At 45.1% G+C, this 218607-nt stretch overlaps 6 protein-coding genes, 1 long non-coding RNA gene and 1 pseudogene across 9 annotated transcripts; 4 read left to right on the top strand and 4 right to left on the bottom strand.

The window, feature by feature from the left end:
- Nucleotides 1-1916: 1916 nt before the first annotated feature.
- LOC110542538 (cytochrome c oxidase assembly factor 4 homolog, mitochondrial) lies at nucleotides 1917-4456 on the bottom strand. Its single transcript, XM_021629105.2, has 2 exons — nucleotides 4309-4456; nucleotides 1917-2527 (listed from the first exon to the last, which is right to left on the bottom strand). Exon 2 carries the CDS (start codon nucleotides 2515-2517, stop codon nucleotides 2254-2256), a length of 264 nt encoding a protein of 87 aa, XP_021484780.1. The 5' UTR covers nucleotides 2518-2527; nucleotides 4309-4456; the 3' UTR covers nucleotides 1917-2253.
- A 19725-nt stretch (nucleotides 4457-24181) lies between these two features.
- On the top strand, nucleotides 24182-39135 carry Dnajb13 (DnaJ heat shock protein family (Hsp40) member B13). Of its 2 annotated transcripts, none has more exons than XM_060367657.1 (8): nucleotides 24182-24319; nucleotides 29278-29381; nucleotides 30267-30428; nucleotides 32461-32618; nucleotides 34342-34455; nucleotides 36027-36140; nucleotides 36734-36810; nucleotides 37396-39133. In XM_060367657.1, the coding sequence occupies exons 1-8, from the start codon at nucleotides 24252-24254 to the stop codon at nucleotides 37547-37549; spliced, it is 951 nt and encodes a 316-aa protein (XP_060223640.1). In that variant the 5' UTR covers nucleotides 24182-24251; the 3' UTR covers nucleotides 37550-39133. The 2 variants fall into 2 exon arrangements, with proteins under 2 accessions (XP_060223640.1, XP_060223641.1); XM_060367658.1 differs by having other exon boundaries at nucleotides 24260-24397; nucleotides 37396-39135.
- A 1956-nt stretch (nucleotides 39136-41091) lies between these two features.
- On the bottom strand, nucleotides 41092-45748 carry Ucp2 (uncoupling protein 2). 2 transcript variants are annotated; one of them, XM_021664689.2, is made up of 7 exons: nucleotides 45606-45748; nucleotides 43336-43557; nucleotides 42988-43198; nucleotides 42481-42675; nucleotides 42299-42400; nucleotides 41868-42048; nucleotides 41092-41488 (listed from the first exon to the last, which is right to left on the bottom strand). In XM_021664689.2, exons 2-7 carry the CDS (start codon nucleotides 43459-43461, stop codon nucleotides 41374-41376), a joined length of 930 nt encoding a protein of 309 aa, XP_021520364.1. In that variant the 5' UTR covers nucleotides 43462-43557; nucleotides 45606-45748; the 3' UTR covers nucleotides 41092-41373. The 2 variants fall into 2 exon arrangements, with proteins under 2 accessions (XP_021520364.1, XP_060223643.1); XM_060367660.1 differs by lacking the exon at nucleotides 42481-42675.
- A 1122-nt stretch (nucleotides 45749-46870) lies between these two features.
- Ucp3 (uncoupling protein 3) lies at nucleotides 46871-63588 on the bottom strand. The gene is made up of 7 exons (XM_021664688.2): nucleotides 63473-63588; nucleotides 57516-57732; nucleotides 56830-57031; nucleotides 56451-56651; nucleotides 55410-55511; nucleotides 54787-54967; nucleotides 46871-52973 (listed from the first exon to the last, which is right to left on the bottom strand). Exons 2-7 carry the CDS (start codon nucleotides 57639-57641, stop codon nucleotides 52859-52861), a joined length of 927 nt encoding a protein of 308 aa, XP_021520363.1. The 5' UTR covers nucleotides 57642-57732; nucleotides 63473-63588; the 3' UTR covers nucleotides 46871-52858.
- LOC132647269 (uncharacterized) lies at nucleotides 61672-89626 on the top strand. Its single transcript, XR_009585642.1, has 4 exons — nucleotides 61672-61954; nucleotides 80532-80732; nucleotides 82791-82918; nucleotides 89531-89626. It is a non-coding gene; the product is annotated as an uncharacterized LOC132647269 (long non-coding RNA).
- C2cd3 (C2 domain containing 3 centriole elongation regulator) lies at nucleotides 66303-162560 on the bottom strand. The gene is made up of 33 exons (XM_060367661.1): nucleotides 162316-162560; nucleotides 160173-160442; nucleotides 155658-155815; nucleotides 143131-143354; nucleotides 142164-142411; nucleotides 136695-136827; nucleotides 135904-136026; nucleotides 132065-132212; nucleotides 129958-130094; nucleotides 129205-129414; nucleotides 128441-128553; nucleotides 127756-127874; nucleotides 126272-126394; nucleotides 123549-124040; nucleotides 121732-121883; nucleotides 119519-119765; nucleotides 116578-116758; nucleotides 113832-114012; nucleotides 113434-113606; nucleotides 111956-112079; nucleotides 109070-109338; nucleotides 108545-108634; nucleotides 107003-107605; nucleotides 103886-104224; nucleotides 97524-97662; nucleotides 96538-96602; nucleotides 94591-94796; nucleotides 93689-93822; nucleotides 89539-89700; nucleotides 86648-86865; nucleotides 83072-83981; nucleotides 78354-78465; nucleotides 66303-67106 (listed from the first exon to the last, which is right to left on the bottom strand). The coding sequence occupies exons 1-33, from the start codon at nucleotides 162368-162370 to the stop codon at nucleotides 66957-66959; spliced, it is 7008 nt and encodes a 2335-aa protein (XP_060223644.1). The 5' UTR covers nucleotides 162371-162560; the 3' UTR covers nucleotides 66303-66956.
- LOC110566781 (ubiquitin-ribosomal protein eS31 fusion protein-like) lies at nucleotides 148522-149041 on the top strand (annotated as a pseudogene).
- A 267-nt stretch (nucleotides 162561-162827) lies between the features above and the next one.
- On the top strand, nucleotides 162828-212568 carry Ppme1 (protein phosphatase methylesterase 1). The gene is made up of 14 exons (XM_060367656.1): nucleotides 162828-163098; nucleotides 184540-184634; nucleotides 185056-185147; nucleotides 192194-192251; nucleotides 192556-192607; nucleotides 195848-196002; nucleotides 198535-198625; nucleotides 200096-200161; nucleotides 202539-202662; nucleotides 205780-205909; nucleotides 207783-207827; nucleotides 209627-209691; nucleotides 210180-210247; nucleotides 211389-212568. Exons 1-14 carry the CDS (start codon nucleotides 162998-163000, stop codon nucleotides 211405-211407), a joined length of 1161 nt encoding a protein of 386 aa, XP_060223639.1. The 5' UTR covers nucleotides 162828-162997; the 3' UTR covers nucleotides 211408-212568.
- Nucleotides 212569-218607: the final 6039 nt, after the last annotated feature.

Genomic DNA, 218607 nt, shown 5'->3' with positions numbered 1-218607 from the left:
GTGTCCTGAAAAAGTCTTTGGGGCTGGAGAGGTGGCTCAATAGTTAACAGTCCTTATTGCTCCTGCAGAGGACCTGGGTTTAGTTCCCAGCACCCACACTGTGGCTCAAACATAACTCCACTTCCAGGGGGTCTGTGATGCTCTCTTCTGGTACACACAAACACATACATGCAAGCAAAACACTCATGCATATAAAATAAATACTATTAAAAAAAAGAAGTCCTTGTTGCTTGAACATTTGTTTGAGGGGTTTTTTGGATTGTTTATAACATAGTCTATATTTTCATTTCCTATGATTTTGACCATGTTAGTTTTTTTTTTTTTTTTTAATAATCTCATTTTATAGGCCTGGCCAAGCTGGAACTTACTACATAGTCCAGACTGTCCTAAACTTACGGGTGAATCTCCTGCCTCAGCCTCCCAAATGCTGTGACTGAAGGTAGGTAGGGACCGCCATGCCCAGCCAGTGTTCACTTTCTAGTTGCTTTTTCGTACTGACTTTGATAGACTTTTCATTTGCCCAAGATGGTAATTCTTCCCATGTTACAAGTAACGTGTACTTCCTTTTTAAAGGTCCTACTCAACTGGCTCCCTTTTCATTTTTTGGGATTTTTTTTCCCTTGAGACGGGGTGTTGTTATATAGCTATTGCTGCCCTGGAACTTATATGTAGGCTAGGCAGACCTCAAATCCACAGAGATCTGTCTGCCTCTGCCTGCTGAGTCCTGGGATTAAAGGCACACACCATCCCACAATGCCCATGTTTGGGATGCTTGCTGACACCGCCAGTGAACACCACTCCACTGACGACTCACAGCGCTGGGCTGGAGCAGACCTAAAGGCACGCAGCATCCCACAATGCCCATCTCTGGGATGCTTGCTGACACGCCAGTGAACACCACTCCACTGACGACTCACAGCACTAGGCTGGAGTGGACCAGCAGAGTTGTGGCTCTGTCTATTCACTTGGTCTTCAGCTTGAAATCTGGCTTTACTGTTCCTTAGACTTCTCATGCCTTCTTTCTTTCCCTCTTCCCTAAAATTTCAGCACACAAGGCTCAGATTTTAGGGTCTACCATACCTCAGACTTGGACTGCTCACATACAGATGGCTGAGAAATGTGTTAGTGATGATTTCAAAAAAAGCACACTAGCTTCTATGACAGGGCCACCTCCCAGCCCCCTTCCCATTTCCATGATCTCCAGGAACATGCAGAAATAGTTTTGGTGGTTTCACTGAATAAAAATGAGAGGCAACTGTCGATAATATAAGCAGGACACAACCCCCCAGAAAAGATATTATCAGCTCTGTCAAACTGATGTCGAGTAGGAACTTAAGTTCTATGTTGATGGTGGCTCTGTTTTTCCAAAGGTCAAAGTCTGTATTTTAATGTTAAACATACTTCCAAAATGTCAGGCAAGCTTTGTGTTTGTTAGGCTAGGGGCAGACTCTGAATCTGCTTGTTCAACAGAGCCTGGCATATAGCAGGTACTCGAGGTTGAAAGTGTTTTCCTGACAGGTGTGGTGGCAGATGCCGGTAATCTCAGTACTCAGTGAACTCAGGAGGATCACGAGTTTAAGGTCATCCTTGGCTATATAGTAAGTTTGAGGTCAGTCTGGGTTACACAGATTCTGTCTTTAAAAAGAAAAAAAATAATGTTTCTCTATTGGCTTCCCCCACCCCATTAAACTGAGTAAAACACCCAGAAGAAATGAGGAAAGATAAAGACTCTTATGTCACTCACTATTGGGAACCAAGTTCACTGTTTGTGTTGCTTTGTTTCTGCCTCTCTCACTAGTCTCTAAGCAACAGGAAGGTCATATTACTCTTCAAATTGCACATTACCAACACAATGCCTTAGAAACACTTTGTTGTTAAATTGGTGGTTGAAAATGAAGGCCTAACTGGGCAACGAATTCATCTTGAGACTGTATATTTACTTATAAAGTACTTGTCACATGGACTCAAGAGGTAGGGCGGAGCGGGTGGTCTCTAACCCACTCTTTGTTTTAAATTCAAATATCGGTAGAACAAGAAAGTTGAGAATTTTTGTGATCTGACCATAGAGTAAAGCAGCTCATGGTGGCCATTGTCTGCAAACTCATGGTTTCTGGCTTTAAATCCTTGCCCCAAAGACTGTCCCCAAATTTTATTCCTCCTGTTCCACACTGTACTACTTGGGGTTTCTTTCTCCCAGAGCCTCTCGGGGTGCTGATCTCTTCAGGGCCAGCCTGTGGGATGACGGCTTAGTTCTCACTGTTTAGCACTGGCTTGCTCTTTCCTCCTCTGCAGTTCCTCCCGCCGTCTTGCCTGCTGCGCACTCATGCAATCCCTGAAAGCCTGCACTTGTGGCTGGCACTGACGCCAGTCCTGGTGCTGGGCCATGCACTCTTGCACCGCAAAGTGAGAGGCAGCACAGCCAGATCGGGTGATCAGCTGGTCCAGTGGATCTTCTTCATCATCATCCTTCTTCACCTGCCGGGTCCAGTTATGGCCTTGTGGGACTGAGGTTGACATCTTGGGAGATCTAAGATATCAACAGACAAGGTTAAAGTGCAGGTAATTAATTATATGTCTTCCTGTTCATAACAGTATAATTTAAGCTGTATGGCCTGCTTATATGCCTGTTCCCCTTAGGAGATTAAGCACTTTTAAAAGGTTTATTTAATTTTTATGTATACAAGTGCTTGTCTGTTTTTATGCATAGCAGAAGTGGGAATCAGATTCCATTACAGATGGTTGTGAGCCACCATATATTTGGTTGCTGGGAATTGAACTCAAGACCTCTGGAAGAACAGTCAGTGCTCTTAACCACTGAGCCATCTCTCCAGCCCCAGATACTATGCTCTTTAACATCAGATTCTGGGCCTGATTTACCATAGGTGCCCCTAGCACGTGACCTGACAAGAAAAGGGCCTGCAAAATGGTTTGATAAACTGAGATAAAAGTATCTAAGCTCAATGGAATTGGCTAGTGGGATGCAAATTAATGAAATGCCATCTTTTTGGAGAAGCTATTTCTGATTTCTGATCTACCTCAACAGCAAAACAACAAAAACAAACAAACAGACTTTCTTCTTTCCTTCAGAAGGATAAAGTTGAACACCTGGGATGTTCCAGGAACAAGCAGATTAACACCTGGGAGGAACTTAGAGTCCTGCGGGTCAAGAGCTGAGTCTGTGGGCTATGAGGCGACCCAACAGTCCCCAAACGTGTGTTTGCCCAGACTGCTTCTCCGAAGCCATCTGCTTTAGCACCCCACAGAATGCAGCAAGGGGGAATTTAAGAAAGGCTTCAATAGAGATGACTTTTGCCTTTTCACAAACTTTATTACGAGGGCTGTGAAGAAGCTAGAAGGATCTAAATGGTGCTTTTCTGTCTCATTCATTAACAGGTGGTTACTGAGCGTTGTGGGCCAGCTACAATGTTGAAAGTATACAAGCATGACCAGGCTAGGTCAGGTCCTGCCCTCATGGAGTTTACAGTCCAGGAAAGCGAACAAGTAGTTTACAACAGTATGTACAAACGGGTGGAAACACTGGGGGGCGTAAGCTGTGAAGACTCTCTAGAGGACATGACTTCCAGGCTGAAACTCAAGGGTGAAGAGTTAGCTACACATGGGAAAACTATTTCTGGCTAGAGGCAGACAGACAACATGGGCACACAGGAGAGGAATCAAAAGTTTGGTGACTGGGCTGAAATGTAGTTTGGCAGTAAAGCAAAAGTCCAACGTGGAAGAATCCACCGAATTTGATCCCCAGCACCATAAAGCAATAAAAGACTTCAGTGACTGTAGAAAACAGCAGAGCAGGAAACGAAAACTGACAGAAACAAGCAAAAGGCAAATCAACAAAGCTTTACGGCCCATGTTAGGAGTTTAAGACTGTTATCATGAGGACAAGGTTAAGTCACAAGAGGGATTTAAGCACTCCATCCCTATATAAACCTCATCTGTATGGAAGCACAATAAAAGGGAAAATGGCTTTGAAACAGACACTGAGTGGGAAACTGGCGCATTGGGGTCACACACGCTTTAGGATTCAGTAGGTGGACTGGAAACGGCACTGCAGTCTACGCCCATCGCATGTAGCCCTCGGTATTCCTTGAATGAAATGAGTCGGACCCATGCTTCGAGATTAGGGCAGGCTACAGGGTGACAGCTCGGTCTGGACTGCTAGGGAGGCACGGCAAGGAAGGGGAAGCAGAGAAATGAGGGCGTCCAGGCCCCTCGAAGCACGTCTCCCAGTTTCGGGCGCACTCCCGCGGTCCCCACGGTGCCTCCGCGCGGGGACGCGTGCGCAGTGCTCACCCGCAGGTGCAGAAGCGCGTGGGAGCGCGTCCCGCCCTCGTCACCGTTCCGCAGGCAGAGGAGCCGGCCGCGTCTCTCGGCAGAAAGCGGACCCTCGCGGGAGCGCGCACACGGAAGAACGGAGCCCTCTGCACGTTTTCATTGGTCGGCTCACCGTGTAGAGCCCGCCCTCAGGCCTGCTCTTCCGGGGAAGGGCGGAAGAGGCGGGCAAACGGAGGCGGGGTCACGGGAAGAGACCTGTGATAGTTCCGAGAGCCTGAGTGCGCGCGCTCAGGGGACTCCAGGCCCGAAGAAGGGACCGGGAGGCGAGCAGTCCGTTGTGCCTTTTCATCAGCGAGAGCTTTGCCTGGCACCTGTGTCCGAAGTGGGTTACCGCATGGGTTGCCTAGAAACCTGGAGGGCACGGGGTCCCGAACAGGAATTTCAAACCCGTGTGGACGTGATTTTCCATTTTCAGAACCAAGGAAACATATGCACAGTTCGATCAATGTCAGAACTAGGAGCTATAAGCACTTAATTGGAGCCGTGAAAGGGAGAGGCATTTTCTTTTCTATTTGTGTATTTCTGTGTGCCGCCAAGGCACTCCTGTGGGGGGCAGAGGACAGTTTGCGGAACGGCTCGCAGGACTCCTTTTACCGTGTGGGCCCCGGGACTGAACTCGGATTGTTTGGTGGTAGGCACCCTTACTCCTGAACCATCTTGGGGGGCCCAGACCTCCCTCCCTTTGTCTGCCTCCCCTCCCCACTTTCTCACGTCCACAGTGCGCACCAACTTGCTGGAGCTTCTTTCCCTTGTCATTCTAGGCATCAGGGTGAAAAGCGAGTTATCTCATCTAGCCTTATCCAGACAACTCCCAATTCTCCCCCCGACCCCCGTCATTACTCCCTGTCATTCCTGACCTTGGCGTTCACCAAAAACAAATCAACCTTCCTTAATTCTGTTTCATAACCAGTAAACAAGTTAAAATTATTCTAGCAGCTTTCTCTACAAATAATAAATTACTAAAACTTTTTATTGTTTTTGTTTGTTTTGATAAGAATTTTTCTGTGCAGCTCTAGCTATCCTGGAACGCATTCTATAGACCAGGCTAGCCTCAAACTCAGAGAGCCACGTGCCTCTGGCTCCAGAGTGCTGGGATCAAAGGTGTGCACCTCTGCCAAAGCCGCCATTTTACCTGACTTCCAATATAGTATTGTAGTTGGGGGTTGGGGGTGTGTGTGCGTGTGTTGTGGTTGTTCCTATGGGTCTTCAAGGATACAAATATGACGTTTGTTTATTATTTTTGAGACAGGGTCTCACTACGGAGCCCTGCCAGGCTCGAAATTTGTTAGGTACATCAAGCTGGCCTTGAGTTCACAAAGATCCACATACCTTTGCCTCCAAAGTGCTGGGCTCAAAAGGGTACCACACCTTGGCCAGCAAGTTTTTATTTTTGAGACATTTGTTTGTGCTGTACCGAGAAAGCATCTTTGTTTGGCAGCCTGCTTGTCAAGGAATTGGCCTAGATGGGGTCCCAGAGCCCAGCACTTTAGAAGGATGTACTGTGACTAACAAGAACAAGGCAAGCTGGTATGTCCTGTAAATGACAGCACTGAAAGCGTCCCGGCCATATAGCTCCTTCAGGTATCCACACTGTCTTTATTCTCTCCACTTCATTTGTAGAATAAAGTGGAGAGGTAACACACCACTGTGCCTGGTGTCTGTGGTTACGGGGATCCAACCAGGGCTTCAGGCAAACACTCTACCATCTAGCACTACTCAGGCTTTATACACACACACACACACACACACACACACACACACACACACACATATATATAGTAGAACTTTCTCCATACACATATATATGGAAAGCGAAACTGCAGTTCTGTATAAGAAATTGTTATACAGAAATTGCTGCCATCCTCCGCACGAGGTCTTCACAGTCCTCTCATGTCACGGCAGTGTCTGCCTCCCTGATCACTCATCATCCTCTCATCTGTTGACTGCTCCCTAGGGTTTGCCATCATGCAGCAAAGCTCTGCTGCACGAATACAGCCATCGCCACCCTCACCAAGCTCCCGGATGCTTCTCTGATTTCCCCCTCACCTTCTGTCTGTCATTTTCCTTGCCCATCCTTGGGCTGTGCCATTACCACCCACATCTGCTTCCTTAATCGTGCCTTCTAATTCTGCTTCTGAGGGATTCACCACAAAAGACTCCACGACAGCTCCCAGCCCCTTTGTTATTCTAGTTCCATCACCACCCTTGTCCAGTAGTGAGAAGTCATCTTTGAATTCTGCAGTCTTCTATCCAGGTGAGTCGGTCAGCCGTGCTGTGAAAGCCGCACAGCCACTTGGCACGCTGCACTGGGTTTAGTTTTCCTCTCCTACTCCCAGGTCCTCTTGAGCCTGTATTTACTTTTGCTTTTTTGTTGTTGTTGTTGTTTTTTACAGGGCCTTCTACGACATGCTCCCTGGCCTAGGACACACTATTGAGATCCCGTTGGCTTCAGTCTCAGAGCAACCTATCTGCATCTGCATCCTGAGTACTGCGATTACAGGCACACGCCAGTACACCCAGACCTACATTTACTTTTAAATGCAATTGAACTTCTGTTTATTTACACTGGCTAATGATGCAAGCTATGCCTGTGATTTTTGGATTTTCTCACAGCCGCGTTAAGTTTCAAAATGAGCCAGGGAGATGAGTCAGGAAAAGCACTCTCCACCAAGTCCGATGCCCCATTTCAAGTTCAGGACCCACATGGTGAAAGGAATGAACCAATTTATGAAAGTTGTCTCCCAACATCCACACCAAGTTGTGGCATGTGGACACACACACACACACACTTTTTATTTTCGGTTTTTTAAGACAGGATTTCTCTGTGTAGCCTGCCTGTGATGGAACTTGCTGGCCAGTTCTCAACCAGGCTGGCCTCAAACTCAGAGATCTTCCTGCTTCTGCCTGTGTTGGGACTAAAGGCATGCACCACCACACCCAGAACCACTGCTAACTTTTGCCAGGAACGTGCTGAGTGGGTTCATGCCTTGGGTGTTTCCAGGTGAATGTTTTGTTTCCTGCCTGCCGTGAGCCACTTTGCTGTTAGACATTGCCCTGTGTTCTGTTAAACATATGTTCTTATGCACAAATGTTCAATCCTAGAAGATAAAATGAAGCTGGCCGCTGGCTTTTCTCTCTGTTGGTGTGCTCATGCTTCCCTGCTTGGTACCCATCTGTTTTGCTGGCTTCTGCAGCTTTTCTTAAAGCTATTTCAGCAGCAGCACAAAAGGCATCAGAATGCAGTTTGGTGTTCACCTCCCTCCATAGTTTGCTTATGAATTTAAAGGCTGATTTGCAGGCTGGCGAGCTGGCAGCACGCACTGCTTCTTAAAGTCTGTCACGTAATCAGCCCCGAAGATCTCCTCAAGGCCGGAACGCCAAGCACCGACCACTCACGCAACTGCTGGCATCACTAATTCAGCTAGGAGAGCTTAGCCGCCCCTTCAGTTTGCGGTCTGAGACTTCCCTGGCCCAGAGCAGCCAACCTGCAGATGGCAATGTGGTTTGCGAGGTGGTTTGAGGCCAAACCTTGTTTAACAAGTTTTGCAGGCAGCCAGACAAGGGTCTGCTGGCCAAGAATGTGCGGTGTAGATACTCTTTAAAGGCGGTTTTAATTTCTATTTACTTATTCTTAGTTGTATAGTGTTTTACCTGTATGTATGTCTGTCTACCACAAATGTGCCTGGTGCCCTCAGAGGCTGGAAGAGGGGGTTGGATCCCCTGGGACTGGAGCTATAGACATGTGAGCTGCCATGTAGGGAATTAAATCTATGTTCCTCTAGAAGAGTAGCCAGTGCTCTTAATCACCGAGCCATTTCTCTAGGCCCTGAAAAGATAGTTTAATTGTCTTTGAAAAAGATGACCTGTCATAAGAGAATATTGATTTTTAGGGACAGGAATATTGTGACTTTGAAACTTTTTTCTAATGAAATGTGAGAGCCTGTCTGTTAGAGATAAAGAGGTTCCAGAAAATCTTGATTAGTGAAAACATTGTCATTGTCCTTCAGAATTCCCAGAAATTTTGAAGTACAGCTCCAGAGAAAGCAGGCTGCGGGCCCTGTGTAGCTCCCTGCTACCTCACTGCAGTTTGGTGGCATTCTGCCATTTGTCTCTGTTATTGGTATTGGGATTAGTATTGTGTTGGTTAGAATAAGAGATGTCATGTTGTTTTGTTTTGTTTCAAGACAGGGTTTCTCTGTGTAGCCTTGGCTCTCCTGGACTCACTTTGTAGACCAGGTGGGCCTTGAACTCAAAGAGATCCCACCTGCCTCTGCCTCCCAGAGTGCTGGGATTACAGGCATGTGCCACTGTGCCCAGCTTTAAGAGATGTGATGTTGAAAGAAATCCAGAAGAAGGGTTTTCCGGCCTTGTTTTGGGGTTCAAAAACCATTGTATTACATTTATTTGTCTGTGTATGTGTGTGGGTGCACATGTGGTCAGAGGATAGCTTGAACAGAAGAATAGAAGCTGGTTCTGTTCTTCCTCCTTGTGGGTTCTCGGGACCTTTACCTGTGGAGCCATTTTTGCTGGCCCCAGTCCTGTGTGTGTGTGTGTGTGTGTGTGTCTATGAGTGTGCGTGTGTTTGCCTTTTTGAGGCAGGGTCTCATAGCCAAGCTAACCTTGAACTCATCCTGTTACAGAGGTTTAGCCTTAAACCCACGATCGTTCTGCCTCTACCTCAGTGCTGGGATTACAGGTCTGAGCAACCCCACCCAGTTGGCAGCAAGTTTGCTTTTGGCATTGTGTTTTAGGCACAATGCCCTGAGAGTATTAGTATCTGATTTCCTTCTAGAAATTAAAGCTCATGTCTTCCGGCTGTATCCTGTTGTTGGTCTGTTTTCTCGAGGGACAGAGCACTTTGTAATTAGAAAGATAATGGCATCTCGTTGATAAAAAATTACATTGCGTCCCTTTGCACTAAAAGTTGCCAAGGGAGAGAGATGGCTTTGTGGGCTGGGTAGAGAAGATTAGAGATACTCTGAGAGGAAGAGGACTTCCTGCAGTCCTAATGTTTTCGTTAAGAAGCTGTAATCGCATCTGACTTGTCTCCTTGGTGGCTTTCTACTTTTCCTCTCTGTGTAGACAAGTATTCATATTTCATGTCCAAAAGAAAATGCATCTTCAGAGTTTGGGTGCCATATGCTTTTCACAGGATCCATGCAAAGAGTTTAAGCTATTTTAATTAAGAAAAGGTATAATAGCATGTTTATCTTTCTCTCTTTCCTGTTTGTCTCATGCTATAAACATATTCATAATTAATGAGAATTTTCACTGTGAAGTAACAGAGCTAGCCACTATGTGATGTGTTCAGTAGTGCCAGTACTCAACTCCAGAGTGTCTGTGCAAATTACTCACCAGTAACCTTGATGATAATGTGAAATTTCTTTAAATGTGTTTTTGAAGATGTATTGTTTTATTCCATGTCCCGATGTTTTGCTTTCACGTTTGTATGTACACCTCATGTGCCTGGTGCCCACAGAGGTCAGAAGAGAACATTTGAGCTTCTGGAACTAGAGTTACAGATGGTTGTGAGTCACCATAAGGGTGCTGGGAACTGAACCCAGTCCCTCTGCCACCCTCTGCCGAAACAGCAAGTGCTCTTAACTGGGGAACCATCTCTGCAGCCCCTTTAACTGTCAGAACATAGTGGCATCCTAAAGGACATAGTATGCTGCTGAGCATCTTTTCCTCCCTCATTCCCTAGACAGGTGAACTTCCTCAGAATTCCAAACATCACATTTTGAGGAATAATTTTAGAAAGTTGTGTTATTGAGACCCCTCTCCTTTTTTTTCTTTCTTTCTTTTCTTTCTTTCTTTTTTTTTTTTTTTCTTCTTTTTACCACCGTGGACTTTTTTGAAGCAGAAGCAAGTTGTAGATAAATTGATTATATTGTGTTCCCTGCTTTTTTGTTTCATTGTTGTTGTTGTCCAGGTGTTGCGGGATATTTGATCACAATGGGAACGCCAGATTGTATATTAGAAAAACCTGCTTCTAGTTGTAGTGCGGCTCATCCCTAGGACACACCTCTAATCCAAGAGCTTTCTGCAAACAGGATCAAATAAAGTCAACCATAGGATAAGAGGTGGAGCAAGCAACCAGTTGACCGGGAATGAACGTAGGAAAAAGCCCTAGAGGGTTGAGAGGAAGTCTGGAGGACAGTTGGAGAGACATTGAGTTTGAAGGGTATTTAAGACGGTGTGGGAAAGAGCAGGAAGTAAGCTTCTCTGCCTCTCTGAGCTAGCAGGCTTTCACCCCAGCATCTAGATCCTGGGTCTTTATTGATAAAACCGAAGGTTAGGGATTTTGTTTAAAAACAACACCCAGCCTGGCCTGGAACTTGCTACATAGCTGAAGGTGACCTTGAACTCTTGTACAATTTTTATTCATTTGCAATTTTGTACACAGACACACGTCTACACATGTAACAGACTGATCATGTCCCTTCTCCTTATCCATAGTACTCCCCTCCCCCAAATTCCTTCTTCCAAGTAAGTTTCCCCTCCTACTTAAAAAAAAAAAAAAAGAAAGAAAGAAAGAAGAAAAAGAAACTCACTCTGTAGATCAGGCTGGCCTTGAACTAAGAGCTCTGCCTGCCTCTGCCTCCCAAGTGCTGGGATGTACACCCACCTTAAAAGATTTTTTTGATACAGGGTCTCATGGAACCAAAACCATCTTCAAAATCACAGTGTGGGCAAACCCAGTCTCAAACAACAGCGTACATATGAGGGCTGGTCTGAGCAACCTGAGCGTGGAGAGGAAACGCTCCCGAAAGGGAGAGCGGCCCACTGTAAACACACGGGCTCACCAATCTGTGTTAGGTCTGTTTACCCATTTGGTAGTTGGAGGTCTGTTCGCAAATTGAGTGATTTGCCCGACAGAGTGGGGCTTAGCAAGTGAGCCAGGCTAGCTGTCAGGTTAGAGGTAAACGAGTCCCTCAGCTCCCAGTCTCTGACACTTAGATCTAGCCTGAGAGCCAAGGACTTCAGCTCTACATCTGGAGCTCTGTTCCGGGAGAGGAAGCCAACAGCCCTTAGAATGCTGGCTGGGAGGCAAGTGAGCTAAAGAGACAGTGTGCACAGGCTTTCTTAAAAGCCAGCATGTGGGCAACACACAGAAATAGCTCATGTAAGGCAACAAGTCACGGGAGGTGAGCAGCGTGTTTGCTGGGAATTGCTGCAGGCTTTCCCATCAGGCTTTGTAGTTCTGAATGGGGGACGGATGCTCAGCGGCAGATCTGCTTCACTCAAGACTCTAGCTGCGTGGTGACCTTCAAAGGTCACAAAGGAGCTATGAAAAGGCTTCGCTGACAATTTCCAAGGGTAAATCACTGTAAAGATAGAAACAGAAATTAGTTACCCACAAAGGCATAAATAATTCACTCAGCCAGCCATTTCGATGGCCTGCTCCGTCCCCAAGGACTACAAAGTCCTGTGTGTCAGAACTGCTGGTTTGTTTTTTTAAGAAAAGGTTTCGTGTAGCCCACGCTGGCCTAAAACATGCTATGTAGCTGAAGATGACCTTGACTTCTGATCCTCCAGCCTCCTCCTCCGGAGGGCTAGACTATAGATGCATGCCCCTGTGCCTGGCTTTCTGTGGTTCTGGAGACCGAAGCCAGGTCCTGGTGCATGCTGGGCGGATTACAATGTCAGCACCACTGGTCAGTCTTGTTAGTGATACCTGATACTGTCTTGCGCAGATTTTTTGAAGTTTATTATTTCATATATATGGGTGTCTTGCCTACATGTTCGTCTGGCACCATGTATGTGCCTGATACTCTCAGAGGCCAGATGAAGGCATGGTGGTGAGCGTCCATGTGGGTGCTAGGAAATGAATCTGGGTCTTCTGGAAAAGCAGCCAATGCTCCCAGTTGCTGAGCCATCTCTCCGGCCCTTACAAGATGCTCCACAAATGATTATGGGAAACTTTTCCTCTATAGATCATCTACTTGTGTGCTTTGGAAAAGACAGGAAGGGGATCCACATTAGTTCCTGAGATGACATAAAGGACAGAGCTTCTTGTTTGTTTGTTTGTTTGTTTGAGGAGACAGGGTCTCCGGCAGCCCTGACTGGCCTCAGGCTTTCTATAGCCAAGGATGACCCTGAATTTGTATCTGGGAGTATTGACACAGGATTGTGATGCCAGCAGATATGGAGTTGAGGCAGGGGGATTGGAAGATTGGGACTTCAAGGTCATGTGCGGTTACTTCGTGAGTTTGAGGCCAGCCTGGGACAATCTGAGACCCTATCCCCAAACACAAAAATAAAAGGACAAACCCCACAAAGAGACTTAGAGCTCCTGTTCCTCCTGCATCTACCTCCAAAGCGCTGGACTCACTGACCAGTGCTGGGGTCGCCAGAAACCCAGGAAGGTAGTGTGTTGACTGACGTTCCAGCATTATCACTCCCCACATCCTTTTACAGACAGGGTCTAACTGTGGAGCCCAGGCTAGCCCGTAACTCACTCTGTAGCCCACACTGGCCTCAAACACAGAGACCCACCTGCCTCTGCATCCCTAGTGCTAGGATTAAATCATGCGACCATGCCTGGCATCGTGCCTTCTTAGGCTGTACATTCCTGGAGCAAGAGACTACTGTAAATATTCAGAGACGAGAAATGAAAGGCTTCCAAAATGAAGACTCTATGGGCATGTTGCATTGCTTCATCCGGGTCTTATATGATTTTTTTACAGGCAATGTTTTTCTCTGTGCTGAGCTTTCTCAATTAGACATTCAAGGACAAGCCTTTCTCTTGAAGAACAGCTTTTTGTCCTTTTGGTGACTTATCACTAGGTTTTCTTCCTGTCTCAAAGCTGCTGCATCTTAGTCTCTTTTTCTAACTTTCTGTATGGGTGAGCTGGGGCTGGAGAGATGGCTCAGAGTTAAGAGTGCTTGCTGAGCTCCCAGAAGACGCAAATTCAACTGCTAGCACCTACATCGGGAGGTTTACAATTCAGCTCCAGAGGGCCTGATGCCCTCCTCTGGACTCTGGGCACCGGCATTCACAGGTGCACATACACACATAATTTAGAAATAAAACAAATGTGAAGTATTAATGTGTCTCACTATGAAGTCTCGGGCCCTCAGCTCTAACCCTAGTTTCTCCCTAGGCAATGCCGTCAGTCCTGCAGCTTTAAAGAGTGTGTTTAAGCAGGTGAGCTTCAAAAGTGTGTCTAAAGCACAGACTTCTCACTGGGGCTTGAGACCGCTGAGAGGCTGAATACCTTGACTGTATCTTGTCTAACAGGAAGTGTTGTTCCCCGTCCCCACGACCTGCTTTTCCCCACTTCAGAAAAGGCTCAAAGCCTTAGGTTCCCTCCCATTCCCCATCAGCAATCTGTGGTCTCTCACTTCAAAGTGTAAGTTCCTGCCTCTCCTTTCCCAGCTCACTGGGAACAGCACAAGTCGTGTGAAACCTCAAAGCCTCAGTGACATACCTTCTCCAACAGGGCCACATCTCCTAATGCTGCCAAACAGTTCCACCAAATGGGGACCAAATAGTCAAACATATGACCCTTCTGAAGGCCATTCTCATCCAAACCACCACAACATCTGAAAGATGAGAACTCTTCTTTTCTTCTTTTTAACAAAAGGTAATTGTTACTGATAGTGTGGGGAAAGCAAAGGCCTCCAGCATATTTATGATTGGAATATGCATTTATTACCAGCTAAAATTGGAAAACAGGGTTTTTTTTCATTTGAAGTTATATGTATGTGTGCACGTGTGTGTGTGTGTGTGTGTGTGTGAATACAGGGGCGTGTGCAGCCCAGAGGGGATTCCCTGCAGCTGGAGCAGATGGGCATCACAAGGAGCCAGCAGGTCCCTTAGAACTAGAGTTATAGGCAGTTGTGAGCCACCGTGGGGAAGCTGGGAACAGAACCGGGACCTTCTGCATGAGCAGCAATTGCTCTTAACTGTGAAGACCCTTCCCTAGTCCCCACTTCTTTCTCCCCGCTGAGTCCAATTAGTGCTCAGACGCACACAGGGGTGGGACCACCTGCTGGGGCATGGGCACCCTACAGTAGGGGCCTTTCCAGCTGCCAACAGCTGGGGGAGATACCCATATGTGTGCGTGCAGGGCCAGAGCTCTCTCAGCACCATTCCTGCCTCAAGGTTAGATTTACAGCTATTTTCTTAGCGAAACGCCCTTCTCCTCCTAGTGTAGGAGGCCAAGGCCATAGCTTCAGAAATAATCTGGGAGCAAATGAAGGAAAACATTTGTGTAGGTAGATTCCTGATGTTAAAGCACTTTCAACGATAGGTTTGCAAATAGAGCAGCCACCTAAGTTTGCAGCCGCGGGCTCTGTGTCTTCCGCAGGTGTTTCGGATCAAAGACAACACTTTTTGACTTTGACTTTGCACTTGGCCTTCAAACCCCCCTGGTGACACACCTCCCAGGTGCTAGTTGGCCCTCGGTAGTAAGGCTTGTGGAGCATCTCGGGCCCTCTTTATTATGTGTACGTGGAAAGGAGCGTGCAAATGCAGAGGCAAGGTCAGAGGGCAGCTTGCGACTCCAGTCCAGAGCAGCGGGCTTCCCTTCACCTGCTGACCAGCTCACTCGCCAGCCCATCTTCCTCAGGCCAGTATTCTACGGAAAGAACAAAAGCCCCGAGTTTTGTACTGTCCGAGGAGAGCACATTCTCTTTATCTGTTGTATGTTCTTTCTGTCCTTGGTGATGGATGCTGCCGTAGTCCTCACTAAGACTTGGAATATCCAATGAGCTTAATGGGGCTGGTTATACACCTGTGTGCAAGGTGTATAGCAGAGCACAGGGTGAGTCTCCCCTGGCAGGTTTGAAGGTGCTGGGCTCTCCTGTGGCTACTAGGGTTGCTGACGGGCGGCTTGCTGTGTTAGCACTATGGCGGGATGGAAAGAAACCAGCATGCTCTTAGTCAGAAATGACTGTTACTTCACTGGCTCCAGAAAGTAGGAAGGTGTCCTTATCTCCTCAGCCTCTTGGTTTATCTGCAAAGTAAGGCTACAAAGGAGATAAGGGACAGGACAGCTGTTAAATGTGTTTTTAAAACATCAGCAATTGTTATTCTTGTTTATTCTCCACTGATTGAATGGACAGAGAAAAGTGAAAATGTTCTTGGTTAGACACTGTGCTGGCGACCCCACCAATGTCACCCCACTTAATCTGTGCTGTTATTTCTCGAGTAACAGGTGTGACTACTTCTATTTTTTTCTCATAATTTTCAAAACATGCAATCAGTACAGGTAATTATAAAAATTAAAATAATACCAATTATACAGAATTAAAAGTCTGCTCTCAGAAACTAGGCTTAACAGCCTCATATATGAATTCACTTATGTATATACTTTAAAATCTATCTTGTTTTACGTACGAGGATGTCGTGCCTGCCTGTGCACGCCTGGAACCCGAGGAGGGCACTGGACCCCTTGGAGCTGGAGTTGGGAAAGTTGTCATCAACATCTGGATGCTAGGAATCAAACCTGTGTGCTCCGGAAAAGAAGCCATCGCTCTTACCCACTGAGCCGTCTCTCCAAGCCCAATACTTTCACATATAACTTTTTTTTTTAAAGCTAGGCTCTCATACTCACTAACCTCCTGCCTCAGCCAGGAGATCCTGCCTCAGCTGAGATCCGCCGCCTACTTCTACATGTGTAACTCTTAAGCCCTTTTGAACACTTGCGTCTGTGTATTTATTTATGGAACACTGTAGCTCTGTCTTACTCTGTGTTTTGAACACTATGTCTGTGTATTTATTTATGGAACACTGTAGATTTATCTTACTATGTTTTGCATAACCGGGTTCACCCTATGTCTGGCCTCTGGTCTATCTGTTTTTCACTTACTGTCTTGGAGTTTTCCCCAGGTGAACGCACACAGATACATGTTTTATAAATCCTGCATAGTATTCTATATCTATCCCTGAATGTCGGGGTATAGCCAGCCGTTCTAAGCCAGATGACCTACTCCAAGCTTTACTGAACTAATGGATCATTTCTGTTTTACAAAGGAGGAAGCTGAGACCCAAGGGACCAAGGAAGTCACCATAGTTCATACTGCTCCGTGGTAGCAAAAATGAGATAGTACTATTTCCAAAATGCATGCTGTTTTCACGGTGCTAGTAGTGCTTACCTTTCATTGAGAAATAATAAAATGTTCTTCGGAGGAAAAGGCATATATTGAGAACTTTATGCCCACAGCTCAGAGCTTCAGAGAGACACAGTCTATTGACGCCCCGCTCAGGACCTGACCCTGCACTGAGCCATGCGCAGCACTTACCAACCAGGACAGCCAGGTCCTCTGTTCTTTCCCGTAAGTCACCACTGATGCTAGTCAAAGGTGTGTAAGCACACATTGATGGGGCCACTCTCCTACTCCTGTGGCCAGTAAACTCCTCAGACTCAGGTTTGCCAGGCGGTGCACAACTGTGCTGCCACCACTCTGCAGGTGGAGGCAGGAAGACCAGGCACCCTCAGCTACAGAGTGAACTTGAGGTCAGCTTGGATTAAGACCCCCATCTTAAAAAAAAAAACAACAAAAAACAAAAACAAAAACAAACAAACAAACAAAACCCTTTCCTCCACTCCCTTGGATTAATGAAGGTTAGCAGCCGGGTTCTATTTTTTAAAAAATATTTTATTTATTTATTATGTACACAGTATTCTGCCTGCATGTATGTCTGCACGCCAGAAGTCGCCAGATCTCACTACAGATGGTTGTGAGCCACCATGTGGTTGCTGGGAATTGAACTCAGGACGTTTGGAAGAACAGCCAATTCTCTTAACCTCTGAGCGTCTCTCCAGCCCAGGGGTCTACTTTTTAAATTGTTTTTGTTTTTAGATTTCTTTTTATTTCTCAGTGAGTCTGTATATGTGTATACCATATTATGTGGGTGCCCATACGGGCCAGAAGAGGGCACTGGATCCCCAGGAGCTGTAAGCTCCCAGCAAGCATCTGTAAGCTGCCCGGCAAGCATCTGTAAGCTCCCGGCAAGCATCTGTAAGCTCCTGGCAAGCATCTGTAAGCTCCCGGCAAGGCCTTCGGTAAAATAGCAAGTGCTCTTTATTATTTACTTAAATTTATTTTTAAAATAATTTATTCACTCTAGATCCGATTGTAGCTCCCTTCCTCGTCTCCTCCTGGTCTCACTCTCCCTCCTTCTTCCCCCCATTCCTCTCCCCTAGTTCTCAGAAACGGGAAGCCCTCCTCCCCTACCACCTGCCAAGCCTCATGCATCCTCTTTCTCTGTGGCCTGGCAATGTCCGTCACCAGGGGCAAGTGATCAAAGAGCAGGTAACAGAGTCCATGTCAGAGACAGCCCTTGCTCTACTTACTAGGGCACCCACATCGAGAATGAGCTGCCTATCTGCTTCGGGGGCTGTAGGCAAGAGTCGGGGAATAGAAGGACCCGGAGCAGACAGGGGCTCCATAAGAAGACCAACAGAGCCAAATCTGGGCCCTTGGGGTCCTGCAGAGACTGATGCACCAACCACAGGCCACGTGTGGAGAGGACCTTGACCCCCTGCTTAGCAACTGCTCCTCACCAATGAGCCATCTCTGTCGTCCCTAGGGCTCCACTTTTTGAGGTGAAAGAATACTAGACTTCCTTTGAGCTGAGAATGCTTGTCCAGGTTGCCACACAGGGGCTCAGATTTGCACACGCTCTTCAGTCTGGTGCAACTGTTATCACTTCCAGACCTTTGATTCCTTAGAAAGAGAAGTAACTATTAGTAAAGAGTGTCGGTCCTCGACTAACAGGGAGGAGACACACCATTGATTCTTCTACCTCATTTGTTGGGGCAGGGTCCTCACAGAGCAAGCACGGAATACTGCCCCATCCCCCACCCCACCCCAAGCCATCTCTGTCTGTCTAGCTTCGAGTTTTATTTATTTCCTTCCTTCCTTCCTTCCTTCTTTCCTTCCTTCCTTCCTTCCTTTCTCTGTCTCTCTTTTTTTTTTTTCCTTTTTTTGATAGGGTTTCTCTGTGTAACCCTGGCTGTCCTGAAACTCACTCTGTAGACCAGGCTGGCCTCAAACTCACAGAGATCTGTCTGCCTCTACATGCCGAGTCCCGGGATCCACCGGCTCCATGTTTTCTTTTTAAAAATAAAATAGTGCCAAGCATTTTTTAATGCCTTTTGAACACTGTATAAATAGTAACTTATCACGACAAAAGCAAAATGAATTCACATTTGGCCATACTGGCCTTTGTTTTAATAAACGTACAAAAACTTCTAGGTGCAAAAGGCTATGTAAATCTGAGATTTCGCTGCTAACTTTTAAAGTATCAATTTAAATACCAATTGGAAGTACAGTGGTGGAGCTTTAATCCCAGCACTTGGGAGGCAGAGACAGGTGGATCTCTATGAGTTTGAGGCCAGCCTGGGTTACAGAGCAAGTTCCAGGACAGTCAGAGATATACAGAGAAACCCTGTCTTGAAAACAAAACAAACAAATAAATAAATATCAATTAGAAAAAAAATAAAACAAGATGAGAGTGACATTAGCTTAATCTATACAGCAAGTGACTGAGTTCCTTCCCTAGCGTTAGTCTCCCTCGTGGCCATCACAACACACACACACACACACACACACACACGCCACACACGTTAAAAAAGACTTAATTTGTATTTTTAAAGTATGTGTATGGTACCTGAGTGAGTGCAAGTGCCCACGAAGGCCAGAGGCATGGGATTCCCGTGGAGCTGGTGTTACAGGCGGATGTGAGCTGGCTGGTAGGACTTGAACTTAAGTCCTCCGCGAGAACCGCATGCGCTTTTCACCACTGAGCCGGCTGTCCAGCTCCACACCTCTCTGCTTCCCACAGGTCTCCAGAGCTGATCTCCCGGTTGTGGCAGTTCCTTGATTCTCTGTTGTTTTGGTTTGTTTGTTTGTTTTTCGTTTTTTAATTTTTTTGTTTTTTGTCTATTGTGAAACCGAAGCCGCTCACTCTTTCTCGGCTCTCCAGTGCCCCCTTGTGACTTCCGGTGAGAACTGCCTCTGTGTCTCACTGCATGCCAAAGTCCATAGATACAAGCTTCTCTGCGGAACAAACAAGTCTTTGCGTGTGCGTTTTGTAGTCTGTTCTTGTAAATTATTTCAGTCACACAGAACAATTGAAATGTTGTGCGCACCTGGAATCCCAGCATCGGGACACGGGCAGGGAGTGGAAGCAAGTTTAGAGACAACCTGGGCTCGTAGCAAGTGCCAGTGAGTCCAGAAAAATACGGGATGTGGTTTCGTCAAGAAGGCTCAGTGAGTAAGGGAACTAGCTGCCAAGCGTGATGACATGGGTTGATCCGCAGAGCCTGCGTGACAGAGGGGACCAGTCCCTGTATCATGCTGCGCGCGCGCGCGCGCGCGCACACACACACACACACACACACACACACACACACACACAGCAGAAGGGGGGAGATGGTTCAGTGGTTCAGTGGGTAAAGTGCTTGCTCCACACGCACGAGGTACTAGGTTCCGATCCCCAGCACCATGTGAAAAGCTGAGCATGGCAGTGTGTTGCTGGAAGTTCCTTGCCGGAAGGTAGAGACGGGACGATCTTGGGTCTTGCTGGCCACACAGTCTAGCCAATCTGTGAGCGCCAGGTGCAGTGAGAGAGCCTGCCTCAAAAAGTGAGACGGGAAACAGGAGGCGGGAGACCTAGAACACTGACCTCTGGCCTGCACATGCCCCCACGCAGGAACCCACGTGGCACACAGGCTCACACACCCACAGCAGTGCACACGATTTCCGTACGCTCCTGTCCAGATCGCCCAGCTGTTAACTTTTTATTGTTTCATTTATCATTCTGTATACACAGTTTACCTCGAGGTATTTTTTTTTTTGGCCCATTTTGGCAGAATACATAAACGCTCCAATCCTGTCACTCTAAAATACCTCAATATGCTCCTGCTGAAATGAAGGCCATTCTCCTGCCTCATCACTGTGTAACTATGAGAACAAGGAAACCGTCACCGTCTGTAAGCCACACTCTGTTGCCCTAGCAACAGAATTTTAGCCACGCTTTCCTCTGTGGGCAAGGATCTAGACCAGGAGCACTTGTTACATTTCTTTGTTTTCTGCCTGAGGCAGCTTCCCAGCCTTCCCTTGCCTTTCATGAGCCTGATGTATTCTGAATATAATCCAGTCTGAGATATGCTCTTAGTTTGGGTTTGTCTGGTATTTTCTCGTGATTAGATTTAGGTTACACTTTTGGGCGAGAATAACACAGAAGTGATTCTCATGTCCTTCGAACCATAGGCTGCTGAGTATCCCAAAGCTCAAAATACTTATCTGCACTAAGAGCACAGGAGACTAGCCCAGGGCTGCTAACCACGCCTCTGTATCTCCGCTGGCAGAGTCCTTTACTATGGGGCGGAGGGATGGCTCAGCAGTTAAGAGCACTTACTGCTCTTACAGAAAACCCAGGTTTTGTTCCCAGCACCTTACATGGCGACTCACAACTGCCTGTCTCTCCAGTTCCAGGGAATCCTCTGCCCTCTTCTGACGTTGTGGGCTCCTGGACAAGCGTGGTGCACAGAGGTACTCTCAGGAACATACTCATACACAATAGATAGATATAGATAAAATAGATAAGAGATGAGGATGACAGGCAGGTAGGTAGATAGATGATAGATAGTGGATAGATGAGAAACAGATAGATAGAAAGATAGATGATAGATGAAAGATGGAAACAGAAAACCAGAGCAAGGTATGGGTGGTACGTCTGTAGTCCTAGCACTCAACAGGCAGGACAGCAGGACTGGCGTGAGTGTTAGACCACCATGGCTACAGAGTGTCCTGCAAAGCCAGCCTAGGCAGGAGGATTGCCACAAGCTTGACTCTAGCTTGGCCTACACAGTGAATTACAGGCCAGACAGGGCTGTAGAGCAGCGTCCTGTCTCAAAACACCAACTCTGTGTGTGTGTGTGTGTGTGTGTGTGTGTGTGTGCACGTGCGTACACTTGTGGGGTGGGAGAACCTTAGAGTGGGGAAACCTGGCAGACTGCCTCAGCCTGGTGATCAATGCTCACATCACTGAAGAACACGGCACTCCACTCTATCAGTGTCCTCCTCAAAGGTCAAGTCTAATCACAATTATCAAGTTCGTACACCTGACCTGTTAAGGGTCATCTGGCACAGGGAAAGAGTCGGGCAAGGTGGCACACACTTGTTATTGCAGCAGCTCAGGAGGCAGAGGCAGGCGGATCGCTGTGAGTTCAAGGTCAACCGGTCTACAAGCAAGTTCCTCGGCAGCCAGAGCTACACGGTGCAATCCCACGTCAATAATAAATAAATAGGCCAGGGATACGGCCTCCTGGGTAAAGTGGCTGCTGTGCAAACATGTGAACTGGTCCCCAGCACCCGCATAAAGGCGGGCATGGTGGCATTTGCAACTCAGAGCTGAGGCAGCAGACAAGTGGAGACAGAGGGACCTGTGGAACTGCGTGTCCAGCCAGACTTGCCAAACCGGGAGCTTCAGATTCAGCGAGAGACCTTTTCAGAAATAAAGTGAGGGCTGGAGAGACGGCTCAGCGCTTAAGAGCACTGGCTGCTCTTCCAGAGGACCTGGGCTCAATTCCCAGCACCCACATGGCAGTTCACAACCATCTGTAACTCCAGTTGTGCAGGATCTAACATTCTCTTCTGGCCTCCAAAGACACCGGGCACATACGTGATACTCATACACACATGCAAGCAAAAACATCTCTATACATACACAATCAATCAATCAATATCATAAAACATCATATCATATACATCTCTATATATACACAATCAACCAACCAATACAACATCATAAAGTAAAGTGGTCAATTGAGGAAGACAGCCTCCCCATGCACTCACACCTGCACACATACAGAAACAGGAAGAAAGAGACACAGAAAGAGAAAGGGCATTGATATGGGTCATATCAACACATGCACCATTCTTTTTTTTAAGTTTTTTTTTTAATTAAGATTTTTTTTTTTTAGGGGCTGGAGAGATGGCTCAGTGGTTAAGAGCACTGTCTGCTCTTCCAAAGGACCTGGGTTCAATTCCCAGCACCCACATGGCAGCTCACAACTGTCTATAACCCCAATTCCAAGGGATCTGACACCTTCACAGTAATGCACATAAAATTAAAAAAAAAAAGATTTTATTTTTATGTGTATATGTGTGGATTTCTATTGCAGATGAGTACAGTTGCCCCCGGAAGACAGAAGAGGGCGTCAGATCCCCCGGAGCTGGAGTTGTGAGCTGCCCGGTGGGTGCTGGGAACTGAGCTTAGGTGGGGCTGAGGTCCTGTGCAATTGCAGTACATGCTCTGAACTGCTGTCCAGACCCCGGAAAATATACCAACGTAAGACATTAACAGGGGAATCTGGGTGGAGAACACTCTAATCTTTCTTATTTTCCTGAAAATATAAAATTACCCTACAATTAAAAAAAAAAATCAGCTGGAGGAGGGGCTGGAGAGATGGCTCAGGGGTTAAGAGCACTGGCTGCTTTTCCAGAGGTCCTGAGTTCAATTCCCAGCAATCACATGGTGGCTCACAACCATCTATAATGAAATCTGGTGCCCTCTTCTGGTGTGCAGGCACACATGCAGACAGAACACTGTATACATAATAAATAAATATATATATTTTTTAAATCAGCTGGTTTTGGGCAGTGGTGGCATACACCTTTGGAGGCAGAGGCAGGTGATCTCTGTGAGTCTGAGGTCAGCCTGGTCTACATCAAGTTCCAGGACAGCGAGCACACACACACACACACACACACACACACACACCTGTCTTGAAAAACAAAAGAAAACAAAAAAAATTGAAAAAATTAGTTAAATTAAAATTGTTTTTAGAAAAAAGAAGTTATTTCATAGCCAAAGCTGGCCCCATAAGCTGGCCCCAAGGCTGGCCTCAAACTCAGTGAGTCCTCTTCCCTCAGCCTCCAAAGGGCTGGAGGATCATAGGTGTGAGCCACGAGGACGCTCAGCTTGTTTGGAAAGACAAAACTTACCTAAATAAGTAAATAAACTTTAAAAACAAACAAACAAAAAGACAAGGTCTCACTATGTAACTATATCGTCATAGAACTTGTGATGGTGAATGTTACCTTTAGGAGTTAAATTTACTGTGCTAGGCTTGTGAAAACAGTTGTCTTTAACTTGTATAAGCCATGAGAAAGTTGCTCCTACCTTGAATGTACCCTGTCAGCTGGCTTGAGATGGACCACTTCCTGGTGCAGTTGAGCTATTCTTAAAAAAAAAAAAAAAAAAAAATGCTGATTGTTGCAAAATATTTCACTGCCTCAGCTATTACAAGGTCGCAAGATTAACCAACCTACCGCTAAGTTCTACTTCATGAAACACCTGCTTGGATGGCAGAGACAACTCCTGGACATGTTATAAAATAAAGCTTTGCTCACACCAGAGAGGATATGAGTTAATTTGTAACTTTTTATATTTGCCTTTATCATCCTTTGGCTAATAGTAGCGGGGGCTTTACCTAGAGAATTCTCTGGTTTGGTCCTGGCCAGTCATATATATAATCTCCTGTAACTTATTAAAACTAAAACTGAGTCAGAGACTCAGTGAATCTCTGGGCGATCCCAGACCCGCAACAAATTCACTGTGTACATCAGGCTAGCCTCCAGCCCACGGAGATCCAACTGCCAAGCGCTGAGATTTAAGGTGTTGCAGCGCTACATTCAGCTTTGTTCTGAAGAGTTTAAATTAACGGTAGTTGCTGCACTGAAAAATAAACAAGAAAGTGCTCGGGGACTCCAGTTTCTGAGCTGTATGACCTTTACCGGGGTCACAGAACAGGGTCATTTGTTCAAGATAGAAAGACTACAATTCCCAGAGTGCTCTTCGTGGTCGTCAGGAGCAACCACAGCCGGCAGACTAACAGATGCTGGAGTCAGAGGAGATACTGTGACTGCTAACAGCCATGGGGCTGGATTACTACGCCGTGCTCCAGGTCACTCGCAACTCGGAGGATGCCCAGATCAAGAAGGCGTAAGTGGGCGGGGTCTGAGCCTGGCACCTGCTGAGGCAGCCCCACCCTGATGCCAGCCAAACTGCTTCCCTGCACAGGTTAGGGCAGGAGAGAGGCACCCACCTCCTTCCTCCTGCGCACTCGGTCCTGGCTTGGGCTGCTCAGGACACGCACTGGAAACTGAGACACACCCTTAGTGCGTCAGGAGATTCCCCATGCCCAGTACTCCCGCCTCCTCTTGGGTCACGTCCAAATCCCTAGCTATGAAATGAGAACAAAGTACCATGTGGACCTTATCCTGAGTCTCACGGAGAACACAGGCCTGTGAACTAGAAATGACCTGGACAGGTGGATGTTACGGGTTCCCTTTTGGCCTTCATATGGGTTTTTGTCACCGACTGATCGTCTCAGTTCCTCTGTCAAGTTTCAGGGACTTTGTGAAAGTATAGATACTGAGTCTGGGGTGAGCCTGAGCGACATAGCAAGGTCCTGTTTGGAAAAGAAAAGGGGCGTGTGTGTGTGTGTGCGTGTGTTTGTGTGTTTTTGGGGGGGATCTAGGACAGAGGTCAAGCCATGTTTCTGAAATTTTTGATCTTTCACATTTTTTCTTTGAAAAAAAGTTTTGGACAAATATTTCTGGAGCGCTAGGGTTTCGGGCGGTGCACAGTGCAGGCCATTGGTTACGGACTGTTATAAGAGAAGGTCCCAGTGCTGCCAGAGCTTGTGCTGAGAGGTACGTGGCTGCCGAAGGACAAGGTTTGAAGGAGGATTAAGGCTCTGCGGTGGGATGGAGAGCAGATACTCGCGTCATCAAAGGTTTGAAGAAAAAAGGCGTCTGAGGCAACTCCAAACTTGGGGCACACTCGCTGCTTGTCTTGAACACGCAGGTGCTGTTCTGAGAGCCGTCCTTGTTTTACCCACTCCTCACAGTGGCCCCCAGAGGGAATTTTGCCTTTGGCATCCCAGGCAATTCCATTTGTACGTGACAAACATGACAAACGGAACCAGAAACCAGACACCGTCCCTCCCTCCCTGGGCCAGCTCCTGTGTGGACTGAGGAGGAGGATTAAGTGAGGGTCAGCGTGGGTGGAGAAATAGGATAAACTCATTAACCAAGCAACAACAACTCAGTACTGGGTGTGATGTCACCCACTGCTCAGGGCTTTCGTGGGCCAGTGGGATTTACCAAATGAAAAGTTACCCTGAGAGGAAGCAGGTGTCCAGTGGGACTCGCCAAAGGAATGGTTACCATGGCAAATAGCGAGATTAGCATAGCCTAGTTCTCGAAAGTGTGCAGGAGAGTTTTACGTCAGCTTGACATAAGCTAGAGTCATTCGGGAAGAGAGACCCTTGGTTGAAATGTCTCCACCACACTGGCCTGTGCTCAGGTGCATTTTCTTAACTAGTGACTAATATGGGAAGGCCCAGCCCTTGGTGCGTGGGACCACTCCTGGGCTTCTCACTTCCAAAAAGAAAGTGTGGTGCAGGAGAGAGAGAGACACACACACAGAAAGAGAGAGGGCCCAGCTGGCAAAGCGTTTGCTGTACAGTCAGCAGGACCGAGCTGGACCCCAGAACCACGTGAAAAGGGCGGTGTTTTGCTCGTAACCTGGCTCTGGGAGTGGAGAAAGGTGGTGACCTCCCGGGGCTGCTTGCACCGTCAGCCCAGCCTCCCTGCAGAGTTCTGGAAAGTGAGAGACTATGTCAATAAGCAAGGCAGACAGAGGACAAGGAGAGGTGGTCTTCTGGCCTCCACATGTATGTGCCATGTGTGCACCTACAGAGACACACCAGACGTAAGACACACGTCTTTTAAAGTGGTTAAAATAGGACCAGATGAAATAATGTGTATGAAAATGCCAGGAGTCACTGGCATATGAAACCATGTGAGGTAAGAGTGAGGAAAAGAATTGCACGTTTCTAATGACAGCGAGTGCCTCTTCCACGGTAACGACTTTCAAGGCTTGAGCCTTGCATACGCTAACGCTCCCTCATAGATCCTGGCACTGAAGGACCTGATGTTGTAATACAACTTGTGATCCCAGGACAGTGAGAGACTCTCTCAACAACAAGGTGGAGAGCACCTCAAGTTGACCTCTGGCCTACACACACACACACACACACACACACACACACACACACACACACAGTACTGAGCCTGTATAAAGAAGAAAATCTCCATGCAGATCACTGATCATTGAGTTATCAGCTTCTTAGCATCACTCATTCACTCTTTTATTAGCATATATATATTCATTGTGGCAAATACCAGGTTTTATTATGACATGTGCATGTACCAGTATCAAACACCGTTGATTTGTTTGTTTGCTTTTGAGAAAAGGTCTGTGTAGCCCTGGCTATGAACACTAGACTGGTCTCAAACTCACAGTTATCTGCCTGCCTCTGCCTCCCAGGCACATAATAACACCATACCGGGTATCATTCAGCTCTGAGCCATGGCTTCATCCTCTCTCTCCCATTCAAGACCGCTGATGAGCAAAGAGATGCTATTGCAGAGAGAAAGCAGGTGCTTGGATCTTAGCTCAAGGCACCTAGGTTGTCTGCTGAAGGCAGCAGGGAAATGAGTGAAGAGTTTCAGGAGGAGAGTGAAGTCAGTATTTTAAGAGAGAGAAAAGGAAAGGAGAGGGGAGAAGAAAAAGGAGGGAGTAGGAGGAAGGGATAAAGGGAGAAACCCATTCGTACATTAAATAAGGGAAAATTGGAGAGGGTTCTTGTGGCTATGGGGAGACATGGTTCTGCCACAGTTACAGGAAGGAGAGGCAGGGCAGAATGTTTAAGAGCAGAAACTGCTGAGCTCTGGTGATTGATGGGAGTCAAAGATGATGCTTAGCTTTCTAGCTGTGGCACCTGGGGGAGGAATGCAGGGCCTGTTTGGGCTGGCTCTGGGGTGCCTACAAGGTCTGGGAGAAGACAGTGAAATGCGGGGGTTGGGCACAGAGGTCTGTGACTCGGAGAGGTGGCTGGTAGAAGATGGGCATCGGCTCTGTGAGAGACGAGCTCAGCCTGCCCACTGAAATGAGAAGGTACAGAACTCCAGAAGCCTGACTGACCCAGCAGGGGCTGGGTGGGGTCAAACCGGGACTGAGTGATGGGCTTCTGGGCTGGAGGTCCGTGTCACCCTCCCTGCCACGCCCTGCAGCAGCAGGCTTCCTAGCCCGAAGGCCTCCCCTGCACCTCCTCCTAAAGGAGAGGGAAGCAAGGGGATAGAGGAAGAGATATTATGACATGGGGTGGGGAGGGGTTGGTCCTTACATCACAGCTCCTGTCCTATGGGCTGTCTCCAGGTTCCTCAAATTCCTCCTGCCAGCCGTGGGCACACCCTTCAGGTTTCAGTACAGCTCCCTGCTCGCACTCCTCGAGGTACAGAGGGTCTGCCTGGCCCCCAGCATGTCTATCTAGCTCAGGGACAGGACTCTTTGTGGTGGTCTCCTTCCTGCACCTTGGACCCCTTTATTAAAACTCCACAGATCATCCACCCAATCTCTTCTCTCTTGACAGTATATATCCTCAGAAGCTGTAGGCGTCCCAGGACTGAGTGGTGGGATGGCAGGTCGTAAGGGCAAGAATGAGCACAGAGGTGGAAAAGAGTGCCGGGGCCCGATGTTCCCAAGGGCTCGTCATACAACTGAGAAACCTGTGTCAGTCCTGGCCCTCTGTGATGTAGACACCATGAACTCTGGCTGGCTGGTTCAACCCAGCTGTTCTGGCTCAAACTCCTCTCCCAGCTGACTTGCTCAATCTGGCTTTTCTCTCATCCTCTGAATTGCTCTGCTTGGCCTCAAACTAACTCCAGAAATATTTTCTAATCTCCTGGCTCCTTCTGATTCCCTGGCTCATTCGGTCTTCACCTGTGTCCTCTCTCTCTGCAACCCATTTCTCTATTACTGTCCCTGTAAAACTGCCTTCTGTCCTCTCTCTGCACTGCCCCTTAAGTAGCTTCCCTTTCCTCTCTCTCCTTGTGAGAGTTGGTCATATCCTATTCTGTCAAATCCTCTAACTCATCATCTTTTCTGTCACTCAGGCATCACTTCCATACAGGGGTGCTTCCTTCTACAAACTATCTTTACCTCATTGTTTGGGATTAAAGGCATGTACCACCGTGCCTAATCTTTTCTTTACCTGCTATTTGCTCTATACCAGGCTGGCCTTGAACTCAGATCTGCCTGCCTCTATCTACTGGATTAAAGCCATATTTGTATTCCATCTGGATCACACAGACCTAGAAGGTCTTTGGGTGTGATCTCTTACCAGAGCAGCCATGTTCTGAATTAAAGTTCTTCCACAAATCATTAACTAAGCCCTTCCTATTGGGATGGGCTATTACAAGGTAGGGACCAATTAGAGGAAGCAGGTTTCCAAGCTCGGCCTTTGATGTCTTGTCTCCAGACGTTCCCTTTCTGTGTTCCTCTTTTCTTCCCTTCCCTTTCCCTCCTATTTTCTCCATTTTCTTTTCTTCCTCACTGCTGTTCCTATTTCCTTCTCTGTCCTCTCCTCCTTTTCTCCCTTTCCTCCCCCCACGTCTCTCTCTGTCTATCCTGTCATGATGCTCGGCCTGAAAGCAATGGTGCTAGCCACCTACATATGAAAACCGTTAGCCACAATAAGTATTTCCTCCTTTTGCATTGTTCTTCTCAGGTATTCCGTCACAGTGACAGGCTAACCTGGGATGTTCTGTTTTTCGAGGGTGGGCCATCACTGAATCTGTGCTGGCCTTAGGTCTCAGCTGTGGCAGCTAAGGGGACAAGCAGCCTTGGGACATCTGTCTGGGCTGTGGGCCAACTTTGCTCTCTACCTCAGGTTCTTTTCCAAAAGATCCAAGCAGCACACCCCACAACCACTGACACTTGTGCCAGTCTCCCTGGTTCATAATGAAGCCAGAAAGCAGAGCCAACCCTGAGCCATGTTCCAGCCTCAGAAGCAGGTCAGAGGCAAGAGCTTGCATTCCTCCCTCCTCCAGGTACCGGAAGCTTGCTCTGAAGAACCATCCGATGAAGTCAAGTGAGCCTTCTGCACCAGAGATATTCAAGCAAATAGCAGAAGCCTACGATGTGCTGAGTGACCGTGAGTGATGGTGGGGCTGTCACTCACCCCTCCATTAAGATCATTCCTCCAGTGCCCAGATGGTCAGGTTTTCTGCAGAGAACAGTAGAGCAGAAGCGACCATCCTTCCTGCTCAGCATCTAGACAAACAGCAAGCCAGGCCACCACAAGTCAGGTGGATGGGCTCACCCAGCCAAGGCAGTATGGAAGTGGGTGGGGCGTATTCCCCTGCCTCCAGCCTGGCAGAAAGGAACCTTCTTGTGGCTCAGTGGAGGATGCTGGCTGCCATGGGCAGAGGGCTGAAGTGGAGCAGGCAGTCTTGTTTATTTTTCCCAGACTGTCTCTAGGAACAGCAGAAGCAGAGGGCCACAGAGAGGCTTGGAGCCACCAGGAAATCTCTCCCTTTGGAAATCAGTTCTGTTGGGCGAGGGTGACACCCCATCTACCAAAGAGTAGAGGCCCCGCTGGCTTGTCTAGGGGCTGGTCCTGGTGGCTGGGATTGTGGCTACCGTTCCCAAGAACTGCTAGACTATGGCTTCTCCAGTCCTGACTTTTCAGAACTCTAAAATTTGCAGGTTCAAAATGCTTAGATTCCATGATTTTGAGATTTTAGACTTCTGCTCTCACCTCCTAAACCAAACTCAGGTATGTGTCTGACTCTCAGTCCTCCAAGCCTCTCAAAAGCCCCATGAGGGGGGGTGTTCTCATTGCTTTTCTGAACTATCCCATAAATCTATAGATAGACGAGTGACTCTGAAAACCATACAGAGTGATACTAACCCTCCAGCTTCTAGAGACTTCCGGGCAGCAGGCTATAGGAGATAAGGCTATTCTTGCCCCCTCCCTCTTACCACCTCCCAGCCTCTCCAGCCCTGGAACCCTCCTCAAGGTCACTTGTATCCACAGCTGTGAAGCGAGGAATCTATGATAAGTTTGGCGAGGAAGGCCTGAAGGGTGGGATTCCCCTGGAGTTTGGATCCCAGACGCCATGGACAACAGGCTACATCTTCCATGGCAACCCTGAAAAAGTGTTCCACGAGTTTTTTGGGGGAGACAACCCCTTCAGTGGTAAGATTCTCACCCAGCCCCTTGCCTTCCTGGGAAAGAACCTACCTGTAGAAGCTGCCTTTCTTGGCGGGCAGGTTTGATTGCTTTCATTTGTTTTGGTTGCATCATCTTCATCATCATCTTCATCCTCCTCCTCATTATTATTATTATTCATACATGTATCCCAGACCAGCCTTGGACTCAGTGTTTAGCCAAGGATGACCTTAAATTCCCGGTTTCCCTCTTTTCCCAAGTGCTGGAATTACAGGCATGTGTCACTGCACCCAGTTTTTTTTCTTTCTTTGTTTTTTGTTTTTAATTTAGATTTGTTTATGTGTGTGACAGTTGTGCCTGTGTATATGTGCACGTGTGTGTGCTTGGTGACCAAGGAGGTCAGAAGAAGGCATCAGGTTCCCAGGAACTGGAATTAGGGGTAGCTGCATATCACCGTGTAAGTGCTGAGAACTGAATATGAGTTCTCTGCAAGAGCAGCAACTGCTCTTAACCCCTGAGCCATCTCCGCAGCCTCCCAGGTTTGGTCTCACTCTGTGGGGCAGACAGCTTCACATTCATTTTGTAGTCTAGCTGGCTTTGAACTCATGGCAGCTCTCCTGCCTTAGCCTCCCAAGGGTCAGGATTGCAGGTGTGGGTGACCACATCGAGCTAAACACAGTCCACAGAAGGAAAAAGATTTTATCCAAGGCAGGCTCTTGCTCTGTAGCCCAGGCTGCCCTCACACTCTCCAGCCTCCCAAGTGCTGGGATCATATATGTAAACCACCACATGAAAATTAAAATGGAATCACTGAAAAATAGTCTAACCCTCCATTTCCTTCATCTCCTAGATGCAGCCACTCACCACTAACATCCTCTGCGTCCTTCCAGAAATCTTCTGTCTTTAAAAATCTTCTGTGGTGCTGAGCGATGGCGCTGGCTCCCAGCTCTCAGGTCTTAAGCCAGTGCAAATTCCCAACTGTTGATGATCTTTTCACCATACAGCCTGGCACATTCATTCCATGGCATTGACCAGAAGAGACAGAGTGCATGGCAGCCACCTCTGCCTCCACAGCCTACTGCAAAGGGCCCGACATCCAGAAATATAGCAGAATAACCAAGGACACAGATTCTGTGGCCAAGAGGTCCTGTGCTACAGGCCCCAACTTTATTACTCACTAGCTGTGGAGCTGTGGGCATTTTGTTGGCCAGTAAAGTAAAGAAGACGGTCTCTGGGTACAGAGCCTGACTCGGAGCAGGCTCTCCCAAGGCTTAGCTGTTCCTCACCTTAACGGTACAGGGCAGCAGACGCATCACCACACAGACTCTTAGACCTGCGTTTCAAAGGGTTACAGCACTCCAAGCTGACCTGGAAGGCCTCTCTGCCATCAGGTTAGCAGCAAGGGCATCAGGCAGGCTCCAGGATGGAGAGCAGACAGTGAGGTTGAGGAAAGGAGCTTGGGGCACACTGGTGACCACACTGGTTGCCACAGACTGTAACAGCTTGTAACTCCAGAGAGCTTGAGGCCAGCTTGTCTAGAATAGTCATGGGAGTCAACAGAGAGGGGTCAGTATGGCCTGGGAAAGGGTAGAGGAGACTGGCTGTTCTGACCCATGCTGCCTGGACGAAGTCTTCTCTGAACTACCAGAATCTACCACTTAGAGTGACGCCTCAATGTGTCCAGGAAGCAGGAACTGCCAGCACCACACACTGTTGGAGCCCCAGGAAGCCCTGAGTCCTGGAAAGGGCTGATGCTCACTGGTCTGCAACTAAGAGTGGCTTCTTGAAGCCAAGTAAGGTAGCTCACACCTGTAATCCCAGCATCTAGGAGGCTGGGGCAGGAGGATTGCCCTGAGTTCAAGGCCCAAAACAAAACAAAAAGCTCCTTGGTCTGTGAGTCTGAGAGGTGGGAATGATATGATGAATCTTATTCTTGGGGCACTGAAGAGGTTAGGTTCCAGGGAATACAGGTGTGTGATGTGTATGTGTGTGTGTTTCTGTCTGTCTGATCTGTGTCTTTGGATACCATTTCTGTCACTGATCCTTTTCTCTCCCTTAGAATTTTTTGATGCAGAAGGAAATGAGGTAGATTTGAATTTTGGGGGCCTTCGGGGCCGAGGAGTCCAGAAACAAGACCCTCCAATTGAACGAGACCTCTATTTGTCCCTGGAGGACTTATTCTTTGGCTGCACCAAAAAAATTAAGATCTCCCGAAGGGTGAGTGCTTAGCTTGTTCCTCTTGACAGGCACCATCTACCCCTAAAAACCTCCCTGACACCTCTACACTCCCCCAACAGGAAAACTCAGCAACCTGTTCTGATGGAATCGTGGGATCTTAGATGAAGAGACGCAGCAAGTTTAGATTTTAGAATTCTAGTCTCTCTGAAATTTAAAATGAGTAATAGAAGAGGTCACCCCACTTTCTGGCACAGAAGTCTCTTCTGCAGCTACCTGATGGAGACAGGATCCTCCCTTCCCAGGCCAGCCCATCCCCAGGCCAGCCCATCCCCAGGCCAGCCCATCCTTGTGAAAGTGGAAGAGTGGGAATGGACAGGGTCCTCTGTGAGTTCCATTCCAGGGCACATAAAAGGAACTTTTATTCTCCTGAGGTAACTGTCCTCTCAGAGGCTCACTGCCTCCATCTGCTAAACTAGGCCTCATCCTGGAAGCTTCTAGGCCTAGAATGTTTTTAACGTCTGAGACTTATTACTGAATAAAATCACTCTTTCTATTTTTTTTCTGAACTCTGGCCAGCTGGTTCAACTCAGTTGTTCTGGCTCAAACTCTGTCCAAGCTGACTGATTCTAACTGGCTTCTCTCACTTCTGCCTGAACTGCTCTGCTTGGCCTCAAAATAACTCTAGCAACCTGTTCTAATCTTCTGGCTCCTTTTCATTTTCTGACTCATTCTGTCTTCACCTGTGCCTAACTTGTTCTCTCTTCAACCTGTCTCTGTAAAACTCTCCTGGTAAAACTGCCTCCTCTCTCTCTCTGTGCTGCTCTCACTTAAATCGTTTTTCTTTCTTCTTTATTTTCATGAGAGTCAGGCATATCCTATTCTGTCAAACCTTTCTCCAATTTGTCAGTTTGCAGCCTCTCAATTAGACATGACTTTCAAACATGGTACTTCCTTCTACAAACTAACTTTACTTTCATTTTTGGGATTAAAGGTGTGTGCTAAAGGTATATCTACAGTGCAGCCAGATCACACAGACGGAGGTTTTTTTTGGATGTGATCAGAGCAGCCATGTTGCAGGATTAAAATTCTTCCACAGGGGCGTTATTAGCAGACCACACCCTGAGGAGTGTGTGCCTTGGCCACAGGGTGGGCATGGAGGGGGGGCTGGACGGTCTCTAAGGTGACAGCCTAGAAAGTCCTTGTGATAGGTGTTGACCTCACGTGGCCTGTGGGTCAAACCCTCTTCCTCCCTTTGCCTGGGGGAGATGCCCATTGTAGGCACGCTATCTAAGGTGGCACTGTGGCCTCACAGGGTTGCAGACACAATGGGGGGGCTGCTTTGCATGAGACTCAATATATTGTCTTCTGAGAGACAATGCTGTATGCTTGTGACCAGCCCCCCTTCAACCAGTAACTTTCTAGAAACTGAAGCCTGGGCTCTCTAGTGGTCTTGTATTGGACAGTGAGTGGCTGTGGAGCCTGAGGAAGGGTAGGGCCAGACTTCTGGGGTTTGGAGGGAGGTACCTTCCACTGTGTTCTTGTTGGCGGCCAGGGCTTGTGCTGACTGGTGTCTCAGGTCACAGCTTCATCAATCTGAGGGCATGCCTTGCCTTGGAGAGTCGTCACAAGCTCTCAGATTCAATGGCAGTGGGATGGCAGTAGGAGTGACTCTGGCCCCCCATGGCTGTGGGAACCATCTGAGCACAGACTCCGCAGAGCCCTTCCACTGAGCCAACTCCCACCCCTCCCCCTGTTGCTGTAGGTGCTAAATGAAGACAAGTATTCCTCCACCATCAAGGACAAAATCCTGACAATTGACGTGAGGCCTGGGTGGAGGCAGGGCACACGCATCACCTTTGAGAAGGAAGGGGACCAGGTGAGAGCGAGAGAAGCCGGTTCGGGCCAGTCACCAGGCTCCTGTGGTGGGAGGACTGGGAATGGAAAAGTCTGTGTTTGTTTTGTTTCCCTGTCTCTACAAGCTCTGGTCTATTAGAGTGAGATGGTCCCTAGAGTCCCTCCCCAGGAACAGAGCCTCACAATGCTTCTGTGAATGCAGCTTGAGGATTACTACCATTTTCCACAGTGGGAAAACAGACCCCAAGACGGAAGAAACTTGCTCATGTTAAGAATACAGAAAGCTAAAAGGGTGGCTTGGGGAGATGGCCCAGTTGCACTCAAAGATGGAGACCTGGACTTGCTCCCCAGCACCAGTGGAAGAGCCGGGCACCCTGTGACCCCAGTGCTGGAAAGGCAGAGGATCCTTCAGTTTACTGGCCACACAGTCTAGCTGAAGCAGGTGCTCTAGGTCAGGAGAGACCCTGTCTCAAAAAACATGATGGAGAGCAATTAAGGAAGACACCTAATGTCATCTTCTAGCCCCCCAAAACATACATGAGCTTATGCCCATGCTCACACACACACACACACACACACACACACACACACACACAGAGAGAGAGAGAGAGAGAGAGAGAGAGAGAGAGAAAGATGAGAGATGGCAGGAGCAGCCAGCCTCCCCGCCAGTACTCTTTCTTACCAGTTTTCTTCAGTGCAAGACTGAAGAACTGCGGAGGAGAGAGGCCGTCCGGATGCATTTCATTAATAATGATTTTTAAACTAAAATACTCACCCATGGAAAACATTAAGTCATTGTAGTCCTTATATACTGAGAAGAAACGGAGCAGTAGAGAGCTCAGAGCCAAGAGGCATGAGTTCCCTAGCTCAGACCCGCCCCTTTCTCACCTAGAAAACATCTGCTTCCAACAATCGCCCTTCGGACTGGCTCACTGGCAGTAGCTGCAACTCTGGAGGCTGAGGCAGGGGCTCACTTGAGCCTAGGAGTTCAAGTTCAGCCTGGGTGACAGTGAATTCCAGGCTAGTCTAAGCTATAGAGTGAGACCCTGTCGTAAGCAGCCAAGGCAGGCAGGCCAACAGGTACCCAGCGCCAACATCCCCCACTCTGGGCAGCCTTTTCCCAACCTCCCCACATGGCCCAGGGGCTCCCTTTACCTCGGCCTTGAGCTTACTATTTCTGACTATGTGGCTGGTTCTGACCATCTGATTTTTTCTTGCACTGGGAGCTGCTGCTGCTGCTCTCACTCTGTCTACAGTGGCCAGAAGAGAGGTCGTTCAGGGCGGTCACTGAAACCGAGCGATCACTGCCAAGTCCCCGGCAGGCAGGCAGAGAAGTTGTCTGACCCCAGTTTAGTGTCCAGCTGTCACTCAAGGAGGTCCCTGCCCCATGCCACTGAGTAGATTACTTTGGGCATGCTCAGCAGAGAAGCACTTTGGGAGCCGGGAGTGGTCCTAGGCCACACTGAATGCCCTTTCTAGAAAACTGGCTCTAATTCTCCACTGCACAGATGAAGATCCAGAGACAAACAGAGGCAGAAACTTGGTCAATTCTTATAAGCAATAACCCCGTGTCCCCTTGGCTTTTCCTGCCAGGGCCCCAACATTATCCCGGCCGATATTATCTTCATCGTAAAGGAGAAGCTGCACCCTCGCTTCCGCAGGGAAATCGACAACCTCTTCTTCGTGTACCCCATTCCTTTGGGCAAGGTGAGCGGGTACAGTGCGACGGCAGGGGCCCGGACTAAGCCCCACCTGCAGCAGTTTAGGCTTCGTCTCTTCTCCGCCATCTACCCCTCACAGAGCCCTGTGCCTCCCGCCGCGCTCTCCCAGGTTTGGGCGGTTCTGCACAGTCCCTCCCCGCCCATCTCCTCGTCCTTCCACACAGTCCTGATCCTGCTGCTGTCCTTACCGTCGCAACATAGCCAGCTGGTCCTCTTCAAGGCAGCCCTGTCCACTCATGCTTTGCACTTCGGGACTCAGGGTGAGCCTACCTGCCTGGCTGGGACATCTCCACACCTGTCCACCTCACCCTGGAGGATCTTCAGCTACTACTGTGTGTCAACACACAGAGCCTGTCATTTCTGCCTCTCAAAAGCCTTACACTCTCGTCACCACACTGACCATGCTTCTAACTAGAAGGCAGGGAACAGCGGGGCTCATGCCCGGCTAGATTCCGGAACACCCTTTTGCTTCCCTGGTAGCCAGCTCAGGGCTGGAACCCAACCAGGCTCCCGAACGCCTTGTAAACAGAATGGCGGTGGAGGCGCTCGCATACTCACCTCTCCTCCTCCCCTCCGCAGGCCCTCACCTGCTGCACTGTGGAGGTGAAGACCCTTGACGACCGTCTGCTCAACATTCCCATCAACGACATCGTCCAGTGAGTCTATCTGCCTCGTGCCCAAGTGGTCACAGAAAGGACAAACTGAGACTTGGTGGGGACCGTGCCGGCTGCAGCCACGGAAAGGTTTCCCTCTCAGAGGCTGGGACTCAAGTCCACCCGCCTATCTGCCTGATCGGTGGGCTGTGTTCCCCCTTCAGAAACGATATCTTATGATGCCCCCATAGAGGCCCGAGAACCCCAGTGTTGGTCAATCTCTTGCCTCTATCCCCCCTCCCCAACTCTTCATCAGAACACAGAATAGTAGCCTTCTGAGTCTTGTTCCAAAAAAAATCACTGAGAAGGGAAGGTTTGACTCCCACCCCCAGGCTCTGCTCTGTTTCCCAGGGCGGGAGTCAGCCTGCAGGGCATTTGCTTTGATCAAGGGCTTCCAGGAGTGATATTTAGAACAAGCCAGTCTCTCCTCCCCTCTCTTCCCACACGTTCTGGCTCCTGACACCTGGCCGTCTACTGGGAAGCTGTAATGCGGCCCATCCCTGCAGTTCTGTGAGCTAGGGTAGCGCCCACACATTGGGCGCTGCTCTCTGAATTTCTGCTCCTTTCTTTCATTTTTCCCCGCCTCAGCCCTAAGTACTTCAAGATCGTGCCAGGTGAGGGGATGCCACTGCCCGAGGATCCCGCCAGGAAGGGGGACCTCTTCATCTTCTTTGATATCCAGTTCCCCACCCGCCTCACACCCCAGAAGAAGCAGATGCTCCGCCAGGCGTTGCTGACCTAATTCTAAGGGACCTGGGCAGGAAGAGCGAGAAAGAAGGGCTACCTGGGCCTTGCCCATCTCCCCGCTCAACCCCCACAGCTGAAGATGGGGAGGAACGAGACCTAGGCTGACACAATAAACCTTCCTTTCCTAGCCTCTAGCTATGACCTGAAGTGTGCTAGACCGATGCTTCCTGCAGGACCCAAAAGGCTTCCATCTTGGTAATACAGAGACAGGGCTATGTGACCTCTAGAGTCCTCTGCTCTTGACATTTCACAAGATACATCCTTAGAAGGAGCCTTTTGTGAACTGTGCTGTCCTGAGAAACACAGACAAGAAAAGCAAAGCAGAGGAGGAGAGAGTGCTTGTCCCAGCCCTGCCATGTCCATGGCTCAGCCACCACCAGGGCCTTAGGCCACTGCATACACAAGCTTCAGTTAGTTACAGCAAGGACAGAGTGCCAGAAGAGCTCTGGCTACAGTTCCTTGTCTGTGAAATGGGTCTTAGGCTGCCTCTGGGCCAGTGGTCTGGGAGGCATGGCACTTGGGCTCTGGTTGGGTCTGCTCCTGACTCCTGTGTTGGTTACTAACTGACCTTGTGAGCAGAGCTTACAGCCTGACTACAGGCATGAGGACTGGGGTCACTGGAGTGAAGTCTTGGTGGATTCATATTATAGAGGGTGACAGTATCCTTGCCCCATGACCTGGAGGAGGTCTGGCTTCTGGGTGCAGCCAGGCCTGTGTGGCCCACACCCATGTGTTCCTCTTCCATGCCGAGGAGTTTGCCCTGTCTGGGGTTTAGTTTAGGCTGTGATTAGGTCTAGGCTTATGGTAACAAGCAGCAGGTTCAGTGGCTTCTAAGATGTGAGAGAAACCCAGATTACCCACACTGCTTAGAATCTTGCCATTCTAAGTGGCATATTAACTTAAGGATTTTTCCTTTTGTCCTTTCAAAAAAAAATTTTTTTTCAAGACAGGGTTTCTCTGTAGCCCTGGCTGTCCTGGAACTCTCTTTGTATATTAGGCCGCCTCAAACTTTGAGCTCCACCTGTTCCTGCCTTCTGAGTAGTGGGATTTGGAGCAGGCACTACCACATGTTTTTTTCCTTTTAAATTTTGAAGCAGGTAGCTGAGGCTGGCTTTGAACTCCCGATCCTCCTGCCTCGGCATTCCACGTACTTGCTCTTAGCAAGTATTTTGTTTCTGAGCACATCCAGTCTTGCCCCTGCCGGTCCCAGACCCCCGGTTATCTCACTGCCTGCCGCCATCTTTGAACCACCATCAGGACAGTAACAGAAAGATCTTGAGGGCTCAGAGTGATGGCAATCCCAGTACTCAGAAGGCAGAGGCAAGTGGCTCTCCATGAGTTTGAGGCCATCCTGGTCTACAGAGCAAGTACCAGAACAGCTAGGGGTACAGAGAAACTCTGTCTCAAAAAAACAAAACAAAAAAGACAAAGATTCTGGGGTGGGGCTCCGGGAAGACTCTCAATGTAGCAGTCAAACATGGACCTTGGGTCAGATACGTGGCCAAGTCACTTCACTTCTCTAGGTCCTTTTTTGAAATAAAGTTTGTTTTTTTTTTTGTTTTAAAGAATATGTTTTGCCTGCGCGTGCTGGTGTACCATGGACATGCAGTGCCGGCAGAGGCCAGAAGAGGGCATCGGATGTCCCTGGAACTGGAGTTCTAGATGGTTGTGAGCTGTAGCATGGGTGCTGGGTCTGGAGTAGTGTTCTTGATTACTGAGCCATCTCTCCAACCCCTTTGGATCCATTTCCTTCCTTTTTTAGTTAGTTTGTTTTTGAGACATGGTTTCTCTGTGTAAAAGCCCTGGCCATCCTGGCAATCACTTTGTAGACCAGACTGACCCTGAAGTCAGAGATCTGCCTCCTGAAAGTTGGGATTACAGGAGAGAGCCACCACTGCCTGGCTCCATTTTAACAGTAGCTTTCAACCCCTTGACCGCAGACCTGTGCATCCAGAGGCTCACTGCCTTCCGTGGCAGAGCTGACATGAAGGCATTGTAACCGCCTACTCTGAGGAAAAGCCCCAGCACTCTAGGAAGGACTTCCGGCCTCCTCTCAGGCCTGCTGCTGCTGACCCTCCTGGAGGGCCCTGTGGGAAGCCTGGCCTCTGGCCTTCAGCACAGACCTTTATAAGATCCCTGTCCTCTCGGTAACTGGGCTACTTTGGGAGGCAAAGCAGGGTTTACCACATACACACCCTAAGGATTGCTGAGGCCTTTGCATGCTTCTCAGTGGCGGCAGCCCCTTTCTTAGGGCACTTGATGGCATTCCCGGTCATAACGCCCAGTGGCCTCACATCTATACCACATGCCTGCATACATGTCTGGGGAAGGAACTAGCAGGCACGACCTCACTTGACCCGTTAGCTGTTGCTGGACATGCCGGGACAGTAAACTTCTTTAAAGGACCTTAACACAATGGTCAGAACTTCACTTGTGCCCTTGTGTGGTGAAACAAAATGCCAGCCAACCCTCACTGTGGCTCACCACCTCAGGACAGGGACACTGGCTGGATTTATCAGCAGCTGAGGAGAACTGAGCGCTCTTCTCTGGAAGACAGTCTAACAGTCTAGCCTGTTGCCAAGCACTGGGAACCTTCTCTGACCCAGCCTGCTTAGGAGGAGAGGAGACAGAAGCCCCAGCCACTTTAGGCTGGAAAGACATCCTGTTTGGGCCTGGCCTCACAGCTGCCAGACGCAATTCCCCAGGGATTCTGAGCACTGTATGCCCTTGTCTTGGCTCTCTGCAGAGACAGGCATAAGACATCTGAAACAGGTATAAAATGGCCTTAGAGATCTGACAGGCCCAGCCCTGTTCTGGGCCATCACAGCCCCTGTAAGTCCCGCCCCCCTCTCCTGCCTGAGGACAGCTGGCCGGGAAGAGGACAACCTAAGCCTCGTCTGGTCGCCGGCCTTGGGAGAGGGTCCTCAGAGGTTAAGAATTGTCTGCGAGCCCAGCACTTGGGGAGCTGAGGCAGAGTTGTCATGAGCTCCAGCCCAGTCTGGGCTACAGTGTGAAGCCCTGTCTTGAACTCCCTCCAGGGTGCATGTTCACCAGCAGCCAGGTTCGAGGCATGGTTCGAGGCATGCCTCAGGATGCGATTATAGTTGGAGACAACCTGGCATGCCCTTCACAGGCCTATGACCTGGGGAGGTGGGTTGCTATGTATGAAACACAGTAAAGCAAGCCCGAAAGGATGGAAAGTTCTGGAGCTCTCTGCACCACCCAACAAGCTGATGTGGGGGACAGGGGTACTTTCACTCTGCAGATGGACAAGCCTGGCCAGTGGGCACGGGGAAGGTAGCTCTAGAGCACCAAGGGGATAAGTGACAGCTTACAGGGTCCACAGCAAAGGGCAGGATGGACAAAAGCTCTGCTGTCTCTCCAGCCTAGACTGGGTCCGGAAGAATGAACTGGATAATCCCATCAGCCCCTCTCCAGATGCTAGAGCTGGAAAGTAGGTCACATCCCTAAGGTCACTGCCTGCCAAGGTGCTGAAAAGGCCACTGGATCAAGACCTCTATAAACAGCTATGAGAAATAGAAGACACCAAGATTGAGCTTGCTTTATGGGTGAAGGCTGGCTGAGCTGGGCTGGGGAAGAGGACAAAGATTTGGGCTTAACTGTGAAAAGGACTGAGGGTTCAGGGTCTGGTGTCAGGCCTCCTCACTGTGGGGCCATCAGTACTGAGGCAAAGGGAGATGAGGAGGGAAAGTGGGGGTGAGGGAAATGGAGTGGGAAGAGAGGTGGTGCTGAGCAGGGGATAAAGGAAAAGACAGGGCAGGGAGGGGAAGCTGGGTCCAGGTTAGCAGCTGGACAGGCTCAAAATGGTGCCTCCCGGGATTTGTAGGCAGCCATCAGGGCCCTTTTGAGCTGCTCATAGGTGACAAACATCACTACGTTCCAGGACCCCAAGCGGAGGAAGGAAGGCATGAACCTAAAGAGAGCAAACACAAGTCAGGGAGGCACCTCCACCTCCCGCTTCTACCACTGGGCTCATCCATCCATCCAACCCTTGGATTCTGTCTCAAAGGAGGCTGGGAAGATCTGCTGGAAAGCCCTTGGCTCTGTACCCAAGAGCAAGAGTCCCCAGTCCAGCTCACTACTGCAGTGCTGGGGAGTAAAACCCAGTGCCTGGAGCATGCTAGGTAAGCCCTCTACCACTGAGCCACCCTCCCCCCAGCCCAAATCCCCATTTTAACCTCCAAAAGACAGAGGTGACAGCAACTACGAAATGTTTGACATTTGGCCGCACCTCACTTCTCTCCCTTCTGTAAGGCCTGGATTTGGGGGTGGGGGGTGGATCAGAGGCTCACCCCTTGTAGAAGGCTCGGGGACCCTCCTTCCGGAGCATGGTAAGGGCACAGTGGCCTGCGCTCTGGTACTGGCCCAAGGCAGAGTTCATATATCTCGTCTTGACCACATCAACGGGGGAGGCGATGACCGTGGTGCAGAAGCCGGCCCCGAAGGCGGAAGTGAAGTGGCAAGGGAGGTCATCTGTCATAGAGCAAGCAGCAGGAAAGAGTTTTAAGGGGAGGAGTCTAATGGTTTCAAAGACACAGGGACTGCAGCTGGAATCTCTTAGGGAGACTTTTGGTCAGTTTATCCTGTTTATGATGTGCAAAGCAAGCTCTTCATCCAGCTGTGTTTGAATGGTAAAAAGGCACACGGAGTAAAAAGGCTTTAGGTCTTTAGGCAACTAGACAATCCCCCACTGCCCCACCAGCTCTTACTGACCCTAACACACCTGTCATGAGGTTGGCTTTCAGGAGAGTATCCTTGATGAGGTCATAGGTCACCAGCTCAGCACAGTTGACAATGGCGTTACGGGCAACATTGGGAGAGGTCCCTGTAGGAAGAACTTGTGTGAGCCCAGGACATGGGGGCGGGGGAGGAGATGAGAAAAACCCACACCCAGCACACACACACCTTTCCAGAGGCCCCGGATCCCCTCCTCTCGTGCAATAGTCTTGTAGGCTTCGACAGTGCTCTGGTATCTGCGACCCCCGCCAGCCCGGGCCTGAGCCTGGAATCGGACCTTTACCACATCTGTCGGTTGGGCCACAGCCACAGCCAGGGCACCTGTGGTGCTTCCCGCCAGGAGGCGGCTCCCGATGCCTGCGTCTGTGGGCACACAGGAGGTCAGGGGCGGCAGGCCTTCACTCTTGCACGCCCAACTCTTACCACCACGTCACTGGAGTAGGATCTAGACCATTCTTGCTCTACAAAGTCCTTGAGGGGTACAAGGAGTAACACAAAATGGAGACAGTGCTCGCTCCCAGGAATGTGTTCACTTAAGCTACTCGGCAGCCTTGGGAAATCAGGGTCTCTTCCATCTCTCCACCCCTCCCAGGGGTCTTAGGAGGCCCGAGAGAGTCACCGAGCTACGCAAGCAAACTGAGGTCACTTATCCACTGTGTCCTGCTGCGTACTCACGCTCTGAGCCCTTGGTGTAGAACTGCTTCACAGAGTCGTAGAGGCCAATGCGGACAGAGGCAAAGCTCATCTGGCGCTGCAGGCCAGCGACCAGCCCATTGTAGAGGCTGCGTGGACCCTCGGTGCGCACCATGGTGAGGATGGTACCCAGCACGCCTCGGTACTGGGTGCTGGCTGCGGGGCGCACCAGCCCCTGACTTTCTCCTTGGATCTGAAAGGACCAGATGGGGTGGTTCTAAGAACAGGCAGACGGCTCTGCCCGTCTCCTCCAGGCTCCTCATCACCCCTGAGGAGTCTGACCGGGGGAGGGGGAGATTAGATAGCATCAGGACCTCATTTCATCCTCACCTGCAGCCGGACCTTAGCGGTATCTAGAGGAAAAGTGATGAGATCCGCAATGCAGGCCGCTGTCCCAGCCCCCAGGAACTTCACGGTGGCGGTAGGGGGCACATCTGTGGCCTTGAAACCAACCATGATTCTGATAATCTGCTACCTCCCAGAAGATGGAGAAAAGCTGGAGAAGTGGGGACCTCCAATCAGCAAGACGAGACAGATGAACTCTGCCGGAATCTAAGCCAAAAGGAGAGAAGCCATCAGTGTCACTCCCCGTTCACCATCTGCGGATGCCTGCCCAGCCTTCCCGAATGGCAGCAAGCAGGTCTCAGGGTTCCAGGAAGGAAACCAGGAGAGAGCTCCAAAAGTAGCCAAGTAGGGTCTGGGAAGCAATTCCCGCCACGGAGCTGACATTCTGTGAAGGGCTCGCTTTTATTTAGTGTCGGGAGTGTGGCTCAGGGGCATCCTGAGGCTGCCTCACAGTCACCAACCAGCTTGTGATCTGCTGGTACAGACTGCATAGAGGAGGGCCACATTCCTGTTCCGTGGACATACCGCAAGGCTGACCGGGGCAAGACCAGCAGAGCAGAACAGGACCAGCAGGACCCCACAGGCTCTTGTTCCAGGTTCCTAAGCATATCTGACTGATATGTAATGTCAGTACATAGGTACTGATCTGACTGATATGTAATTACTGAAGGGAAGGCCTCATCCTGTAGGCCCCACACAGCTCAGGCCCTCTGCTGCACCAAGTGCAGGTTTACTGAGGTGTAATATCCGCCCTGGGTAGGGAGGTAGAGGCAGGAGACCTGGCTAGCCTGTTTGTTTTCCTCCAGGGTAGGGAAAGTCTCTGTTATCTGTGGTGGGGTGGGAGGGGCAATTCATAGCCATGTAGAAGAGACACAGGAAACCAAAAGCTCCATTTTGTTCTTTGAGCTGGAACACCACCCTCACCGCCCCAGCGGAAGTGAGCCCAGCACCCAGGGGTGGCGGCTTGACCTGCTTCTTCTTCCCTAATTTCACTTCTCTGATTTCGTTGGAGCAACTGCTCGGAGCCCAGCCTGATTGGCTGCCTGTGTTGCTATGGCTCAGAAGGAAGGCCCTAGCTGGTGGAGGGAGGATGTGGCGGTGTCACCTGTGACCTCAGACAACCATGGCAACAAAACAGCTCAGCCAGGCTAGGACAAACAGGGACATCAGAGCCACTCACCATAACAACGGTTCAAGAGTGCCGCTGGGTAAGGCCCGAGTGGCTCAGTGGGAGTGGGAATCAGTGGCAGACTGGATGGGTGAAGGCGCGCCTAGACTCCCCAGCAGACACCCCCTTCTCCTACGCTGTGCTCCACACTCTGGGTGACTCCCCTGGGAGCGTCCTGTGAGGCAGCTGCCCTCACTGGCTCTCCATTACAGGAGAGAGCTCAGAACCACAGCTCGTGTCCGCAGCCTCCAAGGCTGCACAGTTTGCTCACTTGTTTCAGATAAGGCCCTTCACGGCAGCAGCTCTCTCACACCAACTACAGAGTCCTGAGAGGCTTTGAACAGACCTCTGGGCATCAGTGATAGGATGCATGCCTGCCTGATCTTGAGCTAAGAGGTAGGGTGTTTAATCCAGCCCAGGCATGGTCTACATAAAGGACAGCCAAAGATACGTTGTGAGATCTGACCCAAAATAAAAACAGAACCTATCTTGCGGGACTAGAGGACCATGGTAGGTAATACAAAACTAAGACCCGGTTTCTAATCTCATTTAATCCCATTCACAGGGACTGTCAAAAGCTAGGACTAAAAAAAAAAAAAAAGAACGGAAGTTCAGAACAACAAGATGGCTCCATGCAGTGGATCACCGAGTTTGATCCCTGGGACCCATTGTCTTCTGACCTTCATCTGCATGCCATGGCATCCACGTGCCCTGTCTCTCTCTCTCTCTCTCTCTTTCTCTCTCTCTCTCTCTCTCACACACACACACACACACACACACACACGCACTACAGAACCAAACACCCCATAAGCTTCTGTGCCACCTCTGCTGCTGGCTACCAGAGCAACCTGGAACCAGTTCCTGTCCCTCTTGGGTTAGGTTCTCCCTTTATACACTGAAGGTTCTCCCTTTATACACCAGCATCGTTAAGGACCAGGGATGAAGAAAGAGCTTACTAAACTGTGAAGAGCCACTTGCCAGGGTGGGAGGAGGGTACTTTTTATAGTCCTGTGAATGCAGCCCTAGGCCATAGGCCTGAGAGAAGGGGGTGGGGGAGGCGGGGGCTCCCTTGGCTTGGACTCCTTACCTGGCAGGGTGCTTGAGGTCTCACTCTGAGGCCTCCAGGATCAAGCTTCTCTAAAGGTGTCCCGTTCTTCAAAGCTGCCAGTGGCTATCATGGCCCGATCCCCTTGATTTTCCATAGAAAATGGCTTGGAGACGAAACACTTAAAGATCATACTATGTGCCCTGTGGGTGGGAGGAAAGAAGCCAAGTTTAGAAAGGAAAATTCTCTTTGCAGGACCGCAGGCCTGCAGGGCAGGGTCACCTGCCCTTTTAGACAGTTTTGTGTGGGACCCAAGGGTTCACTCTGGGTAGCCAGGGTCTAGTTAAGCGCATACTTGGACAGGCGGAGGTGGACTCAGGAGTCTTTCCTCCCACACTCTGGCTCACTTCCAAACTTGTTTCTCAGACAGTTATGCAGATAAGGCAGCCAGGCTGTTCTGGGATAGTCGCTTGACTGTTGAGTGGAGCAGTGTGTCTATTTGTGTGGGATCGGGATAAAGCAGGCCCAGGCTCTCTGTGTCCCTACTCCGCTGGATCTGGGAGCGTAACAGTGGCCAGGCACAAACAACCCCAGAAACCAGAACAGGCTTTAGGGCACATGGCCCAGAGCGGCCTGGTGAGTGTCATTCTGGTCTTTGCTAATGTGGAAGTCCCCTGCCCAGGGCAGGCTGGGTGCATGAGGGGAAGGAGCGAACCAACTGGACCCCAGAGGCAAAGAACAAAGCGAAAAGACAGAAAGGATCAAGAGAAGGCCCTAGACTCCGGGGAAGGGGAAAGAAAGAGCAAAGCGATGGAACAGGAGGGAGCAGGTGGGCTTGGCGCAGGGTAGGGGTCGCGCTCACCGGACCGCAGGAGAACACGGGAGTGCAGACGGCTGTGTCCGACAGCGGACGATTGACGGCTGCCCAGAAAGAGCTCGATCCGGAGGCACCACGGGTGGGGCTGACAGTGGCTGCGAACCCGAGGCTGGGGAACTTAAGCCTCGAGGGCGTGGTCGGGGCGTGGCCTGACGGGGCGGAGCCAGAACAGCCCGCTCCCGGGTTAGGGGCGCTTCCAGCTGGGGTGGTGGGGCGTCTAGCGTCACTTTTGCTTCCACGAGGACGGGTAACCGTGTGGACCCCTCGGCCTCCCCAGAGCGTCCTGGCCTCTAGTCCCGGTCCAGCGAGCCACCTGCGGATGGGCGGAGCGCGGGCGCCGGGGACCGGAACCCACCCGGGAGTGGCGCCCGGGCGAGGCTGGCTTCCCGCCTTCTGCGGCCCTCGTCTGGTCCCGGGGGACCCGGGCACCTAACGGCCGGGGTGGGTGGGGCGAGGGCACCCGGCCTCACCTCCTCTGTCCCGACCCCAGCCAGGCTGGCGCCCCTCCCGGGAGAGGGCAGCGCCGAGCCCCGCCTGCCGCACTCCCAGCCCAGGATGACAGAGTCGGCAGGTGGACGGGACCTCAGCTACTCCGCGGCCACGTAGGGGTGAAGGACATGAAAACAATACTCGGGCCCTGTGTCGGGGCTAAAGCGCATTGTGGGAGTAGGAAGCAGGTCTCAATTTGCCTTTGGACCGCGTCCTTGCTTTGGTACTCTCTGTTTCTTCTTTTGTCTTTAATCCGTGTCCTCCCCAGAGACTTGCTTTAAAAGATTAGATTCAGAGCGAGGAACTCCTTTTGCTGGTCTGGGAATTAGGCGCCCAAGAGCAGGAAGCCACAGACCAAGGGCCCAAATATACTGTAATAGAAGCTCAAATAGGTTTGGGCTGCTGTGGAAAGCGCAGTGGGAGGAGGGGGTTGAGTGAATGCTTGTGGAAAGCAATTTCTATGCATTGGGTAGGCGAGAACACGTCATATAACCCTTCCAGAACAAGGAAACCGCAACAGGCCCTCAGACCTCAGCATAACTGACTCCATGATGGAAGTACCATTCGGGCTCTAAAACTCGGCATATTGACTTGCCAGAACGAAAACAAAGACCTAAACTATCAGTGTCCATAGTTCTGGGAATGTCTCTAAATGTACTAACCTTACTTTTTTGCTTCTCTAGTTCCACTCCCGGCTGTTTTTGTTAACTGAAATATGTCAACCTAAAACGTAGGTTTTTGTGGCTGGGTGTGATGGTGCATGCCTTTAATCCCAGCATTTAGGGAAGCAAAAAGAGGCCGTTTGCTATGAGTTCAAGGCTGGTTTGGTCTGCAAAGCAAGTTCAGGACAGCCAAGGCTACAGAGAGAAACCCTGTCTGGGGAAAAAAAACCAAAAAAACAGAACAAACAAAAAAAGCAAGCAAACAAAAGACACTCCCCAAAACCAACCAACCAACCAACCAACAAACAAACAAAAAAGAGGTTTTGTGCTTAAAAGCTCACCAGAGAAAGGGTCCCAAACACCCAGGGTGGCTTTATTAGCCAGCCAGTCTTCGGGAGCCCAGGTAGCTGCTGGCTTGCTAATCAGGACTTTCTATTGGCTTAAATCTGTGTCCAAGAAGTCTTCTCTGGTGAATATCCCACAACAAAACCAAGTCCAGAGAGATTAAGCCACCTGCCTGGTGTCTCACAGTGGTGCACTCTGGCTTAAACTCTGGTCAGCTTGGAACCAGGTGTATCGTTTCCCGGTTCTCCATAAACAGAAGGAATTTTCGGGGAGACACTGAGTGGACCTGAGCTGGGGGGGCTGGATAATTACTGCAGGACCTAGACTCTCACCAGGTGCTTGGTGTTGGCTGAAGCAGAAACGGAACACGAAGGGTAAGGCAGGAAATGATTTCTGTCACTATGGCTGGCATCACCTCTCACCTGGATGGTCGGCTTTTGCTCAGGGTCTGACTCTGGCTGTGGTAAAGAGAGCCAGGGTTCTTGGAGACTTTGTGGTGGAGAGGGAGACCCAGATGGATCCTGCATACCAAGTTGTTGTTCTGGTAGCTAAAACAGAAGAGAATCTAGATTCTAAAGACTCACTGTCCTTCAAATGAGAATATCTTTTTTTTTTTTTTTGGTAAAATTCAAGAGTTTGTCAAAAGCACACAAATTACAGAGAAAACTGAAAGTATCAGGTAATAAAAATCAGCATGAGAAAAAAAAATGAACATTTCCAATGTTTCTGGTAATTCTTGCTGAGTTCTCATCAATTCCTAGAGGCAGAAGTTGAAGTCACAGCAACAAGGGCTAGGTGAATGGTCTTTTGAGTCACATAACTAGAGACCCTTAGATGAGCTGGTTCAGCCTCCCCTTTTAAGACATGGGTAGAGGGCAGAGCTCAGCTGGTAGCATGCTTGCCTAGCTCAGAGCCCTGTGTTTGATTCTGAGAACAAAACAGAAAGCTGAAGAACTCAGGAGAGAAACCCAAGCCCCCACCCCCCATCAATCTTACCCTACCCCAAAAGGCTGTACCCAAACATTTCTGGGATCGTCCTCTCCATCTCAACCCTTGAGAGCCAGGCTTAGTGACAAGATACTTGAAATCTCCGTACTCGGAGGGGCAGAGGCAGGAGGATCAGTAGTTCAAGGTCACTTCTGCTACATGGTAAATTCAGGCCAGCCTAGACTGCATCACACTGTCTAAAAAACTAAACAAAGAACACTCTCCAGCCTCCCACATCCTCCTTCTCCTCCTGCTCCCTGCTCTTCCCCACTCCTCCTCATCCTCTTCATCTGAATGGTCTTCTCTTCTAATAACATAGAAGACAGTTTCTGGCCCCAGGAGCTCCAAAGAAAGATCAGGAGTTTAAGATCACGCGTCCATCAAGTCAAAAGAAAGAGGATCTTCTAAATGAAGGTTTTTGTTTGAAGGCTGCGAGGGACAATAAACCAAGATAATTTCTTTTGCTTTTGTTCAGCTAGCTCCTTTGTACATGCAGATGATCTCAAACTATAGTTGAAATTTAGTTGCCTGCTGAGGTACACTTTTTCTCAGTGAGCTGAGTCTGGGCAGGAAAGGAAGAAGTGACATTGCCAAGCTCTTCCTGTTTTTGTTTGTCTGTTTGTTTTAGGATTTGTAAACTTTTGTGTGCATGAGTGTGTTCCTGCGTATGTGCCTGTACAGCTAGTGTGTGCAGTGCCCAAGGAATACAGAAGGTGTTGGGTCCCTTAGACCTGGAGTTACAGGCAGTTGGGAGCTCCCCGCCAGATGGGTGCTGGGAATCAAACTTTGGTCCTCTGCAAGAGCTGCTAGTGCTCTTAACTGATGAGCCACCTCTCTGGCACCCGCCCCCCCCCCCCCAAGGTGCTTTTGATCAATCCTTATATGCCAGTGGGACAGGCATTGTTAGAGCCAAAGTTAAATTTTAAGTTCTAATTACCATGCCTAAGAGATCACGAAACAAAGCTGCCTCTAACCTGTAAGCCCCTTGCCCAAGGGCAGACGCTGTCTGAAATGCTGGAGGCTATTGTTTGCTTTCACTCCCCCAAACAAACTTGTTTGGCCCAACTACACCGGATGTACTTGACCACGTGTAGGCAGAAGGTGTGTAGGCGGGGGGTATGCCTGATGGGTGCTCGCCCCTCACTGGACCTGGTGGAGATACGATGGCCTTGTAGGCCTCTGCTAAATGCTGTTTTTTTTCTTTTGTTTGTTTTTGTTTTGAGAACCCAGGAATGTCCAGAGCGCATCATCCTGCTCAGTATTTAATTAACACTTGCTTCAAATCTGGCTTGAAGTTATGGTAATGGTCATATTCTTTCCTGGTGGGATTAGCAGTGGGTCACTGACGAGTTCGGGAGGATACTGAGGAGCAAGAGTTCTCTGTGGCTCGTGGAATGAGGTGGGATGAGCCTTGGAGACCAGGTCTTTCTTTTTTCTTCTTGATACAGAGTCTCATGTGTCTCAGGCGGACCTGGAACTAGCTATGGAGCCAAGGTTGGACCGAGAACTCCTCGTCCGTCCACCTTCCTCTGCCTCCTGTGTGCTGGGACCGCAGGCGAGCATCACATGTCTGGTTTATGTGGTGCTGGGGATCATACTCAGGGCTCTGTGTGTAGGCAAGCACACAGGCGAGTTACTCCTCCAGCCTGGAGCTCCCTCTGCCTTTCATTGGAGCCAAGCTGTTGAGGCCTGCTCCTTTTGGGTAGCATAACTATAGCCATTTTTGTTTCAGGCCTCATAGCCACATCATGTCAGTTTATTGCTGATATGGGGGAAAGCTCTCTGTGTAAGGTCAGGTTGACCAAAAACTATGTTTATGCTCAGCATAGTCTGTGGCCTTGCTGCTACTAGAAATCCCCCAATCATAAGTGCACCTGGCCCTAACCCTAAGTTCCACTTGGGACCAATTGAATTAAAGGTCTGCTAGAATGGCTTTGTCTAATTAGCAAAATAACTTGACTCAGAGGTGACTACCCTGTTCTACTGTGCACCCCACCTGCTCCTCCTATGAGCTAAATATGGTTAGTTAATGAGCTAGCTCTGAGAAACACTCAGCGTCACAGTTTGGTTCCCAAGTCCACTCTGTGTCCCTGATCGTAATCAGTCTGGGGGCGGTGTGTTCAATAAACCACCCATATCTAACTGAGCTTGGTGTCTGTATGGTTTGTGCGGCTCCCCCTGGACCCTGGCGCAATCAAGCTCCTAAGAAGCAGCTTAGACACTATATGTCACACCTTGACAGTGTAAGGCGGTCTGAAAGGCGTGAACTCTCTTAGTTACTCTTCTATTGCTGTGATGAAATACCATCGCCAAGGCAACTCACAGACGAAAGGTTTGAGGCTTATGGTTTCCGAGGGATAGAAGTCCATCGTGGTGAGGTGGTCTGGCAGCTGGAGCAGCCTCTGAGAACACACATCTCAAATTGAAAGCAGGAAACAGAGGGGAAAACTGGGAATGCAGGAGTCTTTGGTCTCTCACAGCCAGTCCCTCGTGAGACACTTCTTCCAGCAAGGCCGCATCTTCAGCTTTCCCCAAACAGACATGAACAGCTGAGGACCAAGTATTTAAATGCCTGAGACGTATGGGGCCATCCCATTGGAACCATCATATGCAGTTAAGCTTTTTTTACATTTATTCCTTTATTTGTTGTGCTTGTACATAAGCACATTCACATGTGTGTATATATATAGTCACTCATGGAGGTCGGAGGACAGCTTAGAAAGAGTCCGTTGTCTCCTTCCACCATGTGGGTCCCACAGATTGAACCCACTGAGCCATTTGTTGACAGATTTCAATCTTAAGCTTGGAAGTTGGTCCTGTACTTCAGCCCTCCCTTCTGCAGGAAGAAGGCTGAAGGCTTAACAGGAAGAGCAAGGTCTCTGCAGCCAAAGGCGGAGGGAGAGCAGGAGGAAGTGTAGGTGGGCGGAGCCGGGCCTGCCACAGCCCTGACAGGTAGGACCCAGATATGAGGAAATCCGACAGAAGGAGAAGAGCAGCTGTCCTTATTCTCACCCTCACGGTGGGGATTCTGTCACTGAGCCCTGAGCTGAGCTTTGGACTGACTGACAGGCAGTGCCTCTTCGCCCAACCTTCGAGGCCAGTGGGCAGCTCTGCTGGCTTCAGTCATCCGTGGACCTCACCGTGCAGTCCAGGTTTGCACGGCCTCACCACTACAAACTGCGTTTTCCTCAAACTTCCTCTCTAGACAAAAATCTCTCCTAAACCATTGTCCTCATGTTTACATTTGTAGACAGGCGTTGTTACTTCCATGCCCTGCTTCTCTTCTGGTCCTCCCAACGCCCTGATGAGGTAGATGGGGAGGGACTGTTTTCTCCTGCACATCCTCTGCCCTCCAGGGTCCTTGGGGGGCCCAGCAGGACTCTTCTGTACGGCTTCAATGTTTTCTTTTCCCTTTCTCATTTCTCCCAGAATCCTAATGGAGTCCACTTGGCAGGCTCTTTGCAGAGGGGCAGAGGTCGCTGGGTGACTGAGACGGCTGCAGTCACAGCTTCGTGTTAAAGCTGAAGTGTCCCTCTGTTTTATTTGATTCAAGGACACAGTGGGCTCCCAGTGCTGGCAGCCCTTCCTGTTTACAGTTCATTGTCTAATCCTGCATTTCAAGGGAGTTGGCAAACTTCCCTTTTGTCCAAAGGAATCTGGTTTTCTTTGTTCTCTTTTGCCTAAATGTTAGGCATCCAACTGAGAGTGTTTTAAAAATTAATATAATTTATTTCCCATCAGGTCAGTGCAAAACAAAGCTATTCTAGGACAAAATATGAAAGACCCAAACTTTCCTCTCTTTAGTTCAATTTCTCGAGTCAGCAACAGCTGCAGAAGTCTGGGTGAGCCGGGCCGACTGGACTGGGCAGAGCAGAGGTTTTCCTCTTCTAGGCAGGTTTTTATGGGGAGAGCACCAAGTGGCCGGCTTGTCTAGTTCAAAATGGAGATTCCCGCAATATCTGGACTTTCATCAAGGCCCGCTTCAGCTGCTCATAGGTTACAAACATCATCACATTCCAGGCTCCCAAGCGCAGGAAGGAAGGCACAAATCTGAGGAGGGAAGCAACTACCACATGAGTAGAAGCTGGTTAGGAGGCGCAGCCACACCCAGCACGCCATCCCTGTGCTGTCTGAAGCTGCTGTCACAAGCCTGTTCTGACAACCGCTGTCCCCCTGGCCTCTCTGGTGAGGGGATTGAGGCAGAAGTTGGAAGGAGAAATGGAAAGAAGCTAACTTGTTAAGGCAGGTTACCATGTTAGGAAACTAATTCTCACAGGTCTGTGCGCTCATTCTGCTGGCTGCCAGGTCCTTTGTTAGAAGCTGAGGCCAGCGAGGCTAGGTAACTCAAAACCACAACGTTGGTAAATTCCACTGTAGGATTCAGACATACTGTCTGGCCCAACTCATCCGTATGCTAGGGACCTTGGGCTCATATACATCCGTATTTCCACCTAGGGAAGGCCCAGTGGATGTGGGGAAGGGGGAGAGCTTGGCACCAAATTTAGCTCTCCTCCAGAAAGCACTCATGGTGCCTAGGTGAGAGCGTTCTGCTGTTTGTACTTCTCAGAAGCAGGGAGGAGCTGTGCTCTGGTCGCTCAGCCCAGCCAGTATCCAATTGCTCCCTCTCGGGCCCCTCAATTGCTGTCAGACTCAGACCCATGCCCTGATGATGCCAGGCCCTCTTCTGTCCCTTAAGCACATTGCTTGTCCCCCAGCTTGGGCTGTCCCTTATCTTTTCCAGCCTGTTCTTCAAGCTGCAAGATTCAGCTGGCACTGCAGCCACATGCTGTGACATTTTCTTTGTGGGGAGGGTGTAAGATGGTGCCTCTCTATGCAGCTCTGGCTGTCCTTGAACTCAAGGCAACCCCCCTGCTACTACCCAGTTCAGAGGGTTGTTGCAGCATCGTATTTGAAGTACCCAGCACATGGCTCAGTGAAAAGAGCTGGCTTTCGGGAGGAGAGTGAGGAACCTACTCGATGGAGCGCCTGCTCTGTGTTCGGATCTTCAGGTGATAAAAGATGGATGAGCCGCCAGCCTCAGCTCCCAGGAACTAGTACTAGCATGAAAATAAATTTAATTTTGTAGGAGGTGGAATTACCCTAGAAGTGGGTCAAATGGTGTTGCTGAGGCTCACGGGGAGGAGGGAAAATTTAGATATGACAGCGTGGGAGAGGACTAGTCTGCAAGAGTGGCTAAGATTTGGCTTGTACAGATGGCGAGGGAAAGGCATCCCTGTGAACTAAGGCACTGCTGTGCACAGATGCACACGGATGCACACCTTGGACTGAGATTTCTCCCTGGAACCCATGTAAAGGTTGAAGGAGGGAACCAGCTCTACATGTGCTGTGGCACAGGTACCCAGGCACATTGCATGCACATATGCACCACATGCAATCGTGACTATGACGATAGCGATACTCTTTAAAGGATAGGCCTTGCATGCAAAGGGACAGGCACCCTGCGTGTTGCAGTAGTGAATATGGCCCTTCTGTGGTAGTGAGTATCAGGGCGGCAGTGCGGAGAGGCCTCCCCTGCACCAAACATTTGGAGACAAGTAGTAATTTTACCTAGCCTTGGCCTACTTTTTCTTGATAGGCTTCTGTTGTAGGCACCTTGGATAAGGAAACCCTAAAAGTCGGGTGTGACGGGTATGCCTATAACACAGTGCTCAGCACAGAGGCAGGAGGATCAGAATGCCAGGGTCATTCTTGGCTGCATAATGAGTTCTAGGCCATCCAGGGATTCATGAGACTCAGTAGGACAGAGAGAAAAAGGGGGAGAAAGTGGAAAGGAGGGAAGACAGAGAGAAATAGAACTCGAGTTTTCTGGAGAGAGTGCTGGAGGCAGAAGGTGGCAGCTCACCCTTTGTAGAAGGCTGTGGGTCCCTCCTGGGCCACTGTCTTCAGCATACAGTGTAGAGGGCTGCGGTACCTGCCTGGGGGAGCATTCATGTACCGGGTCTTCACCACATCCACCGGGGAGGCCACCACGGTGGCACAGAAGCCGGCTCCAAAGGCAGAGACAAAGTGACAGGGGAAGTTGTCTGCAGAAGGGGAGAACAAATTCCAGGAACGAAGTTCGTGTGCTTGCTACCCAGAAGTGGACACGGTGGGTCCCCAGTGTAACCTTGACCTCCTGGAGCACAGGCAAGGCTGAGCTCTTGGTTAGTCTTGGCAAGCTAGGACCGAACATCTCTGAGGAAGAAAGCCAAAGCCCAGTGGCTTTTTTTGGTTTGTTTTTGTTGAGGAAATTGAAGTCAGAGTAGGCAAGCGACTGTCACAGATACATCGAGTTTGGTGCTGGCCCTGAAAACCAGGGCTCTGGCCTCTAGCCTAGGCCTCTTTCTTCCTCACACTCAGGACCTGGACACTGCTCCTTTCTCTGTTTTATTTTTATTTTTTTTTTTTTAGGGGGGGAGGAGTCCCTGCTGCCTCTCCCTCTTCCCTTTCCTTTCCTTACCCACTCCTTTCCCTCCCTACTCTCACCAGTGAAGAGGCGAGAGTCCAGCAGCTTCTCCTTGATGATGTCATAGGTCACCATCTCAGCACAGTTGACAATGGCGTTTCTAGTGATATTGGGCCAAGTCCCTGTGAGGAAGACAGCGGGGGACTGATGAATGCAACGCTCCAGCTTGGGTACAGCGTCCTATAGCAGTGGTCTCAGGCAGGGGACCACACCTCAGCAAGCAGGCCCCACTTTTCCTTCTCTGTTATGTTCACAGATGCCTGTTGCTTGGCTGCATTTGGAGCATAATTTGCACTCTCTGCCAAAATTTTACCATGCCTCTCCGAGACTCAGGAGCAGAAAAGGAAGGAGGCTGGGCCCTAGAACAGTGACAGAGGTATGGCAGGGCCCTAGAAGAGTTTCAGTGAGTCAAGGACAGGTTTGGCGTGGGTGGGACACCAGCAAGTGCACTGGCAGCCCTGTGACTGGGCTGTCCTGCCCCTAAACATCACAAAGCCTTTTCTCCTGCAGGGATTTATGGGGATGGTGGTTCAAGCGGAGGAGGGATTCTGGCATTTGCCAAGAGCTAAACACATAGGGAACTCTACAGTCTTCACTCCAGACTCATCCCTCCCTCACCCATCTCACTGCAGCCAGCTTCATAGCTGTGTTCCTCCATCCCCCTAATCCAGCTCTGTCCTCTGAAGGCCCTCCTCCCTTCCATCTCATCACCTTGGACTTTGAGACCAGGTTCTTTTTGGAGCCAGCATGGCCTTTCCACCTCTGGCCTGCCTCTTGGGCCCATGTCTGTAGTATAAGCTGCACCTTGGTCTCCTCAGCTCCTCTGAAGTAAATCCCTGAGGAGTGGATGCCCTGTGTTCATTTCCGTCTCTGTCTCAGGGCAGCCTATGCAAGTGAGGACTGGTAAGTTGGAAAGTATTTGAGGTCCTATGGTAGGTGTGTGGGGCATTGTGTTTGGTCATTCTTACGGTCTTGAGCCATGCTTTGGGGGTTCCTCCTTGCTGGGTTCCTTCTCTCAGCCCTCAGGGAGGAAAAGCTTTGCCCAAAGGTACCAAGTTTACCTTTCCACAGGCCCCGGACTCCTTCTTCCCTGGCGATGGTTCTGTAGGCATCCATAGTCCCTCTGTATTTCCTCTCGCCTCCAGTTCCCAGGCGTATCATGGCTTGAAATCGGACCTTTACCACATCTGTGGGCTGGGCACAGGTCACTGCCATGGCTCCCGTGGTGCAGCCTGCCAGAATCCTGATAGCGACGCTGGAGTCTGGGGCGGGCAGAGAGAACATGGAGTCCCTGACACTGTCAGGATCTCAGCAGTGTCTGCCACCAGCTTCCCATCCCCTACACTGCTTGGTGGGCCACACCATGTCCTTGACCCGCACTCCAGCTGCCGGCTGGGTTCCTGCCCGCCCTTGGGTGTGTCCACGGGCGCTGGCACTCACGGTCCGCTCCCTTGGGTGTGTAGAACTCCTTGACGGAGTCGTAGAGGCCAATTCGGATGGAGGCAAAGCTCATCTGGCGGTGCAGGCCGGCGACCAGCCCACTGTAGGGGCTGCGGGGACCCTCGGTGCGCACCATGGTCAGGATGGTACCCAGCACGCCGCGGTACTGCACGCTCTGCGCCCCGGGGCTCTCCCCCTGGATCTGGGGGACAAGCACAGGCTCGAGGAGCTGCTGAGCAGCGGGGAGGAGGGGCTGTGTGCATAGGTCCCCTGCAGGGTCTTGGAACTAGCATGATTATCACACCAGGGGGAAAACGGCTGAGTGTGTCAGCGTGGTGCAGTTACAAAGTAGCTCTCACTCGAGGCAGCATCTCGGCACACCACAGGGACCCGGTCTTACAGTACATGGTTAGTGGTTTACCCAAGCTCACGCCATTACTTTCTTACCTTTGTTTTCCACTTTATGGTTTACAAAGCAGGGGTAAGCAGTAAAGAGCCCTGCCACACCATGTCAAGGCATTTGGATTGTTTTGGTCCCTAGGGATGGTGGTGGGGACCAAGACAGTGTAGGGAGTGGCCTTTCCCCAGCTCTGTGTGAGGAAGGGCATGTTGGCACATGCGCTGATGCTGGAGAGAAGCAGCCCCTCCTTCCTCGCGGATCACAGCTGCTGGCCAGAGGCACCTACCTGCAGGCGGACCTTGGCGGTGTCCAGAGGGAAGGTGAGGAGGTCAGCAAAGCAGGCCGCAGTGCCAGCCCCCAGGAACTTCACAACTGTTGTAGGAGGCACGTCTGGTGGCTGAAGCCCAACCATGGTCCTGGGAGGGTGGGCCTGCCTTTGGTGCCTGCTCAGGTGCAAGAAGAGAGGGTGCCTGCAAATCCTCTGCTTCAGTTCAGGGAGGAAGCTGCAGGAGAAAGGCCAGGGGAGCAGATGGCACCAGGGCTGCTTGGCTCTGTCCCATTTCCAGGGACCCCACAGCACTCCGAAGGAGCTTTACCGAGTCAAAGCCTGGGTACTGCCACATTTAAGTTGCCTGAGTTTGGCCGGCACACTCAGGTCATTTCCCATTTTTCACACCTACCGATCCCTGTGGCCTCTGCACAGAGGGTTCAGGGGGAAGCAGACAGGGCCGTCGGTATCATCACTGAATGGCTGAGGAAACTGATTCTGGGCAGGTGGCAGGGCTGGTTCTGACTCCACAGGCACCGTGTTCTCCCAGTGTCCTGCTGCTTCCTAACTGATGAAGCTCTCTGAGGCGCCTCATGCCTCTTCCCCAAACAGGAACATTCCTCACGACCCAAGGAGACAGCCATTCATCCTGGACTGAACCATCTCCCCTTAGAGGGATGCCTGCATATATACCGCTCCTGTGGTGGGGGACTGGATTTACGGCCTAGTAGAGGGCAAACCCTCTGTAGGATTTCTTGATTGGTGGTCTGTTGGTGGAACGGGGGTTCAGGTACTAAGTTGCTGAGACCCTGCCTCCCAATTGCTCTGAGGGACATGATCTGACACACAAACACTTCTGCTGTCTAGGGTGGTTATGGCCGCTTTGCCCAGCTTACATCATGAACCCTCTCGCGTCACCAAGGAGACCCTTCTCAGCTGAAGACAGGATCCCAGGAGAGAATTTCAGACCATATGGTGTGAGGGGCTTAATTTAGCCTCAGGTGTAGCGGCTACACCGTCACGGGTGGCCCCCTGTCCTTACAAACGGATTTCTGGGCATCTTCTGTGTTGAGGCCCTCTCTTGGCAGCGCCATTCACTGGTGCACTAACTCAGACACTCTCTTGGTGTGCCGAAGTCCTGCGTCCTTTAATGACCCATTCCTAGGTCAGGGCCAGTCTCATGGAATTGATAACAGTGAGCACCCCTTCCTACAGGGCAGCAGGATGCTGGGCCAGTGGTTAGGAAATCTGGGCTCTGCTCCTGTCTTCTCAGGCTTACCTTCGGTGCATTTACCCTGTCTTCAGCCAATGAAGAATATGTATATGTGTAGATATCTCATATATTTGAGATTCTCCCCCCCCCTTGTGTATGTGTGTGTGTGTGTGTGTATCTCAGTTAATCAATAGGGAACATTTAGGTACCAAAGGGTAGCAGCTAGGGCAGGTGACATCTCAAATCTTCTTTAAGGTCTGGCATATACAACTCTGGTTTCCTCTGTGATGTCGCCTGAACCTACACCTTCAGGAACCAAGGACTTGGCTGTCACGTTCCCTGAAAGATCCTCCCACTGGGAAGAAACTTGGTGTGCTAGCTCATGCCGAGCGAAGTGGCTATGACTGGAGATGTTTCTTGGCCTCCACCCCGGGCACTAGTAAGGCAAGATAGAGATGGGACAGGCTTGCTTGGCTTGTCTTCGAGGGCTTTGATTTCTAGTCAGAAAGATGAACAGATGAGTGTGGCCGGGTCGGTGGGACACGGACCGAGCCTGGAACCTGTGGCTGTTGGGTTCCAGTCTAAAGGCCTGGCTCCTACTCCAGAAGGGTGGCTTTTGAACCCTCCCTCAAGGAAGGGCTGAGGCAAAACTGGAAATCATTCCATGTTTCTTTCTTTTTCCTTTTTCTCTTCTTTTTGGGAGGGTCTCTTGTAGGTCAGGATGGCTTCAAATTCTCTATGTAGCAATGACCACCTTGAACTTCTGATCTTTCTGCCTCTTACTTTCCAAGTACGTCACTATATCCAGTTTATGAGGTGCTGAGGATTAAACCTTGGGCTTTGTGTATGCTGAGCAAGCACACCACAGCTGAGCTACATCCCCAGCCCTGGCTGCATGTTAAGGGCCACTAAGCTCTAGATGGAGTTAGACAGGGACTCAGGAAAGTTGGGTCTAAACAGCAGAGGCAGGAAGTGTTCCCTGTTGGAGACCTACATCTAAGCCTCTCTCTGTCGGAGACTGTTACTCTCCTGGTTTTAGACAGTCCACTGGCTCCTCATTCTACCAAGAGTGAAGTCGTAACACCTTGGGCATGGTCTACAGGGCTCTTTGTAAGGGCTCGGCTCTCCCCACTTTTCTCCCCCCTCACTCACTCACTGAACTCAAATGCTAGCTCAGTATCCCTTTCCTCCATCTCCCAGCACGGATCACCCCTCACCCTCATCTGATGCTGTTCTTTTTCACTCAGATGCACTGTCTCCAAGAACAGGGACCACGCCCACCCAGAGCGCTGTACTTGCCGAGAAAGCAGATGGTGACATTCCTGGAAGATCCCCTCTCACATCTCTCTAACTCCATCTTCACATCATGTCACTAAGCTGAGCCAGGGATTCAGCCAGCACATGCTGTGGAGACCCACTGCACACAGCGCTCTGTGCTTGGCATCCCAGAATGAAAGCCCCTGCGCTGAGCTGCCTGTGGAGGGTCTCCAGAACGCATTAAGGGCTGGCTTAGGTGGTGCCCACAAATAACTGAGTGCAAGCTGGGCTGTGGTTGGTATAGGTGGAGAGGAACTGTCAAGAAGGGATGTGGAGGAAGATCAAACCTTTTGCTTATAGGGAAATGAGGATCAATGAAGGTGAGGTCTGAAAAGGGCTTTTGGTTATTTAGAAAGATGAGAAGGATGGCCCAGGGGAGGCAGAGGCCTGAACCTATGCGGCAGTAGTTCTCAACCTTCCTTTAATACAGTTCTTCATGCTGTGGTGCCTTCCAACCATGAAATTGCTTTTGCTGCTACTTCATAACTAATTTTATTATTAATTGTAATATAAATATCCAATATACAGGATGTCTGATATATAACCCCAAAGTGATTATGACCCACAGGTTAAGAAGCAGGTTGGGTGAAGCCAGGGTTCAGAGCAGAAGGGCCTGGCCACTGGGCTCTGGGGGTCCTGAAGTGGGGGCTTTCCTACCATCTCCCCTGATTCTTAACACCTATCAGGAAAGGCAGCTGAGGCTTGGGGACATTAGCCTGCTCAGTGCACCAGTCCCTGGTGTCTAAGCCTGTGTTCAGTCTATTTTATGTTCAAAACTGCTTGGGAAAAAGCAGGACAGTTTACAGATGAGAAAACAGAGGCTCAAGATGGGAGGAGGTTGGGAGGAGAGATGGCCCAGTGGTTAAGGCCATTGGCTGCTTTTCCAGAGGACCCAAGTTCAATACCCAACACTGACATGGCAGCTCATTATTATCTGCAACTCCAAGATCTTATATACCCACACAGACATACATGTGGGCAAAACACCAGTGCACATAAATTAAAAAAAAATTATTTAAAAAAGATGGAAAACTGGGCAGTGGTGGCACATGCCTTTAATCCCAGCACTTCAGAGGCAGAGGCCAGCCTGGGGGTCTACAGAGCAAGTTTCAGGATAGCCAAGACTACAAGAGAAACCCTGCCTCAGAAAGAAAGAAAGAAGAAAGCAAGAAAGCAAAAAAGCAAGAAAGCAAGAAAGAAAGCAAGAAAGCAAGCAAGCAAGCAAGCAAGCAAGAAAGAAAGAAAGAAAGAAAGAAAGAGGCCAAGGCCAACTGACCCCACTGGTCACAGAACTCCAATCTGGTTGTTGATGGCCAAGCAATCAAGCAATGAAGCTGTCATTGCTACATCAGTTTGATAACTGGCTCCTCTGGGGTTTGCCTTTTGTTGAGCATTCATTCAAAGCAGCTATTGAATGCTTCATAAAACCAAACGTAAGAGTCTGGGGAAGGCTGGATGAGTACCAGGGCCCACAGAGGTACCGAGAGGCTAAGAGCTGTGTAGACGGGTGTAGTCAGGCCTTGGCTCTCCCAGGCTCCTCCTTCAGCCCATCTTTTTGTCTGCCTGAGTTGTAAACTGAGACAAGCTCCAGGAGGGTACAGCTTCTCTGGAGATTGAGACCTGAGGCTTAGGGCGTTTGGAGCCAACTTGGCTGGGGAACAGCAGTGTAGGCCTGTTTGGAGAAACGCCCTCCACTTGCTCAGGGCTCCATTCCCCTTTGCCCTACAGAAGAGCAGCCAGGCCTGGCTCCTTCCCAGCAGAGAGGTACTGGATCCCCTGCCCTGGCCTGGAATGCACTGTGGGAGTAGCCAGGTACTCCTGGTGGCCTCTCTTCCCCCAAGCCTTGGATTTGCCCTGGAGAGCTAGGCTGCTGGGTGACCGGACACCCTGCATCTGAAGCTCACTCAGAGCTGGGGAGGCCCTTGGGGTAAGTTCTTTAGTATCCCTTCTTCAAAGCCTGTCTGGGACCACTCACGGGCTCACAGAAGAATTCTGTGTTCTGCTGTCCTTTGGAGAGGAACTGAGGTTAGACAGGCAGAGGGCCCATGTACGGCCACTGTCAGGGACCAGTGACTTCAGAGTATTTTCTGCCGGAGGGAATGAAACTTCAGGGGGCCTTGGTGCTGAGCCAGGTCCTGCACTTAACAGAGGTTTCTCCCTGCTGAGGCCAGGACTGTGTCTGAGTTTTGCTGCCGTGTCAAGCAGGGCTTCCCTTTCTCCCTACTTTGTCCTTTGTTACTTCTGACCGACCCTCCTGTCTTGTAGCATTGCCCCATTATCTGCAACTGTTTTCTAGCTGTGCCAGAGCCTCCAAAGCAGGGACAGGATCAACCTCCTCTCCTTCTCTATGAAGACTGTAGTAGGGAAGGCCCTAAGACAGACCGAGGGCCAGCTGGCCCAAGAATCATTCCTATCAAGACAAGAAGACAGGAAATGAGGTCAGCGATGATCTCAGGGCCCTTTGGCAGAGGGCTGCAAATGCCAAAGTTACAATCAGTCCGTGGAGACCGTGGAGAGGCTGGGCAGCCGGAGCATGCCCACAGCAGGGATAGATCAGAGGGGAGCGATGGGGTTCTAAGACCAGTGAGGACATTGTTGGAAAAGTGCTCACAAGAGACACTGAGGCCTGACCTTGCTTAAGAGCTTGCGATTGGGTGTACCCAAGTTTAGGAGTACCCCTGAGCCATCCACCAGAGATAGAAAGGTCGGGCAGACTTACTCGAGTGTGTGGACGAGGCAACAATAGCAGGCGGAATAGGAACCTCCCTGAAGTCAGGACTCCCCAACCTCCTCCTGGCTGCACCTCAACTGTTATTTGAGGAACCCTGGTGGGCAGCAGACCTTTGCCACAGGCTGGAGGTGGAAGTTGAGAACAGTCTTCATCCTTGTAGCTCTGCTAAGGTGCCCACAGCATGGGATGCTCTGCCTACTGGGCCTCATTCATGTTTGCTGAGTGTGCCCTGTACTGCCTAACCCAACTCTCTCCAACAAAGCATCTCATTGAGGAAGCCACCAGGCAGAGTGACCACAGGCTCTAGAAATGTCTACCACGCACCTGGACCAGGATCCAGCCCAGAGGTGCCCTCATCATGTCTTCCCCAGGAAGGGCCCCGGGACCCTTGCTAGAGAGAGCTTTTGTGTTCTGTGGGGGATCCTGGGCCAGAGAGGGTCACTTTCCATCTGGCAATAGTGAAATCCCAGCAGAGGAGCCAGCAGGACAAAGGGGAGTCCTGGGGAATAATGCAGATGTGGGAGTCAAGGCCTTCCCCAGGGCTGCAGTTCCTTCAACTTTACCAGGTGGGGGCTGGCTAGACTGAATCACTCTTGGTCTGTCGCGCTATGGTAAGTGATTTCTAGCAGCTCCTGGCTGTGAGCATTCCTGGAAGGGAGAGCAAGCAGAGGGGCAAGGGAGAAGGGACTGCTGAGGGGAGGTGTGGGCTCTTACCTTTGTGTCTAGCCAAGGTTGGGTAGTGCAGGGGCCCCCTAAGGCTCCATTCCAGGGGGGCAGCAGCAGGATCTGATGGCCCTTCCTCACCATTCACTGTCTCTGCTGCCTCTGGCTCAGCACTGGCCTTATGCACCAGCTGACCTGAAACCTAATTCTGAAGAGCTAGTTGACAGTCTGATCACTTGACAAGAGGCGGGCTGCTGAGGGGCAGGGCAGGGAGGGGACCAGTGAGTTCCAGATCTTGACCTAGGGCTCTTTAATATGGCTCTGGGCTTTCAAGAGGAGGGCTACCTTCATGACCAGGAGATACAGGGTGTGTGAGCATGTGCACCTGTCACCGTTGAGAGCCCAAAGGTCAAGGCCTCTTAGGACAGGGGTTCTCCATTGTTGTTCTTCTTACGAACAACAATGATGATAAGCACCATCTCTTGGGGCCCATCAGGTGCCTGATATTTTAGGCACATCATTTCTAGTTCCCATATCCCTAGGAAGCAGGTATTACCAGGGTCCTAAATTTAAGAACAGAGCAGAACAGCTTTGAGATGTACTTCACATAGCATGCGATTTCCCCACTTAGAGCAACTGGAAAACTGTTTAAGCAGCCGCTATAATCTAGTTCAGGCCACCGTGGCTCAAACACAAAGCAAAATGAGCCACCCTTCCCCCTCCGCCCAGCTTCAGGCGACCACCCATCTTTCTGCTCCTTAATTTCCTTGTTCTGGATGTTTTGTTTGAGTAGGACCATACAGAACAAGTGGCGTCCTGAGGCTGGCATCTTTCATTTCTCTCCCAGCCACGTTACATCTTACATGCTGTAGTGTGTATCAATACTTACTCCTTTGCTGTGCAGGGCCCTCATGCATCAATGTTTTACACAGAAAGATGAACCTCAAGGGCAGTGGCTCCCCAAGGTCATCAAGCTGGTACGCTGCAGAGCCTGACCTGCAACCTTTAACACACTTTAGGTCTAGCTGCTGTAACCACTATTCTCCATGACACGTCACCTGGCATGGGCATGCTGGGGCCAGAGTGAAATGGGGCAGGGTGAGCAGAATTCCTTCTGGCAGCTAACGTGCAGGCTAGTCCACCTGCAGGTGCTGAGGTTAAGATGAGGCATAGCTGAGCCTGGCTGGGAGCTGGGTGACATAGAAGGGAGGCGAAGAGAGGGGAGAAGAAGATAGCTAGGGCAGAGAAGGCAGAGTCATTTTGGAACTCGAGCACAGAGCCATGGCAGGGTAGGTACTGGAATAGCTAGAATGTTTATCCTCTTTCTTGGACCAGGCCCTGCCCGGTGATTTGGGGCTGTCTAGAAGGTTGGCTGACACAGACTCTGGGTCACCAGAGACATCTGTTTTCAGGTCTGTGGAGGTCATGGATAAAGAAGTCGGGGTTCACTCTGGCTGTGGTGACAAACATGATGTATAACTTGGTGAGTCACGTCACCTCAGAGCTAGCACCGGGATGAGATACTGGTAAAAACACACCTGTCGGTGTTTCAGACCTTCACCAAGCCTCTGTCATCAGAGGCTTCCTGCGGCCCATGTCCTCCTGTGGCCCTGTCCTCGCCTGACCCCTTCAGGTTATTTACAGGAGCAGCATATGGCAATGATCTTTTTCACCTGAGGCCTGGAACCTGGAGGTTTCTTATTCCCTAAGAGGCATGGAACTCTAGGCGCTTCTATAGAAGACTCTATTCTGGCTGAGTGTGAGACCTGGGGCCAGGCCGGCCTCTGGCTGGGGAGGGGGCAGGTTTGCAGCGTGAAGCTCAAGGAGAAGAAATAAATATGAGAGCAGGCTGGGCTGAGGGTGCACAGCCCATCAAGAGGAGGCTGGAGGGCTCGGCCTTCTGGGTACTGGGGCACTTGCCTCTACTAGTTCATTTCTGGAGTTTGGGAAGAGTGGGTGTGGCTGACATTTCCCAAGCTTCCATTATGTGCCAAATGCCAGCAAACATTTTTACAAACACCTCATTTGATCTTCATAGCAACCATATGAAGTCAGTGCCTAACAGTGTCTGTGCCTTCCAGATGAGGCCAGAGCCACAGACACTGCCAGGCTGGACTGATATGGCCCAGAACATCCCCCAGTTCTCTCTGGAGCTGTCTGTGGTTTGGTCCCTTCTCTGTGCTCTACCCCAGTACGGGCTTCTTTCAGGAATCCTTCCCTGAGTGCAGCAGCCTGGGTCTGCCCTAAATTAGGACACTTACTGGCTGCACCCTGCTTTGGTCAGAGCCTCTTATCGCTGGATATGTGTATCTTGTGTCCTGATGCATAGTCTAGCTACACAGAAGCAATGCATTTGACTTATTTGATCTTGAGTTTACCTGTGGGAGGGGCATCATAGAGTTATTTTGAGGATTCAGTGAAATGACATGCACTTAGGAGTGACAAGCAGGGCCCTCTGGTAGCTCCTTCTAGCCTCATCACCCTGCTGGGGCTGTGCTGTACCTCTGTGCTCCTTCAGAGTCACCTCCATAGGGCTTTGTCTATGGCAGCTGCCCAAGTGGCTGTGTTCTGACAGAGACATCTTCTTGAGTAACACAGGTGACTGTAAGTGATGGGGTCCTAGGCAGACTTTCACTGTGCTGAGAGGTTTCAAGGGTCATCAGAGGAAAAGACAAACCATGAATGAGCAAGCAAAAGCCCAAACCATCGGAAGAGGGACACTGGTGCCACTCTAACGTGGGCCAGTCTGACAAGAACCCAGAAGTCTCATGGGGACCCAGGCCCCTTGTTCCAGATGGCTGAGTAATGGCTGTCAACCTTTCTCTCTGTATTAAGAGTACAAATGAATTCCAACACCTTTTCCAGTGACCAACCCAGATAGTACTTGTACACGAATACAAATGCCATACTTTTATTAAAACAAATGCAAGAACAATGCATTTCAGAGCTGAATAAAAAAACAAGCATTAAGTTAAAAACATGGTTAGGGTTCAGACAATCAAATACAGTTTTAAAGGAGGTGATTCATTCCCCCTGTTCTATTGATTAATTCAATACATCATAAAAATAATTTATATCTATCAAATACCTCATTTCCAAACAAATGAGCTGGACAGGGCCCTGGACTTTTCTCAGCTATGCACACACTTACTGTATGCCCCCTCCAAATTTAAGGCAAAAAGAGCCTGTCCTATTCAATCAGAGGGAAGGCTCTGGTCAGCGGTGGGCTAGGTCAAGAGCACTGGTTCCTCTGCTCAGAGGTCCTCCTTAGGCCCCACAGTCAGAAGCTGGGGTGGGACACTTGGGCACTAGAGTCATTTCCAGCTGTTGCGTCATTACAGAAGGAAGTTAAGGTCCTGGCAGGCGGGGCTAGGTGGTTCGGGACACTTCTCTAGTCTTAGCTGATTAGGTTTCAAGATACCCATGGGACAGGATAATGGTGGTGGTGGTGTCAGGATGCCGAGGGAAACAGACCTGGTACCTTCTGCTGAACAAAGCTGAGGGAGGTTGGCTGGGAGTCGCTTCCCTCAGTCTCTCAGGCTTCATCAGTCTTCTGGGAATACTGGGAAGAAAATATCCGCGCAATCCTGCGAGTCTCTTCCTCAGGAAGGTTGGGAGGGAGGGAGTTAGGTCTGGGACGACCAGGCCTCTGGGCGAGGGCTCCCTTGGTGGCTTCACTCTTGTCCTGGAGAGGAGGAAGTCAGCTAGATTAGCACTGAGGATATAGCATTGCCAGTGGGGATTTCGGTCCCTGGGCTAACATTTCTGCAGAGGTGCCTGGTTTGCAAACCACCTCATAACGCTACAGTTCAGGTGCAATTAGTTCAAGGTCGGGTAGTTCTGAGTGGCAGAGCTGTGGTGGGAGTCCCTCTTATGCAGCACCACAAAGACGTGTGCTCACTCACTTTTTCCTTTTTGGCATACTTTCCTGTGCTGAGGGGGCTTAGACCTATACAGTAGGCTGCCTGGGCATGTGGGTGGAGTAAGGCCTCTAAGGAAGAGATGGAGGCCAGGTAGGGAAGAAACAGCCTGGAAAGGAGTAGAGGCCATCACCATGGGCACTGTCTTCGGCTTCACAGCACACAGCCTGCCCTAAGGGAAGATCTCTTTCCTGACCCTAAATCCATCAGCCTTCCCAGGCCGATGGAGCAATGAGACTCTACCACACCACTCCATTTCCCCAGCTGGTACCCTGTAAGCCTGCCAACAGGAGACAGGTCCAGCTACAGAGGCTCCAGGATGAGTACACTCAGAAATCCCACTGTTCCGTTCTATAGGAAAATACATGTCAAATGGAGGCAGAAATGAACAGAGTAGCTCCTGGCTCTGTAGCTCAGAGTTAAACATGCAAGACACAGTGACTTACCCAAAGAATGAGGGTAGCAGCCAGAATGAGATAAGGAGGATGAGAGCTGGTTATTTCTCTTTGTAGTTTGGGGGCTAGTTTCCCAACCATGAACAAGGGGGCTGGGCAAATAGGATTGTCTTTGCCAGTCTAGAGCTCTAAGCACTGAGGGAAGATGGACAAGTTGAGCAGGCCCTTAGGTAGGCTTTCCTGGTGGCCCAGAATAAGCAGTACCAGGCTGGGCTGCATGACAGAGCCTGAGGGTACAGCTCTGTGTTCTGGGCAGGTCTGGGCAAACGGGAAGGATGCCATCTGTTGGTTTGTAGCTCTTCCTTCCAAAGTAACACCTCAGGCCAGGGGAGGGCTCAGGAGCCAGTGTCTCCATGTTGTCCCTGGCTCCAGACTGGGCTCTCCTGAAGTCATGAGCCAGAGGGCTCGATACATATGACCCCAGGCAGGCCAGGACCTGTGAGAACAGTGAATGGGTAGCTGGGGCATGATGACCTGGTTTACATCAGGTGGAAAGAGACTTCTCTTGCAGCAACTGCCTCATTCATTCCTTCTAGAACTAGTGGTTGCTTGTCTACCATGTATACATCCTTCCAGTTCTCTGCAAGACTTTTAAGCTTCTCTGAGGGATTTGGTGTTTGGAGGCGACACTAGTCCCATTCAATTCTTGGGCTGTAGCTATAGATGGATCTTTAGAGTCACTAGCTGTGGCTTACACTACATTTTATGCATTTTAGAACTGCATAAAACAGATAAAAGAAATGTGAAAGGGAACGAAGAGGCTAAGCCAGATGGGAAACAGGTCTTGACCTTTACTTATGAGCCAGGGTCTCACACCGCCTCTCTGACCACAGGCATTGATTTTTACTCATTTGTCAAATCCTAAAACCAGATCACTTGTTACAAGTTCATTCTCTACTTTAGAGACTTTAGTAGTTCTGCTCAGTTCATGAAATGGCCATCACAGACTTCTGCTGGTGGCTCATCAAGCCTTCTGTAAGCTTAGGACCTATTCCCTCTGATCAACTCATACGCCAACAGGCAGGCATGATTCCTGTCCTCACAGAGCTACTTAAGATAGAAGGGAGGTCAACACATGAACTACACACCAGTCACAGAGATGAGGTTTGGAGTTGGCAGCACAGAGAAAGGAGCCATTAGTAACAATTGAAAAGGTCCAGGTAGGCTTCAACGAGTTCCAGGGTCTAAGACAGGCTGGGTCTCATTGAAGCTGGGGTGGGAGTGAGGCCACCCACAAGGAGGAAGGGCATGCACACAGGCCTACAGCTACTGCTGGGTCCTAGCATCCTTGGAGATGGAGCTAAGGTGGCTGCTTCAGCCAACCTTCCACACCCACACCCAGACCCAGTGACCAAAGAGCCCTTATCTATATGGCCCAGGCCTAGGCTCAGGGCAGAGGGGGTAGAGATACACATGCTCAGTAGTAACTGTTGACTTTAAAAGGGTTTAACAAGCATCTTGATTATTAAGTACTAAAGACTCTATCAGAGTTGCCACTGCAAAACACATAACCCTGAAGGTCTGGGCAGATGGAAGCTGTTCAGGGCAGGGACATCCCCAGATGTATTAGCTAGTCCTCTATATATGCCCATGCTCCTACTTAGGGGAGCTGCAGTAGAGCAAAACCAAGCTTTCATTCTCATCCTAGGCAAGAAGCTAGGCCTCACAGGTCCTGAGCAGAATCAGGGTTTGCTACCTTCTCAAGGTATGCTTACTGCTTGGCTAGGTATGTGCTCCACAGCTGTCCCCATAAGAGATCCTCTGCGTTGGCTCATGGCCGAAGCTCTGTTCTCTTCTAGAGCAGCTCCCTTAAGGGAGAAAAAAACACTGCAGAGATAAAAAAAACTGAAAGGAAGCAGCTGCCCTGCTCAGCCAGCTGCCTGGGCTGCTGCCTCAGAGGCTGTGTGAGGGCTCTACACAGCTGCCACCTTGCTCAACTTTCACCCTCTTGGCTGTCTTCCTCTGGGGCAGTGACAAGGACTTCCCAGACACTAAAGACAGCAGAGAACTTAGCAGCCACAGTAGGAGTAGGGGGAAAGTGAGGACAGGACACTCAGACGGGAGTCCCAGGCCTGAGCAGAAGATGAGCATCTAACCAGCCCAGCTACAAGCACGGTTGGCTGTCCCAGCTCACTCTCCACTTGTGTTAGCACTCCACCCTCAGGGCTCTTCTACCCCCGTGCTCCCTCTCTGCCTCACTGCCTGGTATATTTGTCCTTCTGAGAAGCCATTTCCAACAGGTCCAACCCATAGGACGCCTGCTCACACCATCACTGGCCCTCAGTTTCCACAATGAAGGGCGCAGGAGAGCCAGACAGACTCCTTAGCCCACTAACCAATGCTGACTAGTGGGAGGTCTCCAAAGTCCAGACTCCAGAGAGGAATGGGTTAGAGCAACAGTCCTGGCAGAGTTCCTATTTCCTGCTGCACACCAGCCTGCCTGCAGCTCAGGTCTAGATGGGCACAGCACATGGCAACAGGTCTAGGCCTTCTCTGGGAGGCCCCCATCAACTTTCCACCTGGGTCAGGTGAGGTACCAGCCAGTTCGCAGTTCTGGCTTCTTTTTGACTCCTGTGTATCCTTGGCCAGGTTGCTCATTTCCTTCTAAAAGCTTTAGGTAGCTTTAGCAGAACCTTTCTGTGACCTTCAGGTCTTTTCTTGGACTCGGCAGAGGGGTAGGGACTTGGTGGCTCAAAGAAATGAGGCATCAGGTCAAGTTCTCTTGCTAAGCAAGAGGGGCAAGCCCAGCCTTAAGGCCTGGGCCACAGTCTGAGACACAGGGGCCCTGGTTGCTTTGGACCTGACTCTTTCTGGTATGATCTGGTGACTGTGGGACTGTGCATCTTTCTGGTGCCACACGGTTCAGGAAGAACAATGAAAGCAGGGAAATTTCTTTGGCCCTAGGGAGAACAGGAGCCACAAAGCCTTAGCTTCAGTGACTGCTGTGGCTAGGTGTCATGTGGGCTGTACACTGGTCTGGGCCCAGGCAGCTGCTATGGTTCAGGAATTGCTCACCAACTTCTGGGGCTGTCTTGCACCTTGCTAGTGCCCTCCCTCCCTGGTCCCAAGCTTTGGATCATGGCCCTCTCTCCCAACATTTCTTCCCTACAATTACTCCCCTCTCCTCCATACATGCCAGAAAAGCAGCTTAGAGGTAAGACAATAATGAGAGTGAAACTAAGACAGCTAATACTCATGGTGCTCACTGTACTGTGGCAAGAAGTACTCTAAACTGCATATCTGACTAAGTCACTCCACAAGTCACTCTAGCTGACAGGTTCTATTACACCCACTTTTCAGATAAAGAAAGCACACAGGAGTCAGATAACGTCCCAGGTTACATGGCTATAGTCACTGGCAAAGCTGAACTTTATAAACTTTGGCTGGATTCAGAAGTTATGTTCCTATACAAAAATCAAGTCAGTGCTACCTCTCCAGAGAGCACACTGCCCGCGACCTTAGAAAGCCAGCAGCAGACCCACAGCTAGGACTCTCAGCTCACCTGCTGGGCTGGGGCTCCTCCATCCCTGGCAAATTTGCAATGCTGTGGTTTGGCTGATGGAGGTGGGCAGCTCAAGGCCTCCTGGCCATGGTCTTCTACTTCCTGCCTCCTACAATCACTGTTTATGGAGAATTGTGTCTGGCCCCATGCCTGTGGTTAACCAAGGGCTGTTACATGAAGCAGGCAGAGCCTGGGCTTGATGGGAGATGGGGGGGAGGCACAGAACAAAAGAGGATTCATCTCACGGGAAAGAAGCAGTCTGAAGGCAGAGCAGAGAGGCAAGGCTCAGAGTACAGGTTGCTTCTTGCTCTTTAATTCCTAGCTTGCTGACTGTTTTAGCCCAAGCCCCCTCTCCTAACGCTTCTCCGCCGCCTACTGATGCTACCACCCAGTTTGGTTGATTTCCTAAGGTTTCTTCTCTCCAGGTTGTACAACTCTCAAAGCCTTTCCCTTTCCCTTTGCTGAATTATCCTCAAGCCCTGATAAGGCCCTGTCCTCCATATTTACTTGTTGGCTCCATTTCACAAGTGCTGGTGTAGGAAAATGGCATTTGAGAGGCTGTGAGTGCTCTGGAGGCCAGAGCTTCTCCAGGGATCAGAAGCTCAGGGGAGTGTGGATCTGCGGAGCAGCTGCCTGGTATGCAAAAACCCCGACTTTGCTCCTAGCACTACAAAAATAAAAGGAAGCAGGGCCCACGGCAGAGGACTTTAACTTTATAGGCAGCTCCTCCATCTCCTGTTCCTAAAGAGCTGGCTCTGCTGTGGAGCTGCAAGCTCCCTGTAGAAGGGGCCAGCAAATCTGTCTTTCCCTGGATCTAACTAGAACTTTGGCCATATCAGCCGGAAGACGTTCAGTTCTAGTTTAAAGCTAAGGACTCCTTTCTATTCCTGCCTGTCTATCCTCACACTCAGCTGCTCTGGCTCTCCTACTCACTAATGGGAAGTCACTAAGGGTTCTGAACAGAGAAGTCATGTGATTTATCTTAAAGGTTAACAGAGGCTGTATGGAGAACGGGCTGCCAGGGGCAGGGCAGAAGCAGAGGGTTAGATGGCATCCCCTGCAATGGCAGAGCCATCAACGGTGTGAACAGGTGCTGGCAGCAGGAATGGTGAGTAGTTAGAGTAGGATGTTGTGGTGCTTTGAACAGGTACGGCCCCCACAGATTCGTGTGTAAGATGCTTAATCATAGCGGGTGACACTCTTAGGCTGTGTGGCCTTGTTAGAGGAAGTGTGTCACTGTGGAGCCAGGGCTTTGAGGTCTTAATGCTCAAGCTACGCCCAGTATGAAACACATCCAGTCTTCTCCTGGCTGCCTTTGGATCAAGATATAGAGCTCTCAGCTCCTTCTCCAGCACCAAGTCTGCCTGCATGCTGCCATGCTTCCCGCCATGAGGATAATGAATTAAATGTCTGAAGCTGTAAGCCATCCCCAGTTAAAACGTTTTCCTTTATAAGAGTTGCCTTGGTCATGGTGTCTCTTCACAGCAAGGGAAATCCTAAGACAGAAGTTGGTACCAGGGACTGGGGTATTGCTGTGACAGGCCTGACCATGTTTTTGTTTGGAGGAATGTGGATTTTGGGACTTTGGATTAGGAAAGGAGAAGAATGCTTTAAGTAGAGCTTAATGGGCCATAGTAGCAGAAGCATGGAAGACAGTGGTGGCTGAGGGTGATCTCAACTGCGGGGGCCTGGATCAAGAGGCTTCAGAGGAGAAGAATTGTAGTATGCTGCCTGGAGATCATTCTTGTGATATTTGGGTGAAGAAATGGCTGCTTTTGCCCTTGTCTGAAGAGCTGGCCTGAGGCTAAGGTAAAGAGATTTAGATTAATTACATTGGCAAAGGAAGTCTCAAAAGAGCCTAGCATAGACTCTGTCTTGTGGTTCACTCTTACAAAGAGAGTTTGATCAAATGTAGCAAGCTGAGAAAGGAAAAATACATAATGTATGGTTCAAGGGTAAAAGGGGCACCAGGAAATAAATCGGAGTTAAATGCTGTGTTCAAGGAGATACTCAAACTAAAGATATTAAATGGAATTAAGGGATTCCACCTAGCTAAGTTTCCGTCTTGTGAAAAGGGTGTTCCCCAGAAGCTCTCCACATACTCATAAAAGCAAATCTTTCCCTGGGGGCCGAGAGCACCACCTGCTCTTGCAGAAGACAGGTTCAGTTCCCAGCACCCACACGGTGGCTCACGTCACTTGTGATTCCAGTTGCAAGGGATCAGATGTCCTTTTCTGACCTTCAGGGGCACCAGGCACGCAAGTGGTATACACACATACACATGCAGGCGAAACACTCATAAAAAATATATATATATATCAAAAAGCCTTCCCTTGATTTCTTGAGTCACACCAGCCACCTACTCCTCTGCCCCAAACGCACATCCATCATCTTTACCTCTTAATTACGTAAGACTTTATAACTTCATCACATACCAATGAATCCATGTAGCGTAAGTAAGTGGTGCAGCACAGTGAACAAACCGCAGCCCTGCAATGCTGTCAGTTAAGGGTCAGCATGCTCCTACCTGCCCCTCCGCCTCCACACTGTACAACACTGTAGTTCCAGAAGCCTAGACAGACCTTCAACTCGCTGAACAAGACAGAACATAACATCCTGGAGAGCAGTAACGGAGATGTCTATGTCTCATCAGAAGACAACGGAAGACCAAAGACGGGGATTTTACTTTTTCCCCAGTGTCTCACCAGAGGCTATCCCGAACTTCTGATCCTCCTGTCTCAGCCTCCCAAGTACTGGGCTTATAGGCATGCATCAGCATGTACTGAGGCTTGAACCCAAGGCTTTGCACATGCTAGGTAAGCACTTTGTCATCTGAGGTACACACCAGTGAGCTAGCTCCAAAATGCTAAAAGAAACAGAATCCAGGTTGGAATTTCATAGCCAGTGAAAATCATCACTTTCAAAGTGAAGGCAAAATAAAGCTTTCAGAGAACACCGAACAGAGAGTTCTGGTTACCAGCAGGTCCACAATAGGTGAAGCGTCAAAGGAAGCCTTCTACAGGAGAACGGCCCCAGCACAAACGAGTAAGTGAAGAATGATGTGCATGAGAATAGCAAGTATGTGGGTAAATAGCATTCTTCAACGTGAGGTCATCGTATGTATGTCTGTGTATGTGCATGTGTTTGCAGGTGCACGTGTCCGTGTGTGCCAGAGGTCAATGTAGAGGGTCTTTATTGGCTTCTGTCTTAGTATTTGAGACAGAGCCTTTCAGTGAGTCTGAAACTTGTGTTTTGTTCAGATTGGTTGGCCAGTGAGCTCCTAGGTCCTCCTGTCCCCTCCCTCCAATGTGCACTGCCACACAGCTTTCATGTGGTGCTGGGGATTTGAACTCACACCCTCCTCAGGCTTGTGCAGCAGGCACTTCTTTCATTGAGGCTATTTTTGAGACTTTCAGAAACTCCAAACTGCCCAAATGTAATTCTCACCTAAATATAAAGTAACTGTAAGACACTCAAAGTTCTGACAACCCATGGCAATTATTTCAGTGCTTTAAACATTTTGAAAAATATCTTTCTCTGAACTTTTGGTACCTATATTATTAGTGTCAAACTACATAACTGATGCTAAAGAACAATGGTATTTACTTGGGAATAAGCAGGAAGCACTGCAATGTAGAACAAGTGTGCCATGGAAACCATGGTGTCCAAAGTGGCCTCCCCATAATGGCCACAGACAATGTCATAAATGTCATCATGGGTTCAGCTCAGGCTGGACTCTGACCTGGGAAACAGAAGGATTGCTCGTGGAAATACAAAAGCCTAAAATCAGCGTTCCTCAGAAACTTGTGAAGTAGGTTTTCTGTCAGAAAAACTTTGCTTATGTGTCCCAACAGACAACTATTTCCAGACATTGGGGCATCTAGCTCCCTATTAACACATACCTGTAACACATATCAAAGTCCCCTCACAGCTCCCAGGCTCTTCTAGATAACAGTCCCTCCCACCCCCAATCCCACCCCACCTCCAACTTCTGGGATACTCCAGCTTACATGCTTCCTCCCTGATGCAAACCTCTTTAAGACTGGTAAGGCTTTCCCTGCGTTTTGCTATTTTATTCTGTGTCCCTTGGAAGTTTGAATAAATACTTCCACCCACAGAGTGGTCTTGTTCGGTGGTTTCACTGTACCCTCACCTACAGGAAGCTTCTAAAGGCAATAAAGAAGACATATTCATTTGAAACAATCCTGGCTACAAGGACTAACAGCAAAAGGGAGTCCAAGGAGCAGTAACACGGGTGGCAGCCATCCAAGGCTGAATCGACAGTGCTAGGCAGATAAACTCACAGAAGTGCTTTTGTGAAAGCCTCCAGCTATCAGGCACACATGCACTGGGTTCCCTCCTTTAAACTTTCCAGTTTATCATTAACATGCTGGAGCAAGACATGGCAACTCCACTTTGGTAAGCTCCACACTAGTGCCTTACACACACAGGTGCTCTGACTTTCAGCACCAGCATGCTTCCAGCCTAAAATCCATCTCCTGGGGTTTCCTGGTCTGGGACCTTCCAGTGCTAAAACTGGGCAGACTGGGATGACACTGGTTATCCTGAAGTCCTGCAGAGAGAAGTGGTCCCAAGGGCAGCAAGCAGTACAGTGCTGCTATGGGCAAGCCAAGGAAAGGCGAGAACTGCATGAAGCTCATTTTCCTGAAACTCAGTGTGCCCTTTAAGGGAAGGGAGACTCTCATCTCTTCCTTCTCCCACTCTGTCTGGAAAAGACCAAAGACAGCCTGTCCCTGGGGGAGGATGCACATCACAAAGGTACAGACATGGAAACAGGAACAACATTTTGCCTGGCAGTTTTGCCACAGTGGCTGGCGGAACTCTGCCTGTGGTGCGTGACTCACTGACCCTTCACCCACTTGGCCCAGAGGGCGGCAGGGAGAAAGACTCAAGTGTGCCTACTTAACCCTCATCCTGCTAACCATTCATTATTAGCTCGATGTTACTTAGAACAAAACTGAGACTCAGTGAGGTCAAGCCACAAAGCCTAGCTCCCTCCTTTACTCTCTAGAAGGTCTAGTGTTTTGTTTCATGAATGCTGGGTTCCAAGGTGCTTGGTACTGGACACAGCCCCCAAAGCCTCGTGTAGGTGTCGAGGCCATGTCAACTGTGAGAAGAGGTGCAGAGGACGGAGGTGAGCCAGAGAAGGAGTAAGTGCACAACAGGTCCCTTGAGGATGCAGCATCTGTACCCCTGGAGGGGACTGATGGAGATAGGCAGGACCTCAGGTGGAGCTATCTGACAAATACATGTTTTGTAAACACACTGGGGAGGTTGGAGAGGGGAAAGAAGGCCAGCGAACAGCTCACGCACCTCAAGGTTTCTCCTGAGAATCATTGTACAACTGTCTTGGCCTGTTAGCTGTATAGAACTCTAACATAGGGCTCTCAGGACGGGTCAAAACTGACTCTATCCCCTATCAACCCAGCTTCTGGGGAGTGTGAAGTGTTTACATTGTTAACTGCTAAATGAAGTCAATTTAAAGCAAAGCAGGTAAGTGGAAAAACATTCCCACGGGCTGGGTGTGATGGCACACTGTAACTTCAGCACTCAGGAAGCCCAGGGTCCTGAGCTCAAAGTTAAAGCAAAACCTCAAGAAAAGACAACACACACACACACACACACACACACACACACACACACACACACACACACGTGCATGCAGGCACATTCACACGAAACAAAGCAGCACTGTCAAGATTTTCAGGCAGAAAGTGGAGGGCGGGGTTTGGAAACAAAAAACTGGGATTCATTTGACTCCCCTGAGGGTCTGGAGCACTCCGGCAAGAGGCTCAGCCTTTATTCACCAGTTTCTTCAAGTGTATATACTCTGTACATGCCTTTTAGATGTGGACAGGAGGCTCTGAGCCTCAGTTTCCTCACTGCTATGTTTGGATAGTAAGTGTTCCTCCAAAAAGTCTCATGTATTCAACACTGCAGCCCTGCTAGTGGCACTATTTTGGTAGATTCTGGAAGTTTCAGGAGGTGGAGCTTGGAGAGAGGAGATGAGCCTCTGGTGGTTACAGTCAGTTCACTGGTCCTTCTCTGTTTAGCTGCTCCTTGTCTGCCGTGAGGTGGGTAGCTTCTGCCACATCAATGCAGCCAAGGACTGGGGACTGAAATCTCTGAAGTAAGCCCTTTCTCCTCGAAGTCGCTTCTGCCAGGTAGCCTGCCAGCGTATTTGCTATCCTCCCCAGGGGGCATCCAATGAGGAAAAGCAGTCATGTGGCCCCCAGGGACATGGAAAGGTAGCTTGGGGCAGCTTCACTGGTATGGCTGGACCTTGGACAGCAACTTTTCCTCTCTTTTTTAAAATAAGATGAACTCACACAGCTCAGGCTAGAACTCCTGATACCCCTGATGAAATCAGAGGCCTCTGACACTATACCTAGCTTTGTCTGTTTGTTTAGGATTTGTATTACACAAAGACACATAATTTATCTACATAATCTATACTACATATCTACATAAAATAATATCAGAATATATGATAATTGTTGCTACTTGTAATAAAGACCGGGAGCTACATCCGAGCAAAAAACATGGAGAACTGAGTCTGTACCCATGTTCCGGCATCCTGCTGTTCGTGAGTGATGAATAGTTATGAAGGTGTTTGTAAACAGCAACTAGGCACACTGCTTCTACGACTCTGCTCTCCACGCAGACCTGACTGGGCCGTCATGGTCCCGTGGGGATGCACCTTTTAATTGTGGTGTCCTCTGCTGGTACCCCCTTTGCTTGGCTGGGGCTCCCACCAAGCAAAGTCCCACTCGAGAGACCCATCTGAGAGACGCTTGCTCGTACCGTGTGGCTTTTACTTCCGTGTCAGTCTTAGCTGACAAGGCTCTGCTCAACTTCATGTTGTCTGAGCTCCCTGCCCCGTGTGGGAACCATAGGATATTCTCCAAGCAAGCATGGAGGGTGACCGCTGGAGCAGCTTCTTGAGGGAGTTGGCCTGGGGCAGCTCTGTGTGCGGCATGCTTTTAGGGATGAGATACTGACTGGGTGGGAGAGGAAGAAAGTGGCTCTCTTACCTGGTCAGTTGTGGTTGGTGGTGGCAAAGCTGGAGAGTGAGAGAGCATGCGTAGAGAAGCCTCCAGCTGCTGGGGAGGCAAAAAGAAGTTGGGCACCACAACAGGTTCTGGGCTGCAGCGGTAGCTAAGGAACGAAAACACCTAGAAGTGTACCCTCGGGCCAGACCAACACCGCACTGGCCTCAATCACTCGCTGTGCTTTCTTCATCTTATTCCCCTGCCCATGAATCCTTGGCACAAGCAGTTCCCTCACCGAAGACCTTGCCCTCTCCTGTGTCCTTCCTTCTTCCCTCCCCTCTCTTCTTTAGTCTCAACTGTAATGACAGGTTCACATCCTAACCTCCAGGAAGGCCTTTTCTAACCTTAGCCACATGGTCACCCCCTTCTTTGCTTCTGAAGGCACAGTCTGTAACAAAGGAGAATGGTCAATTATAACAATCCTTTTCCAAATTATTATTTTATGCGTATGGGTGTTTTCTTTGTATGTCTGTCTGCACACCACATGCATGCCAGGTGCTCGAGGAGGCTGGACGAGGGCATCAGAACTAGAACTGGGTCACAGCTGTGAGCCAACATGTGAGTGCTATGAACTGAGCCTGCTCCTCTGGAAGAGCAGTCAGTGCTCTTAACCACTGCGCCACCTCTACAGTCCTTCAATTATCTAGTTTCACAGATTTTCACATCTCCTTCAATAGTCTTCAGATTTCTCAATGGCATTTTTCTTCAGTGACCACAATACCTGCTTAGAACTTGCAGGAGGCCAGAAGGTAGCAAAGGTTGAACACTGGCTGAGGGCCTGCTGGTTAAAAGTGATGTGCAGACATAGGGAGGGTGGAAAGGGGGCTCTAGGGGCAATGCCTTGACCACAGAGGTGACTGATACTCGGAGGACCTGTCTACTGGCTGTTCTCTGAACTGGGGGTGGGGTGGTGGTAGAGGGCATGGCACAGCTGGTTGCTCCAATCAGCTTGTGAAATCTCTAAGGTGTGGGCTACAGCTCAGACTTCTCTGTAACCTTGTAAGCTGCTAATGTCTGTTGAATCACATCACTGATTCCGATTGCCTTAATTCTGAGGGAGATAGAGGGGGCTGTTGTGGTGCTCTGTTTTTTAGAATTTCTGTTTAAGCATGTGAGTATGGCTCTAACTTAAATTCATTACCTAACTTTTCACATAATTGTTTTCGCTTTTATGAAGGCAGAGATGATGTCATTTTCATAGTTCTTTTCCTAGCATAGTGCCTGGGACAGAATAAATGCTCAGGATACATCTCCTGAATGGAAGATGTGCGGCCATGTACACACGCCTTTGGTTTTCCTAGAGAGGTGGGCTGAGCAGAGGCCCCAGCTGTCTCTGGAATGGAGAAGGGCTGGTGCTGCTCTCACTGCTCTCGGCTGATGCGGAGGGTGGGGGGGGGGGGGAAGGAGTGCCATTGCTGGGAGGGCTCAGCTGGACTTCAACACAGATGCTCTCCTGAGCCTGTCACCTCCTGCGGGCTCTGCAGGACCAATGTCCACTTTGAGGTGTTCTCCGGTTTATGAGCGTGTACAAGGCTCTTACGTTTAGAAAGACTGGCGCTGTCCTCTCCCCACCCTCACCGGATCCCCTTCTAGTTGCCGCTCAGCTGGTAATCGGGGTCAAGAGGTTGCATAGAACATGTTTAGAACGGCACCTGACAGCAGAAATCTGCTGCTCTTGTCCCAGAGTGCAGGGACAGGTGCCCACTGTCGCTGTCCTTCCCACTAGTTCCCTTAGCCCCCACTGCAAGGCCCTTCCTAAAGTTCACACTTCCCACCACCAACCCTCACTTCTGACCATGACATGAAACTACAGCCTCTGCTTGCATGCCACCTCCCCACAATGCCTCCCAGCTCCCATGAACCCCGTTGGCAGGCCACCCCCCAGTCGTCCCAGCTCTGTCCCAGGCACTTGTTCAACATGAAAATCTCTTTTTCCAAGAGTGTCTATGTGCTTCCCCATCTAGTAAAGACACTGCCAGCTTGTGACCTGTGACAGAAATGTCAGTCACACTTCAAATTTCCACCTTCATCCCACCCTTCTATCCAATCCTGTCTCCCCTCTCCTCTTCCAACACTCTGCTTTAGGCCAGATGTTCTTCATCTTGTGTTGGTACGTTTCCTGAGTGGTCTCCTCATGCTTGCTTTCTTCTTTATTGACAGTATTTTTCCTAGGCTGGCCTTGCACTCCTGACTGTTCTGCCCAGCCTCTGACTGCTGGCATAGCAGGTGTGCCCTACCACACCCGCTAGCCTCTTTGATGCTCTGAGCAGCCTAAAGCAGCCCTGCTTCTTGCTCCCATGTCTCACTGAAGCACCTGGAGCAACTGCCTGTTTACCTGACTTTCACCAGATAATGGGAGCGGTAAGTAAAGGCTAATTCTGATCTGTCTTTGGAACTCAGCGCAAGGTCTGCTAACACCTGTTTCTGGCAAGCATGGACGGTCCGAGCTGCAGCAGCCTAGGGCCTGGACACATGCGGCAGCACTTTCCCTAACAAGCTGCCGCAACTACACTGATGGCAGCAATGTCAGCAGCTCCCACCAGTGTGAGTCCGGGGAGCAACGTCTGCTGGGACGGCCTGCTGGGGGGGCCTGCTGGGAGGGCCTAGTCCCCAGTCACAGGCCTTTCCAAATCTACAGCCCTAAGAGCTAGGATGGTGATGTGCTCACTGTGTAGGACCTGAGTTTGAATCTCCAGCACCCATATAAAAAGTCAGGTACAAGCGCTGGTGCAGGCCTACAATCCCAGCACTCGGGGAGGCAGAGGCAGGTACGTCTCTGTGAGTTTGAGGCCGGCCTGGTTTACACAATAAGTCCAAGACAGCCAAGGCTACACAGACAAACCCTGTCTTGGGGGGGAAAAAAAAGGAAAGAAAAAAAGAAAAGTCAGGCACAGTGGCACCTGCTTGCAAGCCTCGAGCTGAGGAGGCAGAGACAGGAGGATCCCTGGAGCACAGCAGCAGCAGCTAGTGTTGCTGAATCGGTGAGTTCCAGTTCACTGAGACACCCTGTCTCAAAAAACAAGCTGAACAGCCATGGAGGTTCTGGCCTTCACGTGCACCAGCACACACATGCAGCGAACGTACACCATTATGTGCAACACAAGAACATGCACACACGGATACACCACATGCACAAACACTTACACAAATGTTCCCACTCACCTCTCCTTTGGAAATGTGGTAGTTCACTTTCAGGTCTACTAATGACTTCTACTCTGCACCGGTAGGTGAGGGTGAGCATGGGGAAAAAAAGACATTGACCTGAGGAGCCTGCAGGTCTGGTGGAGTACGGATCATTTCCTCCATTTAATGAGAACAGGCTCAGAAAAGATAAAGCTGAATCCAGTACAAAGATGTGGGGCCTGGAGGGCCAAAGGCAGGCGCTCTACCCTCAAGGATGAGAAGCTCTCTATCAGTCAAGCAGCCTACTTCACTGGCCAGTGGCGCTCAGCTGGTTATGTGCATACATGAAAGCTGCAGATGGTGCTAAGTGGTTTACTTTCCTCACAACATGTCACTGTTTCAAAGTAGAGAGGTACCACATCTTCCCATTAGTAATGATGTTCTGGGAGCCTGGGCAAGTCTACCTCAATGATCCCAACCCCTGTTTAAACAATAAAATAAAATAAAATAAAATAAAATAAAATAAAATAAAATAAAATAAAATAAAATAAAAAAGACAGTTTCTCTGTGTAACCCTGGCTGTCCTGGAACTCTATAGACCAGGCTGGCCTTGAACTCAGAGTTATTTGCCTGCCTCTGCAAATCCTGGGGCCTGGAGAAGTTAAATCTTGGGGCCTGGAGAGATGCTTCCATGGTTAAGAGCACTGGCCGCTCTTCTAGGGGACCTGGGCTCTATTCCCAGAGCCTACATGGTGGCTCACAACTTTCTGCAAACTCTAGTTCTGGGAGATCCCGGTACCCTCTTCTGGCCTCCATGGGAACTGCATGTACATGGTGCACAAACATTCATGTGGACAAACTATTCATACACAAAAAATAGTAAAAAATGAGGCTTTAAAAAGTCATTGAGCCTGTTTCCTCACATTCAGAGTAGATGGCATATATCTAAAGACATGCAGTGACAAATTTAAAAAAGAAGTTCCTAGCATACAGAAAATGTAAATCAATGGTAATTCTCTCTCTCTACATGACCATCTTCCTTTTTGTGACATCACGGATAGAACTCAAGGCTAGGCAAGTGTTCTACCAAGGAACCAGAGCCCTAGCTCCAGCCTCCGCTTTTATTTCAACTGAGGTCCTGAGTCTTGCCTTCAGGTAGGGAATTGTGTGTAAATCGAAGAAGTCCGAGAGGAAAGTTTATTATGATTGTGTTAACACCCATGCCCTGTTCAATGTTTCTACCTGAGGGGGCTGGTGTCGATGGCTGATTTTCTTTCTTCTTTTCTTTTTGACAAGGTCTTGCTATGCAGCCTATACTATCAAGAACTTAAAGAGTTCTCCTACCTAGCCCCACCAGTGCTGGGATTACAGCTTGGACCACCAAGCCTGGCTTCAGTGGAAGACTTAAAACACTAGCTGTGCAGGTGAGCCTTGCGAAGGAAGGGCCCTCCCAAGCCTCACACCCTCCAGTTCCACAAGGGCCACTGGACACACGTACTGTTAGCCTAATACCAGCATCCAAAATGCCCCAGGAAGGATGGCCTGAGAACCCACTTGTGGAAAAAAACAAAGGATACAGGAGCTTCGGCCTTGTGGATACCTCTGATCCCGTTGGTACCTGCTTCTGCCTCTCAGCAGGGGAGTCTGTGGGTGGCTCCTTGTGGTTTCCCCTTTTGCTTTGGGAGGACAGGTGTAGAGGCAGCTTCTCAAAGCTCTCAGAAGAGTCACTGAGCTCACTGGAGAAAGCTTCACTCTCAGCCAGCATCTTCGGCATGGGTGTCTTGTCCTGATTCATCTGTGGTGAGCTCAGTCCAACAGAGTCATTACTCTCCTGGGCTCCTGAGAATGTTAGGCCTGGGACAAGCTGAGGCTTGGTTGAGGCAGGCTCTTCAATCTTGGTCGTATAGGCTCTACCCTCATAATCGACACTTTGTCCAGGGGAGCCCTGTCCAGATTGGGGGTTGACTGCCTTTTGAGGGCTACCTCTGACCTTTGGGTCATCTCTGGGAAAAGGTCCTGGAGGACTGGAGGGGCCTTCCCTTTGCACCTCATTGGGTCGAGGGCTGAGGACCTCACTCATGTCTGACATGAAGCTGGACCAGGGGCTAGTTTTGTCTGTCACTGTGGTGATTTCATTTAGGGTCCTGGGCTCAATAATGTCTTCTTCATAGTCTTCATCACTGTAGTCTGGGCCCACCTCAGTGTCATCACTGCTCTGCAGCCTTGTGCTGGGCACTGTATGCTCCAGCGATTCACAGAGCACCCGAAGCACCCCTCCTCCCTTTGAAGTCTCTTCGAGAACACGGGAAGGCAGGGAATTTGTGCTCGCCTTTACAGTTCCTGCCAATGGCTCCTCAGGAGTGGTGCTTCCTTCTCGCAAGACCTCGGTGTCCTGAGCATCTGGGAGGGTGATGACCGCTCTGCTTCTACTCCTGGCTTGGTGAGAAGTCGAAGCTGCTTGTGAATCTCTGGTGATGGTCTGCAGATCTGAATAGCAACAGACATCACTTACTATAAGGCAGGGCTGCAGACCACTCAGATTCCTGCTCTTGCCTCTCGCCTCACAAGTATCCTTGTGATGAGACTTTAAACAAACCTCACAATAGTTAATTTACCCAGGAGTCAGGGAAACTGTGTTCACAGCAGCACAATTTCTAGTACTTTATTCTAATATTAGAGGGCTGCAATCTAATCTATCTGTAGTTGTGGAGAACCTGTGGAAGTGCTCATGCTCAGATCTCTCGGAAGCTGGGTCCTGACGGGCATGCTCATGCTTCCATTTACTTCAGTAAGCACCTATATTAAAACCAAAACGAGAATCCACTCATTTACCTATTCAATGACAGTTATTAAAACTATCTATTTTACTTGGAAAATAAAAGCAAGAAAATCTTATTAACGTACAACAAAAGGAAAGAATGGAGGCAGCAGGGCATTGGAAAGAGCACGTGCTTCGAGTCCAGTTTCTAGTTTGTGGTCACCAGCAAGCTGGAGACTGAGCGAAATGGGCACACCCTGCATGGTGCGTGTGCAGGCACTTAAGGGAAAGGAACCAGCCACTCAAGTTGTCTTTGGGTGAAATGAGGGTGGATGAATTAAAAAACAAGCTGGCATAACGTTTTTCGGTTTTAGCTATTCTGCAAGCTCAGGAAGAGGGTCACTTTAGAAGTTTGGAACCAGCCTGGGCGGCAGAGCAAGATCTCATCTCAAAAAAACAACAGCAAAGCATAGAAAATGGCACACGTTTGGTTCTTTTGGAGAAAAAGGCAGAAACTAGTGGCATATTTGACTTGTAGGCTAGAGGAGGTTAGCTAAGAGGTATTTGTTTAGTCCAGTCAGAACATTCAGGCCTCAGAGGTGAGTGAGCCTATGGTGGGTGTACCTGGAGACAAGCAGGCGCCAGGCACACTTACTTGCCTCTGGTCTTCTGGTCTCAATCACTGTCTTAGAGAACAGTGTTCTCTCTTTATAAACCAGTTTATCTTCCAATGCCCTTGCTTATCACATCTCCTCCAGGAAGCCTGCCCGGATGCACCAACTGGAAAGCTCCACTGCGTGGCCATGTTCCATGAGGAAGCACATGAGAACACAATACAGTGTAAAGTTGCTCGTGAGTGTCTCTGGGCAAGGCCCACATGCCTGGTTCATGTTGTCTCCAGGGGCCAGCAAAGGCTCACCACACAGATGCAGCATGAATGAACCTCACTGTGACTCACTCATACCCACTAGTCTAGGGGCCTCTCCAGAGAAGTGTCCTGAGGCATGATGAACACAGGGTGGACTTCTGTAGAACTGTTTCTCTGATGTCATCGGCTCTCGTTAAAGCCATCCTGTCTGTGTGAAAATCAGTTCTTATTTCCTTGCTAAGAACTCCTTTTCTTCCTCCCCTTTGGCACCAGGATGGAACCTACGGGCTTGCGCATATTTGGCCACTGGGTTGCTTCCTCAATTTTCTTTTTGGGTAAGCATCAGACTCCCCAGCTTGACTTCAAAGCCAGTGTTAATCCTTCCTTTCTCTTTTATTATATCCCTACAAGGGAATCCCCCTATTTGTAGCCACTTGTATCCTGATAAAGCCCTTCCCCCCCAACATTTTTATTGATTACTTGGGCATTTCACATCATGCACTCCAATCACACTCACTTCCAAGTCACCCCAGGCCCAACCTCCTACCTTTGTGACCACAACCTCTCCCCCCAAACATACACATACATCTAATTTGTATTGCCCATATACTCATTGGAGCATGGTCAAACTCCCAGTGGCCTTCCCCACCCAGCCCCCACCAAAAGCCATCAGCTGGGGAGAGCTACACTCCAAGCATCCCTGTCAGTTTTTAAGTTCTCTTGGATGAAAGCCTCTTTTGTTTCATCTTAATGCTTTCTTTCTTGGGAGACGTTTCTTTGGCTGACTACCGAATATAAGTTCATGATGTCAAAGACAACTTTTTGGTCTGGCCGAGATGGTGATGAATAAGTAGTGGAGAGTGGAAGCCTACTTAGGGTAGATGGAAGAGTGTCTTTCAGGCCATACAAACTTTTACCCTCCGGTACCTCCCAACACCAATGTGGAGGCAAAGTGAGACTTGCTCTCCATCCAGAGTCTTCTACAGTGCTTCTGAAGTGTGCAGACTTTGTTCTGGATATGTGGGCACTGTGAATGTGAGGTCAGCCTAAGATACTGCCTTAAAGCAAGCCAGCCAACCAACCAACCAACCAACCAACCAACCAACCCAACCAAAAAAACCCGTGCACATGTCTGGACTCTGGGATTAGAATTTTAAACCTGTTTGCAGCCAAGTTTTTCCTTAAAGATAGTGGTGCAAACAAGTTCTAGAACAGGAACCATCATCTAATCCATGCTTAGGGGAAGGAAAGCTCAAGAAAGCTCATGCCCAGTGTCAACAGCAAGTCCCTGCTAGAAACCAGGAACCTGGCTCCTGCCCTTCAGCCCAGCACTCTTTCCACTGCCCCACTCTGCTATACACACCACTGTCCTTTCCTTTAAAAGGAAGATGGCAAAGAAAGAAAAAAGGTGTGAAAAATATCATTTGTATTTGTCATGGAGGCCCAGTTGAGGGTAGACAGTCAGGTGGCCTTTGACCTGTCATCTAGTGACCAAAGCTGACTAGCAAAAACAACTCTGAGCCATACCTGAAATTAAGGAGCTGACTTGCAATACCAGGTTACTGGATTTCTCCAGGATGCACTGGCTCTCAGGGTCTTGGCTGCTAGTTCCTGGCTCCACGGAGTCCCTCTGGCTCTCCTGGCTCTGCGAGACAGCAGAATTGTGGGAGCTGAAGGGTAGGAAAGGCTTGCTGAGCTTCTGGTTGAAGTACTTCTGGATCTCATCTAGCTCACTCAGATTCTTCCTGGGGAAGTGGGTGGGGTGACAAAGAGGTCATTCATAGGATCTTCACATGAATCTTAAGGTAGGACTCTTATACTCCTTACTTGGCTTAGTGCTATATAGAACCTACATCCTCTTTAACCAATCATTTACCCTTCACCCTCCTGTTGCCAGAGTCAAGTATGTCCTCTCTATCTGACTTGTTCCTCTCTGATACCTAGCAAAAATGCAACCTTCTCATAAGGAACCATTCTTTTTGTTAGGCTGTTTTATGCTTTTGAGATAAGGTTTTAGTATGTAGCCCAGGCTGGCCTGGGACTTGCTATGGTCTTGTGCCAGCTGAGAGGATAAGCAAGAGTCATCACACCTGGCAAAAATGCCATCACTCTCAGCCATCCTGGCAGGTCTCACTTCTTACTCCATGACTCTCAGGTGTTCCTGAACTTCATCTAACCAGCCTTCCCTGATCCTCCAGACTGGCTCCAGGACTCCAGCTCAGTTTGTCCTGTGTTTCTCAATCATGCATATATTGTTTTGTATCTACTGCCCTCATGCCCTCACTGTGCCTGATCAATTTCTATTTAAGATTTATTTACTTGTTATGTATACAATGTTGTCTGCATGTACTACTACAGGCAAGAAGAGGGTACTGGATCTCATTATAGATGGTTTGAGCAACCATGTGGGTGCTGGGAATTGAACTCAGGACCTCTGGAAGAGCAGCCAGTGCTTTTAACCTCTGAGCCATCTTTCCAGCTCCAGTGATTAATTGCTAACATCTACCATACCCACCCAGCATAGTTCTTGGCACAAAAAATGACTACCGAATGAGTAAGGTAATATGAATGAGTCATTTAAAAAATACCCCGTTTTCATTATCACTCTCCAATAAGGGATCACACCAACCTTCATTTGTGCAGGATTTTGTTTATTCAACAACCATTTAAATCAGTAATTCTTACTTTACAAATAAAGACTTGAGTTCAGAGAGTTTAAGTGATTTTCTAGGATAAGAAGTAATATATGGCTATGCAGATTCTGGGACTCCAAGTCTTAGGCTAGAGCCCTAGATGGACGCTTCCCAACCTGGTCCACTTCTCGCACCTCTTCAGATTGTGAAACATGAGATTAAGCTGCTCTCTACTGTCTCCTCTTTTCATCCATCCTGTAAGGTTGCTACTCGTGGTTTTTACTTCCAAAGTCTATTGTCTAAAAGCACAGGGCCTCCTGTCTCCTAAATTCCTTCATGCTCAGCTTTAGTACACAATGCCTTCAGTCATTTATTCATTTATTTATTTATTTATTTATTTATTCATTCACTCATTCATTCATTTATTTATTTCATTATTTGGCATTTCATTCATTTTCTCTAGTTAGGCCACGAGTTATCTGGGATCAGATACTTGAGGAAACATGTCCACTGCCTTGAATATGCCTGGAAGATTCCCATAATTTAGACTGAGTCAAATCCAAATGAAGGGAGGATGAAGCTCATCCTTGTTCTATCACAAGAGGATTCAGTCCATCAGTGGTGGAAGTGTCCACCAAATCATTTAGGTGTCCATATCCTGAACAGACGAACGCCTGCAGCAGAAAAGTGCAAGTGAAAGTACACTTGGCACAGCTTTAGAAAATCTGCAAACCTCGTAGTTCTACTAGAGGTTCTGGCACAGCATCAGGACACATACACTTGCTGACACCATGTTGTACTTTCTCACTCGTGACACAGATCTATCAATACATGGGCTACATGGCTAGACTATTCAAGGCCCTTCACGAGCTACCTTGATCTTTCCTGCTCCCTGCATTTAGATTTTAATTGCATGTGTGTGTGTGGACTGAGGGCAATTCTAGGGAGCTGTTTCTCTCTTGGCTGTGTGAGATCCTGGGATTGAACTCAGAATGTGAGGACTGTGTGCCAATGCCATCTTGCTGGTTTACTTCTTGTATCTTTAAGCTCAACTTGTTTTGAGCTGTACAATCTGTGGTTCCCCAATCTTGATATACTCTATGCCTTTGGGGTTTGGAGATAGTCTTTCTGCACAGAATAGTCTTCACTTCACTTCTGTTGCTTTTAACTCTTTCCATGCCTACCTTTCTGGGCTACTCAGTCATCTGTCTGCTCTTGGACAGGAAACCACAGCTGCCACTACCCTGTTTTGTAGTTATCTGGCCATGGCTATCTCCTGCACTGGGGCTGTCAGGACTAGAGGCCAAACTTACTTAACTCTGAAATCAAGTTATTTCCATGGTACCCAATTTCTTCCTTAATACTCTTAGGCTGATCTTGCTGATCTACAATGTTTCAGCTCTCACAGGGATTCTTTGCTAACTAGACCAACAAAATGATGGGAAAGTGTGGACAGCATAGATATTAGAGTAAGGACGTGGTTGTGAAGATAAAAGCCATGGACAGGGAGAAGCTTTGTAGATGTGAGGGTGGCTATCAGTACGTTCTGCTGAAGAAGCTAAGGTTCTTGGAGCTACCAGAGTCTTCGGAAAGAATACAGGTTTCTAACTGACAGATTCATCTGTGAGAAAGGTGCAACTCGGCGCTAGCATGCATAAGACTACTCCACATAACCTTCCAGAGAAGAGGCAGTTAATGGAAATGCCACAGTCCATGTCGCCATTGCTCATTCACCTGTGCCACACACAATGGCTCCTTGTGCCCTTTCTCACTGCAGGTCCTCACCTGAGAGACGTGAGAATGGAGGTGTGGGAGGACGAAGGCACTGCAGTCAGTTTTTCATCACTTGCCAAGACTGCTTCCCCGTGTTGCAGGGATTCGTGAAATCGGCGGATGTTCTGCACGTGTTCTTCATGGCGGGCCGCCTGGCTTCTTATGGCACCACTTCTGTCAGGGGAAATCGGGAGTGAAGTCAATTCCTAACCAAGGAGAGAACTCTTACTGTGACAACTGAGTCATTCATAGAAATCACCTTGTAGACCTGTGCCCCCATGCAACCCGTTCTGGCTTGCTCAGCTCCTGCTTGGGTCACGCAGGTTTCCTGTATAAACTTGGTTTCAGTCTTACCGTCCCACTTCTACCTACTGTCCACATACAGCCTAAGTGATTTTTCTAAATACAGATTTGTAACAACATTTCAGAAAGAGCTTTGGTTATGATGGCAGCGGTACTAGGATTTAAAAGGGATTAATCTATTCACTGTTACCATTCCTTTCTAGCACTCCCTCTTTTAAAATCTATGGAACAAACCTTTAATTCCTGAGCATGGCACTCAAGAATGTGACTGCAACAATCTTCTTTCTCTTTTAATAAGGCATCCTTATTGGGATGTAATTCATACAGCATCAGTTAACCCAACTAAAATACACAATCCAGTGATTTTAGTATATTCAGGATTATCTACTTCTTTTCAAAAAATCAGTTTTAGAACATCTTATTACCCCTAAAAACAAACTCTATACCCATTAACAATCATTTCCATTTCTCTTTGAAACCCCGGAGCTGAGGCAACTACCTACCTATTTATCTTGTCTTTATTATCTACCTATTTATATTTCATATAAATGGAATCACATTATACTTTTAAGTCTCTGTCATACTATATATCAATTTGTTCTTTCTCTTGCCTTCTTTTTCTTTCTTCCTTCCTTTCTTTTTTGAGACAGGTTTATTTCTGTGTAGCCTTGGCTGTCCTGGACTCACTTTGTAGACCAGCCTGGCCTAGAACTCACTGAGATCCACCTGCCTCTGCTTCTCTGAGTGCTGGGACTGCAGGCGTGTGCCACCATTCCCAGCTTTTTCATTTCATTTTTTTTTTTTAATTAAAATTTTCATTTATATTCCGACATTTAAAAAGTATTATTTATTTACTTTATTTTTGTGTGTGCATGTGTGTGCATGTGTGTGTGTGTGTGTGTGGAGCCCTTACAGCTGGAGTCACAGGTGTCTGTGAGCCGCCTGCTGTGGCTGCTGGGAACAGAGCTCTGAAGAGCAGCAGACACTTTGACTGCTAACACATTTCTCCAGCCCCTGTACTTAAACTTTTAAAGGATTGCCAAGGAGCTGGCAACTATAAGCATTTTTTCATTTGCTCAGTGGCCACTTGCATTTACATACACAAGATATACATACATCTTTGGAAAACTGTCTATCCAGTTACTTTGTTTGAAAACTGTGTTTTTTAAGCCCCTCTGCCAGAGCTGGGCAATCAAACCCAGAGAGACAAGTGCTTCTAACAGAAGCTATCACATGGGATCTTTGCTTCATACTATTGCCAGAATTCTCTTTATAGTTTAGTTACAAGTCACTAGGAGATTTAGGTTTTGATTATAATCTTCTACGGGCTTTCTTTTTAATTTCTATTTTTAGATTTTCCTCAAAAATTATTTTTATTATGTGTGTGTGTATGTGTATATACAAAAGTATGCATGTGTGTGATCCCTGTAGAAGCCAAAGGATGACACTGTATCCCTTGGACCTGGAGTTACAAGTGGCCATGAGCCCAATATGTGGGTGCTGGGAATTGAACTTGGGCCCTCAAGAACTGCTTTTAAACTGCCGAGCCATCTTTCCAGCCCCCACCCCCCTTTTATTTTTCTGTGATATCACTTACGGCATTCAAGTTTTTACTTCTGATGAATCAGTTTTCTTTTGTTGCTTGTGCTTTTGTTGTCATATTTAGGAAATCAACAATTCAGAAAAATTTACTCTGATTATGTTTTCTTTGAAGAGTTTCTTATTTTGCTAGCTCCCATTTGGAGCTGTTTTGTGTATGGTACTAGGAGGAGCTTGAATTCAGCCTGCACTGGGATATGAAGCTGTTGCAGTACTGCTTAGAAGCCTGTTCTGTCCTCAATGAACTGTCTTGGTGCAACTGTCAAAATTCAGTTTGACATACTTCACCTTTGGATTATTATTTTTATTTCACTGATCTGTATTTCTAGTCTGTGCTACATTTTGCTTACTGTGGTTTTGTGGAATTGGGAACTTTGTTCTTTGAAAACATTATTTGGTCTATTCTGCATTATGTGAATTTGCACAGGAATGTAGAATGAACAGATGGCTAGATCAGAATAAGGACATGCTATAGAGCCTTTCCGAAGTAACTGGGACATTTTTATGTGGATCAAAAGCAAATCACTAAATTCTACGCTTTTACTAGGCACTTAGAAATAAGCCACTAGGGAGGAGGGCTGGGAAGAAGCTCCTCAGCTCCGTTTCATTGATTGACTATGGTCAAAGCAATGCTTGGAGGCTACAACATTGGACATAGAAATTGAGATACAGAACTTCTAGACGGAGTTTAGCTTCACATGGTGACCAAGGGAAAACTACCAAGCACTATACAGATCTTAGAGGGGTAGGCAGTGTGGAAGTGTCTGTGTCAGAATATGAGTCTACCTAACAGTGGCCACTGCAGGAGCAGCTGCCTCAAGGAAGATTCTTCTGTTTTAGGCAGGGTTTCACTGTGTAGCCGGCCTATCCTGGAGCTCCCTATGTAGACTAGGCTGGCTTGGACTCACAAAGATCTACCGATAGATGTTGGCTGCAGATGCCACAGTAGAGAAAGAAGCTCACCAAGATGCTAAGCATTTCCCGAAGGAGCAGAGGGGTTCAGCCTCTTTGTGAAAGACTGACACTTGGCTAGCTCAGCTGGTAGATGATGAGAGTCTTAATCTCAGGGTCGTGGGTTCATGACTCATATTGGGAGCCATATATTGATTGATGTTGTCAAGCCACAGCAGAGAGAAGCTCACCAAGATGGTGAGGAAGCAGAGGGGTTCAGTCTCTGTGAAAGACTGACACCCAGCTAGTTCACTCATTTTATTCAATTATTCAAGGTTAATTGGGGGCTAGGAAAGGTTCCAACTACTAAAGTAATCTTGCCCTTGCTGACCTCAAGAGCAGACAACTGCACGAATCTCAGTCCTCTTTGACCATGGCTAGTGTCTTGGACCAAGGTCTGTGCAGCTGCAAGCTTTCACATAGCACTAAGTACAGATTCTCTAAAGAGACATTTCTTCAACGTCCAGTCTCAAAACAGTTTCTCAGCCTCTAGTGATTAATGCAAACACAGCAAAGGCCTTGCTGAAACATTTCACCCAAAGCCAGACACAAATGCTTTACTATACATTTCACCACAGAGATCTGCTGCCTCTGCTTCTTGTGTGCTAAGATTAAAAGCATGCTGCCTGTAAGAGGACTTTTTTTTTTTTTTTTGTCTGTTTGCTGAGGTGTGAGAAAGATGTGGGAAAAACTCTGGCAGAGGGCTCCAAGGCCTTGATGGGAGTGGGCAGAAAGAACAATCTCAACTTGGCCCTGTTCTCTAAACAGGATGGGCAGACTTTCGCTCGGAAGTGTGCACATACTGTTCATGCCTAGCTTAGGGAACAGAAATGAGCCAAACGTGTGTGTAGCTTTGGATTTCTTCAATTTATTTTTATTTTTCAGACAGGTTCTCACCTTGCCTAAGTTGCCTCTGAACTCACAGTGTAGGAGGATGGCCGTGAACTTCTGATCCTCCTGCCTCCATATTCCAAGTGCTAGGACCACAGCTCTGCACCACGATGGCTGGTTATGTGGTGCTAAGGACTGGACTCAGGCCCTGCACATGCGCTCTACCAACTGAACCAAGTGTTCTAAATAAAACCTGACACAAAACTCTTTTTTCTTTGTGGTGTGTGTGTAAATGATGGAATTTTCATAAAATGTTAAAGGTATCTAAGGACCAGGGTGCCCCTTCTTTCAACAGCAGTGAATACGCTCCAGTGTATATCTTCCAAAGCTGTTTTCAGAGATGTTGAAAATCAGTGTTTCTGTGCATTAATTCTTCCCCGTCTCCCAGTCCACCTCGTTTCTTCCCATCAACAATTACCTTGCAGGAGAGGAGAAATCAACCTCCCTTGGAGAAGTGTGAGCAAGTTGGTCTTGGATGTGCCTTGCAGTGGGCCCAGGGAGCGCATCACATATAGTAGAGGCAGGAAAGGAAAAGGGGTTGAACAATGGTATCTGGAGCAGCAATGAGAAAAATGGGATACTGGTTACTGCTACTCCCCTTGGAACAAAGCTGTACATAATTGAAGATTTGCTTGGTATAGTTTGCTCTATGTTCAACAGTTACAAACAACATACACTGCCTCATTTAAACTTAATGACCCTATGAAGTAGGTACTGTTATTATTATTATTATTATTATTTTACAGGCCATGCCCTCAGACTGCCTTTTAGTTGCTTTTCTCGTATTTGTTATTATTCGTTCAGACACTAGGCTAGACATGATTTCATATTTATACATAAGGATAACTGGGCAGTTATTCCACACCCCCTGAAACAGGATTTCTCTGTGTAACATCCCTGGCTGTCCTGGAACTCACACTGTAGACCAGGCTGTCCTTCAACTCAGAGATCTGCCTGCCTCTGCTGGGATTAAAGGCTTGCAATACCACACCTGGCAGGCTTTGGCATTCTTATCTTGTGATTACCAGAACTGATCTGATGGCTTCTTACAAAGGGACCACTGAACTCTTGGGTCACCACCTTATGTGGTCACTGGTTCAATACTGATCCCATGCTGTGCCACGAAAATGTGAGAGATGGATAAGATCTATTATAGCAATAGAGTTCCCCTCTCTGGATAGAAAACTCCCTGTTCCTTTATCCCCACCCCAAGGCAGGAGGTTGCTATGTATATGAAATGTGGGCTGTAAGCTGGAAGAAGCAGCATGAAGACTCTTCGTGCAGTAGAACCTTTAATTAGGCATGGCCGAGGAAACCTACCAGGGATCCTGGAGTCTCCATCCCTCGTCTTGCTTGTCTTTCTTCTTTTAAGTGCATCAGACTCTCCAAAGGGGAAATAGCAACTTTTATTTGCCCTTGGCACTCTCCACTGAAGTCTGTAATATTGTACCAGCCACAGATAAACTGAAAGCCAGACAGTAGTGGGGAGAGATCCACCGAGGCAAAGCCAATCACCCTCTCCTCATCTGTGGGAAGAGAAGACAAGAGCTGGGTAGTGTGGCCGGTCTGCCCATCTGTGAGGTTAGAAGCTACACACAAAGAAGCTGCTGCAAATGACTAGAACCACGGAACAAGACTGGCAATGATGCTGAAAGGCTGGGAGCCAGGGTTTGTCGTGAAGTCCTTTTCTGTGCTGTGGTTATCCCCAAACCCATTTTCTTTTCTGAGACAAGGTTTCATGTATCCCAGGCTGGTCTTGAACTTGCTATGTAATCAAGGCTGACCTTGAATTTATGATCTTTCTGCTTCTATCTTTTGAGTGCTTGCTAGGGACACAGGCATGTGCTGGAATACAGCTGTGTCACAGCATGCTGTTTTTATGTGCACTGGGAATTGAGACCAGGACACATGCTCAGCAAGCATTTTACAAACTGAGTTATATCTCAGGCCTCCATTGTGGGGCATCAGAGAAGGGGTGGCACAGCTGTACCTTGTATTCATAATATAAACAATTAGAAAAAATTCTTCCAAGCTTATATACTACTTTCATAGACTTCATGCCTCTACAAATTTTCTCAGGAGTCTGTGTGTGTGTGTGCGCATGCATACACACATAGATATGAAGGGTATTCTTGAAATTATGCAATTTCAAGAATGTTCATTTTCTTATTTATAGTTACCTGTATTTTCCAAATTTTCTAAGCTATAGTTATTTAAGAAAGACACAGGGTATATACTCACTTATAAGTGGAAATTAGATATATAATATAGGATAATCATTCTAAAATCTGTACACCTAAAGATATGTCCATGTGCTGAGAGACAGGGAGAAGAATCTGAGCTGTCTGGTTCAGGCATTTCCCTTACCTCCGTTTATAACACGGGCTTACAGGCACCACTAAGGGTCCCGACTACATTTTATTCTCCGTACCCAGGAGCCCTAGCACAATGGCAGCATAATGAAAGTGGCCCCAGTTCTGAGCAGCATTCATATACCACGTAGTTTACAGATATTATTTCTAATCTTCACACAACCCCCAATGGAAAGTATTATATCCTAACTATACAAGATGAGGAGGAGGTATAATGGTCTACTTCAGGGCCCTCAGCTGGCAAACGGCAGAGTGAAGAGGGCAACCCAGAGTTCATTCTTTTTCTCCTTCCATTGAACCCATAGTAGCTAAGTAAAAATAGGAAGGACTGTGATATCAGCACTCTCTCTTAGGGAAGCTTTTAACTCAAGGAGGGATAAGCTGCCAGACTCTGGCCTCTATACCACTAGTCTTGCTTGGAAAGACAGAACTGACGGAAGGCACATCATACATAGTGGAGGGAAATGACTTGTATGTGTCCTCCACATTATAGCTAAAAACAGATACAACTGCAAAGGCTCAAATGTAAGTAGATTCCTGTATTAAGCAGGTAGTAAAAAAAAAAAAAAAAAAAAAAAAAAAATCCTAAGTATTTAAAATTACAATAGGGGCCTGAAGAGATGGCTCAGTGGTTAAGAACACTAAATGCTCTTTCAGACGACCAGAGTTCAAATCCCAGTACCCATGTGGCAGTTCACAACTGTCTGAAACTCCAAGATCTGACACCCTCACACAGATATACGTGCAGGCGAAACACCAATGCACATAACAAAAAAAGTATATTAAAACTCCACAAGAGAATAACCAAGTGTTCTGTATGATTCTCCTCTCCAGGCGCCTGTGTTCCCAGGGCTGTGCTTAGCTGGAAAAGGAGAGCACATTCTAGAGCTCCTACCTCCTTTATGCCACACTTTGAAGACCAGGGTCTGATGAGGGTCCAGGATCAGCTCTTTTGATAACCTGTCAGGGAAAACCACCAACCACCGTGAGTCAACTATAGGAACCTTCTACAGCATAGAGCTTAGATCTGTGACAGCACCCTATCAGATTAGAGATATTTTCATTAGACATTCTCAAGCAGAAACTCAAGAAATGTTACAAGCAAAAAAAAAAAAAAAAAAAAAAAAAAGAAAAAAAAAAAAAGGAAGAAGGAGATGGATGCCTTAGAATCCAGAGTAAGAGTAGATTCATTTAGTGGGTGTGGTGAGCACATTTGATTGATTGATTGGTTGTGCAATTTGGCTAAAACAAAAACCTTGAAGCCAATGAAAGGCAAACATTTATTATACTTAAAAAGCTTGTTTAATAAACCTGAGTATGGATGATAATTTCCTTTTGTCAAATGGCATGGAAAGAAAAATAAAACCTTATTCAATGGCAAATTACACTCCCAAGTGTTTGTGTGTGTGTGTGTGTGTATGAGCTTTCGATAGTCTTAATATGTATCCCTGACTGGCCTGAAACTTGCTCTGTAGACCAGGTTTGGCCTCAAATGCCAGCCTGCCTCTGCTTCCTGAGTGCTGGGATTAAAGGCTTATTATATCATGAGGACTGGCACCTTTATATTTTAAAAGACAGTATTCATGCATGTACTTTATATAATTATATCAACCTTCTGGGCTTTATGTCTATGTTATTAAAATTGGTTAAGCAATTTTCAAAAAAACCTCATCTAAATTAATTTTTAAAAAGATTAAAAAAAACCAACAACATTGCAATAAATCTTCTAGCCACCAGTTGCTATGAATTCATAAACATTAGGACTAAACACTGCATAAAGATGCACTTTGCAGTTCTGCTCAAACATTATCTATTATATTTCTGGCTTTGAGTTTGTCTCTTGGGACAAAGAGCTGATTCTAAACATCAGAAAATACAAACCTCGACTGCTGTAGGAAATTCCAGATGGGCGAGTCCGTGTTTTCAACCACATGGGTATACACAGGAGACAGCTCAGTAGCTGTCGCAAAGGATACACAGCAGCTGGGCAGGGATACTTTCCGCTCTGTCAAGGGGCTCCCTGAAAAAACAGTGGGGGTGACTGCATTTTAAGGGAAGCTCTTAAATTATCTACTTGGGATTACTTTTTATCTGAAGAAATTTGTGTGACTTGAGTGGGCAGGTACAGAAATTTAAAACAGGCACAGAAATCAACATTTACTCACAGAAAATTATAAAAAATTTCATTTAAAAATAACTATTTAAAATACACATAAACTTATTGTTCATAAAAGATATAAGCAATCTATATACCAGGGAGATGAATGTGCTTGTTAAATTTTTACATAAAGAATTAAATCTTGGTTAATATCTGATATTGCAGGATAAGGTTGATCCATAGTTCGACTTTGTAATAGTCAATGCTGAGAATGCCACTTTGCATATAAAATGGCAGAAGCAAGTTTAGGCCCATTTCAGAAAAGTGTTGGAAATTCCATCCATCCATCCATCCATCCATCCATCCATCCATCCATCATCTATCTATCAAATTCATTCAGCAATTAAGAAAAAAAGTCCTCCAAGCAGCCTTGCGGGGCCACGGAGGAGAACAATGCAGCCAGTCCTGATGCGATCTGATAGGGTAGGGTCAGATGGAAGGGGAGGAGGACCTCCCCTATCAGTAGACTTGGAGAGGGGCATGGGAAGAGATGAGGGAGGGAGGGTGAGATGGGGAAGGAATGAGGGAGGGGGCTACAGCTAGGATACAAAGTGAATAAACTCTAATTAATAAAAAATTAGTTAAAAAAAGCCAAACATTCTACTACAATCTAGAGATAAAATGCTGAAGAATGGTGACGATAACATATTAAAAGTCTTTATTTTTCACAACTAAACTGCTGGGTGTTGTAGCTCATGACTTTAAATCTCAGCCTTGGGAGACAGAGAAACAAGTGGGTTTCTTTGAGTTCAGGGCCAGCCAGGGCTACATGGTGAAACCCTATCTCAAAATAACAAAGGAGAAAACTTTGTTTAAACACTGTAACTCCTATATATAATAGTCTAAAATCAGTTGAAGGTGTTTCAGGCTGTGACTGTTGGCCTTGAGTCACTGCATATGCAATGTACAATATGCATGGTCCGAATTCAGTACCAAGGCTGCCATGAAGTCAAGTATTATAAGCTGACAGAGACACCCCAAGTTTGTTAATGCCTGACTGTGAATTCATGTCTGGTCTCCGTGTAACCAGACACCTTTCGGTGCTGTAGAAGGCTCTGTGAGCCCCACACTTAGCTGTGCAACCCATACACGCTGTGAGCCCCAGGTTAAGGGGCTTCTGGGCATAGAGCACTGGAAGGGGCCTCGCTCGCGTGGGTGAGCAGGGCCATGTCTAGCTCTTGCCTTCCGCCCTTGCTTGAGCTCCTCTTTTGATTTGGCGTTTTCATGCCTTCTTTCCTTTTTCTTCCCTTCCTACTGTGCGGTCAGGCCCACCTCACTTCATGGCCCCTCTGCCTCAGCCCTTAGCACTGGGATTATGGGCACATGCCACCAAGCCTGTGACCTTTGTGTGTGTGACCAGTGACCTTTCCACTACTGCCATTTCACTCTGGCTCCCTGAGCTCATGTTTCTTCTCTGGACACATGCTCTCAAATCACTTCCCATAATAAAATTCTAATTCTAGATGTACACAAATATTCTCTGATCTGTTTTATGCCACTGCTGCCATCCTGAGTTTTACTTTTGAAGCTACTATTTGTAGAAGTCTTGAAATGAAACTACTATTTTGACCTTAGAGAAATTTTGGAGCTTTAGCCAAACAGCGATAAAGACATCAGCTGGGTAGCTCAGGTCTGTCAGGTTCCCTGACTTTCCCATTGTAGGCAGGAACTCATCTGGGGCTTATTTATGTTTCTGGAGAGAGTCAGGCTCTGTAACATTTTTTAAGGCAGTTCAGAAGAAACTCAGTATACCTCCAGTAGCATCGACACACACATTGAGACCAGCTGAAGACTGAAGTGAACCAGCTTTGTAACATTCAACCTCTTCAATCCATTTCCAGCATTTCAGGTATGAAAAGTATTTTGTGCATTTCAGTGAGATTAATTCATATTTGGATAACAGTTTATAAACTGTTTTATTATACACTAAACTCATGCTGATGACAGCTCTGAAAAATCACTAAGATAAGTGACTCTTCCAGTGTCACAAATAAGGCAAGGCAGGGTGGTCAGGGAAGCCAAGCGGCTGGCTTATCACACTTTTGGTACACTAGCAAACAGAAGAACCAGACATGAATGGCTGACTCCTTCTCCAGGGTTTCCCACTGTAATAGTTCAAATTCCCTCTATTTAGTTAAGAGCTTACATTCTTAATATGAGCCAGTGAAACCCTTTCAAAGGCCAGTTTTGTATGTTAAAAATAATTAGTCCAGGGATGGAGAGATGGCTCAGCAGGCATAAAAGCTAGCTCCACAAGCCTGATGACCAGAGTTGTACTGCAAATATTCTCAGTACTCCTCCAGTGAGATGTCCATGCAAAGTTCATGGACCAGCCAACCTGGAGCACACCACAGAGCAGCCTGGAGCACTCTGGAGCACACCACAGAGCAGCCTGGAGCACTTTGGAGCACACCACAGAGCAGCAACCAGAACAAGGAGACACCCTGCCTCACTGACCTGCCTCAGCAGAGTGGGAGGTGAGAATTGCTCCCCGAAGTCCTCTGACCTATATAGGTGCATGCACTGTGCACACATGCATGGACACAATATACACAACACAAAAGAAATAAAAAAAGTTAGTCTGGCTCTTTGAAGTCAGCATTAACTGACATTTCTGTGCTAAAGGTGCACAACTTGAGTCAGATTTGATTCTTGATCCAAGGAGACAAACAGACAATAACATCTACTCCCCAGCTGTAGCTCACATCATTTCAAAGCACTTTATCTTTGTTTTCTAACTCATTTCTAACACAGGGCTGGAGATGCCTGTCTTGTGTGAGATTATTAAAGCTAACTTTCCCTACCTTTCACACAGGCTCTTACTGCGTTGATCATGCTGGCTCTGAACTCCTGAAACCAAGCAACCCTCTTGCCTCTGCCTCCCAAGTGGCTATGACTGAAGGCATGTGCCATTGTACTGGTCTCAAAGAAGTAGCTTTGAGAGATTTTTGTAACAAATGTACTTATATCTCCAGGGGGGACCATGGAAAATTTCCAACTGCTCCATGTTTAAGCTTTAGGGTTGTCTGTAAACCATCAGCATGATGCTTTGTACAAACACAACACAACACAACAACATTCATCCCACTCCAAGGTTTCGGAACCTCAGAGCGAGAGTGCTGTTGGAGGCAGGAGCAAGTCCAACGTGACACTGAAGCACATATAGGACTTGCACAGTACGCCTCCTCAGCCCCATGCTCTTAGAAGACGGCAGTGGAAGAGCGTCTCTGTGATGGAACCTGCATGGTCATCACGTTTAGTAGTTGAGAAAACGAGAAGTGGGTTTGCTGAAAGTCACAAAGCAGTTGTGACCCAGCTGGGCCAGACAAGGCCCTCCAATTCCCATTCTGGAGCCCTATCTTGCCACCATGGAGAGGGCACATGTCAAAGACAGGCTGCAGGTCTGCACGCCTCCCATCTGGCTGATGCACACAGGTTCATGGGTGAGAGGACTACATGTGAGCAACACCACAAGAGGAGCTCTCTGAGGACAAATGAAATCTCTTGGTCAGCTGTCTACCCTGATATGTCATGACCTGACTATTACAAGAGGCCAAGTAACAAGTGATTTACAAGTTGTTAACTCAGCCAGAAATATGAGAGGCCATGCTCAGAGCAGGAGATTATATTTGCCTAGCTGCATCATGAGAGTCAAGATGCTGGGACACAGAAACACATAACAAACTCCTTGACCCAAGGACTAGAACCAGAGACAGTATTTAGTGCACAACACTATGACTCATGAAAGTGTGGTGCTGGTGCCGGACAGCTGTGGGTGCACAGAGGCGGGTGTATTGCTAATAGGTGTGACAAGGTAGGAGTCAGAGTGTTGGCATCACTCTAGCCTACTCTTGTAAGGAGAGGGAGCAAGTCTGACAAATGAGAGAAAAAAAGAAGTCATTTTCAGCAGAAAAAAACAGGGTAAGGCCTGACAGTCTTGAGACTTAACAGTCCTGTACAAACAAGTTGTTGACTGTAAGTGAACACACTGAGAAAGGAAGTTGGACAGGCAGACAAGGACAGGTGGGCAGGATTTGGTGTGCTGTTATCAGGTTTGCATGTGCATAAAACCAATCAAGTACTTGAACTGATGGAGAAACATGGTCAGACTTTTGGCCACCCAAGACAGTCTCAGTAGTAGAATGAGAGAGACTTTGGAGCAGAGCACTGGAAGCAACAACCTGGGCAGAGCTGTCAGGGTTTGAGACTGAGCCTCTCCCAAAGGCTCATGTGCCTGGCCTGCCCACAGTGCGTGGTACTATTTTTGGATGTTGGGCCCAGCTGGAGGAAGTGTGTGTGGGGGGGTGGGCTATAGGTGTTCTATCTAAGCTCCTCTTTCCCATTTTCTGCCAAAAACTGAAGAAAAGCCCATGCCACATGCTCTGCTCACCATGGCCAAGGAGCCATGACTGAACTTTTAAAACTATGAGAAGTCTTTCCTCTTTTAGCTGTTTGTCAGGGACTTGATCACAGGGGATAAAACACATGACTGTTTACTCTGCTTGCCGCTCTATCCCTGGCACTACGACAGCGCTTACTACACAGCAAACCCTTGTAAAGGAATGTTAATTCAGAACATGTCGTTGTTCTGGCAAAAAAAATCACATCCAAAGAACTTCAAGATCTGTGTGACCTGGCTGGAACATAAACATGCCTTAATCCAGGAAACACAGACAAGCAGGTCTGAGTGCCAAGGCCAGAGAATGAGAAGGAGCCAGAAGAATAGAAAGGATTGCTGAAGTTAGTTTGAGGCCAAGCAGAACAATTCTGGGGCCGAGAGAGAAGCCAGACTGAATCAGTCAGCTTGGAGATGAGTTTAAGCCCGAACAGCTGAGCTGAACCAGCCAGCCCAGAGCTCAGTAAGAACAAGTAAGAGTGAGCTTATTCAGCAGTGAGTCTCAGAGGCTGAAAACATTTTAGGCCTGGGTTAGATTGCGCGGAGGACAGAAGCTCCCAGGCCTAGGCCGAGGTCAGCTGATGGAGGCTGTAAGCCTCTGAGATGACAACTGAGGCAGGAAAATAAGTTTAATTCAACAAACCCCACTGTCCATCTTGCTGCTAAATGAACGAATACACAGTGAATAATACAAGTCCTTTACTCTTGAGAGAGGCTGTTCAGAAGAGAAGGAAAACATGGGAAAAATGTCAGTACCATTTGCCCAACGCTGTGACAATCAGAAATGTGCTGAGAGAACAGACAGGAGGAAGCCTTATATCAGGCAGCCTTCTGGTATACCGTAATGCTATATCTAAGCCTTGGGAGTGGAGCTGGAGTGAGCAGCATAAAAGGTGAGAGCAAAGTGCAAATCTTAGTGTGGATGCAAGGCTGAGCAAGGTAAGGGAGGAGGTAGTTTTCTGGAGACTCCTTCACAGTTTGGTGAAGTGTTTGGGCCTCTTCATTTAATAGTGTTTCTTTAAAAACTTGTAATGCAAAACCCATAAAGAAATCCAACTATTCTGGGAGCTACCAAAACTTAGAACTTCGTGATATGAAAGTATACATTTTATTGATAAGAACTATCTGACAAGTGCTCTAAGTTTAAAGAACTGGTAAGAATAAAATGATATTGAGATACTAAATGACACAGAGATGCTGATTTCTAGGGCTGTCAACAATGCAGGCACTGTTCTTAATAGATCTTTTTTTCCCTCTCCACTATCACAACAGTATTCCTTATGACTCTCCTGGGGCATGCAGACCAGTGCCAAGAAGCCCCAGTCCTGGGTATATACTGAGGACCTAAGTGGGTGGAATGGAGGAGGAGGAGGAGAGCTGTGAGGAACTTAAAAATAGAACCATTTATTTGATGTGGAGACTGGATGGTGGACAAGGAAAGAGAAGCACTGAGGTTGACACCTGGCATTCGGGTCAGAATTTAGGATCTGCAGTGTTTATACAATTGACAAAGTCGGCTTTAACATCAGAGAGGCTTTCATGTTACACTTCACCCTTTAGGCTTAGAAAATATAACTGTTGACTAAGATAATTAACCATCCTTGTAGGCCTTGGCGTAACCTTAAAGCTCTGTGAAGACAGAGAGTGCCCTGAGGAACTGGATGCCTAGGGAAAGTGTGCAGTGCATACCTTTCAAGCTCAAGTGCATCGCTCTTTCTACCAGGATACTGACTGCAAAAGTCCCGTCCAACTCAGGAGGGCCCTCCTGGGCGAGGCATGCTTTTGCTGCAGGGCTGGTGCAGTAGCCCTGGGTGGAGGCAGGAGACTTCTGGAGGACACAGGGTGGAGACAGCTGGAGCTCATTGTCCTTTCTGGGGAGCTGCTCAGACTCACTGTGGCTGCTGCAGTCCATGGAATCCTGCTCACGAGTGGGCTCAGTGTGTGCAGAGAGAGGGGAAAGAACCACATGAATGCGCAAAGCAGCTCCAGAGAGGTCAGAAGCATTTCTTCCAAACAGAGGATACACACCTGCAAGAGAATGGAGGCAAATATGCCCGGGTGAGAGAAAATAACTCAGAGGGTGCTTATGGGCCTCTCTGCTGTGACAGGACCACAGGTCTCAATACGCCTATTTGCAAAATGAATCTGAAGTTGGTATATAGAAACATTTTGTCCTTGTCCCTACTATGTCCAATAACATCCAATAGTACCAAATGGTGACATTTCTGATTTGAAGCCAGAACCAAATGCTTTGCAGGCCAGGCAGTATAGCTAGAGGACAGAATTCACACACCAGGGAAAACTAGGTAAAGGCAAGAGGAACCCATCTTCTCTTCTGCATGCTTACAGGTTCCCACTCAGATGTCTCCCCACTGGGAAGCTAGCCATTGCTCGTATCAGCCTCTTTTACCATCTGAGTATGACCTGGCAACATCCCCAAGGATGCATTGGGGGAAAGCGGGAGGTGACAGCAAGCGGAGTCCTTTCTGCACCAGAATTTCAATAGGCCAATGAGCCTGTTGGGGTCATTCTCCAATACTCAGTGGATCTGAACTTCACTGACTTGCTGGATCTTGAAATGAGATTGTGCCTATAGTAGAAGGCATCAGTAGCTTTTTTCGGAATCTCAAGGTTTGCTTTACTAGATTTAACCTATTTGAGGAAAACGATGTTACCTGTCATAGCTGGCAATAAGACAGATTTTTTTTTTTGTCTCTTTATAGCTCTTTTTCTTCTTGACACAAAGATCTCATGGCTCTCAAAAGTAGAAAATGAGTCACTATAGAGAGATGATGCCCACATGCAACTCAGTGGGTCCCTACCCTCAGAAAGTTTGAACAGGTTGCCTGGCTGAGTGGATGTGGACTGACACATTGAACAAACACATCAAACATCTAAGGCTTTTGTACAAGTGGATATAAGCCTTAGACTACTGGGATATGATAGACACTCAATCTGAAAAGCTCAATAGCCTCTTTGGAAACACTTAGTAAAAAGGAGGCATTTGTGATGGAATTCTGACCCTTGACCTCTATTCTGTGTCCCATTTTCTATTTCCTTCAGCAGTGAAGTTAAAAGCCTATCTTAGAAAAAAAAAAAGTTAGTTCAAAAGAGCCTGGCTCACTTCAAAGACTTTCTCCAGTTTCTATAAAGTGACCTGAACTGGCCTAGATAAAATAAGGCACGTAGCATTTGATGAGATACTTCCTAGGGACAGACTTATATCTGCTGGGTGCAAAAAGAACTAATGAATTTGGATAATCATCCAAACTCACTCATTTCTTCTTTTTTAGATCGGGCTACCTGCCCAACAAAAGGGTTAGGGCCATATACCTATAATTGTAGCACTTGAAAAGCTGAAGCAGAAAGATTGTGAGTTCAAGGCCAGTTTGAGATATATCACAAACTCTTTGCCAATCTAGAGTGTATCATGAGACCTTGTTTCAAAAACACCAAGCAAGCAAGCAAAAACAAAATTAAAACCCAAAACAAAACCACATTCCAACAAAAAAGCAAGAAAAACAAAACAGAACAGAAGAAAGACAGGGTCATGACCTTATTTCTTTAACTGCAATTACAAGAGGCTTACAAGAAGCCCTGGGTTTGACGCTCATATGGTGGGCCACACTTATAATCCCAGCATTCTAGCAGTAGAGGCAGGAAGATCTGGAGTTCAAGGTCACCCTTGGTACATAGTGAATTTGAAGCAACCTTGGGCTATGTGATACACGACTCAAAAAAACACCAAAAAAAATTTAGTTGTCTACCTTCAATTTATGCCACAGTCACTAGACTCACTTTTTTTAGAATGCAGAGCTCTGACTTCTCATTCCAGAACCCATTATAATAACTTGTCCTAGCTCTTGGAAGACAACAAACACTTCTGCCTTGACGGGACTAGTTATCTTGGGCATTGTTGTTTATCAGTGCTCTGTGAACCTGTGCGCAGGGTACTTGGAGCATCTGCAATACAGTTAGCTGCTTCATGCCTCTCTGCCTTTACATTCACTCCTCCTCTTTGTCCGCTGGGTTTGGAAGTGCACACCTTTAATCCCAGGACTCTGGAGGCAGAGGCAGGTAGACCTTCGAGTTTGAGGCCAGACTGGTCTACAAAGTGAGTTCCACAAGAGCCAGGGCTATGCAGACAGACCCTATCTCAAACAAAAACAAGAAACAAAACACCTTTCTTTTCCCCTTTCCATTGTTTTCTCCTAAATCCTTTGCACTATCACTTGGGTTGAGATTCTGTCCTTTAATCAAACCTTAAGGACCAGGAGCCCTCGTAGTCCCACTGTACCACTGACAGTAGATTTTTGGTTCTTACACTTCACGTTCATTGTTCACAGTTGTATTCTATCGGATTAGAATATAGACACAATTAGGCTAGCATCTAATTCTTACTCATATTTGAATTCCCAGGGCCAAGTACATGCATCAAGCACCAGATGAATGTTTAAAATTAATGTATGCAGTGCACTGTTTGTAAAATTTAACTTTTTCCTTCTGCCCTTGAGTCAGTTTAGTTCCATGCAGCTTTTCCACACAGCTCTAAGAGGTGCTCCCCAGAAAAGATGAATATCCTGAGAACTATCCAGAGAAAAGAGTATCTTTGGCTGGCGGGTATTCTTCTCAACGTAGCACATAAACTATGTGCTACAGGCAGTCACTGAAATGTACTCAACCTCATTCTATACATGCTAACTGTTGCTTACAATAATTTAGATATCACATTACAAGTACAAATCTGATGACTTCAGGTCCAGAGAAGATGCTCAAACAATGAGTCAAACCTGGAACTTCACTCACCACTGACAGTTAGAGTCCTTGGTGATCTTCCCCCAAGTCTGGACAGGTCTACATAGGCTGAGCCAATCCAGCTGTCAGTATTGTGTGGCCTCTCTAAACTATCATTGCCATATGCTCGCCACACTTGGACCTCTAACTTTTTCTCCCTGAAGTACCAAAGCAGTGACTGGTTCCGAGTGACTTCTGCTCTTTTGGATGCCTTGAAAGTAACCAGGACCTGGTTTTTGTTTGCAGACTCCTTGGGTTTCCTGAGAGGGGTCCAAAAGGCTTCTTGACTGTACAGCTTGTAGCGAAGGTAGCAATATGTATTCTTATGAATGTTCTTATGGCCAGCAAGCAGCACACAGTGTAGAGGAAGCCAGAGTCTTGGGGTGGAGATGGTGACAGTGACTGGCACCTCTTCTTCCATCTTGACAAGATCCTTCAGGCTATTCTCAGAGCTCCAGCCCAGCAGCTCAGCGGCTTCCAATACCCGCTCTCTATCTCCAGGATGAGTGAAGGAAACAGCAATCTCCAGACCTCCTACGATCTTCTGCATGACCTCCAGGTGCTGAGGCAGGCCTTCATCTTCTGGTAAAATGACAGGGTACCATCCTGTGATTCCTTATGGGAATAAGAAAAGATTTCTAATCACTGCCTTCAAAGAGAAAAACACACACACTCTTTATATCTCAATTTCCCATTCCCCTGGCCCAATGCTGTAGAAACACACACTGTAGGGATCTTTCTCTGACCACTGAAAGGCAATGAGATTAGATAGGAAGAATAAGGCTAGGAATTGAAAGATCTGAGTTCTTCCTTTGGGCTACACTCCAAACTAGTGGTTTATTCTGGATAAGTCATTATATAAGTCATAATTCTCATTTCTATATGGCACACATGGGAAAATTCACACTGATCTTATTTACTTTAGCTGTTATAATTGCTAAATGAAACAATTGTTGAAGAAGTGCTTTAAAGAGAAGTGTTATAGAAACATGAAATGTTACCATTACTGTGTATTGCGAGTGCACAGAAAGGGAATGGAACAAGTCAAGTATTCTGGGGTCCCGTTCCAGGCTGCATCTGTCTGTCCAGGCCTTTATGTGGTCATCTTTATTCCATTTGTAGTGGAGGACAGGAGAGTGGAAATAATGGGTAGATGCTGATGAGATTTCAAATTCTGCTACTCAATAGCTATGAGGTTTTGGCAAATAACTTCTTTGAGCTCAGCTTCTCATCTGCCAGATGAAAATAGGGCCTCTGTACGCTGAGGCTTATCGTGGGGCTCAAGCAAAGCTGAGGAAGCACATTACAACACGCCATGTATGCAGAGGCACTGCCACTGTCTTCTCATCACATCGCCGTCTTCCCTAAAGTACGGGGAGTATGGCCGCTGTGACTGGAACTCTTCAAACGCCTCAGAGAACTGTGAGGCACCTGCTGAGTTCACAGCATGTCTTAGGGGCAGGCTTCCTTGTGTCTTTTGTATATTTTGCATGGGAGTGAGACAAGATCAGCTCATGGAGAGCAGATTAGCATGCGATTACTCAGGATCCTTACCAGAACTCTTGACCAGCAGATCTTTGGTTGGAACCTTTACTACTCCAAGCAGATAATCCTTGCATGTCTGGATGCTGATTATATCACTGACTGTTAAATGAAGCAAAAATGAGTCGTTACTGAAGCCTGTTTACAGCATACTCCTAGAACACTTCACTTCTACCCATGAGTCAGGGCCGAACTGATGCATTAGGGATTATATTGCTTACACCTCAGAGTCCAAACGTCCTTCAGACTTTTTAACCAAATTTTCCTTTTCACGCACATGGGAAAGGAGCACAGAACTCACAATGAGCATGCATCCATTCTTCATTTAGATTCCGCCATTAACATTTGAACACAGTTGCCGTTTCCCTTTATACTCTTTCATACACATTTCATGTGCTCATTTTTGCTATGTCCTTTAGAAGTTGTAAAGATTATGACTCCTGTTTCTCAACTTTTCAAGCTATCTCCTGGAAGGAATTTGCCATCCAAAACAGAGCCCCATTTGAGTCTGAGGGTGATGAGCCATTTGGTGCTTACCTGATTTGGTATTTTCATGATAGATAGCAAAAATAATTTCTGCAAACTCTAATAGCTCTGCCAGAAAACAGGCTTCTCCACTACAGTGCTGAGTCACTACGCTGCATGGAAACTCAATGTGATGGGAGAACTCAGGGCAGAAAGAACAGGCCACAGGGCGGGTTCGGCGCTGTTCCCCCTTGGGCAGGAAGGAGAGATGAGTGGTGACAGAAGCATTGACTCCGACGGTGGCACTGAACTGTAGAGCGGGTTCCTGCTCAGCCAAAGCCCTGTGGGAACAAGACAGAAAATGAGAAGAGACCACAGCTTTATGAGAACTCAGCTTGCACGCCCAGGAAATAGTTCTTCTACTGTCCCAAGATCCCAGAATGCTCATCAACTTTCCTATCTAGGCTTCCGGCAGTGTCACAACATGTTTTCTTTCTCTTTCCTGAGACAGGGTTTCTCTGTGTAGCCTTGGCTGTCCTGGACTCTCTCTGTAAACCAGACTGGCCTTGAGCTCACAGCGATCCACCTGCCTCTGCCTCCCTGCGTGCTGTGATGGCACGTGCCACTGCACTAGCTCACAATGTACTTTTTTAGTAACTTAGGTATGACAGCATATTTGCATGGACTGGTCCTAAAGAGGAGTAGACACTGACATTAAAACTTGTTCTCATATGTATTAGTTTCCCTATTCTGTAACACATTTCATAATGTATTTAGCATATTAATATAGAAGTACCTGAAGATAATTTATACATAAAAAGCACACTCCAACTTGAAAATAAGCTAACTTTTAAGTTAAAATGCTTAGTTAAAACTGGGAGACTACTGCTACCTACAACGGGAAACTCCAAAGTTTTAATGTAGGGAGTAAAGATCGCCCTCCCTGAAGGGCTGGACACAAGGTTACCCTGTCATCGTGATAAAGTGAGACAAAAACTAAACTTTTTTTTTTTTTTTTTTTACAATTTTTAGAACACACCACAGCAAGATCACCCTGTGAACCTAACACTCCTGCTTAGAGACTAGGGTAGCCTCTGTAGCGTAACAAGCTCAACTTTAACTCTAGTCTTGCCTTCCCTCCTTCTGGATAAAACTTACTGAAAAAGCAATGCAGTAAAGTCATGGCCCTTTTTGCCCTTTCCCAGAAGAGCGACTCCCAGCTGGATGCTCCAAGCCCTGGGTGGCACCTTCTTACTAAGTCATTCTCTGCTTCCCTCTGGTGTTTACTTCCTACCGTCGCAAGGAGCAGCAAACCCAATTTGTTCAATGAAATTGAGTCCTGTAATCTTGGTGCAGTGCCCTTAGTGTCGTTCGTTATTGGCAGATTAGTATTACCAATTTTATTGCTTGGATATTTGGGGTCAAAAAGGCTCAGCAATTATGAGCACTTGCTGCTTTTATTGAGAGAACCCTGGTTCTGTTCCTGGCATTCACACTGAGTGACCCACAACTGCCTATAAGAAGTTCAGATAACTTCTTTTGAATTCCAATGGTGCATTCTTTTGAATGCACATGGTGGGTGCACACAGGCGCGCGCGCACACACACACAGAGTGATCAAATAAAAATTTACAATACAGCACATTTTTAGCACATTTTCGTTTATTTTTGTGTACACTTACGGAGGTCAGAGTATAACTTGTATGAGTTGGTTCTCTCCTTCCATATGGTGTATCCCAGGGACTGAATTCAGATCAAGGCTTGGCAACAAATGCTTTAACCCACTGAGCCATTCTGCTGCCCCCAAAAGTATTTTAACAAACACTAGGATGCCACTGGATACTTACTGAAAGTCTACTTGGAGAGTTTAGTAAGGAGTGGTTTACTAGGCTGAACCTTTATCAGCTGTCAGCATCAGACCTCACATGGGCAGTAACCAGTAAAGTTCAAGGTGAACAATCTGACTCAGTCACAAAAAGAGAAGAGTTGGTGAGAACTTATCTTCTTCCTGAAGTCATTTTTGAAGTGAGCTACTTCTATTACTGCCCATTGCTGCTAGAGCTCATCCATGTGGCGTGTGGGGTGCAGAGGATTTCAGCAAGTGCCTAACTAGAAGAACTGACAGTCTAGTGTGGGAAATGTATGCCCAATAGAGACAGAGCAGCACGTGTTACTACCCAGGCGCTAACGGTAAGGGAGGGCTGTAGAGATGCTACAAAATCACAAGGAAACTAAGAGTTTAAACAGCTAAGAGGAAGAATGTTTAAGGCCAAGAGAAACAACAGCAAAGACCTGAAGGAGACAGCCACACAGTTCCCCTACAGAGAGAGACTGGGTAAAATAAACAGCAAGACAATGGACCTGAGCGGGGAAACGGGTATAGTGTGTTGAGAAGCAACAGTGGGCCAGTGATTGGAGTGGAAGAAGCAGAGATTACAAAGATAACAGAAACCTTACAAACTCTGCAAAGACTGTGGCTTTCTTTTAGTAGACACATGGTCAGGGTTGGAGTTGGTTTTAACAGGTCATCAGTCATTACATTGAGAACAGATAGAAGGGCTACAAGATGGAAAAACAGGAGGTGATACTCAGAGATGGACATATGTGATCACAAGTTTATAAAGGACATGCAGCAAGCGCACAGCGTGGTTTCAGTGTGCAGAGCATAACCATGGCAGAAGGGGGCTAAAGAGGGGAGAACACAAAGTTGCTGCAACGTGAAAAAGCAGATTCAGTGACAGTGCCAAGAGTCTGCAATTTCAGTGATGAAATTCTGAAAGGCTTTAACAGAAAGTCATGGTTAGTGAAATGGAGCATTTTCACAAGTCAGTCACCCACGGGGGAGTACCATGCTGTAGACCGCAGCACAGGGAGGTCTCAGCCAACCACCCACACGGGAGCATGATGCGGTGCTGGCTGCAGCACAGGAAGGTTTTAAAAGCACTTTTCTAAGTTGGACTTACTTGGCTGCTGCCTGCAGACCACTCTGATAATCTGGACTGAGATGGAGACAGCTCGGGCAGCAAGAACTCCCTCTGTTGTTCTAGGACTGCGCAGGTACCTCACACCCACATCCAGCAAACCTGATGAATGAGAAGAGGAAGAAAAAGACTACCAGGTTAGTGGGAATGCGCTCTGTTCCCCAAAAGCATCAGCTCCTAGCCGGGGCAGCAGGAGAAGGATGACTGCAATCACGGTGAGTGACAGAAAAGATCTGTCCACGGTCCGGGTCATGTGCATTGCATATCATGTAAACCACATGTCGTCTTTTCTAAAAGTCTTCCATACTGCAGCCTCATTCAAAGAGAGCTTTAAGGGAGAACTCAAGAAGCCCAATCACAGGGGCTCAGAAGGAACAACTCAATCTTAATTAAGGCAAGATAAAACCTTTGGTTTGGCAGATACTCTTTTGACAAGTATCACAGTAATTTGGCTTAGAAAGCTAATTTTGATAATCTTGCAGGATGGATTGCCTTTCTGGAAACCATCAGCTTGTAATTCTATTTAAAGTGCTAACTAAATTCTTGTTACGCTCTTTCGAGCTCTATCGCTATCTATCTATCTATCTATCTATCTATCTATCTATCTATCTATCTACCTACCTACCTACCTACCTACCTACCTACCTACCTGGGGTAAGGAGAGGTTAAGTGTGGAAGTCAGAGGACAACTTGTGGGAGTTGGTTTTCTCCTTCCACCAAACAGTTCCTGGGGACTGACTCAGGCTATCAGACTTAGCAGCAGATGCTGAACCACCTTGCTAGCCTTAATTTAACTTTCTCTTGGGGCTGGAGAGATGGTTCAGCATTTGTTGCCCTTGCAGAGGACCCATGTTCAGTTCTTAGACCCATGTGGAGGCTCACAACTGCCTGTAATTCTAGTTTCAGATGCTCTGATGGCCTCTGCTGACTTCTGAGGGCAGTGCACGCATATGGCACAGATGCATATGGATAGGCAAAATCTGAATACTCGTAAATATAATCTTAACTCCCACAGATGTTCCCTGGAGATGCTCTCTCCTCACACGTGTGCACACACACCAACAAAGGCTTTTAAACCTTCTCCCTTACAGTCAATTTCCAATCCAAGCTAATTCTATCCCAACAACTCCACTATGCTCACGTTGGCTTAGAATAATTTCCTAGTGCACCTAAAAAGTACTTAGCATTTATACTATGAAGGCTTTTTAAATGCTTAAGATTTCAAGGTAAAATGAGACAAGCAGCATTTATACAGTCCACATAGTTTCCTAAAATTACGTCAAAATTGCAATATATATTCTACACTCATCTTTCTAAGAGAGGGTGAGACTCATAGTTCTCATCAGAGACTCAAAAAGGTAAAAATCCCTAAAGTGAAGACTCATTAATTCAGAAGAAATAGGATATTTCTATACACTGACTTTGAAAAGGAAAATCATAGCAAGTCTGCAGTCACCTGATGACTGGTTCTTCAACTCTTTGCTGCTCTCAAGTCTGGGGGTTAACGGGAGGCTGAAGTTCTGCATTCCCATATCTTCACGGTGCTGCATGGTTACCATGGCACAGATCCTTGATAATGGCAAGGTTCCTTTGGCAACCATCTGGTCCCTTACGTTAGGATAATAGTATCTGAAAACCACAAAAGCACACGATGCCAGCTGGAATAATTAGGTGGATGAATAGCACAGTCTGCCCTAGTGATCAGTTTTAGTAGCTGGTTATCCTTGGAGGTCAGCTGTTTTAGATTGGTGGTACACGGCGGGGGCTGGACTGGCTGGATACACTGCCAGTGCAGGATGCCTTATGACTATGCACTTCCTTCCGAGCCGGGTGACTGGGCTGCCTATACTGTACCTGCACCAGATTTCAAATTGGACTCCACCTCCAGGCACCAGTCCCTGGGAGAAGGCACTTAGCAGCAGCCTTTGCACTGGAACTTCGGCTGGCAACAAGAGAGTGTGATGGTGCTCGCTATTAAAGATGGGATCTGGAACACACAGTGTGGTTGAAGTTCTAAAGGGCTTCAGAGTAATTCCTTTGGGAAAGAAAAGAAGTTGAGAATATCTAACAGATCAGTGAATGCATTATATTTACAGCACATTGACATATATATATATATAGCATTCAACTACTTCTGTGAGAGCACAGATGAGGATGTGGATACCTTGAAGGTATGAAAGTCAGTCCCAGATCTGCTACAACCTGCATCTTCCAACTAACATTTCTCTGTGGCTATGGTCCAGTACATACCATGATAAACTTGATCAGATCCCTTTTCTGGTAGATAGTAGAGGACATTTTCTATGTCCTCTCAAATAGTTATTAGTCCTTTACACAATCATACCAGTTTCTGTGAGTAGGAGTTTTCAAAAAGGGTTTGATTTGCATTCTTTAAAAGACTGATTATAGCTCAGTGTTTGGCTATAATTTGTTTCCCAAAACCTCAAGTGCTGGAGACGCAGCCTCTAGTGCAGCTATGCTGTGAGGTGGTGGAACTTTAGGCCTAGGCTCTGGAGGGAAGTGGTCAGGCCACTGATGGTGGCCTCTCTCAGAAGGATTACTGCTAGTCTTTGGGACTAAATTGGTCTTTCCAAGAGTAAATTGGTACAAAGTGATGCAACCCCAAGGGTTTGGGCCTTCTAGCACACAGCTTTCTGATTTGGCTTATTCATCATTGTGACACAGGCAAGGGGGGCCACAGTAAAGGCCAAAGCAATGGGGAACACGCCGCCTCTAAAACTGACTAAAATAACCTCTTTTATTTTCTATTTTGTTCTATCACCAAAACAGACTAATATAGTATTTTTCTAAGGGCTTTTTAGTTATTTGTATATCTCTAGATAAATTTCTATTCAGCTCTTAGCCAAGTTTTGTTTTGTTAAACCCAGGGACTTATCTATGCTGGCTCTGTGATCAACTGATGAGCTCTGACACGAGACTGTTCGGAGACAGTCTCACACCAAGTTGTCCAGACTGTCCATGAATGTGATCTTACAGTCTAAGTTTCCCAAGAAAAAATTTTTTGAGAGCTCATGTAGCCTAGGCTATCTTCAAACTTGCTATGCAGCCAAGGATGACACTGATCTTTTGAATCCCATCTTCTACCTCCCAAATGCTGGGATTCTGTGTGAGCATCACCATGTCTGACTTATGTGGTGCTGAGGATCAAACCCAGACCTCTGTGCATGCGAGGCAAGCTCTCTACCAATTGGGCTACGTCCTGAGCCCTGGTTTATTAAAAACCGTTTTAAGAGTTTGTAATATATTCTGCATATAAGTCTCTTCTTGGAACTCTAAAATATTGGTAACACCTGGTAGCCAGACATGCAGAATGATGAGTATTCCTTCCTACTGGATGAGATCAACAAGGCAAGACCCGCCTTCTTGAGTTAGTTCTTGGAGAGATCAGAAGACAGAGATGAAAAGGGCAGGGCAATATAGTGAAAGAAACTATGGCTCTGGGTCTACTAGGTCTTTTTTTTCTTAAGATGGGGGCTCTCATAAGGTATGTCAAGCCGGCCGTGGGTTCTCAGTCCTCCTGACTCTGCCTCCCAAGTGTTGGGATTACACATGTGTAGCACCATGGTTATCAGGGTTGGAATCCTAAACTCGGCACTTGTTAATGAGGTAGATCCAGGCACGTCACCTAATGTTCCTGAAGTTTGTTTTCTCTTTAGCAGAAAAACAGAATAAAATCTACCCAGAAAAGTAGCTTGTAAGGTTTATGATTATGATCTACATGAGGTAGTTATGTATGCAGACATTATTAGTTCCTCAGAAACAACGGTCCCACATCTTCAACCCCCTCATGTATTCAGAATGACTTTGTAAAGCATGACTGCCACAAAATATCTCTCTCTCTCTCTCTCACACATTCGCAAGCAAATAAGCATGTAAATAAGAACTAACATGTAAATAACTGGTAGGTTTAGGGAAAAAGTAAACAGAAATTCTTTGTATTACATAAGCGTTCTTTAAATCTGAATTGTATCAAAATTAAAAAATTATATGAATCCGGGCTGGAGAGATGGCTCAGCAGTTAAGAACACTGGCTGTTCTTTCAGAGGTTTCGAGTTCAATTCCCAGCAACCACATGGTGGCGTTCAACCATCTGTAATGAAATCTGATTCCCTCTTCTGCTGTGCATTAAAACAGTGTTCATGCACATAAATTAAATAAATATGGATCCATGTTTTGCTACTTGTTTCCACAATGGAAATGCTGAAGCAATGGTCATAAGATACCTGGAAGACACTGCATGAGAAACCTGCCCACACCTTCCAAAACCAGAGATTAGGGAAACTCTGGCATATTCTCTAACTCAACACAAACAGCAAAGTACAGCAAGAAAAGGTATAGTGTATGAACGTATTACCCCATGTTGTTAATGCACATGAAAACATACTATGAATACTATGACACTGTCAAAAAAGTAATTAGTTAAAAAGCAAAACGAAAACTTATCTCTTATGTCACTATCTAGGTAATATTGGGAACAACTAACAAAAAAAAAAAAAATCCACCCAGAAAAAACAAAATTCCTAAGAATGTCCAATAAAAGAACCAAACACAAATGGAAAGATGTGGTCTTCCGGCCTACCATTTTCAAGGAAGTCAGGTCCTTGGAGCACACTGGGTTGGAAGTCTTGGAATGGGAAATGGTACTGGACGTAACAGTCTGCTTCTCCCCACACTGTTGCCTGAAGGGGCACGAGCCCTTTAACCATCACCACATGGAACTCAAAGCGGTGCTCCATCAATTGGTTTCCCTGGTTTTCTGGCTATGAAAAGAAACAGATTCTGGTGAGCTTTAAAGGTGAACCTGTTTAGAATACCCCCACTTGTCTATGAAAAGACCTAATAGAAATCTACACACAACTTTTCACAACTGCTCAGTGTAATGACAACAAGCAGGACTTTCCCTAGGCTGCAAGACTGAGTCAATGCTGGGAAGTCTGTAAGTATGATTCAGTGCATGAATGGAACAAAGAAAGATGACTTCAGCTGCAACAAATGCTGAAAAGGTGATAAAATTCAACATCTGTTGTTCCTAAGAACACAGATGTGCTCACAGACACAGAACAGGACATCACTTCCTTCGTAGGGAAAAGAACACGTGTGTGAAACAAGCGGGTATTAAGGATTACTTCTCAATAAGCTGGGGTGACACTGAGCCTCGGAGAGGCACTGAACACATGGCTGCTGCAGGCATGACCTCATTCCCGCTCCCGTGTGCTCACTCTTTACCACAAGCCATGCACTGAATCCGCACTTCCCTAGTCTCGGCTGCTTAACGAAAGGAATGGCGACTGCAGCCCAGGTCAGAAGCTGCCTGACCCTGCAGCCCATGTTCTACACAGCCTCAGCAGACACTAGCAACCAGTTAACATAAGTGTCAAAGGAAGAATTTAGGGTTCAAGTAAGAGCAGGACTATAGGTTTTAAATAACATCCTAATTACAAATCCAATAAATCAACAGGAGACTGCATTATTTGTTTTGAAATGCAAAAGCATATGTAACTAATACTGGTTCAAAAGTTCCCTTTGCGAAACAGAAAAATTACAATTTGATCAATGGAGGAAAAAAGTGGCAAAGTGGAGCCCCCTTAAGAGTCGTGACAGACAGAGCCTTAATTTGGCCATATGTTCTTAGAGCAACTTAACAATTTGGTCCTGCAGATGCCGACCTGGATGAAAGACAGTGTAAGAGGGAAACAGTTATGTGTTTAGATATCAGGCAGCTCTCCCAAGGATTTCCTACACGAACATCGCTTAAGAATCACGCGCTAACTTTCATTATGAATTTAATGGATTTCTGAGTCTATGCTGCAGCCTGAGAGCCACACACCTGGGATTACAGGTTCTTCTTCATCTCTGCTTTTTATGTAATTTTCAGTCAGCAGAAATCCCAATTTATGACTCCAGGCAATTAACATGACTTCAATTTTGTTTTATTACTTATAAAAAATGACAAAACCCACTGTATGCAGCTGTTATGAAATTAAATACTGAAATATGGGCCAATATGCTTTCTCAATTGCACAGCAATGTATAAAGTTCTTGGTTCCTGGTAAAAACAAGGCACTTCACTGTCACTTTACCACATGGATTCATCAACAAACAAGGTAAGGTTTTATAGCCATGTGTCTGGGTGCACTCTCTCTGCCTCTCCTAAGACAATTTAGTAGACTGGAGGATTAATACTTGGTTGTCTAGGCAGATTTTCTTTTCTTGTGGTCCATAAAAACCAGTCTTTCATACACTAGGTAGGTTGTTGAAGATCTGTTTGTATCTTATGTGTATGGGTGTCTAAGGGTGTGTGCACTCCACATGTGTGCAGGGTGGTGGGTCATCTGGAAGCAGAGTTATGGGACTTGTGAGCTGATGTACATTTTGGGAACTGAACCTGAGGCTTCTGCAAGAGCAGCAAGTGCTCTTAATCACTGAGCCATCTCTCTAGCTCCAAAAGGCTTGTGTGAGTGTATGTGTGTGTGTACATGTGTGACCTGAGACAAACTCTCATGTAGCCCAGGTTGGCTTAAACTTACTATATAGCCAAGAATATGAGTGTTTAAGTCCCGTTTCTACCTTCCAGGTGCTGGGACTACGGATGTGAGCTGCCGCACGTGGTTCTGTGCAGTCCTGGTGAGAGAGCACTCCACGAACTGCTGTACACGTGGCATACTAGGGTAGGTCTTTATCAATGAATTACATCCCTAATCCTAGGCTTTGTTTATAAATTCAAAGAGCCAACAGGGAGATAAAGACCATTTAAGCTATAAGAGAAGAATACCAACAACTCCGATTTAAAACAAGTGTTTGTGGGGCTGGAGAGCTAGCTTAGTGGGCCTGTGGTTGTAATCCAAGTGCTCAAGAGGCAGAGACAGGTGGACCCTGTTCACTGGCTAGTCAGCCTGATTGTTGGGTACCAGGGCCACTGAAAAAGTCTGTCTTAAAAAAACCAAGGTTGAGAGGCGGGAGTGATGGCTCAGTAGTTAAAAGCATTGGATGCTCTTCTAGAGGTCAGGGTTTGATTCCTAGCACCCACACAACAGCTCACAATGTCTGTAACTCCAGCTCAAGAGGTCTGATGACTTCTTTGGACCTTTTCTGGCACCAGGTAAACACATGATGCACAGATTACATGCAAGCAAAACAGCCATATATATCAAATGAAAAAATTATTAGAAAATTAGAGAGCAAAAAACACCCAGTGCTGATTTCTGGCCTCTACCTGAACAAACATGTGCACGTACCTACATACATATACAACACACACACACACACACACACACACACACACACGGTAGAAGGCTACTAAAGATGACATTTGAGTTTAAGTACTGAATGCTGTACGCATGTGCACACACACACACAGATAATGTACACATGTATACACATACTTTCCCTCACATAAAATAAAGCAAGTGTTATCGTGCAAGTTATATGTTTACTAGAGCCTTTTCACTGGGTAATAATTTCACTAAATGTGTAAGGGAAAATGAGATAGTTTGCTGTGAACCATAGTGTTGGATCATTACCATGGCAACAGATGCTACAGGTGGCTGGTCCAGGAAATGGGCTGGCCTAGGGCTGAAGGGAGGGAATGTTCCTTCTTCATTCTTTAATCTTTGTAGCGTCATTATCTGATCTGAAGAACCCATGGCTAAAAAGACTCGAAGACTCCCATTTTGTTGGCCTGAGAACACATCAATCACAGGCATATAGCTGTCGACAGCAACAACTGGGTACTTGGCATCAAGCAGCAGGCGAGAAATCTTGGGGTCTCTAGGGAGTAAGACATTGTGAATGAACAAATAACAATCATCAGTCATGTCAGAATCCTTAAATGGCTCATTTTCTCAGCTTGTTAGAAATGGACTAACAACCAGAAAAGTAAATTAATAAATTAAAAATAAAAATAAATGATTCTGTCAGTTACCAAACTAAATTACAAGGCAGGTAAATTCAATCAGCAGTAACTACAGGGCTGGTAATGTGTCCAGTATCTCTGTGCCATGGTGGCACCACGTCCAGTGTCTGCAGTGGAGCAGTACTTTAGAGGGGGCTTGCTGAACTGCCCTCACAACAGGGCTGTTAGCACTGATCTGAGAAAGCCCATGTAAAATGCCAGCCTCAGTCCTCGGTACACAGTAAACCCTCATAAACTGGTAGCTACTGCTGTTTTGTACTTGATCAACCAATAATGGAATCTAATGGGCTAAGAAGGGAAGTGATGGAAGGGTAACAGGTCAGAGGAATTTCACAAGTGAAAAAGGGGTGGCGTGTGTATGTGTGAGCTGTGTACATAGCGGTGGCGGAAGCGAGCTGAAAGGCTAGAACAGATAATGACGACCATGTCAACCAGCAGTACCTCCTCAGCCTGGTTAGGTTCAATGTTCCCATCATAAGTACTTACCTATTCCATGCCTCTCTCACTAGATCCTCATAACTGCTGCACAAATGAGTCGGGGACTCAGCATCACACTCATTTTAGAGATTAGGAAAAGAAGCAAGAGACACTGAATCCTCAAAGTTTTTTGAGAATTCGACTTTCTTCATTTGTAATAAAACCAGGATCATTATGCTACCTCCTGAGAGTGCAGTGAAGCTCCAGTGAGATAATGTACATGAAAGTGCTGTTGGTAAAATGTATGTTTACAATAGATCTGCGCTGCTCACTGCTAAAACAATTAAAAACTTGGACTCTGAATCAAACAGAGGCATGTAGGCAAACAGAGGCATAAGGTTATTGTGTAATTCAAATGCTGATTTCTCTACCCACCATTTCTGGTTGTAGTCCTTGTTCTGAGAATCTCCTCTCAGTGTTGTGTAAACACTGCTCCCTAATTGTCCCCTGATATGCCAATAAAGCAGCTTACAGCAAATCACTGAGCAGGGGAGAGAGGAGTGCTGGACTTCCTTCCCTCCAGGGGAGGAGAAGGTAGAAGAGGAAGTAGGGGATTCAGGCCATTGGGAGCGGTTCAGGAGACGTCAAGAGAGAGCAGCTGGGCAAGAAAAGGCAGGAAGTACAAATATGTCTGGGATGTGTGCCGTGAGGACACAATACTACTTTAAGAGGGTTAAGAATGGAGCTAAAACTGCTTAGTATTGTGCTGTAAAGCTTGATAAACAAATAATATAATAGAGTACAAAATTTTTGGGTGATAGCCGGGACAAGAGAGATACTGAGAAATAAACACAATTTTATAAAAATAACTCTTACAAAATCTGTATGAATAAAAATAACCGAGTTAATCAGTGTTTTACCAGTTATTAAAGAGATGCACATATAATTAGCAAGTCTCAACCTGTTACATAAATCTTGAGGACAGCTGCTATATTGCCATTTTATGATGGGGAAGCCTACCATTAGCCTGGAAGGCTACCTTTGGCAGAAGAGCTTTTGAGTAGAGTGGACGCGAGGGCCAGGTGATCCAGTTCCAACCCTTGTTCCACTATTTACTAGGTATGCAGCAAGTAATGTAACTCCTTTGAATCTCATTCTCCTACACCTGCAGCAGAGGTTGCTATGAAGTTAAATGCTGTAAAGTCCTAAGGCTCTTAGTAAACACCTGAGACTCAGGAAGTAGGGTCTGTATGGCTACTTTGCCACAGAAGAGCAGGAAGTGGCTGTAACTGAGAAAGGCCCTTCGAGGGATTCTATTCATGCTTGCATACTCAAAGAATTCAACTTCAGTCTATATAAAGTTAAAGATGCAAAATAAAGAATACTCCAAAAGGTCCTATTTACTTGAATGACATGTAAAACTGATGAAGGGGGAGTTTCACCAGCCCGAGCAGCTTGTCCTGTCCTGGGCTCCGCACCTTGTTCCAAGTTTCAATTATCATCACATTGTTCTTAAGTCTTTCCAGGTATTTGGAAGACAGAGAGACAGGAATCATCTGGGGAGAACAATCAGGAAAAAATTTCTACAGCTAAAACAATTTATACCTTTCTTCAATAAGTATTTACTGAAAGCCTTCTACATCCACACACAGTACTATGCTGAAGATATTAAAATAAAATGCAGTCTGTATCCTCATAGAAACACAGTCTGCTCTAAGAGACTACTACACGAAAGACAGACACAAACCAGAATGGGTTCCTTCTGATGACAGCGTTCATTCATGCAGGGACATAGAGAAGGTTGTTAGGCATGTAAAATATGGTGCCTACCAAACTTACCCACCCTTTCCTAAGGCAAGGTGATCTACTTTTAAATCCTATTGCAAGATGTGTGTGCTTTAAAAATACTTTTATTGTCTTCAATTAAGGGTATATGAGTACTATCTGTGTGTGTGCACATATATGCGGGTACCCATGGAGAGCAGAGGCCTGGGAGTTACAGGCCACTGTGAGCTGCTGGATGTGGGTGTTAGGAACCAAACTCAGGTCTTCCGCAAGAGTACTGCATACTCTTAACAAGAGCCCCCTCTCCACCCTGCAGAAAACGTTGTTGGCAACAAGGATGACTTTTGTCTGGAAAAAAATGAACCTTTTATCAAAGGGCTGCCAATCCAGTGGCTGGAGAGCATTTAATAAAATAAATCTGTTTAACTTGCGTGTTATAGCAAATAGCAACGCCAGCTCTTCGTTTGGATTTTCCACGTAAATTTATTCTAGAATGAGCTAGCTGGCAGGTAAACCAGGGACCTAGAGCCAAGAAGAGTCCATCAAATTAATAATTGTGGCAAGAGGACCCCAAGCGATAGGATGTCCTTGAATTCTTTCATTTGCACATCCTTATTGAATAGCTGGTACACGCTAAAGTGCTTTAGAGGTGCTAATGTCCAGCAGACGATCAGAGAGCTGATCCTTGAGGGAGGTGTCTGATTTATGTAGAGGACAAATGTGAAAGTTCCCTTCACTGAGCTGAAGATGTGGGCACACATGTACCCATGGGAGAAGATTAGAGGGGTGCAGCAAGAGCAGTGAGTGGGGCTAACAGTTAAAGCTACAGATACGGGAGAGTGTGCTGGCCCCCATTTTCCTGATGGAGGGTGCCTGCCAGATATACCCACCCTTCCTAAGGAAAATGAGCTAGGTTTTTCCCTGGCCTGAAGACTGAAATTGATCAACTGCTGAGTCAGGAAGAAAAGCAGAGTGGTTTGCTAGGGATGCAGCTCAGTGGTATAGTGCTTGCCTACCACACGTGAGGTCTCAGGTTCAATCATCACTGTCGTTAAAAAAAAACCATCACTAAATTCTACAGAAAAATGAAATCAAGGGATGGATATTAAAATAGGGAGAAATGAGAATATATATAACTTAAAAAAAAAGAGTTTGGAGATAAGAGAAAGGCGGGGAGTTTAACTGGCAAAGTTTTAAAAGAAACCGAAAGGAATAGAACCTAGAACTTGGGCAAACAGAAGAGTGGTAAACAAAGAGAGACAACAGAAAGAAATAGAGTCTTAAACTTCAGGCAGTATCTTCACATCAATATGGCATATCAGATAGCTACCAAAGTTTCTTTCTGTATGAAGACTCAGCACTCAAAGACAGGATCATGAGTTAGGAGACATTTGTCTCTTCCCCCTATAAACCAGTAATGGACACAAGACAGTTACCTGAGAAAAATTAAAGACAGGCTGTGTTGTGCCCCACGAGATGACAGATCTGGTGACTTCTTCTGTGCTGAAGAGCTTGCAATTTAAATAAACATTGCATGGTGGGTGTTTCTCTGATTCTCCAGACACAAAATCTTTCCCATCTGGCACCATCAACAGTACATGCAAGAGTAAAGCATTTTCTTTTGCTGACCCATTTGTCTGGGGTACTACATTATGAGGTGGCACAGCCATGAATGCTGAAGAACTGGGGGCAATAGGGCTTGCTGACTCTGTGTGGGAAAACACTAAATTCTGTGTTTTCTTTGCAGTTTCCTCATGAATGTGATTTAAGTTCTGTGGATTTTTGGTACAGGCGGTATCCTGGCTTGTTTCTGGCAGTATCACATCTGGACTTGTAAAAGCAGGAAGTGGAGCATGTTGGGTGCTGCTACTTAACTTAGCACTGCTGCCAGTGAAACCCTTGCCGCCTAGAACAAGCTCTGTGGTGACCTGGAAGACACAAGAGGAGAAGCGTCCCTAAGAAGCAGCGTCCGTAAGAAGGTCTTGCAGACCTGGAATCAGAAGTTTTGTAGCTGGAGCAAATTGAAGAATGAATTCATCCACCCTCAAACACTAACAGACATATATATGTCAGCTTTCCAGACCGACAAAAGCTAGGCAGATTATTAGTATATGAAGACCTGGAAAAATCATCAAAAGAAATCAAAAGAAATGCTAAGAAAAGGATGAGACATGTATAATGTCACAGACTCTGACTGAAGAGGCTCCTACTGGCTAAATCAGAATTAGTAACAGCAACAGATTATATAACCTGTTGAATAATGTAAGTGTGGGTCTGCTGGATGAGCTTTGAGTCTGATGTCTCTGGAGAGCCATTTATTTGTGCTCACTCTGTGATGACAGACTCCCTTTTCTTAGTGGGGTTCTAAAAGTCTTCCCCAGATCTGGAATTCTGAGAATTCCAAACATCTGGATATTGCTAGAAAGATCCCACCTGGCTAAGGATCTTAGTCCAGCAGTGACCTTCAAATGTCCTTGGAGATTTTCCCTTTACCCATAGGATAATAAAGTACTGTATTTTCCTTCTTGTGATAGGATCATGCTACTGCTAATGCACCGTACCACTACATGCAATGACTTACTTCAGAGTGCATATGAGACCTTGTTTTCCACAGCCAAGCTCTTTTACTTTGCCAAGTTTCAACCTTTAGTACTTCTCAGCTCCTACCATGAAGCGCGCTTCTCAACCGTCCTAATGCTGTAACCCTTTAATACAGCTCATGTTATGGTGACTCCCTTGCTACTTCATAAGTGTAATTTTGCTGTTATGAACTGCAATGTAAATATCTAATATGCAGCCCCTGTGAAAAGGTCATGCAACTCCAAAGGGGTCATGACCCACAGGTTGAGAACCACTGGTATAGAGCAAGGCCAGAAACCAGCTCCAGCCCATCAATCCAATTTATTGTCCTTAGACTTCATAGTCAAGAACGGACCAAGCAGGCGTGAAAGAAAATTTGCGTAAGGATTAGTTCTAGGCCAACCTGGGCTACACAGGGAGATGCTGTCTCAAAATACAAGTTGGGTTTGGGGATGAGTGGCACGAACCATCATGGCACATCAGTGATTCATGTCCAATTTTTCAACATCATCACATGATGTCATCTATAAAATTTGTGATTGAGAACCCTGAAGTTGAGTTATAAAAACATCGCAAAAAACGTAAACAAAAACAGCCCCTCAGGTTTTGTGTTGGGTCACATTCAGTTATCCTTAGCTCCATGTACTCACCGGGCTATGGATTAGAGATGTCTGTATTGGATTTGTCTGACTTTCTATTTGTAGGGACAGGGGAGGCAGAAGGAAGAATAATACAGTGAGCTTTGTACTTGATTCTCTAGGTGATTAGGAGCAAGGAGAATGTTTCAGGGCATGAGTATGGAAATTTCAAAAACTCACCAGAGTTGGGAAAGGTGGCCAGTTTTCAGGAGGCTGAGGCAGTAGGATTGCAGGTTTGAAAGGAAGCTTATTCTACATAATGAGTTCTAGTCCACCTTGGGCTAATTCTGGCTCCAACACCAAACCAAAAAACTTAATGGGATACCAAACCAAGCTGTATTGAAGCCACATATTCAAATCCTGCCACAGACATCCGGGTGCTGACCACTGGGACAGGACCCTACCTCGGGATCCACCCGGGGCCCCTGCTGCTTTTCTTTGTTCCTGCCAACTCTGCTCTAAGTCATCACCTCTTTTCTTCCACTTCCCCTTCACTCCCTGTAAAGTACCTTCCACATAGAAATATTTTAACATGAAAGTAACATGTCACTCCAGTGCTTTGGTGATTTTTTCTTGGCTAAAATTGAAACACTGCTTTGACATAAAAAGATCCGACTTTCACCCTCACCTGCCATACCACTCTATTTTCTACCATTCACTCTTGCTTGCTATCCTGTGGTAATCATTAGTCTCACTTTAGGACTTTTACATGAGCTCTTTTCTTCAAGTATCCCCTTAAATCCCAGCTCCTTAGAGAGGGCTTGTCTGAACATCTTCTATTTCCTCCAGATACTAGTGTGTGTATTTGTTTCCTTCAAGGCACTCTGCCGTTCTTCAACTGTGGCGACCTTGCTCTTCTTGTTCACATCTGTATTCTCAGTGCCAGGCAACAACTCATGCTCAGGAAATACTTGTGGCTTTCTGGATGTATACCCACGTACCTTTAGGGGACCAAGTGAAGATGGACCATTTTCTTGTTGTACCGGAAGCTGGCTACTGAAAGAAAGCAGCTCCGACTGAATGATAGCTCGCAAAGGGAGAGATGCAGATCCAATGAGTTCTGGCTGATGGAATAAGGAAAGAAAAAGTGTGAGGAGGAGCCATGAGGGTTTTCTGAAGTGAAAGCCTGTGATGGCTTGAGAGAGAACAGTGCTTTATGAAGTACAAAGCTCTATTATGATGCGACTGACAATGCTTCCATATCCTGCCAGCTTTTCCTCTCCCTTCCGCATTTTACCATCTTCCTGTAGGAGAGTATGGAGGACTTCATAAGCAACAGAAAGTTACCTTTCTCTAATTAAAACTTAGTTCTTACATACTGATTTCTTCAGTAACATTCCTTAACTAATGTTTTAAGACTAAGACAGTCACACTTGATATACCTGATGTTATTGAGGCTATGAAGGAGCAAAAGGCTATCATAGGAACAAGCTGAAATATAAACTAACATACCTTTACAGAGGAAAATTGGCAGTTATTATGAGGAGCTTTGTATTTTTGACAGTAGTAATTCATTTGTGGAATGTATACTAGAGAAAATATATAAAAGCTATACAAAAACTGCATGTTAAAATAATAATTTTAGGAAGAAGTCTAAAAAGATCTTGACACCTCTCTCTCCACTAACCTTCTATGTCCTACCTGGTGTTGGGTGTTGGAAGGAATTGGGGTGGAGAAGGGTGGTAGATATAAGAACCCAAATAAAGTAGATAAAAATATGACAGCATAAGATGATTTTGTACTGTTTATACTCTGGGGTGTGGGGACCACAACAAAGGAAAAGGTGAACTCACCCCATTCACACCAACGCTGGGATTAGACCATCTGCACTGCTCTTTCATTGAATGAACTGCCCACCTCATCTCCATGAGGTCACTTGCAAATGAACTTTATAAACTTTAACTATTTGAACCTATAATTTTATTATTTTGGGTGTGGGCTGGACACTTCAGGTGTTTTGCCCACAAGCAGAAAAGAGAACTTCAAATTAAGGCCTATATAAAACAACCCATCTGATACTGCCACTGCCCTACAGTAATGGGCAGTCAGAAGCTGGGCTTTGCCAGCTGTAGTTGGCACACGCCTGCAATCTTAGCACTTAGAAGGCTGAGGGCAAGAGGGCTACAAGTTCAAGACTAGCCTGAGTTACATAAGTGAGACTCTGTCTCAAAAAAAAACCAAACAAAAACCAAAAACCCCAAACCAGAACTTGCATGATGCCCCCTCCGCCCCTGCTTTTGCTACAGTGGGAATCTCAGACGAGTCACTGAACTGTGTTAAGTCTCAGTTTCTTCTTCTATACAATGAAGGTGATAACGGACATAATTCACAGAGCTGCTGTGATTAGATGGTGTTACTTGAGCCCAGAAATCTCATTTTATTTAGGAAAATGTCTGGTATGAATGGTAAGGCTCAAATGACTTACCTTTTTCTGTGGGGTTTTCTTTGCATAAATCTGGAAGGTGAGGTTAGACTCCCACCAGTGTTGTATCATTGGGCCACCAAACTCTATTGGACATACAAATCGCTGCTGGAATTTCACCACTGTGAAGGAGAACAGGCACATGGCACACAACCTGAACAGAGCTATCATTAATTTATGCTTTGACTCCACCCACCATTTTCAAGTTCTTTCAGGAATTCAGTCAGTGTGACTTCATGAAATTAAAGGCTGTAGAAGAGACAAGCCTGGGTACAGTAGCAGAAGATAAGCAGGGTAGTACTGTTCAGCTTTGTTTCATCAAACATGTGAACACAGACACAGAAGACTTCTCCATGTACGTCACTGTGGCCAAGGCAATGCCATTTTTTAAATGTTTGTTTATTTTGAGATCAACAAACCCTTTCCTCCTCTTAGTCACTGTGTTTCATCATACAGCAGTGGTAACTCTAAGAGATTACTATAAATAATACCATCTACAGCTAGGCATGGTGGTCCAATCCTGCAATTCCAGCACTTGGGAAGTCAAGGCAGGATGACTGCAAATTTGAGGTTAGCCTAGTCTATATAGTGAGATCATTTCGAAAAGCAAAACCAGGCCAGGGATAGCACACACATGTAGTTGCAGCACTCTGGTCAGAGGCAGGGACAGCAGAAACCAACTTCTTACCTCCATCCGTGATCTTACTGGAGGCAAGGCGAACCACCTCGGTGATTAAAACTGTCTTTCCCGGTCCACGTTTGGAAAAGCCCACAGGGAAGTGATACTCCACAAAGAAAGTGCTGGAAAAAAAGTCGATTAAATCAAACAGGGCTGCAGGTAAGGGCACTTGTTGCTCTTGCAGAGGACCCAAGTTAGGTTCCCAGCACCCTCATGGAGGTTCACAACTGTCTTTAAGGCTAGTTCCAGGGAACCTGATGCTCTCTTCTGTTCTCTTTGGGTACCAGGCAAACATGTGGTGCACATACAGGGAAAACACCCATACACATAAAAAGAAAAAGATCTAAAAACAAATTAAACCAAAGGTAGATGTATTTTCTGCCTCTTTGTCTTTGAAGTTCCCATTTTCAGGATCAAATTGCCTGCGAGGTCACTTAGAGACCACGTTTGTTTTTCAAAGCTTTCATCATTTGCCGTGTGGGATGGAGCTCGTTTCTGCAAGCACCTGCAGCACGTTCAGTATCAAATACCTCCCTGGCTGAGGTGCAAAGCTACAACCATCTCAGGTGTTCACCGCTCTTGCTGTAACTAAGATGGCTTCCACTCAAGTTTTCTTCATTCCAAACTTACCCTCATGCTGGGAACTTCAAGTCACTTTTATGGATTGAAAAATGTACATGAGAACAAGTCATAAATACTTATAGTTAAGACTCTTTCTACTATCAGCCACATTTTCTCTGAATGCCACATTTAGCTTTCTTATTTAGGTATACCGTTTTTTTGCTGCTGCTGGTTTTGGTGGTTTGCTGGGAAAGCTTTTCTTGCTTGGTGTCATTTGGGGACTATCTGGAGGAACTCCCATGGTTTCAATGATGATTCTGACCGAATGTATTCTACCCAGGAGAGCCAGTCTATCCACACTTAGTGATATCGCCGGGGTATGTTCTGGAATTCTTGAGGGCACTTGCTGGTCAACCAGATCCCTGCAAGTTCACAGACAGGTAGGCAGCAGTTAGAGGCCCAGCTGCGAACCATCCAGTTGCACGGGAGGAAAGAGGATGAACAGCGAGGATTTATTTTCAAAGTGAAGTAGGAACAGCTGCATGTTTTACTTTGAGACAAAGTCTCACTATGTACCCCAGGCTGGTCTGAAATCCCTGATCCTCTACTTCAACTTCCATGCTGGGCTAGAAAACAGCTTTCATGAACAGAATCTGGTCCTCATCTGAAAGTATGTAAAAATATTCTTTACCTGTAAGATTTATATCCATACAGTGTAAAAATGGGTGATACAGAATTAGATTTTTCTAGAAGGGAAGTCTAACTTATTCTAGTTTACCCATTATCCTAATCTTGCTATCATGTCACTGTATGTATTCCTTTTCATACTTTTTGTGAAAAAACTGAAATCTTTCAATGACTTGACCTAACTTAATCACTTGGGTAGTCTTGGCAAATCCAGGCCATTTCCCTTGAGACAACGGCTCTGCTTTGCTTTAGCTACGTCAACATTCACAGAGGCTCACCTGCTTTCCTTGACAGCTGCCCTCTTCTTCATCTTGTGCTCCCTAGAACTGCCAGAGGCTTTTGACCGCTTTATTGTTTTAGAAGGTTCCATGTCATCATCTTCACTGAGGAAATCACTGGGGCTGACATCAGATTTCTAAGGGAAGATAAACAGAAGTCATGGCACTGAAAAACACTTGCTTTAGGGAAAGCAGTTACAGTTGTTTGTCCAGAAGCATGTAGCAATTTCTTTTTGCAAACACCATTCTCTTAAAAAAATAACTGATAGCAGGGACATATTCTGTATAGTTCCTGGTTACACAAAAGTAATTTGCAGTTCACAAGGATAAGCTCTAGGTCCATTCGGAGTAAACAAGAGAAAGACACAGATATTCTCAGGGAGGCCTCTGCACCGACTGCCCGCTGTGTTTGGCACTAGCTGCACCTGTAGAGCTAAGTATCTGGCTCGTTCTTGCCAGGTGCTCCATCTTGTTTTCACAACTGGGAAACGCCAGGTAGCTTGTTTGTGATTCCTAGTTATAAGGGGCAAATCCACAATCTGATCTCCATGAGTTTTGTAGTCTATCTTTCTACCACAGTAGAAATGGGGAAGAATGGTTGTTACAATGCCACCTAACTGGGTACAAAGATTTTTCTCCCCTCACCCACTATCCATGTTCTTAATTATTCATTCTGCTTTTAATTGTGCTTAAAAAATTAATGGCTATATTACACAAATTACCTTCGTGAAAGAAATCAGTTGAAAACTCCCCTTTAATTTTGTTTTTGATAAAAGGCTCCTAATGTAACTGACTAATTAGCCTCTTGCATCATAAAATGAAAAACAGAGAAGGGGCATTACGATTATTTGGCTTCATATTAAAAGGGTACACGGTATGCGAACACTGTGTTCAGGAAAGCCAGATGCTCAAGCCTGTCATCTACAGCTTCTACCTTTCAGCATTTTGGAGTGTAGGTGTTGAACCAAGGAGCACAAATTAACTTGAAGTTTAAAGCAGAAAGCTTTTTGCTCAGAAGTCTTCCTTTAATAGTAGCTTTTCAAAACAAGTACAGATGTGTGGCATGGTGACACATGCTTTTAATTCCAGCAGTCGAGAGGCAGAGGCAGCCAGATCTCTGTGAGTTCAAGGTCAGCCTGGTCTTTATGGGGAGTAGGACAGCAAAGGCTATATAAGCCCTGGCTATAGAGCCCTGGCTCTAACAAAACAACAGTAAAAATGGCTTTATATAAGACGATCAAAACCTAAGTAGGTTCATAGTTTTAAATTAATTAGGGCAAATATAAATTGGGTTGTTAAAAAAGCCTGGAATACCGGGAACCAAAACCACACAGCATTTCTAAGCTGTGACTATTACTCAATATTAGCACATGAAATATTAAGTCCTTGCTCTTCCTGATGCCATGAGATGAGACAGCCAAATCAGGTCCTTACCAGAACTGTCAGTGCTGTTTAGACTTTTAGCCTCCTACACTATGAGCTACATAAACCTCTATTCTTTATAAAGTTAGCCTACCTCAGGCATTCTGCTATAATAACAAAAAATGGACTTATACAAGGAGCATGACAGCAACCTCCAGGATGACTTCTAGAGAGCAATTAGGCTCATTAAGTGTATTGGTGTCTGGAAGATGCTAACCCAGCAACAGGTCATGCAGCATGACATAAAAAAGAAGACCGGAATAAAGCAGAATTGCCTGAGAAGAATTCCCTATCTTACAAGCCAACGGAGGGTTTTGTCACCTGTGAGTAGAGATGTTTATGGACTTTTCTGCAGAGACACCAAGTGGGTCCAGGGCAAGCCTGTACTAGTCCTTTCTTAGAAGCACTCCCAGGAAGCCCGAGCGAGATACTGGGACACAGGCTCTGGGCTTGTCAATCTGTTATCTGATTCTGGCCCTGAATCCTTGGGATAAGATTACTAGATATCCTCAGGACAAAATGCTTGTGCCCCTAGGCCTGTCTCTTTTGTGATAATACTTTCTTCCTTAGCTATCATTATTATTAAATAAGCTATATGTAAAAGTAAGAGCTTCCTGCAAGTATCATGACTGTCTACTAAATGCCATGTTTTCCAATTTGTAGGGCTTCAGGTTCAATGACTTACAGGTGCTGTGTAGAACAAGTTCTCCAGGAGACTCTGGTCGTACTGAGGGTCATTCAGATCACTGCTGCAATAGACATCACTCCCAGGAGATGGGGAATCTGGAGGAGAGCCTAATCCACTCCAGAAATGACCTTGGGATAATTCAGCACTGGAAACAAGAAAAACAAAGCCAAAGGACTTCAGCACAAGATTCAAGCAGAACTACTCTCGCTGGTAAAGTTTCCTAACATTCTAAATAGGAAAGAACATATGCTAAGGACTCACTCTAAATTGAGCACTGGGTGACATTTTCCAACTCTATTTCCCCTCTCTTAGGATGACGTCAACTAGCACTCAAAACCACTATTGACATGCATTGTGCTCTCACTCAGCCATCTACCGGCCATCTATTATGTGCTATGGTTGCCATAGAGATGGCTAATCTAGGTCCAGCTGTGTTCTTGTGGTGTCTGTGCTTTGACAGGGAGGGAAAAAAATGGTAACTATCATTTTGCAAAGTAAATGTTTTTGTGAAAAAAAAAAAAAAAAAAAAAAAGGCTAATTCTCACACACATACACACACACACACAAACCTTCTTTAAATAAACACATGTATTTTGGAATAATGACATGATTAATTTTATATTGAATATAAAAATAACATTACAAGGAATTTATAAAATAAGGAGGTAAATATATAAATAACTATAAACTCATATTTTAAGGAATAATTTCTTTTTAATGTTTCTCTTATAGTAACTAATACTTCACTTTATTGAACTTAATATTTTAATGAACATCTATTAATAATGAAGCAGTAATATTATTACTGTGTGCTAATTACTGACTTATTTACTATTCCTCTGCTTCTTTTTCAAGCTAGCTACCATTCTTTTTCTTCAATTTCTTTTAAAAAATGTGCACAATCATTACTTTCAAATGTGACAATATTTACAAGGACAGCTCATAAGAGTGGGTTCTGTCCTGCCAAGTGGGCTCCAGGGATAGAACAAAAAATGGTTCGGCTTGGTGAGAAGTGCCTTTTTCTGCTGAGCTATCTTGCTAGCCTCTTGGAACTCCAGAACTACTCTTTTTGGAAAGTATTCTTGGCATTCTTCTCTTTTTAAAAATTTTAATTTTATGTCCATCAATGTTTGCATGCATGTCTGTATTTGGATCTAGCGCATGCCTCTGCAGGTCAGAAGAGGGCATCAGAGCCTCTGGAAGCTGCCTTACAGCTGGCTGTGACCTACCATGTGAGTGCTGGGAAGCAACCCAGGCTGCAACAGTAGCAAGAGTTTTTAACAGCTTAGCCACCTCTCCAGACCCTCTTTATTAAGGAAACGCTGTACACAAATTTATAATCTCTACTGTTCAGTATGTAGTCCTCCATAATGTTTTTTCCCTTTTGCAATTATTTCTTTGAATTAACATACATGCTTATGATTTATTATAGTCATGATTTCTGCTTATGTTTCTTAGCCATAAGATAAGCCCACTATTAGCATGACTGCTTTATTTTTCTTAAACATATTTCTGTAATTTCAATTATCTAGATGTTGAATCTTTTGAAAATGTTCCCAATTTTAAACTTTACTTTGATATTTTCCAGTTTCATTCTTTTTGTTAAAAGTGTCTGGGATTTTTTTCTTCTCTTTCTCTTCTAAAATGTTCTACTGCCTCTTGTTTTCTGTGAACAAGTTGGAAGCATTCCTCATGTCTTCAAATCCAGGCCCTGAAATGCTGAAGAGAAGCTCAATACTCAGGCTGGGAGCATTGATCATTTTGTTAAGTAAATTTCAGGTTGTGGTATCTCAACCTCTTTTATCTTGACCAGAATGAATTCCTGTCTGGGAGGTAATGTGGCTGTCAGGGTGCTTAGCAGTCAAGAAGGAAAAGTGGGCTTGAGGCTAGAGGGATGGATCATTATCCCATGTACTTCTTTAATCTTAGTTTCCGTCAGTGTGGTGCTCACCTCTACCCTGAGCTGTGCTGGACACCCATCAATCTAGGGTGTCTACAGATAATAAGAGTCGATCCAGTCTTTGACAGCAGGAAATGTCAATCCTCTTACTTCTAGGGGGAAGCAGGAGACTTACAATAATACTCAACATGTATCAAGAGATTACTCAATGGCAAACAATATCCTATATGGTGTGTGTACAGGAATTAACTCACTGAATTCAGATGCCATGCCATGCCATGGTTGCTGCAGAGACTGAAGGAGACAGCTACCTCTTACATCATGGCTCATCACTGTGGGTGGTCAGTCAAGCTTATGCAGTCAGACTTGAGGCACAGCTTTTGCCTTGCTGGGTGAGTTAGCCTCGTCTTTCTGTTTTCTAACTTCTAAATTTTTTTTTTACGGACATTTCACGCTTTCATCTCTTTTCAGTTCTTTTGATTTTACACCTCTTCTAGTCTTTGACCACCATCATACTAAGGTTTAAAAGTGGACATGGAAGTATATCCATTCTTACTTTCATTCTGCTGTTCACTCCCCAGCTAAGAAATGGAGCTAAGAAATGCCCTATTTTTATCCTTTCTCCTGAGCTAGAGCTCTGTATGTGAAGGAGCTTACTGAACCACTGCACTTGAATGTTCCTCAGGCAACTTGGGTTTATAAACTTACAAGCTCAAGCCCGAAACATCTTCAAACTGTTGCTTTACGTCCAAAAGGGTTTATAATTACCATTATGACACAAAGGACAAAAATCCTAGGAGTTTTGCTTTTCTCTCTGCCTTTTGCTACAACTGATATCACAGAATCCTGAGATTTTAACTCTAATTTCTTCTCTTCCCACCTCCACTGGGAAGGAAATGCTCTTCCATCTCTTATTCCATTAATTTTTCAGTGTTACCAATTTGATTTTTCTACTCTTCCATTGAGAATATTTTGGTATCTTCCCCACTTTTAGTTTGAAGTCCAAGTTCTTTACCATAATGGTCAAAGCCCTTTGTCAACACAGGTGATGTATATCTTGCCACTTCCCTATAAGCTTAAATTTTAACCAAGTTACACAAAGTGGAAAAGCCGGGCACTGTAGTGCCTGTAATCCCGAGGAGGTAAAGGTAGGAGGGTCAGGGGTCAATATCATTCTCAGTCACATAGCATGTTGAAGGCTACCCTAAGCTACATGAGACCCTCTCTTCATGCTTTTAATCTCAGCACTTGGGAGGCTGAGGCAGGTAGATCTTTGTTAAGTTTGAGGCCAGCTTGGTTTACAGAGCGAGTTCCGGGACAGCCAAGCTTACACAAAGAAACACTGTTTTGAAAAACCAAAAACCAAAATCGTCTAATCAACCAAACAACCTCCCAAAATAACAAAAAAAACCAAACCAACCAACCAAAATAAAAAATAACAAGTCTTAAACAAGTGTGCATTCTTATGTTTGTCATGTATGTATAACATATTGCTTTACCTCTCCAGGACAGTAATGTTTACAGTAGCTACTCAAGACATGATACATGATGAGCTTGGTTTCAGTGCACATGTTAACAATATTCGCAATAATGGCCACCAATAATCAAACTTCTATATGCTAACACTGTGCTAACTCCTAGTTTGCAAGCTCTTTTGGTGCTTCTGTAGTTAACTTAATTAAAATTCATGTTCTCTTTATCACACCACACTAACATGGACAATGAGAAGAGTGGGGAGAAAAGAACAGAAAGATGGAATGAGGCCATTTTGTACTTAATGCCCAAAGAAAATGGTATACACTGGCTTTTTATTTAATAGGCAAACAGTCTAGTTTAAGGACCAGGAGAGGACTTAGTCCAAGGAAGTATTGTTAAAAATGTACTCAATGAATTGGAAAAAGTTTTAAATGAAAGAAAGCAAGAGAAGAGCACTCACCTGCCTAGCAGCAGCTGTATAGCTCTGCTGTCAGCTCCTGAGTCATCCTTACAAAGCGTATTCTTAGTCGTAGGGAGGAGGTGGTCCTCACTGTGGTCTTTAGGTTGATTCTTAGATGAGTTCCTGGTTGCAAGGTGTGGAAAAACACTGTCATGAGTGGCCAACAGATGGGGAAAAATTTAAAAGCTACCCACGCTCAGAAGAGTAGAAGGCACTAGTCTGCCTTAGAAAATTTAACATTTTTAGATTTTATCTGCCTTAAATGTATCTAAAACTTTATACTTTTCAATGTTCTTCCCAATATCAGAACCCCATTTCATCCCTGAAGGAGGGAAAAAAAATCTTCATTTTATATAAAGCATTCCACCTTAGAGAGTGAAGAACTTATCCGTTTACGTGTTTAGCAAACGCCAAAGCTAGGTGTTAGGTTCTGAGTATTTTCTACTGTAGGCTCACCACATTAAGAATTACTTGCTGTTTGAAAAAAGAAAATTATTTGCTGGTAGCTGTGTGTGGTGGTGCACGTCTTTAATCCCGGCACTCTGAGAGACAGAGACAGGCAAATCTCTGAGTTTGAGGCCAGCCTGGCCTATAAAGCAAGTCCAGGATAGTCAAGGCTACACAGAGAAACCCAGTGTCAGAAAAAAGAAAAAAACAAAACACCCCCTCCCCCACAAAAAATAATTATATGCTGAACATTTCTGAGATTATCACATTTCGTAACAACAAAAAGAAGGTAAGTCAACAGCTCAGAAAACGAGCTGCAGGGGTGTGTTCATGCCCTAACTTACATTGCTGATGATCTGAAAACATCCTCCGTCACAGGAGGAGGAACTTTGTCCAGCAGCATACTAGTATCTGGGCTCGAGTTCATTGCAGAAATCAACATGGCATTCCGCAGTTTATTGCCTTGTTCCAGGAGAGCTGAAGGCAGTCAAAACAGAAGATGAAAGCATCAGAAAGGGTTTCAATAGTCAGTACTTGTTCTCCTGTGGGTGTCTGCAGTGGTTTCTGTGTCTGTTCCCCTATTAGACTGGGAATTCCTTGAGGATGTTTGCTTAACAACAGTGTTTGCTTGGCTTCTGCCTTGTGTTTAGAGATGTTACATCAAGGAGTGAACGCTCCTTGCTTTCTCTCCCAGAGAGACCGATCTTACGATGGGAGTCATTACGTCTCCCAGTTCTCCCAACTGCTGACTGCAAACAACGAGGTTAATGGTGCCTATGGTTCATTTTTATAACCAGACACCTTATTCTTTCTTTTTTTTTATGAGAGTTGGCCTTACCATGTGCCCGGAATCACTCACACTATTTCACCTGTATCAACTCAGTAAATCCTTTCAACATTCCTGAGATGGTAAGTAACCTGCCCAAGCCACACATGATACCTGTACTATGAGTACCCCTTGTTGATGGTTTCGCTTTCCGCAATTTCAGGCAAGAACATTAAACGGAGACTCTGTATTCCAAGTTCTAATTTGTGTGCTATTCTGAGTAGTGTGATGAAATCTTAATCCATTCTACTGTGTCCTGGACACGAATCATCCCTTTATCTAAGGCTGGCACACTGCATAATCTACCCACTTCTGAATGTCACAATTCTATTTCATTTCTTAGACACGCCACTGTGAGAGTTCAAGTTGTTCCACTAGGTAGCCCTTTACCCTAATAAGGGCCCCAGCACACAAGAACAGTGGTTCTGACAACCGTAATGTACCATATAATCATAATTATGTTATTATTAGCTATCATTGTTAAGATCTTACTGTTCCTTATACAGTTTCTGATTTTCCTCCCAATTCTCTTTATTTTTTGCTTTCTCATTCTTGAATTGAGCTTATTTTTCTTCTGTTAGAATAAAAATTTCTCTTGGAATGCCAACATTTCAAGAGTAATTTATTCAGTTGTGGATAGCTGGATGTCAGTTATTACTTAGATACTTTTCAGGGCAGCTTGTAAAAAGGAAATAAACATTGAAGAAGACAAGGGAGAGGAACCAGCTCAAGTTCTTCACACAATGGCCTCCAACTGGCTTCACTGCTGAAAAAGTCATTCTCTGAAACATGGTGTCAAATCTCCAGGCATGACAAGAAGAACACCTGAGTCCTCAAGAATCTGGACACAACAACTTCCTCTTTCCCACACTGAGAGGCACTCAGGTACGTTCAGAGCAATGTTTCTTGCACTTGTTACCCAGGCGCAAAGGGCACCAACCTGCTTTTTAACTTATGGGTCATGACCACTTTGGTGGTTGAATGACACTTTCAAAGGGGTCGCAAAGACTATAAAAAAACATATTTACATTACGAGTCATAACAGAAGTGAAATTAGTGTTATGAAGTAGCAAGGAAAAAAATGTTATGGTTGGAGTCAGTGTAACATGAGGAACTGTATTACAGGGTCACAGCATTAAGAAGGTTCAAAAATGGTGTTAAAGGATTACATACAGCTTCTGGTTTTCCTCCCAACTCCCCTTGAGTCATTCTTAAGCCCAGTATTCTCAGGTACAATGTGTAGTTGGTGTTTCAGAAATCCTAGCTGGCTGACTGACTCCGCTCCGCACCCTCCTTGCTGGTGTAATGTAGTACAGCAAAACTGGGAGGATCACTACGTTTATGTAGTTACTGTATTTCTCAGTGAACTTAACTCTAGACCTACTGAAGTTTAGTCTCCCAAAATCTTATGGCTGGAAGGGACTTTTAAAGATCATATCTATGCCAGTTGTGCTGGCACAGGTCTATAATCTAAGCATGTAGGAGGCGGATCAAGTATTCAAGATCATGGTTAGCTACACAGTAAGTCTAAGGCCAGGCTGGGCTATGAGGCCCTATTAAAAAATCATATCCAAGTATATATTTGATCACCGAATCAAATATGCACGAGGACTATCAGAAGGCCATCCTGTCCATTCCTGGCTATTTATAGTTGCAGTGAATTCACAACCTGCTGAATCAGCCTTCTGCTATTACTACACTGGACTATCAAATTAAGCCACACTGTCTTTGTCTTTTCATCTTTTTTTTTTTTTTTCAAGGCAAAGTAAGCTGTGTAGCATTGGCTGTTCTGTAACTCACTCTATAGACCAGGCTGGCCTCAAACTCTGGGCTTCACCTCCCTCTCTTCTTGGGTGCTGGGATTAGAGGTATGCACCACCAGAGACCAGCTTTATTTCATCTTCAAATATACTTATCCTAAGAACTCTTTGTAGAGGAGCACACCGGTAACCCATAGGCTGTGCCCGGCATATGTTACCTGGCTTGAACAGTTGTGCAGCGGTCTTAAAACATGCAGGTAGGCCTATTTAGACGCTAGCCTATAGTAAGAAGCCGCAGAGGGCCTGAGGCTTACAGTCCAAGGCTGTAATGCACTGACACTCAGGAGAGATTGCAACTTTTGGCAGGACAAGAGCTCATTAACTATTAGTTCACGTCTTCATTTCAGAATGAGGTTAGCAGCACCAGTGAGATAGCCCAGTGGGAAATGGGGAAATGGTACTTGCTCTGCTACCACAATCTGAGTTTGATTCCCAGAACCAGCATGGTTGGAGGACAGAACCAACTCTTACAAGTTATTTTCTGACCTTTACAGGCATAGCATATGTGTGCCTGCACTCAAAAACACAAGTAAATAAATGTAAAAGAGGGTAAGCATCTCTACCACACGTGGCTTTACTGACAAAATTCTGAAGCTAAAGCATTTGGCAAGGAGCAACTACGTGACTTAGTGATGCTCAAGGAGTAGAAACTTTTCTTCAGCCTAAATTTCTCTTGGAGGGTCTTTAACCAATGAGTCTCCTTAGAGTGAACACGCATCCTTTCCTTTTCCTCCTTGTAATGCTTGTGGGGCCTCACACATGCTGGGCAAACATCCTACACTGAGCTATGCTTCTAGCCCTCTTCAGATCGTCTGTCTTTCTTAAGGAAGCCTGACTTGGCCAATTTATGCAGCGCTTTCCCTTATGCATCCTTTCCCGTCATCTTCCTGCTTAACTATCTGCCGTCATTGCCACCAACTAACATATTTATGTGTGTGTATGTAATTTACGTATGCATGTATGTATTTATGTAGTTTGTCTTCTCATCTAGAACAGCAAATCCCTATGACACGCTCTTTTTAGAGAAAATCTTGAGCTGCTACATCCCTGACATAGAGAGGAGCACCAGACATTTTGTAGGTACGAGGCAGATACCTGCTTAAGGAATGAACAAATGCCCTCCTCAGAGTCTGGTACACAAGTCACTACCAAAGAATCCAGGGAGAAGCCGATTAGATGCTGAGTGTGGAGAACAGTCTCTTCCTTGTAAGTGGCCTCTTTAAATTAAAAGACTAAAATGGCTTATAATCTTACAGTGTGTATGTACATATATATGATGTATTTATTATTATTGTGTGGTGTATGTTGTGTGAGTGCAGGCCCATGTGTGCAATGGTGTGCATGCAGAGGTCACAGGACAATCCTCAGTAGTTAGTTCTCTCCTCCCACCTTTACATGGGCTCCAGGGAGGGAACTTGGGTCTCCAAGCTTTCATGGCAAGTGCTAGGCCACTGAGCCCTAGCCCTACAGTATATGTTTTAAAAACAGAGACTCTTAAGACCTTTCAGATGAAAGATATGAACAATATAGCTCAGTGGTAGAGTACGTATGCAGAAGGCCACGGGCCTGATTCCCATCACCACAAACATATAAGACCAACACGTCCCTAATCATATAAAGTATGTATCTAAGTAGCTACTTATAGGATATTTTTACGAATGGTACAACTATCTATTAGTGGGAGTGGAAACCCATTCCTGTCTTGCTCTTGATTTCACAGAAATAACAAAGTTAACTACATACACTCCCAGACCTGAGGTAATACAATGCTGTTTCCATTTGCTTTTGAATGTGAAATACTTTTCGAACGTGAAATGCTTTCAATAGGCTTGCTCATGTGCTTGAAAACTTGGTCACTAGCTGGTGGCACTTTTTGGAAGGCTGTGGAACTTGGCAATGGAACCTAGCTGGACAAAGTGGACCAGCAAGGGCAGGCCTTGAACTTTTTTAGCCATGGTCCCACTTTCTGTCCTCTCTCCGCCTCCTGATGCATGGCCCAATGTGATCAGCTGGCTCATGCTTTTACTGACATGCCTTCCCTACCAGGATGGACTATCTTCCTGCGTAAACCATAATAAAATAAACCTCCTTGTCATTTGATCGCAGCGCTGATGAGAAAAGAAAAGTATACATAAGTAACATGTCTCTCTTCTCTGTTGTGCTCTGTCGTACGGCAAATGCCACAGCAGAATTTAACCCCCAGCCTTAGGGCTCACCTGCAGCACTGACTGTCCCCATGAAGAATAACTGTTTTTAGAATGTGGAATGAATTGGTACCACCATAGCTGCCTTAAATTATTTAGGGACAGGTAAGGACTAATACATTTCTGTAAGAAAAGCTTTACCCTCATATCCAAACTTGCCATGTAAGGATCTAATTTACAGGTTCTCAGGTATACATGGATGAGTAACATATCCCCAGAGGACATCAAGGGAAATAAAGTAAAGCACAGAAAGACAAAATATCCTATCTTCTCATATATCCATGGGAGCTTGAAAGTTCATCTGTAAGCGCAGTACACGAGAGGGCAGGGCCAGTGGGTAGAGGCATGGGTGGTAAGGAACAGTATCTAGTGCCCACAGCACCATAGGATAATTGCACTTGACAACTGAATGTTGCGAAATAGCTGGTAAAGGATATTTTGTGTTTTTAAAATGTGCGTGTGTGTGTGCACGCGCACACGTGTGTGGGGAAAGAGGTGGGTACATGTCACCTGTATGTGTGTGGAGGTCAGAGGGCAAGTTGCAGGAGTCAATTCTCTCACCATGTGGGTGGCAGTTCAACAAGGCTCAGTGGAAGAAGCTGAGTCTTGCTAGCTCTATAAAGGTCATTTTGAACATTCCTAACACAAATGATAAATGTCTGAGATAATAACTGTTCCCTGATACGATCATTACCCACTGTATAAACATACTGAAACATCATATTATACGCCACAAACACATTCCATTGCCACTTACTAATTTAAAGTAAAAACATCTACGCAGTAGTCACTTAGCAGGTTGGTAGAGTTGCCTTTACATGAGTCCCTGGATGACAGCAAGTCTCACACTTTTATTTGGCTGTTTAGTTCATAAGGAAGTCTTGCTTCCCTTTGTGGGATGACTAACAAGCAGAGCAAACCCAATAAACGCAGCATAGTCTTAGGTCACAGACAGACACATACCTGAGAGCAGGTCCTTTGTTGGGGGTCTGTTTGAAGACAGGATGCATGAGTCACTGTGACTCTTGGCAGCTGCACTAAATTGTGGCTGAAATGCAGAACTGTTCAGGAGGGACAGCTGCTTCTGTGGGGCTTTGCCTCTCGGAGTTACAGTCTCTGCACTTGGCCCTGAATTAGGGTTATGCTGTGGTCCACACAAAGAACTCTTTACCTCATCAGAGGTCTCTGCAAAGTACAAGTGGTCCTTTCCCCTGTTAGGAAGAAAGAATGCCAGCAGCTTACGCCCTGTCCTGGGACTACTCCACCTTGACAGAGCTCAGAGGATCAATGAGGGCACTTGTAGCTGGGGCCTTGGAACAGGTGGCTTTTTTTTTTTTTTTTTTTACAATATGAGTCTGTATATCTGCTTTTAATCTCCTCAATTAAAGAAATTATGGATTTTTAACCACAGTTATGCGTTGTACCCTAAGTGACACAAAACAGACACCAGCACCCAGGGGAAAAGGAATGTGTGTGTGTCAACACAGAGTATGATATAATGTGAATGCTTCACAAGGAATTATTAAGACAAAAATCTGTTTCTCATACTCTATTCTATTTTACAAAATAATATCCTTCCTCCTTTCCTCTCACAGACAAGTATTAGAGTATCGGTAAACTTTTTAGTCGTATGTGTACATTGGTTTCTCTACTAGACTGTGAACAGTCCTTAAAGACAGGACTTGTAGGGGTTTTGTGACTGCTGAAATTGGTTTTGGTCCGAGGCACACTAAACATGCATTCTACCTCTGAGCTACACCTTCAGCCCCAGGAGGTGTGTCTTGTTCATTTCTGTGCCAGCACCAGGATGGCAGTGGGTATTTAAGAGTTCTCTGCTGAATGAGTGACTGTGTTTCTGTCTTCAACACAAAAATCCTAGTGAGAACAGTGAGAGTTGGCAGACGCACAGACTTGGACATGTGATTTTTACCTTGGTGTGGTTGACCTACTGATGCTGCCTGCTAACTCCTTTCCATCAATTTTGATGGTAGGTACCCCACAAGACCTTGACAGAATCATAGACTGGGTGTTGCTGGATTCAGTATTCCCTTTGAGTTCTCGCTCAGATAAAAGCACATTTTCTGTCACGTCAGTAGTAGGAAGAGGCTTGTAACTGTTGTAAGTTTCTGACAGAGGCTCCAGGGCAAGTGAGACCTGAAAGAACATGAAACATGAAATTTTCTTCAGCCTCCAGTCACTAACTGTAAGAGTTCCCTGCTGACAAAAGTTAATGCTCACCCATTCCTCACAAGATTAGATCTAGCTTTCTGCCTACCTCAAAAATCTCTCTCACTATGCTCCCAGGACTCCTCCACCCCGGGACAGATGAATCACCCAGGGTTTCCTCTAAGCGCCCTATAGTCACTGCTTTGTGCCTTTGTTTACTCCATCCTTTTTTTCTTTAAGTCTAGATAAAGATGTCAAGGTCATTGCCTTCTTCATGTTTCTCCTCACTCTGTATCTACCCACCCATACAGCCACTATTCACTGACTATTTTCCCACGGGCCAAGAAAGTGCCATGTTTCTCATTCAGACACACTCCGGTGACGACACAACTCTCAGGAGCTTATATCATCTTAACTATGGGGGCGGGGGGAGCAGAACCCAGATGCGGTGGTGCATACCTATAACGCCAGCACTAAGGGTGCAGAGGCAGGAGAATTATGATTTCTATGCCAGACTAGGCTATCTAGTGAGACCCTTTATATATATAAAAAGCCAAGGTTTAGAGAACGTATTTGCATCTTTGGCTTATCACCCTAACAGATTATGAATCCCTTGAAGGCATGAACAAGTCTTTAGTTTTCTATAGACTAATTAGCACAGTACCATCTGCGCGGCAGTGATGTCTAATATGTCTCAGATTCTGATAAAGGAATGACATGGCTTCTGCTCGAATTATTACTGTCTACCGCTTGGCACAAGAAGTGCCTACTGTCATACTGGACATAAAGATGAAAAACACTAAGAGGAGAAACTAAGTTTTTGCTGGTTGAGATAAGTTCTTGCTTGTAGTCCAGCTTTGTTGGGGCAAGGCTGGAAGATCCTTAGTCTAGGACTTGGGGGCCTAGGCAACATAGCAAGACCAGGCCTCAAAAGGCAAAGCTCCCTGATAATGTCATTCTTGTGAATACAAGTACACTATAAAACATTCTTTGGCACCAGTGAGATGATCCGGTAGATAAAGGCACTTGCTGAGCAATCTTGGAGACCAGAGTTCAATCCTTGGAACCCATGTAGAGGTAGAAAGAGAAAACTGACTCAACAGCTCTCAACAGTTTTCTTCTGATCTACACATACACGCTGTGGTACACACACACACAAAGACACACGCACGCACACACGAGCGCGCACAAAAAACATGCAGAGACTCTTTTTTTCCCCAATCTCTTTCTTTTAAAAATTAAAAAAAAAAGTTCTCCAGTCCTCTGAAAAGCCCAACTGAGAAAACAAAATTAAAGAATATGCTTCGGGGGGAAAAAAAACAACAGTATTGAAAAGTTTAGGTTTAATGACAGAAAGAAGAGAAGCTGTTTAAGCAGCCACAGACAATCCAATAATGATGAATGACCTAACACAAAAAAGGAAAAAAATTAGTTTTTCAGGTATCTTTGAAAAGGTCAATATTCTGTGTTGAGAAACTGCCAATCCATAAACTCAGAAAACCAAACCTAGACCTTACTGAGAATTCTCACCATGATCCAAGAAATGTAAAACCTTCAAATCTATTCACCATCAAGACTTTCCTACAAAGACAAACACCAGGAACTCAGTGAGATGAACACTGTGTGCAGTGACCATTGGGGTAGCATCACCTTCAATCCTGGCTGCCCAAATGACAATGTCAGCCTGTTCCCGTATCGTTTATCACTTGGCAAAGATTGCCACTGCATCTTAAAAGCATAGAAGGTACTGGGAATAAAAGTATCCTGCCCTTTCCTTGGACTTGCTGGTTGGCCACTGAGGCTTGCTTTTCTCTAACCAGTAACAACCAACTCCTAAGCCTGTTGTGACCTTGGATGGTGGAGAAAGACTCAGAGAAAGACCTTGCATTTTGCTCAGGCATCAATCAATCAAACTCAGGGCTGGCCTAAGTCATCTGTTAACATCTGTTGATACCAGCTCTATGCTAACTGCCTGGGGCAGAGGGATGACTAAAACACTCCACCCCAGAAGATCATGAACCTTACGGAGGAATTTAAATAAAAAGAAAATCACACGTAACTGCCCAGGTAAGACTGTACTAGGTGATGCTGGAACACTAGGAGGAGAGCGGAGCTTAGGGAAGAGTGAGGAAGGAATGCGGGGGTGGCTTCTAGGAGCAGAACACAAGACTCAGCCATGAGTAAACCAGAGGAAGCTGGCAGGTGGGGGTGGGGGCACTGAGGTAAACAACATTGCAGACTAAGGGAAAGCATCTAACTCTGGATGCATAAAACAGATTAACTAACTTGTTACCCCAGGTTTGATTCCTAAGCCCTCTGGCTTCTCACAGTGTTTCTAATACAATCTCGCATTCATCTTTCTTTTCACTCCTGCCCATCTCACTCGGCCCCTCCCCAATTATGTTTGCACTGTGCTGGTTTTTCTGCCAGTATCGCTGGTGAGTCAGCATCTGTCTCTGTCTGCTTGCCTGTCTCTCGCGCTGGGAGCTGAATCTGGGTCTCATGCACTCTAAGCGCATGTTATATTCCCAACCAGATTTTCTTTGTTATACAAATTAGTTTACTTTTAAAAATATTTTATTTTATGTGCATTGGTGTTTTGCCTGCATGTATGTCTGTGTGAGATCCCCTGGAACTGGTGTTACATACAGTTGTGAACTGCCATGTGGGTTCTGGGAATTGAACGTGGGTCCTCTGAGAGCAAGTAGTGCTCTTAACCACTGAGCCATCTCTCCAGCCACAGCTATTTTACTTTTTAAACTGGAGATTTCTCCCTTAAAATGTCTTTTATGTCCCCCAAGTTTTTTCCCAGGGAAACAATGTTCACCCGTCAGGATAAGGGAACTAACAGTATTTTGTTGTTGGTCACTCTCTACCATCTAAATATAGCACCGTCTTCTGAAGCCCACACCATCCACACACACTACAACTATGCCATATGTCTCCCATGCAGAACAGAGCAATGGTAAGGATGACTCAGGGTCTCTTTGATACTAAGATGCCTACAGTTTTCTATTGATATCTGCGGCATTTAATGTCCAATTTTCAGAATTATGCTAGACAATACAGCATTTAAAAAGCGATTAAGCAGCTGGGTGTGGTGAAGCACCCCTGTAATCCCAGCACTGAGGGAGGCAGAGGCAGGCAGATTCTGTGAGTCTGAGGCCAACCTGGTCTACAAAGCATGTACAGGATAGCCAAGGCTACACATAGAAAACCTGTATCGAAAAAAAGGGGGGGGGGGGCGGATTAAGCAGTGTCTTAAAAATTATATTTCATTAGGTGTACAGATTTTAGTATGCTTATCCTATTTTATAGCTCTAGTATCCACTTATAAGTGAGTATATACCATGTGTGTCTTTCTGCTTCTGGGACACCTCACTCAGGATGATCTTTTCTAGATCCCACCATTTACCTGAAAATTTCATGATTTCCTGTGTTTAATTGCTGAGTAGTATTCCATTGTGTAAATGTATCACAGTTTCTGTATCCATTCCTCAACTGAGGGACATCTGGGTTGTTTCCAGTTTCTGGCTATTATGAATAAAGCTGCTACAAACAAGGTTGAACAAATGTCCGTTCTGTGTACTTGAGCATACTTTGTATATATGCCTCAGAGTGGTATAGCTGGATCTTGAGGAATCACTATTCCTAATTGTCTGAGAAAGCGCCAGATTGATTTCCAAAGTGGTTGCACAAGTTTACATTCTCACCAGCAATGGAGGAGGGTTCCCCTTTCTCCACATCCTCTCCAGCATGTGTTGTCACTTGAGTTTTTGATCTTAGTCATTCTGATGGGTGTAAGGTGAAATCTCAGGGTCGTTTTGATTTGCATCTCCCTGATGGCTAAGGACATTGAGCATTTCTTTAAGTGTTTCTCTGCCATTTTATATTCCTCTACAGAGAATTCTCTGTTTAGCTCTATACCCCATTTTTTAAATTTGATTGCTTGATTTGTTGCTTTTTAACTTCATTAGTACAAGAAGAGGTTCCGGGGTAAGATGATCAATCCTCACTTAGAAAGGCAAATGGGATAGACATTGGAAGTAGGGGAAAACTAGAAAACAGGACAGGAGCCTACCATAGAGGGCCTCTGAAAGACTCTACCTAGCAATTTATCAAAGCAGATGCTGAGACTCATAACCAAACCTTGGGCAGAGTGCAGGGAATCATATGAAAGAAGGGGTAGTTAGTAAGACCTGAAGAGAATGGGGTGCCACAAGGACCAAATATATCTGGGTACAGGGGTGTTTTCTGAAACTGACTTTCCAACCAAGGACTATGCACGGATATAACCTAGAACCCCTGCTCAGACATAGCTCACGGTAGCTCAGCATCCAGGGGAACAGGGACTGTCTCTGACATGAACTCAGTGGCGGGCTCTTCGACCTCCCCCCCCCCCCCGACCTCCCTGAGGGAGGAGTAGCCTTACCAGGCCACAGAGGAGGACACTGCAGCCAGTCCTGATGAGACCTGATAGACTAGGTTCAGATGGAAGGGGAGGAGGCTCTCCCCTACCAGTGGATTTAGAGAGGGGCAGGGAGGAGATAAGGGAGGAAGGGTGGGATTGGGAGGGAATGAGGAAGGGGGCTACACTGGGATACAAAGTAAATAACCTGTGATTAATATAAAAAAATTTAAAAAAAGGTGCCCTAGAAAAAAAATATTTCTTATACAAATTTGTATCTCTGGCTTCTCTTGAAAAATTAGAAGATCCAGCAATGCTGAGTCCTCATTCTTACCCAGCAAAAATGACCTAGAATAGACCAGTGACTTGGTCAGGATATGTATCCAGCTGCAAAGTTCCTAGCACATCCCAATGGGAGGCAAAGTGATAACTACTTTCTGTTGCTACATCTGAGTCTGCTACTGTTGTTGTTGTTATTATTATTAATTTCCTGTAGTAAAACAACACTTTTATAGCTGTATTCTTATGACTTTTCCATATATGTATACATACATGTAACCGCCACAATCAAGAAAAGAAACAGGTCCATCATCCCAAATAACTCATGCTATCCTTTTGTAGTTATGCCCCCTTACTGTGAACCTCTACCATGCACTCATGGTGGCTTTCATGAGTATTTCTCCTACAAATACTACTCTCTAGTGTATAAGCTTTGGAGATTCTCATAAAAAAGATTTTATGCCTTTCCGATCCGCCATCTGCGGTGGAGCCCCCGCCAAGATGCAGATTTTTGTGAAGACCCTTAAGGGGAAGACCATCACGCTCGAGGTTGAACCCTCGGACACTATAGAAAATGTAAAGGCCAAGATCCAGGATAAGATCCAGAAGGAATGCCTCCTGATCAGCAGAGACTGATCTCTGCTGGAAAGCAGCTGGAAGATGGCCGTACTTTGTCTGACTACAACATTCAGAAGGAGTCCTCCCTTCATCTTGTGTTGAGACTCCGTGGTGGTGCTAAGAAAAGGAAGAAGTCTTACACCATTCCCAAGAAGAATAAGCATAAGAGGAAGAAGGTTAAGTTGGCTGTTCTGAAATACTATAAGGTGAATGAAAATGGTAAAATCAGTTGGGTTCATTGAGAGTGTCCTTCTGATGAATGTGGTGCTGGAGTTTTCACGGCTAGCCACTTTGACAGACATTACTGTGGCAAGTGTTGTCTGACTTACTGCTTCAACAAACCAGAAGATAAGTAGTTGTGTATGAGTTAATAAAAAGGAACTGAAAAAAAAGATTTTATGCTTTGTATTGGCTAGAACACCACAGATAATGTCTTATTGCACTGGTGACTGTAAATACTAAAGCAGCTCTGCACTCCCGGGGTAAGCTCTTGGGGATAGGGCTGCTCTTCCTGTACAGTGCTGGCCCCAGTTTACTGCTATTTTCTTGGGGATTTTGAGGTTGAGATTCTTGAGAACACTGTTCTGTAGTTTTCTTCTCTTTTCCTTTTCTGATTTTAGCATCAGAGTGTTACATGCCTCGGGAACAGTGCTTTTCCTCTTTGACTTTTCTGGAAGAGTTAAGATTGATGGTATTTTTTTCTTCCCTTCCCTGACTGGAAGAATTTGCTAAGAAGGTGATCTGGGCCTAGAGATTTCTTTTTTGGCAGGTCTGAAACTACAAATTCAATTTTTACAAGTATTCCCAGATCTACTCAGGCTATCTCTTCTTCAGAAAGTTCTTGTAGGTCACAGTTTGGGAAGAGCTGGGTCACTTCATTAAGTTGTCAAACTTCACCGTGTAGGGTTGCTTGTGGCATTCCTTTAATGTCTGTGAGTTCTATAATCTGCTGTCTTTCTTACAGCAAAGTGATGGTTTTCATAATAACATTAAAAATCTGTGTGCCTTGTGTGTTTGTGTGTGTGAGTGCAGGCATGGGTATGCCACGGTGCTGTGCTGAAGTCAGAGGACAGTCTTGGGTGTCTTCCACCTTGTTTGAGACAGAGTCTCTTGCTCCCCAGTGCAAAGACAGGCTAGCTGGCCCATGAGTTTTTAGGAATTCTCCTGTTTTTGCCTCCAGTCCTGCAGAACACTGTACAGACGCGCACTACCAAGTCCAGCTTTACATGGGTTCTTTGGATGTGAACTCAGTCCTCACACTTGCACAGCATGCGCTTTACCTAATAAGCCACCCCATGACCTTCATAATAGCATTTGAATTAAAAAATATAGTTTATGACTGTGTCCCCCCCATGGTCTCCTACTCACCTTCTTCCTTCCACTAGACCCCTTCTCCTTCTAAAACAGCCCTGATTCTATTTTTATACCATATATGAGTGTATATGTAAAGAAAATAGAGTAATTCTGTGTCCATGAAGTGAGAAAAAGGTTTAGGAAATTTAAAATAAATGGGAACAGGCATGTTTCATTGTGGAAGAGAATATATTTCTAATGGGTAATACAAGAACAAAATTGTGATTATAAAATATCCGTAATGGATAAGGATATAATAATATCCATTATGCCAATACCATCATGAAATAGACTTGTTGGTATGATGTTCTTGTGGAATGTATACAATTTATCCTTGTTCATTCAAAAGCTGATTTCTCTACCCCACTATCTGTTTTCATCCAGACATGTTTATTCTTTTTTTTTTTTAAAGCTTTATTCTTTATACTGTATTCTGCTTGCATGTGTGACTGCAGGCCAGAAGAGGGCACCAGATCTCATTATAGATGGTTGTAAGCCACCATGTGGTTGCAAGTCAGGACCTTTGGAAGAACAGCCAGTGATCTTAACTTCGGAGCCATCTCTGTAGCCCCCAGACATGTTTATTCTAAGCATCTCCTGTCTCAAGTTTGTGTAAACATGTCACCATTTGTTTTCTGTATTATCAATAAAACAACCAGCTGAGCAATGGAGAGAATAGAGTGGGACACCATGGTCCAGAGGGGAGGAGAAGGAAGCCAGCGGGGAGAAGTTGAAGAGGAGAGATCAGCTGGAGAGGACTTGGAACCACTAGGAGAGATGAACTGGACCTAATATATGACTAAAAGCAAGTATAATGTGGGAAATCTGAATGGGAGGAAACTATGCAGGCTTGGAGGTTTAGGATGGAGTAACTATTGCCTAGCATTGTGCTCTAGGTTAATTAAATAAATCCTAGTCTCTGTGTGGCAGTTTGGGTATACAGCTGGTTTAGGAATAACCGCTGTTTAAAACTTTAGTAACCAAACAACATAGACTACAGCCATTCTGAACAAAAGATGTATGATGAAAATGGAATTAGCAGAGAAATACTGAAATTTAAGATTTTAAAAAACTGAAAGTAAAGACAGTTCTATGACATGAAGTCACATAGATAAGCTAGAAAGAACCAAAGCCTATTAAGGATAGTACATTTTTTATTTTTTATTTATTTTTGTTGTTGTTGTTTGGCTTTTTAAGACAAGGTTTCTCTGTGTATCCCTGGCCATCCTAGAACTCACTTTGTAGACCAGTCTAGCTGCAAACTCATAGAAATCCACCTGCCTCTGCCTCCCGAGTGCTGGGTTGGTAAATTATTTTTTAAAGGACCCTCACCAAATGTAGCTGGATTTGAGTGTAGTGAATACTATTTGTAGATGTAGGTCTAATGAAATGCACATTGTACAGGATGGTACTGGTAGTGTTGCATATGCTCATGGTAAAAAATGCATCCCCATCAAATTCTCCTCAGAATCTTACTGGCTCAATTATTTTATTTCCCATCTTCTATTGATTTTTCTTTTTTAACACATGAGGTGCCCTATATATACTCTTACAAGAGGCTTGACCAACTTATTTTGTAGAGGGCCAGAATAAATATTTTAGGCTTTATTACATATTTTTCTCTTACATTTAAAAATATAAGAAGCCTTTCTAGCTCAAATGCTAGGTGGGAACTGCCAGGCATTACGTGAGCCCTTTCCTGTCATAGCTGAACTCCTTGACCCTGTTACTGCGCTTAGCGCCTCTTGACTGTGTGTGCTGTCCTGCTACTCTATGGCTAGCCCAACGCAGAGTGTTTCTGTAGTTTGATCTCGTTTAATGCCGGCAACAATGCTTTAGAGCTGTTGACAAATGGGATACTGAAGCTCAGCAATGATGTCTTAGTTAAGGTCTCTATTGCTGTCAGGGCAACTCTTATAAAGGAAACCATTTAGTTGGGGCTCACAGTGTCAGAGGTTCAGTCCATTGTCACCATGGTGGCACATGTTGGCGTGCAGGCAGGCACGGTGCTGGAGAAAGAGTTCAGAGTTCTACCTCTTGATCCACGGACAGCAGGAGGAGACTGCGCCACACTGGCCAGACCTGAGCTTCTAAGACCTCAACGCCCACCCCCAGTGACACCTGGCCTCCAAAGAGACCACACCAATTCCAACAAGGCTACACCTCCTAACAGTGCCACTTCCTATGGACCAAGCATTCATATACATGAGTCATCGGGACCATTCCTATTCAAACCACCAGAAATGACTATCTAGGAAATATGAACATTATTTCGGTAACCAAGTTCTCTTTGTCTACATCTGTTGCTTGCTATTGAGAATATGTGTACATGTATGTCCAGGCACAACTGCCTGTGACAGCAATGTGGAGAATGAGCTAGGGATGTCTTCCTCAATCACTCTTTTAAAAACTATTTTTCTTTGAGACAAAGCCAATTATTGAATCTGGTGCTCTCCAGTTCAGCTAGACTGGCTGAAACCTTTCTGTCTTTCCATCCCAGTACTGGGGTTACAGGTTTACACAGCCATGTCCGGCTTTTTACATGTGTTCTGGGGATCTACACTCAAGTCCTCATGTTTGCACAAGCATGTTACTGAGCTATGGCTCTCCTGCTGTATATCTGCTATTACACCATGTGCCTGTGAATGCAGGTATCTGTGGAGGTCTGAGGTGTTGGATCCCCTGGAACTAGAGTTATAGGCAGTTGGGAGCTGTTCAACATGGGTGCTGGGAACTGAACTCTGGGCCTTTGGAAAAGCATCGCGTACTTTTAATCAGTAAGGCATATTTCCAGCCTGGGAAAAAGGGGAATTTTAATTGCTGCTTCCACTCACTGTAATTGCTCCTTATTTCCAAATTTCTTATCTTTCAGAATCTGACTTCTGTCTCAATCTCTATTTAAAAAAAAAAAAAAAACCACTCAACAAGCCAATGACCGTTAAATTTAAAAATACAAATCTTATTACATAAATTACATTTAAATATGATAAAAAAATAGGACAGCTACTTTGGAAAACTCTGGTAGTTCCTCAGAAAGTTAAACAGAGTGCCATATCACCCACCAATTCTACTCCTACGTATGTGCCCAAGGGAACTGAAAGCACATGTTCACAAAAGAACTTAAACAGAGATGCTCACAAAAGCTAAAAAGTCCAAATACTGGTTAAAAGAAAAACACACGAACAAAACTAGGTCTATCTATACAACTGAATGTTTCACCCACAAGAAGTAATATATACTAAGCCTTAAAAATTTTATGCTAAGTGAAAGAAGCCAATTTCAAAAGAGTACACAATATTCTATATATTTGAAGCATCAGGAACAGGCTAATATAAGACAGAATGTAGATTGATACACTGGGGGCTGGGGTTGGGGATCACGAAAGAGTGCGTGATAATGGGTACAGTATTGGTTTTAGAATGAAAAAATGTCCTGGAATTAGAAAGTAGTAAAGCCTGAATAATCTGATGAACATGCAAAAAACAAACAAAACCCTGAAGTGTACACCTTAAAAGGATGAATTTCATATTTTTCAGATTATATCTTGATCATGAAAAAATAAAAGCACAAAAGGCCATAGAAAATCCTATATGCCTACTGCTATTATCATTTGGTTCCCCCCGCAGGTATCAATCTTATGCACACACGTAGTAGCATCTCATTTTTCTTTTGTCATCATCAGACTACAATTATAATTCTGTTGAAGAAACTGTTTTCATTTTTCTAATACTAAACGACATTGCCATAATTAATCGGAGGGATGCAGAACTTTCTCTTCTTTTTACAGTACTTCTGCAAGATGGCTAAATGAAGCTGACTGCTTTTATGGCTCTTGAAACATAAAGTTTACCATCATGCATTCCTGAGGCAAAATCCAACACTGAGAAACATACGGATATACAAGACTCACTTCACTGTACAGCCATCAGTGGAAGGTACTGCTCCTTCTCAATAGAAGTGTCACAAATTCGGTGAGATAGCCCAAGCTCTTCTGCTGCTCAGTAAGAAACAGTGACGTGGCACTTCTGTGGAATACTCTCATATCTGTCAATGTTAAGTTTCCCCTACTCTTTTTTGGTTTCTTTTCCTAACTATTTCATTTCCTGTATTGACTTTAGGACAAATTTGGCAAGGTCTAAAACCAACTGAATGTTTTAAATGTTCATTTGCATTTATTTCACGCTGACTTTCTTCCCATGCCCTAAGTTTTAGTTTCTTCAGTGTCTTCTGGAATACCTTTTTTCTCTGTGCACCCTCCTCTTTCGGCTTTGGAAGAATTTGTTCCTTTTCAGTGAGGATCATCTCACCATGGCAGGAGCTCATGAGTGGGTTAATGAGCATCTTAGGAGCTCTGTAAGTTCAATGGAGCATCTTAGGAGCTCTGTAAGTTCAATGGAGCATCTTAGGAGCTCTGTAAGTTCAATGGAGCATCTTAGGAGCTCTGTAAGTTCAATGGAGCATCTTAGGAGCTCTGTAAGTTCAATGGAGCATCTTAGGAGCTTCGTTCACTTGGATGTACAATGACTAGAGAACCCACATCTCAACTCAAGTTCATCATCACTGCCTCCACTCTTAAGCATGTGTAGCATTCTGGGCCACTGTTTGGCCTGGGCACACCTACAGATTCCACCATTGTACTGTTGGGAAGCATTACATGGGCCCCCCCCCCTTTTTAAAAAAAAAAAACAAAAACAAAACCAAAACCACATGGCTTCTTTAAAGTGACATGTTTCAGACTCTTGGTGGCTTTTGGACATGAAAACTTTTGAAGGCCTGGGCAGTTTCCCTGGCGTTCTTAGAGTGAACAGGAAGATCTGAATCTATTGATTTGTATGATTTTGTAGGGGTTTTCTGGGTCAACAGAGTAGCGAACCATCTTCACAGGTCACCTCAGGCCACTGAAGTGTGAGGGCTCCTGAGAGAATTCACTCTGAAGCTCTCCCAAGGAATCCCCTCAGAAAGGAATCCTTCTCTATTCTTCCCAGCATCCCGCATCCCTACAGCATAGTGTGTCTCATTCCGTGTTCTAGAAAAACACGTCAGAGAGCTGTTCCTTATCTCTGTAATAGTGGCACATTAAAGTGTATCAAAATACAAGCTGGATCAGTGAATGACAACATCAAAGATAGCACTCACATAGTCAAACAAGACACACCTTGGCACTGTATTAGGAACCGAGAGAAAACGAAGAAAGCATAGTCTCATCTTTTAGGGAGTCTAGCCTCTAAACGTGGATCCCACCAATAGACAGTTCTGGATACTGCACTAGAACAATGGCACCATTAATACTCTGATGAATTCAATACACTTCAGAGGAGAACAGATAGTGAGAAAGCCCCCTGGATGTTCGATGTAGAGAGGGGGAAACAAAGGTAGGTGAAGAATGAGTAAGGCACAAGGTAGCACTTGCAGGAGACATGGGGCTCATGGACCTACCCATTCTTGAAGACTCAGCTTCTGCCCCCAGACTGTGTTCTCTGCAGCTGTCACTGCTTGGTAAGACATGAAATATCCCCCATCAGCTCCTGAATTTGAATACTTGTTCCCCAGCTGGTGGAGCTGTTTTGGAATGTTGTGGAACCTTTAGGGGGTGGGACCTAGCTCAAAGAAGCAAAAAGTAAGAACATTTTTACCTGAAGTTCCCCAAGTTTCCTAGATGCTGGTGAAACAATGGTAAAAAATCCATTGATTTGATGGGTTGGAGACAGCTGAGCAAGTCCGTTGATCTGAACTCTGCCAACTGGAAGATGATCAAGCTTGGTGATTACTTCCAATACCAGCACAGCCATATCTAACGGAAAAAAAATTACAACATATTCAGATAGTTTCCACTATTTTGTGTTTTGGAAGTAAGCCAAAGGATATACAATGAAAAACTTTAAATTGGCCAAAACCAGGCAATTACCATACCATATAAGGAAGAAGGAATGAGCCCAACGCCAAAAGAGCAAGAGTTTTAGAAAAGAATGAGAAGTACTGTATATTAAAGGGGGCTATATTGATTATTTAGCAGGCTAATTACATTGTAAGAAAAACAACTTTCATGGGCTAGGAAAGATGGTTTTGTGAGTAAACTGCTTGTCCCGAAAGCTCAAGCATCTGAGTCCAGTCCCCAGAGCCCATGTAAAAAGTCAAGCACGGTGGTCTTCACTTGCAATCCCAGCACCAAGAAAGCGGAGACAGGTAGAGACTTGGAGTTTGCAGGCCAGTCAACTTGGCAAGTGCCACCACAGTGAAACACACACACACACACACACACACACACACGATCTTTTTTCTTTTTTTTTTTTTTACAACTGTCATTTATTATTATTTTTTATACAGCATTCTGCCTGTGCACCAGAAGAGAGCACCAGATCTCACTACAGATGGTTGTGAGCCACCATGTGGTTGCTGGGTATTGAACTCAGGACCTTTGGAAGAACAAGCAGTGTTCTTAACCTCCGAGTCATCTCTCCAGCTCCAAAAGATATCTTTAAGATTAAGTACTAGTAAATGTATTCATCCAGGTGTGGCGGCACAAGCCTTTAATCCCAGCACTGGTCTATACAGTAAATTCCAGGCCAGTTAAAGCCACATAGTGACTCTGCCTCATTCAAAAAACAAATAAATAAAAACAAAAAGTACTAGTAAATGTATTTCCCAAGAACTAAAGCATTAGTTCTAAAACACTGAAATATAAAAACACAACAAATCTTAGTTACTTCATTCTCATTCCTGCTCTTGCATGATCTCAGGGGTTGTCTTGACCTCCCAGTAGCTAATGGCTTGTTCCTAAGTAATATTTGGAGTACTGAGGTACTAAAAACACTAGAAATCATGACAAACAGAAATAGAACCCCTAACTACATTCAACAACTTATTCCCTTTATGATCTTAATTCATAGAAAAAGAATAAAAGTACAAAAATGGAATCTAAAAATCATGTCAAAACAGTACACATTTTGAATATTTTCTTACCAATTTGAGAAATGGTTTATTATTACTATTTGTCCAAAATTCAAATGAAAAGTATATAGGACTTATAATGAGAAGATCCATGTGGGCTCTTCTTGGCTCTAATATTCATAAGCTGCTTTGGTGGAACTCACAACCGTCTATAAAATAGGCATCTTAACATCTGTGTGGGGGAACTAAGCGAGGACACTGCATACAGATTACTCAGGACAGTGTCTTCCCACATAGCAGCCACTGAATGACTATTATATGACTTTAAACAAATTACTTAACATACCACAGTCCTTTTCTGGTGGTTATATCAAAAAATTATATAAACTGATGAAAAAGCACTCTGTAGGCTGCAAATGATATACACACGTAGATTAAGAGAAATGGACCGACATTTATTGGTTTCTTACTAATAACTAGATTCTTTCATGCCTCATTATTCTCTTTATAATTTATTTTTTAAATTACATTTATTTATTTTCGTGTTGTATGTTTGAGTATATCACAGCACACAGGTAAAGGCCAGAGGACATCTTGCGAGACTTAGTTCTCTCCTCCTACCACGTGAAGCCTGGGGATCAAGCTCAGGCATCAGGCTTGGTGGCAGGTGCCTTTACCACCAAGCCACTTCATTGGCACTTTTTTTTTTTTTTTTTCCAGAGCAGAGGATCAAACCCAGGACCTTGTGCCAAGTATTCTATCACTGAGCTAAATCCCCAATGCCTGGCACTTTCTTCACAGTTCTCTGACACAGGGGTTTCTAATTCTAGGTTGGGGGTTAAAAAAGATCAGAGAGGTCACATAATGTTCAGTAACTTTTAAAGTCATCAAAATGGGCTAAAACTCAGTTGTATTCAGTTCTAAAATTGACTGTATATGTTACTTTACTATACATTGCTAAAGAAGAAAATGCTTCATTTTTAATAGATTTATGAACTCTATCTTTCATTTTTGCTGTGGTATCATCCAGTATTGTTTGCATGCCCACTGTCACTCATTCCAACTGAATCCTCTCTGATAAAGTCTTGAAGATGAAATGGTCACAGCCCACTGAAATATGTCTCTGAATGTTTATGGCCACTATTCCTGGTAAAAGAGTAAAGGGTAAAAGAAGAAAAGACATAAAATAAACAACGAGGCATTATTAAGCCTTCTGTTCTTAGAAAATTATGTGTATGCAAGTTTGCCAGCATGTATGTCTGGGCACCACTTTTGTGTCTGGTGCTCCCTCAAGGCCACAAGCAGGCCTTGGGTCCCTGGGTTGGAGGTATGGCCTGTTGACAGCCACCATACGGGTTCTGGGAACCAAGGCTGACAGTACTTTTAACTTCTGAGTTGTCTTTCCACCTGTAAGCTCTCTTCCTAAAGTCAAGGCTAGTGGTAGGATGACCGTGGGTTAATCACTTAATTCTTTAAACGTCAAGCCCGCCACTTGGAAAATGAGTCTAATACCCACAGCAAATGGCTAGGGCCTCGCAACATGAAGTCCAGGACTTCCCAGTAGCACCATCTTAATCATTCAACTGTATTTTCACTTTCCTTTGACAAAAAGGCTTTCAAAGCACTACAATGTTTAGCAACTTTTCAGAGACAGGATTAAAGGAGTGAACCATCACCTCACCTACGTCAAGGATCATTTTCCCAAGATGACAGACTTGAAAGTATTTCGCAAACTATGAAACACGCCATCACTCCCTGTGTTTTTTGTTTTATTTGAACTCAATTGTTTGACTGTTCTTTCTACCCTGGATACTTTGTTTCATGATAATCTATGAATTACCCCTTAATTTACCTTTTGCGTTTTAAGTGTGATATGCAAGAAAAGGGTACAGAAAAGAACAACAGTAAGGCAAACGCCCACAAAGGATAAGAAATAGTCATACTTGCTCCAAGTTTTCACTTTTAGTATATATTTGTATGATGGAATTATAGACTTCTTGGCTCTTCATTTTCTTTTCTTTTCTTTTTTTTTTCATTTCTTGGAGGGTACACTGCCATAGTGCTCAAGTGGCTGTCAGAGGTACTCCTCCTCTACTAGGTGGGACCTTCAGCTCCAACTCTAGTGGCAAGTGCCTTTGCCCACTGGCCCATATTGGCCCTCTATTTTCTAGAAACATATCATGGTTATCTTGACAGCTAGGTCATCTCTTATATCTCCCTATCTGTATCCTATTCAAATACTATCTTTCCTATAATTTCCTTCCTAACTAGAAATTAAATTTGGGCATTGGCATAGCATATTGTGTTAGGCTCCTTCAAATTATTGATGGGAAAATTAAAATTTAGAAAGATGAAATGGCTTGTTTAAGGTAAAGTAGCAAGGGTAAAAGCAGAAGTAGGAATATGGTTTCCTAATAGTTCGCAAGATTCCTCTTTATTGACAACCTAGTATAGTCATAATTCTCTAGGTATGGAATAAGATATTTACTCACATACTATCTGGCATTATTCATTAACACTTAGTGTCAGTTCTTTTTTCAACTAATCTTTACATGACTTCTTGGGAAGGACAATAATGTAAGACTTTATCCCTCAGTGCTTCAAATAATATCTGTGTAGACCGTACACCTAAAATGGTGCAGGTCAAGTCCCATAATTCCTAATAAGGACAGTACTATTCTCCCCATAATAGGAAACAGAGACTCTATGATCTTAAAAACCATTCTAGCCTGGTAGTGGTGGCGTGTGCCTTAAATCCCAGCAACTGAGAGGCAGAGGCAGGTAAATCTCTGAGTTACAGGTCTGCCTGGCCTACAGAGTGAGTTCCAGGACAGTCAAGGGTCACATAGAGAAACCCTGTCTCGAAAAACCAAACCAAACTGAAAAAATGAAGCAAAACAAACAAACAAGAGATAAACCTCCTAACATCATACAGATCACAGAGCAATCAGGTCTGAATCTAGAGTCCAAATTTAACTGTTTAGACTTCAAATCTGTGTTCTTTTGACGCAACCAGGTTGCTTCTTCATGAAAATACCCAGATCAAAAGGTAGCTATTAGATTTCACTTTATAGATGAGGAAATAGGTCAAAAAATGTAAAGTTACTTTCCCCAAACCCTACAGTTCCTAGCACCAGCTTAAATGTTCAGATTATCATCTGAACAGTTATCTCACTGGATGTACAAATAAACGTATGACTTCCGATTCCTGTGTTAAAAGACACCTTTTTTCTTACTCAAGAAAACAAAACAAAACACACCTGTTAGGTATGAGGTAAACTGCTTCGGACCACAGCGGATAGCGTAACGAGTAGTTGTCCTCACAGCTTTTGGCTCAGTCTGCAGTGCATCCCTGGGACAAAAGAGGGTTCCAGCTGATGTTTCTCCCCACCATCTCACTCGGACAAGTACACAAGTGGGAGGCTTTGCGACCTTCCATACAACTTTATTAACAGTAAGTCTGAGAAAGCAGCGTAACTGCCCTTCAACCAGAGGTGGCAGGCTTGTAGATGGTGAAATGTCACTCAAACCTACAGAGGAATACAACAAAACTGAGTTAAAATCTAGACTAATTATGGAAAACAGAAATCACTTTTTTTTTAATGACAACTTTACTAAGTAGTCCTGGCTTGTTTGGAACTCACTTATGTAGAAGAGGCTGGCCTCAAACTCAGAGATCCACCTGCCTCTGCCTCCTGAGAGCTAGGATAAAGGTGTATACTACCCCACCCTAATATGTTCTTTGAATGAAAAATAAACAAAACTACTTAGTGTCTACAGAGAAGGCTTTAACTAACTGTTCTAATACCTAGAAGTAACTAGAAAAACAGGCCATAGAATAACCTACCTGGTCAGTTAAGTGAGCTGGATAACTAAGAATATTTAGGTTGCATTCAGGTCATTCTAAGTAAAGAACTGTTTGTGTAAGGTATGATAATCCAAACTTTAATTTAAAGATACTATTTGAAAAACACAAACGTAATTATTCAAGTGGGCAGATTTGTGAACTCAGTAGTTGGAAGTTTTATTAAATACTGTTACAAATCCACAGTTAAGATACAGTAATTTTATCTAACACTTAAAACTGCCATTAAACATAAAACAGTAGTTCCCTTTACACACAATTTAGTGTGTATCAACACAACTTCATGTTTCAGCAAAGACCATCTTAAGTTGTCTTTGCTGCCAAGATTATGCAGTGAAGGGCAGAGACTAACATCTTTAGATTGGCTGCTATCATTCAGTTCTGGGTTCATAATATTTATTACCTTTGAATCTAACTAGACTTAAGAAAGATAATGAATCAAAATGTAAGTGAAACAATCAATTACAACCTTGGTTTTCAATCAGTACTCTTTCTAAAAGATTTAGAAGAGACTTAAAAAATATTTGAGGGGTTTAAGCAGGATGATCTTAAGTTCAAGGCCAGCCTGGGGTCCATGGGGGAGATCTTGTCTCAACAAACAAATGAAACCATTTATGTATCTTTCTATTTCTCTGACTTTTTTCCCTTGGGAAATGATCATGTTTCATAAGAAGAAAATATACTGAAATCTATCCTATCAGGAATCAACATAAATAGTTATGTCAACTAAAACAAACAATTTGTGCCCTGTAGAGTGGAGAAAAGATCCACCATAAAGCTCAGGGATATAACTCGTTGAAACATGAAAGCATATGCATATCCATGCATATAGTAAGTGCACCTGGATATGCACATGCAATAAGCAAGGACATCCACTGCACTCACACTCTGACTCTCTTCTTCTCAACCAGTGCCTGAATGGTAACACGGGGAACCCTAGCACGGAACATCTTTCTTCCCGGAGCCTCCATCTTTCTTAGCAGAAAAGGCATCGTCTTAAAATCGCCTTATCCATCTTTGGATAGCTTGGATTAGATTCTTTCCCACACTGGTGTCAGTTCTGCCCCTAGCCCAACGGTCTAACGTACCACCGCTGTTCTCAACAGCACTATCATCACTAAAGAGAGAACTCTAACTTAAAAAGCCAGAGTCACCCAATGTGACAAGGTGAGGATAGCCCCATATTTAGTTTTCAGTTTTTATGCTCTGCTGTCACTGAAGCTAACAATCCCTACTCTTCTAGTCAGCTTGGGTTACTGATTTCAACAAGTCCACTACCACACACCCTTTCATCATCTCAGGCGCTTAGTTCTCCCCTCTGTACCTATTAATGCTCACTCTGCCTCATTTATCGACCCACAGGAGCTATTTATTTTCCATTCTTAAAAAAAAAAAAAATCCTCTTTGAACTTATGGTTCCCTGGTTATTCTCTCTTCCGTCCTGTTTTGTCTTGTTTTGTTTAACCGGAACGGGTGGAGGTCTCCTTAGAATTCCTTCACCCTTTATGTTTCCCTCAACCTCAGACACATAAAGTTACCTCTCTTCTTGCGCCCACGGCCGCCCACAGACACTTGGCCTTTCCGTTGTTTCATGCCGAACCCGGGCCCTTCGTCACCAACTCGGTGCAGGTGCCAGCTCCTAAGCTGTACGATCCCGCCATCCCTTCCCAAGGCGCCCGCGTTCCCCGGCAACGGGCGCCGCTGGGAAGCCTGGGACGCAGGAAGAAGCAACTAACTCTTCCTCTAACAGTTCCGGGAAAGCGGTACCAATAGAAGGCTCCAATATGCTTTCCTGCGATTGGACTACAACACCCAGGATGCTTTGCTTTATTACCTTTGAGGGGTTGGACCAGGGCATCTGCAGGTGCGCAAGCGCAAAGCAATACACCATTTGAGGACTCCATTGTCCAGCATGCATTGCCTTCAGGAGGACTCCTTTTTCTGGCGAGGGTTGTCGAGTTCTCTGACAGGAGTGTGAAGGATCCGCAGACTCCGTTACCCAGTTTCCTTTGTGCGAAGGCTGTTGCGCACTTCCGGTGGAAGCGCTAAGGCGAGGGGGCGGGGCTTACTGAGCCAGTGGGCGGTAGGCGGCGCTGCTGGAGGCTGGGTGCTGTCCAAAGGCGACTGGGCGTCGTTAGAGGAGTGAGCTGTGACCGGTTGTACCGCACGTATCGTGGGACTGAGCTTCGGCCACAGTTGTCGGCGTGCGGCCTCCCCTTGATGTCGGCCCTCGAAAAGAGCATGCACCTCGGCCGCCTACCCCCTCGCCCTCCTCTACCCGGCAGCGGAGGCAGTCAGAGTGGAGCAAAGATGCGGATGGGGTACGTGACTTGTGCCTCCCTCCCAGGAGGCCAGGCCCAGGCTGGTGGAGAATGGTGTCTTGGCCGTTCAGAGTGCCTCGGGAAGGGACGCTGTGAATGGGAGGAAATGCTGGTGTTGGCCTGGAGACGTCTAGATAGGGTAGAAGGTAGATTCGGGGACTAGGTGAGGCGCTAAGGGAATAGAAATTGGAGGACGGATAACGTTGGAGAGAGGGGGGGATAAGGACAAGGTTGAGAAAGATGAAAGGATGATTTAAGGGACGACGAGAAGCAACTCTAGAAGTGATGAAATTGGGAGAATGAAACTGTGAAATGAGGAATCTGCCATAGTTAAGGCGACTAGGGAATGATTGAGAGAAAAGTTGAGGGGAATTGGTGGGTCACGTAACTTGGCCAGGAGTAAGAAGGCTTTCACCTGAGGGGTACAGAAAACATCTGAGGCGCAGAGACTAGAGAAATTTCCAGAACTGTAGAAGTCGGGTTCAGAGAATGAGGGGTGAGCTACAAAGATTGGGGAGTGGGCCTAAGGAAAGACTTAGAACGTAGCTAGGAGGCTAGGGAGATTGGTGAGGTGTGATGAGAAAGACACACCGAGTTTGGAACAGTAACCACTTATCTCCAGAGACCGAGAAATAACTGGTAATGGGGATTTGTTAAATGGAAGCACCAGAGAGGTAAAATCTGGGAAGCTTAAAGAAAAAGATTTGTGCATTTTCCCCCCAAGCAAATGGGACCAGATTTAGAACTCGTGAAGCGCAGGGAGTAGCCCCTTCACAATGGGGGAGACCAGTTTGCCAGAAAAGCAGGAGGGATGGCGGGTGTGTCTTGATTTTTTTTTTAATATTTATTCATTTTTGTGGTGTTAAGAATGGAAACCAGCACCAGACAAATGCCACATCACAGAGCTACACTCCCAATTTAACAAATAGTTAATGAAAGAAACTTTGGAAATTAGGTCCTTGACAGGCTTGTGCAAGTTACAGTATACTTGCCGGCTGGAGAAAGCATCATAGTCGAACATACTAGAAAGAGTTGCTGGAAAGCAGAGTGAATTGGATAGTCATTGGGCTATTTAGAGGATTACTGATTGTAAAAAGAAAAGAGGTATATTTTGTATTTGGGATTGGAGAGATAAACTGGTAGATTTTCTTGAGGAAAGGACTACCAAAGAGATACATTCAGTTCCAAAGAAGTAGTATGTTCACAGACTGATCAAAAGGTAACAAAGATAGATTTAATACTGTGAAGGCTGAGTATAGGAATGGAGAGAAAGAGAATCCTGCAAATTAAAATGGGCGGTGGGCTTGGAGGGGTAGTGGAAATGGTTGGAAAAATCAGAATCCAGGAGATCTATGATCTGTAGTAAAAGAAAAAAAATTGAAGATAGATTGATGGATGCATAATAGTAGGGGAAATGAAAGGCTTGTTATAAGATAAAATTTGGTTGTGAAAAGACATGAAGATTGACTTTTAAAATATAGAGAATTTGGAAGCTGACCTATACCATTATTTTGGAAAATTAGCCTGAAATATAAAATGAGTGTAATAATTTTGATCTGCATTTAAATTTTTTAAAATTTATTACAATTTATTCACTTTGTATCCAGGCTGTAGCCCCTCCCTCGCGCCCCCTGCCCCCATCCCACTGGCCCTCTTCTCCTCCCATGTCCCATCCCAGTCCATTGATAGGGGAGGTTCTCCTCCTTTGCATCTTGATATGTTTTCAGTCATTTCGTTTTTTTAGACATGGTCTCCCTATATAGCGTGATCTTGAACTCATGATTATCTGCCACACCTAGCTTAGGAGTGGCGTTTTTTTTTTTTTTTTCTAACTACAATTTGATCTGTACACTGGTACTCATCTGTACAAATACATTTAAGTGCTAGTTTTTAAAAACAATTCTACATGCTTCTGGTAAGTTTAAATAGACCTCAACTCCTCGCTTTATCAAATAAGTTTTCTGAAAATGAATTGGGGGACAATGCCAAGAGAAAATCTGTTCATTAAAAGATTTTATAGTTGCTGGTACTTTATCCTTTTTAAATAGATGCTTTGGTTTTATTGATTTAGCGCATTGCTTATTCTGGAAAAGATAATGCTTTAGAAAGATGCTGTTTCTTTCCTTTTTTGTATGATACAGCATCTTGTAACCCGGGTTGGCCTGGAATTGGTTCTCCCGCCTCAGCTATCTGTGTACTAAGAGTACAGGTTTATGCCACCAAACCCAGCAGAAAAATGCTCTGTCAGTGTTATGAAGAGGAGAAGATTTTGATGAATTGTATATGATCCTCAAGTGTCTTATTTTCCTTTCTGCTTTTTCTGCTTTCTTATTTCTACATAAGCTTTCTAAGGAGTCTCATGCTAATAGTAAATGAGATTGTTCCTTTTAGAATCATAAAGCTGAAAGAGAACTTGGAGACTGTCCTATTTTAGCACTGTGTCTTTTGGTTGAAGAACCTGAGAGACCTAGAAATTTGTATTTTGCTCTGTAAGGCAGACTCAAAGGCAGAGGAAATATTTTTGTAAATGTGAAAACCAAGACTTAAATATTCCTGCTACTGAGTAAGGCACACTTAAAAGTTAATTGGTAGAGCTCTAACTTTAGAGAGTACAATTGGGTGTCTAGACAGAGACCTATTGATTTGATTCATGGTTACGACCCTACTTATACTTAATTTGTATATTCTGTCTCTAGATTATCTTTTCTTAGTATGGTTTGATGAATCTCATTTCTGTCCATTTCTAAGCATCTTTTTTTTTTTCTCTCTCTCTCTCTCTCTCGCTCTCTACTTGCTGCTTACTTATCACTTTCTCTCTGCCTTGGTTTGATAGACACAGGGTCTTACTGTGTAGCTCAAGCTGGCCTGGAACCCACTGTGTAGACCAGGCTGATCTTGAACTTACAGGATCCTTCTGCATTTGCCTCCTGAGTACTGGAATTGTGTGCACTGACCATCACCCAAAACTAATTTTTGTTTGTTTTGTTTTTGTTTTTTGGGGGTTATTTTTGCAACAGGGTCTCAGGCTGTCTCAAATTCTAGGTAATCTTTTTTCAGCCTCTTAGTGCTGGGATTAGAAGTGTTTGCCAGGCTACCCTGATTTCTTGCCTCATTTTCACCAAACTTTATGTACATTTGTTTATTCCAAGTTTATGAATTTTTTTGAGTACATTGGGTTTTTCAAATTGTATTTAGAAATTCCAATATATCTATAGATAATATAGTAATACTTATTTTTTAAATGTTTTGCATTGCCACTGCAGTTCAGTTATGCTATTTGGTTTAACCTACCTACACTTCTACGAAATAGATCCCTCTATTTATGGGTAAAGAGTTTTGTATTAGATCAAAAGTCACCCAACTGGTATGTGTTAGAACTAGAATTCACTCCAGCTTTAGCCTTTGGGAGCTATTTCCTTTTCAAGTACACCAGTGCTGTTTTTGGATAAGGCCTGAAATCCTGGTGGCATAATTCCTTAATAGATACTTCAGATAAGGTATTGGCTACTATCTCCAGCACATGCTACCAATATATTTTGAACATTGACTAAGAGAATATGGAGAAATTTTCAGCCATTTTAAATCCCATCAGAATCTGATTTCGCTTCCTATCAAGTCTTTTTCTCTTCTGCCATTACCAAACCATGTAGCTCTGGTCAGTTTTTCCTGCTCTGGCTGGAAAACCATCATAGTATCGTAGAAGGGATGTTTTGGCACCAGATACACTTGAGTATAAATCCAGTTTTCAGGGTTAACAGAAGGAGCATTTCTGAGCCATCTTTAACATAGCAATACTATTATTGCAGAATTTAAAGTCATGCTGGGTACATAACAGAACCTACTTGTTTTCTTCCCTAATGCAAGATTTGAGTTAGACAATTTTTAATGGTTTGATTCAAATTGTATACAGTTTTCCAGTTTGCAACATCTACTTTTGGAGGGTGTCCTTATCACTAGTAAGGGGCACTCCAACCCTTCTAGAACTCCCAGCCAGCCATCTGGTTGCTTTTTTCTGTTCTCTTTAAAGTACTGCTAATGAGGGAGTCTTAAAAGCAGCAGTGCCTTGATTTAAGTGGCTGGCTCCAATTAAACTTCAGTATTAGCCTCTCCTGCAAAATTCCTTATCTAGAGAGTTTGTGACAAGTGCCTGGGAAAGCGCCTGTCAAGTTCATAAGCCTCATCAGTAACTCTAAGCAGATCTTCAAGTCTATTAGGCCTATGTATGTTTAAGACATTTGCTTAAAATTTGCAACTTATATTTCTTTTTCTTTTTTTCTTTCAGAATTAAAGTTTTTTCCCTCTTCTCCTTGCCTTGGTTGATTGTATGGTTTTGTTTATTTGGTTATCTAGTAGGAACCACACCATTGTCGCTGCCTTGGCTCCTTGTACATAAAACACCTATTTCACATAACAATTGTTGGTCTATCTCTTCCTAGGAGCTTCTTTAGGATAGAATTTTTTCTGGAGTTTTAAAAAATTAATTTTGTATTAATGTGTTGCATTTATGTGTGTGCACACATGTGGGAGGTCAGAGAGCAACTCACAGGAATCCCGACTTTCCCTTCCTACCTCGTGGGTCCTGAGGTTTAACTCAGGTCATTAGGTGAGCAGAAGGCACTTTATCACCAGCCCTCTCTGACCCTTTGCTAAGTGCTGACCATTGATGGAAACCTATTTCTACCTCTATTCTAAAAATCCCATTTCTCCACTGGTGCCTTGAAGATGGCATAACCAGAGCTGTATTTCCTTTCTTATAAAAATGTGTTAAACTTTATAGAGTAGTAGAATTTGTACTTTATTGCACCAGAGTGTAGGCACAATAGGAGTGTTTATAAGACCTAAAGCTAGATCATGCTTGTTACTGGTTTCTTTATTGTAAGGATCCATTCCTGATTATCTTTTCCTCTTTAATTCTCTTAACCTGAAAGCAAATCCATTCATACAGGAAAGTAATATTTATTAGGAGTAATTTCCACACTAGCTTTATTTTTGTAGGATTATTTTTTTTTCTGCTCTTGCCATGTTCATCTCTTTGACTGAAAACTGTTTTGTAAGGAGGCGTCACCTACACACTGCTGACTGCCAAGTTTAGGGACTAGATCAAATAGTACACTTTTAAATGGAAGCATCAAAAACTCTTCATAGTTATGTTTCAGGCAGTGGCATTAAATTTTTATTTTTTTAGTTGATAGTGAGTACTGAACTCAGTTTGTATGCATGCCAATTTTGTTCCTTTCCACTGAGCTACACTGAGGCTTTTTGTATGTGCTAACTACTACATTTATTTTGCCTGCCTCCTTTTTTCTTCACTTGATGAAGTCCGACTCTCACGAAGCTCTTTGAGGCTACTCCAACCCATGTTTTTTCTCTCCCTCTCCCCTGAGCATCCATAACATGTTTTGTCATTTTCATTCACTTGTTAATTTTTGTCTAGTTGATTTTCCTTTCTCATTGTTACTACGTCAAACTTGTATGTGATAAACTAATGCAAATTGATTGCTTCCCCTTATAAAATATTCAAACTCTTGGAGTGCAAAGGGTTTTGTTTATTTGCTCCTTTGTAGTAGTTTTTAAAAATTATAAATTTGATTTGGTGAATGCATAACCTTCTTTTCAGATGAGTCCCAAGGCTTTGCCTGACCTGAGCAACCTTCTGCTCCGTTCCTCCTTTCTTCTGTCTTTGTGGTACCTCTCATTTGTACAGCACTTTTATATCAGCAGTTTTTCTGTGAAGGGGCTCATAGAATGTCTGTTGCAGCACTTGAGGTCTGCTGTTGTAGGGCGAAGGAAGCCAGGCAGTGAATGGACTTGTGCTCCAATAATACTTTATTTGTAAACACTGAGGTTTGAATGTCACCTACATTTTTGTTCTCATTACTTTTAAACAACTGTTTGAATTGGAATCCAAAGCAGCTTCCTACTTTAAACATAATTTCCATGTCATTATGGAGTGTCTGTCTCTCCCTATGCTTTCAGATACCACTCCCAACTCACGGGCCATACAGAAACAGAAGGATTGCCTTGGACTTGTCCACAGAGACATGGTTTTCAATTCTATTTCGATACTGTTGTTTCAGTACTACTGTTTTGTAGAAGAAAAAAAGATTGGTTTTAAAAAGAAAAGTAGGATTCTCTTCTTGGCTTCACTAATTAGCAATAACTACAGTAATTTTGACTTTTCTTAAAATGTATAAGACTAGTCCTACTCAGTTTTGAGGAGAAAATAGGATCCTCTATATACAGACTCATTGTTTTGGGTGTAACACAATTCAATTTAATAAAAATTTGTTTATTATATACTAATGCTTTCCCTCCTGAGCCTCCCCGTGCTGGAATCACAGGTATGCATCATCACATCTGCTTCAGTGATCACAGGTTAAAATCTCATTCCTATTAAGTTTCTGGCCCCTCCTTTCCACTTAAAGTTAGACTGGACAGTGCTTACCTGTTGGGGAAATGCTGCATTTTCATCATTTCTGAGCGTTACTCAGCAAATTTGAGTTCCAGTTACTTAACCACTGTGAAGCAAGTAAATAAAATACTAAGGGAGTTTGTACTTAAATAAATAAATCAATCACAATTTTGTTGTTAGAAGAATAAAGAAAATATGTGTAAACAAAGCATCATCAGACATCAAATGAACCTTTTTTAAAAAAGGCCTTTCAATTAAATTGTGACATAATACTTCATCCGATAGAGTTCATCTTTTTAATATAAAAAATTCCCATTATTTTATAAGAGCTCTATTGGAGTGATCACATTTCACTCTGAGTGCATGCAGAAAGGGAAAGGGGAACAAAATAAAACACAGTGCTCCTGACACGTTTTCATATTTAATCTTCACTCTTGTGAATCACTCTGACCAATATAGTTCTCTGTGCCTCACAGGAACATTGGCCATGGAACAGTTCTTAAAACCAGACAGCAGCCCACACACCAGCACTATGCTTATGTAAAACTATCTTACCTTTGACATATGCTGCTGACCTCATTTGACTGCACATCTAGGTCTCAAACCATTCACTTCTCAGTGGTTAGAGGAACACTTTACATCAGTCTCCAAGGTTTTCTCCCAAGCTGTCAACACCTATGTTGAAGTTTCTGATTCTGGTTTTACTGTTCACTCTCATGCAGGCAGTCACAACGAGTTAGGACTGTTCCTTGGAAACCTGCATTGTTGAAACATTGCTTCCTTAAATACGAAAACAATGTACCAGAATTGATATATAGTAAAGTCTCTGTTAGACTGCTTTACACTATAGTGATTCTAGCTGCTTCAGTTTCTCTCAAAATGGTACAAGGCTAGCCTCACTCCGTGTAAGAAGGCTATGCCAGTAGTGTGTTAGGCAGTGAGGCCACGTAAGTACCTTTAGTTCATTGGAAAGATATGTCTTATCCTTTTAAATTTTTTAGGCTTTTTTTTCTTTATTAATTACACTTTATTCACTTTGTATCCCCCCTGTGGTTCTTTCCCTCCTCCCATCCCAATCCTTTTCTTCCTCCACCCTCTGCATGCATGCCCCTCCCCAAGTCCACTGATAGGGGAGGACTTCTTTTCCTTCCTTCTGATCCTAGTCAATTAGGTCTCATCAGGAGTGGCTGCCTTGTCCTCTTCTGTGGCCTGGTAATGCTGCTTCCCCCTCAGGGGGAGGTAATTAAAGAGCAGGCCAATCAGTTCATGTCAGAGGCAGTCCCTGTTCCTATCACAATGGAACCCACTTGGATACTGAACTGCCATGGGCTACATCTGTGCAAGGGTCTTAGGTTATCTCCATGAATAGTCCTTGGTTGGAATAGCAGTCTCAGGAAAGACCCCTGTGCTCAGATTTTTTGGTTCTGTTGCTCTCCTTGTGGATCCTTTTAAATTTTTAGTAAAAGAAGTTAGTGACTATGTTGTCCTCATGTTGGTTGAGTAGTGGAACAAAATATGGCCTTTTCCCTAAAGTGGAAGGAATCCTTGATTATCAAAGATATAAAATTACAGCTCTTCTTACTGTGTGGCAGCACTTTCTTATCTATGCATTTTAAGCAAAGTAGATTTTTATGTTGTCTGACTCAGTGGGTTAGAGTTTCTTGTAGATTAAGTATCTTATGTGAAATGGTTTTCAGTGAAATGCAGTTTCACTTAACTTGCTTGAAGCCACATTATTTGAGTACTCCTGCTGAATATCCCTTGTCTTGTCTGAATGCAAGACCTTACACAAACCACTGTTATTTCCAGTTTGGGAGTCTACAATGAGGATATCTGGATAATTTAATGTTCTCACTACCAACAAGATTAAGAATAAGACTTAGGATTTCACATGTACAGTAAGTATATCAGTATTTATGATGGAGTTCTTTTATTTTTTAATTTTTTTTTGTTTTTAGAAAGACTTGTTATATCTGCATATATACCTACACACCAGAAGAGGGCACCAGACAACATTAAAGATGGTTGTGAGCCATCATGGGATTGCTGAGAATTGAACTCAGGACCTTTGGAAGAGCAGTCAGTGCTCTTAACCTCTGAGCTACCTCTCCAGCCCTGATGGAGTTCTTTTAAAGCACACACACATATTCTCTCCCTGGGAGTAGCACTAGATACTGGGGAGACACATGCACATGCACACACACACACACACACACACACACACACACACACACAGAGAGAGAGAGAGAGAGAGAGAGAAAGACATTTTTAATTTTTTCTTTTTGTTTCATACCCCTGCTTTGTCCCATCATCATCATTTCAGTTACAAACCTTTACTCTTCCCCTGCCTATTGTTATGCTTCCTTCCCAACAGCAGGGCAAGGTTCCTTTCCCACCTTCCTTAGGACTCCTGGGGCTTATTACCAGCTTTGATTTCAAGAATAGAGAGGACCTAGTAGTATTTGGAGGACAGTGTGGAGAACTGATAAGAAAGTGAGTTGAGAGTTCTAGCTCATCTGCTCTCTGTGGTTTTAGACAAGGTGTTTAACTTCTCTTTGTTGTAGTTTTATTGGTTTTAAAACTCAGAAAGTCATAGAAATTAATGTGTTTCTTTGTTGTCCCTTCAACCTATCAAAACCTCCTCAATGTTGTTAAGTAATTTGAAAAAAAGGGAGGCAGGACAGTGTGCACTTGTAACCGCAGCGCTGAGGTGGAGCCAGGGGGATGGCAGGAGAACATTGAGCAGGCAGCCTGGCCAAAGCAGTGAGTTCCAGACGCAGTGAGAGACCAACCTGAGGAATAAGGTGCAGGCTGGAGAGCCGGCTCAGCTGCTAAGAGCACTTGCTGTTCTTGAGAAGGACCCAGATTTGATTCCTCCCATCTACATAGTGACTCAACTGTCTCTAGCTCCAGTCCTGGTGGTCCAACACCTTCTGACTCTTCAGGCTCTGGGCGGGCATGAGGTACATAGGCATACATAGGGGGCAAAAACTTGCACACATAAAGTAATAAAATAAATCTTAAAGAAAAAAGAGTGACTGAAGACACTCAGCATCACTCGTGGTTTCTACAAATATGCATATACATATATAAACATGTACACAAACATCAGACACACCCATACACACAGATACTTAGAATAACTAAAGAAATGTAATACTTGTCCATTGAAATCTATATAAGAGCTCTAAGAAATAAAAGGAGAAACACCTGTATCCACAGATATGAAACACCTAGTATTAAGAGGCAATACTTTCCAAATTATTCATAGTCAAAGAAATGACTGTGAAGACTGTAACCCAGACTACTCGTCCCAAAATTCACATGGAAATGGAAGGAACCCACCCAGAAGACTCAAAACAATTTTCATAAAGCACAAAGCTGGAAGCTTCCTAATTTAAACTTAGTACAAACCACAACATTGAAAATATGGTGTGATACTAGCACACGGTCAGACAAATATGTGTCACTGAGTACATCAACAGGGTAAAATGGAAAGCCTATAAAGAATCTATTCACTATGGTCAAAAGAAATTTTTTTTTAAGATGTCAAAATGATGCATTAGGAAAAAGACCCTCCCCCCCAGAAAAAAAAGCAACGTTGGGATAATCTATTATCCATTTGTAAAAGAACCAAGTTGGACCCATTCTCTTTATCACATATGAAAATTAACTCAAAATAGAGTAGGCTTACATGTAAAAGCTAAAACTCCTGCAGTTACAGCAAAAGAAAGAATGAACAAAAACAAACAAAAACCCAGTAAGAGCAGAATACTTCCGATTCCTTAGGGGTCTCTGAGTCCTCAACTCTATGGGGTTTCGGTACATATGAGTTTATATTTTCATTTGCTTACAGTCGTCAGTATTTCTCTGCTAAATAGCTTAATATTCAGTTTGTTTTCTGTCTTCCTAAGTTTTGTGGGTATCTGATCTTCCTTGACTTTTGATTTTATTCAATCACTCTTCACCTTCTTCTTTAAGATTTATTTTATTACTTTATGTGTGCAAGTTTTTGCCCCCTATGTATGCCTATGTACCTCATGCCCGCCCAGAGCCTGAAGAGTCAGAAGGTGTTGGACCACCAGGACTGGAGCTAGAGACAGTTGAGTCACTGTGTAGATGGGAGGAATCAAATCTGGGTCCTTCTCAAGAACAGCGAGTGCTCTTAGCAGCTGAGCCGGCACCTTATTCCTCAGGTTGGTCTCTCACTGCGTCTGGAACTTGCTGCTTTGGCCAGGCTGCCTGCTCAGTGTTCTGCCATCCCCCTGGCTCCACCTCAGCTCTGCGGGTACAAGTACACACTGTCCTGCCTGGCCTGCCCTTGGGTACTGGGACACAGACTTAGGTCTTCCTGTCTCCATGGCAAGCACTTCACCACCTGACCCATCTCCCTAGCCACCCTAAGGATTGTCTAATTTTTTAAAAATTGAAAAAAAGGTATATTTATTATTGTTATTGCAGGTGGGATTTGCATGCCATTGTGTGCGTGTGATATCCAGAGGACAATTTTGTGGAGCCAGTTTTCTCCTTCCACCATAGAGTTCTGGAGATTGAACCCTGGTCAGATTTTTTAAATAAATTCTTTCACCCACTGAGCCATGTCATCTATACCTCCCCCAACTCTTAGTATTCTTAACAGTGATACTTTGTTAGGATTGTTCTGTTAATTTTATTTTTAGGTTTTTTAATTTTTAGGTAACTATATAGAAATATAACTTATTTATGTTGATCTTTTTTCAACCAAACTAAAGTTGATCTTACCAAATGAACTATTCCACCATTTGACTTTTACATTTATTTTTACATTTTTTATTTTTACAATTTTTACATTTATTTTATGTGTGTGTACATGTGTATTAGAGATATCTAAAAGAACAGAACTGATAGAATAATATATATTTTTATATATTATATGTATCTATATGTATTACATGTAACATGTATATATTGCATGTATCTATGTCTACATGTATATTACATATATACATACATGTATGTATATTACACGTGTGTGCATATTATATATATTACATTAGACTGTTGTAATATAAGGGTGCCACTATTGCACCCTTAGGGATGGATATCTTGCCATTCTGCTCATTGTTGTGGTTCCTAAGTGTCACAGATGGGCACAACTCCTGGTTCCTTTCCTCCCTTGGAAGATTGCAAGGCACCATATAGTACTCTGTAAGCTGGTCCTCAGGGGAGGAGACTTTCAGGTCAGATCCAGCTCTGTTTCTTGGGGTCCTATGTCCAAAGTGCATGGTGTCTTCAACAGTGGGGACTTAATGCCAACCTCGGGGATGCAGCCAAGGGAAGCAGCAATAGCTTACATTGTTTTGGGAGTCTCTGGGACTTCCCTGACGAATGACTCAAGGAGACTTTTCAGATCAAAGTATTAGTTTTTATTAGATAGTCTATAGTACTTGTGGGGAGCATTGTCAGCCCAGATGGGAAATTTTACTCAAATTGTATATGTATACACATAGATTTGAATTTAGTATATATACTTTAGGTAAATAATAGGAATTGATTCATTATGGCGTTTTGAGACATGCTTACTGTTATTTTACCCCTCCTCCATTTTTTCCATTTCTCCCTTCAAATCATTTATATTTTGCTATTTCTAGTGTCTAGTTTCCTTTACTAGTCTGTGTTGTATGCCCACATCTGAAGAATTGGAGCCAGGAGCCTCAGATGAGAAAGAACATGCCACATTTGTCTTTCTGCGTCTTGTTACCTCAATCAGTGTAATATTTTCTAGTTTTATCCACTTACCTGTAAATTTCATTATTTTATTTTTCTTTGTGGCTGAACAGTACTCCATAATGCATGTATATCACATTTTCAGTGTCCATTTGCAGTTGAAGGGCAATGTTTCCATTTCCTAGTTGTGGTGAATAGAGCAGCAATGATGACATTTGGTTCTTGGGGCATCTGCCAAGAAAGCATATGGTCGGATTATATGGTAGATTTATTTTTTCTCTCTTTAAGGGTTCTCCATACTTATTTTCAGAGTGCCTGTAGCAACTTATAATCCTGCCTATAGTCAATGAAAGTTTCCTTTTCCCCAGACCCTCTTTTCATCATTTATTGTCAGTTTTGTTGATCTTTGATCTTTGCCATTCTGACTAGGAATTGATGAAAGCTCAGGGTTGTTTTGATTTGCATTTCCCTAGTTGCTAAGGATGATAAGCACTTTTTGACATATTTCCTAGCCACTGTGATTTCTAATCTTATGATTGTCAACTTGACTAAATCAGAAATCAACTAAAACCCAAGCTGCAGGCTTGGGAGGAATTTTCTTAACTAAATCTTTTGGGGTGGGAAGACCCACCTGTGTCTGGGTGACATGTTCCAGTGGCAGCTTATATAAAAGAACATGGAAGAAGGAAGCTTGGCTTTTTTCCTGCTTGCCCTTACTATCCCTGGCAAGTTCATCTACTCTGCTCCTGAGATATTCCTCCGCTAGCAGTGAAGGACCTACTTGTGGTCTAGTGTAGCCTGGAGTATGGCTGGTATCGCGCTCTAGGAATCCTCTGGGACTGAGGTCAGATTGGGAGACAGCTGTTGGATCCTTGGACTTTCTCTTGGGAGGCCGCCATTGTTGGGCTGCCCAAACCACAGCCGCTGAGCCACTGTAATAAATCTCTCATTCTGTGCCTTGAGAGAACGCTGACTAATAGAACCACTGCAAAAGGAACTTTTATTCCCCTGTTTCAATTGTCTCAGAGGATTATTGCCTCCATCTGCTAACCTAGGCCTAGTCCTGGAAGCTTCTAGCCACCATACATACAATCTTACCTGGGCGTAGAATGTTTTCAGCCTCTGAGACTTACAGCTGAATAAGCGTACTCTTTCTTGTTCTTTCTGAACTCATAGCTGGCTGGTTTAATTCAGCTGTTCTGGCTCAGACTCCTCTTCTAGTTAATTTATTCAATCTGGCTTTTCTCTCAGTCCCTGAATTGCTCTGCTTGGCCTCAAACTAACTCCAACAATCTGCTTTCTCTTGGCTCCTTCTGATTCTCTGGCTCATTCAGTCTTCACCTGTGTTCTCCCTCTGCACCCTGTCTGTCTATTACTGTCCCAGTAAAACTGCCTTCTGTCCCTCTCTCTGCACTGCCCCTTAAGTAGCTTCCCTTTCCTCTCTCTCCTTGTGAGAGTTGGTCATATCCTATTCTGTCAAATCCTTCTCTGACTCGTCACCTTTTCTGCCACTCAGTTAGGCATCACTTCCATACAGGGGTGCTTCCTTCTACAAACTATCTTTACCTCATTGTTTGGGATTAAAGGCATGGACCACCGTGCCTATGCTTTTCTTTACCTGCTATTTGCTCTATACCAGGCTGGCCTTGAACTCAGATCTTCCTGCCTCTGTCTCCTGGATTAAAGGAGTGTTTGTATTCCAGCCGGATCACACATACCTAGAGGGTCTTTGGGTGTGATCTCTTGCCAGAGCAGCCATGTTCTGAATTAAAGTTCCTCTACAAACAACTTTTATTTATTCTTTTGAGAATTCTCTGTTTAGATCTGTAGTCCATTTTTTGAGTTGATCTTTTGTTTTATGAGCTCTTTATATAATCTGGATACTAATCCTCTGTTAGATGTATAGATGATAAAGATTCTCATTCTGTCGGCTTCCTCTTGATTGTCTCTTTAGTTATTCAGAAGCTTTTTGCTTTTATGAGGTTCTGCTTGCCAGCTGTTGACCTTAATTCTTGGGCAAATTCCTGTTCAGAAAGTCTTTTCCTACATCTATATCAGGGTACTGCCTATGTTTCTTCTGGCAGTTTCAATGTTTCAGGTTTGCATTTGGAGTTAATTTTTATGCAAGGTGATAGATACAGATCTAATTTCATTTTTCTACATGTGGACATCCATTTTCCCAGAACCATTTGCTAAAGATGCTGTCTTTTCTCCAGTGTTTGTTTTTGACATCTTTGTCAAATCTTAGATGGCTGTAGTTACATGTATTCATGTTTAGGTTTCATTGGTTTATATGTTTGTTTATGTGCCAATACCATATTCCTTTTATTGCTATAGCTCTGTAATATATCTTGAGGTCTGGATTGGTAATATACCCAACATTGTTTTGTTTTGCTTAGGATTGTTTTGGCTAACTGGAGTCTTTTGTGTTCCAAATGAATTTTAGGATACTTTTTTTTCCCCTCCTTTTCTATATTTCTGTGTCAGGGCTCAGCTGGGTGAGTCTGCCTCATCCTTACCTCTATCTACCATCCCAATCCCCAGATCTGTGTACCCAATGTCCTGGCCTAGTTCTGCCTTTTTGCTGCAGACAATTTCCTATCTCCTGCCAACCTCCAAGCTCTGAAACATATCCCTCGTGCCCACTTCTCCTACCACCTGACTGCATCCCTCCTGCTCCATCTACAGCCCAGCACCAAGTCTACCAGATCCCCCTCTGCTTACTCTCCCCAGTTCTGGATCTAGACAGTGTCCACGATCTAGAACTCAGGCCTGGTCTGCCCAGTTCCACCCTCTTCACCCCTAGACTCCAGGCCAGCCCAGCTCAAAGATCCTGTGCTCTGTCCCAGCCTGCTGTGTCTACATCAGACACAAAAGTCACAGAAAAAGTCTGCGCGCGCACACACACACACACACACACACACACACACACACACCCAGAGAGAGAGAGAGAGGAAAAACAAAAAGAGAAAGATCAAGATAGTATTTCTACCTTAAAACCTGCCAGGCCTATAGAAATGTTCTCCGATGACAATTATCTAGATGAACTCCAGACACAGAATTTAAAAAATAAGCATAGGCATCAGGAAAGAATTTAAGGAGTTTAAAGAAGACACAAAGAAACAGATCAGTGTGTTTAAAGATAATAGATACCTGAGTGATGCCCAAGAAAGCACAAACATAAGGCTGAATGAAATGATGACAACAATCCAAGATTTGAAAACAGACTTCAATAAAGAGAAATGTTGAAGAAAACTCCAGCTGAGATGAAGATGAAAAGGTGGTGGAGCAGGTGAATATGATCAACAAATGTCATATACATATATGGAAATCTTATATCACAACCCATTATCTTGTACAGTTATCAGAAGCTGCTTAAAACACATACTAAAAAATTTTATTCATATGACTCCAAAGTCATACTTAACTGTGTATTCAGAAAAGCCTAACTGGTGCACATTCCTCACAAGGAGCCGTTTCCCCTAATTTTTGTTCCAACTTGAAGCTTAACAGATATGTTTATGTGTTTTCCTATATCCTTACATAAAAACAGTGTACTTACTGTTCTGCTTTTTAAAATCTAACATGTTCTGATCACTCCTTTGCAGTACATGAAGGCTTTTACATTCTGTCTTTATCGCCATAGCATTCTCTTGTGCTTAAGCAGCAGATTGTTTAGCTTGATGTAGTTGACAGGCACTGGGTTCTTCTAGTCCTTTTCTGTGTCACTTGATGATAGTGTTTGAACAAGCATATGACATGTCCTTCAGTGCCGTCCTTAACTTTCTGCAGTTTTAGTGTGCTCTTGTATTGATTGGACTTCATGAATCTGCAGCTGAAGACTACAGCTGTCACCTGTGTCCCAGGAATCCATCATGTCCCATTCTTGCTGTTGGGAACTCCAATTTGACATGAGGCTTGGATATTATTCTCTTTGTAGTTCTTTGCTTGTTTTCTAGTCTTTGTTTCTACACTGTTTTCTAGATGTAGCCAAATGAACAACAATTGTTGTTCATGTCTGTGGGTTCTTTACTAATTTCAGTTACAAGTGCTTCTAATATTTAGGGAAACAGTCCCTTATTGTCCTCTTAGAGTGCAGCATGATCATACCTACAGCATTTCCATTATATTAGGTGTTACAGATCATCTAGAAATGATTGAAAATAGAGTACTAAGCCATTTTATGTAAGTGATTTAGCATTTGAGGATTTGGGTGTCTTTATGGGGTTCCTGAAACCAATCACCCATTGACACTGATGAATGACTCTGATAGTCTATTTTTTGCATTAGCCATGTATTCAACAATCTTGTAATTATTGAAATGGAATGTAAACTAAAATAATTTGATTTTAGAACCATGCTACATTTCATGAAATTTAACTCTATCCTTCTGAAAGTCGAAGTTGTGTGGAAACTGTTGATATGTGTTCAGTAACCCCAGCACCTGTGGGAAGACTGTTCTGGCCCCAGTTGAATCGACATGGCCTGTCGATCAGGTAGTGTCAGAGTTTGTTTCTAGACTGAGTTGCTCCTTGTCCTTACTTGTGTACTACAGGCCTGATTTCTGTAGTTGTGTGTGTCTCGTTTGCTTTTGTGGGAACACTTCCTAAGTTTAAGTAAGGGGTTGTGTTTATTAGCCTCCAAGCCTTTTAATGGTAGTAATGTTGGGTATATACTGAGACATCAAGCTAAGCGCTATCTTCACGTGGGATCCTTTCATTGTATAAACAGACGTTAATTATTGATGTGTCGGGGTCTGTGAATACATGGGGAATGTGCTTCCTCTCAGAAGAGCATTGGTGCCAAGTTAGGTGGATTAACTGGAGAACTATAGCAAATATAGAACTAAAATATTTTTAGAAAATGTATAAATAGAGCAAGCTAGCCTGAGAATAATGAGGAGAGAGAGAGCTGCTTTCATCTTCAGACCAGCCTGTATAAAGTTGACACGACAGCCCCATCAGATGTGGAGAAGCTCAGCCTGTAGAAATTAAGTATTGTGTTTAAAGTCACACAGACAGCACAGAATTGGGTTATAGAAACAAACTTAGTAGGTAGCAAATGAAAAATTATTGCAGGTTTAGCAACTGCCTTTAAAAGGCATATTATCTTACATTTTTCTTTTTCTCTTTTCTCTAGAAATAGGTTGTTGGGGGTCAAAGTTCAGCTCTACAGCTCTTACTACAGTTGCAAATGGGTCTCCTGGAGCAGTAGAATTACATGCGCCCAGGACCTGTGTGAATGATTTTCATGGCATGCCCATAGCCCTTGTCAGATCTGTACCTGGTCTGTGATCACAGCAATGGCTCTGTGAATTAGGCAAAAGCCAGATTTGCTTTGTGTCTCACAGTATTGCTTTGTCCCTGTTTGCTAAGAGGGTAGCAGGAAATAGAACTTTTATATTCATTTGTTAGGTTTCAAATAAATTTTATTTTGACATAAAATAATTTGGTATGCACTAACCTATCAAACTAGTTTTTATTTTAAAATAAGGCTTAATAATTCAACTTTAGAATTGATTCTGATTCTGTCTGACATTCCTTATATTATAAACACTCCTGAGTTTTGTTGGCTACCTTTTCAAAGGTCAATTCTTTCTTTTTAATTACATTGCCAGTCAAGACTGCTGTCCTTACAAGGTAGTTATAAACATATTTTCCTTCAGAATTAATTTTATCTTGTACTTTTATCATATTAATTTTTTAGAAGATAGTTTTACCTGTGCATCTTATTCTACACTATCCAATGCCTCTTTGACCTTTGGAGTCCCACATAGACAACCATCCACACACCACCACCGCCGAGAACATGCCTACGTTCTCAACTTCCTCCTAGCGAGCATTCTTTCCTTCTCCCAGTATGCACTTTGAATTGCATTGGCTTCTTTTAGCTTTCCAAAACTGTGGTAGCTGTTCCCACTCTTCCCAGTGAGCTGCTTTGTCGTTCCCCCCCCCCCCCCCCCGTGTCTCCCGCTGCCACTCTGTGGGGGGCCCATCCCTGGTCGTCTTGCTCCCTCCTCTCCAGTCTGCCCTTCAGTCCTGGAAGAGTGGCTTTTCTTTGAAACCTCTCTTTATTTCACAAGCCGGAGTGACCCCTTCTTTTTTTATTTGCATCTTTAGCTGTACCTTCTGAATTTTAACTCTTTGTATGTTCTATTAGATACTTATGTATTCCATTCTTTCCTTTCTTCCTGCCTTACTTTTTATGTTTTGTTTTGGTTTGGTTTTTGGAGAGAGGCTTTCTCTGTGTAGCCCTGGTTGTCCTGGACACACTTTGTAGACTAGGCTGGCCTCGAATTCCCAGAGATCTGCCTGCATCTGCCTTCCTGGGCGCTGGGATCACAGGTGTGCACCACTATGCCTGGCAAATTCTGTACTTTGTTAAGGACGGAGGCATAGCTTCTGATTTTACAACTATTCCAGTATTTCCCCATATCTAACTTCAGATCCAACTTTATAAATATAGATGTTGGCAAATTTTTATTGAATGAATACCATTTTATTTTAAAGTATAATTTAATCATATTATGCTCTTGAAAACTTTTAATTGCTCCAGAATTCTTAAATTTATGAAAAGAAAAACCCTCAGTAATCCATTTTAAAAATTACAACTGAAAAGGCCTATATGGCCTGTAATGGTCTTAAAGTGGCCATACATAAAAACAAGAATCTAAAACTGTGTGCATGCACACACATGTGGAAGTCAGGGGTTGGTGTCAGCTGTTTTCCTTAACTTCTGCAACCTTATTCTTTGAGACTGTGTCTCCTTACTGACCTGGAGCTCACTGTTTCCGTTAGATTGGTCGGCCAGCGGGTACTTATGATCCACCTGTCACTGCCCCGTGGTTGTGAGGATCTCAGACATGCAGCACCGCTCTAGCCTTTACGTGAATACAGGCCTCATGCTTGTCCAGCAACAGTTTCCTGCTGCACCATCACCCCAGACCTAAAACTAGTTTTAAAAAGAATCCAAATTACATCTCTCAACTGTGAGGTATTCTGGTCTAACTAGAATACAGATTCAAAGAAGTTCCTTGATACCTATTTCATGTCTAATTTGTTTGCTAAATCAACGTACGTCATGGAGCATATAAACAATTGTGTGTTCAAGAGCAGATTCCAGAGATGTGCTAGGAAATCTCCTTGTGTAAGAGCAGCTTTTAACAGTCTAGAACCACTGACTCCTTGATCAGGTTGGCTCATGTAGTTGGAATAAATTGAAACCTGGTTTGTGTTTGACTTTTTTTAAATAGAAGAAATTAAGAGTCCTAGGAGTACCTTTTATTTTTTCAAAGTAAATTTTTAACTGATACCTGGCCAACTCAGAAAATTTTTGTGGCATTGACACAACTGGCCATATTTAGACTCTGAAGATGAAGCCTCTAATAGCGTGCAAAAAGGCCTTACTACTTTTTATAAGTGTAAATGAAGTAGAAAGGAGAAAATAAAAAAACTGAAAGAATATAGCATTAAGTAGCTTGAAGAGGGTTGGAGAGATTAAAAAACTGGATTTCAATTCTGGCACAGCTACTTTCAAGCCATGAGAACTTGGTCAGTTTACATATCTATTTTTTGAGCTGTGATGTGGGATAAAAATAACTACGTTTTGTAAGAATTAAATAGAATCATTGCAGTAAATTATTTGGCTTTGTGGCTCAGTGTTGTGCACAGTACATGTTGGGTGCTTTTACTGCAGTGGTAATGTTTTTACTACTTTGGTACAGGCATCACAGCTTACATTGGAGCTGTAGAAGCTGTTACCTGTGATGTGTTTGGTACATTGTGTTGTGGTTGTGAAATTAGCATATGCATCTTTGTGCTTGTGAGTGACTAAGGCAATTAGATGTTCTGCTTCTAGGATTCCCATGGGAATTTCTGTATAATCCCAAATAAAACAAACTGGTCATGGCTAAAATTACAACTTCAGCAGAGGCAAATTTTCTATTAGAAGATAGACCTATCCATTTGCCCTGCATCTACTAACTGCTGGATCTATAAGGAGCTTTTGACAATTGGAAACTGCTGGGAGAAGGAGAGTCTGTTTTATTTAAGAATGTGACCTTTGCTGATTTGACCCTATGCTAGTGGAAGACCACCCATCAAAGAGTAGATGAGCAACACCAACTGCACTCATGGGTTCAAGAAAAGGGAGGGTACATACAAGTTGGGTGAGTTAGGAAGAGGAGAGATATAGGAGGGCTGTGTGGGAGGGATGAATATCTTCAAAATATAGTTTAATAAAAAAGTTATTATTTTATTTAGTCAGTACAACCCAAGACAGAGCTTGGTTAATTTGACCAGTTTTACACATGTGGTAGAATGTATATCATGTTTGTCTTTTATTTTATGATGTATCTTGGTATTTGCTGTTATTTTTGAGACAGGCCCAGGTAGCTCAGGCTAGCCTCTAATTCCCTATGTAGCAAGAATAACCTGAATTCCTCCTGTCCCTCTTGCCTTCACTCTCAAGTGCTGGGATTACAAGCTTGCACTATCACACGTGGCTTTTGGAGATATTATTTATCCAAGTATAAACAATCTTATTATTAAGTAGTCCTTTTTAGAATTATTATTTCTCTGTGTGCCACAAATTCATCTCCTGATGATGGATATTTAGATTCTCTATTTTATGATCAGTCATTGACTAGATAAGTCGTTTCACTGATGTTCAAACAGCTCTTCAGAAACATCCCTAGAAGCTGTAGGCTGCTCTCATGTTTGCCTCTGTGAAGGTTGTCTTTTGGCTGATTGGCGAGTGAAAAGGAACATGACAAAGTCTGAGATTAGAGATGTGATAAAAATAATAGTGACTAACAGTAATTAGAATAGGAGTGAATTAAGAGGAATGAGCCAGTATTACTAGGGTCAGTGAAAAAAGTAGATTTTCTTCATGTGTATAGATAATCAGTTTGTCCATAATTAAAATACATTGATGACTTGATTGTATAAAATCTCTTTTGTTTTGTTTTCTGTGATAGGGTCTTGCCTTATAGCTCTGGCTATTCTGAAACTTGCTCAGTAGCCCAGGCTGGCCTCAAACTCACAGAGATACACCTGTCTCAGCCTCTCAAGTGCTGGGATTAAAGGCATGAGCCACCACACCTTGGCAATTGTATAAAATCTAAATGTTTACTCTTAAATCTGTTTGGACTTATTTAAATACTGTATATAGTACTTTGTGAACTTTTTTAACTTTATGAGAAAACACTCTTGCTATTTTTATTTCAGATTTACAATTAGTATCTTTTGACCAAGATTTTACCTTCTTATGCATAATAATCATTTTATTTGAAACAGCTCTTTCTCTTTTCTTCCTCTCCTTAGCCCTGGACGGAAGCGGGACTTTTCCCCTGTCCCGTGGAGTCAGTACTTTGAGTCAATGGAAGATGTGGAAGTGGAGAATGAAACTGGCAAGGATATATCCTCTCAAAGAGGCTGCCTCAGCATAAGGGCAAGGTGCTAGGTCAGACTTGGGTAGCTCCTAAATGTCCTTTGTTCCACTGTTTCTGTTTCTCTCCCCCCCCCCCCCAGTCCCTTACATGGCATGGAATATTACCTGTAAGCCTTTTGCAGTCTTTCTTGGTTGCAAGCTGAAGAGACTTAGTTCCAGAAACCAAGTACTGAGTCCTCTTCAGGGAAAAGAAATACTTATTTTTCAGTGAAAAGAAGACATACTGATAGCAGGCTTCAACACAGTATTGATTATCTCAGAAACATCTAAAGTTTCTTTGGAAGTCTGCAGTTTTCATGTAGGTTGTTATTGCCTGTTTGTCTTTTTAAAAAATAAGTATTGTTGAAATTACTAAAACCTTAAATCTATTATCTTTAACTGTTCATACACTTTTCGAGTTTACAAGAGTGGTTCCGAGGGTCCAGTCCTGCTGCTTCTTCATGGAGGAGGCCATTCTGCCCTTTCCTGGGCAGTGTTCACGGTAAGTTGGTGATATCAGAAGCCAGTGTATTGCAGTGATTACTTCCTCCTGGGTAGACTTCACTAGTTCACTCTTCCTTCCATGCTCATTAATTGCTTGGGAAGGTTAGAATAGAGTTAACTGCAAAGCTTTAGCATTGTGTGCTCAGGGTCCCCTGCTGTTTAAGCCAGAAGTTCTTCTAAAATTTTGTATGTATATGCACTGTAGTAAGGGTATAGAATTTGTATTTTGTGGAAAGTGGGGGATCTTTATCCCAGTAATTTAAATATTAGATGAATAGACATTTTGTTCCAGATGTTTTCAATTATGTCTCTCACTTTGTCTTCTTCAGAGCCCCCGTAGTACCTTACATACGGAGAAGCTTCAGAAATATTTCTTATTTTTGAATATTTTCATTATTTGGCAACTCCGTACATGTATGCAATGTATTGTGATTGTATCCAACCTAAATCCTTTCTCCTACATCTTCCAACACTCTCAAAACTTCTACCTTCCTCTCTTTGTATTTTTTTAAGGTAACGAACGCATTGAGTCCAGTTAGTGCAGCTTGTATGTGCGTGGCTGTGGGATCATCTACAGGAACGCAGGCAACCTAGTAGTGGCCACATTCCAAAAGAAAAACAACTCTCCTCCCCTAGCAGCCAATCTGTTGCCAGTAGCGCTTTAGCGAGAGGTAGATCTTCATGAACCCCCCTCATCCATGCTGGAATATTAACTGTCTTCTTTTTAAAGTAATGATTTGGTTTACTTTACTTTTTAAAAAATTGTATGTGTGAATGCACACTTGCACCTCTGGACTCTTAGGAAATAACACGTGGCTTGGTGGTGCTCTGATCCACAGCACAGGGCATGGGCTGATATGCACACTGCTGTCTCTAAATCTTTGACGTGGGGATAAGGTAGCCCACATGCAAGGAGATCCTTCCAAGAAAGATACCAGCAACACCTTTGTATAAGGTGAAGTGGTCTCTTCTTGTGTGTCAAGAAGAAGTATACGTTTCCTCCGTTTACCACTGAAGGACAAAAACTGGGGGCAGTGGGAGTCCAGCGCCAGATACCTAGAACCAAATGGTCATGCCTCACAGCCCTAAGTGTTTCACTTTGTCCTGGAGGCAGGGATAATTGGGATTCAGCATTAGATCCTCAGCACTGAAGGACTTGGCTTTTGGTTGCGTTTCTGTCTCTTGCTGTAGGCCATGCTTATGACTGGCCGGCCAGCACTAAGCGCTCTCATGTCTCTAACCAGTGCTGCCAAGGAGAAGTCTAATGGGAACACTGGTTTTTAGTAGATAGGCTAAAAACATATGTGAAATTGTTTTTAAGAGTGTTTTGTTTGAATTATTGTATCTAAAATATCATCTCAACATGTAATCAATATAAAAATTGACATGGATCAGCCCTTTTTTGTTGTTGCCAATAACACAGTACCACATATAAGATGGTTTATAAAAAAGGTTTGTTTCGGCTCATAATTATTTTTTCAGGGAGGTTCATTTTTATTGAAAAAATTTTATATAGTATATTTTGATCATGTTTTTCACTTCTCCTAGTTCCTCTCAGTTCCTCCCCACCTCCCAAACAATCCAATTTTATGCTTTTTCTTTCTCTCTTTCAAAAAAAAAACAACAAACCCTTACAAAAAGGAAAAAAAAAATCAAAACAGGCAAAAAGACCAGTAAGACAAACAAACAAACAAAACAAAATGAAACAAAAAGTCTATAGAAATACAATTGAGTTTGTTTTGTGTTGGCCGACTCTTCCTGGGCATGGGGCCTGCTCTGCAGTGTGATTCATTACCCATTGAGATTCCACTGGAGAAAGTGATTTTTCCCTTTGTCAGAGGTATCAGCTGCAGATAGCTTCTTGGTTAGGATAGGGACCCCACGTGTACTTCCCCTTCTCAGTGCTGGGACCCTATCTGTCCTGAACCTGTGCAGTCCTGTGCATGTTGCCATAGTTTTTATGAATTCATATGTGCATCAGTTCTGTGGTGTCTGGAAGATACTGTTTCCTTAGAGTCATCCATCACCTCTGGCTCTTACAGTCTTTCCACATAGATCCCCGAGCCTTACAGGGAGGACTTTGATAAAGATATCCCATTTAGGACTGAGTGTGTCAAAGTCTTTCACTCTTTTCACAATGTGTGGTCCCTGTTTAAATTCCCATCTACTGAAAAAAAGCAGCTTCTCTGACGTGGGCTGAGTGAGAGACTGAGCTATAGGTATAGCAGTATGTCATTAGGAGTCATCTTATTGCTATGTTTCTGTTCTTATTTTTGTTGTTGATTTGCTTTTAATTTTTTTATCACAATTTTTTCATTATATATCCCAATTGAATTCCCATCTCTCAACTCCCCTAGTCCCACCTTCCCTCCATTCTTCCCCTTATCCCCTTCCCCTAGTCCACTGACAGGGGGACTTCTTCATTATTGCCATCTGCCCATAGCTTGTTAAGTCTCATTAGAACTGCCTGGGTCCTCTTCCTCCGTGGCCTGGGCTGCATCATCAGGGGTGAGTGATCAGAGAGTATTCAACTGAGTTTATGATAGAGGCAGCCCCTGCTCCCCTTACTCAGAGATCCACATGGAGACTGAGCTGCTAATCAGCCACATCTGAGCAGGCTCTAGGTCTTCTTCATGCATGGTCCTCCATTGGTGCATCAGTCTCTGCAGGACCCCCTGGGCTCAGATCTTTTTGTTTTGTTGGTCTCCCTGTGGGGCTCCTGTCCCCTGTTATGTCCCTCTATTCCCACCCCTCTCTTCCTCCATAAGTCTCCCTGTGCTCTGCCCAAAGTTTGGCCCTGAGTCTCAGCATCTGCTTCGATCCCCTGTTGGGTAGATCCTTTCAGAGGACTCTCTATAGTAGACCTCCTTCCTGTTTTCTGTCTTCCACCGCTTCTGGTGTCTGTCCTGTTTGCCATTCTGAATGAGATTTAACTATGTTCATAGCAGCTTTATTTGTAAAAGCCAGAATCTGCAAACAACCTAGATGTCCCTCAATGGAGGAATGGATACAGAAATTGTGATACATCTACACAATGGAATACTACTCGGCTATTATAAACAAGGAAATCATGAAATTTGCAGGCAAAAGGATGGAACTAGAAGAGATCATCCTGAGTGAGGTAACCCAGGAACAGAAAGACAGCTAATAAGTGGATATTAGCTATATGATATAGGACGGCCATCTACAGACCTAAAGAAGCTAAACACTAAGCAGGACCCTAGGGAGGATGCTTAAATACTGTTTTGTTTTGTTTTGTTTTTTGTTTGTTTGTTTGTTTGTTTGTTTAACAGAGTCTCAGATGTTCAATTTTACCACTAAAGACTCAGGAGCCAGATGTTGGGGTGAAAGCCTGCCAGCTCAGAGAGGCAGAGAAAGCACCCAATTGAGCTTCCTCTTCAGTTGATGTCCCCAAAGGAAAAGCAAAAAAGGAAGTTCTCCCACTCCATGTTGTCTCAAAACTCCCTCAAAATCATTGTCCCTCCATTCTACTTCCTGTGCATCTCTATCCGTTCTCCAGACTTTCTCTTACTCTCTGTGGGTTTTTCCCCCCCTATGTTCATTTCCTGTCACCTGGTTGCTTGCTTCACCTCTTGATCTAGGATTAACTTTATTTAATCAAGCTGAAAGCTTTTGCATTAAAGGTGTATGCCAGGACTGAGCAACCCAGAACTAGAAACAGATTTTTCCAGTAAAGAACATAATCTCAGAGTTGACAGTGTGATTAAATATCCTGCAACATGTTCCTTTTTCAGAATAATAGTAAGTTTTTCATTAGGCCCGTGGTCTTTCTAGTCTAAAGTTTGTGGCCACGTTAGCAGTGTCATATGTGGGTTCCATCTCATGGATTAGGCCTTAGATTCAATCAGAAAGTGGTTGGTTTCTCCTGTAACATTTCTGCTACTATGTTCCCCATTGTTCCAGGAGAAAAGAACATAGCAGGGTATTGTGGTTTTGTTTAAGTAGAACATATATCATTAATTCAAGCATAACATTCAACAAGTATTGAATAAGTAAGAGGCTATTCAAGTTCTCAAGCAGGTAGAGCCTGAGAACCTGAGCTTAACTTCACATTATGATCAAAATGGAGACTTAAAGACAAAATGGTTTCTGTTATGCTAAAAATGAAAGTAGATGTTAATAGAGGAGCTACATTTTTAAGCAGGTTACAACACTATAATGAAAGTATTTCCCCACAGGTTTGTTCTCCATCAGATCCTTTTATGTCATCTGTCCATGCCTCCTAAGGCTTGGGGCCAGTGAACCCCAGGGACCAACCACAAGAGGAAAATAAGCAGGCTCCTCTCCCTAGACATTTGCCTTATGCTAGATAGCCTGCTCAGTGCCTCGCTGCACGGTCCCATTTAATTTTTCTGTGATCCTTTAGGTTCAGGCAGGCGAGGATATTGAAATTTAGAGAAATTGCATAGCTGTGACAGCAACAAAATACAAACACACCTCTGAGTCCAGACAAAAGCTTACAATGTCAGAAGATTGTACATGTTTATGGGGATAGTTGTTTCTCATCTTCGATACTTGTCAGGTAACGAATACTGTGCCATAGGTTTTCAGCCTGCTTCTAAAGGCTGAAATGATCTAAAGTAATCTATAGGATATCAGAGGGATCCTGATTCCCCAGACTAGGTTGGAGACTAGGTCTTGCTATACAGCTCAGGTTGGCTTGAATTCTTGACCCTGCTGCTTCAGCCTCCCACTGCTGTAATTGCAAGCATGTGCCAGCATGCTTTGCTCTGCATCAGTCTCTTCCAATCTCATCTCTAATTCTCTATACGTTAGACTGCCCACAGAGTTCCAAAATGTAATAGAGATAAGTTTTGCCCCTCCTCTGCTTCACTTAAATCATAATTTCAGGTGGACTTAGACTGTAGTCATCAACACTCCTTAGGTACTCGTGTAGGGCAGCCAAGGTTGAGGACTGCTTTGGCTCTGCCATTTATTTGTAAAATAAATGTAAAATCTCCTCACATGTAAAATGATGAAAATTGTGTCTGCAGCTTTCTAAGGAATAAATTAGGGAATGCATTTGAAGCACTTAGATTGGTGAGTGGTACCTTGGAATATTTGGTAAATATTAGCTGCTATTGATAATAATAGTTAAGATTTGTTGATAACACAAATCCCACTGAGGAAACAGTTGGGTGTGTCTGGTTCTTAACTTGCTGCTTTTCGCTTACTTCAAAAATAACAGAACTGGTGCAGTTTGAAACAATACCAGGAGTCAGTAACAGACACGCTGCCGCCCTTTATCTATAGAGCATGTGGTATTCTGTGAGTTAACTTTGCACTCATTTATTTTTCTCTTCTGTTTTTAACCACACAAAAATGTAAATAGCATGAGTCCAGGGTCATCGTCCGTATTGTTCACTGCTATAGTCCCACACTCATTTGTGGCAGTTTTTAGATGTCATTTAGAAAGATTTAAGTAAGTAAACAATAGCTGCTTTTAATATTCTTGTCATTGTTTTCTGAATGGCACATAATGATTATAAACCACTGACAGTTACTGACCTCAGATCGGTCTTTTGTTTCTTTGTAATAACTTTTTAAAATGTGGAACAAATGATTTAGCAGATTTGACAAAATTTTGTCCCATAACTTTATATTCAAACTATAAATTTGTTGGCCTAGAAGGTTGTGTTACCACCACAGTGAAATTAGTAACTCCTGTAAGTTAACAAATATCTTCTAGGAACAAACCACAAGATGGTAGGACTCCAGGTCTCTGTTGCCTTTAAAGAGATGGTCACGGGCTGGAGAGATGGCTCAGAGGTTAGGAGCACTGACTGCTCTTCCAGAGGTCCTGAGTTCAATTCCCAGCAACCACATGGTGGCTCACAACCATCTATAATGAGAACTAGTGCCCTCTTCTGGTGTGCAGGTGTACATGCAGACAGAACATTCTATACATAATTAATAAAATCTTAAAAAAAAAAACTTAAAAAAAAAAAGAGATGGTCACTAGGAGTATTAGAAATAGAAAGGTTGGGTTAATTTTTTTTTTTATTTTTATTTTTAAGTGTAACTCAAGAATCTGGCTTGTTTTCTGATAACATGTTTACGTTACATTACATCGGTGATTTATGATGATGCTAATTCTGGTTTTACTACTAACTTGTTACACAACCACAGACAAATGATTCCCTTTCTCTTGGTCTCAGTTTTCTCATTCTCAAAATGTGAGGGTTAGACTAGATGGTTAAAAGAAAGAGGTGACATTCACTAACTGATATATGACTGTCAGAAAATCCGATTCACTGAGGAAGAAGCATTATTTCAGGTTTCTTTAAACCTCTAAGATTGTATTTCATGATACTAGTATTTTCCATCATTTTTATGTAACAGTAGCATGGCTGTGCCTATCTTAAGTGAATCTCAGTAGATTTCATGACTCGCTCTGATTTGATTTCATGATTCAAATGTCATGTTCAGAGGTTAAGAGCACAGGCTGCTCTTCCAGAGGTGCTAAGTTCACTTCCCAGCAACCACATATATCTATAATGCTATCTGGTGCCCCACAACCATCTATAATGATATCTGGTGTCCTCTTCTGGCGTGCAGTTGTACATGCAGACAGACATTGTATTCATAATAAATAAGTAATTTTTTTTAAAATGCCATGTTCATGTAACTCCTGAGCCAAAATAGTATTTTTCAACTGATTCATGATCCTTATCTAGGGGATTCTGGTCCTAAAAGAAAGAAAAGTCATCCAAGTAGTATGGATGAAAGCCATAGGCCAGCATATGGAAGTACTTACATTGGGTGAGGAAAGGCTTGGAAGAGTGACTTTAAGGAGGATTTAGACAAAGTTTATATTTAAGTTGGAGACAGACCACATGTATACTGAAACAAACAAAAATAGGATCATTGTTCTTTTATTATGCATAAAAGAAAACCTTTGTGATAAGACAAGTTTCCTTGTAGTTCTCTTGGGTACCTTGAATTAGGATTATAGTTCATTTAACAAAGCTGTTAGTAACTGGGCCAACTCCATACCTTGCTGCTTTGTTCTTTTCCTTCCAGGCAGCAATCATCAGCAGAGTGCAGTGCAGGATTGTGGCTCTAGATCTGCGAAGTCATGGTGAGTAGAGCTCCTTATGGCTTCTGACCCCATGCAGTCACCCAGCCCCTTTAAGAAACCCAGACTTAGCAATGTTGGCACAAATGAGCCTACTGTACTTTATTTGGGTATTTTGGGAGAAATCCTAGCTTGTAGGTAGACTGTTATAATTATCTATTGTCTCCAGAATAGCTAGCCATAAAGATTTGTCTGAAATATAGAACATCCTTGCTAAATCTGTCCTTAAAATGGATAAAGTCCCTATTTTATTACTTCTGATTTTATGATTCCTATCACTGAAAATTTTATTTTCAATATTTTTTAGGAGAAACTAAAGTGAAGAATTCTGAAGACCTGTCAGCAGAAACAATGGCAAAGTAAGGAAGCAAACCCTGATAGATTGCCTGAGACTTGTCACCATCTTAAACAGTAGTATAGTTTTATCATGCTGCTGGTAAAATTGTTGGACAGTTGTTAACATGCAAATTTCACTTCTGTTCTCTCTTTGTATATCTTTACTATTTCATCTCAAAGGCCACCTTCATCTTTCTTGCTATATCATTCTGGTGGTCATCACATAAAACACTTGAAAATTGTTTAGTTTGTACAGGCTTTTGAGAATTTTCCTTCTGTTGGTAGAACGAAATGGATCGTGGCTATCTTTTATGGACTCGTGCTTAGAAAAGGATTTGAGTACAAGTAAGCTGGGGTGTATGCTTAGGTAGCCAGCACACATACAGTGTCTAGTATAACAGGGAGGTCAGGGCAGGCTATGGGGGATAGTTAGTTAGAGCCTGGGTCTCTTAAGTCATGTATTGCATGAGCCAAAGTCTTCAGTGTGTTCACTCAACAGGGCCGTATGAGAACTAGCAAAAAAGATGCAGGTGTGTTGGACCTACCCCAGACCTGATGAATCAATATTTTTAGCAGTGAAATCTAGACATATAATATACTTTAAAATATTCTTTTTACTTATGAGTATGGATGCCTTGCCACATACTTGCTTGGTGCCTGCAGTGGTCAGAAGAGAGTGCCAGATGCCCTAGAACTGAGGTTACAGACAGTTGTGAGCTACCATGTAGGTGCTGGGAAGAACCTGTGACTTCTGGAAGAGAAGCCAGTACTCTTAACTGCTGAACTATCTCTCTAGCCCTGGTATTTATATTCTTAAAACACTCTTCAGAAGCATATGATGTGGTCAGTTCCATAATGGTATTTAAGAACCATGGTCTTTAATAAGAATAAATTCTCAGTGATTGATCAATTACCTTTAGATTGTATAAACACACCTTTTATAAGCTTAGATATGATGCTGATGACATGCATTTTATGTATATTCATATACATATGTATATTTTATATGTGTGTGTGTATATATATATATTCCTTCACACCAGAAAAGGGCATTAGATCCCATTGTAAATGGTTATAAACCACCATGTGATCTCTGGGAATTGAACTTGGGACCTCTGGAAAAGCAGCCAGTGCTATTGTTTGTTTGTTTGTGTTTTCAAGACACGGTTTCTCTGTGTAACCCTGACTGTCCTGAAACTCACTCTGTAGACTAGGCCGGCCTTGAATTCAGAGATCCATCTCTCTCTGTCTCCTTGGTGCTGGGATTAAAGGGGTGTGCCACAACTGGCTGGCTGCAGCCAGTGCCCTTAACCACTGAGCTATCTATCCAGACCCAGTTGTTAAACATTTCAGATGCTGTCTACCTTCAGACATTAGCAACTTTCATAGAGAATGTCTAACCCTAGTTAATGCATATTTTAAGATGTGGCATTTAATGTCTTCCGGAACATTCTTATTTTATTCATTTTATTTTTATCAAATAAATTGATAAATTTTGTTAGAATTGAGAATTATTGTGGAGTTTATGCATTGGTATTTGTTCTAAATTTTAACCTTTTTTTTTTTTTTAAGATTTGTCCCCAAATAATAGGCTCATTCTATATGGCTTTAGATTAATTAATTGAGCCTCTAGTCAGTCTGTGTGCAAATATATATATATATATATGTATTTATATAAGATTATATATATATATATATAATCTTTACATAGGAATGAGCATGCAGATTTTTTTTCCTGCTCTGTCATATTGATACATATAGGTTTTTACTTTTTTGTTTTACTTTTCCAAAACTTTATAAATCTCCTACATTACTTATTCCAGAGACTACTCCTTATCTACGTTATCCTCGTTCTTGAAATGGTATTCACTCCAATAGAGTCACTCTAGATCTGTAGAGCCCAAGGAAACGGAGCTTTAAATATACTTAAATGTGGTAGTGGAAAGCTTCAGCCTGAAAAAAAAAACTTTGGTGGATATTTAATGATATTTTGCTAGACCCATTGAACTTAATTGACTTGGATAATTTTAGAGTTGGTATATATGTCTGAGTTTCTTGTAAAATAGTAGTAAGGACCCCTTTAGACAAGGTTGCTGAAGAATTACATTAGATGACACAGAAAGCTCATCATGCATGACAGGTACTTGCCTTCCATTGCTGCGTCATCGAAACTGCAGACTTGATGATGCACAAAGAACAGTGGTGTATTTAGGCTCACAGTTCTAGAGGCTGGGAAGTCTAGAGCCTGATACTAGTCTTGGATTATAGGATGGAGAGAATTTCACATGGTGAGACATCTCTTAGCCAAAGAAAGTGCTCTTTATAAAAGGCGACTCACTCATTAATCTGTAAAGGAGTTAATCCACTCATGAGGCCAGCCTCCTTATGACCCAGTAACTTTCATAAGTCCTACCTTTTACTACTATTATCTAAAACAAAAGCCAGTAAGATGAAGACTGGACATCCTTCTAGTTCTGAGTGTAATGCTTAACTTTTATCAATGCTTGTTCTTCCAGTAGAGACACTTCAAACTTGCAAATAATCATACTTCATAAAATATGAATTTGAGAGAAACAGTGATCATAAAAAACACTGAAGAAATTTTAGTTTTTCCTTCCACTGATATCACTTTACCTTTCACAGGGTGTCTTGTCTTTAGAAGCAATGCTGCTATGAAGGAAGCTTGGATTTTTTTTTTTTTTTTTTTTAACTTTTCAATTATCTTTTCAGCTGTCTTTTGACTCTTTTAAACAGCACTTTACCTTTTGGATAACAGTTTCACTTTCACTTCTCACTCATTTCTCAAAGTAGCTCCTGCAAATTGTCCTCTGACATCCACATGTGCCATGAACACACACACACACATAAATATAAAATAAACTGAAGCTGATAGTCATCTTATTACCCCAAACTTCATTGCATTATAAATGGGAAAACAGAGGATTAGAGTAAATTGTTTCTCCAGAATGCCAACCTTAGGTTAAACATAGTTAAATGTTTATATGACTATATTGAATGTGTAGGATGAAAAAAGGAGGATATAAAAATCAGAAATGTAGGATTCTTAGTTCTTAATCTGCCATTTCTCTGGCGAGGTAGATGTGTGGCTCTCTGCAGACACTAGGGTACATAGGTGTGTTTGTAGGGTGGCCCTGTCAATCTTTCCCATCTCCCACGATTGGTTACAGCTCAAAAGAAGGAACTAAGAAAGAGCTTTTTTTGGTGTCTTCCTTTAGCACTCTCATATTTCTCCCTCTTTGCAGAGATGTTGGCAATGTGGTTGAAGCCATGTACGGAGACCTCCCTCCTCCAGTCATGCTGATCGGGCACAGCATGGGCGGTGCCATTGCAGTGCACACGGCATCAGCTAACCTAGTGCCAAGCCTCTTAGGCCTTTGTATGATTGATGTTGTGGAAGGTAAGTTTTCTTTGTACTAACCATACCAGATTCAGTAATTGTAGGAGATATCCCTGGTACATTATTACCTTGGCCTTTATTTATTCTTAATTTCACACTTCTTAAAGTATGCCCCTATGTCTTTGTTTCTTTTTTTCTTTATAATTATTTTTTTATATTAATTACAGTTTATTTACTTTGTATCCCAGCTGTAGCCCCTTCCCTCCCTCGTCTCGTCCCTCCCCCTTTCTAAGTCCACTGATAGGAGAGGTCCTCCTCCCCTTCCATCTGACTCTAGCTTATCAGGTCTCACCATGACTGGCTACAATGTACTCCTCTGTGGCCCAGCAAGGCTGTTCCTCCCACGGTAGGTGGGGGGTTCAAAGAGCTAGTTCATGTCAGAGACAGTCCCTGTTCTCTTTACTAGGGAGCCTACTTGGATACTGAGCTGCCGTGGGCTATGTCCGAGCAGGGGTTCTAGGTTATATTCATACATGGTCCTTGGTTGGAGAATCAGTCTCATAAAAGACCCCTGTGCCCAGATATACTTGGTCCTTGTGGAACTCCTGTCCTCTCCAGGTCTTACTAACTTTCCCTTCTTTCGTATGATTCCCTGCACTCTGCCCAAAGTTTGGTTATGAGTCCCAGCATCTGCTTTGATACACTGCTAGGTAGAGTCTTTCAGAGGCCCTCTGTGGTAGGCTCCTATGTCTTTGTATCTTTATAAAATTATACAGTCATTTTTTATGTTGCCAGAAACTGCTCATCAACACCCTTTTATGGCTGTATAGTATTTCTAATTATATGTATGTCTGTTAGTATTATTTAGCCATTCGACAAAGAAACTGCTTTTTATTTTCTGATTTGCCCTGAGAGTCTCACTGCTGCTTGTACGGGTTAGCTGCCTTTGTTAGTGTGTGCTGCAGAAGGAGTGAGTACCAATAGTCAGAATTACTGAGAGCCATAGTGGAAGGTCGCTTGTGTTAATCTTCAGAATCTTCTTAAACTGCATCTTTATTTTTACCCAAGCATCACTGAATCTTGCTGTTACCAGGCGCAAATACATAGAGTTGACTTGGTTTTTGCCACTGTGACAAAATATTTGAGATAAGCAATTTAAGGAAGAAAGATTTATTCTGGCCCATAGAGATTTTGGTTCATGGCTCGCTGGCCCATTGTTTTTCGGATGTGGTGAATCAGAACATCATGCAGAGGAGACGGGGACAAACTGGCCTGCTCCCTCTTCCTGCTTCCTCTCAGGAGGCTTTGCCTGCAAACAGCCCCTCACTGTGCATTCAAGAATGGGTCAGTCTACTGATGAAGTTAATGTCCTCATTACATAGCCACCTCTTGATAACCAGAGCAGGTCAAGCCTTCAACACATGAACTTTTGAGGGGGGATTCTTCTTGAGTAAGCAATGCTATTCCATCATTGTGAATATGAGGAGTAATATATGAGTATTGCTTACCTGATGATACGGGCAAAGGCAAGGGTTTGTAAAACTCCAATAGCATAGGAAGTAATCAAAGTATCTACTGGAATTCCACAGAGCTAAGAAGCTTCCAGTCTTCTTTATCAAAATATTCATCAATCGAGCAAACCCAGCAATTCAGCAATTCAGCAATCCAGCAGTAGCAAGCCCAGCAGAGGGACCAGCTGCTACCACAGACCCTCTCAGCATCTCCCACTTACACCCTCTCTCAAGAATCCCTAGAATTAAACTATCTGCAGCTGTTAAAGAATCACACTCCTGCTAGAACATGAGACTCATTGTAGTTAGCTGCTGTGGATAATCTGAAGCAGCTCTATACCCCATACCTGGGATTAAAACAAAAACATTCATATAGCGTAACTGGGTTTTAAAAGAAACCAAAATTCTCACTACAGGGGTTCCTCAAAAATTGGAAGTAGAACTGCCATATAATACAGTTCTACCCTTTTTGGATATATACCTGAAGGACTCTGAAGTTGGAATATCAGAGACATTAGAATCCATGTTTATAGCTGCTTTGTTCTCAATAGCTAGGAAATGGAACTAGCCTCGTCCAGGATAGATGAATAGATTTTTTTTAAATGTGGTACATATGTGCAATAAAATTTTATGCAGCCATAAGAAAAATGAAATTGTGACTTTGCGGGAAAATTGAAGCAACTGTCAGTCATTGTTAAGCAAAATAAGACTCAGGGAAATATTGCATGTTTTCTCATATGTGGAAGTAAATTCAAAATTTTGTATGTGTGGGGGAGAGAATTTATAAAGGAGATCAGGAGAGAGGAGAAAGATATCTTAAGGGGGGTAAGAGAGGGAAATGGAGTATACATAACAGGACAGCAAAAGATGGGGGAAGAAAGAGGACCAGCTGGAGTGGGGCATAAAAGGAGTAGTCAGGGAGTGATCCAGAGTGATCAAAAACACAGTATGACATAGACATGATGAAACCAGTATTTTGTGTGTTAACTTAAGAAGGAAAAATAAATATTTCATAGAATTTGCAAAGCAAGGAAACAAAAGGTTTATTGATGTGGTTAAAATTTTTTTTGTTAAATATCAGGTACAGCCATGGATGCACTTAATAGCATGCAGAATTTCTTGCGCGGTCGTCCTAAAACCTTCAAGTCTCTGGAGAACGCTATTGAATGGAGGTAACTCACAAATCTAAGCTGTCTTAATTTTAAATGTTATGTTATAGCCTGCCCCCCTTCTTCCTTTCTTTCTCTCGTTTTTAGTCGGCTCAAGTACTGAGATAAACAGGTAACTTTCTAAGTCCTATCATGGAATGTATGGAAATCATTTTAAAGCAGAGGATTTTTAAATGCTTCATAATTGCCTCAGTCTCCTGCAAAGTGTCCTTCCTAATACAGCATCTCCCGGGAGATTAGTAACCCCGTCCACCTGTGTCCAGCTGGTTTGCCCTGAAGATGAAAACTTAGACCAGGTGGTCTCCAAGGCCTCCTCCTCCTCAGAAGCCTCATGGTTCTGGGGTCACTTTCTGTGTTTCATATGAAACGATGACAAAACAGCGGGTGGGGTTCTGCTGTCTAGAATTAGCAGTCTATATGAGATTTAATTCATGGTAAAGGATGGAGGTTCACAGATGAGTGGAGCACTGTGCTCTCTGCAGAAGACGACCTTCCAATCAAAGTTCCTGCACTCACTGGGCCATCTCTTAAGCCTCAATTTACTTTATAGCAAACCACCTCTTTTTTTTTTTTAAGATTTATTTTTTCATTTATGTATATATGTTTCACACAGATACACAATTGCCAATGAAGAATTGTGTGTGGGTACCCACAGTGGCCAAAAGGAGGGAATCCGACCCTCTGGAGGTGGACTTAAACATGGTTGTGAGCTATCTGACATGGGGACTAGGACCATCGGTATGCTGGTCCCTTGGAAGAGCAACAAGCATTGTTTAACCCCTGAGACAGCCAGCCAGCCCAGCAAAATCCTTTTACAATAAAAATCTTAATCTGTTTCTGAAGGAAGAGCCTAACCTGATCTAAAGGCCTAACCTTAAAGGCCCCATCTCTCTACTGTTGCAGTGAGAATCCAGTTCCTAGGGAATGAGCTTTGGGCACTCATTCCCCAGAGCAGCACAGAAGGCCCTGAGAGCTGTCATCTGCCTGCCAGCCCTGCCTGTCATAGGCTTGCTGGGTTCCTTGCACTCTTCTCTGAGAAATCTTCCTTGTGTTGACTTTCCCTCGGTGTCTCACAGTGAGCAGTAGGTTCACAGTGCTCTGCTGTGCTCTTCTTTGTGGTCAGATTCTCACGGTCAGTCCTTGCTGTAGTAGCACCTTGGGCGGACTGTTTCGGCCTCCTCAGTGAAGTAAAGCAGTTCCTCTGACTCTTGCTCTGTTGTATCAGTGTTGTCTGTGTGTCCTCATGCTGTGCTTCTCGTGCAGACTGACACACAGCACCCTCTGAAGTGCTGCAGGTTCCTTACTACAGCTGTACTAGCCAGGGTGAGAGTGGTGGTTGTCTGCACAGGAGCACATGGCGACTGCAGCTTCTGGTTAGACCCCACAGAACCTCCAGAATTACTCTCTCCTTCATGCTGTTGTGCTGAGATGAATTTGGAGTAACTTCTCTCCTTTCTCTTTTTTCTTTTTTAGTGTGAAGAGTGGCCAGATCCGAAACCTAGAGTCTGCTCGTGTCTCAATGGTCGGTCAAGTCAAACAGTAGGTCTATCTCTTTGCCTGGTTAGAGGATGAAAGATAGGAAAAACTAGGTTAGAAATTAGATTGCTCCTTTGTTCCTACCCTTATTCTGCCATGCTGGGAAATGCCTTTGTAAAAATCTGTCACTCACCCTTCAATTACAAAAAAATATTTTCAAAACATTTTTAGACACTGAGTGTAACTTGATCATATTCTTTTTTTCCCTGACAACTCCCAGAGGCTGGAAGCCTACCTCTCTACACACCCAACTTTGGTGTTCGTTCTTCTTTCTCAAACAAGAAAAACAACAAAAAACTAAACCCAAAACAAACTAAAAAAGAAAAGACAAAAAAATACCAAAACAAAAGAAAAAATGCACAGAGAAACATGGAGTCTGTGGGGAAACTACTGCTATTGTCTGCACAACTGGACAGTGTGCAGAGAATGAGAGTTGTCCCTTCAATTTCTCTGTCCCTCCTCCCTCCCTTTCTTATTCTCTGTTCTGCCTTGTCAAGCTGTGTTCTCAAAGGCAAAATAAATTGTCTCTATTGTACAGAGCAAACTCTGCCTCTAGCTGCCTTCAGGCCTTAAACTCACATTAACACCTGCCAGTAAGCTTTTAGAAAACCAAAACAAAACAAAAAACCATTTTATTGCTTCTTTGTGAATTTCACATCATGCACTCCAATCCCACTCATCTCCCCGTCCCCTTGTACCCGCCCTCCACCCTTGCAAACCCCCCACCACCAAGCAAAGCAGCAAATCTTGTGGAAGCTGTAGTGTGTCACAGTGTGTGCCCAGTGTCCCCTTTTGCCCAAACAGCTCTTCTTGCAAATGTTCATTGCAATGACTTGGTCTGGTGAGAGGCTTCTGGCTTCTGCTTCTCTATCCATACTGGAACCTCACTGGGACTCCTCTCAGGTATCCTTTTACTGCCTTGTGTCATGGAGATCCTGTAGTTTTGTATCTGTAAGACTGGCCCCTTCATACACTACAGCAGTTCATTGGGGTAGATGCTGGGCTGGGCCAATTCAATTCCAGGATCTGCACTGAGAGGTATCTGAGCTAGTCAGCCCTTGGGCTCTCCTGTTCTCAGATCCCCAGGGTCAGCTCTCCCACGATGCCCAAGTGAGAGCAATTCAGCACAGCCCTCAGACAACAACATGTTCCCCTGGGCAGCAGCCCAGACCAGCGACGCGTTCCTGGCCTGTGGTGTTAACAGACCCCTGCTGCTGCAGGGGTATGGACCCAGACATGGCCCCCCTGTGGCAGCACAGGCCAGGACCCCACCGTGGTCCCAGGCGGCATCATCAGCTACTCACATCAGACAGTTCCTCACTGTCCTCGAATTTCCAGACTCTCTTCATTGTGCACACATCCTCCTGTTTATCTTTCTCTTCCATTTCTCCACCACTGACTTGCTCCTCTTGGTGGCACCTGGGTTTTCTGAGTGTCAGACATCATCACAGGAGTGTTACCCCCTGCTTGTGTATTATGGCGCTGGGCAGCGGTCATCTCGGGCATGGTCTGCTAGGCTGGCTTCCTGTCTGAGCCCCCTGCTGAAACCCTTCTTGCCGACAAGTCTCCGTTCTTCTGCCGAATCTTGTTTCTGTCATCTCTGTTTGCTTGTTTTTGTTTTTTGAGACACGGTTTCTCTGTAGCTCTAGCTGTCCTAGAACCTGCTCTGTAGATCTGGCCTCAGACTCACAGAAATCTACCTGCCTCTGCCTCCCAAGTGCTGGGATTAAAGGCATGTACCACTACCGCCTGGCAGGAAGTAACATTTTTAAGAAAAATGCAACAGTAGTTGTTTGGGTTTGATGTTAAACCTGCAGGGTTCTGCTGCCCATGGTCATTATAATTGGCAGCTTCTCATCAGCCAGCTGTTACATAGGACTTTTTTCCTATGCTCTTTGGGCCTTGTTCTTAACTCTTCAGGACTACTTCATAGAATTTCTATGAGGGTTATATAAACATACCAATAAAACCACTGTCATTATCCAGAGGATAGCCACTCCTTTTTTGGCTCCTTATTTGTATAAGAACTGAAAACTGGCCACTAGCATATAGTGACACATTTGTCATGACCACCCTCAGCCCTAAAAACACACATCCTGCTCCTAGGAACAGTTTTAGCTGTAACTTTTTGTAGTTGTTGTTTTGTTTTGTTTTTTGGGACAGGGTTTCTTTGTGTAGCCTTGGCTGTCCTAGACTCTTATTTGTAGACCAGGCTGGCCTTGAACTCACAGAGATCCACCTGCCTCTGCCTCCTGAGTGCTGGGATTACAGGTGTGCGCCACCACACCAAGCTAAGCTCTAACTTTTGATTATAAAAGACCATAAGAATATCTAAGATGATTTGGTAAGACATTCATGAAAGTATTTTTTTTTAATCTAGATGTGAAGGAATTACGAGTCCAGAAAGTTCCAAATCCATAGTAGAAGGAATCATAGAGGAAGAAGAAGAAGAGGAAGAAGGAAGTGAGTCAGTAAACAAGAGGAAAAAGGAAGATGACATGGAAGTGAGTGAAAGTCTCACCTTGGAAAGATGGAGGGAGGAGGGAGCAGAGATGACTTCGTTATTTTTGTCACATTAGAAACACCACGGTAAGAGATCATTAGATGGAAGGCAGTGACGTGGCGCTCACCCGCTGGAACATGCAATACACCGTATGCGTCTCCTCAGACTTTCCCACCAGGCTCCGTCTCGCTTCCGGAGCTTCACTCCTTGGTTTTTCTTAGGGGAAAAGAAATCTCATTTCCTCCCTGTATCCTATGACTGTCCAGTTCTTCCCACCTTTCAAAGCTTTGGCGTTAGTGTCTGTCAGTCCATCTGCTGTGGCCTTACAGTAACAATGGAACATTTTTTGAAGTTGTGCATATTAAGTCCTATAATTGAGCCACATTGAAAGATGCTGTGGGTGCCTGACTGTCAGTGCTGTCTCCTGTTGTCTTCTAATTATATGGAAATAATTTCCCAAGCAAACAAGTTATGTTTAGTTCACATCTGTGTAGGTGGTGAGTTTGGTGCGACAGTTTGTTTGAGGCCAGGGATGGGAAGTAAGTAAGTACTGCGTTAGAGTGTGGGTTACTGACTTTAGGGCATAACGTAAGCATCTTCTTAATGGCAGGCAACATTGGTGCTGGCACACATGCCCTTGCCTTTGGGGATACTACTGTTACCAAGAGTAGTACATATTTTTAAAGTATTTTTATTTAATTATGATCGTACTGCCATGCTTAAGGTCACTGATAAGAATATTTTGTATTTCTTTAGAATTTATAAACATGTAAATAATGCCTGATCTGTTTGGGCCTCAAAATACCTTGTAAGGTGAAGGGAGATTTTTCTCTCAATATACAACTTAGGCAGCGGGATCACAAATTCAAGGCCTGCCTAGATCTCAAAATGAGTTTGGAGCTGGGTGACTAGTGATACCTGTCCTAAAAAGTACAAAAACAAGGAAAGCAAAAAGGGCCAGCCATGAAGCTCAGTGGGAGACACTCAAGCTGCAGAGGCCCTAGTCACTGCCAGTACTGTTTTCTCTCCACCCTACCTCAAAGAAGAGGCCTGCCCAAGGAAATCCAGCCAGTAGCAGATTTGGAACTGCGGCAGTGACTCACTTTTACCTTCACGTGCTGTGAGTGGAGGCATTTCACAGAGCCTGTCACTAGTTGTCACTAGTTGTTACTGAGCTCCTGCTTGCCGAGACCGAGAGGTACAGGTATGGTCTCTGTACAGTCACACACAAAAATTAGAGCAGGGCTTTTAGAGACTCCTGATTTTTAGTGCCTGTTCTTTGTTCTTAGTAATGTTTTAAAATAAGCACCATTGTATGAATTTATAAACTCCAGAAGTGCCTTTGAGGGACATGCCGAAAACATTAAACATTGAGTATCCATAAGCAGTCATTTCCCATTTTTCCTCAGCTCTCCTAGCTGAGACAATCACTCATCCACTCTTGGTCTTTGATTTGCTTAAGCTGAACATTACGTATAAATGGATTATGTGCTGTGTGTCTCTGTGACTGGCTTCTTTTCCTGTGGGACAGACTTCTCAAGTTTCATCCATGTTGTTGCATGCATCAGTGCTTTCCTTACTTATATGTCTGAAAAAATATCTTGTTGTATTGGTATGCCACATTTTAATATGGTCATCAGTTGATGAATATGTAGAGTTTTCTATAGTTTTTCCATTATGAATATACTGCTGTGAACATTCATCTCAACTTTATGTGTGCGCATGGGATTATTTTCCCAATTCCTGAACAGGGAATTGCCAGAGAAGTGGGAACTGTGTGAATTCTGGGAAAAAGTGACACTTTTCCTTCCATTAGAGGGAATGAGGCTTCTAGTTTCTCATAGAGTTACCATGTTGCTGTCTCTCTCTGCAGCCATCCTTATGGCTGTGAAATAGCACCTCATTGTGGGAGGTTTGGGCTATTTTGTTGTTGTTGTTTTGTTTTAAAATAAAAGTATTACTGTTTAGTCCAAGCCGACCTCAAACTAGCAGCTCCCCTGTCTCAACTCCAGAGTGCTTGGATGACAAGCAGATACCACATGAAGCTTGAATTTCCATATTACCTGCTGCTACATCTTTTCACCGCTTATTGCCTAGCTGTGTCTAATTCTCTTGCATGACTGTGTATCTGTTTTTCTCAGCACTGTTAAAAAAAATATATATATATATACCATTAAATATATATATATATATACCATTTAGACAGCATAGGGATTCCACTGACTCTGTGGTCACTTTGGGTGATGTGGACATCCTAGTCACCCACTGGTCTTTAGCATGTTGTGATATCTTATGTGCACATCTAGATTTTCATGTTGCAGTTGATACAGTGTCCTATCACTTATTTCAGTTACACTCTTTAACCTGTTTCCATGACGCAGGAAGTATGGGACTCACTTATTACTTCACCTAATGTTTCATAGCACACTTTGTGCCCATTCACCATCCGGTAGTCAAAAGAAGACACATGTGACATTTTTCGTATCTGTCACACTGCCTTTTTAGAATGACCATTACTATCATCGTCATGAAAAAAAAATCCAAAGATGAGAAGAAAGTACTCTACTTGTTCTCTCCCATAGAGAACAGACACACACAGACACACACACACAGACACACACACACACACAGTCACATTTTTTCTGATAGTAACCCTAACTTGAATGACAGTTTCTGCTGTTTCTTTAACTTAGGGTTTTTTTTTAAGGGGGGTTGTTTTACTACAGTGTGGTCTTTGTGTTCTTTTGCTGATGTGCCCTTTCTACTCACTGGAAGAAAAGTTCCATTTTGGCTTAATAATCAGCTGCCTTTGTGACCTTAAGAAAGTTTCCTAAATTCACCCAAAGTAATAGAAATTGTCGGGTATATTGGACTATGTTTGTAGTACCATTTGGGAGGTAGAGGCAAGAAGCTCATGGAAGCCAAAAGAAAGCAAATAGAAGTGAAAAAGAAAACTTGCAGCAAAAGTTACAGCAGCCTGCAACACTGTTAAAAGGTTAAATGTACACTGAGCTGTCTGGGCTCAAAAGTGTCAATTCCCCTTCCACTCCACAGACCTGGTGTCTGTGCCGCTCCTCCAGGGCCTGCCCTCAGACTCACTTTGCTTTTATTCCTACAGACCAAGAAGGACCATCCATACACCTGGAGAATTGAACTGGCAAAAACAGAAAAGTACTGGGATGGCTGGTTCCGGGGCTTATCCAATCTCTTTCTTAGTTGTCCTATTCCTAAACTGCTGCTCTTGGCTGGTAAGTGTGACTGTGTGCATGTGTGCATGCGTCCTTTCATGTGTCCTGGTGTGTGTGCATGCGTTCGTGTGTGTGTGTGTGTGTGTGTTACTGCATGTGTGCATATGTTTCCTTAGCTGGAATTAACAATTACCATAGATTGTGTGGCTTAAAGAACTGAAACCTGCATTGTCTTCCTCTGTGGCCTGCTAAGGCTGCTTCAACCTCAGGAGGAGATGATCAAAGAGCCAGCCACGGAGTTCATGTCAGAGACAGCCCCCATTTTCCCTACTAGGGTACCCTCTTGGAGGCAGAGCTGCCATGGGCTACATCTGTGCAGGGGTTTTAGGTTATCTCCATGCGTGGTCCTTGGTTGGAGCATCAGTCTTAGAACACAGGAAGACAATGCAGCTGGTCCTGATGAGACCTGATAGGCTAGGGTCAGATGGAAGAGAGGGAGGACCTCCCCTATTAGTGGACTGGGAGGAGGGGCATGGGAGGAGAAGAGGGAGGGAGGGCAGGACTGGGAGGGAATGAGGGAGGAGGCTACAGCTGGGACACAGTCAATAAATTGTAATAAATAAAAAAATCAACTAAAAAATAATTTTCACCCATGGCAGCTCAGCTTTCAAGTGAATTCCCTAGTAATGGGAACAGGAACTGTCTCTGACATGAACTCAGTGGCTGGCTCTTTGATCACCTGCCCCTGATGGGGGAGCAGCTTTGCCAGACAGCAGAGGAAGACAATGCAGAGAGTCCTGATGAGACATGATAGGCTAGGGTTAGAGGGAAGGGGAGGAGAACATGGAAGGAGACTTGCGGAGGAACATGGGAGGAGATGAGGAAGGGAGAGTAGGATTGGGAGGGGATAAGGAGGGGGGCTACAGTGGGGATACAAAGTGAATAAACTGTAATTTATAAATAAAAATTTTTTAAAATTCGAAAAAAAAAAAAAAAACCCAACCTGAAACCTATTTTCTTATAGTCTTGGGGTCTAAAAGTGTAAGAAAGATCAGAGTTGAATTAAATTCTCAGTTTTCTCTCGGTTCACAGACCTTCTGTCTGTGTTATCACATGGCTAAGAGAAAGCAAGACAGGTTTTTGGTGTCTTTTACAAGGACAACAATCTTATTACCACACACACCCTTATGACCTCATTTTATCCTTTTGTAGACCCCATCTTCAAATACACCGGTGCTTAGGGCTTCACCATGAATTGTGGGGTCAGTCCAGTCCATAGAGGTGTGTGCATTCTGTCATCTGGATGTGGCCTCATGAGCACTGTTAATATTAACCGAATGGGAAGTAACTTCTAACATGGAGAAACAACCTTAGGCTCCCCGCTGCAGCCTAAACCTTGTGGGGCACAAACACCGTCCAGTATGGCCTGGTGTTGCCCTGGCTGAAGCCAGTTCCTACAGCTCTGACTGCTCTGAGGGTCTAGACATGAGGATTTTGTTTTCATGGAAACATCTTTAAATGAGCTTGACTGGTGGCTTAGCAGTTAGAATGTTATTATTTCAGAGAATCCCTGTTTGGTTCCCACTATCCATATGGTGGCTCACAACCATCTGTAACTCCAGTTCTAGGAGACCCAGTGCTCTTTCCCAACCCCTACAGGTGCTGGGCACAGAAACGGCACACGGATATACATACAGGCAAAATACTCATGTACATAAAAAAAAAATCTAAAAAAAATGAGTATGATTACCCAGAAATCTCAACCTGAAGGTTTTCATGTGGTGAGAATATGGGAGTCAGGAATCGGGTGAGTCTGGATTGACAGAGCAGTGATGTTCGTAGCTCTGTAGCAGTGTTTGCTCAGCACTCGGTGAACTCTATTTCACAAGGCCTTTCTAGGGAGCTACTCACAGACTCTCCTGTTCTGTTCTAGGTGTTGATAGATTGGATAAAGATCTGACCATAGGCCAGATGCAGGGTAAGTCACCCAGAAATTGCTCTCTTTTCTGATGGTGGGGAAATGGGCAGTCAGAGGAAAATTAGTATTCTGAGATAGTGATAGTGAGCATTGAAATGACCTTCTATTAGGCAGCCTCCTCTTCCAGCCACCAGGTGACTGTGGGCAATTATCTTCCCTTTTCTGAAAAGTTCTTTTTTCATTTTTGAATGAAAATGAGAGTTATTACATTAGCTCTGTTTCCGTGATAGGATTAAAATGAAGTAATGCATGTGAAAGTTATTAAGGATTACATGGGTGTCTAACATTGGGAACAGACATAATTTTCTCAGTGTTTTCAGGAAAAATAATACAGGGACCAAAGGGTATAAATTCTGTCAGACGACATCAGGGTGAGGAGGGGGGAAGAGAGCTCCAGCAGGGTCTTTGCTGCTTTCCTAGTGATCCGTGTCAGCTGGAACGCTGGCCATGTGTAAAGGGAGAGCACTGATGCCTCAAAGATCACGAGGAGCAGTGGGGATGAGCACCACACACAAGTGCAAGTGTGAGGCCACGCGGCAGCGCATGCAGCAGGACCCATTTTTCTCTGTGTTAGAATCATGTGCACTAATGATATAAAAGATCTGCAGGAGAGCAGCCTCGTGCAGAAGGGCCAGTAATAGGCTTGGTGAATGGCATGGCCTCAGTTCCTTCACTGATGACACAGCCTTGGACCAGGCATTGCCCTAATCATCGCCAGCTGCATAACCTGTGTGACTAGAATCGGCTGTAACAGCGGGTAGAACAGTACCCGGGAAACGTGCATGAAAGAACCACTTCTGCAGCTCACACAAGAGCCACAAAGACTTCTCCAACTTTCTTACACTTTAAATGGAAAAACTGGGTCTCAGAGAGTTAAATGCCCTCTCCCTCTGCCCCCCAGTACCTAGCATTTAACTAGAGTATTTTGATGCCTGACAAGCACCTGCCGCTCATGCTATAGCCCAGTCCAGCCCAGCTCTAGTCACTCCTTGTTCTTTCAGTGCTGGTTACCAAAGCCTTAGACCAACACACTGGGAAAGCTACATGCCGAGTTGCTGCTCACTTTAATAACTGTCATATTAGGGTTTGCAGTATGACTCAGTGGTAGTGTTTGAGCAGCATGCTTGGGGCCCTCGTTTCAATCCCAAATACCCACGCTCCCCTAAATTATTATAAGTTGTGAGTTTGGAGTGTACGTAAGGCAGTGTGAGAAAGCACATCTTCCAGTGCCTGGCACACTGTTAAACACTCATCTGCTGTCTTTCATAACAATCCATTTCACCATTAGCTTATAGAGCTCCACATGTGGCCCTGCTTTTCCAGTCCGGCCCCATCGCTAGCCACTCAAGTCAGCACCATGTCAGGCTTCTTTATTTCCAAGTGTAACTGCCATTTCGAGCCTTCTCCCCTCCAGGTGTGCTATTCTTCCTGTGCAGAGCCTGTCTGGACACCTGCTGGCTCAGGGAGCCCGTGGCCACACTTTCCAGCCTGTGTGCCCGTTTCTATCTTTGGGGCTATATCTACGTTAGTGTGTGTTTACTCGCCCACTGAACCTGTGAGCACAGGAGCTGAGTTTTCTGCCCAAAGTAAAGTTACCCCAAGTAGAAGGGAGAGTACAGAGGGAAAAAGTGAAAAGTGAGGGGAGCATGAACAAGGGGACGGTTACACTCATCGGACTTGGTAGCTGTGTCCAGAGTGTCCTGGGGGAAGGTCCTCCTGGGCTACCCAGTGGCCTGTGAGGTACAGAGATGATGATGGGAGGACTTTTGTCTAAAGTTTCCCGCCTGTCTCTTCTCCAGGGAAGTTCCAGATGCAGGTCTTACCTCAGTGTGGCCATGCAGTCCATGAGGATGCCCCTGACAAGGTGAGTCTGTGCCTGGACTTGAGGACAGCTGGGAGGAACGTGGGTGCCACAGAAAGTAGGACAAGCCTGTGTCCCCGGGCTTATCTGCCACTGCTGCTCAATCTTTGCACTCTGCCAGCTCCCCAAGCTCCATCCTGGTGAGGCCTGTGGTCTTGGCTTTGCGTGTTTGTACCGAGCATCTGCTGGTCCCCTCTGTTTCACCCCAGGACCCTGTGGCTAAGATCTTTGTTATCCCTAAAGCCAAACTGTACCCTAAATTCCAGTTACACTCATAGATTAATAGGGCTTCTCCTGTAAGACAAAGGTGCTTGTAAATCTTCCAGGAGTAAAAGGTCCTTGTTCCTCCTCGCTTCTCTGGAGCCATCTCTTGCCGGAGTCCCCTGGTCCAGGCCCTTTGCTCTTCAGCTACCTGCACAGTAGTGCTCACGAGGACAGCCGTGAGCCTAGCACTTACCTTCAGGGGGCCTGGAATGCCTCTTCTTTTCCAGGTAGCTGAAGCTGTTGCCACTTTCCTGATCCGGCACAGGTTTGCAGAGCCCATTGGAGGATTTCAGTGGTAAGTATACACAAGCTATGAGTCTAGCCAGGTGGCTCCCTTCAAAACTCAAGAATCTGGGGTGGGGGAAGGGGGAAGCTAGGAATAACTCTCCTCCAGCCCTGCCTGGTCTGGGTCACCGAACTGGTGTATATTTTCTTGGTTGTATGTGGGCTCTAGTCCAGTGGGGTCTTACTGAGCTGTGATCGAATCATGCCTCACTCATCTCGTGCAATGAGGTGTCTGTTCTCTAAGGATGCTGTGATGAGAACCAGCCTTTGCCAGAAATTTATGTCCTGCCTCCTGCTGAGCAGAGCTTGACAGGCCATGAAGGGAATTCCAATCTTGCACTGCTGACATGTTGGGGAGGTGATTCCTTGTTGGGGCCAGGGGTTACCCTATGCATCATAGTAGCAGCCTGGCATCTGCCCACTATCTTGTAGGAGCACCCCCTAAACCTAATTCTGCCAGCCACAAATGTTTTCAGATGGCACCGTGTATCAAAGGAGGCAGAAGTGAAGAGTGGCTTGTCTAGAGGGAGAGTGAGCGAGCAAGCCCTCATCCTGCAAAGCTATTCGTGTTATTACTAGGAAGACTAGTTGGGCTATGTGTTGAGGAAGGAGAGACGTGCGGACCCACATTAGGTGGGCCTGGCCCACCTCAGACATCTGTCCTGCACTGGAGGAGGCCCTTGCTTTTCAGCCCATGTGTCACAGGAGGCGTCACTCCTGTTAGCCTCCTCTCAGACTTTGATAAGGCTTTGGGGGAACTTGTGCCCCACCACAGAAAGTTTGAAGAAGAAATGTCTTCTGCCTTAGACAACTCCTTTGCCGGGCAGTGGGAGATGAAAATGCAGGAGTGGTGGGCATCAGACATGATGGGGACCTGGTACAGTGAAATCATGACAGTGATGGTTTATGCTGCCCATCCCTCTGTTAACTGACCATCCATGGACACTACTGATCATTGGGGGCTTCTAACCATTTGGCATCTTGGTTGAATGAGCCATCCGCTGAGGCAGCACCCTTGTCTAGCCCTGTGTGGGGCTGTAAGGAGATGGGACATTGGTGGTCATTGGGGAGTACTCCCTAGAGGAAGGAGTAACTGGATAAAGCCTGCAGTGGCTCCCTTTGTAATGGTTCCCTCTTTCTACTCTTGTCAGTGTGTTTCCTGGCTGTTAGTGACCTGCCGTCTACTCCTCCCTCTACATCGAGCTCTGTTGTAAATACGTCGCACCAGAGGCCACTGTGATGCCGCTGTCTCCTCCTCACCACCCCACCCAGCCGTGTGACACCGGCTCCCTGTAGAGGGGCATCCCAGATGTACAAACCCTTTCCTGTATACCTGTCAAAAGCATTGTTCTCTAGGGCCCTTCTCCAACAGTGGCCTGTGCAGTCTGGGGTCCCCAGCTCTTCCCCTCCACTCCTCTGCTCCCTGCCTTGCCTAGGGTAAAGCCTCCAGAGCTGCTCCCTGGCCCTGTTCCTGGCATCCAGCAGTGTACCTGGGTCCACATGTCTCCCCAGGCTCAGGGATCTCCATTCCTTGAGGATGTTCTTGGCATGGTCCTGCCCTACCTCATGGGATGGGCAATGCACACACTGGCCCTTATTTTTCCCTTTAAATAAAACACCAGTCAGGTACCTTTATCCCAGTCTTAATTACTCCAAGTCTGGAAGATCCGGAGTGAGCAGGATTCCAGCCTTAGGTTCAGGGAGAGGTAGTGGATAGCAAGAAACCAGCCTGAAAGCCAGGTCCAGCCAGTCCAAGCACATGGCTTCCCTTCTGGGTGAGCCCACTGTCCCACTCCCCCGTCAGGGCACCTGCCCTGGGCTAAGGCCAGGCTGTTTCAGGGGCCTCGTGAGCCCTCATCTGCCACAGAACAGCCCAGGTTAAACACAGCCCATGCACAAAGCCACGGGCTAAATCCTGTGGAATTGTTTTTAATGGTCAAATTTAACCATTTCCATAGTTGGTCCCTGGAGGTGGGCCAAGTGTCCGATTGCCTCTTCTAGACCCACAGCTTCTCACCCCACCTGTGGATTCCATGTTACTGTGTAGAAACATCACAGACTAGCATCCCCAGTCTCTGCCCTCGTCCAGCTGCCTCAGCACAGCACTTCGGCCTCCCCCTGCTGCCCAGGCACGCCATTTCCACGGGCAGGGAGGGGCAGCCCCTTGACGCCCATCTTTCTGTGACTGTCTTAGGTGATGTGTAGCCCTCTTTGTTTTTCACCCAACAACTTCCTACACCTGTCTGCTGCATGGTCCAGAGTCTGGGACCGACTGTGTTTCTTTGTTATTTATGATCTTGTTTAAAGAAAATAAATATCTCCCAACCTTTATTCATCTGAGGAGCTCTCCTGATTTTGCTGATCTTTTTAGGAACAGTTCATTAGATGTACTTGCGCCAAACTCCAGAAGCCCCTTTCTCCATAGTCTGTCAGTGTCTGTAGCCACTGGCCAGTAGCCCGTCCTCCTGTAAGCACATCATCAACCCTATGAAGCACTGGGAAGGATGGGCAGACACAGTGGGGTGCTAGGAAGAGTCATCAGGGAGAGAGGGACACGTCTTTGTCCACAGCCTATCAGTATCTTCCCCAAATCTGATCCTGAGATAAGCAGAGCCTGTCTTGACTACAGCCCGGGAACCTGGAGTCCAGTCCCATTTCCTCAGCTGGCCAAGAAGAAGACAGTTCACCTCTCTGCCTTCCATTACTCATGTTTTCTATGCCGGCATCCAGGGTTTATCCACAACCCAGGTTCCTAAGTTCTAGACTCGTGTGCCCATCTGTTCCATAGGTCTATCCCAGGGGACTTCCTTGAAAGTTGCTCTTGAGTGCATGGTTCCTGCTTAGTATGTGTCTGTTGTCCAGACCACAACTTCATTCTCATATCCAGTTTGCTGCCATGCCCTGCACCACCTTTATGGCCCTCTTTTCCATCCCAGCTACTTGCTAACCTGGACCTCATCATCTCTCACCTAAATTACTACCTTACCCTTGTTTCCTGCTGTCAACCCCTGCTCCAGGACCACTCTCTACACACCTGCTCCAAGGGCCTCAGTTTCCTCATCTGCACACTGTAGTGATCACCTGCACCACAGATGTGGAGGACCATACATGACAGAGGAGATCCGCTGACAAAGCTCCTTGACTGGCACAAGGCAGACTCTTGGTCCCTGAGCCACTGGTGCTGGCCTCACCTGGAGTTTGATGAGGTTTTGTCCTTTTCCATTCTCGTTGAGTCAGAAGTGATCTGCATTTTTCAAGTACACCCATGCTGGAGAAGCTGGAGATTAAATGTTCACTATGATCACACAAACACAGGCAGAGAAGGGCCCTCCTGTGTGACCTGAGTTCTGCAACCCCTCTTTCGATACTGCCTTTGGCCTGCCTGCCGTGCTGCCTGCAGGGGGCAGCACGGTCACTAGGCAAAGCCATGGTTCCAATTTTGAGCATCATCAAATTTACTTGACACTGAATCCTCAGAAGAACTATCGGATAGTTGCTGTTATATTCATTTTACAGGTGTGGAGACATTTAAATATTCATGTGGCTCAGAAATGACAATGTTAGAGATCAAACCCAAGTAGTTTTTACAGCACACTGCCCACCTCCTTAGAAATGCAAAGGACCCCTGGCAGAAGTCATTTGGGAGTGGGGCTATGCAGCAGTTATTTAATTCTACAAAGTCCTCCTTGGGAAGTAATGAGTTTATTGGGCTAACTTACAGAACATGAGTGAAGACTTACTGACAGGAGGGTGAGCAGGTGAGGTTTCAATGACTCTCCCTACCTCTTCCCGTGTGTGTGTGTGTGTGTGTGTGTGTGTGTGTGTGTGTGTGTTAGAAGGCATCAGTCAACAAGCCCAGCTGTGGTGATCATTTGCAAGCGAGCTGAGCTGAAGATGGCAGCTGTTTTGCTCAGAGGAACATCAGCACTGAAGAGCAAGAGGAGGGTGACAAAAGAAAGGAGACCTTTGTGCCTGGTGGGTGGAGGCTGAGAATGAATGAAGTGTTAATTGGGCTTCACTGGGGACTGTGCTTCGGGAATGATGTGTTGTGTGTGACCATCAAATGTGGGCATCCTCTCCAATATAAGGCAAGGTGACTGAAGTTCAGAGACAGATGTGCAATGCTTGCCCACAGACACAACTCGGGTGGGCATCTGTGCCCTCAGTTCCAAGTCTTCTTGCTACCTACCACGTCCTAACAGAGAAAGGATCTTCTTCCACTTCTGATGTCTAAGGAGTACCTACTGTGCACTGCCCATTAAAAACACCCAGCACAACCTATAAGCAGGCAAGAAGAAGATCCTAGCACCTTTGAGGGACTGTTGCAGAATCAGAAACAACATTTGAGTCAAACCAAAGGCTGTTCTGTCACTAAAGAAAGACAAATTGGCAGGGGAACTGACTCAGGAGCTGGCTCACCGGGCAGAGTGCTGCCACACACATGAAGTTACCTTCAGAAGCCCAGCAACCATGTAAGAAACAGTCACAAGACAAATTAGGTGGGGTTTTGTTGTTTTATTTTTTTTTTCTCCCAAATGAAAGTGACTTTAGTAACCTGGGCTCCAGGCTAAGGTGTTCTACCAGTAAGAGACAGCTGTAGGCTAAAATAATGCTAAGGATGACTAAGAGAGTCATAAGGAATTAACCACTTACAAAAGAAACAAATAAATAAGCAACAAAACCCCTGTATTTCCAAGCTGGCTACTTTTACATCAGCCTGACTCAAGCTAGAGTTCTCCGAAAGGAGGGACTCAGTTGAGAAAATGCTGTATAACATCCTCCATAACCTCTGGCTGTAGGACAGTTTCTTAGTGATTGATGGGCAGGGCCCAGCCCATTGTGGGTGGTCCTGGGTTCTATGAGAAAGCAGGCTGAGCAAGCTGTTGCACCCCTCCATGACCTCTGCATCAGCTTCTGCCTCCAGGCTCCTCCCCTGCTTCAGCACCCGTCCTGACTTTCTTTGATGAGAAACTGTGATGTTGCTTTAGTTGTGGTGTTTTACCACAGAAATAGTAACCCAACCAATACAAATACACCTAAACCTAAGTCTTTATAAAACATACATAGATAGTTTAAATGATCTCTTCTGGGCTGACATTCCCTCCAAGAGCCTGAGGCTACCTACCTAGCAAAAACCCCAACACCAGGCCTTTGGTTTCCCCTCCCTCCTACAGGCTTGCAAGGTAAGTCCCTATTGCTGAAGACACCATGCACTTCAGAACCAAGGCCCAGCGAACCCTGAGCTGGAAATGACCTGAATTCCCCCTCCCTGACTAGCTTTCATGGCACCAGAAGGTATCAAGCTTCCAAAGGAGGAGGGCAACCAACAGCTATGATGCCCATGAACCACAGTCACCAGCGCGGCACTATAACCCTAAGGGTGCATCAGTGACGCAGATACCTTGGTAACCAAAAGCTCAAGTGGACCTAAGGCTCACTCAACAAGATGAACGTCATGTCCAGAACGGAATGTAGCCAACTTCCCAGGGCTAGGAAAGTCGTGGATCTCGGAGGAGAACCCCAACCACATTCAAACATTTGTCCTCATACCCACGGCTAAGTGTGGTTCTCTCCCCTCGTCATCGAGACTTGACTTTTCAATGGAGACCACTACAGAAAACTAATGCGATCAAAGTGCAGAGTTGTGGAGCCGGGTCCCAAGGGCCGTGTCTACAATATAACTCTTGCACAAAAGGGATCAAGGAGCATTACAGGAAGAAGGGACAAAAAAGATTGTAAGAGCTCGAGGGTCAGAGAGTTTGCTGTGAGACTATGTCTCCCAGTAACGTCAGAACCTACACCACTATGGCTGCCTCAACATGAGCTGAACGAGAATGACACAGGCTAAAGTAGATGGGAGGGGAAGACCACGAGGCCTCGGCCCTACTCAAAACACAGGCAACTAAGGAATGCTGAGAATGGGAGAGAGTCCCTTCCCCAGGGAAGAGCACATTACCAAATGGTCGGCCCTGAAAACACATGAGTACTATTAGACTGAACAGGTTATATTTAGAAATATATATGTATATACATATATGCATATGCAACAATTAGTGAAAAAAATGGGCCATAATTGAGAGCAAGGATGGTTTGGAAGAAGGGAAAGGAAAAAGTGATGTAATTACATGATAATCTCAAAAGGAAAACAAAAAGGCATCTGTGATCCAGGGAAGGAGGCGCCACATTAAGCAGGGTCACAGTGATGTGAAAGGGAATTAATTGGGTCAGGTGTTTTGGAGATGGACCAAACAAGACGAGCTAACTGCTTCAGAAAGAGACGTCGGGAAGGTGCTGTGTTGAGTTGAGCGGCATCCTGACAACTGGAGGTTCAGAGGTAAGCACTCAGAACACCAAGAGGGAAGACTGGAGAGACGGCCGCGTGGCTGAGAGCGCTTACTGCTCGTGCACAGAACCTAGCTTCAGTTCCTAGCGTTCATATCAGGGTGCTTGTAACTGCCCGTAACTCCAGCTCCGGGGCATTTGATACCCTTTTGTGGCTTCTGCAGTCACCCACATGCATGTGCACATAAACAAACAAATGATATTTTAAAATAATAAATACATAAAAAATAAAAATTTAAAAACAAAGCATTAAGAGCCTAAGATAGCCAGGCAGCGGTGGGACACGCCTTTAATCCCAGCACTCGGGAGGCAGAGGCTGGCAGATCTGTGAGTTTGAGGCCAGCCTGGTTTACAGAGTGAGTTCCAGAACAACCAGGGCTACCCTGTCTCAAAAAAAAATAAAGTCTAAGATGGCAGCAGAGGAGGCCCAGGGCACCACCTTCCTTGTAGGCACACATATTTGTGGTATTGTCCAGTCATCAACTGCATCATCAACCAGAATCTAATACACTATAGCCTGGGTCCAGGGCTCAGCAAGTTACGCCAGCTCCTGAGGCACCCTTATTCCTCAAGCTGGCTTCCTCTCTCCACACTTCGCTGGAAGACCTCAGTGTGTAGCTAGGCAGAACCTCGAAGCCTGAGACTAGCCAATTAGCTGGTGTGTGCCAAGCTGGGTTACCTGAGCCGTTAACTGAGTGGGGGTGAGGAAGGGTTTTCTTCGTGGCCAGTGGAGAGGCTACCTTCTGAGAACGGAGGAGCCTAAGTGGAGAATAACATGCCATTTAAAACCTGGGAGCCCCACCCCCCATCTCTGAGGAGCAGGACGGCACGCAGGTTGGCAGTGACTCCTGCAGGTGAGAGGGCAGCTCTGACCCGGACGTGATTTGCCCAAGGCTGCACAGCAGCATGTCCTGGATCTGACTGCAACTCTCAGCCCAGCATACACCAGCCTGAGCCACACCAGAGAGATGGACAGGGATAAATGTGCAGAAGACAGGCCTTGTGGTTTGGATGAGAATGAACCCCATAGGCTTTATGTTTGAATACTTGGTCTCCAATTGGTGGAACTGTTTGGGAAGGATTGGGTGGTGTGACCTTGTTGAAGGAGGTGTGTCGCTGAGAGCTGACAAGGTTTCAAAAGATTTGTGCCATTCCAAGTTTCTCTGTTTGCCTCATGACTGAGTCTTAAGATGTGAGGCCCAGCTACTGCTGCAGCGTCATACCTGTCTTCTGCCGTGCTCCCTCATAATGGTCATTAGCACACACTCTGAAACCATAACCCCAAATACACTTTCTCCTGTAGGTTGCCTTGGTCGTGGTGTTTTAACATAGCAATAGAAAAGTAAGACAGGCTTAGTGACAGTCACATTCGCTGCTCTGTGCAGCCTCTTTCTCACCAGGCAGGTGCCCAGGGTCGTCAGAATCACACAGAAAGCAATTTACCTGCTGAGCCATCACCGGCCCACTTTAGAACCATCCGAGTAAGCTCACTGTATGCGCCATGGCTATGATTCGGTCAGGCTAAACCAGTAACGGTGAGAAGCCCGAGCTTAGAGAAGTGGGGTGGTCTCACTGTAGATGGCCGTTTTCTCTCAGGCCCATTCTTGTGGAACCAGAGGAGATAGGGTGCATAGGTGACAGTCATTTCCTGAATCTTGTCACACTCAGCATATATACAGGGCACATTCAAGGGAGCCGGATAGCAGACCACCAGAGTCCTCACCAGAAGTGAGAGAGCTCGGGAGGCTGGGTATGGGGAGTTCAGGCAGCAGAAGGTTGGGGGAGGAAGCAGACAGATGTGAAAACAGAGTCTAACTGCCCAGTCCTTTCACTGGTGCTTCTTTGGAGCCAGGCACACCCAGGTCCCCAAGGAGGAACCCAAACCAAGCAACCTCAATATTCTGTCAGCACAAGCACTTAGGCACTCCATCCCAAGAAGACACTCCTCCATCTCGGCCTTCTGCAGGAAGGACCATCAGGCTTTGCCTATAAAATTTCTGCTTCTGCCTGCCTATTTCAAACCAGCCC

Source organism: Meriones unguiculatus, chromosome 14 (assembly GCF_030254825.1).
Source record: "Meriones unguiculatus strain TT.TT164.6M chromosome 14, Bangor_MerUng_6.1, whole genome shotgun sequence".
NCBI lineage: Eukaryota > Metazoa > Chordata > Mammalia > Rodentia > Muridae > Meriones > Meriones unguiculatus.
The sequence above is the reverse complement of the archived record's forward strand: the minus strand, read 5'-3'. Positions and strand labels throughout refer to the sequence as shown.

Coding starts and splice junctions, on each gene's coding strand:
- LOC110542538 (XM_021629105.2), bottom strand. CDS start 2,517: ATGTCAACCTCAGTCCCACAAGGCCATAACTGGACCCGGCAGGTGAAG.
- Dnajb13 (XM_060367657.1), top strand. CDS start 24,252: ATGGGGCTGGATTACTACGCCGTGCTCCAGGTCACTCGCAACTCGGAG. Junction 29,382..30,266: donor CTACGATGTGCTGAGTGACC/GTGAGTGATGGT, acceptor TTGTATCCACAG/CTGTGAAGCGAGGAATCTAT. Junction 36,141..36,733: donor ACCCCATTCCTTTGGGCAAG/GTGAGCGGGTAC, acceptor TCCCCTCCGCAG/GCCCTCACCTGCTGCACTGT.
- Ucp2 (XM_021664689.2), bottom strand. CDS start 43,461: ATGGTTGGTTTCAAGGCCACAGATGTGCCCCCTACCGCCACCGTGAAG. Junction 42,401..42,480: donor GATCCGGGGCCTCTGGAAAG/GTGTGTGTGTGC, acceptor TTCTTCCTACAG/GGACCTCTCCCAATGTTGCC. Junction 42,049..42,298: donor GAAAGCCAACCTCATGACAG/GTGTGTTAGGGT, acceptor GCTCTATGACAG/ATGACCTCCCTTGCCACTTC.
- Ucp3 (XM_021664688.2), bottom strand. CDS start 57,641: ATGGTTGGGCTTCAGCCACCAGACGTGCCTCCTACAACAGTTGTGAAG. Junction 55,512..56,450: donor AGTCCGGGGCCTGTGGAAAG/GTAAACTTGGTA, acceptor TCTTCCTCACAG/GGACTTGGCCCAATATCACT. Junction 54,968..55,409: donor GGACTCTCGCCTCTTCACTG/GTGAGAGTAGGG, acceptor CCCCTTCTGCAG/ACAACTTCCCCTGTCACTTT.
- C2cd3 (XM_060367661.1), bottom strand. CDS start 162,370: ATGAAACAACGGAAAGGCCAAGTGTCTGTGGGCGGCCGTGGGCGCAAG. Junction 127,875..128,440: donor CAGTAAGATCACGGATGGAG/GTAAGAAGTTGG, acceptor TCTCCTTCACAG/TGGTGAAATTCCAGCAGCGA. Junction 93,823..94,590: donor TGGAGACTCCAGGATCCCTG/GTAGGTTTCCTC, acceptor TTGCTGCTCCAG/ATACCATTGTTCAACCCCTT.
- Ppme1 (XM_060367656.1), top strand. CDS start 162,998: ATGTCGGCCCTCGAAAAGAGCATGCACCTCGGCCGCCTACCCCCTCGC. Junction 192,252..192,555: donor TCTAGATCTGCGAAGTCATG/GTGAGTAGAGCT, acceptor AATATTTTTTAG/GAGAAACTAAAGTGAAGAAT. Junction 205,910..207,782: donor TAAACTGCTGCTCTTGGCTG/GTAAGTGTGACT, acceptor GTTCTGTTCTAG/GTGTTGATAGATTGGATAAA.